We start from the raw sequence: 230778 nt of genomic DNA on the forward strand, positions 1-230778 counted from the left end.
GTACTCAACATTTCTTCTGACAGTCAGTGGGCCCGATTCACTAAAGTGCGATAAAAATTATGGCACGCTTTTTTGCGGTAAAAAAGATGCGAAAATTAGTGCGCGATTCACCATAGTTTTATCGCATGCGATAAGTCGCCATTTTTGCATGCGGTATTTCTCGCACTAGTTTTAACGCATGCGTTAATTTCCACGCTGAAAAGAATATGATCGCATGATTCACAATCACTTAGGCGCGCTAAATATCGCATTCGGTTATGCGAAAATTAACACCTACTACAGGCAGGCAATAATTATAGAAAAGTACAGTAAATGAGTTTTTGCAATAAAATATGGACTTACAGTGTTATTTATTCAAGTCTGTGTTTCCCCCAGAGTGACGCAGCCGCCAGTTTGCAGCGAAATGTTCATTTTTAATACAGTAATTTTCTGCAAGTATTGGCGTGTATGGCTAACATGGCGTGCGTTCATTTGCGCGACTATATTTGGCTACAAGTGATGAAATGTTTCGCCAGGCATGGATTCGCAGCGAATTTTTGGACGTGCGTTGAATTTTTTCGCGGCGGATTTTTTCATGCATTTCGCAAAACAATCCGCCAATGGCAAAACGCATGAAAAAATTCGCCACGCAAAAATTCACCGCACGCCCAAAAATTTATACAACCATCAAAAAATAATAGTCACGGGCAACAATGTTTTTGCCCACTCAACATTTTTGCCGTTTCGTGGATCTTTCGAAAGATTTGCTAATTTTCACTAAAGATAACCAGAACACATTTGCTCATCACTAGTGGCTACTATTTATAAGCATCTACTATTTATATGCTACCATTTATATGTTGCTACCATTTATATGCTACTATTTATATGATACCATTTATATGCTACTATTTATATGCTACCATTTATATGCTACCATTTATATGTGGCTACCATTTATATGCTACTATTTATATGCTACCATTTATATGTGGCTACCATTTATATGCTACTATTTATATGATACCATTTATATGCTACTATTTATATGCTACCATTTATATGTGGCTACCATTTATATGCTACTATTTATATGATACCATTTATATGCTACTATTTATATGATACCATTTATATGTGGCTAATATTTATATGCTACTATTTATATGATACCATTTATATGTGGCTAATATTTATATGCTACTATTTATATGCTACTATTTATATGCTACCAATTATATGTGGCTAATATTTATATGCTACTATTTATATGATACCATTTATATGCTACTATTTATATGATACCATTTATATACTACTATTTATATGATACCATTTATATGCTACGATTTATATGCTACCATTTATATGTGGCTAATATTTATATGCTACTATTTATATGCTACCATTTATATGTGGCTACCATTTATATGCTACTATTTATATGCTACCATTTATATGTGGCTACCATTTATATGCTACTATTTATATGATACCATTTATATGCTACTATTTATATGATACCATTTATATGCTACTATTTATATGATACCATTTATATGAGGCTAATATTTATATGCTACTATTTATATGATACCATTTATATGCTACTATTTATATGATACCATTTATATGCTACGATTTATATGCTACCATTTATATGTGGCTACCATTTATGTGCTACTATTTATATGCTACCATTTATATGTGGCTACCATTTATATGCTACTATTTATATGATACCATTTATATGCTACTATTTATATGATACCATTTATATGCTACTATTTATATGATACCATTTATATGTGGCTAATATTTATATGCTACTATTTATATGATACCATTTATATGCTACTATTTATATGATACCATTTATATGCTACTATTTATATGATACCATTTATATGTGGCTAATATTTATATGCTACTATTTATATGATACCATTTATATGCTACTATTTATATGATACCATTTATATGTGGCTAATATTTATATGCTACTATTTATATGATACCATTTATATGCTACTATTTATATGATACCATTTATATGTGGCTAATATTTATATGCTACTATTTATATGATACCATTTATATGCTACTATTTATATGATACCATTTATATGTGGCTAATATTTATATGCTACTATTTATATGATACCATTTATATGCTACTATTTATATGATACCATTTATATGTGGCTAATATTTATATGCTACTATTTATATGATACCATTTATATGCTACTATGTATATGCTACCATTTATATGCTACTATTTATATGATACCATTTATATGCTACTATTTATATGCTACCATTTATATGCTACCATTTATATGTGGCTAATATTTATATACACTATTTATATGCGGCGACAATTTTTATACACTATTTCTAAGCTACTATTCATATGCGGCAACTATTCGCGTGCGTTAATTAGCGCATGTACCAGCAAATACCGCATTTAAATAGTCTTAGTGAGTTAAATAACGCATGAAGTATGCTTATAGTGAATCGTGCGAAAAGTCGCGAAAATTAAGATGCAATAAAATTTTTACCACACGCTATAAATAGCGCACGTTTTATCGCACTTTAGTGAATCAGGCCCAGTGTGTGAGAATTTTAGTTCATTTTGGAGGCTCTTTACCTCCGCCATTCAGTGAATGAGGTGCATATATTAGATATATGGATATATTAGTTTGTGGCAGAGACTGATAGCTGATAGCCCTGGAGTGCTAGCGTAGCATTTATAATTAGTTTCCATGGATCCATTCTGTCCCATCAACAAGTATAGTGGACTCCACCAATATATATTTCTTTTATACACTGATATGTACCAGATGCAGTAACATCCACTCATTGACTGGGGACCCAATGGCCTTATGGTCCTTTTAACCGTTTATTTAATAATTGTGTTCACCTTTTAACTATCTTTGTCATTCTAACCACTTCCTGATTGCTAAGGTAGGTCGGAACCCTAGCAAACTGATAACAGATTAAACCTCACAGTGGAGATTTACAAAGCAAAACATACATTTGCAATCTCACAGAGAAAAAAAAATAAAATGAAGACTAACTGCAAATTCTTTTACGTGTCTCTGCATTTATCTCATATTAAATTATCCTGTTCAGATGGGTTATTTAGAGCCACTTGTGATCTACTGGACAGTAGAAATTATTGCATGAAGGAATGTGCCCAATACAAATCTTCCCCCCTGTGCCCCTTATGGAAATATTGGTTATAGGAGAGATACTGGGGGAGTTTGTGAGGCATATTTTAGTGTGAAATTGATTTACTCACCAGAACTCACATCCAGTGTAACCGGGTCGCTTCTCTCACTGGCACCGGCCTGGCACTGGTAATGCCCCACTCATACCTCCCAACTGTGCCGATTTTCACGGGACAGTCCCGATTTTAACACCTCAGGGCACAGTCCCTGATTCTTACTGAAAAGTCCCTCTTTTCTCTGCATCACAATATATAGTACAGGTATGGGATTCCTTATCCGTAAACCCGTTATCCAGAAAGCTCTGAATTATGGAAAGGACATCAGTAAATGCAGATTTTAAAACAACAACCCTATGTCACCAGCCACTAATACCACTCTTCAGATATTGTATATTTATAATAATTATATCTTAGTTGGGATCAATTACAGGTACTGTTTTATTATTACAGAGAAAAGGGAATCATTTAACCATGAAATAAACCCAATAGGGCTGTTCTGCCCCCAATAAGGGGTAATTATATCTTAGTTGGGATCAAGTACAGGTACTGTTTTATTATTACAGAGAAAAGGGAATCATTTAACCATTAAATAAACCCAATAGGGCTGTTCTGCCCCCAATAAGGGGTAATTATATCTTAGTTGGGATCAAGTACAGGTACTGTTTTATTATTACAGAGAAAAGGGAATCATTTAACCATTAAATAAACCCAATAGGGCTGTTCTGCCCCCAATAAGGGGTAATTATATCTTAGTTGGGATCAAGTACAGGTACTGTTTTATTATTACAGAGAAAAGGGAATCATTTAACCATTAAATAAACCCAATAGGGCTGTTCTGCCCCCAATAAGGGGTAATTATATCTTAGTTGGGATCAATTACAAGGTACTGGTATGGGATCCCTTATCCGGAAACCCGTTATCTAGAAAGCCTATCTCCCATAGACTCCATTTTAATCAAATAATTCAAAATTTTAAAACTGATTTCCTTTTTCTCTGTAATAATAAAACAGTACCTGTACTTGATCCCAACTAAGATATAATTACCCCTTATTGGGGCAGAACAGCCCTATTGGGTTTATTTAATGGTTAAATGATTCCCTTTTCTCTGTAATAATAAAACAGTACCTGTACTTGTTCCCAACTAAGATATAATTACCCCTTATTGGGGCAGAACAGCCCTATTGGGTTTATTTAATGGTTAAATGATTCCCTTTTCTCTGTAATAATAAAACAGTACCTGTACTTGATCCCAACTAAGATATAATTACCCCTTATTGGGGCAGAACAGCCCTATTGGGTTTATTTAATGGTTAAATGATTCCCTTTTCTCTGTAATAATAAAACAGTACCTGTACTTGATCCCAACTAAGATATAATTACCCCTTATTGGGGGCAGAACAGCCCTATTGGGTTTATTTCATGGTTAAATGATTCCCTTTTCTCTGTAATAATAAAACAGTACCTGTACTTGTTCCCAACTAAGATATAATTACCCCTTATTGGGGCAGAACAGCCCTATTGGGTTTATTTAATGGTTAAATGATTCCCTTTTCTCTGTAATAATAAAACAGTACCTGTACTTGATCCCAACTAAGATATAATTACCCCTTATTGGGGACAGAACAGGCCTATTGGGTTTATTTAATGGTTAAATGATTCCCTTTTCTCTGTAATAATAAAACAGTACCTGTACTTGATCCCAACTAAGATATAATTACCCCTTATTGGATGCAAAACAATGCCAGACCTTAAAGTACCCTTAAAAATTAAGTGAAGAGGTTTGGCAGTCACAGAGGTAAGCTCTATTACTACCCTAGGATGAATACCTGGACCCTTGTATTTTTAATTTTTTTCTGAATCACCCATGCATATAGTTACATAGTTAGGGTTGAAAAAAGAGTCCATCAAGTTCAACCCTTCCAAGTAAACCCAACACCTAAAACCTATACTTACCCATGTCATATTCCTTCAGCTGAAGCGCTTCTGTGTCTAACCCCATGAAAAGCCTTTCCCAGTTGACACATTGCAGAGATGCCCTTATACTGGCAAAGTCTGCACGGCTAAAATCCAGCTTTTGTTACTCCCTTATAGAGCTGTCTCTGCAGCATTATCTCAAAGGAGACCATGTTGTGATCACTGTTCCCTAAAGGCTCGCCCATATAAATTCTAGCGATGAATTAAGTACAGTATTATTGGTTATTACCAGATCCAAAAAAAACATCTTTCCTATTAGGTTCCTGAACTGCCATTTAGCATTTACAACCCTTTCTGATTAAACATGTGAACATGTTCTGCCCAAATAGAGTATATGATAGAAGAAACATTAATATATTATCCCACAACCCACTCACTGTACCCCAGTGCAGATACAGTTCCCCCCTACTGCCACTGGCTACAATGGAGGGGGCACCTCAGTGTGATATGAACCCCAATAAATAGGTTCCCACAGCTCCCAGTTATGTGCAGTAGCTCCGGCTCTATCCGTACATGTCTGTGTGGGATCCCTTATACTGGATAAATATATCATTATAGGAACATATTGGGGTACAGAAGCGCTTGAGCTGATAAGAGACTAATGGAATGAATGGTACTTACAGAGTAAAGGCATCAGTACCAGGGCGGCCATGGTGTTTGCTGCCGGCACATACTCACATATGTTTTAAAGGCTGATATTGAGCTTCCTGGTTTTTTTTTCTGTTAAAGTGTTAAAATAACTACTAACACTTCATGTCATTACATATTTTTAGTGTACAAGAACCAGTGTCTCATTTCCCAACATGTGTAAACTGCAAAATTGCTGAAACGTTTCTTTTGTTTCTACAATGCTTTGTTTTTTTCCAGACAAAAATGTGCACTGATTAATACATGTAATGCAATTATTTGCCTTAATGGGAGCCAAACCCTGAGGGTGCAATGCTCAGACTTGACTTACACCTTATCCAATGCAAGTACCCTGTGTGCCTCTGAGCATTAACAGGTGCAACTGGAACTGCACCCAATGGCAACCAATGGTTGCTCGTCCGGGTAGAACCTTTATTATTATTATTATTATTTATATAGCGCCATCAATTCACACAGCGCTTTACAGAATAGAGGGGTACAAAAGACAGAATCTTTAACATGTACATATAAACAATTCACAAAAATGGTTTGCAGTTACATTGGATGAGGATCGGAGACACTAGGGGGAGGGCCCTGCTCGCAAGAGCTTACATTCTACTTCTAACACAACAATGTCAAATGCTTTCAAATGGTGCTGCTAGAAGTGATACCTCTGTGTTACATACCAAAACTACAGCTGAAAATGTTCCCAGCATTCCCCTGCCCCTGGTATACTTGACATACAGTATGTTTGCATGTACAGATCTGAGTGGATCTTTTTCTGATCTAGCCACCCACGTGGGTTCACGTAGGTTCAGCCAATCATTTGGCCCACCCAAGCCAATGATTAGATTACACAATCAGGGATCAACAGTTTTGACTAGTGATGAGCGAATTGTTTCACCAGGCCTGAATTCGCAGCGAATTTCCGCATTTCGCCATTGGCAAATTTTTCGTGAAAGTTCCCCACGGAAAAATTTGTCGTGCAAAATTGTGTTTTTTGTCACGCGTCAAAAAAGGGCACGCTTGCGGCAAAAAGGGGCGCGTCAAATTGGGTGCGGTTGCATAAAAAAAGCCAGGTTGCGACAAAAAAAAAGACGCAGGCGACAAAAAAATCGCAGGTTACAAAAAAATCGCAAGACAAATGCGTTTCACTAATTTTTCGCCGTTTTGCGAATTTTATGCCGAAATGAAATGGGGCAGATTCGCTCATCACTAGTTGTGACCCATACATGGGCAAATATTCAGGACCTATTCAGCAGCTGATATCTGTCAGTGTAGGGCTGCCTTTTCCTCGGGTAGATAATCCCAACCCACCTCCTAACTAGGGCTTCTTGTCTTAAGGCCCCCATACACGGGCTGATAGAAGCTGCCGATATCGGTCCCTTGGACTGACTCGGCAGCTTATCGGCCCGTGTAGGGGCAGAAATGAGCAGACTGGCCGACCGATATCTGGCCTGAAATTGGCCAGATATCGATCGGCCAGGTTAAAAGATTCAGTCAGATCGGGGACCGCATCAGCTCGTTGATGCGGTCCCCGAAGCGACTGCCCCATTTCCGCCTACACATCAGATTATTTTTTTTTTTTAACTTCAAGCTCCCCGATATCGCCCACCCGTAGGTGGAGATATCGGGGGAAGATCCGCTCGCTTGGCAATCTCGCCAAGCGAGCGGATCTTACCGTGTGTGGGGACCTTAAGTGGATTTCTTTTGAGTGCCCTGAGTCTGCTCTATCAGGGCAGGGGTATAAGCATAGAAGAAGCAGACCCTGAAGATCCTGGGAGGGTCCATGAGGTATAGGGAGTTTTATTACACTTACTAATAAACAGTCATAGTACATCATCATAAAAATGTCTTATTCCTAAAGTTTAAGGGGAACCAAAAGTAATTTTTATTGGGCCCAGTAACTTTGAGTTATAAATCTGTTCAGGCACTGTTAATTATGTGAATACAGGAATCCCTAATAGGTAGAATGCCTTAATCCAATGCATGCATTTTGTTGGCATAAAACAGAATTGCCCAGACTATCTGACATAACTTCTGTAAACAGTACTCAAGAATACTTGTTCTGCCTCTCCATTCTAAGCATTGAAAGTGGGATCTCTATAACTTATCAAGTTGGCTTGAGATAGTAATAACTTACAACCTCAGTAGTGTTGGCAGACAGTTGACCCAATCAAAATGGCACCTTGGAGATCATTGAGAAGTTTATTCCAAACTGTGAAGGTAGGTCAAAAGATATATATGTGTGTGCTAAAATGGAGTCTAGACCAGTGATCCCCAACCAGTGACTCAGGGGCAACATGTTGCTCCCCAACCCCTTGGGTGTTGCTCTCAGTGCCCCCAAACCAGGGAGTTATTTTTGAATTCCTGACTTGGGGGCAAGTTTTGGTTGAATAAAAACAAGATTTCCTACCAAATAAAGCCCCTGTAAGCTGATAGGGTGCATAGAGGCCCCTAATAGCCAATCACAGCTCCTCCATGAACTTTTATGGTGCTTGTGTTGCTCCCCAAGTCTTTTTACATTTGACTGTGGCTCATGAGTAAGAAAGGTTGGGGACCCCTGGTCTAGAAGATACTGCTGGGGGGTGGAGTTAACAACAAAGACAGAAAACAGGAAACTATGGGGGGAGAGATGGGAACAAATGAAATGAAAGTCAAAGCATGAAATAACAATGCATGTGTCCAGCATTGCTAAACTTGTGGCCAGGACCAGAAGCAGATCATATGAAGGCAATTCAACATGGAGGAGTCACACCTAGGACATGCCTTTTAAGTATTTTATTACGAACAATATGAAAAGAAGTTGCTCCTCTGGTTCCTGCTCTTCTCTGTAAACAGATGTAATTAGTACAGTTTTTTTTTTCACTTCCTACCCGTCCATACAGTTTAATGCCACGGAGAGCACTTTTGAAAGAGGAGTAATGTGTAATGGCTGGTATGATGCACCTATTCTCTTACTGAACCTTGTATTATTGTATATGATCTCTTCACAGGGTTGGACAGGGGGGTGAAGGGCACACCCACACACCCCAAGGTGCCCCCACTTGGCACATCCCCCACCATGCCCCCTAACCCCCCCAATGGGGGCCCCAGCCACTGCCCAATGTCCTCCTTTGATCACTCATAAGTGAAATGCGTCAGGGGAGAGTGGGCAGGGGTGTGCCAAGAGGGGTCAGGTCTGGGCCACCAGGGCCCACTGGGTTTTTCCAAGTGTCCCGGCGGCCCAGTCCGACCCTGTCTCTCCATTTCTTTGATTAGCCTCTTATTTTATAATTAAGGGTCAATTTACATGCAAGTAACAATAAGGTCCAGTCTCTGTGGGTTCAAGACTGCTCACTCTATAGGGTTGAAGCTATTGTGAGTGGGTCCTACTAGTCCTACTACCCAATTAGCTTAATTCCCAGTGTCTCCTTAGATTGCGATTTTGGCTGCTAATTTTGGCAACTACAAACACTTATAGATTAACAGTAAATGCACTAGAAACTGTTTATGATGGTTAGCCTATAGGTATATAAGTTAGGTATTAAAATAAAAGGGTAAGTTGTGCTAAAAGTTGCACTAAATTTTTTTAGTTATTTTAAACTCTACTGCTTCATGCAAACCCCCTGGAGTATCTATTGCTGAGATAATAACCAATCAGTGATAGTCTGTTTTTAAGGGTTTGTTGCAGACAGCGATATCATTGGACAAAAAATGAAAATAGTCATTTGCAAAGAGTCTGGGTGTCACAGCACCCTTACTGAGCATGACTTCACCCAGTGTTACAACATAGGGGAACTAACAATGAAGTAACATAATTACTCAACACTTAAATAATGAATTAAAAAAAAAAGAAATAAATGTCTTGGCTTGTGTATTGGCAGCTAAATTTAATCAGCCAGCAGGGTGTCTTGTGGTTTTCAGCCGTTACTAGTTAGGATTACAAGTTATTATTATTACTATTATTAACATGTATTTATAAAGCGCCAACATATCCCGCAGCGCTGTACAATAAGTGGGTTCCATACATTGGGCATACAGAGTAACATATAAAGCAATCAGTAACCGATACAGGAGGGGAAAAGAGCCCTGCCCAAAAGAGCTTACACTCTACAAGGAGCTCACTATATAATATATAAGAGCCACAAATAACCTTTATATGGCCATGGAACCCCTCTGTGCCTTATAATATCCCTATATGTTACAATAGGGGGTACTTTATTCACTATATAATATACAGGAGCCACAAATACCCTTTATATGGCCATGGAACCCCTCTGTGACTTATAATATCCCTATATGTTACAATAGGGGGTACTTTATTCACTATATAATATACAGGAGCCACAAATACCCTTTATATGGCCATGGAACCCCTCTGTGACTTATAATATCCCTATATGTTACAATAGGGGGTACTTTATTCACTATATAATATACAGGAGCCACAAATAACCTTTATATGGCCATGGAACCCCTCTGTGCCTTATAATATCCCTATATGTTACAATAGGGGGTACTTTATTCACTATATAATATACAGGAGCCACAAATAACATTTATATGGCCATGGAACCCCTCTGTGCCTTATAATATCCCTATATGTTACAATAGGGGGTACTTTATTCACTATATAATATACAGGAGCCATAAATAACCTTTATATGGCCATGGAACTCCTCTGTGACTTATAATATCCTTTTATTTTACAGTATTATTATTAACATTTATTTATAAAGCACCAACATATCCCGCAGCGCTGTACAATAAGTGGGTTACATACATTGGACATACAGAGTAATATATAAAGCAACCAATAACCGATACAGGAGGGGAAGAGAGCCCTGCCCAAAAGAGCTTACACTCTACATTATTATTATTAATATTTATTTATAAAGCGCCAACATATCCCGCAGCGCTGTACAATAAGTGGGTTATATACATTGGGCATACAGAGTAACATATAAAGCAATCAGTAACCGATACAGGAGGGGAAGAGGGCCCTGCCCAAAAGAGCTTACACTCTACATTATTATTATTATTATTATTAACATTTATTTATAAAGCGCCAACATATCCCGCAGCGCTGTACAATAAGTGGGTTACATACATTGGACATACAGAGTAACATATAAAGCAACCAATAACCGATTAGGCTGGGGTCCCAGTTGTTTAAATAATGAGGTTGGGGCCATGAACATTTTATGTGATCAGTTTAGGTACACTGGAAGGGAGAATGAAAGCCTGAATCCAATTTTAACCCCACCTGGTATAGAGGGGCAAGTATTAAAGCTGCACAAATACAGTATAGTCGGTTACGGACAGTATATTATACACTAAGGGGCTGATTTACTAAGACACAAATTCCGACCGAATTGGAAAAATTCCGATTGGAAAACGAACATTTTGCGTCTTTTTCGTATTTTTTGCGATTTTTTTCGGCGCCTTTACGACTTTTCGGAAATTATCGCGACTTTTTCGTTACCAATACGATTTGCGCGAAAAAACGCGAGTTTTTCGTAGCCATTCCGAAAGTTGCGATTTTTTCGTAGCGTTAAAACTTGCGCGAAAAGTTGCGCTTTTTTCGTAGCATTAAAACTTAAAAGGCGCGACGTTTTGCGCAAGTTTTAACACTACGAAAAAATCGCAACTTTTTGCGCAAGTTTTAACGCTACGAAAAAATCGCAACTTTCGGAATGGCTACGAAAAACTCGCGTTTTTCCGCAAAAATCGTATTGGTAACGAAAAAGTCGCGATAATTTTCCGAAAAAATCGCAAAATACCGATCATTACGAAAAAAACGCAATCGGACGCATTCGGCCCGTTCGTGAGTAAGTAAATGGGCCCCTAAGGGGCCTATTTAATCAAATTTGATCCTTTTCTGGCCTTCAAAGTTGTATAAACTCAACATGGTATAAATTCAAATTATACTCATACTCAAATTATACTATACTCATATAATCATTGCTGTATTTATAAAATGACACGATAATGCTTGAATCGTTCATATGAAAATTTTGAGTTTACATTCGAAAATCCTGAATTTTTTGAGTTGAGTAAACAATCAGAATACCCAAGGCTATTGTGATACTAATATCTACAGTTAGTATTAGTGGTTGTATATATAGTTTATGTATGTGAGTGTATAGATAGGTAAGTATAGGTGTGTGTGTGCTGGGTTTACTTGGAAGGGTTGAACTTGATGGACTCTGGTCTTTTTTCAACCCTATGTAACTATGTCTTTATAAAGCATAATTATATCCTAATAAGGGTTGCTTGGCTTTGAACCAATCATTATCTTGCCGCTGTTGATAATGAGTCCGATTGTCTTATAGGTGAATGAACAATCATAAATGTCATCATTAGAATGATTTACAAATAACCAATGAGTGTGCATATTCTTTATCTCTTTCTCAGTACAGTTTTCTAATTTTGGTTCTATTTATGTTATGGTTAGTCTGGTAGAGTGACCAAAGAAATAGACCAACAGCGGAGTTTTCCCGATTAGTTCTCCATAGTGGGAGATGTAAGCTTCAAAGCGGACATATTGTGTAAAAAAAAAACAATATTGCACCACTGAATTGTACTCATCTAAATATAGAAGGAATGTGCGATAAAAAGAAGTGTTTTGGGCTAATTTTTAAAAAAATCTCCCTAAAACCCACTAGTCCAGCCCCTCTGTTCCACTTCCTGTTGCCTCCTTTCCCAGGCTGTGCAGAGGGGCCGGCGGCACTGTAGGACAGGAACCAATCAGCAGCTGGGCTGACCTGAAAGGGAACTGAAGCCTGTCTTTGCTTGTGTGACTGCAGGGCTGTGATTGGCTACTCCCCTTCTACTGTGCTTCTGGAAGGGATTGTTAGGACACGCCCACCCCTCATTTGAGGGTTACACTGTTTCCACTCGTCAGTCACCCAGAGTCGGCAGGCCAGACGTGGCCCACGGGCCATAGTTTGCCCACCCCTGGCTTACAGTTTTGACCCGTGCCTGACTTGTCTTCTTACCTTTACCTAGTTTTGACTCTTGACTTGTTATCTGTCCTGACTTTTGTCTCTGCCATGTCTGTATTTGTTTGCCCTGTGTTTATTGGTTCTGGTCATTCAGTAATAGGTTTGATGGTTAGCAAAATAGACCCCTATTACTAAATCATCAAATTATTTTTTACAAATAGCTTCTAAATGTTTGAATGTTTATTTGTAAAGCTTCAGAATGGCCAACCACTTCATATGGTCATCTGGTCCCTTTGAACTTGAACTTGATGGACTCTTGATGGTCTTTTTTTCTACCCTATGTAACTATGACCATGTTCAGGGACATTTTTTGCTATAGAAATACCTTCTGCATACAGAGCCTCTTAAATGAATTCAGAACTTAGAAAACAGTTGATATCTTTAGCATGGAAGGACTCTGTAACATGGAAGGACTCTGTAACATTAAGATTAGATGAACAAGTAGTTGGTGTTTCCACCCGTGACTTGAATCTCTATCTCTGGGTTTAATATGCCTGTATATTTGAAGAGGGGCAACTATATAAGAATGATTATGGTCGAATGAACACACATTATAGAGGGTTGAAACCTTTCCACTTACAATTCAGAAATGGTACAAACAAAGAGATGAAGCCCATTCCCTTCCATCTTGTTGTCTTCTACTACCTTCTGCCGCTTGTCCATACATTACTTGCTTTGCCTGTAGTGTAACTATACAGGCAGTAGACCCCGCACCCAGGGAGGGCATATAGAGATGGGGCCCAGCATGAACCCGCTACCCCCTGTCATGTCCATATCCTATGAACCCACCCTCCTGGCCCTCCCTGCACTTTGTTCACTGGTGCCAAAGGGAGCAGGGCCTTGGGGCCAAGCTGTAAGGGTGGAAAGGCTGCAGGAGATGCAAAGTGCTGATGCAGAGTACGTGGCAGGTTCAAGGTGGCATTTAGTTTGGATGGCAGGGGAGCCTGGGGATCCATAATTCTACCTATCGCCACTGTCTTTATGTGGTAGAAGAGAAAACACAATATAATGATGAATATAACTGCAGCCAATACCAGTCTCACTGTATTTTGCAGAATTCCTCTTTGGGTTCCACCTGGGGGAAAATAAGGTGGATTAATGTCCTTAAGGAAATACACAGAATATTAGGCATTAATAATGTGTTCTTCGTATATTTAGGCTAATGGTACACATTGCCTTTGGTAGCAACACCTAAGCGCCATGAACACATCCAGTTGGGCCCTCCTCTACACCATAAGCAGTAATCCACCTGTCAGTGGAGTGACCTATGGAAAATGCTTGAATGCTTGAATGAGCAGAAATAGAACATGGTTACCAATATATTAAAATATGGTTGTAAAATGTACCGTGCTTATAGTTCTTTTTCTAATGCGTTCTACCCAAACTCATTTTTATATTAACACATCCAAACTGGTCCAGGGACTGGTCCCATTGCCATCTTGGAATCAGGAAGGAATTTTTTCCCCTCTGGGGCAAATTAGAGAGGCTTCAGATGGGGTTTTTGCCTTCCTCTGGATAAACTGGCAGTTAGGCAGGTTATATATAGGCATTATGGTTGAACTTGATGGACGTATGTCTTTTTTCAACCTAACCTACTATGTTACTATTATAAAGGCATTTAAAAATCCCAGCTGTTAATCATATATTGCCTGCCCCGCCTTTATGCCTTAGGAATAGAGGGGGGCAGACAATTACTTTTACTTTCCATTAAGCACTTACTTTCCCCCTCCCTTCTCACCATCTAATTGTGCAGCCAGTGCATGGGCATCAGGCCCCCATTCCGGCACAGAAACAAGATTTTAGGGTGATACAAACCTTGCCTTAATAATAGTGCCCACAAAATGGCGTCTGCCTGCTTGTTGCAATTGTGTAATTCCAAAACTGAAGGAAAAATGATTTATATGATTTATATACTATGTTATTTTTTTTTTTTTAGAATTTGGAATTATTTCTTAGGTTGACAGGTGTCCTTTCAAGTCCTTCTTGATGTGGTTATTAGATGCACTACACAAAATATGTAGTGTAGACATTTGTTCCTATCAAATTGCCCCGGTTCTTCCAGCTGAAACTTTATCCAGGCTGCTCCATTGGAATGTATCCTTAGACCTTGCATTTACAGAATCTCTGCATATAAATTTGCTCACCTGGGGAAGTTCCAGATTGTTCTACATCCCTCATACTGTTCTCCTGCCCACGGTCACCTGAAATACAAGGCTGTGAGTACTGGAACACATCAGTATCTAAACAGCATGTACCGCAATGTGCAATAACTCTACTTCTCTGAATCAGTGCTGCCAGAAACTATAACAAGGTTCAGCTGGATGGATTATTGCCTTCATTAAACCTCTTTCGACATATTTGTCTGCCTATGTGTGTCTGGTTTTGTATAGCTTTTTACCCCTGTTGAAGACCCATAGGCGGTTGAAATACATTACTTACTTTTCATTGTGTACCAATCACAATGGCACTTTGTAACTCTTCAGAGAGGTGACATCTGAAACTCACAGAAATGTGAATGCTGTGGGGGTTAGAGATGTAGCGAACTGTGCGCCGGCGAACTAATTTGCGCGAACATTGGGTGTTCGCAAGTTTGGAAGTTCGTGGACTTTTCACGTATGTTCGCAATTTGGGTTCGCCGCGGTTTTTTTTCCGCTGCGTTTTTTTTCCCTGGTTTTTTCTCGGCATAAAAACGCTGCACAAGCCACACATGGCGTTTTTCAGCCTAGTACTGGTGTAAGCAAATCCCGTTTCCATGGTGCTAATAGTGCGAAATAGCAAAAAACGCCGCGTATTTCCGCTAGGTCTGCCAGCTGCCTTTGCGGTTTTACGCAACGCTGTGTCAACAAAGTATTTTTCAGAGAAGTTTTTGCCCTTGATCCCCCTCCTGCATGTCACTGTCCAGGTCGTGGCACCCTTTAAACAACTTTAAAATCAGTTTTCTGGCCAGAAATGGCTTTTCTAGGTTTTAAAGTTCGCCTTCCCATTGAAGTCTATGGGGTTCGCAAAGTTCGCGAATAGTCGCGCTTTTTGGCGTAAGTTCGCGAACGGGTTCGCAAACTTTTTTTTTGAGGTTCGCTACATCCCTAGTGGGGTTAGTGTTGTAGCCTTATTGAAAAAAGTGACTATATATTTTTAGATCCCCACTGCATAAACTTACATAATTGACAGTTTCATTTGCACCATATTGGCTGTTTGTCCAGTATTATATAACATAATTGCACAAATAAATTGACTGTATAATTTGTGTTCAGGTTCAAGGACTCCTGGCTTTCAGAAATCCTGTTTGTGCAGTGAGAGGTATAGTTCTGCAACACCTCTCCCTTCCTGGGTAGGGAGGTTCCATGAGTATGCCTTGTGCTAGACCAGGGATCCCCAACCTATCTTACATATGAGCCACAGTCAAATATAAAAAGACTTGGAGAGCAACACAAGCACCATAAAAGTTCATGGAGGTGCCAAATAAGGGCTGTGATTGGCTATTAGGGGCCTCTATGCACCCTATCAGCTTACAGGGGCTTTATTTGGTAGGAAATCTTGTTTTTATTCAACCAAAACTTGCCCCCAAGTCAGGAATTCAAAAATAACTCCCTGGTTTGGGGGCACTGAGAGCAACACCCAAGGGGTTGGGGAGCAACATGTTACCCCTGAGCCACTGGTTGGGGATCACTGTGCTAGATGCTTGACGTATGATGAATTAACACATTAAAAATCAAGGAATGAAGTGCGCATGTTGGTCCAGCATGTTCTATTGTCAGCTCTAAGGGGCTCATTTACTGACCACTGAATTTTATTGATAAAGTTGATTTGAATTTTTTTCGAAAAAGTTGCAGAGAAAAAACGAGGTGACTTTTCCGAGATTTACTTTGTGTCTAAACAGCTAAAAATCTGAATCTGAAACTTGCCAAGTTCATGTAGAAGTTTTTTTCTCTTTTCTCGAAACGTCACAGATTTCGCTGGGATTGTCTAAAAATCACGATTTTTTTCTAACTGTTGCAGCGACAAAGTGATAAAATCAGTATTTTCTTCTATATCTGATTAATAATCTGCTGAACAGTTGTATAACTCTACGTTTGATACTGTACTTGTTAAAATGCCATTACTGACTAAGTTGGATACTTGTTAAAATCTAATAAAAATAAAAATGTAAAAAAAAAAAATCTGTATTTTCGTGGCGACGCATCGAAAAAGTCAATGTTTTTACGACTTTAGTAAATAAACCCCTAAGACTCTGATGAAAGCCTAGCGCCATCTAGTGGGAAAAATATATATAATAGAACTATAATGATACTAATTATGTAAACATTCTCAAAACTATTAAGAACAACAGTTATGGAAATATAAAAAACGTATATAAACCACTGACGAATATTATTATGATATTAAATTAACGTTCAGTTCAGGCAGTTGCTTATAAAACCATGTAAAAACATAGTAATGATAAGGAAAGATGTTAAAAAAAATAGAGTTCTTAAATATAGGTTAGTTCAATAGAATAAAAAGCAAGTATAGCAAAGGCAGAAGAGTTAAATATGGGCCAAAAGAAGATTTTTTAAAAAAGAATGTGCCAGTCTTGAAGAGAGTTTTAAAGAAAAGGGTTACAAAGCTCACTGGGTCAATAAAGCCAAGACAATAGCTAATGAGAAGGACAGGGATGGATTATTAGTAGTAAAATCACTTCCCAGTTTATCAACATCTAATTGTACTTTATATACTAAATTTAATGTTGCCTCTTTTAAGATAAAGCAATAGAAACAGAAAACAATGAGGGGAATAACTTCCCCTTGAAACTGGGTGAAATAGAAAACAATGAGGGGAATAACTTCCCCTTGAAACTGGGTGAAATAGAAAGCAATGAGGGGAATAACTTCCCCTTGAAACTGGGTGAAATAGAAAGCAATGAGGGGAATAACTTCCCCTTGAAACTGGGTGAAACAGAAAACAATGAGGGAATTAACTTCCCCTTGAAGCTGGGTGAAATAGAAAACAATAAGGAGAATAACTTTCCCTTGAAGCTGGGTGAAACAGAAAACAATGAGGGAATTAACTTCCCCTTGAAGCTGGGTGAAACAGAAAACAATAAGGAGAATAACTTTCCCTTGAAGCTGGGTGAAACAGAAAACAATGAGGGAATTAACTTCCCCTTGAAGCTGGGTGAAACAGAAAACAATAAGGAGAATAACTTTCCCTTGAAGCTGGGTGAAATAGAAAACAATAAGGAGAATAACGTTCCCTTGAAGCTGGGTGAAACAGAAAACAATGAGGGGAATGACTTCCCCTTGAAGCTGGGTGAAACAGAAAACAATGAGGGAATTAACTTCCCCTTGAAGCTGGATGAAACAGAAAACAATGAGGGGAATAACTTCCCCTTGAAGCTGGGTGAAACAGAAAACAATGAGGGGAATAACTTCCCCTTGAAGCTGGATGAAACAGAAAACAATGAGGGAATTAACTTCCCCTTGAAGCTGGGTGAAACAGAAAACAATGGGGGAATTAACTTCCCCTTGAAGCTGGGTGAAACAGAAAACAATGAGGGAATTAACTTCCCCTTGAAGCTGGATGAAACAGAAAACAATGAGGGGAATAACTTCCCCTTGAAGCTGGGTGAAACAGAAAACAATGAGGGGAATAACTTCCCCTTGAAGCTGGGTGAAACAGAAAACAATGAGGGAATTAACTTCCCCTTGAAGCTGGATGAAACAGAAAACAATGAGGGAATTAACTTCCCCTTGAAGCTGGGTGAAACAGAAAACAATGGGGGAATTAACTTCCCCTTGAAGCTGGGTGAAACAGAAAACAATAAGGGGAATAACTTTCCCTTGAAGCTGGGTGAAACAGAAAACAATGAGGGAATTAACTTCCCCTTGAAGCTGGGTGAAACAGAAAACAATGAGGGAATAACTTTCCCTTGAAGCTGGGTGAAACAGAAAACAATGAGGGAATAACTTTCCCTTGAAGCTGGGTGAAACAGAAAACAATGAGGGAATTAACTTCCCCTTGAAGCTGGGTGAAATAGAAAACAATAAGGAGAATAAAGTTCCCTTGAAGCTGGGTCAAACAGAAAACAATGAGGGGAATGACTTCCCCTTGAAGCTGGGTGAAACAGAAAACAATGAGGGGAATGACTTCCCCTTGAAGCTGGGTGAAACAGAAAACAATGAGGGGAATGACTTCCCCTTGAAGCTGGGTGAAACAGAAAACAATGAGGGAATTAACTTCCCCTTGAAGCTGGGTGAAACAGAAAACAATGAGGGGAATAACTTCCCCTTGAAGCTGGGTGAAACAGAAAACAATGAGGGAATTAACTTCCCCTTGAAGCTGGGTGAAACAGAAAACAATGAGGGAATTAACTTCCCCTTGAAGCTGGGTGAAACAGAAAACAATGGGGGAATTAACTTCCCCTTGAAGCTGGGTGAAACAGAAAACAATAAGGAGAATAACTTTCCCTTGAAGCTGGGTGAAACAGAAAACAATGAGGGAATTAACTTCCCCTTGAAGCTGGGTGAAATAGAAAACAATAAGGAGAATAACTTTCCCTTGAAGCTGGGTGAAACAGAAAACAATGAGGGAATTAACTTCCCCTTGAAGCTGGGTGAAACAGAAAACAATGGGGGGAATAACTTCCCCTTGAAGCTGGGTGAAACAGAAAACAATGAGGGGAATAACTTCTCCTTGAAGCTGGGTGAAACAGAAAACAATGGGGGGATTAACTTCCCCTTGAAGCTGGGTGAAACAGAAAACAATGGGGGGAATAACTTCCCCTTGAAGCTGGGTGAAACAGAAAACAATGAGGGGAATAACTTCCCCTTGAAGCTGGGTGAAACAGAAAACAATGGGGGGAATAATTTCCCCTTGAAGCTGGGTGAAACAGAAAACAATGAGGGGAATAACTTCCCCTTGAAGCTGGGTGAAACAGAAAACAATGGGGGGAATAACTTCCTCTTGAAGCTAGGTGAAACAGAAAACAATGAGGGAATTAACTTCTCATTGAAAGTTCAAGGACAGGCTGTCACTGACCATTCTATTCCTCTACTATTCTATAGGCCTCCATAGGACTCAATGGTACCCGACAGATCAAACCTGCCGAATTTTTTTATTGACAAAAAAAGCGAACTAAACATTAATAAATCACGAATTATGGGAGTTATTTTCGAAAAACTCCAATTTTGGGGGGAAAATTTCTGAAAAACTTGAATTTTTCAAGAACAATATTAGAAAAATTGAGCACCGAGGAGCTAATCCAATTCTTTTACAAGAGAAGAACACGAAAAGCACTGAATTTATTTCTATTATTTCAACATCTGACATAGAAGCTAATGCTGCAAAGGTGATTAATAATCCGAATAGAAATTACTCATCACTCACCTTGTACCTGGATAGTGATACCATTGCTCCTCCTCCTTCTGCCCAACAGAGTCTGTACCTCACAGGTATAATTCCCAGAATCCTCCAGCTGAGCCGAGGGGACTCCATATTGGTTGAACGAACTGAATCCCTGCACATTGGTACCGTTTCTGTAGAAGGCAAACTGCAGCCATGTACTCCCTCTGCGCGGCTCTGTGTCACATGTTATGGTCATGTGATCTCCTTCTACTACTACAGCTGGCCTCACTATTATTTGTGGGGGGCTGAACAACTCTATAAGGTGAAAAAAATCACATGAAACTTTCTTTTTTCTTCTCGATCTGCGTGGGTTTCCTTCAGGTACCCTGGGTGCCTCCCACACAGGTAGGTTAATTGGCTCCTCAAAAAAATGACCCTACTGCGTATGAACATGATTGGGAATTTAATCTCCACTGGGACAAGGCCTGATGTGAATGATGGATTCATCTCTGTACAGCTCTTGGGGGGAACTTAAATGCATCAATCTACAGTATGATGATGGTGAAACAGTCCTGTTGGGTTTTATTTAATATTTAATTGTTTTTTGGTAGTTTTATGTTATGGTGATCCAGTTATGGAAAGGCACCAGGTCTCAAAGTGTCCCAAATAACAGATCCCATACCTGTATTTCCATTTGAATTTTGGAAGGAACAAGGAGCCAGCAGAGGGATTAACAAATTGGCTCGTAATGTTGAAGGGGTGGTTCCCCTTAACAGTAATTTCTTTAGAATCTCCTATCCCTAGCAACTTTGTAATTGGTTTTTATTTTATTTATTTTAGTTTTTGGATTATTTGCTTTAATTTTTTGCCTCTTTACAGCTTTCAAACGGAGGTCACTGACCCCCAACAGACTAAAGGTCCCCATACACCTTGAGATGTCGCCAAGCAAGCGGATCTTCTCCTGATATCCCCACCTACGGGTGGGCGATATCGGGAGAATCCAGGCAAATACAGGCCAAACGATCAAATTATAATGACGGGTATAGGCAAAGACGGTCCGGGGACCGCATCAACGAGCCGATGCAGTCCCCGATCCGACTTGATTTTCTAACCTGCCCTTCTAGCCTGGCCAGATATAGGTCGGGCAGGCCCATTGGTAGTCCCCATACACGAGCCAATTAGCTGCCGAATCGGTCTAAGGGACCCATATCAGCCCCTAGAATCGGCCCGTGTATGGGCACCTTTAATCTAGGCTACAATGTTATTGTTATTGTGACTTTTTATTCCTTATCTTTCTATTCTCTATTCATAATCCTGTCAATTGTTCAACCCCCAGCCTGGTTGCTGGGGTAAATAAGACCCTATCAACTAGATAAGTGGTGAAATGCAAAACTGGAGAGCTAAATAACAAAAAAAAAATTAAGACTAATTGTAAATTGTCTCGGAATATTAATGGCTATATTATACTAAGAGTTAATTTAAAGGGGAACGTATCCGTTATTGACTGCAGTAACAAACTTACCTACAGTGTCCATACAAATAACTGTAAATAAAAGTAGAGACAATATTGAAATTGTTGCAATAAATAAATATAAGAATTCAATTGAATTAACAATAATTAGTATCAAATCAGTAGTGATGAGCACATTTTTTTGCCAGGCATGGATTTGCAGCGAAACTCTGCATTTCGCCATTGGCGAATTGTTTCAGCGAAAATCCACTGTGGAAAAATTTGTTGCGCTCAAAAAAAGTAGTGGTCGCGTCAAAAAAAAAAAGTTGCGATCATGGAAAAAATAGGTGCAGTCACAGCAAAAAAAGACACACACAACAAATGCGTTTCGCAAATTTTTCACCGTGTCGCAAATTTTCTTGCCGTTTTGCAAATTTTTCGGCATTTTTCAGCATTTCGCCATTGGCGAATTGTCTTGTGAAGCTTCAGCGAATATTCACTGTGGAAAAATTAGTTGCGCGTGAAAAAAAGTGGTGGTAAAAAAAGTCGCAGTCGCATCAAAAAAAGTTGCCGTTGCATCAAAATTGCATCAAGAAAAGTCGCGGTCACATAAAAAAAATTGCGAAAAAAATAGGTGCGGTCGTAGCAAAAAAAGACACACGCAACAAATGCGTTCCATGGATTTTTTGCTGTTTCGCAAATTTTCCTGCCGTAGAAGAATTTGTGGTCGCGTCAAAAAAATTTGCGGTCGCATGAAAATGGGCATGGCTGCGTCAAAAAAATTTGCGGTTGCATCAAAATGGGTGCGGTTAGTAACAAAAAAGTTGTGGAAAAGATAGGTTCGGTCACAGCAAAAAAAGACGCATGTGACAAATGCGTTTCATGGATTTTTTGCTGTTTCGCCAATTTTCCTGCCGTTTTGTGAATTTTTCGGCATTTTTCCACATTTCACTAATTTTTCGGCAAAACAGGACACATTCACTCAACATTACTCATCACCTATATTTACGCCAAGAACTACACCTGGGGGTTTGTCAGTGAGGAGTATTTTACATTTAGACATTAATGTACACTGAGATGTGCTTCTATGTTTCATTTTGTCCTACAAAAATATATATATATGTAGGGACTGTAGGGACCCATAGGGTTAAGCTCCCTATGGTGTTATCCCTTATCTAATCTTATCTGTATTGTTATAGGGCAGAGCCCTCTAATCTCAGTTTACAGTTCTTAGGCTACCCCCTATAGGTTTAGACCAGGTTGACCACTCCCCTTGGCAGACTATATAGTGTCTTGTACAAGGAGTGTCTTCCTCTTTTGGCTGCATGCTGTGTTCTAGGCAGAGCCCCAACTGAGCCTGGACCAGAACATAGGCCCAGAAGCCATTTGTACCCTAGGGGACCTCATACCCTAGTGATAAGTCGGGGATAGGGCCCCGTGAACGAGGTAAAAGCCAGCACAGTCAGTTTTATTAATAGCACCCTCTAGGAGTGGTGAGCATAGTCAGCTTATCTAGAAAGGGCAGTTAATAGCCCCAACCAGGAGTTGTAAAAGGGTTTAGCCTACCCTGGCTCTGTTGTCGTTCTTTAGGGACCGGTTTTATTAGACGCCAGGTACCAGTGTTAGGAGCTCTCCCCTGGACCACAGTCGGCCGGAACACTCCCTTCTGAAAGGTCTATATCTCGGGTATCAGCTAATCCTCTGTGCATCCTCCAAGTGGGATATTCTGTTCCTAAGTGTCACATCTGCTACTATCCATTGTGACCAATTCCTATACTGCTGTGACTGTGAGTATATACCCTGCTGCACTACCCAGTTGCTTTGTACAATAAACCAGTTATTATTTGATCATAAGAATCCTCTGGCGTCCATTTTATCTATTTGCACCACACACCTCAGCTAGTTGTAGTTCTGCTACACCCTCGCTCCATCCTAATTCTCCCATATAGCGGAGGCTCACTCCTTTGTATTAAGTGTCGCATGTAACCCATGCTCTCCATTTCACTACTAGCCTGGATTTGTCCTTAAATAGGCCAAATAGGTGTTACAGGACCCATTGGGTTAACTAGTCCCTATGGCTTTAAACCCTGCAGCTTCCTGGTTTTGTGCTGTTACTGGGCAAAGACCCATGTATCAGTTTTGAGTTCAAATGTGTGTATTGGTTAATACCACTCCCTTGGGACCACTCCCTTGGGACACAGATATAGTGTTTAGCAGGGGTGGGGCTGCCTCTTTGGCTGCCTTTGCTCACAGGGGAAGGAGCCTCTGAGCCTGGAGTAGAACTAGGCCCCAGTAAGCCATGTGCCCCAGAGTGTGTCTGGTGAAGTCAGGGACAGGGACCCCGTGAATGAGGCCCAGTTAGAGAGCAAGTTTTGTGGAGCACTTTCTAGGAGAGTGAGATAGTGAGGGAAGCAAGATCAGTTTGGCTCAGAGGAAAGTAGCTGTGGGAGTCCCTTCCAGACAGGCACTGTTGCCTTAGTGTAGGGCCACAGTTTAGCCATAGGAGGCAGGTAGTGTGTGAACCCTGATCCAGAGTTGCCGTGGGGCCTGAGGAGGGTGGTATCCAGCTGACTGTTCCAGAGAGCGGGGGTGCACCCTCTCTGTGCTGTCCCCAGAGAAACTGCTATGCTAACTGATGTGTGAGTATATTGCATAACCCTGCAAGTTGCTTGTCGCTGAAAATAAACCAGTTCTACTGTTAAACTGCAAGAACCTTCTGGCGCCCATTTGTTATTCTGTACTGCACACAGCTACAGTGGGTTGTAGTTGCATTACACCATAGCTCCGTTTGGTCACTTGGGCGAAGGCCCATCCTGAAGGATTGAGTCGCATGTACCCCATGCTCTAAACCTATCTAGCCGTGCTGTTGGCTTGGTTACAGCCAAGGGTTACATATATATATAATGTACATTATTTTTTAATGGAGGTTTCCGGCTGCATATAGTTAACAACATGATGATGACAGTGAAATAGAAATTGTGAAACCACTGGAGCTTTCTACCTACTTTCTCTAGAAAAGGTTCCTTATACAGACGTATTACAGGATAGAGCCGCCGCGTTGGGCAAGGGGAGGTTTTACGCAACAGAAATTTACTAATCCCACAGACCTTTTCCAATAAGGGAAGTTAAAGCGCTTTTGTTAAATAAACCAGAGTTTAACATCTGGAGTTTGTTAGATAGAATTTTATAAGAAATATTTCCATTCTATGTTAAACTGGGGCACTCAAATGTACAAATAGATTATGATTATATTAATACATCAGAAACGAAAACTAAAAAGTATCTTGATTTATTCTAATTATTCCGATAAATTACAGTGAATTCATTCATTGGTTCACATGTTTTAGAATAGTGTTTCATGTAATGAATTGCATTTGTACAAAGAAGGAAATAATATATTAAAAAAATGGCAGCCGATTCATTGACATTACCGTATATACTCGAGTATAAGCCGATCCGAATATAAGCCGAGGTACCTAATTTTACCTAAGAAAACTGGAAAAACTTATTGACTCGAGTATAAGCCTAGGGTGGGAAATGCAGCAGCTACTGCTAAGTTTCAATAATCAAAATAAATACCAATACAATTACATTAATTGAGGCATCAGTGGGGTATATGTTTTTAAATATATATTTCAAAGAAAAACAGTTAAACTAGCTCTGTAAGCGGAGAAGAGGGTCAACAAAAACAATATGGGTACTACCCCACGCTCATTGCACATTGGCAAACTGGCTGCATACCCGGTCCCGGAGGGGATGTAAGGGGAAATAAGTATGGGAGTGGGCCAGGGCACTGGAGTGTCTGGTTGCGGGGGCCTGATTTGCACACAAAGAACACAGGGTGCTAGTCTGGAGGGACCCATGGCACCCAACTCGAGTATAAGCCGAGGGTGACTTTTTCAGCACATTTTGGGTGCTGAAAAACTAGGCTTATACTCGAGTAAAAAATGAGCAAACATGTTTAGGGGCGGAAATATAAAACCAAAATATCACATAAGTCAGTAATCAGCAGCCGCTATAAATGAGTTGCTAGTTTCTGAGCTGTATTTTCAAGCAACTAAGGACTACAACCTAGTGGGCTACACAAAAAAATAATAAGAAAAGAAAGTGACAATTAATTAATGAACTATATAAAAAAAATCAGTCACGGCAATATAGGCACGGTTGCGGCAAAATGGGCACAGTCACGGCGAAATAGCCACGGTCGTGCCAAAAAAGACACGTTTTTCAACAGATTTGCTCATCACTAAAAAAAAATTTGCAAAGAAACACCAAATTCCCTTCCTTGACTATCCTTCTTTTCCTTGTTGAAGAAGTAGGTGATGTTTTTGATTCGAGGTATAAAGTAGGGCACCATATTGCCTTCCCTATACCAAAAAAGATTTTCTTTTGAGACAATTTCACTGACCTCCTTACCCCATTTTATTAGGGTTTTGCCCACCATTTTGTATTGTCAGTTTCAGTTAGGACATGTGGATCAGAAGGGAGGCCCATGAGCCTTCACTAAAGTCAAATCCACCAACCCAGAACCTATTCCAGCATTGGCATGGCCTTCTGTGTATGATCCATACTGGGGGAGCAGGAGAAAGTTGTGATATAACCCAAGACTGGGAAGTGAATGCTAAATTTTGCAAAAGTAGGTAAAATCTTCAGTCTCTGGACTCGCCTATTGTCAGGATCACTCAGGATTCAAACACTGGCTGATGTGCTTCTGGCAACATGTACTGTATTTACCTCCTGAGCCACTGGAGGTGTTATGGTCTGGTTCTGACCAATTCTCTTGTCACACTTCTGGTATTCTCTGTCTGTTCCCTTTCCTCCGCCCACCTCGTTATCCTCATGTGTTTCCCATCTTGTAATCATGCCCCTTTATAAGCCTTTCCCTGACCATTGCCCCTTGCTTGGTCATTAAGCTGTTTCTGTGACCCTGCCGCTGATTCCCTTGTTCCTGTGGTATTATCTCCTGACCCCCTTCTGGTTCCAAGCTCCAGATTCTGTGTCCTGTTCCTGCTCTCTGCCTTGTTCCAGTTCTCCAGTGCCCTTCCTTGTCCTGTTCTCTGATTCCCCGGTTCTGATCCTCTGGTTCCAAGCTCCAGATTCCGTGTCCTTTTCCTGCTCTCTGCCTTGTTCCAGTTCTCCGGTTGCCCTTCCTTGTCCTGTTCTCTGATTCACCGGTTCTGACCCTCTGGTTCCAAGCTCCAGATTCCGTGTCCTGTTCCTGCTCTCTGCCTTGTTCCAGTTCTCCAGTGCCCTTCCTTGTCCTGTTCTCTGATTCACCGGTTCTGACCCTCTGGTTCCAAGCTCCAGATTCCGTGTGCTGTTCCTGCTCTTTGCCTTGTTCCAGTTCTCCGGTTGCGCTTCCTTGTCCTGTTCTCTGATTCACCGGTTCTGACCCTCTGGTTCCAAGCTCCAGATTCCGTGTCCTGTTCCTGCTCTCTGCCTTGTTCCAGTTCTCCGGTGCCCTTCCTTGTCCTGTTCTCTGATTCACCGGTTCTGACCCTCTGGTTTCAAGCTCCAGATTCTGTGTCCTGTTCCTGCTCTCTGCCTTGTTCCAGTTCTCCGGTGCCCTTCCTTGTCCTGTTCTCTGATTCCCCAGTTCTGACCCTCTGGTTCCAAGCTCCAGATTCCATGTCATGTTCCTGCTCTCTGCCTTGTTCCAGTTCTCCGGTGCCCTTCCTTGTCCTGTTCTCTGATTCCCCGGTTCTGACCCTCTGGTTCCAAGCTCCAGATTCCATGTCCTGTTCCTGCTCTCTGCCTTGTTCCAGTTCTCCGGTGCCCTTCCTTGTCCTGTTCTCTTTCCCCGGTTCTGACCCTCTGGTTCCAAGCTCCAGATTCCGTGTCATGTTCCTGCTCTCTGCCTTGTTCCAGTTCTCCGGCGCCCTTCCTTGTCCTGTTCTCTGATTCCCCGGGTTCTGACCCTCTGGTTCCAAGCTCCAGATTCCATGTCCTGTTCCTGCTCTCTGCCTTGTTCCGGGTCCCCGGTGCCCTTCCTTGTCCTGTTCTCTGATTCCCGGTTCTGCCCTTCAATTTGGTTGCTGCTAGCTCTGACCTTCGGCCTGATTTTGGAGTGTCTCTGCCTGCCGCTTCCAACTATTCAAGTCTTTATATCCATAGTGTGCACTGTTACTTCACTACGTTCATTAAAGTTCCTTTCATTGATCATCATGACCGCTGACATAAATTCCGTGGTATACGGTTACACTCCAGGTTACCCATTCGTCAAGCTCCCAACTTCCTGGTACTCCACGGCGTCTCCACAGGGAGATCGTGACACCTATCCTTGTCCTTCTAATACAATCAGGAAAATCAACCCATTATACGGGGTAAAAATAGCTGATAAAGTGCTATGGCCAAACCTTTTTTTTTTTATAAAGTTTTTCAGTGAAACGCGTTACCCAGCCTTTATCAAAAAAATTATCGTAAAATATATTGGTCTCTTGAGGGCGAGGACACGAACCAAAAACTATTTTTGCATCATAAAGGAAATCATTCTGAGCAATTTTCCACTGTACATTAAATACATAATGTAATTGGAATTACAGAATTGCATTAGGCAAAAAATAAGTTTTTGGATGGACACTCTGTACCCTTTTATTCATTTTCTTTCATTAGTCTTAGCTACATATTTTTTATAATTAAAAGATTTGTGTTTATAAGTATGGCCAACTTTACAAATCCTATCTTTTTTTTTTTTTTTTAGCGGTAATGTTCTATTGTAAAATATAGTGATGCGCGTATCTGTCCCATTTGGCTTCACCGAAAAATGTGCAAAACAACAAGAAAATGCGAAATGCGTTTGTCGTGCAAAATTTTTGTAGTACGTCTTTTTTTTACGTGACCACGCCTATTTTTTATGTGACCACCTATTTTTGATGTGACTGCGCCTATTTTTTACATGGCCACACCCATTTTGATGTGACTGCTCCTATTTGGATGCAACCGCTCCTATTTTGACAAGCATCAAACTTTTTCCCGGCAGATTCTCGCTGAAGTTTCGCGAAACAATTCGCCAATGTCGAAATGTGGAAATTCGCTTCAAATCCATGCCTGGCAAAAACATTCTCTCATCACTAAGAATATGTAATGGTTCACATATACACGTGGTTTCCCACATTTCTACTAATTTATGGTTACAGGAAAAATTATTTCTACCAATGCAGTGAGTGCCATAGAGACTTGCATCGCATTGGACTGACTTACAGAATTCTCAATTATAATTGAACAAAAAATGTTTAATAAATATACCAAATTAAAGAACAGGTAAACGACAAAATATATAAAATTGCTAAGGGAGCTTTTCTATACTTTACTATACTATACACACATTATATTAATTATTTCGTTTTTTCAGTTTCAGAGCTATTCAAGTTTAATTACCTGCCAATATAATGAATTTTGTGATCAGCCACCTGCTGGCCAGTTGCTGTAACTGTAGCGCCAGAGAGATATCCCTTCAAAAGGGAAACAGAGAAGGGTTCTGATGTTGCTTTGCTCAGGAAAGAGATCAGAAGCCTCAACTGCCCTTTACCATCTTCTTTTTGAGCAGAGCAAGTATTAGTTTAAAGGTAATCCCTTTGACTTATTTGCATACGTATGAGGCAGTCTCCCCAACCCTTTGGACTTGTTCATGAATCCCCACTCCTGGCTCTCCCTAAGCTGATCAGAAAACCCTGTACTACACTGATGAGCCCCAAGAAGGGCGAAACCGGTATGTAGTTGGGAATCTGATCAGCTATTATCCCGGCTTTTGCTTTAATAACCCAGTGGGTGAGCTTTAGCCTATAGCAGTGCTGTCCAACTGGCGGCCCGCGACCCCCCGCTGTGTGGCCCCCCACCTGTCTGGCTGCTTTGATGGCTTACTCTTGTGTAAGCTTTAAATGGTATCAGTACTGTGATTAACTGCCCCCCCTGCATGGTTCTCACCTCAGATTCAGGCTTTAATCAGGCTGCATTGTTTAAATATGTAATTCCCTGTGTTGTTCACACCTTTTAATCTCTGCATTGTTCCCCCCCTGCAGTGTTCACACCTCAGGCTCAGGCTGTAATCACCCCCATTGTTCCCCTGTTCACACCTCAGGAGCAGTAGAAACCCACAAATAATCCCTGCACACTACAAAAAGAACATATACTGAGGTGGTACTGCAATTAAAAAGTTTTTTAATATATAGTTATTGTGCAGACTGTAGGAGCAGTGCCAGTATTGTGTCACTGTAGGCTGCCTGTGTGTGCCATACACACAGGCATCATAGGGCAAGCAGAGTATGGCACACACAGGCAGGGTAGGGCAGGCAGAGTATGGCACACACAGGCCAAGTTTGGCACAAACCAGCCAAGAATGGCACATACAGTGAAAGTATGGCACACGCAGGCAGGGTAGGGAAGGCAGAGTATGGCACACACAGGCAGGGTAGGGAAGGCAGAGTATGGCACACACAGGCAGGGTAGGGAAGGCAGAGTATGGCACACACAGGCAGAGTATGGCACACACAGGCAGAGTAGGGCAGGCAGAGTATGGCACACACAGGCCAAGTTTGGCACAAACCAGCCAAGAATGGCACACACAGTGAAAGTATGGCACACGCAGGCAGGGTAGGGAAGGCAGAGTATGGCACACACAGGCAGAGTAGGACAGGCAAAGTATGGCACACACAGGCCAAGTTTGGCACAAACCAGCCAAGAATGGCACACACAGTGAAAGTATGGCACACGCAGGCAGGGTAGGGCAGGCAGAGTATGGCACACACAGGCAGAGTATGGCACACAGGCAGGGTAGGGCAGGCAGAGTATGGCACACAGGCAGAGTAGGGCAGGCAGAGTATGGCACACACAGGCCAAGTATGGCACAAACCAGCCAAGAATGGCACACACAGTGAAAGTATGGCACACAGGCAGGGTAGGACAGGCAGAGTATGGCACACACAGGCAGGGTAGGGAAGGCAGAGTATGGCACACACAAAGGCAGGGTAGGGCAGGCAGAGTATGGCACACAGGCAGGGTAGGGCAGGCAGAGTATGGCAGGTTTTTGCTGTTCTACAACCATTAATATGGGTATGGTCATGTGATAACATGGGTGTGGTTTCAAGTGGGTGCAGTTTCAAAAAGGGGAGTGGTCAAAACTGGCTTCCATTATCGGCCCTCCACCACGTAGGTCGGAAAAATTCCGGCCCTCGGTACAACAGAAGTTGGACAGCACTGGCCTATAGGATAAACCCATGTAAATCTAAGAGCCTTAAGAGCCTTAAGGAATTTGTTCCCAGAATCCCTTTTGACTTATTTAAAGGTTTACTTATCCTTTAAAACAATTCCTACATTTCAGGAAAAGTTTACTGATTAGTGTGATAAAGTTTGAAGTGCTAAGAATCTCATTATGACCCCCCCAGTTTGAATTGTCATAAACCTGCCCCTAAATATATACCTAGTCCAGGGATCTTGGGAAGCATACATGTTCTGTTATACCCTCCTTATTCCCTTACACTTCTGATTAGCTCTTTAGGCTTTGTTGTGGGCTTGGTGCCTGTGGGTTGAGAGTCAGATTTCTCTCTCTGCTTCCTCCTCTTTCCCCGTTGCCCCTTTCTCATTAAGCCTCTTGGCCACTAAAAACTCCTGCTTCATAGCCCTGTCTACCTCTCACCCCGGCTAGGAGGCACCTGCTTTATATATCATTTTTGCAAATTACCAAAAGGGCAGAGAACGAATGGAATGAATGGTACTTACAGAGTAAAGGCATCAGTACCAGGGCGGCCATGGTGTTTGCTGCCGGCACATACTGAGCACTGGCTTACTATCAAAAAGGAGAAGCTGCTATCGAGCTTCCTGTTATTTTTTTTAACTTTGTTTTTATTATTTGTTTTATGACATAGTCAGTTACATATGAAACATACAACTAACTGGTATGGGAAGCCCTCAGCATATATACTCTTCCACTAATCCAATACAACTGACTGGTATGGGAAGCCCTCAGCATATGTACTCTTCCACTAATCCAATACAACTGACTGGTATGGGAAGCCCTCAGCATATATACTCTTCCACTAATCCAATACAACTGACTGGTATGGGAAGCCCTCAGCATATATACTCTTCCACTAATCCAATACAACTGACTGGTATGGGAAGTCCTCAGCATATATACTCTTCCACTAATCCAATACAACTGACTGGTATGGGAAGTCCTCAGCATATGTACTCTTCCACTAATCCAATACAACTGACTGGTATGGGAAGCCCTCAGCATATGTACTCTTCCACTAATCCAATACAACTGACTGGTATGGGAAGCCCTCAGCATATGTACTCTTCCACTAATCCAATACAACTGACTGGTATGGGAAGCCCTCAGCATATGTACTCTTCCACTAATCCAATCACAATGGCACTTTGTAAAGTGGAAGAGTATATATGCTGAGGACTGCCCGTCAGTTGAACTGAAGAAGCTGCTCGGATGAGTAGTGAAACCCCCCAGATAGGGGGTGAGGGGAAGAGTGGAGAGGGGGTGGACTCTCGCCTAATCATTATTATAAGTGCATTTTTCCTTTTGTTCTGAACCTGATGTCTGGGTTTATCTTCTGGGATTGTCCATTTATAAGTCTAGTCATCTTCTGATTATTTGGTGTATAGCTCATTCTATATATTGGGTTGGTTGTTGGATGTGTTGGCTTTCAGTCCATGTGGTCCATGGGGACCATATCTTTTTGTATGTTTCCATTTTGTCGTGTATAAGTGCAGTCAGTTTTTCCATCGTGGATATCCACCAGATCTTGGTTGTTATTTTTGGAAGTTGAGGTGGGAACTCCTTCCATTTTTTAGCTGTTCCACATCTGGTTGCCAGGCAAATTTGGGTACATAGTGTAGTGATCCAAAAGATTTGGGCCCCTTAGGTTGGGTCACAAAACTATAAGTAGAACTTCGAGCATGACCGGACACAGGAGTCTGCTTAAAAGGTGATCTTTATTCTTCCATTTAAAATCAAAGTGCCTGACGCATTTCGTGCGCACTTAATCATAGGCTTTTTTTTATTAGATTTTTTTTATTTGATTTTGATTTTAAATGGAAGAATAAAGATCGCCTTTTAAGCAGACTCCTGTGTCCGGTCGCGCTTGAAGTTCTACTTATAGCTTTGTGATTTTCTCTCCCCTTCGGATACGGGTTCGGGGCTTTGAGCACCCGGACAACTCCTGGACTTGGGTGAGCTTTTTGTGTTTACATGAATTTTGCCTGACTTGTTAACCTTCTACGATTGATTAGGATTGTTTTTATTTGAGACAGGCTTGGGGTTTCTACACCTGAGTCTCTATCATTATTTGGTACGCTACACTACTATCCCATTACATGTATATTCTTAAAGACATTTATCTTGTAATATAGTTTTTACCCTAGTGTGGGTCTTGTTTTCCCTTAGGTTGGGTTCCCCTTTAGACAGGCACCAGAGGGCGGCCTTAGGGATTATGGACACCTAAGGGTGGTCCTAGTTGTTTGTGTGTGAAAAGGGAGTTTCCCTGTAGTTCTAACAGAAACCACTAGATGGTGGTGTGCTGCAGTATAAAAGGATGACACACACCATGTGTAAGGTTTTAGTCCTGGGACCCCGCCATGTGAAGAGGCTAGCTACAGGCTACAGTTAAAGAGTTCAGAGAGACCTGTTATAGTCACTCTAGGAGTGAGAGAATAGACAGAGTATCTAGAAAGGGCAGTCTGACGCCCCAACGGGAGATAAATGAGGTTAAGACCTCCCGGCATTACTGGCCGGAGTTCAGGTACACTAAGGGGCAGATTTATCGATCCACGAATGCTCCGAATGCATTTTTTTGTAATGAACGTTATTTTCGCGACAATTTTCTATTCAGGTTCTCTCCTATAAATACTGTATATCAGTCTCTCATTCAAACCACTCCCTGGTTGCTAAGATAATTTGAACTCTAGCAACCAGATAGCAGCTGAAACTCCAAACTGGAGAGCTGCTGAACAAAAATTGGAAAAAATTGGAAAAAAACTACAAATAATTAAAAATGAAGCCCAATTGCAAATTGTCTCAGAATATTACTCTCTACATCATTAAGTTAAAGGAAAAGGAAAGTCTTTTTGGGCCTTTTACTACCAATAGATAATAAAATGTTCATGACATGTTAAAGTTATGTTCAGCTTCCACTGTTATACCATGTAAAAGTGATATAGAATTCTAGGCACTAGGATGAGGCCTATGAAAAGAAGTTAATGTAACCCCTATGTGGCTGTAAACAGGCCAAACCACGGTTAGTTTAGGTTTAGAGCATTGGGTACATGTGGCTCAGGATGGGCCTTCACTATATGGAAGTAACCAGCGAAACCCGGGGTGTAGTGCAACTACAACTTACTGTAGGTGTGTGCAGTGCAGATTAGTAAAGATAGACACCAGAAGGTTCTTGCAGTTGAACAGTAGAACTGGTTTATTGTCAAAGACAATCACTGTGCAGGGTTATTGCAATATAGTCACATACAGATGTTATATTATAGTACTCCCTGAGGACAGCAAAGAGAGGATGCCACCGGTTTATCCCACCTCTTTGGGAGACTGGGCAGGGTAAATGTACCTGGTCAGCTTGGCACCCCTATGGAAGCAGTCAGGATAGATACCTCAGTCCTCAGGTTGAATACCCCTAGCTTGAGAGTCCTACAGCCAACTGGGGAACAGGGTTGAGATACTGTCTGTCTCCTGTGTCTTAACCATGGCCCTATGCTGAGGCAACAGTGCCTGTAAGGAATGTACTTCCAGCTACTTTCCTTGGTGGAGCCAAAACTGCTCTTGCTTTCTTCCCTCTCTATCTCACTCTCCTAGAAAGTGCTCTTACAAGAGTAACTATCTAACTGGTCCTCGTTCACTGGGTCCCTGTCCCCAACTTCTCTAGAGTATAAGATGGTTACTCTAGGGTACATTATGGCTTTACTGGGGCCCTGTTGATCCCAGGCTCAGTGGACCATCACCTGAGACACAGAGGCAGCCAAAGAGGAAGCCCCACCCCTTTGCTAAACACTATATGAGAGTGTAAGAGGTGTGGTCAACCCATATAACCAATAAGGCAAACTCTAAACGGATACATGGGTCTGTGCCCAGTAACAGCATAAACTAAGGAAATTGTAGGGTTTAAAGCCATACGGGCATGTTAACCCTATGGGTCCCTACATTAAAATGAAGGTATTGCTTATATCTAGGGAACAATTCCTAAAGGTTATCTATCATCTTCCTTTTCAGTTTTGCTGCTCCTGTCACATTTTTGTGTTTCTTTCCAAGATTCATATTATATAATTACCATCTACATACTTGAAGGCTCCGCCTCTGGAACGGCATCTTCTAAACCAGACATTTCCAGACCCTTTGAATATGGCCAGAGCCTACTTTAACTAGATACAAGGTTATAGATACAGTGGTACCACAAAAAAAAAATCAGCAAATCATCAATCATTTCCTGGTTATGCAGCCAAGTCTACTTGTTCCTAAGAGCACCAATCCGACTCAAATACCAAGACTTTGTAGACTATGTAGACTGGCCAGAATGGAGATTCCCACCCATAGCGATTTGTCAGGGTTTTATAGCTCTGAATCCCAGACAAGCAATTATGACTCAAACCCAAGTTAAACATCGATATGTGGCGCCCCTAGGTCACATTTTATAGGACGGTCATAGGGATGAGTGTTTTTTTTCGCCAGGTATGGATTCGCCGCAAATTTCACAATTTATGTTGCGTCAAAATAGGACAGATTCGCTCATCACTAGACAGTCATATTCAATCTGACACTAATCAGCAAGTTCTCTTCTAGAACCAGGGTCAGACTGGGCTCGTGGGGCCCAGGAAAAAGACCTGGTGGGCCCCACCCACCCAGACCCAATCACTGTTGGTGCTCCCCCGGGGCCACCGGTGTCTCTCCCGAAGCACTGAAAGTAAGTTTAACTTACACATGCTCAAGGGAGGGTGTCAGTGAGTGGTGGGGGCCCCAGTGGGGGGTTATGAGGGCACAGCAGGGGCCCCTGTGGGGGGTTATGAGGGCACAGCAGGGGCCCCTGTGGGGGGTTATGAGGGCACAGCAGGGGCCCCTGTGGGGGGTTAGGAGGGCACAGCGGGGGCCCCAGTGGGGGGGTTAGGAGGGCACAGCAGGGCCCCTGTGGGGGGTTATGAGGGCACAGCAGGGGCCCCTGTGGGGGGTTATGAGGGCACAGCAGGGGCCCCTGTGGGGGGTTATGAGGGCACAGCAGGGGCCCCTGTGGGGGGTTAGGAGGGCACAGCGGGGGCCCCAGTGGGGGGGTTAGGAGGGCACAGCAGGGCCCCTGTGGGGGGTTATGAGGGCACAGCAGGGGCCCCAGTGGGGGGTTAGGAGGGCACAGCAGGGCCCCTGTGGGGGGTTATGAGGGCACAGCAGGGGCCCCAGTGGGGGGTTAAAAGGGCACAGCGGGGCCCCCAGTGGGGGGTTATGAGGGCACAGCAGGGGCCCCTGTGGGGGGTTATAAGGGCACAGCAGGGGCCCCTGTGGGGGGTTATGAGGGCACAGCAGGGGCCCCAGTGGGGGGTTATGAGGGCACAGCAGGGGCCCCTGTGGGGGGTTAGGAGGGCACAGCAGGGGCCCCAGTGGGGGGTTAGGAAGGCACAGCAGGGCCCCTGTGGGGGGTTATGAGGGCACAGCAGGGGCCCCAGTGGGGGGTTAGGAAGGCACAGCAGGGCCCCTGTGGGGGGTTATGAGGGCACAGCAGGGGCCCCTGTGGGGGGTTATGAGGGCACAGCAGGGGCCCCTGTGGGGGGTTAGGAGGGCACAGCGGGGCCCCTGTGGGGGTTAGGAGGGCACAGCGGGGCCCCTGTGGGGGTTACAAGGGCACAGCAGGGACCCCTGTGGGGGGTTATGAGGGCACAGCGGGGTCCCCAGGGGGGGTAGGAGGGCACAGCGGGGCCCCCAGTGGGGGGTTATGAGGGCACAGCAGGGGCCCCTGTGGGGGGTTAGGAGGGCACAGCGGGGCCCCCAGTGGGGGGTTATGAGGGCACAGAAGGGGCCCCTATGGGGGGTGAGGGCCATTTTAAAAAAATGTTGACTCCATGTCCAAAACTGATGCCATCATAACAATTGAATGCAATGATAATTCAACAATGTACCCAAAACTGTCTCTGTAAGCCACTCCCAAAGGTAGTAATAGAAGCCATTATAACAATGGTCGTTGTTTCCCAAAGCCCCTTTATATTTCAACCAATTAGTACTGACCATGAACATCATACCCTACCCTAACTTCTATTTTATCAATACCTTCTGTGGACAGAGCCTCTAAAATGAATACAGAGTCTATAAATCAATCAAGATAATACAAACCATGGTTGAATGAGGGTCGGATGAACACACTGCAGTCTTTATAAAGAGTTGAGACCTTTCCACTCATAATCCAGAAGTGGTACAAACAAAGAGATGAAGCACATTCCCCTCCATCTTGTTGTCTTCTGCTATCTTCTGTCGCTTGTCCATACATTACTGTAGGGGCAATAGACCTCGTAGTTGACCTCCTGGGGAAGGCATAGAGAGTTGGGACCCAGCATGAACCCACAACTCCCTGTTATGTCCATGTCCTGTTATCCCACCCTTCTGCTCTTCCCTGCAGTTAAATTGTACAATGGTGATAAGGGGGTTGGGCCTTGGGCCAGGCTGTTAGGGTGCAGAGGGTGCAAAGTGATAATCCAGAGTAGGAGGAAGATGCAAGGGGCCCACGGGTGTGGCTGGTAGTGGGGCCTCAGGATCCATAAATGTTCCTCTGTCCACTGTCTTTATGTGGTAGAAGAGAAGACACAATATAACAATGAATATAACTGCAGCCAATATTAGTCTCAATGTATTTTCAAGAGTTCTTCTTTGGGTTCCACCTGGGGGAAAAGATAAGAAGAATTAATGACCATAAGGAAATACAAATAATTTTAGGCATGAATACAATGTTCTACACATATTCAGGGTAATGGTGGACATCACGCCAACATAACAGCAAGATTTCTTTGTTGGCGATTGTGCCACCCTCCACATCCTTTGTGTGGGCACTGACAGAACGGTAACCCACCCGTCATTGCACCCACAGAGCAGATTTTGGGCAAATAATTCTTGATGGTGCAGAAATGGAACATGTTTACAGAAATGTGAAAATATGGTTGTTAAGTGAACCATCTTTATAGTTCCATTTCTAAGAATATGAGTAATTATTCTCAAACTGCAGTCTACTACTTTGTTAACCCCTTTGGCACAGCAGGCCTGGACTCGTGGGCAGGCCACAAAGGCCTGGGCTTAGGGTGGCAGAGAGGGACAGCATGGCTTCCGCTGGCCCACCCAGTCCCCAGTGCCGATGATCAGGGAACAGCTCCAGCAGCAGGTATGAGAGGTGGGTGGTGGTGTGCGACTGGGAGGGTACAAGCAGCCTAGGGGCACATTAGCTTACTGTTTAGCCCTGGGGGGCAGCCCCATATCACTGACATCCTTGTTCTGAAGTGCCTTTGGTGCCCTTTCAACAATATGGGAAGTTGTATTCTGAGAGGTGACTATTAGTGATGGCTGAAATGTTTCACCAGGCATGGATTTGTGCCAAATTTCCGCGTTTCGCCATTGGCGGATTGTTTCATGAAATGGATGAAAAAATTCGCCACGGAAAAATTTGCAGCATGTCCAAAAATTGTCGCGGGCGTCAAAAGGATAGCTGTGGGCGACAAAAGCATAGACGCGGGTGACAAAAGGATAGCCGCGGGCGACAAAAGCATAGACGCGGGCGACAAAAGGATAGCCGCGGGCGACAAAAGGATAGCCGCGGGCGTCAAAAGGATAGCCGCGGGCGACAAAAGGATAGCCGCGGGCGACAAAAGCATAGACGCGGGTGACAAAAGGATAGCCGCGGGCGACAAAAGCATAGACGCGGGCGACAAAAGGATAGCCGCGGGCGACAAAAGGATAGCCGCGGGTGCCAATTTTTTTTACATTTTCGCCGTTTCACACATCTTTCTAAAGAATTTTACGGCACAGCGGGACAGATTCGCTCATCACTAGGGACTATTTATTGTATATCACCATTGTTCTTGCTCAGAGGACAATGCGAGTCCAAATGTCTTGGTACTGTGGACCTTAAAGTCCATCTTGATATACTTATTTAGATCGCAGACTAATGCATTACACAAATATGTGGCTGCAAACGACACTAGCATCTTTATAAACATAAATGCGGTTGTATTTGCCACTACAACATTGCCCCATGGGTATTTGTTCTTTTTTACTCTATCCTTAGACCTTGCATTTACAGAATCCCTGCATATAAATTTGCTCACCTGGGGAAGTTCCAGATTGTTCTACATCCCTCATACTGTTCTCCTGCCCACGGTCACCTGAAATACAAGGCTGTGAGTACTGGAACACACCAATATCTAAACAGCATGTACCGCAATGTGCAATAACTCTGCTTCTCTGAATCAGTGCTGCCATAAACTATAACAAGGTTCAGCTGGATCGATTATTGCCTTCTTTAAACCTCTTTCGACATATTTGTCTGCCTATGTGTGTCTGTTTTTTTATGCCTTTTTACCATATACTGTATCTTCTTATATCTTATATAATAAAGGTGCTTAAAATGGTAGCTGAGGAGCAATAATGACACATTTCCATCCAGAAAGGCAAAAAATCAATCTCCAGTTTGCTTCAGGGTGCTAAAATTGATGTCCTTTATCTCTGTAATAATAAAACAGTTCCTGTACTTGATCCCAACTAAGATATAATTACCCCTTATTGGGGGCAGAACAGCCCTATTGGGTTTATTTAATGGTTAAATGATTCCCTTTTCTCTGTAATAATAAAACAGTACCTGTACTTGATCCCAACTAAGATATAATTACCCCTTATTGGGGGCAGAACAGCCCTCTTGGGTTTATTTAATGGTTAAATGATTCCCTTTTCTCTGTAATAATAAAACAGTACCTGTACTTGATCCCAACTAAGATATAATTACCCCTTATTGGGGGCAGAACAGCCCTATTGGGTTTATTTCATGGTTAAATGATTCCCTTTTCTCTGTAATAATAAAACAGTACCTGTACTTGATCCCAACTAAGATATAATTACCCCTTATTGGGGGCAGAACAGCCCTATTGGGTTTATTTAATGGTTAAATGATTCCCTTTTCTCTGTAATAATAAAACAGTACCTGTACTTGATCCCAACTAAGATATAATTACCCCTTATTGAGGGCAGAACATCCCTATTGGGTTTATTTAATGGTTAAATGATTCCCTTTTCTCTGTAATAATAAAACAGTACCTGTACTTGAATGAGGAGTGAAGGAGGAGTAGAAAGTATCAGGATAATTTATAAGAGCACTTTCTAGGAAAGTGAGATTAGTTAGAAAGGGCAGTTTCTGGCTCCAACCAGGAGAGATTAGCTGGAAGTATCTTCCCTACAGGCACTGTTGCCTTAGAGTAGGACCACAGTTAAGATGCAGGTATCAGGTCCATAGTCAGCTGTAAGGGATCCTTGGTTGCTAAGGGACACCCTGAGGATACAGATACTGGGCCAGGCTACTCTCTGCAGGGAGGCCGTGCTGGTTGGTGGTCCTTCCCTTCCCCACCCTCAGCTGAGGTGGGCTATACAGGTGGAGACCATATTTTATATATACCTGATATCTCCTCTGTGTGAGTATTGTTATAACCCTGTGGATCATTGTCTTGGACAATAAACAAGTTAAGTTCTGGTTTTACAAAGAACCTTCTGGTGCCCATTCTTTCATTTGCTTGCACACAGCCTAAGTGAGTTGTAGTTGTACTACACCCCAAGGATATTTCCACATAGCGAAAGCCCATCTGGCATGTAGAGTCCTATGTACCCCATGCTCTAAAGCCTATCTAGCTGGTATTGCCTGTTGTTACAGTCAAATAGGGGTTACAATACCTTCTAAGTTGTCGATAGAAGGTCGCCATTGTTATGGTACTTAGAGTACCCTGGGCTGCTGTTGGGAGGCTAAGATTTGTAGTAAATGATCAGACATCAGTGTGTCGGGAAACATTTGACAAAATTAATATAATGCTCCAAAGCTGATTATAATAATCTGAAAAATTAATCATCACTCACCTCGTATCTGGATAGTGATAACATTGCTTCTCCTCCTTCTTCTGCCCGATTGAGTCTGTACTTCACAGATATAATTCCCAGAATCCTCCAGCTGAGCCGAGGGGACTCCATATTGGTTGGATAAACTGAATCCCTGCACATTGCGCCCATTTCTGTAGAAAGCAAACTGAAGCACTGTAGTTGATCTGCGTGGCTCTGCATCACATGTTATGGTCATGTGATCTCCTCTTACTACCACAGCTGGTCTCACTTTTATTTGTGGGGTACTGAACAACTCTATAAGGTGAAAAAAATCAGGGAAACTTCATTAGATAATTATCATACCTGTCTGTCCTTCCTTCCTTCCTTCCTTTCTCTCTCTCTCTCTTCCTTCCTTCCTTCCTTTCTCTCTCTCTCTCTTCCTTCCTTCCTTCCTTTCTCTCTCTCTCTCTTCCTTCCTTCCTTCCTTTCTCTCTCTCTCTCTTCCTTCCTTCCTTCCTTTCTCTCTCTCTCTCTTCCTTCCTTCCTTCCTTTCTCTCTCTCTCTCTTCCTTCCTTCCTTCCTTTCTCTCTCTCTTCCTTCCTTTCTCTCTCTCTCTCTCTCTTCCTTCCTTCCTTTCTCTCTCTCTCTCTCTCTCTCTCTCTCTCTCTCTCTCTCTCTTTTCCTTCCTTCCTTCCTTTCTCTCTCTCTCTCTTCCTTCCTTCCTTCATTTCTCTCTCTCTCTCTCTCTCTCTCTCTCTCTCTTCCTTCCTTCCTTCCTTTCTCTCTCTCTTCCTTCCTTCCTTCCTTCCTTCCTTCCTTCCTTTCTCTCTCTCTCTCTTCCTTCCTTCCTTCCTTTCTCTCTCTCTCTCTTCCTTCCTTCCTTCCTTCCTTCCTTCCTTTCTCTCTCTCTCTCTTCCTTCCTTCCTTCCTTCCTTTCTCTCTCTCTCTCTTCCTTCCTTCCTCTCTTCCTTCCTTCCTTCCTCTCTTCCTTCCTTCCTCTCTTCCTTCCTTTCTTTCTTTCTTTCTTTCTTTCTTTCTTTCTTTCTTTCTTTCTTTCTTTCTTTCTTTCTTTCTCTCTTTCTCAAAGTATTACATAATATTCATGCATACTATACTAAACTGAGTTAGAAGGGCTGCAGTGCAGTGTCAGATCGGAGTGCAATGCGCCCACCAAAAAACCTTAGACTGCAGGCCCATTTTCCAAGCTAATTTTCCTTCTCTCTTTGATCACCTTTGTTGTTCTTTTAATCACTTCTACTAGCGTAATGTTATTTATCATTTCTTCCACTTTTTGTTCTCTTTGTCCTGATATAGAAATGGAAATTGACCATAGTATAGGTATCTAAGCCAAATAGTCATGTGGGCAGGAGGGCTCACTGACACCTGGGCCCACAAGGAGTTTTCCTGGTATCCCATTGGGGATGGTCCAGCACTGACAGTGGGCATTAAATTTATTTCATTTAAAATTGCTATAGGTTGGTAAGGATGAGAAGAGGGAATAGGGTAGACTTTTCTGCAGAGTTTTGTTTTATGGAAATTCTTGAAGGCAGGCAAGCCTTGGAAATGAGCATGGGAGAGGGAATTGAGGCGTGGCATGTTTTTTAAATGGATGAATAAAGACTACGTTTTAAGAGCATATCCTGTCGTCCGGTGCGCTTGGATTCACCCTTTTCAATCTTTGGGAGAGGGAATTGAGACAAGGTATCATAGATGTATTGAAACGATAAATGGACAAAACAAAATATAGTCTTAAGGGAGTATTCAGATACAAGTTATGTACAGGTTTAGTCAGTTTGATGGGATCTCTTATCCGGAAAACTATTATCCAGAGAGCTCAGATAAATGTGATTTTTCTATAGAGTTTTTATGTTCTCCTTAATTTGTGTGGGTTCCCTCTGGGTACCTCCTCAACAGATGTCCCACTGTGTATGAATGTGATAGGGACCTTAGAATTTGAACTCCACTGGGACAGGGGCTGATGTGAATGATGGATGATCTCTGTACAACTCTATATAACTTTATAATAGCATCTGATTTACACAAACCATCTTTTTTTTTCCTTTAATAATAAAACTGTACCTTGTACTCAATAGAAACTAAACTCTATAAACCCATGTTGATGGCAAAACAATCCAACTGAGTTAAGGGTGGGATTTAGTTTCATGGTGTTTAGTAACCACAAATAAACTAATTTCTACTAATTTCATTTATCAAAAGATCTACAGGAAAAAGAAAACCGAGAGAGCACAAAGAAGTTGTGGCAAAGTCACAAAAACCACAACTTTTTTGACTTGTCGCTCGATAACCACAACTTTTTCATATTGTCACACATGAAAACCACAAAGCAAAGAAATATCTTCCAACTGTAAAAGAAACATTTGCTATTGACTTCGACATGATCTTGACGGGTTTTAGCTGGGATATTTAAGATTTGAGATTTGTCACGGTTTGGTCACATAATAAATTGATGCCGGTTTTCTTGCTGCAACAAATTGGGGTTTTCACCACCAAACCCCCAATCTGATAAATGGGGGAGTATATTCTTCTTTCAATGTTTAATTGTTTTTAGTAGTTTTATGTTATGGCCATCCAGTTATGGAAAGACCCCCTTATCTGGTCTCAACGTGTCCCAAATAATAGATCCCATACCTGTATTTCCATTTGAATTTCGGAAGCAACCGGGAAGCAGCAGAGGGATTAACAGAACAGAGAGAGACAGAGAAGCGGCTGGTAATGTTAATAGGTCTATTCATTATTCTTACCTACAGGTTCCATGCAAATAACTGTAAATAAACACAGAGACAATATTGAAAGTCTTGTTGCAATGAAGAAAATGATACGAATTCAACCAAATTAACAATTAGTAATCGCCTATATTTACACCAAGAACCACACCACATCTAACAAACCTGGAGGTATGTCATTTGTGAAAATATCCAACGTGGTGAGGAGTATTTTACTTTTAGAAATTAGTTACACAATGAGACGTGTTCGTATATGTTTCATTTGGGTGTAAAAACCTACAAAATGCTTGTATTTAGTTGAACGAAGGCTTTTACAGACCGTTATATGTTTAGATACACAGAAGGGGGTTGTGGGAGCACTCCAAGGCTAAATAGAGTATACGAATACAATGGGAGTGCGACTGATCTGGCCAAATTAACTACAAGCATACAAAAAGAGAGGGGGGTTGATCAATGCACATTCCCTGGTCCCCTGTTTCATAAGTAAATTATCTATGCCAATGCAGGTATTGACACTATAGTTGTATAGTTACAAAATTATGATCATAAGGTTGGTAAGCCACCATACCACGTCAAGGTTAGGGATGTAGCGAACATCACCAAAAATGTTCGCGGGCCCGTTCGCGGACTTTCGGCAAAACTCGTGAATATTCGCGAACTTTGCGAACCCCATAGACTTCAATGGGAAGGCGAACTTTAAAACCTAGAAAAGCCATTTCTGGCCAGAAAACTGAAGTTGTTTAAAGGGTGCCACGACCTGGACAGTGGCATGCAGGAGGGGGATCAAGCAAAAATTTCTCTGAAAAATACGCCAAAAAAAAAAAGCAAAAAAAAAAAAACCGCCAAAAAAAAACCGCCAAAAAAAAACCGCCAAAAAATAACGCCAAAAAAAAACGCAAGCTATTCCTATGTATACGCAAAGGCGAAAAACCGAAGCGAAAAAACACGGCGGAAAAAACCGAGGCAAAAAAAAACGCGGCGAACCCAAAATGGCGAACATCGCCAAAAGTTCACGAATTTGCGGACTTGCGAACACCCGATATTCGCGCGAATTAGTTCGCCGACGAACAGTTCGCTACATCTCTAGTCAAGGTAAACCCCGTATGGTCGTGCTAACTATTTACCTCTGGTCGTATTTTTGAAAGGCTGGCACTCCCGTGCACAGTAGCCATTCCTGATATGGGGGCTGGTTTGAGTCAGAGGGCTTAGTCACTCCCATGCCTTCAACTTTTATAGAGAGAGATTGCCAAGACAGCATTGGTTCTACAGGCTTAATCCTCCCCTGCTTGTGGCTTGTAAGGCTGATGCCACACGAGGCGTTTTTCCGCTGCGTATTTTCTAATTCTCTCGGCGGCTGAAAAACGCCCGATATCATCATCCATAGAAATAACTTGAAAAGACGCGAAGCAAACCACACAATGTGGAAATACGCTAGAAAACGCCTTAGCATGGATTTTTCAAACGTTGGCCGAAATACGCCAGTATTTGCACAGCAAGCTATTCCTATGTATACGCAAAGGCAGCTGCCAGACCTAGCGGAAATACACAGTGTTTTTTGCTATTTCGCACTATTAGCACCATGGGAAACGGGATTTGCTTACGTCACCAGTACTAGGCTGAAAAACGCCATGTGTGGCTTGTGCGGCGTTTTTAGGCTGAGAAAAAACACAGCGGAAAAACGCCACGTGTGGCATCAGCCTTGAGAAGACTGCCCATTAACCAACATGGGTGTGAGGTGCTGCAACCACTCAAACCAGCCCCCAGGTAAAGAATGGCAATAGTGCACGGGAGTGCCGGCCTTTGAAAAATATGCCCAGAGGTAAATAGATAGGACCACCATACAGGGTTTACCTTGACGTGGTATGGGGGCTTACCAATCTTATGATCATAATTTTGTAACTAAAAACCCCTGTTTTTGTCAATACATGCACTAGCATAGACTATTTACTTATGAAACAGGGGACCAGGGAATGTGCATTGATCAAAAAAATCACCAAATGTAGGGGCTGATTTACTAATCCACGAATCCGAATCCCGAATGGGAAAAAATCGGATTGGAAACGAACATTTTTGTGACTTTTTCGCGATTTTTTTCGTCACCGTCGCGACTTTTTCGTAGCCGTTACGACTTAATTATCGTGACTTTTTCATAGCCATTATGACTTTCGTGAATTGTCGCGACTTTTGGAAACGAACATTTTGCGACTTTTTCGTATTTTTTGCGATTTTTTTTCGTCACCGTCGCGACTTTTTCATAGCCATTACAACTTGCGTGAATTGTCGCGACTTTTTCGTAGCCATTATGACTTTCGTGAATTGTCGCGACTTTTTCGTAGCCATTATGACTTTCGTGAATTGTAGCGACTTTTACATAGCCATTATGACTTTCGCAACAATTGTCGCAATTTTTTCATATTGAGCGCTCTAAAAATTCGTGACAATTCGCAGAAAAGTCGCAAAATACCGATCATTACGAAAAAAAACCGCATTCGGACGCTTTTCGGACATTCGTGGATTAGTAAATGTGCCCTGTAGTGTGTATATTAATGCCCAGTTTGCGCCAAAAAAAATTGATATATAAAATGTACATTATTTCATGAAGGTTTTTCTATGGAAATAAGCAGAAAAGTTTGAGAAAAATCACAAAACTCAGGGGCACATTTACTGATCCACGAATCTGAATCCCGAATGGGAAAAAATCGGATTGGAAACGAAAATTTTGCGACTTTTTTGTCGCCGTCACGTTTTTTTCGTATTTTGCGCGATTTTTTTCATCGCCGTCACGACTTTATCGTATTTTGCGCAACTTTTTCGTTGCCGTTGCGATTTTTTCGTATTGAGCAATTGTAAACGGTGGAAAAACCAATCCGATTTTTTCACGACGGTGACGAAAAAGTCGCGGAAAATATACGATAAAGTCGTAACGGCGACGAAAAAAATCGCGGGACGTACGATAAAGTCACAACGGCGATGGAAAAGTCGCAAAAATACCAATCATTCCGAAAAAACGTGTTTGGATGCTTTCGGTCCGTTCGTGGATTAGTAAATGTGCCCCGTAGTGTGTATATTAATGCCCAGTTTGCACCAAAAAATTGATATATAAAATGTACATTATTTCATGAAGGTTTTTCTATAGAAATAAGTAGAAAAGTTTGAGAAAAATCACAAAACTCAGGGGCACATAATCCGAATCCCGAATGGGAAAAAATTGGATTGGAAACGAAAATTTTGCGACTTTTTCGTCGCCGTCACGTTTTTTTTCGTATTTTGCGCAATTTTTTTCATCGCCGTCACGACTTTATCGTATTTTGCGCAACTTTTTCGTTGCTGTTGCAATTTTTCCGCATTTAGCAATTGTACACGGTGGAAAAACCAATCCGATTTTTTTGCGCCGGCGATGAAAAAGTTGTGGAAAATATACGATAAAGTCGTAACGGCGACGAAAAAGTCGCAAAAATACTGATCATTACGAGAAAACATGTTCAGCCGCTTTCAGTCCGTTCGTGGATTAGTAAATCTGCCCCATAGTGTGTATATTAATGCCCAGTTTGCGCCAAAAAATTGATATATAAAATTTACATTATTTCATGAAGGTTTTTCTATGGAAATAAGTAAAAAAACAAAAGTTTCCAGCTGCATACAGTTGACAACATGGTGATGTTAGTGAAATAGAAATTGTGAAACCACTGGAGCTTTCTACCTACTTTCTCTAGAAAAGGTTCCTTATACAGGCGTATTACAGGATAGAGCCGCCGCGTTGGGCAAGGGGAGGTTTTACGCAAACTAACAAAGAAATGAACTAATCCCACAGACCTTTTCCAATAGAGGAAGTCAAAGAACCTTTTTGTTACAATAAACCAGAAGTTTAGCACCTTGGAAGTTTATAAGAAATATTTCCATTTTATGTTAAAGTGGGGAACTCGAATGTACAAATATATTATGTATATATCAATATATCAGCAAGCAAAATAAAAAATATTAATCATTATTATCATTAATTGGTTAGAAAAGAAGGAAATTACTTAAGCAAATCTTATATAAAAAAAATGCCAGTCGATTAATTGAAATTAGTAACGAGCGAATCTTTCCCATTTTGCTTTGCAAAAAAATAGGCAAAAGGGAAAAAAATTCACAAAACGCAGAAAATTTTGCGTGTCGAAAAACTAATTTTTTTTACGTGCCTGACAATTTTCGTTTGACGCACTTTACGTTTTTTGACACGCACAGCTTTTTTTGTGAATTCATGCTTGTGGGTGGGCCCAGACCTGACCCTTGCCGGCACTCCCCCTGCCTGACCGCTCCTCCCCTGACGCGTTAAGTTTACGCACTCGGGGGAGTACGTCGGGTGGGGGGCCCTGCGGGGGGGTTAGGGGTTGCGGCCAGCAGGGGCACCTGCAGGGCCCTTGGGCTGGGAGCCCCGGTGGGCCCTTTACCCCCCAGTCCAACCCTGGCCAGCAGTCACTATAAATGGATTGCTAGTAGGGATGTAGCGAACCTCAAAAAAAAAGTTCGCGAACCTGTTCGCGAACTTCCGCCGAAAATTGCGAATATTCGCGAACTTTGCGAACCCCATAGACTTCAATGGGAAGGCGAACTTTAAAAAATAGAAAAGCCATTTCTGCCCAGAAAACTGATTTTAAAGTTGTTTAAAGGGTGCCGCGACCTGGACAGTGGCATGCAGGAGGGGGATCAAGGGCAAAAACTTCTGAAAAATTGACACACGCCGTTTTTCGAAATGATCGGTAATTTTGCGACTTTTTCGTATTTTCCGGCGCTTTCGTAAAGTTATCGTAAGTTTTGCGACTTTTTCGGAGCTTTCGTAACGTTATCGTATGTTTTGCGACTTTTTCGGAGCTTTCGTACCGTTATCGTAAGTTTTGCGACTTTTTCGGATCATTCGTACCGTTATCGTAAGTTTTGCGACTTTTTCGGATCATTCGTACCGTTATCGTAAGTTTTGCGACTTTTTCGGATCATTCGTACCGTTATCGTAAGTTTTGCGACTTTTTCGGATCATTCGTAACGTTATCGTAAGTTTTGCAACTTTTTCGTACCGTTATCGTAAGTTTTGCGATTTTTTCGGAGCATTCGTACCGTTATCGTAAGTTTTGCGATTTTTTCGGTGCCGGCGAACCCAAATTGCGAACATCACGAAAAGTTTGCGAATTTGTGGACTTGCGAACACCCGATGTTCGCGCAAATTAGTTCGCCGGCGAACAGTTCGCTACATCTCTAATTGCTAGTTGTATTTTTAAGCAACTAAGGACTACAACCTAGTGGGCTACACAAAAGAAATAAATTAGAAAAGAAAGTGTCAAAAAAAAAAAAAGCTCACCAGGTTTTAGGTGTCAAGATACATTTTTTGGAAAAAAAACACAACCAACAAAAACAAAAAAAATGAAAAAAAAAATTACAAAGAAACACCAAATTCCTTCCTTGAATATTAATAAATCAGCCCTCTCCTTGTTGAAGAAGAAGGCAATGTTTTTGATTTGATGGATTTGGAATGGATTGCTAGTTGTATTTTTACGCAACTAAGGACTACAAGCTAGTGGGCTACACAAAAGAAATAGATAAGAAAAGAAAGTGCCAACTTTATAAAAAAAAAAGAAGAAGCTCACCAGGTTTTAGGTGTCAAGCTAAATTTTTTGGAAAAAAAACACAATGAACAACAAAAAGAACATTGCAAATAAACACCAAATTCCCTTCCTTGACTATCCTTCTTTTCCTTGTTGAAGAAGAAGGTGATGTTTTTGATTTGAGGTATAAAGTAGGGCACCATATTGCCTTCCCTATACCAAAAAAAATGTTCTTTTGAGACAATTTCACTGACCTCCTTACCCCATTTTATTAGGGTTTTGCCCACCATTTTGCATTGTCAGTTTCAGTAAAGAACAAATATAACAATACATTTAAATACATTTTAAACCTTTTTTTTCCCCAGTGAAACACATTACCCAGCCTTTTTAAAAAACATATTGAAAAATATATTGGTCTCTTGAAGGCGGAGACTCAAACCAAAGACTATTTTTGTATCATAAAGGAAATCATTTCTCAGCAATTATCCGCTATACAGGTATGAGACCCGTTACCCAGAATGCTCAGGGTATTCCCGATAAGGGGTCTTTCCATAATTTGGATCTTCATACCTTAAGTCTACTAAAAAATCAATAAAACATTAATTAAACCCAATAGGGCTGTTCTGCCCCCAATAAGGGGTAATTATATCTTAGTTGGGATCAAGTACAGGTACTGTTTTATTATTACAGAGAAAAGGGAATCATTTAACCATGAAATAAACCCAATAGGGCTGTTCTGCCCCAATAAGGGGTAATTATATCTTAGTTGGGATCAAGTACAGGTACTGTTTTATTATTACAGAGAAAAGGGAATCATTTAACTATGAAATAAACCCAATAGGGCTGTTCTGCCCCAATAAGGGGTAATTATATCTTAGTTGGGATCAAGTACAGGTACTGTTTTATTATTACAGAGAAAAGGGAATCATTTAACCATGAAATAAACCCAATAGGGCTGTTCTGCCCCAATAAGGGGTAATTATATCTTAGTTGGGATCAAGTACAGGTACAGGTTTACTTACCCTTTAAAACCCTTAAAATTTCTACATTTCAGGAAAAGTTTACTAATAGAAAAATGTTTAGTGTGTTAAAGTTTGAAGTGCTAAGAATCTCATTATGACCCCCCCAGTTTGAATTGTCATAAACCTGCCCCTAAATATATACCTAGTCCAAGGATCTTGGGAAGCATACATGTTCTGTTATACCCTCCTTATTCCCTTACACTTCTGATTAGCTCTTTAGGCTTTGTTGTGGGCTTGGTGCCTGTGGGTTGAGAGTCAGATTTCTCTCTCTGCTTCCTCCTCTTTCCCCGTTGCCCCTTTCTCATTAAGCAAAACCCTTGGCCACTAAAAACTCCTGCTTCATAGCCCTGTCTACCTCTCACCCCGGCTAGGAGGCACCTGCTTTATATATCATTTTTGCAAATTACCAAAAGGGCAGAGAACGAATGGAATGAATGGTACTTACAGAGTAAAGGCATCAGTACCAGGGCGGCCATGGTGTTTGCTGCCGGCACATACTCACATACGTTTTATTATTAGAAAAGGAGAAGGAAATATTGAGCTTCCTGTTTAAATCCCTAGTAAAATGCAACTTTTTTCTATTAATTGGAATTAGTGCTAGGGTCTCGGGGGCTCTATTACAAAAGTGCAAAAGTAGTTCCCTTGTATTAAAGGAGAGCTGCCTACGTGTTCTTGTGACGATATTCTGACCTCCAGAATGAAGCAGGATAAGCATTTTTTTATATTTCACTGTAAGAAGTGAGATACAGGTATGGGATCCCTTACCCGGAAACCCGTTATCTAGAAAGCTCCGAATTACGGAAAGCCCTTCTCCCATAGACTCCATTTTAATCAAATAATTCAGAATTTTAAAACAAATTCCCTTTTTCTCTGTAATAATAAAACAGTACCTGTACTTGATCCCAACTAAGATATAATTACCCCTTATTGGGGCAGAACAGTCCTATTGGGTTTATTTAATGGTTAAATGATTCCCTTTTCTCTGTAATAATAAAACAGTACCTGTACTTGATCCCAACTAAGATATAATTACCCCTTATTGGGGCAGAACAGTCCTATTGGGTTTATTTAATGGTTAAATGATTCCCTTTTCTCTGTAATAATAAAACAGTACCTGTACTTGATCCCAACTAAGATATAATTACCCCTTATTGGGGGCAGAACAGCCCTATTGGGTTTATTTAATGGTTAAATGATTCCCTTTTCTCTGTAATAATAAAACAGTACCTGTACTTGATCCCAACTAAGATATAATTACCCCTTATTGGGGGCAGAACAGCCCTATTGGGTTTATTTCATGGTTAAATGATTCCCTTTTCTCTGTAATAATAAAACAGTACCTGTACTTGATCCCAACTAAGATATAATTACCCCTTATTGGGGGCAGAACAGCCCTATTGGGTTTATTTAATGGTTAAATGATTCCCTTTTCTCTGTAATAATAAAACAGTACCTGTACTTGATCCCAACTAAGATATAATTACCCCTTATTGGGGGCAGAACAGCCCTATTGGGTTTATTTAATGGTTAAATGATTCCCTTTTCTCTGTAATAATAAAACAGTACCTGTACTTGGTCCCAACTAAGATATACGTAATCCAGAGACACTGGATTGTGAAAGTGTCTGGCGTCTCTGTTCCTCATATATTTTTATGTGTTTGGCACCATTCCCACCCTTGCCTTTTCTTTCATCTTATTCTCTTGCTGTATTCTACTGTGACTCTATATTATTATTATTATTATTAACATTTATTTATAAAGCGCCAACATATCCCGCAGCGCTGTACAATAAGTGGGTTACATACATTGGACATACAGAGTAACATATAAAGCAATCAGTAACCGATACAAGAGGGGAAGAGAGCCCTGCCCAAAAGAGCTTACACTCTACATTATTATTATTATTATTATTAACATTTATTTATAAAGCGCCAACATATCCCGCAGCGCTGTACAATAAGTGGGTTTCATACATTGGACATACAGAGTAACATATAAAGCAATCAGTAACCGATACAAGAGGGGAAGAGAGCCCTGCCCAAAAGAGCTTACACTCTACATTATTATTATTATTATTATTATTATTATTAACATTTATTTATAAAGCGCCAACATATCCCGCAGCGCTGTACAATAAGTGGGTTCCATACATTGGGCATACAGAGTAACATATAAAGCAATCAGTAACCGATACAAGAGGGGAAGAGAGCCCTGCCCAAAAGAGCTTACACTCTAAGCTAAAAGGTAGGTGACTACCTACTAGGTTTGGTACTGGTACACATTATTTATGCAATGGAGTAACAGATCTGGTGCCAAAATGGTAGGGAGTAAATGTAATATGGTGCAACAGTTCTGGGTTATTATATTTGAGCTCTGTAAGGAATCCCTAATATTCGTAAGATCATGGCTAGAATGGCATTACTGAATATAGTCCTATCCTTTTTGAGTTCTGCAAAAATGTCTGTAGCCCTACAAGTTTCAACAGTGGCCAGATGAGCTACCAAAGTTTTCAATAATGAACTTTTTGAGTTTCATTATAAGGGTTGAATATAGGGAAAAGAACTGTAGTGGCCTTAGGAAATAGTATTAAACATGGCTTGCATGGAACGAGAGTAGCTGTGTGGGTTATTTTATGGAAACCTGGAAAAGAAAAATGAAATAGAGATGTAACATGCTTGATTGTTAAAGGGATTCTGCCATGATTTTTATTATGTACTTTGTACACTGTTACACAGCAAATAATTCCCTCTGCCATTTAAACTTTTATTCTTGAACCAACAAATGTATTTGTAGCTGTAATATTGGTGTGTAGGCGCCATCTCAGTGCCTTGTGCCTGAGTCTGAGCTTTCAGCCAGCGCTACACATTAGAACTGCTTTCAGCTAACCTATTGTTTCTCCTACTCCCATGTAACTGGAGGAGTCCCAAGCCGGACTTGGATTTCTTACTATTGAGTGCTATTCTGATACCTACTGGGAGCTGCTATCTTGCTCCCTTCCCATTGTTCTGCTGATCAGCTGCTGGGGGTGAGGGGGGGGGATATCACTCCAACTTGCAGCGCAGCAGTAAAGTGTGAGTGAAGTTTATAAGAGCACAAGCACATGGCTGTGGCACCCTGGGAAATGAAGAATATGGCTAGCCCCTTGGGAAAAACAGATTACAATGCAGGATTCTGAAGAGAAGTGGCCAACAAAGTGAAGAGATTAGATTGAGAGGGAAATGAGAGCAGAGCAGTTGGAGAGGTGTTTGGGTGAGGGGGGGGGAATATCACTCCATCTTGCAGCGCAGCAGTAAAGTGTGCCTGAGTCTGAGCTTTCAGCCAGCGCTACACATTAGAACTGCTTTCAGCTAACCTATTGTTTCTCCTACTCCCATGTAACTGGAGGAGTCCCAAACCGGACTTGGATTTCTTACTATTGAGTGCTATTCTGATACCTACTGGGAGCTGCTATCTTGCTCCCTTCCCATTGTTCTGCTGATCGGCTGCTGGGGGTGAGGGGGGGGAATATCACTCCATCTTGCAGCGCAGCAGTAAAGTGTGCCTGAGTCTGAGCTTTCAGCCAGCGCTACACATTAGAACTGCTTTCAGCTAACCTATTGTTTCTCCTACTCCCATGTAACTGGAGGAGTCCCAAGCCGGACTTGGATTTCTTACTATTGAGTGCTATTCTGATACCTACTGGGAGCTGCTATCTTGCTCCCTTCCCATTGTTCTGCTGATTGGCTGCTGGGGGTGAGGGGGGGGGAATATCACTCCATCTTGCAGCGCAGCAGTAAAGTGTGCCTGAGTCTGAGCTTTCAGAAGGAGCCAGGGCTACACATTAGAACTGCTTTCAGCTAACCTATTGTTTCTCCTACTCCCATGTAACTGGAGGAGTCCCAAGCCGGACTTGGACTTCTTACTATTGAGTGCTATTCTGATACCTACTGGGAGCTGCTATCTTGCTCCCTTCCCATTGTTCTGCTGATCGGCTGCTGGGGGTGAGGGGGGGGAATATCACTCCAACTTGCAGCGCAGCAGTAAAGTGTGCCTGAGTCTGAGCTTTCAGAAGGAGCCAGCGCTACACATTAGAACTGCTTCCAGCTAACCTATTGTTTCTCCTACTCCCATGTAACTGGAGGAGTCCCAAGCCGGACTTGGATTTCTTACTATTGAGTGCTATTCTGATACCTACTGGGAGCTGCTATCTTGCTCCCTTCCCATTGTTCTGCTGATTGGCTGCTGGGGGTGAGGGGGGGGGAATATCACTCCATCTTGCAGCGCAGCAGTAAAGTGTGCCTGAGTCTGAGCTTTCAGAAGGAGCCAGCGCTACACATTAGAACTGCTTTCAGCTAACCTATTGTTTCTCCTACTCCCATGTAACTGGAGGAGTCCCAAGCCGGACTTGGACTTCTTACTATTGAGTGCTATTCTGATACCTACTGGGAGCTGCTATCTTGCTCCCTTCCCATCGTTCTGCTGATCGGCTGCTGGGGGTGAGGAGGGGGGGATATCACTCCAACTTGCAGCACAGCAGTAAAGTGTGCCTGAGTCTGAGCTTTCAGCCAGCGCTACACATTAGAACTGCTTTCAGCTAACCTATTGTTTCTCCTACTCCCATGTAACTGGAGGAGTCCCAAGCCGGACTTGGATTTTTCTTGTTTTTCCTTCTTTCCCCCTTCCATCCTTTTTCCTTTTTCTTTGTTCTTTTACTTATTTGTAGTAAGAGATGAATTGTGTAGACGCTGTATTTTGTGGAAAATTAATATATAATGGTCTTGGTGCAGGAGTGAGGCATTATGGGAACTTTCTTTGCACAGCTCAGCGTTTTTTCTTTCTGTTTGGCTTCTGATCATCTGAAGGAGTGAAATATGGGGAGACTTAAGGGCACTATTGAGACAACTGAAGGTATGCCTGCAGCTTGGGATTAACTCTTTATTAGCCTTTCCAGTTTTCTTAGGTAAAATTAGGTGCCTCGGCTTATACTCGAGTATATACGGTAATTGGTATATATACTGTACATTTACTGTATATTTACCTGTTTTACCTTGAAAAACAACAAACAAAGTATTTATTCTTATATAAATGGTATTTATTTTCATGTAATTATCCCTAATGCAGATTTCGATGCTGGAGCTACTACGAGAAGCTGAGACATTACAGTAAATGAATGGATAAATAACATTTTTCATTTGTGCTTAGGGGTAATAGGCCGCCTCTTGCAGACGTCAGAGTTTAGGTACTTGGCGAGTTTTGGTCGAGAGACAAGTCTTTCCACATAAGCAGAGAGCAAGGGGTAGTTAGAAAGGCACGTTGGGGACAAATCAATGTGACAATGGAGGGTATCTAGCAGGTTATAATCCGCATACGATATCTGTAGACAGAAGAAAATTTTGTGAAAAAGCTTTTATTATGTGGCAAAGTTCAACCCCTTCGCTAAGCAGGACTCCTTAATGCTGGGGTTGCATTAAATCAGCCCTGTAGCATCAGTTTATATGACAGACAAGCCTCACTTTCTGCCTGATAATTAGCGACGACCCCTAAGCTCAGCTTCTCAACAGCTGCCCACTGAGCATGTGCAGTGCCACTGACACGTTCCAACTATAAAGTCCTGGATCACTGCTGTTATAGAGATGCTGAAACGTTGGGCTGGGGCAGTAAGTACAATATATACAATTTGGCATTTTTGGCCATATTCATTTTTAGGGTTTAGTTCCCCTTCAACTGTAATTGTGCAGGGGTGGGCCTAGGTTTAATCATGTTTTCTTATTTTTGTCTGCTATACCATTTCACATTAGTGATGGGCGAAAAGTTTCGCCAGGCATGGATTCGCGGAAAAATTCGCTGCACGTCCAAAAATTGTCGCCAGCGTCAAAAAAGAATAGTCGCAGGCGACAAAATAATAGCTGCGTGACAAAATAATAGCCGCGGGCGACGAAACAATAGCCACGTGACCAAATAATAGCCGTGGGCAACGAAACAATAGCCACGCGACAAAATAATAGCCGCGGGCAGCGAAACAATAGCCACGCGACAAAATAATAGCCGCGGGCGACAAAACAATAGCCACGCGACAAAATAATAGCCGCGGGCAGCGAAACAATAGCCACGCGACAAAATAATAGCCACGGGCGACAAAACAATAGCCACGCGACAAAATAATAGCCGCGGGCAGCGAAACAATAGCCACGCGACAAAATAATAGCCGCGGGCGACAATTTTTTTTGTCGCACGACATTTTCACCGTTCGCGGATCTTTTGAAAGAACAGATTCGCTCATCACTATTTCACATTCCTGCTAAAAATATTGTACGTTCAAATGATAAGTACCTTATTCCCCACAATGAATGCAGATCCATTAGCATTTTTTGAAAGGATCCTCTCAAACAGATCCAGTTGCGCAGGGAGAGTCTCAAGATATTTGTCTTTACCCGTTTCCTGTGGAAAACAAAACAACTTAAATTCCAAGTATTTTGCACAACTGTGTCCAAATACATTTACTGCCCTCATCCCTTCCAAAATAGGACAAAGCTACTTCATAGTATATAGATTGTAAGCTCTACGGGGCAGGGACCTCCATCCTCTTGTGTCTTTGACTCTTACCCTCCCATATAGATTGTAAGCTCTACGGGGCAGGGACCTCCATCCTCTTGTGTCTTTGTCTCTTACCCTCCCATATAGATTGTAAGCTCTACGGGGCAGGGACCTCCATCCTCTTGTGTCTTTGACTCTTACCCTCCCATATAGATTGTAAGCTCTACGGGGCAGGGACCTCCATCCTCTTGTGTCTTTAACTCTTACCCTCCCATATAGACTGTAAGCTCTACGGGGCAGGGACCTCCATCCTCTTGTGTCTTTGTCTCTTACCCTCCCATATAGATTGTAAGCTCTACGGGGCAGGGACCTCCATCCTCTTGTGTCTTTGACTCTTACCCTCCCATATAGATTGTAAGCTCTACGGGGCAGGGACCTCCATCCTCTTGTGTCTTTGTCTCTTACCCTCCCATATAGATTGTAAGCTCTACGGGGCAGGGACCTCCTTCCTCTTGTGTCTTTAACTCTTACCCTCCCATATAGATTGTAAGCTCTACGGGGCAGGGACCTCCATCCTCTTGTGTCTTTGTCTCTTACCCTCCCATATAGATTGTAAGCTCTACGGGGCAGGGACCTCCATCCTCTTGTGTCTTTGACTCTTAACTTATTGCAACTGTATCTTGTATTTATCTGTATTTATTGTTATACTGTGTATTTATCTATTATTATCTTAATAACCCCCTGTTTGTATTAATGAATTCTACTGTACAGCGCTGCGTACATAAGCAGCACTTTATAAATAAACATATACATACATACATACATACATACTTTTACATACGTAGCTTTTCCCTACTCTATGGATGGGCAGTTGGCACTGACCTGGCACCAAGCAGTGATATACAGAACCATGCCTTCTCCTTGATTCTCCAGCTGTTTAAGAACCAGTGCCCCCTAGTGGTTTATGTTGTTTCTCTAGTTCTTGACACCTACTGCTAATAGCCTGAGTGAACTTCATTTTGTGCAGCCACTATCTTGGATTCTATGGGGCCGATTCACTAAAGGTCGATAAAATGAGGGTGCTATATTAGCGCACCATTACTTTTGTAAAACTACTGTTCTGAAAATGCCCATTTCCCTGCAAACTGGCGGCTGAATCACTCTGGGGCCAACACAGACTTGAATAAATCCCACTGCAAAGTCCTTATTGTGTTGCCAAAAGCTCATTAACTGTACTTTTCTATAATTACCGCCTGCCCCAAGTAGGGGTTAATATTCGCTTAGATTAAATTGATATTTTGTGCGTTTGATGCTTCATATGTGTTTGTCAATCATGCGTTAGTACTATTTCTATTCGCTAATTAACGCAATGCAAGGTAAATAATGCGGTGCGTTATTTGTGCATGCGATATACGTCTTAACGCATGTGAATCGGTACTTATTTACCGTATGCTTTTTAACGCAAAAAAGCATGCAATAAGCATTATTGACCTTTAGTGAATCGGCCCCTATATGTCATCTTTCCTTGCCTGCATATACTGTACCATGTCACCTTAATGCACATATCAGTAGCGATGAGCGAATCTGTCGGGTGCGCTAATTTTTTGCCGCCCATGTAATTTTTTGTCACCCATTTTGCCGTGACCGCAACTTTTTGTTGATGTGCGCCACATTTTGGCAAATTTCCACAAAAGTTTCACAAAACAATTTGCCAATGGTGAAATGTGGAAATTCACTGCCAATCCATGCCTGGCGAAAAAATTCACTCATCGCTACATATCAGTGCTGATGTCAACGATTTCTTCTCTACTGAGCATTAGTGATGGGCGAAAAGTTTCACCAGGCATGGATTCGTGGTGAATTTCCATGTTTCACCATTGGCGGATTGTTTCGCAAAACGGATGAAAAATTTCACTGTGGAAAAATTCGTCGCACGTCCAAAAATTGTCGCCGGCGTCAAAAAAGAATAGTCGCGGGTGACGAAACAATAGCCACGTGCGACGAAACAGTAGCTGTGCGACAAAACAATAGTCGCAGGCGACGAAACAATAGCTGCGCGACAAAATAATAGCCACGTGCGACGAAACAATAGCCGTGCGACAAAACAATAGCCGCGGGCGACGAAACAGTAGCTGCGCGACAAAATAATAGCCGTGTGACAAAACAATAGTCGCGGGCGACGAAACAATAGCAGCGTGCGACAAAACAATAGCCGTGCGACAAAACAATAGCTGTGCGACAAAACAATAGCCGTGCAACAAAACAATAGCCGCGGGCGACGAAACAATAGCTGCGTGACAAAATAATAGCCGTGCGACAAAACAATAGTCGCGGGCGACGAAACAATAGCAGCGTGCGACAAAACAATAGCCGTGCGACAAAACAATAGCCGTGCGACAAAACAATAGCCGTGCGACAAAACAATAGCCGTGCGACAAAACAATAGCCGTGCGACAAAACAATAGCCGCAGGCGACGAAACAATAGCCGCGGGCGACGAAACAATAGCCGCGGGCGACGAAACAATAGCTGTGCAACAAACCAATAGCCGCGGGCGACGAAACAATAGCCGCGGGCGACAATTTTTTTGTTGCACAACATTTTCGCCGTTTCGCTAATTTTTCGCCGTTTCGCGGATCTTTTGAAAGATTCGCAAATTTTTCGGCGAAGCGAAACGGAACAGATTCGCTCATCACTACTGAGCATGTGTAGCCCTCCACCATAGGTCTATTTATGTAACCAACCAGAAGTGTTTGTTTCCTCTAGGCCGGTCATTGGCAATGTGAGAGAGATCTCGCATATGGTTAGAAGGAACACAGATTATAGAGTTGATTACTTATTAATAAAGATCACAAAAAAAAATAATTTTCGAATTTCAGTTTTCACATTTTTTTTTTCTCAGTCCATAAAAAACTAGAATAAATTGAATGGAAAAATTTGGTTGGGAGGTGGGTGGCGTACTGTCAAAATTCAGGTAAAATCAAGTTTATTCTAATTTTGTTGATTTCCATTTATATTTCACTATGGTTTGAGCAACATTGTGGGATAAATACAGCGCCGGATTTCAAATCTACCCGCCCCGAGGCCGCCCCCCCATTCGCACCCCCTCCTTCCCGGTGCGCATGTGCAAACAAACCTCCCTGCCGTGCCGCGCTGTGCCGACGCAAGTGTGCATACGCGGCCATTTAAACTTCTATACAGAGCAGTGGGGAGAAGTCCCCATTGCTCCGTATGGCCATTAAATGTTAAAATTTCGTTGCAGGGGGGTGGCATGCCGCCCCTAAAATCGTGCCGCCCTAGGCCCGGGCCTATGTGGCCTCGCCACAAATCCAGGCCTGGATAAATACCAAACGAAGTGCCGTTGCCCTGAGTCTTAGTCAAATGCAGTCAATGAAACAACATTTCGGAACATTTGATAAAATCTTTGCAGGCAGCAGATAAAGGTTGATAGACATCGTATAGTAGTAAAACAAAATATTCATTATTTGGTTTCGGCACAAACAATTATTACAGGTTCTGCTGATTTTCTGATAATATGGTGCAAAATACGCAACATTAGACAATGTTATACCTTCAGCAGTCCCAATACTCCCATACTTACATATTCAAAATAGAGAAAACGCCCATATTTCTGTCTCAGATCTTCCACTCCGCTATTCACCATGTCTACGACAGCTCTTTCATGAGCATCGCTCCCATCCAGTCCTGCAAAAACACCCCATGCAGAGTTATCCATTATATAAAGTCCATAGTAGATAATTATTTTTACATTCTGTGCAGTAGTCGGATACATTTCAGCTTTGGTTTTCGCACCAAATTATAAAAGTGAAAGGGAAGGAAATGTAAAGGGGTTTTTGCCATAAGGCAAGGTGAAACAAAAATTCACTAGCAATGTGGACCCGCTGTGTCAATTATACAGTCCTTTATCCAGCCATTGAATTCAAATTACAGCAACAATTAACAGTTCAAACTCAACTTGGAAGATTTATAGTTTGTAGTTTATAGTTTGAGATTATAATGCTCAGTTATCATTAATTGAAATATTGAATATCAACCCAAATATTCCAGTGGTCCAACACCAATGTTTTTTCCCCCCTCACTTTGCCCTATTTGTGAAGAACTTTGACATCTGTGTAACTAAAGTAACCTTAGTAAACTAATAGCATTAGTAAATGGTAATGGGTAACCAAAGATTTAACCTTCCCCATAATCTGAAACCGTTACAGTAACTGGGGAAAGGTAAAAAGTCATGTAGTTGCACCCAATCTAGCAACCCATCAGTACAGGATTGGACTGGGCCACTGAAAAAAATGGGAAAAAGCCGGTGGGCCCCATCGGCCCAGACCCGATGCTTGTTGTCGCTCCCCCGGCCACCGGTGTCCTCCTCTGACGCGTTTCACTTATGCATGCTTAGGGGAGGATGTCGGGTGGGGGCCCCTGCAGGGGGTTAGGGGTGAATGTCAGGGTATGTAACGCAGTGGGGGCACCTTGGGGGGTGTGTGCACTCCCCCCGGTCGCTGGTGTCCCACCCCTGACACTTTTCACTCAGGGGAGGATGTCAGGAGGGTGGTGGAGGCCCCTGTGGGGGTGTGGTGGGGGCACCTAGGAGGGTGCAGGGGACGCGCCCAGCGGGGGAACCTTGGGGAGTGCCAAACCCCTTGGGCAGTAGCCCCTGTGGTCCCTACACCCCCCCAGTCCGACCCTGCATCAGTAGGTTGCATTTATTGATTACCCATTTAAAAAGTAAAATGCCTTTTTACTACTTTGGGTTGTAACTTACAAGATTTGGTTGAAACTTTTTGATGTTCATTACATTTCATACCCAATAACTTCACAAAAGGCATTTGGTTGTAAAGGGACTCAACTTGCTGAGCCTGGCAATCCTTGAAAACCATATAAACACATAAACATACCATTTTGGGGGGGTAAATTTAGAAACATTTGAATTATCAGATTTTCCTAGTTTTGGAAAACATTTGAATTGACACAAATTTTTGAAACTGACAATTTTCAATTGGTCAGATTATGAATATACTGTATACAGGTACCTCCCATTGACTCTTGGGGGGAGATTTACTTATCCACGAATCCGAATCCCGAAAGGGAAAAAAAATCGTATTGGAAACGAAAATTTTGCGACTTTTTCGTCGCCGCCGCAATTTTTTCGTATTTGTCGCGCCTTTTCCGTCGCCGTCGCAACGTTATCGTATTTTGTGCGTCTGTTTCGTTGCCGTCGCAATTTTTTCATATTGAGCGATTGTCAGCGGCAGAAAAATCTCTCCGATTTTCTCGCAACGGCAGCGAAAAAGTCGCGGAAAATATTCGAAAAAGTCGTGGAACATGCAAAAAAGTTGCGATGGCGACGAAAAAGTCGCAAAAAAATACTGATCATTACGAAAAAGCGCATTCGGACGCCTTCGGACTGTTCGTGGATTAGTAAATCTCCCCCCTAGAGAAGCTTGTTCGTGTTTAACTGCTGAATTTTTCTATTGAATTTTCAGGAGTTTTTCAAAATATTCATGAACATGAATTGTAAATTTAACTAAAAAAACTGATTTTCATAAAAAAAGAGTATTCCAATCCCCCTAATATTTAATGTAAAGTAGTTCTAGTACTGAAGGGAACATACTCACCATGTTTATTACCCAGATACCTAAGAATACTATTGCTCTGATACAGGACAAAATCTCCATCCCGAAACCCGGGCAGCTGACCAAAAACCTACAAAAAAAGAGAAATAAATCAAATAAATCAAATTTAATCCAAATGATGCAGGTATATTTTTCTACCATGTACAGAAATAAGCCCTGTTCCCTGTTACAAGGAAGTTAAGACAAAGCAATTTGTACATTTTCCCAACTTCATTGCATCAATAGGCATAAACTCTCTCCTGGTCAACTCTTGTGAGGGGCAGTTTATCAATTTTCGAATAAAAGAAATAAAAAAAATCCTGATTCAAGTATTTTTGTGGTTTACGTGTAGTTACTGGAATATGAAATTTCTACGACCCCTACATCCCTGGGTCTATTGCCCCCCCATTTATACAGTAGTGTCATTGTCAGTTTCTCTGCAATTGTCTTATAAATATTATGTCAACAATAAAACAAAAATCCCAGTATGACGACATGTAAACCCTAAATCAGTGATCCCCAACCAGTGGCTCAGGGAATCATGTTGCTCCCCAACCCCTTGGATGTTGCTCTCAGTGCCCCCAAACCAAGGAGTTATTTTTGAATTCCTGACTTGGGGGCAAGTTTTGGCTGAATAAAAACAAGATTTCCTACCAAATAAAGCCCCTGTAAGCTGATTGGCTATTAGGGGCCTCTATGCACCCTATCACAGCCCTTATTTGGCTCCTCCATGAACTTTTATGGTGCTTGTGTTGCTCCCCAAGTCTTTTTACATACATGGGCCGATTATACCTGCCGATATCGGTCCCTTAGACGGATTCGGCAGCTTATCGGCCCATGTAGGGGCCACAACAACTGGCCTGCCCGACCGATTTCTGGCCTAAAATCAGCCAGATATCGATCGGGCAGGTCCCCGAACCAACTGCGCCAATTACAGTCGTTTTAATTTGATAACCGAATTAGCCTAAATTCCCCGGATATCACCCAATCGTAGGTGGCTCGCTTGGTGACCTCCCCAGGCCAGCAGATCTTTACGTGTATGGCCACCTTAAGAGAGTTTGGGGAGCCCTGTCCTACATGTTCCTACCATGTATATACAGTAAGATGGGCACATCTCCCCCACCCAAACCATGCCATTTGTACAGAATATATACCCTTCATTCACCAGCACCATCACATTATCCTTAAAAAAAATAGCAGCTTTCACCATTTCGATAATTTCCCTCTCGCACATCTTCAGTGACGTTTACATCAGAAAAACAGTTCAAGTGCACTGTAAAGTTCATGCAATCAAAACTACGGGCTTACACAGGCAGGACTTACTTTGATAAAAAGTCCTGCTTGGATTGAGCACTGTAATGGTAAAGCTGAGCTCAGGACAGGAGGTTAGGAGAAAAAAACATGTTTCAGCAGCAATGGGCACAGCTAGAGCAGTGTTTCTATGGAAACCAGCAGTGCTAACTCTTCATTGGCTGCTAGACTGGAGGGCGTGTTTAGTAACCTGAGTTGAGAAGAACTGAGCATGTTCAGTAAGCCAAGCGCCAAAGTCAGTTCCTGAGGGAGGGGTCTAAGTGGGTTAGAGGAGGAGAAGGAATCCCAAGTGATTAAGGGGGTGCTACAGCCTTACTGCTAACCATTGAACTACAGGACTAGCAGGTATGGAAAGATTCCAAAGAGGCTGGTCACTAATTAATAATTTTTTGTGGCTGGTAAGGCCCCATCAGTTCTGGTCTCCAGAGAGGGTCCAGAGAAGGGCAACTAAGCTGGTAAAGGGTATGGGAAGTCTCAGTTATGGGGAAAGACTGGCCAAGTTGGGTCTGTTTACGCTGGGGAAGAGGCGCTTAAGAGGTGACATGATAACTATGTATAAATATATAAGGGGATCATATAATAACCTCTCTAATGTTTTATTTACCAGTAGGGCCTTCCAACGGGCACGAGGGCACCCACTCCGTTTAGAAGAAGGGAGGTTCCATTTAAACATTCGGAAAGGATTTTTTACAGTGAGAGCTGTGAGGTTCTGGAATTCCCTCCCCAAATCAGTCGTGATACATTATATAGCTTTAAGAAGGGGCTGGATGGATTCTTAGCAAGTGAGGGAATACAGGGTTATGGGGGATAGCTCTTAGTACAAGTGAGGGAATACAGGGGTAGGGGGGATAGCTCTCAGTACAAGTGAGGGAATACAGGGGTAGGGGGGATAGCTCTCAGTACAAGTGAGGGAATACAGGGGTAGGGGAGATAGCTCTCAGTACAAGTGAGGGAATACAGGGGTAGGAGGGATAGCTCTTAGTACAAGTGAGGGAATACAGGGGTAGGGGGGATAGCTCTCAGTACAAGTGAGGGAATACAGGGGTAGGGGGGATAGCTCTCAGTACAAGTGAGGGAATACAGGGGTAGGGGAGATAGCTCTCAGTACAAGTGAGGGAATACAGGGGTAGGGGGGATAGCTCTCAGTACAAGTGAGGGAATACAGGGGTATGGGGGATAGCTCTCAGTACAAGTGAGGGAATACAGGGGTAGGGGGGATAGCTCTCAGTACAAGTGAGGGAATACAGGGGTAGGGGGGATAGCTCTCAGTACAAGTGAGGGAATACAGGGGTAGGGGAGATAGCTCTCAGTACAAGTGAGGGAATACAGGGGTAGGGGGGATAGCTCTCAGTACAAGTGAGGGAATACAGGGGTAGGGAGATAGCTCTCAGTACAAGTGAGGGAATACAGGGGTAGGGGGGATAGCTCTCAGTACAAGTGAGGGAATACAGGGGTATGGGAGATAGCTCTCAGTACAAGTGAGGGAATACAGGGGTAGGGGGGATAGCTCTCAGTACAAGTGAGGGAATACAGGGGTAGGGGGGATAGCTCTCAGTACAAGTGAGGGAATACAGGGGTATGGGAGATAGCTCTCAGTACAAGTGAGGGAATACAGGGGTATGGGAGATAGCTCTCAGTACAAGTGAGGGAATACAGGGGTAGGGGGATAGCTCTCAGTACAAGTGAGGGAATACAGGGGTATGGGGGATAGCTCTCAGTACAAGTGAGGGAATACAGGGGTAGGGGAGATAGCTCTCAGTACAAGTGAGGGAATACAGGGGTAGGGGGGATAGCTCTCAGTACAAGTGAGGGAATACAGGGGTAGGGGAGATAGCTCTCAGTACAAGTGAGGGAATACAGGGGTAGGGGAGATAGCTCTCAGTACAAGTGAGGGAATACAGGGGTAGGGGGGATAGCTCTCAGTACAAGTGAGGGAATACAGGGGTAGGGGGGATAGCTCTCAGTACAAGTGAGGGAATACAGGGGTATGGGTGATAGCTCTCAGTACAAGTGAGGGAATACAGGGATATGGGAGATAGCTCTCAGTACAAGTGAGGGAATACAGGGGTAGGGGGATAGCTCTCAGTACAAGTGAGGGAATACAGGGGTAGGGGGGATAGCTCTCAGTACAAGTGAGGGAATACAGGGGTAGGGGAGATAGTTCTCAGTACAAGTGAGGGAATACAGGGGTAGGGGGGATAGCTCTCAGTACAAGTGAGGGAATACAGGGGTAGGGGAGATAGCTCTCAGTACAAGTGAGGGAATACAGGGGTAGGGGGGATAGCTCTCAGTACAAGTGAGGGAATACAGGGGTAGGGGGATAGCTCTCAGTACAAGTGAGGGAATACAGGGGTAGGGGAGATAGCTCTTAGTACAAGTTGCCCCAGGGACTGGGCCGATTGCCATCTTGGAGTCAGGAAGCAATTTTTTCCCCTCTGAGGCAAATTAGAGAGGCTACAGATGGGTTTTTTGCCTTCCTCTGGATCAACTAGTAGTTAGGCAGGTTATATATAGGCATTATGGTTGAACGTGATGGACGTGCTTCTTTTTTCAGCCTAACTTACTATGTTACTACGTTTACATACCCTGTAGGGAACTGAGGAATCTACAGGTTGGGACACAAAGTATTATGGAGCCGGGCCAAGTAATAACTGTACCCAAGGCAATTTTCCTGGGCTGGGCGCCCAACCTGCACAGTTGAAATGTGGAATATAATAACGTACCAAGCAAAGCTATTATATTTATGTAATTGTATTTAGCTTACAACGCCCAGTTTTAATACATTTTTTTAAAAAAAACTCACCGCATCTTTCTTTCTGCCATCTTTTCCCGAAACCCAATCTGCAATCTGTACTTCATCCTCTTCCCAGTCGATGCCCTGATCTGCCAGCAGCAGCCTGATTGCTTCCGCCCTTCCTGAGAGGTAGCGCAGTTGTACAAAATATTAGCAGATCAGCCGGAAGCACAGGAATAATAATAGTTATAGGCATTGTATCTGCCTTTCCTAAAGGAATAATTGCTATTAACTGTATAGGTAGGAAATCTACTCATCTACTGTCGGTTGCTATGTGACACTTAGGGGCACATTCGGATTGGAAACGAAAATCTTGCGACTTTTTCGTCGTTGTCGCATTTTTTTCATATTTTTCGCGATTTTTCCGTCGCCGTCACGATTTTTTCGGATTGAGCAATCATAGACAGCGGAAAAACCAATCTGTTTTTTCGCGACGGCGGCGAAAAAGTCGCGACAACTCGCAAAAAAGTCTGAACGGCGACAAAAACGATCACAAAAATACCGATCGTTACGGAAAAAACGCATTCGGACACTTTTCGGACGTTCTTGGATTAGTAAATGTGCCCCTTACTGTATAGGGGGTTATTTATCTTTAACTTAACTTTTAGTATAATGTAGCGAGTGATATTCTAAAACAATTTGCAGTTGGTCTTTATTTTTTATTTGTGGTTTTTAAATAATTTTACTATTTGTTCTGCAACTCTCCAGTTTGGAACTCTCCAGGGGGCGCGGGGTGGGGGGGCGGGGGGGGGGCGCGGGGGGGGCCATGGCCAGTGGGGGCACCTTGGGCGGTGCGGGGCCCATGGTGGGCCTGCACCCCCCAGACCGACCCTGGTTGCTAGGATACAAATTGCCTTAGCAACCAGGGACTTGCTAAGGTAGAGTTGCAGTGAGAGACTGGAATATGAATAGGAGAGGATCTGAATAGAAAGATAAGTAATTAAAAGTAACAATAACGATATTCTAAAATATCAGTGGGGGGGTGTGGGGGATGCTGCCGGCGGGGGCACCTTGCAGGGGGCCCACACACCCCCAGACAGACCCTGGTTGCTAGGGTACAAATTGCCTTAGCAACCAGGGACTTGCTAAGGTAGAGTTGCAATGAGAGACTGGAATATGAATAGCAGAGGGACTGAATAGAAAGATAAGTAATTAAAAGTAACAATGACAATAAAACTGCAGCCTCAAAGAGCAATAGATTTTTGGACGCTGGGGGTCAGTGACCCCCATTTGAAAGCTGGAAAGAGTCTGAAGAAGGCAAATAATTCAAAAACTTTAAGAAATAATTAATGAAGACCAACTGAAAAGTTGCTTAAAATTGGCCATTCTAGAACATACTAAAAGTTAACTGAACGTAGAGAGTAAAATTCTGAGACAATTTGCAATTTTTTCATTTTTCTTTCTGAATTAGTTAGCTATTTATGTAGCAGCTTTGCAATTTCAGCAGCTATATGGTTGCTACGGTCCAAATTACCATAGCAACCAGCCACTGCTTTGAATGAGAGACTGGAATATGAATAAGAAAGGGGTCTGAATAGAAACACAAGTAATGAAAAGCAGCAACGCCTGCAAAATTAAGCAATAGCTTTTTGGCAACTGGGGTCATTTAAAAGCCGGAAATCATTACTAAATACTATTTCTACATACATAGGTTTGTACCTGTACTTACCTCTGACGGGGAAATAGATCAAGGCGTAGTCAGGCACTAAGGAAAAGACATGAGCAGACGTTTATTAAATGGGTAAGAATAGTAACAATTGTATTTGCTATGAGATTTTTTCATTATTAGTAATTATTAGTTATTAGTAAACATGAATCTACTCCGACGTTTCCTTTGCATAACAAACTACTATCAAAAATGAACACATATAAAATACCTGCTGAGCACTGTATGGTATTCTTTGCCTGATATATACATAAATACTGTGGATTGGGGCTGGGTGCAAAAAGCAAAATAATATGTGCAATTGTACATGGGTTTGGCAAGTCCCTGTGGGCAAAGGTGCGCAAGAACATCCACATTGTATGTATGTATAACTTTATTTATAAAGTGCCACAAGGGTACGCAGCGCTGTACAATCTTACAATAAACACAATTACACACAGGGAGGACAAGTGTTATAATAAATACAATAAATAAGTATAAATACACAGGGAGTAAGTGCCATGTGGTATGAGACACAGTAGGAAGGAGGTCCCTGCCCCGTAGAGCTTACAGTCTAAGTGGTTGGGTAACATACAGGCACAAACTGGAAGGTAAGAGGGCACCAGGTATGGTCCCTGCCCCGTAGAGCTTACAATCTAAGTGGTTGGGTAACATACAGGCACAAACTGGAAGGTAAGAGTGCACCACGTATGGTCCCTGCCCCGTAGAGCTTACAATCTAAGTGGTTGGGTAACATACAGGCACAAACTAGAAGGTATGGGCATATAAAGTATAAAGACCATTTCATAAAGAAGAGAAATTAATATTGTATTTTAGCATGATAATATAGAGAGAAATAGACCAATAAGCATTCAGTCAGGAATAGAAGTGAATAGAACTAGAACACTCACTTGTTGGGAGAATATGGAGAGACGGCGTCTGTATTTCTGGAACCTTTTCCGACTGCTGGGAGACTGCTCGCTGGCGCAGGTTAATATACTAACAGCTTCTGCTGAGTCACAATTAGGCAGAGAACTATGCAAAGCAGCTGTGCTGAAAGTTTATTAACTGAAACAATCAGCAGGTAGGATATACTGAGTGTGAAACAGTCACTGATTGTGGTAACCAACCAACGTAACCTTTTCCCACCGCCGGGGCACAGCTTGTCCATACAAGTTCATATAGGAACCGGCTTCTGCTGAGTCACGGCTACATAGGGAATTATAGGGCAGGTACGGCGAGGAACAAGAGTTTTCCCAGACTAGTAACTGATAGGAAACAATCAGCAGGTAGAACATACTGGGAAGTTGACTAATACAAACCTCTAATACAGTTCCTTATGTTGTAGTGACCCCCAACCATAAAATTATTCTTAAGCCCATCGGAAATATGTGTTTCCCGATAGTCTTGTGGTTTTACCCCCAAAGGGGTCCCGGCCCACAGGTTGAGAACTGCTGCTCTAAGTGGTTGCTGTGGGTTCCAAGATTAAATGTTGTTATCTTTTCTTCATAACTATGTAATGTTTTCAGTGCTACAGTATATAGATTGTAAGCTCTACGGGGCAGGGACCTCCATCCTCTTGTGTCTTTAACTCTTACCCTCCCATATAGATTGTAAGCTCTACGGGGCAGGGACCTCCATCCTCTTGTGCCTTTGACTCTTACCCTCCCATATAGATTGTAAGCTCTACGGGGCAGGGACCTCCATCCTCTTGTGTCTTTGACTCTTACCCTCCCATATAGATTGTAAGCTCTATGGGGCAGGGACCTCCATCCTCTTGTGTCTTTGACTCTTACCCTCCCATATAGATTGTAAGCTCTATGGGGCAGGGACCTCCATCCTCTTGTGTCTTTGACTCTTACCCTCCCATATAGATTGTAAGCTCTACAGGGCAGGGACCTCCATCCTCTTGTGCCTTTGACTCTTACCCTCCCATATAGATTGTAAGCTATACGGGGCAGGGACCTCCATCCTCTTGTGTCTTTGACTCTTACCCTCCCATATAGATTGTAAGCTCTACGGGGCAGGGACCTCCATCCTCTTGTGTCTTTGACTCTTACCCTCCCATATAGATTGTAAGCTCTACGGGGCAGGGACCTCCATCCTCTTGTGTCTTTGTCTCTTACCCTCCCATATAGATTGTAAGCTCTACGGGGCAGGGACCTCCATCCTCTTGTGTCTTTGTCTCTTACCCTCCCATATAGATTGTAAGCTCTACGGGGCAGGGACCTCCATCCTCTTGTGTCTTTGACTCTTACCCTCCCATATAGATTGTAAGCTCTACGGGGCAGGGACCTCCATCCTCTTGTGTCTTTGTCTCTTACCCTCCCATATAGACTGTAAGCTCTACGGGGCAGGGACCTCCATCCTCTTGTGTCTTTGACTCTTACCCTCCCATATAGATTGTAAGCTCTACGGGGCAGGGACCTCCATCCTCTTGTGTCTTTGACTCTTACCCTCCCATATAGATTATAAGCTCTACGGGGCAGGGACCTCCATCCTCTTGTGTCTTTAACTCTTACCCTCCCATATAGATTGTAAGCTCTACGGGGCAGGGACCTCCATCCTCTTGTGTCTTTGACTCTTACCCTCCCATATAGATTGTAAGCTCTACGGGGCAGGGACCTCCATCCTCTTGTGTCTTTGTCTCTTACCCTCCCATATAGACTGTAAGCTCTACGGGGCAGGGACCCCCATCCTCTTGTGCCTTTGACTCTTACCCTCCCATATAAATTGTAAGCTCTATGGGGCAGGGACCTCCATCCTCTTAACTTATTGTTACAGTGGAGGAAATAATTATTTGACCCCTCACTGATTTTGTAAGTTTGTCCAATGACAAAGAAATGAAAAGTCTCAGAACAGTATCATTTCAATGGTAGGTTTATTTTAACAGTGGCAGATAGCACATCAAAAGGAAAATCGAAAAAATAACTTTAAATAAAAGATAGCAACTGATTTGCATTTCATTGAGTGAAATAAGTTTTTGAACCCCTACCAACCATTAAGAGTTCTGGCTCCCACAGAGTGGTTAGACACTTCTACTCAATTAGTCAACCTCATTGAGGACACCTGTCTTAACTAGTCACCTGTATAAAAGACACCTGTCCACAGAATCAATCAATCAAGCAGACTCCAAACTCTCCAGCATGGGAAAGACCAAAGAGCTGTCCAAGGATGTCAGAGACAAAATTGTAGACCTGCACAAGGCTGGAATGGGCTACAAAACCATTAGCAAGAAGCTGGGAGAGAAGGTGACAACTGTTGGTGCGATTGTTCGAAAATGGAAGGAGCACAAAATGACCATCAATCGACCTCGCTCTGGGGCTCCACGCAAGATCTCACCTCGTGGGGTGTCAATGATTCTGAGAAAGGTGAAAAAGCATCCTAGAACTACACGGGAGAAGTTAGTTAATGACCTCAAATTAGCAGGGACCACAGTCACCAAGAAAACCATTGGAAACACATTACACCGCAATGGATTAAAATCCTGCAGGGCTCGCAAGGTCCCCCTGCTCAAGAAGGCACATGTGCAGGCCCGTCTGAAGTTTGCCAATGAACACCTGAATGATTCTGTGAGTGACTGGGAGAAGGTGCTGTGGTCTGATGAGACCAAAATAGAGCTCTTTGGCATTAACTCAACTCGCTGTGTTTGGAGGAAGAAAAATGCTGCCTATGACCCCCAAAACACCGTCCCCACCGTCAAGCATGGGGGTGGAAACATTTTGCTTTGGGGGTGTTTTTCTGCTAAGGGCACAGGACAACTTATTCACATTAACGGGAAAATGGACGGAGCCATGTATCGTGAAATCCTGAACGACAACCTCCTTCCCTCTGCCAGGAAACTGAAAATGGGTCGTGGATGGGTGTTCCAGCACGACAATGACCCAAAACATACAGCAAAGGCAACAAAGGAGTGGCTCAAGAAGAAGCACATTAAGGTCATGGAGTGGCCTAGTCAGTCTCCGGACCTTAATCCAATAGAAAACCTATGGAGGGAGCTCAAGCTCAGAGTTGCACAGAGACAGAAACCTTAGGGATTTAGAGATGATCTGCAAAGAGGAGTGGGACCAACATTCCTACTAAAATGTGCGCAAACTTGCTCATCAATTACAAGAAACGTTTGACCTCTGTGCTTGCAAACAAGGGTTTTTCCACTAAGTATTAAGTCTTTTTTTGTTAGAGGGTTCAAAAACTTATTTCACTCAATGAAATGCAAATCAGTTGCTATCTTTTATTTAAAGTTATTTTTTCGATTTTCCTTTTGATGTGCTATCTGCCACTGTTAAAATAAACCTACCATTGAAATGATACTGTTCTGAGACTTTTCATTTCTTTGTCATTGGACAAACTTACAAAATCAGTGAGGGGTCAAATAATTATTTCCTCCACTGTATCTGTATTAATGTAATACTGTGTATTTATCTATTATTATCTTAATAACCCCCTGTTTGTATTAATGAATTCTACTGTACAGCGCTGCGTACATAAGTAGCACTTTATAAATAAACATATACATACATACATACAAAAAGGACTTTATTTTTGATCAAAAGATGTTCTAAAACAATCACACTAACTACTGACACATCTCTCTCTACCATTATATAATACAGCTAGAAACAAGGTTTACGAAACCTAGTGACCCTGTGTGGCTTTTTAGCATCATTTTACTGGGAACCCCTTTTGAAATAAAAAATAACAAAAGTGGTATAAAGGGGATACCTTTTTGGCTAACTAAGATTATTATTATTAACATTTATTTATAAAGCGCCAACATATCCCGCAGCGCTGTACAATAAGTGGGTTACATACATTGGACATACAGAGTAACATATAAAGCAATCAATAACCGATACAGGAGGGGAAGAGAGCCCTGCCCAAAAGAGCTTACAATCTACATTATTATTATTATTATTATTAACATTTATTTATAAAGCGCCAACATATCCCGCAGCGCTGTACAATAAGTGGGTTACATACATTGGGCATACAGAGTAACATATAAAGCAATCAGTAACCGATACAGGAGGGGAAGGGAGCCCTGCCCAAAAGAGCTTACACTCTACATTATTATTATTATTATTAACATTTATTTATAAAGCGCCAATATATCCCGCAGCGCTGTACAATAAGTGGGTTCCATACATTGGACATACAGAGTAACATATAAAGCAATCAGTAACCAATACAAGAGGTGAAGGGAGCCCTGCCCAAAAGAGCTTACACTCTACAAGGAGTAACATATAAAGCAACCAATAACCGATACAGGAGGGGAAGGGAGCCCTGCCCAAAAGAGCTTACACTCTACAAGGAGTAACATATAAAGCAACCAATAACCGATACAGGAGGGGAAGGGAGCCCTGCCCAAAAGAGCTTACACTCTACAAGGAGTAACATATAAAGCAATCAGTAACCGATACAGGAGGGGAAGGGAGCCCTGCCCAAAAGAGCTTACAATCTACAAGAGAACCAAGCTTTCAGAACATTTCAGTTCCTTTTTCAAGCTGATTACAATGAAGCTGTGCTGCTCTCTGATATATATACAACATTCAGCTCATAGATCAAGTAACCAGACAAAAAAGGAATATCTATCTGATTTGAAGGTGTTATTTAGGATTACCCAATAGCACATACTACTAATAAAGTATATTTATATGAAAATAGTTTATTTAGATGATGCAGAGTTTTACATATGAGCTTGTTTATACAATATAATTTTATATTGTATAAATAATATAATAATAATATACAGTATATCATATTTTTTTCTTCCTCTTCATAATCATAGACTGTCGGGGCATTGAATGAGGCCTGGGAAGAAGCAGGCTTTTGTTGAGTCACTGTGAGTGAGGGCAAAATGTAGAACAGGTATATCCAGAACAAAAACCCATAATTAATTTTTCAGGAAAAATTGGTTCCAAAACTCCAGAATGGGATTATAGTTATTCTGATACAAGGTTCAACCCATTTACTGTCCATAGTCCTCAATATAAGCATGTCCCTATAAATAATACTGACACCACTTTGTATTCTTGTAGAGTGTAAGCTCTTTTGGGCAGGACTCTCTTCCCCTCCTGTATCGGTTATTGATTGCTTTATATGTTACTCTGTATGTCCAATGTATGTAACCCACTTATTGTACAGTGCTGCGGGGTATGTTGGCGCTTTATAAATAAATGTTAATAATAATAATAATAATAATAATGTAGAGTGTAAGCTCTTTTGGGCAGGGCTCCCTTCCCCTCCTGTATCGGTTACTGATTGCTTTATATGTTACTCTGTATGCCCAATGTATGGAACCCACTTATTGTACAGCGCTGCGGGATATGTTGGCGCTTTATAAATAAATGTTAATAATAATAATATTGCTGGGGCACAAAGACATGCCTAAATGTGACTCAATAGAGAATATTAAAGAACGTTTTGGGATAAGTTCAAACCATCGCAACAAACCCAGACTTGAAGAAACCACAGCTAATTAGCACTTATTAAATATTGCGTAAATTGTTAATGCAGTAATTACACAATAAATGGACGCTTTCGTGATTTTACCGTGTAGTTTTTTTAAATACATTCTTACACTGTGTATATCGCAAATAATTAATTTCACCATTTATAAACTGTACTTTGTAATGAATGTTTTATGAGCCCAAGGCTCTTGGGAAAGTAGGAAAATGGCTTTCCTTGTGACAAATTTCACAATTATATATAACAAAAATCTTTTTGGTCTTTTGAAAAAATGGATTTCAGAAAGAGATTCTAACATGTTTTACTCCCATGTATGTATGTATATCTTTATTTATAAAGTGCTACTTATGTACGCAGCGCTGTACAGTAGAATACATTAATACAAACGGGGTTATTAAGATAATAATAGATAAATACAAAGTAAAACAATAAATACAGATAAATACAAGATACAGTTGCAATAAGTTAAGAGTCAAAGACACAAGAGGATGGAGGTCCCTGCCCCGTAGAGCTTACAATCTATATGGGAGGGTAAGAGACAAAGACACAAGAGGATGGAGGTCCCTGCCCCGTAGAGCTTACCATCTATATGGGAGGGTAAGAGTCAAAGACACAAGAGGATGGAGGTCCCTGCCCCGTAGAGCTTACAATCTATATGGGAGGGTAAGAGTCAAAGACACAAGAGGATGGAGGTCCCTGCCCCGTAGAGCTTACAATCTATATGGGAGGGTAAGAGTCAAAGACACAAGAGGATGGAGGTCCCTGCCCCGTAGAGCTTACAATCTATATGGGAGGGTAAGAGTCAAAGACAGAAGAGGATGGAGGTCCCTGCCCCGTAGAGCTTACAATCTATATGGGAGGGTAAGAGTCAAAGACAGAAGAGGATGGAGGTCCCTGCCCCGTAGAGCTTACAATCTATATGGGAGGGTAAGAGTCAAAGACACAAGAGGATGGAGGTCCCTGCCCCGTAGAGCTTACAATCTATATGGGAGTGTAAGAGTCAAAGACACAAGAGGATGGAGGTCCCTGCCCCATAGAGCTTACAATCTATATGGGAGGGTAAGAGTCAAAGACACAAGAGGATGGAGGTCCCTGCCCCGTAGAGCTTACAATCTATATGGGAGGGTAAGAGTCAAAGACACAAGAGGATGGAGGTCCCTGCCCCATAGAGCTTACAATCTATATGGGAGGGTAAGAGTCAAAGACACAAGAGGATGGAGGTCCCTGCCCCATAGAGCTTACAATCTATATGGGAGGGTAAGAGTCAAAGACAGAAGAGGATGGAGGTCCCTGCCCCGTAGAGCTTACAATCTATATGGGAGGGTAAGAGTCAAAGACACAAGAGGATGGAGGTCCCTGCCCCGTAGAGCTTACAATCTATATGGGAGGGTAAGAGTCAAAGACACAAGAGGATGGAGGTCCCTGCCCCATAGAGCTTACAATCTATATGGGAGGGTAAGAGTCAAAGACACAAGAGGATGGAGGTCCCTGCCCCGTAGAGCTTACAATCTATATGGGAGGGTAAGAGTCAAAGACACAAGAGGATGGAGGTCCCTGCCCCATAGAGCTTACAATCTATATGGGAGGGTAAGAGTCAAAGACACAAGAGGATGGAGGTCCCTGCCCCATAGAGCTTACAATCTATATGGGAGGGTAAGAGTTAAAGACACAAGAGGAAGGAGGTCCCTTCCCCGTAGAGCTTACAATCTATATGGGAGGGTAAGAGTCAAAGGCACAAGAGGATGGAGGTCCCTGCCCCGTAGAGCTTACAATCTATATGGGAGGGTAAGAGTCAAAGACACAAGAGGATGGAGGTCCCTGCCCCGTAGAGCTTACAATCTATATGGGAGGGTAAGAGTCAAAGACACAAGAGGATGGAGGTCCCTGCCCCATAGAGCTTACAATCTATATGGGAGGGTAAGAGTCAAAGACACAAGAGGATGGAGGTCCCTGCCCCGTAGAGCTTACAATCTATATGGGAGGGTAAGAGTCAAAGACACAAGAGGATGGAGGTCCCTGCCCCGTAGAGCTTACAATCTATATGGGAGGGTAAGAGTCAAAGACACAAGAGGAAGGAGGTCCCTGCCCCGTAGAGCTTACAATCTATATGGGAGGGTAAGAGTCAAAGACACAAGAGGATGGAGGTCCCTGCCCCGTAGAGCTTACAATCTATATGGGAGGGTAAGAGTCAAAGACACAAGAGGATGGAGGTCCCTGCCCCGTAGAGCTTACAATCTATATGGGAGGGTAAGAGTCAAAGACACAAGAGGATGGAAGTCCCTGCCCCGTAGAGCTTACAATCTATATGGGAGGGTAAGAGTCAAAGACACAAGAGGATGGAGGTCCCTGCCCCGTAGAGCTTACAATCTATATGGGAGGGTAAGAGTCAAAGACACAAGAGGATGGAGGTCCCTGCCCCGTAGAGCTTACAATCTATATGGGAGGGGTAACTAACAGACACAAATAGGCAAATATAAGTGCTGTAGGTCACAGTGGGTGACACTACAATATAAGTGCTACATAATATCCAGTCATTATATAAATCCATTATATAAATCCATATTTATTTCTAGAGTGTAAAGGGAAACTATACCCCCAAACAATGTAGGGCTCTATAGGAATATATTGCATAACAAGCTCATATGTAAAACCCTGCTTCATCTAAATAAACCATTTTCATAAATAATAATGCTAACTAGAGAGGTACATTTCCTGAAGAAAATGTGAGTGGTGCTTGCCGTGGCAAAATTCGTGCCCCAATATTACAATGTTTCCTTCAGTTTGGTTAATTGCCCCCTGCTGGGGCAATTAACCGCCCACCCTCTAGAAAAGTCATTGCACCCCATTCCCGAATAAGCCGCACGGTTTGACACCTCATTCATGGGTCTACGACAAACGGTGGTTAATTGCCCCCTGCTTGGGCAATTAACTGGCCACCCCTCAGAAAGGTCATAGCACCCCATTCCCGAATAAGCCGCACGGTTTGACACCTCATGCATGGGTCTACGACAAACGGTACGGGACTCAAAGTTGGTCTCAATGTTAAGTCTATGGGCGGATAATTGCCCCCTGCTGGGGCAATTAACCACCCACACCTCAGAAAAGTCATAGCATCCCATTCCCGAATAGGCCGCACGGTTTGACACCTCATTCATGGGTCTACGACAAACTAGTTATTTGCCAAAATCCCCATTATAAGTCAATGGGGCAAATTTGGGGACCTCTCTTGCCCCGGGGTAAAACTTATACCCTTTTGTGGGGTATCTTCTGACACAGGTTGCAAACCTCTTCAAATGTGGTAAATTTCACGTTTCGAAAAAATTCCCTCTCTGCGCTACAATCCGTCAAAGTTGGCCTCAATGTTAAGTCTATGGGATTTTTGGGCCAGTTAATTGCCCCCTGCAGGGGCAATTAACCGCCAACCCCTTAGAAAAGACATAGCACCCCATTCCCGAATAGGCCGCACGATTTGACACCTCACTCATGGGTCTATGACAAACGGTGCGGGACAAGTTCCGTGCCGAACTTTTGTACGGAAGAATAATAATAAGCCTGTGAGATAATAGAAGTGATGCTTTGCAAGCACCACTAATTATACTATATACTATATATACTAAATCATAAAAATAATAGCAAATGGTAAAAATAATCCCAGCATCCCATTGTTCATTAGTTAGCTTGTGTTCAGTCTGTTTCAGAATTTTTGGTTTTACTACATCTGAATAGTCCTGTTCTGTGTCCTGCTCTCCCCTGTCCCCTGGGGATTGGTTCATTCTCTCGTTAAGGCAGACGAGAAGGCATAGTATAATAATGAAAATAAATAAAGACAATGTCAGTCTCACTGAACTCCTGTTAGAATTTCACCTAAGGCAAATCTAGCAAAGTGAGGAATTTATGTGATAAGCTATACCTTTATTTACTGTTCTTATCTGTCGGGATTCGAACCCTGGACTTAGTGATAACCAGATAATGGAACCTTCTCTGACTCCACACAAGTTAATATAGGAACCAGTCACGCCCAGAGAGGGAATTATACAGAGTAGGGAAGGTGAGGAGAAGGAGTTTCACGGTCAGCGGGTAGAATATACTGAGAAGTTGACAAAAAAAGTTGACAAAAAGTTAAAAAATTTGCGAATCTTTCTAAAGATTCGCGAAACAGCGAAAATGTTGTGCGGGAAAAAAATTGTCCCCCGTGACTATTCTTTTGACGCCCGTTACTATTCTTTTGACGCACGACTATCCTTTTGACGCCCGCGACTATTCTAGCGACAATTTTTTGACACACAACTATTCTTTTCATGCCCGCGACAATTCTTTTGATACGCGACTATCCTTTTGACGACCGCAACTATTCTTGCGACAATTTTTGGATGCACGACTATTCTTTTGATGCCCAAAACAATTTTTTTGATGCGGGACTATCCTTTTGACGCCGTGACTATTCTTGCGACATTTTTTTGACACACAACTATTCTTTTGATGCCTGCGACTACCCTTTTGACGACTGCAACTATTCTTGCAACAATTTTTGGATGTGCGACTATTCTTTTGATGCCCGCAACTATTCTTTTTACCCCCACGACTATTGTTGCGACAATTTTTTGACACGCGACTATCCTTTTGATGCCCGCAACTATTCTTGTGACAATTTTTGGATGCGCGACTATTCTTTTGATGCCGTGACTATTCTTGCGACAATTTTTTGACACACGACTATTCTTTTGATGCCTGCGACAATTCTTTTGATGCGCGACTATCCTTTTGACGACCACAACTATTCTTGTGATAATTTTTGGATGCGCGACTATTCTTTTGATGCCCGCGACTATTCTTTTTACGCCCACGACTATAAAAAAATTGTCCCCCGCGACTATTCTTTTGACACACGACTATTCTTTTAATGCACGACTATCCTTTTGACGACCGTAACTATTCTTGCGATAATTTTTGGATGCGCGACTATTCTTTTGACGCCGTGACTATTCTTGCATCAATTTTTTGACACACGACTATTCTTTTGATGCCAGCAACTATTCTTTTGATGCACGACTATCCTTTTGATGACCGCAACTATTCTTGTGACAATTTTTGGATGCGCGACTATTCTTTTGATGCCTGCGACTATTCTTTTTACGCCCGCGACTATTGTTGCGACAATTTTTTGACACGTGACTATCCTTTTGACGTCCGCAACTATTCTTGCAACAATTTTTGGATGCGCGACTATTCTTGCGACAATTTTTTTGACACACGACTTTTCTTTTGATGCCTGTGACTATTCTTTTGATGCCAGCAACTATTCTTTTGATGCACGACTATCCTTTTGATGACCGCAACTATTCTTGCGATAATTTTTGGATGCGCGACTATTCTTTTGACTGTGTGACTATTCTTGCAAGAAATTTTTGACACACGAGTATTCTTTTGATGCGCGACTATCCTTTTGACGACCGCAACTATTCTTGCAACAATTTTTGGATGCACGACTATTCTTTTGATGTGCGACTTTTCTTGCGACAATTTTTGGATGTGCGGAAAATTTTTCCACAGCAAATTTTTTCATCCGTTTTGCAAAACAATCCGCCAATAGGACATGGAAATTCGCCACAAATCCATGCCTGGCAAAACATTTCACCCGTCACTATTTGGGATACCTTATAAACTTGTAGATATGCCCTTTAATCTGGGGGCAGTATCCAATAAACTCTGACCAGAGGCAGATTGGACCTGACCCTTCTCCCAACTTGAGCTACAAGCAGTTATTTCTCTTTAAGTGAGGGAATTTGGGTTGATCTGGTCTGCACTATGTTTCAAGGCATGAAGACCCATGGGCACCTCAAAGAGTATATAACTGATTGTGTTCATCAGCTTTATATTCATGAGGGGTAGGAGAGGGAGGCACATAGGAATAACCACTCCTGCCCCATAGCTTCCTCATCATTTACACTTGCAAATTAAAGGACATTTAACCACCCCACACACACAAATTGTTGTACTTGGTGACCAGCTTCTTTGAAATATGTAATCACTTGGGGTTCCTTCTCCTCCTCCTAACCTACTTGGCCCCTTCCCTTAGGAGTTGACTTTGGCTCTTGGCTACTGAGCATGCTCTGTTCTTCTTAACTTAGGTTACTAAACACTCCCTCCAGTCTAACATCCAATGAAGAGAAAACTGCTGGTTTCCATAGAGACTCTGGGCACTATGCTAGAGAAACATGTTTTTGTGGGAGAGGGAAAATGGTGGCCAGATGAAAGCTGCTGTTTGTTTTAGGAAAATATGATGGTGCTGGAGAATAGAAGAGATATCTGCAATATGAATGGTGTGGTTTGGGTGGTGGAGATGTGCCCAACTTATATACATGGTAGGAAAATGTAGGGTTTACATTTCCTTTAGAGTAGCAGGGGATGCAGGCCACAACAGACTCTATGACAGGAAGTAAGGAGAGGGCTTATCTACCCCCCGATGGTGGGGAGAATAATAATTACAACAAGTCAAGTTGTTGGTATACTAGGGTTCCCATCAATCCAAGTTTTTCAGGTACAGGCCTTGTTTGAGGGCTTTGGTCCTCATGGAAAAATGGTCCCTGGATATGTCCCAGTGTTGCAAACATAATGCATTTGTAGGAGTAATATACTCAGGCTGGGTCTGGATATGTGTATAGTCAGTAGGCACAGGAGAGAGCAGAAGCCCTTCTTTGCCTTAACTAGTTGATGTTTAACCTCTCAAGGTGTGATATATTTTTATATTTTTTTATTGTACATAAAACTGGCTTTGTGAGGGCTAATATCCATTCCAACAATTCCTGCTCTGTGCCATTGTAGGTGTCTGTTTTTGACATTCAGGGAAATTTCAACCTGCACCCTCTGTAGCTCTTCCCAGGAATATGTTATATGGATGGATTTGATCATATTCTGTAAGGAGCTCTGCCCGGTCCGGCGCATTCTCTTACCTTAAGTCGCACAGGCCGGCAGACACGCTCCTGTACTGACCCGCGCTTCTGGGTATGCACCAGGACATGTGCTGTTGCACACATGGAAGTTTTAGGCGCCATTTTGGTATGGGTTTTCTTGTATACTTCCTTTCCCTCACTTCCTTTATTGTTTTGGCTCCAAAACTGCCTAATAAAACCCTTTCTCTCAGTCCCTCGCTGCCCAAGCTGGCTTCTGGTTGTATCAGTTCCTGCTCAAGTCTGTTTTGATTGATTCCTGGTTTTCGACTTCGGCCTGTTTCCGGTTTACGTTTATTGCTCCTTGACTCAACCTTTTGCCTGTTTCCTGACTACGCACCTGCCTTGTCCTTGTCTGTACCTCAAATTTTATTAGGTGCTCATTCTTGGAAAACAATGATGTGTTTTGGTTTCACTTAATGGAGAAGGAAAGTCATTTTGGCATTTTACTGCCAATAGATCTGCCACATTAGTGCCACCGAGAACATAATATTTATTCTGCAGAAACCATTACCATACGTGAGTAAACAGTTTTAGAAAGTTTCTCGGTTTGCTTAAGATAGCAGCTGCCATTTTAAGTAGCTTCCTTCCTGCAGTCTAGCCGTTATAGCTCACACATTCCTAAGGGATGGGGAGAGAGTTCTTAGCAATCTGGTGGGAGCAGAGATGGGAGAGAGGAGAGAGCTGCGCAGACTCTGGCCCCGGGAATTAACAATGTTTTTGAGAGAGGAAGTCAGACACTGGAACATCATGTTTACAAAAAAGAGACAAGAAATACTGTGTTTCTTTTGATAGAGGACTCAGTGCAGCATTACTGTAAGTGCTCATGGCTTTAGACATTTCTGATAATGCTTAGTTTTTAACTTTTCTTCTCCTTTAAACTGGTGAAATAGAAAAAATGAGATTAACTTCCCCTTAAAAATGTGTGAAATAGAAAAATGAGAGGATTAATTTATCATGAAGATTGGTGGAACTGAAAACTATGAGGGGATTAATTTCTCATTGAAAGTCAAGAACAGGTTTATGGGACTGAACAGTACTTGATAGATCAAACCTGCTGATTTTTTTTGACAAAAAAAGTTAACTAAACATAAATAAATCATGAATTATGGGAGATCAAATATTTTTTAGGGGACAATAATAAAAAAATCAAGTTCTGGCAAAAACCCATTTGTAAGTCTTGAAGTTTTGAGGCCCAGTTTTTCAATTTTGTCAAATCGCTCTGCAAAGCGGCACATCCTGCATGGAACTTATAGTTTTGCACATTTTAGTGTCATCAGCAAAAATAGAAACAGTACTGTCTATGCCCCCCTCCAGGTCATTAATAAACAAGTTAAAAAGCAAAGAACCAAGGACTGACCCCTGCGGTACCCACTAACCACACTGGTACATTAATTTTCTTTGCGCTGAGATTCAATGTCGCCTAGAAATCAAGCGGCCTGCCACCATTCATCCTCAAAATCATTTGACTGAAACCCTCCTTTAATGGCTCTAGAGAGTGGATTGAAAGCCAGATTCTAGGCTGGTTTGCTGCCTGCCAAAAAGGGATAGCAGAGGATGGTTTCGATCCATCGACCTCTGGGTTATGGGCCCAGCACGCTTCCGCTGCGCCACTCTGCTACTTGCCGGACCCTGGCGAGAGGTTTCTTCTAAAAACAAAGTTGTTCAGAGGAATAGTGTCGGGGTAAACCGCATATTTTTCATTCAAAATGCATCGGTCAACAAGGCTGCTCCAACAGGATTCTGCTCTGAAATCTATTTTCTAAAAGAGCGAATTTGGCAAGTTGTTGGGATATCACCCCACTGGCTTGCAGGGAAAACAGCTGGAAAATGTCCTTCGAGCCGGAATCGAACCAGCGACCTAAGGATTGCTTGATTAGACCTACAGTCCTCCGCTCTACCAGCTGAGCTATCGAAGGCCGGCGGACCCGTACCTATCCGTGTCTTGTTAAAGGGATGGGGTGGATGGACTTCAAAGAGGCAACTTTGGAGAGACTGAAGACATAAAGGGTACTGCTCCCAGGTCTTGCTAAGTAGGGCTCTGTCAGAAAGAAGTTCTGCCTCTTCACTTGCTTTCAGGAATGACTTTGTTTCGCAAGGGCAAGCTGTCCTTCTGACCTGCCTACATTCCTGGGGGTTATTGGCGTTAATAAACTCTGCGGTACAGAGTCTTGTCACCCTAGTTTGCCTATACACGCACGCCCTTTCATGATGGTCTTGTAGGCACAAAATATCAATTTTTGCTTCTCTTGCCCAATTTAGAACCATTTTGCATTTTAATGCACTGTTAAGACCTTTAGCATTTATAGAGACTTAGGGGCACATCTAATTAAATTAGTTTTTTTTTCTAGCCATGAAAGTTGTATGAACTCGACATGGTATCAATTTAAATCAAACTCGATCATTGCTGTATTTATAAAATGTCACGATAATGCTTTAATCATTCATACGAAAATTTCGAGTTTAGATTAGAAAAAAATTTGAAGTTTAAATGGACATTTGCTTTCATGAATCCTTTTTATTTTTCACAAACAGGAATTGCTCCAGCAGCCATTTTAAGAGAATTGCCACTTATTTTTGGAAAACAATAATTTGTTTCAGTTTCAGTTGAAACTGGGTGAAACTGAAAATAATGATGAGATTAACTTTCACATGAAAGGTGTGAAATAGGAAACAATTAGGAGATTAAGTTCCCCTTTGAAGCTGGGTGGAACTAAAATTAATTAGGTGATTAACTTGTCCTTGATGGACACTGACTATCTTATTCCTCTAGACTTTTTCATTTCACAAAAGCAGAAGAGGAAAGACATCCCTGGACCACTAACCTTTTGGTAAACAGCTGAACACGCTAACCGATTGCACCACAGAAACCATGCCTGCCCTTGCAAGCCAGGGGGTGATATCCCAACAACTTGCTAAATTGGCTCTTTTAGAAAATGGATTTCAGGGCAGAATCCTGTTGGAGCAGCCTTGTTGACCGATGCATTTTGAATGAAAAATATGCGGTTTACCCCGACAGTATTCCTATGAACAACTTTGTTTTTAGAAGGAACACATTGACAGGCAAAAAGCATTGTGATTATGAGTAAACTAATGAGGAGTCCTCTCGCCAGCATCTGACCAGAAGCAGAGTGGCGCAGCGGAAGCGTGCTGGGCCCATAACCCAGAGGTCGATGGATCGAAACCATCCTCTGCTATCCCTTTTTGGCAGGCAGCAAACCAGCCTAGAATCTGGCTTTCAATCCACTGTCTAGAGCCATTAAAGGAGGGTTTCAGTCAAATGATTTTGAGGCTGAATGGTGACAGCACCCAGGGCGTAGCAGAGTGGCGCAGCGGAAGCGTGCTGGGCCCATAACCCAGAGGTCGATGGATCGAAACCATCCTCTGCTAGTCCTTTTTAGGCAGGCAGCAAAACAACCTAGAATCTGGCTTTCAATCCACTGTCTAGAGTAATTAAAGGAGGGTTTCAGTCAAATGATTTTGAGGATGAATGGTGGCAGGCCGCTTGATTTCTAGGCGACGTTGAATCTCAGTGCAAAGGAAATGAATGAGAAGAAAGGGATGAGCTTGCGTGCGCTTCTTTTGATAGGGTGCCGCCATCAGAGCAGGGGTTGTGATAGATTCACGCTACAGCACAGCAGGCACCGTGTATACAATTGGCAGGTGGCGCACAAAGCTCACACTTAATCCTCCTTGTATTGCTGGAGCCTTTGTTTCCACCGAGCCAGTAGAGCAAAATGACACCTGAAATGCGCCAACCAATTACAAGACAGTGACAAAGCTGGCCACGAGGCAAAGCAGCCTGCAGGCGCTGCCGCAACCATATGGAGATGCCAATGTTTTTCATCGGCAGACTTTAGTGCCTAGTCTAGTTATAAAGATATATAGCTGACTCCCCCGTCTCCAAAGGCAGCCAGCAAAGAGCAGTAAGATTCAGCTTTGCTACATGCCAGCAGGCTTTGCCATATGCTCCGGCAACAGAAGGCCAGGCGCCATTTATTCTTGCGTCGCTAGACTTTATCTTTCCACAGAAGCAGAAGAGGAGAGAAACACCCCTGGGTGGGCTTGAACCACCAACCTTTCGGTTAACAGCCGAACAAGCTAACCAATTGCGCCACAGAGACCACGCCTGCCCTGCCAAGCATGTGTCGCCTTAACCCTATGGAAAGGCCAGTGTTTTCCCTCTGCAGGTATTGACCTGGCGCAAGCATACAACAATGTATTATGACCAAAGATTGCCGCTACAAATGAGGCATCTAACCGTATCTCGGTAGGATCGGCTGGGTAGGTGCAGAGGGTGCTCCATTTAAGGGACAAGAAAATGAGTGGGCTACCTCTGAGTTCTCCCTCTATATTTCAAATCTACAGTGACTGCAAACGTTATTCGGAGGAAATATTGTGCACTGAAATCTGTGACGGTGGGTTAAAGTCCTTTGAAAGCGGACTGGTTCTTTAAGAAGGAGAGGCTAAGAAGCGTTTACGGCATTCCCGAGATGGCTCGCTAGACAGAATGTGACTGAAGCGTTACACGCACATAAAAACATTGGCTGCCCCCCTAAAGGCCCCGCGGCCCCCGTGGCTGTTTGAATTTCTTTCCTGTACATGTTAACCCACCATTTGAGTTTAGTTGTCTTGGGCAAATAAACAAGTTAAGTTCTGTATTACCGCAAATAACCTCCTGGTTCCCATTCTTTTAATCACTTTACACACAGCCGAAGTGAGTTGTAGTTTTACTACACCCCTTGGATATTTCCATATAGTGAAAACCCATCTTGAATGTTAGAGTCTGGTCTGTACATACAGCCAAATGGGGGTTACAGAGGGTAAGAAGAATTACTTCCACTGATAAACTATATTAATATGAGGCATCCAAAATGATGGGGAAAAGGTTATAGGAAAGAGGAATTGGTAATTGTTTGTGGTGAATTAGGTACGTTGCCAAGGAAAGTGGTTTTACAGTAGAGGAAAAAATGGAATATACAAAGAGTTCCTTTTGTTTCCACATATGACATTAATTCATTAAAAGTATTATCTTGAAGTATTGGGGAATGCATGAAAATGACCCAAAAATTGGTAAATTATTTTTTTCCCCACCAAACTTTTCTTATAAACGGGGGGAAAAAATATTGAGAGTTAAATTAAGAAGAAACAGTCTTGCACCCACTTTATTAAGGCTACTTCTGGCACATACCCATGTCATAACTGTGATCACTACATCATCAAATATTCTCAAATATTCTTCATTGACCTCTTGCATTAAATTCATTCTGGGGTATTTTGCACATTGAATGTATGTATTTTTCCTTTACATGAATTTTAGGTAGTGGCCTATTGGGCTTTAATAATATGGTCACTGGTTGTTGGACAATGGACACTTTATGGACTATCTACTGAATATTTAGAATTATCATTATTCATGTGTGGGTGGGTACTAAGGGTATTTAACCACTGTGGTTGCACTTGGTTGCATCACCTGACGAAGGAATATGCCCCCGAAATGTTGTGTGGTTGTTTGACGCAATAAACACAAGAGGCTTGTCCCCCACTTGGATCACTGTGTGCTAGTACCTATAGATGAAGCCACTTGGATTTGTGAGTTAAATACATCATGACTCGAGATAAACTGAAGAAACTGTCATGTAAATATAAACTGTCAGATCATGTAAATTAATTTAGCACATTTAACCTGCAAAATATCAAATTCCTGTGTTAGGGTAAAGGCACACTAAGCTAATACAGGTATGGGATCCATTATCCGGAAACCAGAAATCCGGAAAGCATGTCTCCTATAGACTCCATTTTAATCAAATAATTTAAATTGATTTCCTTTTTCTCTGTAAAAATAAGACAGTGCTTTGTATTTGATCCCAACTAAGATATAATTACCCCTTATTGGGGGCAGAACAGCCCTATTGGGTTTATTTAATGGTTAAATGATTCCCTTTTCTCTGTAATAATAAAACAGTACCTGTACTTGATCCCAACTAAGATATAATTACCCCTTATTGGGGCAGAACAGCCCTATTGGGTTTATTTCATGGTTAAATGATTCCCTTTCTCTGTAATAATAAAACAGTACCTGTACTTGATCCCAACTAAGATATAATTACCCCTTATTGGGGCAGAACAGCCCTATTGGGTTTATTTAATGGTTAAATGATTCCCTTTTCTCTGTAATAATAAAACAGTACCTGTACTTGATCCCAACTAAGATATAATTACCCCTTATTGGGGCAGAACAGCCCTATTGGGTTTATTTAATGGTTAAATGATTCCCTTTTCTCTGTAATAATAAAACAGTACCTGTACTTGATCCCAACTAAGATATAATTACCCCTTATTGGGGGCAGAACAGCCCTATTGGGTTTATTTAATGGTTAAATGATTCCCTTTTCTCTGTAATAATAAAACAGTACCTGTACTTGATCCCAACTAAGATATAATTACCCCTTATTGGGGGCAGAACAGCCCTATTGGGTTTATTTCATGGTTAAATGATTCCCTTTTCTCTGTAATAATAAAACAGTACCTGTACTTGATCCCAACTAAGATATATATACATAAAAACAGCATTGCACTTAACAGGAACTGTCAAAAGCAAATTATTGGATTCATTGCAAACAAAAATGTACATATTTTTATCTTAAATAAATGACTTTTGACAGTTCCTGCTGAGTTTTGTGTTCCTGTAATTCTTTGCCTCACTGCACCCATTCAAGCTGATACACTTATACACATCAAAATGTGAGATTAGAGTTTACCACAGAATAATTCACCCACTTTCTATTAATTGGTACATTTTTCTGTGGTGGGCATTTGTTTAAGTTAGGTTACCAAAAAAATGTCTAGTAGAATTATTATTAGGCATAACTGGGCCCTGCAGCATTGCCAAAGGCAATATTTAATTAATCTAAATTCCAGACAACTTCGGCATTTATATAGTGCATTATTATTGTTTATTATTATTTTATTATTTTCAATTATGTGATGAGTCACTACCTGCTGACTCTAGCCCCGCCCATCTTTGTATTATTTCAGGCACTAAAAAGGAATATGAAACCAGTTTCACTTCAGCACTTCCTGTCACTTCCTAATCCAAAGCAAAGAATGTCAAGGGAGCTGATAAAACAAATGATCAGACCACTGAAAAGGCCCCTGATAATGAGCTGCTCAAAGGCTGTTGCTTAGACAAGAGGGAGGTTTGTTGTTTTGTTTAAAGGTTTTTTCATGTTTATAAAATAAAGCTGGCCATACGTGGTCTGATTTCAGCCAATTTGAGTATTTCAGATGGAGCAGTTTATCTGCTCGTGTATGGGCACCACCCGACGGGTCTACTTGACCAACATCTGGCCTAAAATTGGTCAGATCTCAATCAGGCAGGTTTGGTTTTCCTGTAGGATTGGGGATCACATTGGCAAGTTAAAGAGGTCCTCAGTCCCACCTCCCATATACTCACCATTTTAATTTGGTTGCTTGGTCCTAGGGCCAAGCAATCGAATTTGCCCAATATCACCCACCTTACATGGGCATATCGGAAGATCCTCTCATTTGGGGACCTTACAAAATGAGTGGATCTTAAAGAATAAGTAAACCTTTTTTTTCCTATCAGTAAAATTACTCTAAACAGCCTCCAGAATTACCTACCTTTGTCCCAGCATTCTCTCTGACCTGGCTCCTCAGTTGGAAGTTGATCATTTCCTTTGCTTCCTTGTGCAGAGTGAAGCCCCGCCCCCACTTCCTGTTCAGGTATCTCATTACTTCAACTACTGTAGTTGAAGTGGAGAGCCTTCTGAGCATGCCTGGAGGCAGCAGGAGCCAGTCTGTGCATTAGCAGGGTTTTTTTTTTTTGAGAGACCTGAACAGGAAGTGGGGGCGGGGCTACAATGATCAACTTCTAACTGAGGAGCCAGGTCAGAGAGAATTCTGGGACAAAGATAGGTAATTCTGGAGGCTGTTTAAAGTAATTTTACTGATTAGTGATTGGCGAAATGTTTCGCCAGGCATGGATTTGCGGCGAATTTCTGCGTTTCGCCATTGGCGGATTGTTTTGCGAAACGGATGAAAAAATTTGCCGCGGAAAAATTCGCAGCACGTCCAAAAAAAAAAGCTAATATCAGTATTAGGGCTGATTCTTAGCCTGTGCATTTCTGCCCCTGTGTGGTATTAGTCTAATGGTATAAAAGTACAAAAAAAATGTGGATTTTTAAAAAATTATAACCATAGGCAGAATGTAATTTCAACACAAATCCTATTTATTGTGTTCATTTGTGTTCATTTTTAGCAAATGTGTTTCTAGGGTTGCCATCTGACTGCCCCACGGGGAGGCAGGGTATGGCATCACTGTGCCATCACCGGGGCTATGATGCGGCGATCGGTGATTGGCCAATCATCGTGTCAACATCGAAAATCCTGCCCTGTTTTTCAAATTGGAAAAACTGGGCAGGTAGTTTTGACCCAGACAGCCCTACCGAAAACCAGACTGTCAGGGTCCAAACTGGACAGGTGGCAATCCTATATACCAGGGGTCCCCCAGTGGCGGGCTGTGAGCTGTTTTGTACTGGGCCACCTCTGATCCCGGCTGTGGTGTCACGTCCATGACGTCACGAGAGAAGAGCAAGAAAGGCGCAAATGAACACGACGCACATGCAACGATGCAAATAAACTTGCTTACCTCTGTGACATATTCAACCTGCTCAACGAGCTCAATCTGTCATTTCAAGGGAGAATGACATCTGTATTCAAGTCAGCAGATAGAGTGGCTGCATTCAAAGCCAAGCTGGAATCATGGGAAGCCGAGTGAACACTGGGATTTGTGACATGTTTCAAACATTAGCAGGGATTTTGGAAGAGACTGAGCCTGTGCCTTCATTCTCCCAGTTGGTGCAGGATCACCTATCTCAGCTTTCAAAACTGTTTGAGCATTACTAACCAACCTCAAGGTCAAAAGGGATTCTGGGAACAGATTCCTTAAGGCCAGGGTCGGACTGGGCCGCCGGGACACCGGGAAAATACCCAGTGGGCCCCAGCGGCCCAGACCCGACCCTATTGCTGCTTTCTCTGGCCTACAATGTCCTCCCCTGATGCATTTCACATACGTCGGACAAGGGCCCCTGCGGGGGGGGTTTATGGGTGTGCAGCGAAGGGCCCCTGCGGGGGGTTAGGGGTGCGCAGTGAAGGGCCCCTGCGGGGGGTTTAGAGGTGCGCAGCGAAGGGCCCCTGCGGGGGAGGTTTATGGGTGCGCAGTGAAGGGCACCTGCGGGGGGGTTTAGGGGTGTGCAGCGAAGGGCCCCTGCAGGGGGGTTTAGGGGTGCACAGCAAAAGGGCCCCTGTGGGGGGGTTTAGGGGTGTGCAGAAAAGAGCCCCTGTGGGGGAGTTTAGGGGTGCGCAGTGAAGGGCCCCTGTGGAGGGGTTAGGGGTGTGCAGCGAAAGGGCCCCTGCAGGGGGGTTTAGGGGTGCGCAGTGAAGGGCCCCTGCGGGGGATGCAGCCAGAGGAGGCACCTTGGGGGGTGCGGGGCCCCTGTGGCTGCAGCCCCAGTGGGCCCTGCACCCCCCAGTCCGACCCTGCTTAAGGCACTTAGGAAAATCCCATTTGCATGGGTTTATCCTATAGGCTAAAGCTCACCCACTGGGGTTTTTAAAGCTGAAGCCAGGAAAATATCTGATCAGATTCCCAACTACAGACCGGTTTGGCCCTTCTTGGGGTTCAAAAGACCCCCGGACTGAGAAGGAATGGATCTGCAAGCCAATTGTGTGACAATTGTGAATCGACTTTGTCTGTGTTAGAAGAGGATCAACTGCTTGACGCTGCAAATGATGGCAGTCTTAAAAGTATGTTTGAGACAACTTCAAATCTCCATATGTTCTGGAGTAGAGTCAACGTGGAAAATCCTGAGATTGCCACAAAAGCACTGAAAACCCTACTTCTGTTTCCAACATCCAATCTTTGTGAAGCTGGGTTTTCTGCAGTGACAGCAACCAAAACGAGATTACGGAGTAGACAGAACATAAGGAACACACTTCGGGTGTCGCTGACCCCAAGATGGGACCGCCAAGTTGCTGAGAAACAAGCTCAGGTCTCCCACTGATTCTATATTATGGTAAGTCGTCTGTAATTTATATATTAAAATGTAATAATAATAGGAATAAAGTGCATAATATAAAACAATTACATTTACATTATATGTATAATAATTATATACTATGCACTGATTCATTTATTGTGTTTTATTATGTGCCTGAAATGCATGATCACCCCCACACCGGTCCTTGGAAAAATAATCTTGCTTGAAACCGGTCCTTGGTGCAAAAAAAGTTGGGGACCACTGCTGTATACAACGTATGATGTAGTTGAAGAAGCCATAAACTATAACAGATTATTCTCCACTGATGTCTTATTACATACGCATTGTTCTTTTCTCCATGTGTCGTTCCATACCTGCGCCGTTAAAGCTTACACGCACTGTAACTTTGCATCATTAGACTATTCTCTTAAGTTTCATTTCTTTTCAACAGCTTAACAAGGAAGCTGATGGGTGTCCAAACCTGCCAGACCGGACAGAAAGTTGTATGTGCTACAGGTAAGGTACTAATTTACCTGCTGCCAGAGAAATGCCTGAATACACCCATGCTGGACAAATGCTTGACATCTCCCAAAAGTGCAAAAAGTTAATTAATAACACACAGTTTGGTTCAAAAAAGACCAAAATCCATCAAGTTCAACCTCTCCAAACATTCCACATTTTGCAATTGGAGAATTATTTTGTTAATTGACATTAACTGCTTCAAAAAAAAGTCAGGGTTAAGTTAAAAAAAAAAAAAAGGCGCAGTCATGGAAAAAAGTCACATGTAGGCCTTCAAATTTGTTCACAGGAGCTTCCCCATCTTGAATATTGTTTGGAGTGTCAGTGGCATGGCACGTGCTCAGTGGGCTCTGGGAAGCTCTTGGGGAAACTGAGCTTAGGGTTCGTGGGGAATTCCTAGCAACTTTGCAATTGGTTTTCATTATTTATTTGTTATAGTTTTTGATTTGCCTTTATCTTCTGCCTTTTTCCAGCTTTCAGATGGGGGTCACTGACCCCGGCAGCCAGAAACGGTTGCTGTTTATATTTTTGTTATTATTGGTCATTTTCAATACTTATCTTTCTGTGCAGGATCACTACTGTGTATAATCCCATCTTTCTTTAAAACCACTGCCTGGTTACTAGGGTAAAAAAGACCCAAACAACTAGATAGCTGCTAAAATACCAAATGGAGAGCTGCTGAACAGAAAGATAAATAACTGAAAAACCATACAAAATAAAAAATGAAGACCAATTGCAAATTATCTCAGAATATCAATGTCTACAGCAAATTAAATGTGAATGTGAAGGTGAACTACCCCTCTGAGTTGGTTAAATAGTGAATTTAATTGCCACTGAAAGGCATGTCACTGGATTACAGATTAGATACTACGGCAGTTATTTTTTTTTAAAAAAAGGTAAAACCCAAAAGGAAAGTTAAGTAATATATCAAACAAGCAAAACAGGTTGGGGCACAGGTGGTATTTCAGGATTCTACAAAGAAGGTAAAAAGACAACTATTTTACTGACTGTTTCCCGCTCTTTATTTTAGTTTCAGGTTGGATCCCTTAGAAGGATGGGCGAGTCGTCTCCAGATAGAGATATACAAGCCTTGGCCAGAGTGAGTTACTTGTTTTCTCTTGGTGTGTTTTATTATAAGGGGCTGTAAATATGTATGTATGTATGTATATCTTTATTTGTAAAGTGCTACTTATGTACCCAGCGCTGTACAGTAGAATACATTAATACAAACAGGGGGTTAATAAGATAATAATAGATAAATACACAGTATAACAATAAATACAAATATAAGATACAGTTGTTATGTCTCATTTTATTATTACAGAGAAAAGGGAATCATTTAACCATTAAATAAACCCAATAGGGCTGTTCTGCCCCAATAAGGGGTAATTATATCTTAGTTGGGATCAAGTACAGATACTGTTTTATTATTACAGAGAAAAGGGAATCATTTAACCATTAAATAAACCCAATAGGGCTGTTCTGCCCCAATAAGGGGTAATTATATCTTAGTTGGGATCAAGTACAGGTACTGTTTTATTATTACAGAGAAAAGGGAATCATTTAACCATGAAATAAACCCAATAGGGCTGTTCTGCCCCCAATAAGGGGTAATTATATCTTAGTTGGGATCAAGTACAGGTACTGTTTTATTATTACAGAGAAAAGGAATCATTTAACCATTAAATAAACCCAATAGGGCTGTTCTGCCCCAATAAGGGGTAATTATATCTTAGTTGGGATCAAGTACAGGTACTGTTTTATTATTACAGAGAAAAGGGAATCATTTAACCATTAAATAAACCCAATAGGGCTGTTCTGCCCCAATAAGGGGTAATTATATCTTAGTTGGGATCAAGTACAGGTACTGTTTTATTATTACAGAGAAAAGGGAATCATTTAACCATTAAATAAACCCAATAGGGCTGTTCTGCCCCAATAAGGGGTAATTATATCTTAGTTGGGATCAAGTACAGGTACTGTTTTATTATTACAGAGAAAAGGGAATCATTTAACCATTAAATAAACCCAATAGGGCTGTTCTGCCCCCAATAAGGGGTAATTATATCTTAGTTGGGATCAAGTACAGGTACTGTTTTATTATTACAGAGAAAAGGGAATCATTTAACCATTAAATAAACCCAATAGGGCTGTTCTGCCCCAATAAGGGGTAATTATATCTTAGTTGGGATCAAGTACAGGTACTGTTTTATTATTACAGAGAAAAGGGAATCATTTAACCATTAAATAAACCCAATAGGGCTGTTCTGCCCCCAATAAGGGGTAATTATATCTTAGTTGGGATCAAGTACAGCTACTGTTTTATTATTACAGAGAAAAGGGAATCATTTAACCATTAAAAAAACCTGTCTGGTCTGGCAGGGTTGGACACCAATTTCCTTGTTAAGCTGTTCAAAAGAAACGAAACTTAAGAGAATAGTCTTTCTGTTTTTTCTGCTCCATGATCCTAATGATACAAAGACATCAACGGAGAAGCTTAATATGTTTATCACTTGTTTAACTACATCATATTATTATTATTAACATTTATTTATAAAGCGCCAACATATTTTGCAGTGCTGTACAATAAGTGGGATTCATACATTGGACATACAGAGTAACCAGTAACCGATACAGGAGGGGAAGAGCTTACAAAAGAGCTTACAATCTACAATCTTCCTGTTAAGTGAGATGCTGTTTTTATGTATATATATCTTAATAAAAATCAAGTACAGGTACTGTTTTATTATTACAGGGAAAAGGGAATCATTTAACCATGAAATAAAACAATAGGATTGTAGGGGCAGGACAGCCCTATCTCTGTAATAATAAAACAGTACCTGTACTTGATCCCAACTAAGATATAATTACCCCTTATTGGGGGCAGAACAGCCCTATTGGGTTTATTTAATGGTTAAATGATTCCCTTTTCTCTGTAATAATAAAACAGTACCTGTACTTGATCCCAACTAAGATATAATTACCCCTTATTGGGGGCAGAACAGCCCTATTGGGTTTATTTCATGGTTAAATAATTCCCTTTTCTCTGTAATAATAAAACAGTACCTGTACTTGATCCCAACTAAGATATAATTACCCCTTATTGGGGCAGAACAGCCCTATTGGGTTTATTTCATGGTTAAATGATTCCCTTTTCTCTGTAATAATAAAACAGTACCTGTACTTGATCCCAACTAAGATATAATTACCCCTTATTGGGGGCAGAACAGCCCTATTGGGTTTATTTCATGGTTAAATGATTCCCTTTTCTCTGTAATAATAAAACAGTACCTGTACTTGATCCCAACTAAGATATAATTACCCCTTATTGGGGGCAGAACAGCCCTATTGGGTTTATTTCATGGTTAAATGATTCCCTTTACTCTGTAATAATAAAACAGTACCTGTACTTGATCCTAACTAAGATATAATTACCCCTTATTGGGGGCAGAACAGCCCTATTGGGTTTAATAAATGTTTTATTGATTTTTTAGTAGACTTAAGGTATGGAGATGCAAATTACAGAAAGACCCCTTATCCGGAATACCCTTGGTCCCGAGCATTCTGGATAACGGGTCCTATACCTGTATATAGTAGCAGAAAATGGCTACAGTGATAACAGGAAACCATGTGAAATCAAGCTCTTTGTTTAAACTAATGTTACCTGTTTTGCTTTTTAGGTTGACTCCATTGTGAAAAGGGAAATAAGCCAATGTAACAATGAAATGGAATATCTTATGCTAAATACTGTATCTTCAGTTTTGTCTCTCCTTGAGAAGAACACATTAAAGAGATGCAGCAGCAGTAGATACAGCAGAAACGGAGGAGAATACAAGTCTCATGAGAGAGGGAGAGTTGAGAGCCCATCCATGTCTGGCCATGATGATTACAGCCAACAACATGAACGGAGTGGCATGGAGCCCTACAGAGCCTATCAGGGCCAAAGGATGAGTGAAAGTAGAAGGAGGAAACAAAGTTGTGAAAAGAATGACATGGAGCCCTGCAGTCCCAACAGGAAGAGAAGAAAATTACCCAGCCCACACGTATTATCCATGACATACAGATTACCCAGCCCACACTCACCAAAATTACCCAGCCTACTCATATCTTATACAGACAATGACGAAGAAGAAGAAGAAGAAGAAGAAGAAGAAGAAGAAGAAGAAGAAGAAGAAGAAGAAGAAGAAGAAGAAGAAGAAGAAGAAGAAGAAGAAGAAGAAGAAGAAGAAGAAGAAGAAGAAGAAGAAGAAGAAGAAGAAGAAGAAGAAGAAGAAGAAGAACAACAACAACAACAACAACAACAACAACAACAACAACAACAACACAGCCCACACGTAATATCCATGACATACAGATTACCCAGCCCACACTACTCACCAAAATTACCCAGCCCACACTACTCACCAAAATTACCCAGCCCACACTACTCACCAAAATTACCCAGCCCACACTACTCACCAAAATTACCCAGCCCACTCATATCTTATACAGACAATGACGAAGAAGAAGAAGAAGAAGAAGAAGAAGATTGTCTCCCCAGTCCCGGTTGCAGCATGAGAACCAGCTCAGGAGAATCTTGTGACATTCCTACAGGCTCCTTCAGCAATACATATATGGAGGAGTCAGAAGGGCAAGGCAGGGAGGCTGCTAAAAGTAGAATTTTCTCTAAAGATAGCAAAGCTAAAGGGGGTGCAACAGAGGGGAATGTATTGATGGTTAGATTACCCATCCCACACAGATTACCCAGCCCAATCAGATTAACAAACTCACTCATATCTAAAACAGACAGTGACAGTGAAGAGAAAGATAGCAAAGCTAAAGGGGGTGCAAGAGAGGGGAATGCATTGATGGTTAGAGATCTTGTTGTTTCTGAACAGAGCAAAGAGAGAAATAGGAAAGGTTCCAGCAATGAACAGACAGATGAGGGATGCCTTTCGATACCTAGTGTGTCTGAAGTCAGAACCAGCAAGGCTCAGGAGGGGCACTCTAGTGGCAAAAATAATGGCAACAAATATATAAAGAGCAAGGAAAGTCAGTACAATATTACATACAAAAAGGAAGAACTAAAGCCTGCAAAGGCAAAAGAGAAAACCAGTAGCTCCTCTAAGGAGCAGCGGGGTGGGAAGAGAAGTAGCCACACAGAGCAGCAGGAGAAGGCTACTCACAGCCCAACAGTTGTTGCCAGTTCCTCATCTGCTAAGGGAGAGTATAGGAGGGCAAGTGACAAAAAGTTAAAGAAAAGCAAAAAAGAACTTCTTGGGACAAAAAAGCACTTGTTACAGAAGCCTCTAGACAAGACAGAAATGGGTCTTACCAAGCCAGGCCCTGGCCCAATTGTAGAAGGCATAATGGGCGAGTTGGATTTCAAGATCAAAGAGGAGAACATAAGCGATGAAGACAACTGAGACAGACGAGAAAGAATTATTTAAATGTCTTTAAAAAGCTTAAAAATGTGCCACCTAACGTAGCTACATAAACATGCCCCTCCGAGCAGCCGCCAACACAGGGTTATTTGGGGGAGGGGTTGCTAAAAGCTCATCAGTTTGCTCTGATGAATGATAAAATGCTTAGGTGCCCCATTAGGTACGGTTGTAGTTAATCAGTTTGCATCTTTCTTGATTATGAATGCCAGTTATTTGAGGGCACCATTCTCTGTTGGGTGGGCAAACATTACAAAACTGGTTACAAGAGAATGATATTGGGTGCCCCTTCATTTACAAGGATAATTTAGATATGAAACCACTGTGTTATTTCCTTTATCTCAGTGTAGTGATGGAAGAGCTTTTAAACAGCGGTATAATAAAGAATAAAGGGTATTGGATTTTTGATATTTTCTGTATATGCTTTGTAATGGTGGAGGTAACTGTGCCTTTTTTTTATAAATGAGATAATAAATGGGTTTAAACGTATGCATGTCTGGTTTCTTTTCTCATGGTGCCCTGATGTAGATAAATCAGGGCAATAAGAAAAACTGCACCATGTGGGCACAAACACATGACTTCAGATACAGGCCAACAGCACCGGATTTCTACTGGGGGCACCCCCACTCGGTGCCCCCCTTCCCCCCCGCTGCGCGAACACCCAACCAATGCCACGCGCATGCACAAACACCACAGTTAAAACTCCCAAACGGAGCAGTGGGGAGAGGTCCCCATTAGTGATGAGCGAATTTGTCCTGCGAAAGGGGCAAAAATTAGCAAAACGCATTTGTCATGTGATTTTTTTTGTCACCCGCATCTATTTTTTGTCGCCGCAACTATTTTTTTTTGTCACCCCCGGATTTTTTGTCACAGCTGGACCCATTTTGATACAACCGTGCCTGATAAAAACAATTCCGCACTACAAATTTTTTTGCGCCAAATTTTCACAGAAGTTTCGCTAAACAATTTGCCAATGATGAAATGCGGAAATTCGCTGCGAATCCATGCCTGGTGAAAAAATTCGCTCATCACTAATTCTGACAGCAGAAGGCTGCCTCCCAAAGGGCTCCTGCCGTCTGATTCCGTCGCAAGTATATCATAACCAAATAGTCAGCTCAGGCTTTGTTGAAGCACAGGGATTATTATTATTATCAATGTTCAGGCAATAAGCAAAACGGCTTTGACCAGGCTTTGGGGGGATGTAGCTCAGTGGTAGAGCGCATGCTTTGCATGTATGAGGTCTTGGGTTCAATCCCCAGCATCTCCAACCTGGGGCTCTTGAAGGCAGGAGTGGGTCTCTCTTTTTATGTGCGTGTAACGCTTCAGTCACATTCTGTCTAGCGAGCCATCTCGGGAATGCCGTAAACGCTTCTTAGCCTCTCCTTCTTAAAGAACCAGTCCGCTTTCAAAGGACTTTAACCCACCGTCACAGATTTCAGTGCACAATATTTCCTCCGAATAACGTTTGCAGTCACTGTAGATTTGAAATATAGAGGGAGAACTCAGAGGTAGCCCACTCATTTTCTTGTCCCTTAAATGGAGCACCCTCTGCACCTACCCAGCCGATCCTACCGAGATACGGTTAGATGCCTCATTTGTAGCGGCAATCTTTGGTCATAATACATTGTTGTATGGTTGCTCCAGGTCAATACCTGCAGAGGGAAAACATTGGCCTTTCCATAGGGTTAAGGCGACACATGCTTGGCAGGGCAAGCGTGGTCTCTGTGGCGCAATCGGTTAGCGCGTTCGGCTGTTAACCGAAAGGTTGGTGGTTCAAGCCCACCCAGGGACGGCTCTCCTCTTCTGCTTCTGTTGAAAGATAAAGTCTAGCGACGCAAGAATAAATGGCGCCTGCCCTTCTGTTGCCGGAGCATATGGCAAAGCCTGCTGGCATGTAGCAAAGCTGAATCTTACTGCTCTTTGCTGGCTGCCTTTGGAGACGGGGGAGTCAGCTATATATCTTTATAACTAGACTAGGCACTAAAGTCTGCCGATGAAAAACATTGGCATCTCCATATGGTTGCGGCAGCGCCTGCAGGCTGCTTTGCCTCGTGGCCAGCTTTGTCACTGTCTTGTAATTGGTTGGCGCATTTCAGGTGTCATTTTGCTCTACTGGCTCGGTGGAAACAAAGGCTCCAGCAATACAAGGAGGATTAAGTGTGAGCTTTGTGCGCCACCTGCCAATTGTATACACGGTGCCTGCTGTGCTGTAGCGTGAATCTATCACAACCCCTGCTCTGATGGCGGCACCCTATCAAAAGAAGCGCACGCAAGCTCATCCCTTTCTTCTCATTCATTTCCTTTGCACTGAGATTCAACGTCGCCTAGAAATCAAGCGGCCTGCCACCATTCATCCTCAAAATCATTTGACTGAAACCCTCCTTTAATTACTCTAGACAGTGGATTGAGAGACTGAAGACATTAAGGATCCTGCTCCCAGGTCTTGCTGAAATACTACTTTTACATTGTTAAAACAAGAATACCCCATCCAGAACAATACTACATACTGTATCACATGCAGGAATGAGGTAGTCATGAATTATTAATTTGGAAATAGTTACAATGATTTGTCAAAATCTGAAAATAAACAGATATTTCCCAGGTTTGGCTACCAATGAATTTTAATACGGACATACACTGACCTCTTCTAATAGGATTGTTAAACCTGCCTGATAGATATATAGATCATGATTTATATAATATGGATAAAATGTTCCATCTAAGTCAATGATGAGATACTTTGTTAAACCGAAGCGACCTGTATGGTTTTTCCACCAGTGGTTTACATTAGAGCAGAAGTGACAGCTGGAAAACAACCCCCCCCCCCCCAAGCTGAATAAAGCCATTGAAAGCATGCTTTCTCACAATTAGCTAGCCCAATACATGGAAACTGTTGGCCATAGTGGAGCAAGCTGAACAAAGTTTTTATGAAATGTCTTGATAGCTGATGTTCTCATAGATGCAGGTGGAGTCCAGCATATTTTGGTCATTGGGAGCTTGTGTCTTTTTTCTTTTCTTTTCTTTCTTAACAACTGAATAAATAGGATGGTCCTTATCCTGTATAAACAACAACAACAACAACAAAAAGATGGGGTTATAAAGTAGAACAAGTTGGCTAATATATTACGACCTCAGGCAGAAATGCGAGTGTATTAATGGGTGTAAGAATGTGCCCCTATGTTCTCCGACACAGGACACTTCTGCCTTGGGTCTGGTTGCATTTAGCACCACACACTGGTTCTGACCTAGTGCAATGTTATTAGGCATAAGCCAGCCCTGTCCTTGGCAAGTACCAGGGACAAGTTGCAGGCTGATCCCTGACTTGCACGTCTGATTGATGTGAGACAAAAGGTGGTAAAAATGTACATATCCTGTCAAATGTACACTATTCCTTTCTGGCCCCACATATAACTCAGAGCTTCATGCATTAGTTCTAGTGATGGTCGAAATGTTTTGCCAGGCATTGATTCGTGGTGAATTTCCACGTTTCGCATTTGGAGGATTGTTTCGTGTCCAAAAAATGTTGCTGCATCAAAAGAATAGCCGCGGGCGACAAAATAATAGCTGCGCGACAAAATAATAGCCGCGGGCTACAAAATAATAGCAGCAGGCGACAAAAGAATAGCCGCGGGCGACAAAAGAATATCTGCGGGCTACAAAAGAATATCCACGCAACAAAATAATAGCCGTGGGTGACAAAAGAATAGCCATGCGACAAAAGAATAGCCTTGCAACAAAAGAATAGCCGCGGGCGGCAATTTTTTTTGACGCGCAACATTTTCGCCGTTTCGTGAATCTTTCAAAAGAATTTTTCGGTGAAGCAAAAAGGGACAGATTTGCTCATCACTAATTAGTTCCTGCTTTGCCTGAAGCTAAGATTTAATGGAGAGCTGAGGCCTGTGGAAATTTGTCAAGGGATGCAAAGCACAAAAAAAAAACAGTTACACCTGTGTTTGCACTTTCCACCCTGCCTTCCAACCCTTGTAAAGTATAGGTTGGATGATGGAATTATATGAAGGAGAGGCTGAATGTAAAGAATGTGTGTGCTTCTGTGATATTGTTTTAATTATGTAAACCACTTACATTTTCATTTGTAGACACTGTAGATGCTGAAAAAAATGAAATAAAAACAAAATTAAACAATTGAATTACATAACTTCACATATATGTGTCATAGAAGATACAATAAACAGTAAATATGACCACATATGGGTGGTAACATATATAGGTCCTACTAAAACCATCTCAAACGTCCAGAAAATACACCAATGATTGATGGCCGTAACTTGATATATATTAACATTTCTTTAAGATAAATAGATGTAAAGTTGTTGAGAATGCTATTCTAAGTACTTCTGCCATTTACATTCATTATTATTTTTAATTGCAAGATATTTTGTTAAGAACATTAGAAACCTTAGTTAACTTTTCTCATGTCTTTTCTAACTGGAAGAACATCAGACCAGCACTCTTTCCTTCTCCTGACAACTTCCTGGACAAAGTCCTTGACTACTTCTTGTTTCAGGCCTCTCAAGTGGGACCTAGTTGGGACAGCATCTACCCTTAGGTCTGTACACTTGGTCCCTACTCTTGGGGACTCCTTAATAACCTCCTTGGTCCCTACTCTTGGGGACTCCTTAATAACCTCCTTGGTACCTACTCTTGAGGACTCCTTAATAACCTCCTTAGTGGAGCTCAGGCTGCTCGCTAGCTGCCCTACTCCTATCTATCACTCCTGGAGTGATATTGGAGCCTATGCATAGGTAGACTTCTTAATAACCTCCTTGGTGGAGCTCAGGCTGCTCGCTAGCTGCCATACTCCTATCTATCACTCCTGGAGTGATCTACCAACTAGTTGGAAAGATATTTTCTGTTATAGATCACTCCAGGAGTGATAGATAGGAGTAATGCAGCTAGCGAGCATCATGAGCTCCAACAAGGAGGTTATTAAGGAGTTTACCTATGCATAGGCTCCAATATTCTTCTACTTGCTTGCCCTGGGAAATCCAGTGGTGCGGGGGGGGGGGGGGAGCCCATAGCACACACTGTGTGCTAGAGATGGTACTTCTTTATATTATTCAACCTAAAGCTGAACTTTTAATGAGCTTAAAAGGATGTTTTGGTCAAAAGACAGGGTAAGAACCTGGCTTCTGGTGTACTTGTACAAGGGGATAGGGAGCAAAGAGCTGTCCTCAGGAGAAGCCTGTGGTTATTAAGTAGCAGTGTGCACTGCACTCCCCCCCAGTATGGGGAATCCTTCCAAAATGAATCACCTGAGACCTGTAATGGCCCTGAGAACTTATTTCAAGTCCTGCTTTGTTTTGCTCGTCTGGCTCTGGTCTATTTTTTGACCATCCTTGTACCTTTTATTTAAGCAGCCTGATACACAATACACACAATCCAAGCAGCAGCTCTTTGGTCATTTAAAACCATGGCAACTTTGTAACCAAAATGGAACCTTTATTCACAAATGGTGGGATTGTCCTAAGATATCTGAATTTTTAATCTCAATATTTCCTATCTTAACAGAGTTATCTCAAATTAATATTACAATATCTCCTAGGCTCTCCTAAATCTTGACTTGGACCACATTCCCTGGAATAAAAAATGCTCCATAATACATGTATTAGCGGTATCCCGCTTAATGATAGCAATAAACTGGAAATCAACGTCGATCCCCTCATTAAAAGATGTATTACTCTTACTCGACAGTAACAGTACTATGGAATATTTCAATGCCAGAAATAACCATCTTTTGCACAAGTACCACGCAAAATGGGATTCATGGAACAATAGCAAATATGCCGAGGAAAATTCTGCCAGAAATCCTATATGACTACCTTTGAATATAATGTTTAAGATGCAACTGAATAATAGATAAAGTTAAAAGTTGCCTGTAGATCTTATGATTATGACTATAATCAAGATATGGATGGTCCTCAAGGGAATTCCTTAAGGTTCCCATACACGGGCCGATTATAGCTGCCGATATGGGTCCCTTGGACAGATTCGGCAGCTTATCGGCCCGTGTAGGGGCACTACCGACGGCCTGGCCGACCGATATCTGGCCTGAAGTTGGCCAGATATCGATCAGCCAGGTTAGAAAATCCAGTCGGATCGGGGGGCGCATCAGCTCTTTGATGCAGTCCCCGAACCGACTGCCCCATTGCCGCGTGCAGAATTTGATCGTTTGGCCCCAGGGCCAAACAATCGAATTCGCCTACATGCCTCCCCGATATCGCCACCCGTAGGTGGGGCTATCGGGTGAAGATCTGCCTGTGTATGGCCAGCTTAACTTATACTCTCTTTTTTTTTCTTTTATTTCTCTCTCCTTTTCTTTAAAAAAAGAAATAAAGAAAAAAATCCTGGTTTCCATACAGCATCTTGCTAATATCCTCATACTGTTCTACTGTTCCTTTTCTTTTTGTTCTTCTACTCTACTTTTCTCCTATTATTTACTAGTAGATAGTTATATAATTGGTGAATCTTTAACTAACACTAAACCACTTGCACAAGAAGTGATATAATGTTTTTTGTTTTGCTGTAAACTTTATTTTATTGACCAATAAACAAAAAACAAAACAACATGGCAACTTCAGTTGACCTACCTGTTTTTGATTGGTTCCGGTGACATATTAGCATTGCAGCCAGTTTCTGCCTGAACTTGACGACAAGGATAATGGCAACCATGAGAAGTAATGCTAACAATCCAGGAATTGCTCGAAACAGATACTTCTTACCTCTTTCTATAGGGAGTAGTAAGAAAATATGTTACCATACTGTATATTAAAGATAAAATGCATTTATATGGTCGTCAGGCACCTTAAAACACATATTCTGGACCTGTCCTGCAATACAAGAATTTTGGACTACAATACTCCAAATATGCAATGACAAATTACAACTGGAAATAGACAAAAACCCGGCAACAGTTCTCCTGCATTTCAATGCCCAATCCGTCCCATCATACTAAAAATCTCTTACTCAATACGCACTCAACGCGGCCAAACTATTAATTCCTCGCAAATGGAAATCTACAACTTTGCCTACTGTCGCGGAATGGACCCAAGAAATGGAGGACATCTGCAAATTTGAGGAAACACACACGGACAAAACAAACCCATTGGGACCCTGGTGAGCATTTTTAGAAACAAAAATAATAAACCCAACAAATCATCAAAATCAATAACTAATGGAGTGTCTGCTCTGCCGGACCAGGTTTTCAAAACAAGTTATAAAGGCAATAAGAATAATAAATGGCAACATATAGATTCTATAGGCCCCTGCAATGGAAGCTGGTATAAGACGTGGACCCATGACTAATACTCCCCTGTTTAAAACCTGACATCTCTCCTGTCTGGTACCCTTCTCCCCCCCCCCCCCCTTTCCCGGTTATCTTAACTCAATCCAACAGCTATAAGCAATCACGACAACGGACAGCCTTTTTCCTTTTACATTTCTATGTTTTATGCATTATTTGTAATAGAAAGCATTATCAACCTATCTTGTATCATATTTAATATGCCTCTTCCTACTACTATTGAACTAACGCTTGATTATTCCTACTGCAAGACTGGATTGTACACAAAACCCAATAAAAATTTGAAAAATTAAAAAAAAAAATTTATATGCAGAGCTTTCTAAAATACATGACTGGTAGTGATGAGCGAATCTGTTCGCCGCGAAATGGCGAAAAATTCGCGAAACGCCGAAAATGTCGTGCGACAAAAAAAATTGTCGCCCGTGGCCATTATTTTGTTGCGCGGCTATTGTTTCGTCGCCCGCGGCTATTATTTTGTTGCGCGGCTATTGTTTCATCGCCCGCGGCTATTATTTTGTTGCGCGGCTATTGTTTCGTCGCCCGCGGCTATTATTTTGTCGCGCGCCTATTATTTTGTCACCCGCAGCTATTATTTTGTCACCCGCGGCTATTATTTTGTCGCCCGCGGCTATTATTTTGTCTCACAGCAATTCTTTTGTCGCCCGTGGCTATTATTTCGTCGTGCGGCTATTCTTTTGCCGCCCGGGACTATTCTTTTTTGACGCCGGCGACAATTTTTGGACGTGCGGCGAATTTTTCCGCTGCGAATTTTTTCATCCGTTTCGCGAAACAATCCGCCAATGGCAAAATGCAGAAATTCGCCGTGAATCCATGCCTGCCGAAATATTTCGCCCATCACTAATGACTGGTAGTCTTTGATGGCCAAAGCCCTAGAAATCGCTGTGCACTAACACTTGCCCACTTGTTAATAAATGCGTTCTACAATGTTTCAGCAGTAGAACAACTTGCATTTGAGAGAAACTGTAGATACTGCTTTCAGTAGCAATTACATTTATAAATAACATTTTGGTATTTAACTGATCAACCCGGCTCAATGGATAAGTTCCATTTGAGAGACCTTATGTTGTATGGCCACCATTCTATTGTTCCCCTTGCTCAGGCTGATAGTGAACTAATTGGAACTGATTATCTACTGATGATTGTATAATGGCAGATGTAGTGCATTGGGAGATGATATTTGATATAGATGATATAGGAAAAATACATATGAAAAGCGAATTCCTAACAGGTATTCTGTAGTCACCTTCAAGCTGGATATGTGCCATGGCACTCATCTTTCTGACACTGCCAGTTGGAGTCTGTACCTCACAGGTATATTTCCCAGAATCCTTCAGCTGAGCTGAGGGGACTCCATATTGGTTGGATAAACTGAATCCCTGCACATTGTGCCCATTTCTGTAGAAAGCAAACTGCAGCTCTGTAGTCTCTCTGTGTGGGCGGAGCTCTGTGCCACATGTTATGGTCATGTGATCTCCTTCTGTCACCTGAGCTGGGCTCACTTTAATATGTGGGGCAGTAAACAACTCTATAAGACAAAAAAGCCTTATGGATATGTTTTATTTTTTATTATATAAATATTTAATAAATAAATATTATTTATTAAAGTCACCTTTGTGTCACTTGAGTTCCTTGTAATTATAACGTTAAGGACAATCTCTTTAATATATATCTTTAGCTCTTTCTATACCGTGCCTTTGTTGGGTCTTTGGGATCATTTGAATGATCCCAAATATAATAGGTTTCTCCTTTCCTGTCAATTCCTAGTTGACATATTTGTGTCTTCTCTGGTTTTGACTTCTGACCTATTATTGGATTTACCTTTCTTCCCTAATAATCACCCTGATGTCTGGCCTGTTATTAAATTTGTCTTTCTGCCTGCCAACTACCCTAACTGCTGGACTGTGTCATCAGTCATTTAGCCAATAAACATCATTATGTCACCAAAAAAAAAACCTCCTTAGCACTTTTATTCATTTGATCTCCTCAATAACTCCCACAGTCAATATCAAGACTGAGTATTGCATAGACTTATAGACCCTGCTTCAACTTTCAAATGTACAAAACCCTTCTATAACTCATATTTTACAGTTTCACCAACTTCTGATTTCTCCAAGTTACCCAACACAAGGATTCCAGTCTGCCAGGTTGAGTATTTGATTACTTTATATGCCCAGCTTGGACTTTCAAATGTGCAAAAACCCTTCTATAACTCATAATTTACAGTTTCACCAACTTTTTCCAGTGTGCCAGGTTGAGTATTTGATTACTTTATATGCCCAGCTTGGACTTTCAAAGGTACAAAAACCCTTTTATAACTCATATTTTACAGTTTCACCAACTTCTGGTTCTCCAAGTTACCCAACACAAGGATTCCAGTCTGCCAGGTTGAGTATTTGATTACTTTATATGCCCAGCTTGGACTTTCAAATGTACAAAACCCTTCTATAACTCATATTTTACAGTTTCACCATTTTCTGATTTCTCCAAGTTACCCAACACAAGGATTCCAGTCTGCCAGGTTGAGTATTTGATTACTTTTTTATACCCAGCTTGGACATTCAAATGTACAAAAACCCTTCTATAACTCATATTTTACAGTTTCACCAACTTATGATTTCTCCAAGTTACCCAACACAAGGATTCCAGTCTGCCAGGTTGAGTATTTGATTACTTTATATACCCAGCTTGGACTTTCAAATGTGCAAAAACCCTTCTATAACTCATAATTTACAGTTTCACCCACTTCTGATTTCTCCAAGTTACCCAACACAAGAATTCCAGTCTGCTAGGTTGAGTATTTGATTACTTTATATGCCCAGCTTGGACTTTCAAAGGTACAAAAACCCTTTTATAACTCATATTTTACAGTTTCACCAACTTCTGATTTCTCCAAGTTACCCAACACAAGGATTCCAGTCTGCCAGGTTGAGTATTTGATTACTTTATATGCCCAGCTTGGACTTTCAAATGTGCAAAAACCCTTCTATAACTCATAATTTACAGTTTCACCAACTTTTTCCAGTCTGCCAGGTTGAGTATTTGATTACTTTATATGCCCAGCTTGGACTTTCAAAGGTACAAAAACCCTTTTATAACTCATATTTTACAGTTTCACCAACTTCTGGTTCTCCAAGTTACCCAACACAAGGATTCCAGTCTGCCAGGTTGAGTATTTGATTACTTTATATGCCCAGCTTGGACTTTCAAATGTACAAAACCCTTCTATAACTCATAATTTACAGTTTCACCAACTTCTGATTTCTCCAAGTTACCCAACACAAGGATTCCAGTCTGCCAGGTTGAGTATTTGATTACTTTATATGCCCAGCTTGGACTTTCAAATGTGCAAAAACCCTTCTATAACTCATATTTTACAGTTTCACCAACTTATGATTTCTCCAAGTTACCCAACACAAGGATTCCAGTCTGCCAGGTTGAGTATTTGATTACTTTATATGCCCAGCTTGGACTTTCAAATGTGCAAAAACCCTTCTATAACTCATAATTTACAGTTTCACCAACTTCTGATTTCTCCAAGTTACCCAACACAAGGATTCCAGCCTGCCAGGTTGAGTATTTAATTACTTTTTTATACCCAGCTTGGACTTTCAAAGGTACAAAAACCCTTTTATAACTCATATTTTAAAGTTTCACCAACTTCTGGTTCTCCAAGTTACCCAACACAAGGATTCCAGTCTGCCAGGTTGAGTATTGATTACTTTTTTATACCCAGCTTGGACTTTCAAATGTCAAAAATCCTTCTATAACTCATATTTTACAGTTTCACCAACTTCTGATTCCTCCAAGTTACCCAACACAAGGATTCCAGCCTGCCAGGTTGAGTATTTGATTACTTTTTTATACCCAGCTTGGACTTTCAAAGGTACAAAAACCCTTTTATAACTCATATTTTACAGTTTCACCAACTTCTGGTTCTCCAAGTTACCCAACACAAGGATTCCAGCCTGCCAGGTTGAGTATTGATTACTTTTTTATACCCAGCTTGGACTTTCAAATGTCAAAAATCCTTCTATAACTCATATTTTACAGTTTCACCAACTTCTGATTTCTCCAAGTTACCCAACACAAGGATTCCAGTCAGCCAGGTTGAGTATTTGATTACTTTATATGCCCAGCTTGGACTTTCAAATGTGCAAAAACCCTTCTATAACTCATATTTTACAGTTTCACCAACTTCTGATTTCTTCAAGTTACCCAACACAGGGATTCCAGTCTGCCAGGTTGAGTATTTGATGACTTTATATGCCCAGCTTGGACTTTCAAATGTGCAAAAACCCTTCTATAACTCATATTTTACAGTTTCACCATTTTCTGATTTCTCCAAGTTACCCAACACAAGGATTCCAGTCAGCCAGGTTGAGTATTTGATTACTTTATATGCCCAGCTTGGACTTTCAAAGGTACAAAAACCCTTTTATAACTCATATTTTACAGTTTAACCAACTTCTGATTTCTCCAAGTTACCCAACACAAGGATTCCAGTCAGCCAGGTTGACTATTTGATTACTTTATATGCCCAGCTTGGACTTTCAAAGGTACAAAAACCCTTTTATAACTCATATTTTACAGTTTCACCAACTTCTGATTTCTCCAAGTTACCCAACACAAGGATTCCAGTCTGCCAGGTTGAGTATTTGATTACTTTATATGCCCAGCTTGGACTTTCAATGGTACAAAAACCTTTCTATAATTTCACCAATCTCTGGATTCTTCAAGTTACAAAACACATGGGTCCCAGCCTGACTATATACACAGGCACACTTTGCACAATGAAAACATTATTTACTATGGATTTTGCTCAGAATTTTTGCCAACTATTGCCTGAATATTAAACTAATGTAAGCAATCAAGTTGTAAGCGATTTGTGAAAATTTCAGTTTTTATATGGGAAAATTTTTTTAACTTGACAAAATAGTGAAGTCCCATGACAACAAAAGGTTTGGATCTGATGCAGAAGAAAAATATTAACCAAAGAGAGTTAAATGTCTGCTTACAGTATTAAAAATAGGCATTTGATAATCAGAAAATCACAAGAGCACAATTTTTACGCATCAGTCACAATTGCGTCAAGCATAATGTGAACACACCAACCCTGGGATTCTGGGAAAAAGTGCTGCATTATGGATAAAAAACATGGTAACTAGTGATGGGTGAAATATTTCGCCAGGCATGGATTCGCGGCGAATTTCCACGTTTCGCCATTGGCAGATTGTTTCGCGAAACGGATGAAAAAATTTGCCGCGGAAAAATTCGCAGCACGTCAAAAAATTGTCGCGGGCGTCAAAAAAGAATAGTCGCGTGCGTCAAAATAATAGCCGCAGGCGACGAAACAATAGCCGCGTGACGAAACAATAGCCGCGGGCGACGAAACAATAGCCGCGCGACAAAACAATAGCCGCGGGCGACGAAACAATAGGCACGGGCGACGAAACAATAGCCACGTGACAAAACAATAGCCGCGGGCTACGAAACAATAGCCACACGACAAAACAATAGCCGCAGGCGACGATACAATAGCCGCGTGACAAAACAATAGCCGCGGGCGACGAAACAATAGCCGCGTGACAAAACAATAGCCGCGAGCGACGAAACAATAGCCACGCGACAAAACAATAGCCGCAGGCGACGAAACAATAGCTGCGCGACAAAACAATAGCCGCGGGCGACAAAAGAATAGCCGCGGGCGACAAAACAATAGCCGTGGGCGACAAAATAATAGCCGTGGGCGACAAAAGAATAGCCGCGCGTCAAAATAATAGCTGCGGGCGTCAATTTTTTTTTGTCGCACAACATTTTCGCCGTTTCACAAATTTTTCGCCGTTTCGCAGATCTTTTGAAAGATTCGCAAATTTTTCAGCGAAGCAAAACGGAACAGATTCGCTCATCACTAATGGTAACCACTCTCAAAATTACACTTTACTGCACTTGCAGATGTAAATGACTCCTTATAAGTCCCATGAAGGATTCTGTCACTTTGCAGAGAGAAATGGGCAGCAAACTGGCAAATGTGGTTTAATGTTGATAACTGCAAAGTTTTACGCTTTAGTAGAAATTAAATAAATGCAAAGTATTAATGAAATGGCAGTTTGTTGGGACTTTCTTAAGGTCCCCATACACGGGCCGAATGTAGGGGCAGAAACGACGCCCATACCCGACCAATATATGGCCTGAAATTGGGCAGATATCGATCGGGCAGGTTAAAAGATTCAGTCGGATCGGGGACCACATCGGCTTGTTGATGCGGTCCCCGAACCGACTGCCCTATTGCCGCCATTATAATTCCCAGGGCCAAACGATCGAATTAGCCTACATGTTCCCCGATATCGCCCACCCGTAGGTGGGGATATCGGGTGAAGATCCGCTCACTTGACGATTTTGTGTATGGGGACCTTTAACTGAGAAGGATTTGGGGATTTTTGTGGATAACAAGCTGATTCTATTCTATCTATCCCATATAAGATGGGGTTGAATATATTGTTCAACACATATAATAACCAAGATTATTATGATCTTAAGATCTACAGTTAGTTTAATATAGGTATGTGTATATATCATTTATATATGAGAATGTATAGATAGGTCTGTGTATGTATGTATATAGTATATATGCACTGGGGTTCATTTGGAAGGGTTGAAATCAATGGATGTCAATGGACATGTAACTAACCCATACTAATAACACTTACCTTGTACTTGCATAAACGCTATGTGACTCCTCTTCCTCACACTGCCGGTTGGAGTTTGTACCTCACAGGTATAATTCCCAGAATCCTCCAGCTGAGCTGAGGGGACTCCATATTGGTTGGATAAACCGAATCCCTGCACATTGTGCCCATTTCTGTAGAAAGCAAACTGCAGCTCTGTAGTCTCTCTGTGTGGGCGGAGCTCTGTGTCACAGGTTATGGTCATGTGATCCCCTTCTGTCACCTGATCTGGCCTCAGCGTTATTTGTGGAACAGTGAAGAGCTCTAGAATTAAACCAAATTACCAGAATCATATCCTTTCTTCTCCTTAATCTTAAATTATTATAAGATTAGTCAAAATGTGGGTCTATATTTCAAGACATTCAGGCAAAAGTGTCTCTAACGCTCTGTCTCTAGCAAAGCTGAAAAAATGCCTAAACTCTTACAACGTTGAGACACACACACCGCCTATTTATAGTATTTCCTTTAACCTTAAAATAAAGGATTGTCTATCACTGATGTTACATTAATACCAGCGGTAATGACACTGTAGCTACAAGAGCTCTACATTTATACATACTCCTTGTGATAATAGAGTATGAGGAGCTAGGCTATCGTATGCAGCAGTCACATTGATGAGACATCCGGTGGTATCTCTTTAACATACAGGCTTTTAGACACAACTAACAAAATAGAGACTTTCCGACATTCTGTATGTCCCTCACAAATGTGAAAAATAACTGTCTGCCTATAGTGTAGGGCAGGGCTCCCCAACCTTTCTTACTCGGGAGCCACAGGCAAATGTAAAAAGACTTGGAGAGCAACACAAGCACCATAAAAGTTCATGGAGGAGCCAAATAAGGGCTGTGATTGGCTATTAGGGGCCTCTATGCACCCTATCAGCTTACAGGGGGCTTTATTTGGTAGGAAATCTTGTTTTTATTCAACCAAAACTTGCCCCCAAGTCAGGAATTCAAAAATAACTCCCTGGTTTGGGGGCACTGAGAGCAACACCCAAGGGGTTGGGGAGCAACATGTTGCCCCAGAGCCACTGGTTGGGGATCACTGGTGTAGAGCAATTGCTCCCAGTTTTCTATAAGAAACAGGAATGTTATGGGAGTCATTTTGCTTGATATTAAAGAAACAACTAGAGGCCAGTTCTTTTTGACCAAAGAATTCACAGTGATGATGATTTCTTACTCCAGGCATAACGTATGTGTTAATAATCTGTTCTTGAAAATAGGATGTGACTTCAAGTCTTTGCAGAAGGTTTTCATTGAAGAATTACTGATAGTAAAGAGTGATGGACGACCATTTGATCACAACAACATGAATAAACTATTTAAGTACTTTGTTTCAGCAACTAGTCAATTCTAGAAGAACAAAATACATTTTGGAGGACCCTCAGCTGACTCATTTGGTGGAATTTGGGGCTAATAATGTTGCTGAAGCTTAACTAAATCATAGCTGTTTAGTAGTTGGGAAGAATCTAAATTAGGTGTATGACCAAAGCAAAAAGTCCCTTACAAGACATTATATTAGGGGTCCTCAAACTTTTTAAACATGAGGCCAGTTCACAGTCCCTCAGACTGTTGGGGGGCTGGACTATAGTTAAATCCTAAAACCACTCCCCCCCTCTGCATCCTCACCCCTGGCTACTACCTGTCTGCATAAGAGTGGTCCACAGCCCCAGTGCGTCATGTCATGTTGAGACACTCACTTATGATGGGTAAGTTCTGTATAAAGGGACACATAAAATCCCCCAGTGTCCCCTATAAAGAAAACCCAAGGCAGGTGAGGTAGGAGATAAAGGTATAAATATACTATATATGAAAGGTATAAAAAATAATATAAAAGTCAAATATACCGTCTTATAAAATCACAAGGGCCAGACATGATAGTGCTGACTAGCTGAGCCCCTACATGCACTTTGCTATTTGCACAGCTGGAACCACAGAGCCCACAGACAGTTGTACAAGGGGCATCATATACTTTTGGGATAAGGTATGTCATTCTCTATAAAAGGCTAAGACTCTCAGGGTCTCATTGGAAGCTGTTAGTGATACATTTCAGCTGCTGTTCTGTGTTGCTGATAGCTTCCACAAGACTCTGTCTTTGATTAATGAATATAGCATCAGTTATACTGAGAACCTTGTCTCAGGGTCTTGTTGTATAGTAAGGTTCTGGTTGGTTAGAATTACCAAAAGTCAACACGTCACACCAACACTAATAATGCTGGATGTGTTGGCCGGTGGGACGCGGTGACATGTTGGGGCTGAGGACCATGCTGAGGCAGAAAGGTAGTAGCCAAGGGTGAGGATGCAGCGGAGTAGTTGGGAAGAATCTAAATTAGGTGTATGACCAAAGCAAAAAGTCCCTTACAAGACATTATATACGGGGTCCTCAAACTTTTTTAACATGGGGCCAGTTCACAGTCCCTCAGACTGTTGGGGACCAGCCCCCCTCTGCGTCCTCATCTCTGGCTACTACCTGTCTGCATCAGCGTGGTCCTTGGCCCCAATGTGTCATGTCAACACGTCACACCGACACTAATGATGCTGGATGCGTTGGCCGGTGGGATGTGGTGACAAGTTGGGGCCGAGGACCGTGCTGAGGCAGACAGGTAGTAGCCAAGGGTGAGGATGCAGCGTAGGCGTGGGCCTGGTAAATGACCTTGGGGGGGCCATATCCGGCCCGCGGGCCATAGTTTGAGGACCCCTGCATTATATTAATATAAACGTGGAACATGTGGCATATCTACTTAGGAAAAGCCAGATAAATGGGCCCTGGAGTGAATGAAGGGAGAGTAGGATGGGTCCTTCATTCCATACTCTATATAAGGGTGAGGACATATGGAGCTACTTAGTAGCAGCTACTTATCACGGCTACTAAACACCAGAAAATACCCTGCCTTAGACAATATACACCATAATAAAACCAACACTCTGGGGACAGACCCAATGTTTCAGCCATGTACGAGTTACAATGTAATATATGTTTATGTCTGTTGTTATGGTTGAACTGGAAAGAAATTGGAAGAGTATGGGTATGAGTGACAATCATTGGTCAAATTACAGAGACACTTACCCTGACTACAAACAGTCAGAAGTCTCTAGTATGAATAAGGCCTGGAGCAGAACTATAAGGACTGCGGGTGTTGTCGAAAATTCTCAGCCCAGACAGGGGTGGGATTAAGTAAATGGAGATAATAAGGAGTAGAAAGTAGCAGACGTTAGTGGGCAGACCAAAATGCACAACAGGTACCAACAAAGTAATGGCAGTGAATAAGGGTCAAAGTCTTACCTAAAACAGAAATGTTTCCTTTAGCATTAAACTTGCGATAATAGGCGTAATAAAATACTTCTTTTTCACAGTAATATGTACCAGCCGCCGTAACATCCACTCTCCCTATGTGTAACACTGACTCGCTGGCTGGGGACCCAATGGCCTCATTGTCCTTGTAAAATACGGTGTTTTTTGCATCATATCCAGGCCGACTGTGGCACCTGAGAAACAGGGAGTCCCCTTCATGAACAATAGAAATTGCCTGTAGTATAAGCCAATCTGAAACAAAAGAAACACTTAATGAGCTGAAGGGAAAGTTTCAGGACAGTTCAACTTTTAATATGATTCAGTACATATATGCCCACATGTAATAAATGGCCCTAAGTTTGCCCAGTAGCAGTAACCCATAGCAACAGTGTGGGACTGGGACCCCAGGGGCCCGCCAGAAAACCTTAGACTATAGACCCGGACTATTTTTCCTCCTTTCCCCACCCAACCTCTTTATTCTCCTAGTCCCTTTTATTTACATGCTAGCATCTATTCTTCCATCTATTTCTCCTTTTGTTCCCATTCAGAAATAGGGAATGACCATGAAACAGGCCAAATGGACAGAAGCAGGAGGCCCACTGACCCCTGGGCCCACCGGGAGTTTTCCTGGTATTCTGGTGGGCCAGTCCAATAAGATGTATACTTTTAAACAGATGAACAGAAAATTCTACCTTCTGATTGGTTGATATGGGTTACTGCTCCCAGGCAAACTTAGAGCCTTTTATTATATAATCCCATTAGTAACAGAATACTAAAGATAAAAGCAAGTGCCTAGCAAGCAAATATTTTATCCAATAACTTTACAAGAGTAAAGGTGGCCATACACTGTAAGATCTGCTCGTTTTGTGAGTTTGCCAAGAGAGCGGATCTTCTCCCAATATGCCCACCTAAGGGTGGGCAATATTGGGCTAATTCAATCGTATGGCGCCTAGGGTAGGCATAGGCACTGTAGGTTTGGGGACCGCCGGATCAATGAGCCGGTGCAGTCCCTGATCTGACTGAAAGATCAAACCTACCAAATTGAGATTCGGCCAATTTCAGGCCAGATGTTGGTGGGAAGACCCGCCGTTGGAGCCCAATACACGGGCAGATAAGCTTCTGAATCGGTCTAAAGGACCATGATGGCCACTTTAATACCAGAGAGTGTTACGAGTAGGAGAAGGGAAGGCGAGTCCTTCAGGCAGGGGATGTTACAAGATGGAGTGGGCGTAGACAGGACGTAGCGGGCGCTGACCATATGAGACCAGACAGGACAGGACGGAGCAGGCGTAGACCAGACGGGACAGGACAGAGTGGGTGTAGACTAAATGGGACTAGACAGAACAGGACAGATCGGGCATAGCCCAAGCAGGACAGGACCAGACAGAGCAGGCAAGACAAAGATCAGGAGTGAGGAGCAAAAACAGGAACAAGACCAAGGAGCAAAGGAAGAGAGGAAACAAGGCTAAGGAGCAAAGGACAAAGGAAGAAAGGAAACAAGACAAGAAGCCAGAACAGGAAACACAAGCTCGGGGCAGGCCACAGTGCTTAATGTTAACCAATGTTCAGGCAACAAGTGTGAGGAGGGCTGGGCTTAAATAGGGAAGAGTTAGCCCTGATTGGCTGATCCCACCTAGCCAATAAGGCTGCTGGGGTGATGTTACCAAGCCCAGGACACAGGTGAAAGGGAACACAAGGCAATCAACTCTTACCGGCTGCTCCCCAAGCTCAATGGTTAGGGGGAACAACCAACAAGCAGGAGGTCCTGGGATCAAACCCCAGCAGCCCCTTACATTGAGTTAATATACAGAGTAAATTGGGTGTTACATTTTAACATCTACTATTACAGGAATAAGAGACGAGTGCAAAAAGTCGAACAGCTGCCGTAACTAAAAAAATTTCGAAGATCTAAATGTTTTCTGAAGCTTCCAGGGAAGAACTACTTCCTCAATAGACAATGGCGCTATATTACCTCTAGCTATATAGTAACTAGATTGTGCAAAAGAATGTCGGCACTCACATATATCAGCACTGCATGTGGGTACGGTCCACATAATAACAGATGCCCATGTATTGAAGGAAATCAGCACTCAAGGTCAAAAAGTGAGTTTAAAGAATAAGTAAACCTTTTTTTTCTATCAGTAAAATTACTCTAAACAGCCTCTAGAATTACGTACCTTTGTCCCAGCATTCTCTCTGACCTGGTTCCTCAGTTAGAAGTTGATAGTTTTTTTTGCTTCCTTGTGCAGAGTGAAGCCCCGCCCCCACTTCCTGTTCAGGTCTTTCATCAAAATAAAAAAAAACCCTGCTAATGCACAGACTGGCTCCTGCTGCCTCCAGGCTCTCCAGGTCGACTACAGGTAGTCAAATTGATGAGTTAGATTGTAAGATCTATGGGGCAGGGACCTCCTTCCTACTGTGTCTCATACCACATGGCACTTATATATATATATATAGTATTTATTTATTTATTATATCAATTGTCCTTCCTGTGTGTAATTGTGTATACTGTAAGATTGTACAGCGCTGCGTACCCTTGTGGCGCTTTATAAATAAAGTTATACATACATACATACGAGACCTGAACAGGAAGTGGGGGCGGGGCTTCACTCTGCACAAGAAAGCAAAGAAAAAACATCAACTTCTAACTGAGGAACCAGGTCAGAGAGAATGCTGGGACAAAGGTAGGTAATTCTGGACGCTGTTTAGAGTAATTTTACTGATAGAAAAAAAAGATTTCCTTATTCTTTAATGAGAAAGGCTAGTGTAACAGTCAAAACATTGGCTTTGTATTAAATTCATCTTTTTGACAAAGATAAGACTTGTGAGTGCAGATTTCCTTCAATACATGGACACATATAGTAGTTTGTATAGGCATTGGCTATATGGTCTTTTATCTTCAGAGCTTTAGCCATATTAGTGGGCTCTTGATACAGAAAGAAATTTTCGTGACCAAAGAAGTGGACACCATAGTCAACGCTATATAGCTCACTACTGTCACTTTACACACCTACATGAACTCTAACACCATGCTAATTACCCTGACCTCTCACCCCTCCCCTTTAGAATGTAAGCTCTTGTGAGCAGGGCCCTCCCCCTAGTGTCTCCGATCCTCATCCAATGTAACTGCAAACCACTTTTGTGAATTGTTTATATGTACATGTTAACTGATTTGTTTTTTTAACCCTCTATTCTGTAAAGCACTGCGTAAATTGATGGCGCTATATAAATAATAATAATAATAATAATAGCTACATAGCACCTACCTAGCACTGCTTTGTTCTCAAACTATTTCTTCACTGCAGTAGATAAAAGGGTAAACCAATGTTATAACACAGATACCAAGGATTAAGTTAAAAACTGAATTAACAAACTCACCTTCGCTAACGTCCAGTTGAACAGGATCGCTCCTCCCACCGGCATTGACCTGGCACTGATAATTCCCACCATGGTGCATGTCGGCCTTCAGAATCACAAGGTTTTGCCCCATCTCATTAATCCATTCATCATCTCGGTACCAGGAATATCTCTGTTTACTTGGCATAGTAAGAGCCACACTGCAGATCACAGTTACAATATCACCCAAGAGTATGGTGGCCCATTTTGGGGAAAATTGAATCACAGGTCTGATGGTTGAGTCTACAGAAATAATGGGATTAGTTACAGAGCTAAACAGTTTAAAACTTTATATAATTTCTTCTTATTGGATAAAACTAGAATTCAATTGGTTAACCCTTACAATGCAAAGATTCTAAAACCATTATATATATATATTTTTATATATATTGTTCAAGAAATCGGCACTCACCAAACAAAAACGCCAATGACCGGGTGCTAACCATATAGTAGTATAAAGTCTCGCAGAAAGCACTCCAAGGGAATATAAAAATCAAAAAAGTTTATTTAGACACACATAAGACATGTGTGTCTAAATAAACTTTTTTGATTTTTATATTCCCTTGGAGTGCTTTCTGCGAGACTTTATATTTATATATATATATATATATATATAAAGGTATGGGATCCCTTATCCGTAAACCTGTTATCCAGAAATCTCCAAATTACGGAAAGTCCGTCTCTCATAGACTTCATTTTAATCAAATAATTCAGAATTTTAAAACTGATTTCCTTTTTCTCTGTAATAATAAAACAGTACCTGTACTTGATCCCAACTAAGATATAATTACCCCTTATTGGGGGCAGAACAGCCCTATTGGGTTTATTTCATGGTTAAATGATTCCCTTTTCTCTGTAATAATAAAACAGTACCTGTACTTGATCCCAACTAAGATATAATTACCCCTTATTGGGGCAGAACAGCCCTATTGGGTTTATTTCATGGTTAAATGATTCCCTTTTCTCTGTAATAATAAAACAGTACCTGTACTTGATCCCAACTAAGATATAATTACCCCTTATTGGGGCAGAACAACCCTATTGGGTTTATTTCATGGTTAAATGATTCCCTTTTCTCTGTAATAATAAAACAGTACCTGTACTTGATCCCAACTAAGATATAATTACCCCTTATTGGGGGCAGAACAGCCCTATTGGGTTTATTTAATGGTTAAATGATTCCCTTTTCTCTGTAATAATAAAACAGTACCTGTACTTGATCCCAACTAAGATATAATTACCCCTTATAGGGGGCAGAACAGCCCTATTGGGTTTATTTCATGGTTAAATGATTCCCTTTTCTCTGTAATAATAAAACAGTACCTGTACTTGATCCCAACTAAGATATAATTACCCCTTATTGGGGGCAGAACAGCAATATTGGGTTTAATTAATGTTTTATTGATATTTTTAGTAACTTTAGGTATGGAGATCCAGAATACCCTTGGTCCCGAGCATTCTGGATAACGGGCCCTATACCTGTAATATACAGTATATATATATATATAAGACATGAAATATATGAAATCCGAGTAGAGCGATGCTTGCGAATTTATGGATATATTTTTTTCAACATAACATAATTGCAATCTCCGTGTAATTACCTGTAACTGAAATAAATCTTTTGGAAGACCAATACATTTTCCCATGATAGAAGCCTTTGCATTTGTATATTCCTGTCATATTTCTATTTGCTTTACCCAAGTGCAAAACCGAGTCAGTTACTGGTATCTCGATGGCCTCATTATCTTTGTAGAATAGTGTGCTCTGTATATCAAACCCAGGCCGATCATGGCATCTCAGAGCCAGGGGGTCCCCTTCATTAATCCTGGGAGGAACCTGTAGGATTACTGTATCTGTAAAAAATAGATTCATTGTAATTATTATTTATTCTTCTCTCTAGCATCTTCTAAATACCATTAGATATTGAATATTTTGTGATTGAGTTTGGGTGGTTTTTTGTCTGGGTACTCCAAAAACACAGTGGCAGGGTAATTGGCTCTTGATGAAAACGGCCCAATGTGTGTATAATAGGTAACTTACACTCCATTAAGCCTAATGACCAAAAGTCATTGCTGTATAAATAAGGGTTATAAATTATAGGGTTTCCTGTTGTGCTTCAGCTCCGGTGTTTACTATGCTATCTCAATTCAAAAACCCAGAAACAACCAAATTCAAAACATGCCAAATTTTTTCCCCCTAATATCTAGGAAATTCTGCAAATCACCTACATACGTACCTACATATTTGTGGGGGAGTGGGGGAGAAGGGAGCCGGAGGGCGCAGCAGGGAGTGGGGGAGCAGGGAGCCGGAGGGCACAGCATGGGAGTAGGGAGCCTGGCACAGAGTAGCAAACCCTACCAGCCCTTGGCCCCCTTCCCTCCACCCACTCTCCCACCCCTTGTTCCCCGGGCCCCCCTGCAATTGTGGGGTCTACTTCCTCTATTCAGGGATCCTCAAACTATGGCCGGATCTGGCCCCCAAGGTAATTTACCCAGCCCCCACTGCGTCCTCACCCCTGGCTACTACCTGTCTGCAGATGCAACGAGGAGCGGGGGAGCCTGAGGGAACAGCAGGGGAGCCAGAGGATGCAAGGGGGAGTGGGTGAGCAGGGAGCCAGAGGATGCAGTGGGGAGTGGGTGAGCAGGGAGCCAGAGGATGCAGTGGGGAGTGGGTGAGCAGGGAGCCAGAGGATGCAGTGGGGAGTGGGTGAGCAGGGAGCCAGAGGATGCAGTGGGGAGTGGGTGAGCAGGGAGCCAGAGGATGCAGTGGGGAGTGGGTGAGCAGGGAGCCAGAGGATGCAGTGGGGAGTGGGTGAGCAGGGAGCCAGAGGATGCAGTGGGGAGTGGGTGAGCAGGGAGCCAGAGGATGCAGTGGGGAGTGGGTGAGCAGGGAGCCAGAGGATGCAGTGGGGAGTGGGTGAGCAGGGAGCCAGAGGATGCAGTGGGGAGTGGGTGAGCAGGGAGCCAGAGGATGCAGTGGGGAGTGGGTGAGCAGGGAGCCAGAGGATGCAGTGGGGAGTGGGTGAGCAGGGAGCCAGAGGATGCAGTGGGGAGTAGGTGAGCAGGGAGCCAGAGGATGCAGTGGGGAGTGGGTGAGCAGGGAGCCAGAGGATGCAGTGGGGAGTGGGTGAGCAGGGAGCCAGAGGATGTAGTGGAGAGCGGGGACCAGGGAGCTGAAGGGCGCAGCATGGGAGTGGGGAGCCGGAGGATGCAGCAGGGAGCCGGAGGGTGCAGCAGGGAGTGGGGGAGCAGGGAGCCGGAGGGCTCAGCAGGGAGTGGGGGAGCAGGGAGCTGGAGGGCGCAGCAGGGAGTCAGGGAGCAGGGAGCCGGAGGGCACAGCATGGGAGTAGGGAGACAGAGGATGCAATGGGGCACGGTGGGGAGCAGGGGAGCTGGAGGGCACAGTGGGGAGCAGGGGAGCTGGAGGGTGCAGCGGGGAGCAGGGAGTGGTTTGAAGATGCAGGGGGGCATAGATTCAGGACTACAGACCAGCCCCCCAACAGTCTGAGGGACCATGAACTGACCCCATGTTTAAAAAGTTTGAGGAGCCCTGCACTATTGTTACGCCATTGGTTATAAAATATAACATGCAAGACAAAGAGATGTTACTCACCATAAGAAACTTCCAGTTCAAGAGAATCACTTTTTGCACTGTAGTTAGTCTGGCACTGGTAATGGCCTCTATCCACCCAGGAGGCAGACTGAATTTCAAAGCTCTGCTGGTGTTTGTTTATTATAGCGCCATTCTTGTACCAAGTGTATGTATGGTTGGCCGGTTCAACAGGATCCAGGTTACAGGACAGAGTTACAGAATCCCCAGGGAGTACAACGGCCCAGTTTGGTGAGAAGGAAACCAGAGGCCTCACTACCTCCTCTAGAAACAAAGCAAACGTTATAATGAATGAGAATATCAGGGAAGGAATAACTCCAACAATAAAGGGCAGAGATATTACTTTTCACGATCATCTTAAAAATCCCAATAAACTCAATTGATCTTTTACACAGTTTTTTCCAGTCCAGATCTGGAATGAAAGAGAGTACGAAATCAAAACACAACTCCAAGATAGCAAACCGATAGTCTATTATGTATCCCATTTTTAGAGGATTGCTGTCTTGGAGATATATTGTATTGATCGTGTAGTTTACAATGACCAACAAAGTTAGGGGTAGGGCATGTATGTCAAAAAGATATAGAAGAAAAGGTTAACAAACTTTATTTCAACAGCTACTAGACTCGCGATTACTAAAAAGTGGAAAAAAAACCCTACCCCCCAAGGTTGGAGATGTTCTCTCGAGGGTGAGGGATATGAGGGAATGGAATATATGACGGCCAACATCCATGACGATGCAAACAATGAGAGAAGGTCTGGTCTAGATGGGACCACTATATAACCAGCACAAGGACATAGAACAGGTTATACCCCACACAGGATTAACCTTTTATCTGACCCACAACTATGATTAGCTTTCTCTTTCTCCCCCCAAGGGACCCAAATTTCCCCTCCATGTTTATTCCTTTCCATTTTATTTCCTTTATTATGACTGCCAATTGCAACTGTTATCTCTAAACATTACTGCCAACTCAAGATAATCTAGGTCACTTGATCAATGATAAATGTTGATAAACAGGCCTGTCCTGTACCTTGAGATATGGTCAATTTAGTTGAATTATCTGACTGTACTGTATCATTGCTACTACTGACCTTTTGAATGCCTGTTATAATTATTGTGTACAAAACACCAATAAAAATCCAAGTTACAAAAAAAAAAAGATACAGAAGAAACAATTGGATACCTGAGATATGGCAAAGATGGAAATATCAGACCAAGAGATTTATTTGTGTGTTATCAGTATAAAGAAGATATTAGAAGTCAAAGGAACTCATGTTTAGCAAAGACATGTAGTGTATAGTGAGAATAGTAAAGGCCCAAAGGACTTGAGGGACTATAGCAGAAGGTTGAAGTAGTGAGAAGGTTTCATCTATGAAAGAGAAGGAGCAGCTAGAGGGATATGATTGTATCTAGTAGAGTGATGTACTCTGATTGCCAAGGGAGAGCAGGATCACAGGGAGTTAAGGTGCCCATACACGTAAAGATCTGCTCGCCTGGCAAGGTCGCCAAGCAAGCGAATCTTCTGCCAATATCCCCACCTACGGGTGGGCGATATCTGGCGAATTGAGACTAATTCAGTCATTTGGCCCTGGGGCCAAATGATCGAATTATAACGACGGTAATGGGCACAGTTGGTTCAGGGACTGCATAAACGAGCCAATGCCATCCCGATCCAACTGAATTTTTTAACCTGCCCAATCGATATCTGCCCGATTTCAGGCCAGATGTTAGTTGGGCAGGCCCGTTGGTAGTCCCCATACACGGGCCGATAAGCAGCTTAATCGGTCTAAGGGACCAATATCGGCACCTACAATCGGCCCGTGTATGGGGACCTTAAGGGGAGTTATCTTGTTCCCTAAGTGCTGCAGGAATCCTGGGCAGATCTGCCCCTTTGTCAATGGGACAAAGCTTGGTTCCCCTCTCTATGGTATAATCTGGCATGTTAACTAGTTGGAGCAATAGTTGGAGCTCAGTCTCTACTATTTAAATTATACCCACTGGGAAGAGGGATACTGAAGACAGGCCTGAATTAAGATCTGGATTCTGGTATAAAAAAAGCTAAAAGAATGTCATATCTGAGTGTGGCCTGGTGATCAAATGACAATCATTTTTATTAATTTTTCTTTACAAAAATAGAGATATTTTATTGTTATATAAACATACTCAAAATATAACATCCATATACTTCAAATTCTATTAAAATTTATATACATGTCTTGATAAACTTAATTTTATAATGCAACATTTATATAAAACACTTCTTACCTGCGTTAGCATTAGGAACTGCTGCAAAACAGAGGAAATCACATTTTAATAAGAATAAGGTTTCGATTTCAAAAGGCATATGACTGGATATAAAGTATAAACTGCATATAAAGTATATGATTGCATTCTGTTAACCTAACGTATAAAAAATGCAAAAAAAATCACAGTTTCTTGTACAACAAGAAGTGTCTTAGAACAAGAGGTTGACACATTAGGTATATGGAACATTGTAATTGTTTGGGTTTCACTAGAAATGCGATTGATACAGTCTCTGGGTGTCAAAATACATTACTTTAGGTAGAAGTTCCCCTTAAAGGTCCAACCTTTTGTCAAGACCTCACTTGAAGATCCAACCTTTGTCCATAAAAAAGTTACAGATATAGGAAAATATCATTGTATCATAAATTCAGCTGTAGTTCCAGCAATATCTAGGACAGCAAATACATATTTACCCAAATCTCACCCTAAATGACTTTCACACTGGGTTTTTAGGCGTATCTAGGAAATCAAATGGCCGTTCTCCCCAGTTGTTGTCTAAAAGGTCTTCAAGCTAAGTGCCCTCAAGGGTAACAGCCCCACGGTTTGGAAACCACTGATTTAGAGATAGTAATCAACTGGAAGGATTTAGGTATGAGGCTTTAGGTACTGGGAAGGTTATCTGTTATTGTGTGATTCTCAAAAGGGTGGTATAAACATAAATGTTTTAGTATTAAAATGCATCTTGTCCAATGTGAACAATTCACACTCATTATTTATACTCTCAAATAAAGAGAAGGAATTATAAGTCTACAGTAGTATAAGTCTATCAGCCAAGAAAATAACTAAGACATTAGCAGGATGAATACAATGAATGTGTTGCGTCTTCTGCCATATTAATCACCTCTGCTGGAATTTCCGTTAGTGGGATACAATTTAGACTTTAAGTTGAACTTTGTTATACAGGTATGGGATCCCTTATCTGGAAACCGTTTTCCAGAAAGCTCCAAATTACGGAAAGCCCATCTCCCATAGACTCCATTTTAATCAAATAATTCAGAATTTTAAAACAGATTTCCTTTTTCTCTGTAATAATAAAACAGTACCTGTACTTGATCCCAACTAAGATATAATTACCCCTTATTGGGGCAGAACAGCCCTATTGGGTTTATTTAATGGTTAAATGATTCCCTTTTCTCTGTAATAATAAAACAGTACCTGTACTTGATCCCAACTAAGATATAATTACCCCTTATTGGGGCAGAACAGCCCTATTGGGTTTATTTAATGGTTAAATGATTCCCTTTTCTCTGTAATAATAAAACAGTACCTGTACTTGATCCCAACTAAGATATAATTACCCCTTATTGGGGCAGAACAGTCCTATTGGGTTTATTTAATGGTTAAATGATTCCCTTTTCTCTGTAATAATAAAACAGTACCTGTACTTGATCCCAACTAAGATATAATTACCCCTTATTGGGGCAGAACAGCCCTATTGGGTTTATTTCATGGTTAAATGATTCCCTTTTCTCTGTAATAATAAAACAGTACCTGTACTTGATCCCAACTAAGATATAATTACCCCTTATTGGGGCAGAACAGCCCTATTGGGTTTATTTAATGGTTAAATGATTCCCTTTTCTCTGTAATAATAAAACAGTACCTGTACTTGATCCCAACTAAGATATAATTACCCCTTATTGGGGCAGAACAGTCCTATTGGGTTTATTTCATGGTTAAATGATTCCCTTTTCTCTGTAATAATAAAACAGTACCTGTACTTGATCCCAACTAAGATATAATTACCCCTTATTGGGGCAGAACAGCCCTATTGGGTTTATTTCATGGTTAAATGATTCCCTTTTCTCTGTAATAATAAAACAGTACCTGTACTTGATCCCAACTAAGATATAATTACCCCTTATTGGGGGCAGAACAGCCCTATTGGGTTTATTTAATGGTTAAATGATTCCCTTTTCTCTGTAATAATAAAACAGTACCTGTACTTGATCCCAACTAAGATATAATTACCCCTTATTGGGGGCAGAACAGCCCTATTGGGTTTATTTAATGGTTAAATGATTCCCTTTTCTCTGTAATAATAAAACAGTACCTGTACTTGATCCCAACTAAGATATAATTACCCCTTATTGGGGGCAGAACAGCCCTATTGGGTTTATTTAATGGTTAAATTATTCCCTTTTCTCTGTAATAATAAAACAGTACCTGTACTTGATCCCAACTAAGATATAATTACCCCTTATTGGGGGCAGAACAGCCCTATTGGGTTTATTTAATGGTTAAATGATTCCCTTTTCTCTGTAATAATAAAACAGTACCTGTACTTGATCCCAACTAAGATATAATTACCCCTTATTGGGGGCAGAACAGCCCTATTGGGTTTATTTCATGGTTAAATGATTCCCTTTTCTCTGTAATAATAAAACAGTACCTGTACTTTATCCCAACTAAAATATAATTACCCCTTATTGGGGGCAGAACAGCCCTATTGGGTTTATTATATGGTTAAATGATTCCCTTTTCTCTGTAATAATAAAACAGTACCTGTACTTGATCCCAACTAAGATATAATTACCCCTTATTGGGGGCAGAACAGCCCTATTGGGTTTATTTCATGGTTAAATGATTCCCTTTTCTCTGTAATAATAAAACAGTACCTGTACTTGATCCCAACTAAGATATAAATAATCCTTATTGGATACAAAACAATCCTATTTGGTTTAATTAATGTTTTATTGATTTTTTAGTAGACTTAAGGTATGGAGATCCAAATTACAGAAAGACCCCTTATCCGGAATACCCTTGGTCCCGAGCATTCTGGATAATGGGTCCTATACCTGTATATAAATGTTAGCCTCCACATCTACATCCACCTTAGGGGAGATTAGTAAAAAATTAGAGACTGAAATATAAATTGCGCTCAATATAAAGCACGTTATTTGGTCTAAAACTGTATTACAGCATGAGCATATAGATAAATGTCCAAGAATATTCTATATTTGCCATTTGGAAGTCTTTTCTTACACAAAAATAAAATGTCAATGTACTCACAGATGAGGATCAGGAATCCCAGGACTGACATGGTGCCTGTAACCAACACCGGTGCAAAGACGACTTTATCAGACTACGACAAATGATCTCCTTGTACCGTAGCTTGCTTCCTGTGATCCTTTTTTATCTCCTGCTCTGTGGATACTCTCATAGTGAAGCGTTAACCACAGTCATATCTCTTTAATTAGAAACAAGTAAAGGAAAAGCATTCGTTGCAAAATGGACATTTAGTAAATAACTTCTATAGCAGCTTATTAGGAGCATAAAGGAAGCGATGTTGCACAGAAAAAGCAGAAAAGGGTAAGTGAAATAAATAGACAATATGCAACAAGGCGAGCGTAAACATGACATGGGTATTGGGATTATGAGAGGCCAGAGAATAACTCTTACAGAAAAGGGAGAGGTGGAAGGACAGAGAAGGTGTAAAGTGGTGGTAACATCTATACTAGCAAAGAGCTCAGTTAGACGTAATTACATACAGTAAGTACCTACAGAAACTATTTTTACTTTTGAGTAAGTTTTACTCCTGTAAAGCCATTCTTTCTTAATCTAAAGCAGTGCTGTCTAACTTCTGCGGTGCCGAGGGCCGGAATTTCTCTAGCATACATGGTGGAGGGCCGCTAATGGAAGCCAGTTTTGACCACTCCCCTTTTAAAACCACACCCACTTAACACCACACCTATTTTTTCACAATGGTGGTAGTGCAGCAAAAACCCAAATGCTTGGTCCTTACTGCAGGGATATCAACCATCATTCATATGTAAAAGAATTATATTATGTCATATTAAGACACACCCTTAAATCCATATGCCTCCTCCTCCACAGTGCATAGCACAGCAACCCCCAGCATATAATTACACACCTTAGAGACCATTTAATGGCTATTTCCAAACAAACTCCCAGAACAAACCCCTGCCACGTTCACCTCCCACAGGCAGCATAGGGCAGGCAGAGTATGGCACACACAGACAGCATAGGGCAGGCAGAGTATGGCACACACAGGCAGCATAGGGCAGGCAGAGTATGGCACACACAGGCAGCATAGGGCAGGCAGAGTATGGCACACACAGGCAGCATAGGGCAGGCAGAGTATGGCACACACAGGCAGCATAGGGCAGGCAGAGTATGGCACACAGGCAGCATAGGGCAGGCAGAGTATGGCACACACAGGCAGCATAGGGCAGGCAGAGTATGGCACACACAGGCAGCATAGGGCAGGCAGAGTATGGCACACACAGGCAGCATAGGGCAGGCAGAGTATGGCACACACAGGCAGCATAGGACAGGCAGAGTATGGCACACAGGCAGCATAGGGCAGGCAGAGTATGGCACACAGGCAGTACCTACAATGTCTGAGGTGTGAACAGGTGAACAATGTGGGTGATTACAGCCTGAGGTGTGAACACTGCAGGGGGAACAATGCAGAGATTAAAAGGTGTGAACAACACAGGGGATTACATGTTTAAACAATACAGGGGGATTACAGCCTGAATCTGAGGTGAGAACCATGCAGGGGGGGCAGTTAATCTCAGTACTGATACCATTTAAAGCTTATACAAGGGTAAGTCATCAAAGCAGCTAGACAGGTGGGGGGCCACACAGAGGGGGGACAGCACTGATCTAAAGGATGAAATAACCTGGCAGTCTTTCCTACTAGGTAGGCATCCAACACAACTAAGTGGGGGTAGTTTTGTAAACTGGCCTTTTTTATAGTTGTATTAACTGAGTGTGTCCTTTATGAAGCCCTTGCTTGTTGAAGTTAATTCTCCCACTTGCTTAATGAATCAGGTTGCTTGTTTCTGAACATTTAGGTCTACTATGTTTTTGTCTATAGACAGATGGATTCAAAAGAACACACCTGCCCAAGATGGGATCTGAAGATTTAATAAAGATGCTATTAAATGAATACTGTCATCATAGGATGTTTTGTGTTTACCAGAAAACCCTCCCACAACCACCGCAACCATAGTAGGTCCCCCTTGTCCTGGCATCAGTAGCCAATGGCAGTAAGATGACATGGGATTCTGGGATGGTTATACAGTATATAGAGGAAGGCCAGACTTTATAATCAGTAGAGGCCTGAGGAAGGTCTGGGTTCCCTATCAGCATTTTATGTCAACGATGATTCTTCTAAACTGCTTGTTCTGAAGACCAGAAGTTGCTTTTCAGAAGCTGAGATGTACAACAATTATGAATACTGTATTATACATTGTTCTAATGTGTTGTACGATTTGTCTACACAAAATAAATAAATAATGAGAGGGCACAACCCCATATTCTTAGTTAACGGTGTATAAGTTTTTTCAAAGAGCAAGGTAGGTTGGCATTTAAGTTTAAAAAGTCTTGATTTTTCCTTGACCTGAGTGACTCAATATACAGTATATACACAAAATCCCTCATATAAATTTAATCAGTAATTAATTTGAGCGCCCAAATATGCTTCTAAAAATCCAATAGGAATAATTAGAACGTGGGTGAGTTTTCATGTATAATGCTCTAAACTCACATTTTGATAAATCTCCTCCTTAATATTATGTATTATCTCGTGTTTAAAAAAATGTAATGTGGGCTGGGACAGGACATACTCCTCACATGTGTCCCAACACATTGCCTTTTACAACTCAAATCAGTCCTGAATGCTGCCGCCATTATGTCTCTCACTGCTCCACCTCAGCCGCTCCCCTATTTATATCCCTTTACTGGCTCCCAGTCTCCTCTACAGTCAAATACACAATATTAACCCTCACATTCAAGGCCCTTAACAATGATTACACTTTCAGCAATGATCTTAAAATACACTTCTTCATACAACCTACTCTCCTAAAAAAAACACACTTTCCTCTCATCATTCCCAACTGCAGGTTGTCTCTGAGGCTTCTGTCTATCTATGGAACTCTCCGCCTAGAGCTATCAGACTCTTCTCTTGCTTCCAAACTTTTAAGCACTCCTTAAAGACCCACATGTTTAGGGAGGCATAATCATAATTTCCGCATTTCGCCATTGGCGGATTGTTTTGCGAAACGGATGAAAAAATTGTCGCCTGCGTCAAAAGAATAGTCGCGCGTCAAAAAAGAATAGCCGTGGGCGACAAAAGAATAGCCTCGTGACAAAAGAATAGCCACGGGAGACAAAAGAATAGCCGCGGGAGACAAAAGAATAGCCGCGGGCAACAAAAGAATAGCCACGGGAGACAAAAGAATAGCTGCGGGCGACAAAAGAGTAGCCTCGCGACAAAAGAATAGCCACAGGAAACAAAAGAATAGCCGCGGGAGACAAAAGAATAGCCGCGGGCGACAAAAGAATAGCCTCGCGACAAAAGAATAGCCACAGGAGACAAAAGAATAGCCACGGGAGACAAAAGAATAGCCGCAGGCGACAAAAGAATAGCCTCGCGACAAAAGAATAGCCACAGGAGACAAAAGAATAGCCGCGGGAGACAAAAGAATAGCCACGGGCGACAAAAGAATAGCCTCGCAACCAAAGAATAGCCACGGGAGACAAAAGAATAGCCACGGGAGATAAAGAATAGCCACGGGAGACAAAAGAATAGTCGCGGGCGACAAAAGAATAGCCTCGTGACAAAAGAATAGCTGTGCTACAAAAGAATAGCCGCGGGTGACAAAAGAATAGCCACGGGAGACAAAAGAACAGTCGCGGGCGACAATTTTTTTGATGTGCAACATTTTCGTCGTTTCACAAATTTTTTGTCATTTTGCAAATCTTTCAAAAGCGAAGCGAAACGGGACAGATTTGCTCATCACTAATAATCAATGTATCTTAATTGATGGGGCATTAATGTATTACCACTTTGTTTCTCTAAATCTTATGTTTCAAATGTACCCTAACCCTTTAGATTGTAAGCTTCTGTGAGCAGGGCTGTCTGATCCTATTCTTGCTCTGTAACCCTTGTTTGTTAGATCCCTGTTCATTATAAATTAATGTAAAGCGCTGCTTGATTTTCTAGCACTTGCAACATGCCGTCTGCCTGTACACTTAGTTTTTGGGAGGAATTAGCTATGGTAGGTAGGTAAGTAGAGGATCTGGAGCACAGAGACAGGGACACCACTTCTTCAGGCAAAAACACTGGTTTATTTAGGGCCAATTCTTCCCAACATAAAGCTCACAGGAACACAGTTCATCAACAAACAGTTCATCAAACTTGTTCAAAACTTGTCCCCTCCTTGGGACTCTCACCTTCCAGGGCAACTTCCACACTCTGGAACCTTTTCAGGGTTTCTCACTGTCCCCAATTTCCCACATTCCACACCCATGAACACTCTGGCTTCTCACTAAGCCTTGATGTTGTGGCTTTACCTTAATCTCTGTTGACTCTCTCAGTTCTCCCCCACCTGGTCACTGCTCCCTCTGCTCCTCGCAGGTCCTCTGGGAGTTCCTAACACAGACAGGCAGGCAGGCCCTGGGTTCTGTTCTAAGGGTCACCTACTCTCGAGTCAAGAACCAATCACCTGCTGTGTAACCCCACAGCAATTTTACTTGCTGCTTAACCTGCAGCCTAATCAGGCAAGGAGTAAGGAATGGAGGGTCTATCCTACTCTTCCTCCATTCATTCCTATTAACCCAGCTTTTCCTAAGCCAGCAACATGAAAACAGCATTATTTACTGCACAACCAGCATTTTCACTTTTTATTGTTCATCATTTTTTACTGATATGCAACTTCTAATCATCTTGATGACATTAATTGATTCCTTTATTACTATGACTTTCCAGTCCTGAAGAAGACCACTTGTAGGAAATAATGATCTCCATTCGTCTGTACAGAGGTGGTTGGAGTGATGCTTCCTGGTCAATCTGTATGGAGACTAGAGAGATGTGGAACTTTCTTCTTCTTTCTTCTCAAAATATACCTCCCTACGGGGCTTTTTTTGATGAAACAGAATCCATAAGATAATAATTAATATGAGCACGGAAAACACCAGTCTTACAATATTCTCCAGAGCTGTTCTTCGGCTTGTAGCTGGAATAATAATAGGTCTGTTAGGAACACTGGGCAAGGACAATGCACACATTTTTATTCTCTTAGTTAAGAAGTTTTTTTAAATTCAAAATTATTCTACTTGTTAATAGTGGCCCGCATCGTTTTTTGCCGCCCGTGGCTATTTTTTTGACACTCGCACCTATTTTTTGTCGCCACGGCTATTTTCTTGTCACTCGCACTTTTTTTGACGCGACCCTGCCCAATTTGCAGTGACCACACCCATTTTGATGCCACCACATCTGTTTTGATGCACGACAACAACAAATTTGCGCAACAAACTTTTCCGCAGTGAATTTTAATGGAAGTTTCACGAAACAATTAGCCAATGGCGAAATGCGGAAATTCGCTACAAATCCATGCCCACAGTTTCAGAAATTTTTCGCAAAAGCGGGACAGATTCGCTCATCACAAACCTTAATATCGGACAGCTCTGTGGAATATGTTGGGGTGTTATTATTATTATTAGTGATGAGTGAATGTTTTCGGCAGGCATTGATTCGCTGCCAATTTCTGCCTTTCACCATTGGCGAATTTTTTCGTGAAACTTTTGCTAAATTTCTCTGCAAAAATTTGCAGGCGCTGCCAAAGAGGCCAAGTAAAAAAAAAAAAAGGCGGGGTCGTGTAAAAAAAGTTGCGTGCGACTTTCCAAAAAGACGTGTGCCACCCGTGTTTTGTGAATTTTTTGCAGTTTTGAGAATTTTTCAGTGAAGCAAAATGGGACAGATTCGCTTATCGATAATTAATATTATTATCTATAATAATGATAATCATAATACTACTACTAATAGATATAATAATATCTCAACATATTCCACATAATACATTTTAATCTTTGCATTATATAATTCCAGTGTTTGACAGTCATTTTCCTTTCATTCAATATTTTACTGTAATATTTGACGTTCCTGTTTCATTTCTGATTTTTATGGGGCATTAAAATTCTCCAGTTTGCCCCAAAAGGTAAACAAATGTACTTTACAAAAACAATGTCCCTGGCCAAATAGTTACTGTTCTGCGATTTGTTGAAAAGCCAATGGAACTTGAAGCTGACTACCGTATCTACCGGTACAAGAGAGCTAGTTAAAATCTTTTTCTGCAACTTTTTTCTTACACAATTATATTCTGATACACTTTTCTTGTTTTAACCCAAATATATATACACACTCCCTTATATCTATAATAAAGTTCCTGGGATATATGTTGCAGGAAAACTCAAACCAAGTCATTTAGGTACGAGGGGGGATGGCAATTGTATATGAGTCTTTTCTTGGGTGTCCTAAATTGTGGCCCATCTTCTTAATGGGCATTTTTTATGTGGGGGTAAGAGCTCGCCTTAATTTGGCACGTGAGGAATCAATTATAATGAATTCTTAAGGAAATGCTAAATGAAAGTGGTGTAACATGAACACATAGGTACATTATTAATTCAATAAATGTCATGGCAGTAATTCTATGCTTACCGTGCATCTGGATATAAGTCCCCTTGCTCCTCTTCCTCACACTGCCCGTAGTAGTTTGTACCTCACAGGTATAATTCCCAGAATCCTTATGGTGAGCTGTGTAACTATTGGACGTCCTGAATCCCTGCACATTGTGCCCATTTCTGTAGAAAGCAAACTGCAGCTCTGTAGTCTCTCTGTGTGGGCTGAGCTTTGTGTCACATGTTATGGTCATGTGATCTCCTTCTGTCACCTGATCTGGCCTCACTTTTATTTGTGGGGAACTGAATAGTTCTAGAAGAGAAGAAGAGGATAATTTAAAGAGTATTCAATCTAAATAAGTAGTTTAGACATCACTAAAAAAAGATTACTGTTATTAAATCTAGGATGACTCTGATCCATAGCGCTACTCTTTTTGTGTTATTGACCTTTGTTTCTGAAAAACATTTTTTCCAGCAATCAGCAATAACCTCAGAAGTGTTTTTTTTGTTTTATCATTTTAAATAGAGCCATAATAAAGAGTAGGGGGCATTACTAGAAGTGATATGAAGTCAACTGGACCTGGCACATCACTACCAGCCCTTGAAAACATCTACTGCACATCGGCGGGAAAACACAACTTGAGGAGTTTAATATGTTCATCTTAAATGTTTTCCCAACTGCCACAAGCCTCAGATCCCACCTCTCCATCCTAACCCTTAGCCTGTGGGGTAAGAGTCCTAAATAAATAAAGATTTTTATAACCTACATCTTATTATGCAGTCTAACAAATAAGCTACACATAGTACAAGTCGTTGGGCAGGATGAAGGGTTGGACAAGAAGTAGGACACCAGCATCCAAATTACAACACTAAAGGTCATATATCCAGAAAAGAGATCAGGGCTTGGATATTTAATTATTGGAAAAATCACGGATAGTTATACCATTTCTAGTATAAATAAATCTAAAGCAACTGGACTTGTTAAGTAATCATTGAAGAAGTTTCACTACTCATCCGAGCAGCTTCTTCAGTTCTTCAGTTTGTTACTTAACAAGTCCAGTTGCTTTAGATTTATTTATACTAGATATACCATGACCTGGATGAATGAAAATCTTCATAGTCGGATAGTCATACAGTTATTAAATCTAGGATTACTCTGTTGTATAGCACTACTCTTTTTGTGTTATTGACCTTCATAACTGAAAAAGTTGTTTTTCAGCGATGACCACTAATCTGAGAAATGTTTTATATGTATTATGATTTCAAATATAGTGGTATGTAAGGGTAGAGAGGGGACATTACCAGAAGTGATATGAAGTCAACTGGACCTGGAACGTCACTACCAGCCCTTGAAAACATCTACTGCACATCAGCAGGAAAACACAACTTGAGGAGTTTAATATGCTCATCTTAAATGTTTTTCCAACTGCCACAAGCCTCAGATCCCTCCTCTCCATCCTAACCCTTAGCCTGTGGGGTAAGAGTCCTAAATAAATAAATAGCTTTATAACCTACATAGTACAAGTCGTTGGGCAGGATAAAGGGTTGGACAAGAAGTAGGACACCAGCATTCAAATTACAACACAAGTCCGTATGCTTGGAGACTCAATTACTGAAAAATCATGGAGAGTCATGTCCATCCTATCTTTAGAGAGAAGTAGATTTTTATAAATCATGCGGTACAGTACTGCATACACAAGTAGTGCTTTATTGCCATTGCATGAGGGTGAAGGTTTGGGCTGAAAAGGTTAATAAGATAATTGGAGAATGGTGATATAATGATGAATCTAAAATGGCCGACACATTTCTGAGATATTTCTGTCACTCAGGTAGGCCTAATGCAGCTCTTCCCATTAGGCCTAGCATGTACATTTGTGGATGTACAGTATATTGGTGTAAGAAAAATAACCCACCCCTCATATATCACAAATCAGTCTTCTTAAGTACATGTACCAACTCACTGGTATGATATCAAATAAATTACATTAAGTACTAGCGCTCACGTGTGTGTTTACTCCAATAATAAAGTGTCACGTGCCATCAGAGTTCTAATTTATGGCCATCTTATGGGTATAATCACGGTTGTGAAAATATAAAAAAGAAGGCAGTGTGGAAAATGATATGATAGATGGTGGAGATATACCAAGATATTAACTAACTGTTTTCTTGCTTGTCTGACTAAACCCTAGGGCAGTGATCCCCAACCAGTGGCTCAGGGGCAACATGTTGCTCCCCAACCCCTTGGGGGTTGCTGTTAGTGCCCCCAAACCAGGGAGTTATTTTTGAATTCCTGACTTGGGGACAGGTTTTGGTTGCAGAAAAACCAGATGTACTGCCAAACAGAGCCTTCTGTAGGCTGCCGGTCCACATAGGGGCTACCAAATAGCCAATTACAGCCCATATTTGCCACCCCAGGAAGGTTTCTCATGCTTGTGTTGCTCCCCAACACTTTTTCCATTTGCATGAGGCTCATGTGTATAAAAGGTTGGGGATCCCTGCCCTAGGGACACCACAGAGATGGAAAACGACAGGAAACCAAGGGCTGTGGTCTCGTTATTTAAGTTCCCTAGTGCTTAGAGAAGAGCTATATAACCTAAAAAACCACAAACCCAACTTTGTTGTATGGTAGAAAAAGAGTAGATAAAGATTTGAGCAATCCAAAATCTATATAGCTTGAGGATAATTAAACTGAAAACCTAATTAAAAACACCTCAAAATTAAAGAAAAAGCACAGGTATAGGACCCGTTATCCAGAATGCTCGGGACCAAGGATAAGGGGTCTTTCCGTAATTTCGATCTCCATACCTTAAGTCTATTAAAAAATCAATAAAATTATGAATTAAACCCAATAGGACTGTTCTGCCCCCAATAAGGGGTAATTATATCTTAGTTGGGATCAAGTACAGGTACTGTTTTATTATTACAGAGAAAAGGGAATCATTTAACCATTAAATAAACCTAATAGGGCTGTTCTGCCCCAATAAGGATTAATTATATCTTAGTTGGGATCAAGTACAGGCACTGTTTTATTATTACAGAGAAAAGGGAATCATTTAACCATTAAATAAACCCAATAGGGCTGTTCTGCCCCCAATAAGGGGTAATTATATCTTAGTTGGGATCAAGTACAGGTACTGTTTTATTATTACAGAGAAAAGGGAATCATTTAACCATTAAATAAACCCAATAGGGCTGTTCTGCCCCCAATAAGGGGTAATTATATCTTAGTTGGGATCAAGTACAGGTACTGTTTTATTATTACAGAGAAAAGGGAATCATTTAACCATTAAATAAACCCAATAGGGCTGTTCTGCCCCCAATAAGGGGTAATTATATCTTAGTTGGGATCAAGTACAGGTACTGTTTTATTATTACAGAGAAAAGGGAATCATTTAACCATGAAATAAACCCAATAGGGCTGTTCTGCCCCAATAAGGGGTAATTATATCTTAGTTGGGATCAAGTACAGGTACTGTTTTATTATTACAGAGAAAAGGGAATCATTTAACCATTAAATAAACCCAATAGGGCTGTTCTGCCCCCAATAAGGGGTAATTATATCTTAGTTGGGATCAAGTACAGGTACTGTTTTATTATTACAGAGAAAAGGAAATCATTTAACCATTAAATAAACCCAATAGGGCTGTTCTGCCCCCAATAAGGGGTAATTATATCTTAGTTGGGATCAAGTACAGGTACTGTTTTATTATTACAGAGAAAAGGGAATCATTTAACCATGAAATAAACCCAATAGGGCTGTTCTGCCCCAATAAGGGGTAATTATATCTTAGTTGGGACCAAGTACAGGTACTGTTTTATTATTACAGAGAAAAGGGAATCATTTAACCATTAAATAAACCCAATAGGGCTGTTCTGCCCCAATAAGGGGTAATTATATCTTAGTTGGGATCAAGTACAGGTACTGTTTTATTATTACAGAGAAAAGGGAATCATTTAACCATTAAATAAACCCAATAGGGCTGTTCTGCCCCCAATAAGGGGTAATTATATCTTAGTTGGGATCAAGTACAGGTACTGTTTTATTATTACAGAGAAAAGGGAATCATTTAACCATTAAATAAACCCAATAGGGCTGTTCTGCCCCAATAAGGGGTAATTATATCTTAGTTGGGACCAAGTACAGGTACTGTTTTATTATTACAGAGAAAAGGGAATCATTTAACCATTAAATAAACCCAATAGGGCTGTTCTGCCCCAATAAGGGGTAATTATATCTTAGTTGGGATCAAGTACAGGTACTGTTTTATTATTACAGAGAAAAGGGAATCATTTAACCATTAAATAAACCCAATAGGGCTGTTCTGCCCCCAATAAGGGGTAATTATATCTTAGTTGGGATCAAGTACAGGTACTGTTTTATTATTACAGAGAAAAGGGAATCATTTAACCATTAAATAAACCCAATAGGGCTGTTCTGCCCCAATAAGGGGTAATTATATCTTAGTTGGGATCAAGTACAGGTACTGTTTTATTATTACAGAGAAAAGGGAATCATTTAACCATTAAATAAACCCAATAGGGCTGTTCTGTCCCCAATAAGGGGTAATTATATCTTAGTTGGGATCAATTTGGAGCTTTCTAGATAATGGGTTTCTGGATGAGGGGTCCGACACCTGTACTGAGAGAGAGATTAATTCTAAACTCAAATAATCATGTGCCCTGACCCTTTCATATCTGTTACCTGAGCTTATAACTACTTGTCCATTTATACAATGTTCTTGCAGAGACCACCAATGGCTTTTTCTATTGGATCTTACCTGAGACTGAGACGTTTACTTCAGCACTGAGGTTGTAATGCAATTCATTATAGTATATTTGTTTTTCACATCTGTATTTTCCAGAGGCAGAAAGACTTACTCTTCCTAAGTTTGAAACAGAGTCGGTTATAGGGGATTGTATTATATTCCCGTCCTTGTAAAATGTTATGTTTGTTTCATTATATTCAGACGAACTGTAGCATCTGAGTAACAGAAAGTCTCCTTCATGAATGAAAGGGGGGGTTTGCAGGATAAGGTGCTCTGAAATAAAAGGAAGAAAGTTATATGAATTTGTTACTGAAAGATAGTAGGGCAATGCCGGTTAATTGTCCTCAGTGGTCAACTAATAACAAAAAAGCCACCATTATTCTAGAAAAATGCTTACACACACCTATAAGAGCAGTTTAAAGCAATACTGTCATGGGAAACATGTTTCTTTCAAAACCCATCAGTTAATAGAGCTTCTCCAGCAGAATCCTGCTTTGTAATCTGTTTTTCCCTTGGGGCTAGCCATATTCTTCATTTCCCAGGGTGCCACAGTCATGTGACCTGTGCTCTGATAAACTTCACTCACACTTTACTGCTGCGCTGCAAGTTGGAGTGATATCCCCCCCTCACCCCCAGCAGCCGATCAGTAGAACAATGGGAAGGGAGCAAGATAGCAGCTCCCAGTAGGTATCAGAATAGCACTCAATAGTAAGAAATCCAAGTCCGGCTTGGGACTCCTCCAGTTACATGGGAGTAGGAGAAACAATAGGTTAGCTGAAAGCAGTTCTAATGTGTAGCGCTGGCTGAAAGCTCAGACTCAGGCACACTTTACTGCTGCGCTGCAAGTTGGAGTGCTATCCCCCCCCTCCCAGCAACCGATCAGCAGAACAATGGGAAGGGAGCAAGATAGCAGCTCCCAGTAGGTATCAGAATAGCACTCAATAGTAAGAAATCCAAGTCCGGCTTGGGACTCCTCCAGTTACATGGGAGTAGGAGAAACAATAGGTTAGCTGAAAGCAGTTCTAATGTGTAGCGCTGGCTGAAAGCTCAGACTCAGGCACACTTTACTGCTGCGCTGCAAGTTGGAGTGCTATCCCCCCCCTCCCAGCAACCGATCAGCAGAACAATGGGAAGGGAGCAAGATAGCAGCTCCCAGTAGGTATCAGAATAGCACTCAATAGTAAGAAATCCAGGTCCGGCTTGGGACTCCCCCAGTTACATGGGAGTAGGAGAAACAATAGGTTAGCTGAAAGCAGTTCTAATGTGTAGCGCTGGCTCCTTCTGAAAGGTCAGACTCAGGCACACTTTACTGCTGCGCTGCAAGTTGGAGTGATATCCCCCCCCTCACCCCCAGCAGCCGATCAGCAGAACAATGGGAAGGGAGCAAGATAGCAGCTCCCAGTAGGTATCAGAATAGCACTCAATAGTAAGAAATCCAAGTCCGGCTTGGGACTCCTCCGTTACATGGGAGTAGGAGAAACAATAGGTTAGCTGAAAGCAGTTCTAATGTGTAGCGCTGGCTCCTTCTGAAAGCTCAGACTCAGGCACACTTTACTGCTGCGCTGCAAGTTGGAGTGATATCCCCCCTCCCCCCCAGCAGCCGATCAGCAGAACAATGGGAAGGGAGCAAGATAGCAGCTCCCAGTAGGTATCAGAATAGCACTCAATAGTAAGAAATCCAAGTCCGGCTTGGGACTCCTCCAGTTACATGGGAGTAGGAGAAACAATAGGTTAGCTGAAAGCAGTTCTAATGTGTAGCGCTGGCTGAAAGCTCAGACTCAGGCACACTTTACTGCTGCGCTGCAAGTTGGAGTGATATCCCCCCCCTCACCCCCAGCAGCCGATCAGCAGAACAATGGGAAGGGAGCAAGATAGTAGCTCCCAGTAGGTATCAGAATAGCACTCAATAGTAAGAAATCCAAGTCCGGCTTGGGACTCCTCCAGTTACATGGGAGTAGGAGAAACAATAGGTTAGCTGAAAGCAGTTCTAATGTGTAGCGCTGGCTGAAAGCTCAGACTCAGGCACAATGCACTGAGATGGCGCCTACACACCAATATTACAGCTACAAATACACTTGTTGGTTCAAGAATAAAAGGTTAAATGGCAGAGGGAATTATTTGCTGTGTAACAGTGTCATTTAGAAATAAAAATATCATGACAGTATCTCTTTAACAACAGATGCAGAAAAACAATCTGGGGCAGTTTGTGATATCACTGCTATATCCCTTTCTACATCGGTAACTCACCATGTCTCACATCCAGTCTGAGAGGGTCACTTCTATCACTGGCATCAGTTTGGCACTGGTAATTCCCACTGTCTTCCTCATCAGCAGACACAATAAGGCTCCCTTGATTCCATCCCAAGCTTCTGCCATCTTTGTACCAATAAAATTTTTGTTTCCACCCATGAGTAGAAGCTACGTCACACGTTAGCAGTATGAAGTCTTCAGTGAGTAGAGGGACCCAGTTAGGGGATAAGGATAGCAGAGGTCTGACTTCAGAATCTATAGACATATGGAAATTAATCAGCTGATAACATGATCTAGATCTTTCACCTTCCTGCAGAGACCCTTCCTTCATACTTTTTGTTGCATTTGACAGAATGTTGTCGGGAATATAAGAAGGTTTAAATGTCAAACTATTAGACTGAGCCCCAAGAGCTTGCCAGAAAAAAATCACTTTCCTGATCCAGTGTTGGATATAAAACAAGGTATAACTAAATCTGTATTGCAGAGAGGCCCACCCTAGTACCCTGAAAGGCCAGTCTGACCCCACATGGTTTCTTTTATACCAGAAAAAAATTGTAATTAGTGATGGGTGAAATGTTTCGGCAGGCATGGATTTGCGTTGAATTTCCGCAGTTCACCGTTGGCAGATTGTTTTGCAAACAGATGAGAAAATTTGCCCTCCAAAAATTTGCATCCAAAAATTGTCGCCCGCATCAAAAGAATTGTCGCACGTCAAAATAAATAGTCGTGGGCATCAAAAGAACAAGTCATGGGCGTCAAAAGAACAAGTCATGGGCATCAAAATAACAAGTCACGGGCATCAAAAGAACTAGTCGTGGGCGTCAAAAGAACTAGTCACGGGCATCAAAGGAACAAGTCACGGGCATCAAAAGAACAAGTCACGGGCATCAAAAGAACTAGTCGTGGGCGTCAAAAGAACAAGTCGTGGGCGTCAAAAGAACAAGTCGTGGGCGTCAAAAGAACAAGTCGCGGGCATCAAAAGAACAAGTCGTGGGCATCAATAGAACAAGTCGCGGGCGTCAAAAGAACAAGTCACGGGCATCAAAAGAACAAGTCGTGGGCGTCAAAAGAACAAGTCGTGGGCGTCAAAAGAACAAGTCGTGGGCGTCAAAAGAACAAGCCGTGGGCGTCAAAAGAACAAGTCGCGGGCGTCAAAAGAACTAGTCGCGGGCGTCAAAAGAACTAGTCGTGGGCGTCAAAAGAACTAGTCGTGGGCATCAAAAAAACTAATTGTTTTTTTGGGTCCTATACCTGCTAATATCTGTACACAGTTAGCCATGTAAGAGCTCTAATAAACAAGTTGTTTACTGCCAGTGAGTCCTTGGCACCACACTGAGTTACCTCTTACAGAAATAAATTCTTCAGCAAACAGTAAAACATCTCGATCAAATTTCTTGGCACATCTGTATGTACCGCTCTCATTTCTCCCCACGTTCCCAACGTGTAAAACAGAACCAGTGACAGGAGACTGTACAATCTTGTCCTTGTGGAAGAAGATGGTTGTAATTACACCCTTTGTAGGCCGGCTGTGGCATCTCAGGGTCAGAAAATCTCCTATATTTATTCTGGGAGGAGCCTGCAGTATGATGTCATCTACAATAATACAAAAATGATTATAACAAAAGTGAAATCTTTGCCTAAAATTAGTCATTGGTATAGAAAAACACAAAACTTACTTATACTGTCCGTCTTAGACTCAAACAAGAAGGAGCTATTTATTACTGGATTTGGGGAGCTTTAGAGCTTCCATTGGGGGGTAAAGGCCCTGGGAAATCTTTAAATGTTGCCAGTTAGTTGGGCAATTTATGTAAAAACTGCCTTGACTTGCCTAGTAACTCATGTAAATTACATATATGCTTATGTATCTTTCAGGAAAACTATCCCCCCAGAATGAATATGTAACCAACAGACAGTTTATATTATGTTAAGTGGCCTATTAAAGAATCTCCCCAAACTGGAATGTATATATCAGTAAATATTGTCCTTTTACATCCTTTCCCTTGAGCTGGCATTTAGTGATGGGCTGTGTGCCCCCTCAGAGATCAGCTGACAGGAAGTGAGGCAGCTCTAACTTAACAGGAAGTAGTGTGGGAGCTAAAGGCAGAACTCTGCCCATTCATTGGCTGATGGGGCCTAGCATGTATGTGTGCCTTGGCTTGTTTGTGTGCACTGTGACTCCTATGATCCCAGTGGCGGCCCTTAGTACTTAAAATGGCAGTTTTCTATTTAGGATTACCCAATGGCACATACTGCTAATAAAGTATATGAAAATGGCTTATTTAGATGGCTTTTACATATGAGCTATTTATGTGATATATTTTTATAGAGACCTACATTGTTTGGGGGTATAGTATCCCTTTATGTATCAGGCAATGACAATGCAGAGAAGCTTTACAGGGCAAAGCAGGGACAAACTCCACTGGCTACCAATGAATTAAAAAGCCTAATTGACCTTATTAGAAACTTTGGGAACAACACATTTGCTATGAACATATATTGCACCGTTTGTCAGTCCCATGGGGCCACCTATATAGAGATGTAGCGAACTGTTCGCCGGCGAACTAATTCACACGAAAATCGGGTGTTCGCAAGTTCGCGAACTTTTAGCGAAGTTCGCAATTTTGGGTTCGCCTTAGCTGGAGCCAAATTTTGACCTCTCACCCCAGAGCCAGCAGATATATGGCAGCCAATCAGGCAGCTCTCCCTCCTGGACCACCCCTGGACCACTCCCTTCCATATATAAACCGAAGCCCAGCAGCCATTTTACATTCTGTCTGTGTGTGCTTGATGAGTTAGTTATAGGGAGAGAGCTGTGCAGGGATTTGAGGGACAGTTTAGGTAGCTTTGCTGACTAGTAATCTACTTTCTACTGCTCTGTATTAGCACATAGGGAGAGAGCTGTGCAGGGGTTTGAGGGACAGTTTAGGTAGCTTTGCTGACTAGTAATCTACTTTCTACTGCTCTGTATTAGCACATAGGGAGAGAGCTGTGCAGGGGTTTGAGGGACAGTTTAGGTAGCTTTGCTGACTAGTAATCTACTTTCTACTGCTCTGTATGTAGCTGCTGTGGGCAGCTGTCCTGCTGATCTCATCTGCTGTAACCCAATAGTCCTTGTAAGGACTGCTTTTATTTTCTGATTACTGTTACTCTTCTTTTCATTGTGTACTGCAGCTCCATCTGTGTGTGTTGGAGACAGGTGTGCTGCTCCGAGTAGTGCACTAAGCACCAACCACACATTGAACCGGCTGTAACCTTTACACGACTTGATTGGCATGTAGACGCCGGACGTTTTAAAGCAGTTTATTACACAAGTTTAGAAATGTAGTGTGATTTCTGCCCTTTACAGCACAAAACGCAACGCTGTGTCAACAACGTATTTTTCAGAGAAATTTTTGCCCTTGATCCCCCTCCTGCATGTCACTGTCCAGGTCGTGGCACCCTTTAAACAACTTTAAAATCAGTTTTCTGGCCAGAAATGGCTTTTCTAGGTTTTAAAGTTCGCCTTCCCATTGAAGTCTATGGGGTTCGCAAAGTTCGCACTTTTTGGCGGAAGATCACGAACGGGTTCGCGAACTTTTTTTGTGAGGTTTGCTACATCTCTACACCTATAGTGCTTGGGCCCCCAGCAGTTGCAGGGTCTGTTTCCTCCATAGTTACACCCCTGCTTTTCAGTAAAGTGATTGGTTAGTTTATACCATAGTAGCGGTGGTTGGAAAAAAAATACAAGTTCAACCTTTTGTCCTACAAAAACCTGCCAACCAGCTGATTGGTTGTGCCCCACATTTTTCATTCTGCATGCTTTCATGGGGGATCATTGGATCCCAAACTCAAAAAAGTCGTGGTCATGTAAAAAAAAAAAGTCACACAAGTCACGGTAGCTCCATTTTGGGAATTTTTCACCATTTCGTAAATTTTCCCACAGTTTTGCAAGTTTTTCGGCAAAGCCAAAGGGGACATCTAGCTAAAGGGGTTTCATTTCAGAAAATGATATGCCATTTTGTTCCTTGCTTGGAGCTTTAAGCAGTGACTTACCATTTTTAACATCCAATCTGACAATGTCACTCATGTCACTATCACCAGCCCGGCACTGGTAATTCCCACTATTGCTTTCCCTTGCATCTTGGATTGTAATGGTCCTGCCAGAATGGATCTGTTCCCCGTTTTTGTACCAACAATACTGATTCTGTTGCACAGCAGCGTCTACATTACAAGTCAAATTCACTGATTCACCCTGCAATATAGTGGCCCAGTTTGGTGAGAGGGAAATCACTGGTCTGACTGCAGCTCCTGAAAAACAAATGGACAATCAACAAAGTTCACAGCATATTAAAAAAATACATATGTGCGGCACCATTGTTTCTTGGGGGAGTGATCTGCCCTTTAATGATGAAACAGTGTTCCAGGGTGCTGTTTCCTTCCTAATTAGTGATGGGCGAAATGTTTCGCCAGGCATGGATTTGCGGCGAATTTCCATGTTTCACCATTAGCGGATTGTTTTGTGAAATGGATGAAAAAACTAGCCGCGGAAAAATTCACCGGGCGACAAAGTAATAGCCACGGGCGACAAAATAATAGCCATGGGTGACGAAAGAATAGCTGCGCGGCGGAAAAAATAGCCGCGGGCGACAATTGTTTTTGACACACAACATTTTCGCTGTTTTGTGAATTTTCCACCGTGGCGACAAAATAATAGCCACAGGCGACAAAATAATAGCTGCGGGTGACAAAATAATAGCCGCGGGCGACGAAAGAATAGCTGTGGGCGACAAAAGAATAGTTGCACGACATTTTCGTCGTTTCACGAATTTTCCACCATTTTGCGAATCTTTTGAAAGATTCGCAAATTTTTCAGCGAAGTGAAACGGGACAGATTAGTATGTTTATGCTTTTTGCAAGTCTATTTGCTTTGAGTTATAAGTCATTAAAGGATTTATGCCATTTTGGATATCCACACACAGTTCTAGACAGTCTGGTTGACAGCCCATAGCATTTTGATGATTATTTTATCCTAATTTTTGAAGTTTGGACAAAATCCAGGGAGTGGTTTATACAAAATGTTTTGTGTGCTCTACAATTTTGAGACCTGAATAACTTGCAAGTGCCTGCAGGGGCTTAAAATGAACATTATTTGTGATGCTCAGTGTTTGGAGGAGCCAAATAAGGGCTGTGATTGGCTATTAGGGGCCTCTATGCACCCTATCAGCTTACAGGGGCTTTATTTGGTAGGAAATCTTGTTTTTATTCAACCAAAACTTGCCCCCAAGTCAGGAATTCAAAAATAACTCCCTGGTTTGGGGGCACTGAGAGCAACATCCAAGGGGTTGGGGAGCAACATGTTGCCCTGAGCCACTGGTTGGGGATCACTGGTCTAAAGCAACTGGACATTATGAGTAAAATCTACTTGGATGAGTGATGAACTGTTATTAAGATTACTCAAGTGCAGTTGCTTTAGATGTATAACTACTAGATACTGTATATCTTGACCTGGATGAATAAAAACCTTTGCAGACATAACTTGTGATGGGCCAAGTAGTGAAGCTTGAAGTAAAACTGATACCATGATACCACAAGTACATCTATAAAGAGAATTAATGCTAAAGGATAACTAAGGGAGAAAGACAACAAGAGCCAATTTATAAGGAGACACAAGTGTTTAAAGGGAATATAAAATCTCAGAGTTGCCCACTCCTGAGTATTCTAGTAATGAAGACAAAGTATTGAGCAAAGCAGTGATATTATCCTTACCTGAGGATTCTGCACAAAGTGCTGTGAATGAGACGAGAAACATTAATACAGAATACATTGATAAATAGAATACAGTTCATAATTCAAAATATAGACAGGAAAGCTGACAGCGACCGCAGTGAGAAATGACACATACAGTATCCCTTTACTGGCTCCCAATCTCCTCAAGAATCAAATTTAAGGCCTTTACTATATCTCAACTCTAATCCCAAAATACACTCCTTTATCCAACCTACATTTCTGCCTCTGACCTTTGCCTCTCTTTTCCTCTCATCACTTCATCCCATTCCCGACAGCAAGACTTCTCCCTGGCTTCTGCCTGTCCATGGAACTCTCTGTATGTCTGTGGAACTCTCTGCCTGTCTGTGGAACTCTCTGACTGTCTGTGGAACTCTCTGCCTGTCTGTGGAACTCTCTGTATGTCTGTGGAACTCTCTGACTGTCTGTGGAACTCTCTGCCTGTCTGTGGAACTCTCTGACTGTCTGTGGAACTCTCTGCCTGTCTGTGGAACTCTCTGTCTGTCTGTGGAACTCTCTGACTGTCTGTGGAACTCTCTGCCTGTCTGTGGAACTCTCTGACTGTCTGTGGAACTCTCTGCCTGTCTGTGGAACTCTCTGACTGTCTGTGGAACTCTCTGACTGTCAGTGGAACTCTCTGCCTGTCTGTGGAACTCTCTGACTGTCTGTGGAACTCTCTGTATGTCTGTGGAACTCTCTGACTGTCTGTGGAACTCTCTGACTGTCTGTGGAACTCTCTGCCTGTCTGTGGAACTCTCTGACTGTCTGTGGAACTCTCTGCCTGTCTGTGGAACTCTCTGTATGTCTGTGGAACTCTCTGCCTGTCTGTGGAACTCTCTGCCTGTCTATGTAACTCTCTGCCTGTCTGTGTAACTCTCTGCCTATCTCTGGAATTTTCTGCCTGTCTGTGGAACTCTCTGCCTGTCTCTGGAACTCTCTGCCTGTCTCTGGAACTCTCTGCCTGTCTCTGGAACTCTCTGCCTGTCAGTAGGACTCTCTTCCTCAGCCTATCAGACTCTCCCCTTCCTTCCAAACTTTCAATCTCTCCCTAAAGACCCAGAGAGAATCTTTATCTGCAAAAAGACATACAGCGTACGTCATTGGCAGATACAGCCTTTTCCTGCAACAATGTACACCGTACGTCGTTGGCAGTTAAAGGGTTACATTTATTGTGAAGTGCTGCGTAATCTGCTAAGGCTATATAAATAAATGGTGATGATGATGAGGATGATGCTATGGGGCAAATTTATCAAAATTTCAGAATTTTGTGCCTTAAGACATTACATTTTCTAATTATTCTGATATTAGAGATTCCAGTATGCTCATACTTAAATGTCAAAAATCAGCCGCTAAAAAGCTGGCAAGTTTATGCGAAAGTTGACGGGAATTATATTTTACAAATTCAAGTTATTTTAACATTTTTGTAGAGTAGAATGTGTTATTAGTGCGATCAAATTTTTTCAATGACTTTTTTTCCGTTTAAATGCTCTTTTCATCTCATTAATTTCCCGCTAAGATCTGACACTTAAAAACCACATTGCATTTTTAAGGTAAAGTCTTATCATTGATCTACTAAATGAGTTACAATTGCAGATTTCCTCGTATTACTATCTATTTCATAATAAAATTCATTTTGATGTAAACTGCCCTATTATAGATAAGGACCCACATATGAGTTTGCAGTATTATTTATGACTTCCTTTTCAATAGAGTGTAAGCTCTTTTGGGCAGGGCTCTCTTCCCCTCCTGTATCGGTTACTGATTGCTTTATATGTTACTCTGTATGCCCAATGTATGGAACCCACTTATTGTACAGCGCTGCGGGATATGTTGGCGCTTTATAAATAAATGTTAATAATAATAATAATAATGTAGAGTGTAAGCTCTTTTGGGCAGGGCTCTCTTCCCCTCCTGTATCGGTTACTGATTGCTTTATATGTTACTCTGTATGCCCAATGTATGGAACCCACTTATTGTACAGCGCTGTGGGATATGTTGGTGCTTTATAAATAAATGTTAATAATAATAATAATAATAATAATGTAGAGTGTAAGCTCTTTTGGGCAGGGCTCTCTTCCCCTCCTGTATCGGTTACTGATTGCTTTATATGTTACTCTGTATGCCCAATGTATGGAACCCACTTATTGTACAGCGCTGCGGGATATGTTGGCGCTTTATAAATAAATGTTAATAATAATAATAATAATGTAGAGTGTAAGCTCTTTTGGGCAGGGCTCTCTTCCCCTCCTGTATCGGTTACTGATTGCTTTATATGTTACTCTGTATGCCCAATGTATGGAACCCACTTATTGTACAGCGCTGTGGGATATGTTGGTGCTTTATAAATAAATGTTAATAATAATAATAATAATAATAATAATGTAGAGTGTAAGCTCTTTTGGGCAGGGCTCTCTTCCCCTCCTGTATCGGTTACTGATTGCTTTATATGTTACTCTGTATGCCCAATGTATGGAACCCACTTATTGTACAGCGCTGCGGGATATGTTGGCGCTTTATAAATAAATGTTAATAATAATAATAATAATAATAATAATAATGTAGAGTGTAAGCTCTTTTGGGCAGGGCTCTCTTCCCCTCCTGTATCGGTTATTGATTGCTTTATATGTTACTCTGTATGTCCAATGTATGAAACCCACTTATTGTACAGCGCTGCGGGATATGTTGGCGCTTTATAAATAAATGTTAATAATAATAATAATGTAGAGTGTAAGCTCTTTTGGGCAGGACTCCCTTCCCCTCCTGTATCGGTTACTGATTGCTTTATATGTTACTCTGTATGCCCAATGTATGGAACCCACTTATTGTACAGCGCTGCAGGATATGTTGGCGCTTTATAAATAAATGTTAATAATAATAATAATAATAATGTAGAGTGTAAGCTCTTTTGGGCAGGGCTCCCTTCCCCTCTTGTATTGGTTATTGATTGCTTTATATGTTACTCTGTATGTCCAATGTATGTAACCCACTTATTGTACAGCGCTGCGGGATATGTTGGCGCTTTATAAATAAATGTTAATAATAATAATAATGTAGAGTGTAAGCTCTTTTGGGCAGGACTCCCTTCCCCTCCTGTATCGGTTACTGATTGCTTTATATGTTACTCTGTATGCCCAATGTATGGAACCCACTTATTGTACAGCGCTGCAGGATATGTTGGCGCTTTATAAATAAATGTTAATAATAATAATAATAATAATGTAGAGTGTAAGCTCTTTTGGGCAGGGCTCCCTTCCCCTCTTGTATTGGTTATTGATTGCTTTATATGTTACTCTGTATGTCCAATGTATGTAACCCACTTATTGTACAGCGCTGCGGGATATGTTGGCGCTTTATAAATAAATGTTAATAATAATAATAATGTAGAGTGTAAGCTCTTTTGGGCAGGACTCCCTTCCCCTCCTGTATCGGTTATTGATTGCTTTATATGTTACTCTGTATGCCCAATGTATGGAACCCACTTATTGTACAGCGCTGCAGGATATGTTGGCGCTTTATAAATAAATGTTAATAATAATAATAATAATAATGTAGAGTGTAAGCTCTTTTGGGCAGGGCTCCCTTCCCCTCTTGTATCGGTTACTGATTGCTTTATATGTTACTCTGCATGTTCAATGTATGAAACCCACTTATTGTACAGCGCTGCGGGGTATGTTGGCGCTTTATAAATAAATGTTAATAATAATAATAATAATACACATTACAAATACACAGCAGTAACACTATTTTTACTTTATGACTTTATATCATTTTTAAGTATCAAAAATGAGAAATAGTTTATCATTTGCTAAAAAAAATAAATAAGAAATAACGTCGAATGAAATCATTTTACTTACCTATTATGGCCGTCAGTGCCAGGGCTGACATGGTGCTGCCAGTGAATTTCTTGAAATGAAAAAGTGAAACAAAAGTCTGAAACATCAAGGCAACTTCCTGTTAAAGACAAACAAAACTGGCCTTGCTTTTATTTGATGAGAAAATAATTGTTTCCACCACTGTTTCAGTACTTTGTCCCCCGCAAAACAATATGTGAATACGTAATGGAAACAGATTTGTTGCTTGTTCAAAAATCACAGAGTTTCATCATAGTCTGATTTTAATATAATATACAAGATCCATAAATAATGTCTATGATATAGCCTTATAAATACTTCTAATTTATATTGTCAATGGCCACAGAACTACTCAGTGACTTCTAATATCCTTATCATTTACAGTAGGGGGTACAGTATCCCTTATAATACATGAGTGATACTCAGAGTTCCTTGTATAACTCAGCCTGCAGCCTTGTGCCTTTATATGGGGGGCACAGAACCCCTCAGTGACTGCTAATATCCTTATCATTTACAGTAGGGGGTACATTATCCCTTATAATACATGAGTGATACTCAGAGTTCCCTGTATAACTCAGCCTGCAGCCTTGTGCCTTTATATGGGGGGCACAGAACCCCTCAGTGACTGCTAATATCCTTATCATTTACAGTAGGGGGTACATTATCCCTTATAATACATGAGTGATACTCAGAGTTCCCTGTATAACTCAGCCTGCAGCCTTGTGCCTTTATATGGGGGGCACAGAACCCCTCAGTGACTGCTAATATCCTTATCATTTACAGTAGGGGGTACATTATCCCTTATAATACATGAGTGATACTCAGAGTTCCCTGTATAACGTTCTGACTAGAGGTACTTTGATATGGGTCTTTTAAGTAATGGCTTCTTTAGTGCAACCTTGCCCTATAGCTACACAGAAGTAAGGTGGGGGTAGTGTGACAAAGAAAATTACTTTTTAATTGACTTTGTGGGACCAAATGTAGGTCAACAATTTGTTCCCATGATCTGAACATTTTGCAGCCTTCTTGAATGCAGTATATGTAATGGGTAGCTTGGCAGCCCGGAAATGGTATTGTGCCACAAAACTAATGATGTGGTTTGTGGTCTTTATGGGCCGGGCAACATAAGCACATTTCTGTGTCTGTAGGTAACATCTGTGCAAGGAAAGGAAGCAGAATAGCAGATAGAAAATACAGATCTTACTGGTGCCCACAAATCATGCACTGAACAACCAGTAGATGGGAAATTCTCATTATAACGGTATTGTTCAACACGATAAATTAACCGAAAGATAACAAGAAATGGTCTGAGTGAAAAATTAAGAAAGATGCAGAAAAATAGGAGAGACGTTATGTTGCTAGGAAATGTGCCCATATACTGTAACCTATCATATTAAAAGTAGAATTCTATGTTGTTTGCTAAGACCAGACCTTCTCTGTATAGATGGACTTAATCATTTACCCATTATCCAGAAAGCTCCGTATTATGGAAAGCCTGTCTCCCATAGACTCCATTTTAATCAAAAAATTCAGAATTTTAAAACTGGTTTACTTTTTCTCTGTAATAATAAAACAGTACCTGTACTTGATCCCAACTAAGATATAATTACCCCTTATTGGGGCAGAACAGCCCTATTGGGTTTATTTAATGGTTAAATGATTCCCTTTTCTCTGTAATAATAAAACAGTACCTGTACTTGATCCCAACTAAGATATAATTACCCCTTATTGGGGGCAGAACAGCCCTATTGGGTTTATTTCATGGTTAAATGATTCCCTTTTCTCTGTAATAATAAAACAGTACCTGTACTTGATCCCAACTAAGATATAATTACCCCTTATTGGGGCAGAACAGTCCTATTGGGTTTATTTCATGGTTAAATGATTCCCTTTTCTCTGTAATAATAAAACAGTACCTGTACTTGATCCCAACTAAGATATAATTACCCCTTATTGGGGCAGAACAGCCCTATTGGGTTTATTTAATGGTTAAATGATTCCCTTTTCTCTGTAATAATAAAACAGTACCTGTACTTGATCCCAACTAAGATATAATTACCCCTTATTGGATGCAAAACAATCCTATTGGGTTTAATTAATGTTTTATTGATTTTTTAGTAGACTTAAGGTATGGAGATACAAATTATGGAAAAACCCCTTATCCAGAATACCCTTGGTCCCGAGCATTCTGGATAATGGGTCCTATACCTGTACTCCAATTACAGTTACAAATTATGAAAAAGAACCATTACTAAAAACTACTTGTGAAATGGATTTTTTGAGCTATACTTACATTTTTTATTGCTGTGCACAGGAAAATCTGATAAAAAAAACACAAAAACATACAAAAAATAAAAAAATTATCAAAGATACAAAAAAATAAAGAACCAAAATGATAATTACTAATTAAAATAATTGGCATATAATAACTGGACGTATAAACCAGAATACTCATGTGTTTATATTAATGACAACATTAATAAAAATGCCCTAAATCTGTTTGCAGAACTGGGCATATTTATAAACGTTTTACGTGTTTCATATTTTTATTGCCCAAGAAAATAAAAAAGTTTGTGTAAAATAAATGTTATAATTCATAATAGTTAATTATGAATTAAAACCATGCACTGGAATAATCCATTATAAAGAGCTAATAGGCATATTTATAAATCATCTGAATTTTTTCTTCTGACAAATGCCTAAAACTACACCCTTATTCTATCCCACTCTCTAGACATAGGTCCTGAAGCCGATAGGACAGCTAAGTCGGCAGAGAAATTCTACTGTGAAAAGTGATGTAAAATGTTATATAAAAAGTAATAGGGATGTAGCGAACCTCACAAAAAAAGTTTGCCAACCCCATAGACTTCAATGGGAAGGCGAACTTTAAAACCTAGAAAAGCCATTTCTGGCCAGAAAACTGATTTTAAAGTTGTTTAAAGGGTGCCACGACCTGGGCAGTGACATGCAGGAGGGGGATCAAGGGCAAAAATGTCTCTGAAAAATACAAAAGGGCAGAAATCACACTACATTTCTAAACTTGTATAATAAACTGTTTTAAAACGTCCGGCGTCTACATGCCAATCAAGTCGTGTAAAGGTTACAGCCGGTTCACACGCAAAGACAAAACGCCGCAGTAGTGGATACGGAATATATTATTGCTGGTGGAAAAACATCGCTCAGGTGATTTTATTGCAATGCAATGTCACTACTATGTGTAATGTTTTTGGTTGGTGCTGGGGGTGAACTACTAGGAGCAGCACACCAGTCCCCAACACAGCTAGACTAATAGCACTCAGCTCTATAAATTACAGTAGCAAAGTAAAAAAAAACAAATAAAAAAAATGTGTGTGAATGTGTGGTTGGTGCTTAGTGCACTACTATGAGCAGCACACCTGTCTCCAACACACACAGACGGAGCTGCAGTACACAATGAAAAGAAGAGTAACAGTAATCAGAAAATAAAAGCAGTCCTTACAAGGACTATTGGGTTACAGCAGATGATCAGCACAGGACAGCTGCCCACAGCAGCTACATACAGAGCAGTAGAAAGTAGATTACTAATCAGCAAAGCTACCTAAACTGTCCCTCAAACCCCTGCACAGCTCTCTCCCTATGCTAACTCATCAAGCACACACAGGCAGAATGTAAAATGGCTGCTGGGCTTCAGTTTATATATGGAAGGGAGTGGTCCGGGGGTGGTCCAGGAGGTAGAGCTGCCTGATTGGCTGCCATGTATCTGCTGGCTCTGGGGTGAGAGGTCAAAATTTGGCTCCAGCTAAGGCGAACCCAAAATTGCGAACATTGCTAAAAGTTCGCGAACTTGCGAACACCCGATTTTCGTGCGAATTAGTTCGCCGGCGAACAGTTCGCTACATCTCTAAAAAGTAACACACTAAACAATTTTGAGATAATTTCGTAGTTTTTCTAACTAACTTTTATCTAACTAATAGAACATTTTGGAATATATGCAAAAAGTTTGTTAAAATTCCACTACTTTTTTGTGTTTTTTGTGAAATTTTCCACGAAAAAAATTATATTTTCTGTAAAAACAATGTGCGACTTTTGGAACGCAATAGCAATATTTTTGTATGAGTGATAACAGCATTTTCAAAACATTTTAGAACATCAGAAATTATTGTGGTTACTCAGAGACAGTTTTCCAAATTTTTTAAAGGAGACATATTGAATAAATGGGGAAATCCCTAATTTTGTAGGCAATTATAAAAAATATATGGTGCTGGTTTCACTTTGTGCTAAATATGAATCCTCTCTGTAAAAATGGCCCCTTTATTGGAGCTCCCTATAGATCCTATCACTTCTCTGTCAGAGTTTGAAATGAGGAGTGGGTGTGTCCTAATGGTCCCTGCCAGAAACACAGTAGGAGGGGGAGAGCCAATCACAGCCCTGCACTCAAACAAGCAAAGACAGGCTTCAGTTCCCTATCAGGTCAGCCTAGCTGATGATTGGTTCCTATCCTACAGTGCAGTGAATTGAGGGCCGCCGGCTCCCCAGCTCATCCAGAGAATTCAGCCAGCAGGAAGTGGAACAGATGGGCGGGGCTAGTGGGGTTTTGGTGGAATTTCTCAATAAATCAGTCTGAAATACAACTTATTTAAGCACAATCCTTCTATATCTACAGGAGTATAATTCACTGGTACATTCTTAATTTTTATAGGATATGTCTCCTTTAACTTTATGCTCTTAACATCCTTATTCACTTGTTTAATTCATTTAATACACCTACTTTTCCCTCCCACAAAATCAATATGTCACCCTACATATTGATAATGGGTGAGTGCAGAGGATTTTTTGCGGTTGTTTATATGTATTTTGTGGTCACAGCCTCATTGCACAACTTTCCCTTTTTCTTGTGTTATAGTTTATACAGGAGCAGGGGCCAGCTCCATGTTGTAGCTCCCACTATTCCCAGCTACAGTCAGGTGATCCCAATGGAGCCAATAAAGGGCAGCCATATGGGGGTTAAACCTTATAAGCAAGCATGTTGCAGGTAAAACTCAGTCCCTTTGCTCAGTACTAATCTTAAATTACTTATATAGGTCAGTTAGTGTAGGACTGGCCAGAAGGGGTGAGTGTGATGCAGTTGGCCAGCTTGAAGTATATTGCAATGTACGGACAAACAATCCCTCTTTTTGGGGTGGGGAGGGAAGGCATTTCTTAGTAGCTGAATGCACAGAATGTCCTAATGTCCTATTTCTACATATTGATAATGGGGGAGTGCAGAGGATTTTTTGCGGTTGTTTACACATATCTCACTCAGTAGTACACGTGCCACAGAATTACCATGAGATTGGAGTTATAGCAATGTAGTGAGTTATTGATCAACTCCATTTTAAAATGATTATGAATTAATAAATGAATGATGCTTTAAATTCATATTGATGATTTGTGTTTTTCACTGATTATAAATAATTTTAGGCATATAATTGAGTGCTAGGTACTTCTTCCCCATATAGCACAGTATCTGAGAAATATCAGCAACAATGATGTCACTACTAGTGACGGGCAAAATAATTATTTCTCGAAACGGTCGAAAACGCTGTTTTTTTTTCACAATTTTGCAGATTTTTCGTGACAACATGAAAACTCTGTAAATTTCAAATTTATTAGTCTGTTCTGATGATCTGTATTTTTTGTTTGTTTGGTGTCACGCTCGGTATCCCAAAACTCAGAACAAAAGCCAAGGTCCAGGTCTAAGCTCACTCTTCTGCCTATAACAGCCACCTTCCACTTCGGGAGGAGCCCTCCGCTACTCGGGTGCCGCCAGGACTTAATGTGAGAGGACCAGAGCAAATGTTCTGAGCAGGCTAGGGAACCTAGCATTAAGCAGAGTTTGGGGAGGAGAGACGATATGATCAGGCCGAGGTCAAACCGATCAGGCAACGAAGTACAAAATCAAGTTCCGGAAAGAGTAGTCAGTAACAGGCAGAGGGTCAGTACAGGCGGCAAACAGCAAAGTCAGGATCAGGCAAGGGTCAAAACACGAGTCAGAATCAGGAACAGTAGAAAACAGCAATCAGGAGGCAAAACCGAAGTTGGGCGCCGAAATTAAGCACAGGCGCCTTTAAATATTTGAAATTTGCACCTTGCGCGATGACGTCATATGTTGTGCTGGCCTAAAAGGAAGCGTGTGCACCTCCGCTCGCAGAAGAGCAGGACACGCGCACTGGTGCGCATGGAGAGGCGGTCGTCCCGCCTGGAGAGCAGCGGGTATCCCCGCCGGCCCCCTAGACCACCATGTACTCTTACATTTGGGTGAGGAGTGGGTGTCAATTTCCTCACTTTCTATTTCACTTTCTTCCTCAGGAAGATAATCTTTGTCTGTCAGTTCAATATCAGATCTCGTCTCGTTTCTTGTTCTCATTTATCTACTTACACCTGAGCTCTCACTGCTCTCATTTAGAGATGTAGCGAACTGTTCACCGGCGAACTAATTTGAGCAAATTCGCAAACTTTTGGCGATGTTCGCCATTTTGGGTTCGCCGCGGTTTTTTTTGTGCCGCGTTTTTTCGCCTCGTTTTTTTCCGCCGCGTTTTTTCGCTTCGGTTTTTCGCCTTTGCGTATACATAGGAATAGCGTGCGTGTCAGCACTCCTGTGCTTCTGGCATCCGCGCCGCTGCACGTCTGTCGCGGCGCAGAGTATGCGCCGGGTTGGACGCACAGTCGACAGGTTGCCGGGCACGGACTCGCGATGGAGCGGACGCGCGCACTAGCGCGCGAAAAGACGCGCGCCGCGTAAGTATGCACGCCGCGACCGACGTTGCGCGCCCTTGATCCCCCTCCTGCATGCCACTGTCCAGGTCATGGCACCCTTTAAACAACTTTAAAATCAGTTTTCTGGCCAGAAATGGCTTTTCTAGGTTTTAAAGTTCGCCTTCCCATTGAAGTCTATGGGGTTCGCAAAGTTCGCGAATATTGGCGAGTTTTGGCAAAAGTCCACGAACGGGTTCGCAAACATTTTTGGCGATGTTCGCTACATCCCTACTCTCATTAAGGTTATTAAGTTTATCACTTTTTGTTTCACAGTCAGTAATCCTTCCATATTTGCTGCTTTGCCCCAAATTTCTGATGTAAAAGTTCCCTTTGTCCCTTCTGCTTCCAACTCTGACTTTTCTGTGTTCTAGCCTCTGCTCTTTTCTACTCTCTTCTTTCCTTTTGTGCATTGTGTTTGCTTTAGTGTTCTGAGAACACTCATGCCTCCATCTACTGGCACCTCTATCATGCCCAATCATACCTACCTTGCTGGTGTTTCATTTTTTTAATATTTTTATTACTGCCACTGTGACCCAAATCACTGTTGCCTCTCCAGTGTTTGGGTAGCAAAGGGGCACTGTTTTGGCGCTTAAGGTAGTGATTGCAAACCTGCATCATCTCTGTCCTCCATCTTGCGATTCAGAACAGAAATGGCGGAAGTCATGTGATATGTGATGTGTAACGTTACCTGAGTAATAGCGTGTGATAATATCATGTGCTATAAAATAATGCATAAACATATTGCATGCTTTAAAATATCGATTACAAAATGGCATACTAAAAAATATCTCACATGGCTCAACAAAAAATAACAAAAATAAAATTGCTTCTTAAGTCAGACAAGTGGGCTTTTGGTGAATCGATCATTAATTATAAAAATATTAGTAGTGATACCATTTTTAAAGCATGCTAAAAATAACACTCATTATTTTGACCTTTTTTGAATCAGCCCTCAAGTTACTTACAGATTAGAACCATCACCGTCAGGGACATTGTGCCTGGGACAGTGACACAGTTTGCCATTAGCTGACTTTCTGTGGAACTGCAGCAACACAACTAGTGGCCTTATATAAGTAAAATACAGGAAATAGTGGATGTTTGTCAACTTGTTCTGCCCTATCTTTTCTGTTATTGTAACAGGAAGCAGTGTTGCTACAATATTGCCAGGCAGTATTGGTGTAACTAGTAAGGGGCAGGGGCCTGGCACACACAATTCTTCTCACTTTTCCTCCATCACCTGGCCCAGCTGCCTGCCCACTTGCTTGTAGTATGCTGCCCATGCGATTGTGATACCCCAACTCAATGAGAATTACATAATTCCCCACTTCTTCTATTCTGCAGCATCAATAATTATGGCCATCAAGAACCTTTTCTAACAGATAATAATTCCTGTAGCTACAACCAGAGTGCAAACCTTTGGCTGTTTATGCTCAAATCTTCTTTTAAATAACAATAAACCTATTTACTATTTATACTATTTGTTGTAGTACCCTTCAACTTCACTCTCTCCAAATACACAGCTGAGGTTGCTCTCCTAGCCTTGGGTCTCAGTGGTACATACAATACACCCCTAGAGGAATATGTTCTTAAAATTATCCTTTACATTTCTCTCTTATTTGCCCCAAGGGTTCCTCGCTGCACTGCTACTCAGGTTCCAGTTTTATTTGGTGTTTTGTAAATTATTTTTAACTCTTGGTAAAAGCATTAACTGAAATGAATCATGTTTTGCAGAGCTACTTTCCTTTACTAAACCAAGCACTTTGTTTTCAGGGGAAAATACATTTCTTTAGAAGGTAGCCTTCCATTACATATTCAGATGCACTTATTATGCAATTATGAGTTTTATCATAACTTTAATATCAATATCAATTATATCATATACAGACACAATTTAATATCTCAAAACCCACTTTTTGAGTTGATTCTTACATGGAACCCTTTGGCTATTAAGCCATCATTTAAGGGCACCCCCTTCTACACATATTTCCAAATAGTCTATACCCCCCTTATTTGCTTGTCTATGGCAGAAACATCTTGTTTAAATCAATGGCAAAACACATCATCAGGTATATTTACATATTTGTACTTTATTTCTGCTGATTTGTAAATACTGCAAGACACAGTTAATATAATGAAAACAATATTTCAGTTTTCAATACTAATCATTACTGTTTTCCTGTGTTTGTAAGTTGAGGGTTTCAGGAAAGAAGTTTAATATGTTGGCCAGTCAGAGAGTTCATATAACACACAAGCTTTTCTTGGCTTTATTTGGAGTTGATATTCCCATAGATGCAGGAGGTGTTGGAGGTCTCTTGGTTGGGGGCTGATGTCAGTTTACCCCTCTGTATTACAGCATATGTAACCGAGTGTTCATCCTGAATAAATCACAAGCAGTTATTATCTAGAACAGGATAATTACACATATGGCACTGCTTAAAAGATATGAGAGTTGACCTGTAACTCAGTTCAAGGAGAATGCTTATCCTAATAAAGGGATGAAAATTTCCCTTTTTGAATATTTTTTTCATTTCATGGCCTTTTTAGAACAACCCGTGTCAATTTGAATGATAAATTAATAAATAATAATAATAATAATAATAACATTATGCTCACCATACTCACCATGGGCTTAATTACCAATAATTGTTAGAATTTAAAACCATGCTGTATGGTAATTTTGTACTATGATTATAGTATTGCTATTTATTCTAAATGTTATTATAATTTATTATTATTAATATTATTTAGGAGTATTACTATCATCATCATTATTGTTAATATATATATATATATATATATATATATATATATAATATAATAATAATAATACTTATTATAATAATATTATTAAATAAATATTATTATTATTATTATTATTATTATTATTATTATTATTATTATTATTATTATTATTATTATTATTATTATTATTATTATTATTTAGTATTATTAATATTATTGGTAGTAATAATAATAATAATAATAATAATAATAATAATAATAATAATAATAATAATAATAATAATAATAATAATAATAATAATAAGTATTATTATTATATTATTATAACAGACATGACATCATATGATAATAACAATACTACTACTACTAATATTTTATTACTATTATTACTATTAATAGGCAACTTTTCTTGTCCAATTCTTGAATAATAAATAATAATAATAATAATAATAATAATAATAACTATTATTATTATTATTATTGTTATTGTTATTATTATTATTATTATTATTATTAGTAGTAGTAGTAGTAGTAGTAGTAGTACTAGTAGTACTAGTAGTAGTATTATCATCTCAAATTTCATCATGAATCTGTATCAGGTAAAAAAAATAATAAATAGCAACATTATGATCACCATATTCACCATGGGCTTAATTACCAATAATTTTTAGAATTTAAAAACATGCTGTACGGTAGTGTTGTATCACTACTATGATTATTGCTATTTATTCTAAATGTTATTATTATTTATTATTACTATTATTATTATTATTATTATTATTATTATTATTATTATTATTATTATGATGAAGAAGAAGAAGAAGAAGAAGAAGAAGAAGAAGAAGAAGAAGAAGAAGAAGAAGAAGAAGAAGAAGAAGAAGAAGAAGAAGAAGAAACATACTTTTACTTCTAGCTACTGCTATTACATTACTAAAAACTGATTTATTAAATTACGGTTAAAAATTTGAACAATACTTGCATTTTTTTTGCTGTGCACTGGAGAATCTGATAAAAAAAATACAAAAACATACAAAAATTATAAAATGTACAAAAAATAAACAAAATGAAAATGAATAAATATTATAATTGCCATAAAATAATTGGACATATAAACCATGTGCATGCCATAACCTGTAACAATTTTTACGGGTGTGAAATTGAGAAATAACAGCAAAAATCAAAATTGGCTAAAGTCATAGTTGCATCATAGTTGAATCAAGTTGAAATTAGTAATATTTTTGTCTAAATAAAAATATTTTCATGAAATAAATAAAACCGGAAAATGCAAGTAAACGAAGGTTGATTTCCTTCGTTAGGCTATTATAAATATAGGCTATTTTTGACATATAGTCCAGTTTGTACCTATTGTAAAACTTCAAGAAGGGCATTGCCTGAAAATAGTTTTTGAGTAAGCATACTGCCTAATTAAATATAACTCTCTGCCCTGCACCTTCGTCTTTTAAGTAGCCCAGTGTTCCCTCACTACCATTAGTATGTGAGAGTACAGTGAGCCTGGGTATCCTGGCAGCCTTGAGAAGTGAAGAAAAAAAACTTTGAAAGCAGTTGCATTGATGCTTCACTTGCTGATATGTAGAGTTGCCATTAACAGATATTCTTATGGTGTAGGACTAACTAAGCTTCTAGAACTTGCAAATAAAAAGCTAAAATTTGTTATGATCAATATACAGAGACCAGTTCATACTATTACAGTTGATAATTGTATTTGGAACACTGATAATTAAGGAACAACATGAATATCAATAAAACTCACTTGTTTGGGTATGACTGAAATTAATGGAGGTGTAAAAGACTTCTTCTTCCTGATAGAAACTGCAATTGGCTGTATAGAGACGAAATTGAAGCTTTCTTAATTATTTTAATGTATTTTATACATATCTTTGTCCTCAATCCTGCACCCTTTATCCCCTATCTATCTGTGTGTGGCACAAGTTAAGGTACTGAGAGCAAAACAAATATCAGAAGACATTAAACAAATGATTTTAAGTAATACAGTATTCTATAACATATTTACAACATTTTCAAGACTAACAAAGATGTAAATTCTGCTACAAAACTATCAGGGGAAAACTGTGCTGATCTCTAATTATTTTTTCTTTATTTACACTTTTTGTTTCCCTTACCCAAGTCTGATATATCTTCATACAACGTTTCTGGGCTGTGTGTCTCTTCATCATTTACTGTTCTGTGTGAAACACAATTAATTATAATGTTGTGTATAATAATTGTGTGTGATAGTGTGATCCATGGTGGCAAGATTCTCAGCCTAGTTTTTAATCCTATTAGAACTCTCCTATAGATATTTGCAGTTTTATGATAATGAGCTATGTGATTTTGTGGAGGTTTTAAGAGGTGCCAGGGAATCTTTTAAAAAAATTATAAAAATAATAATAATAATTCTAATGGAATTGGACTATCAAACTATCAATCTCCATGGTATTTGTGTGCTGAAAAATTGGTTTATTTAAATACTTACATAACGTGGCTTTTTGGAAAGTTCCTCTCTGTAAAAATATATATAAAAAAAAACATAGATTATCATTTGATTAATTCTTTGTGAACAAAAAAACATTCAAATTCTAACCAATTCTGCCAAACCAATCAATGGTAGCTTTCCATTTTTCATAGATTTTCCTTTCATTGATATACTGATATAGTATAGTACTCTAGCTAATGCACTTATTCGGTCTGTCCCCACAGGTGGGGTAGGGGGCTGAAAGCTCTCGCAAATATTAAAGAAATTCCAATCAATTTGAGACAATTTGGGGCTGATTTACTTACCCACGAACGGGTCGAATGGAGTCCGATTGCGTTTTTTTCGTAATCATCGGTATTTTGCGATTTTTCCGTATGTTTTGCGATTTTTTCGGATTCTTTACGAATTTTTCGTTACCAATACGATTTTTGCGTAAAAACGCGAGTTTTCGTATCCATTATGAAAGTTGCGTAAAAAATGCGCAACTTTTCGCGTAAGTTTTAACGCTACGAAAAATGCGCAACTTTTTACGCAACTTTCGTAATGGATACGAAAAACTCGCGTTTTTACGCAAAAATCGTATTGGTAACGAAAAATTCGTAAAGAATCCGAAAAAATCGCAAAACATACGAAAAAGTCGCAAAATGTTCGTTTTCAAGTCGGAACTTTTCCAATTCGGGTCGGATTCGTGGGTTAGTAAATCAGCCCCTTTGTATCAGCAGGAGAAAAGAAACAACTTTTTTGTCAGCTACTTTTTACTCTCCAATCCCTGTTCCAAGTCAGGGCAGTCCAACTGTAGAACGGCCTACATTACCTAATGCTCAAGGGCCTTCATTCCATTAGAAATACCTTCATTAGCAGAGTGTCAGTATAGGGCGAATGCTTACTGTGTGCATCCTTTGTATTCATCCTTCAAGTCTTTTTTATAGACAATGAAACTGTTGTTATTGGCAGAGCTCAATGTTCATCTAAATCTATAAAAATCTATGAAGAAGGTCTCTACCAATAAAATAATTAGGACGCTGGAGGAGGAGAATTATAATACTAAAAGGGGAGGAGACAGGAACATTGCATATCTTACCTGTTTTGGGGTGATGTGGGGGGCACATTAGCAATGGGGCAAGTTTGTGTCGGAACTTGAAGATAAAGATGACAGAGATAATAAAAAGCAACACTGCTAGTATCCCAGTGAGAGCTGCTACCAGGGAAGCCAGATTTCCATCTATAAGGAACAATAAAAAAATTGCCTTTAATTACAAGGTAATAATTCAGATTATAATATCATATGTAGCTTTATGGATTTAAGAAATACATATGTATTGTTTTAATTTATTTAAAATTTAGATGTTTTTTTGTCCATCTCACGTCCTCTTCTAGTTAACCAATATTTTTAAACATATATTGACAATATCAGTCTCAAAAGATTCAGCCAAGGAAGAATTTCAAATCTACCTGAAACCAAAAGTATTAAAGTGTATATGACTTTGTCTTACTTTCCAGCCATAGATATGAAATAATACATTGTACAGACTTGTGCTGGGATGTTTGCAGCCCTATGTAAGTACACATATTCACTCTTTGAAGGCCCTGACTTCAAGTGCACCACCCTTGTCCAGCAGTGGAAAAGGTCATGATGTGCATTATGTGCTCAACATAAGGAAGGTTTGTACATGAGGTGTACATAGTGTTTTCCATAAAAGTGACTTTTTAAATAAGAATGTCAGGAATTAAGGTTATGATGTTAAGTAGCAATTTTCAGTAGGATGGGAAGAACCAGCATTCTTTCTTCTTTCTATTGTTTTTTTTAATAGTGGTGCGCATTCAGCATGGCTGTTGGCAAACACCTTTTGCAATTAAATATGCAATTGAGGGTTTACATGTGGTCGGGTGTTAGGCCAGATTTATTGTGGGGGACTTGGTAATCAGCTGAATAGAAACATGATGGATTTTGTGCAAAACAAGACACGAAATAAAAAAGTGTGTTAGAATCTCTAGAGACTGGCTATAGCTGTGTGAGTGAGTGTGTGTGTGTGTATGCCATACTTAACTATGTAGAGTAGAATTTTAGAAAGATTAAACAAGGGGTTGATTGCAGACATGGGAAACTTTTGATGGATACAATATCTCTGCAAACATCAGGGGGTCTCAGGAGGCTGCCCACTTGGTACAATACTATAGCCATGCAGCTGCCTCCAGTGTGTGGCATGTGGGGCAGTGGGCAACAGCTTGTGGCATTATGGGAAATGTATATAGCTTGTTGGGCATCTATTCTTCATATTACTATTTTTAAAAAATATAGTATAGTTCAAAAATAAATATCTAAAACCAATTCATACAATCAATAATTCATGTAAAAAGGATAAGGAAGAAGCAAATGGTTTTTTTTTTTTATTATTATTTAATTAACTATTTGAGTATCAGTTTTCCAAAAATATAGTTTTTCGTTTTTTTTAACTGATCTAAGGACCACATCCTCCATTATGTAATAACTCCCTGTTAAGCTTTCTGATGTCTCTCTTCCTCTGCTTGTGACCAGTGATAAGCCAATTTTTTTCGTCAGGCATGGATTTTCAACAAATTTCCGCATTTCGCCATTGGCGAAATTGTTATGCGAAACTTCCATGAAAATTTTCCGCATCAAAAAAAGTCTAGCTTACTGCAAAATAGGCGCGGTCACATCTAAAAAAGATGATGTGGGTGACAAAAAAAAGACACGGGAGACAAAAAATGCGACAAGTACATTTTGTGGATTTTTTCACAGATTTGCCATTTTTGTTGACATTTTGTGAATTTTACATCAAGGCGAAACGGGACAGATTCGCTCATCACTAGTTGTGACTATGACCATATAGACGGCCATATTATACATTTTGCCTTGGGGGGATTCACCCTCACGTTCAGAGTGACTATACCCCTTTATACCTGTATTATTGTTTGTCCTAGAAACATATAGGCTAATTTTTATTTACGTGTTTTACAGATGAGTATAGCCACAATCTGATTCTGGATTGACCCAGCCTTTATTTCTTTCTTTGTTTTGGGAAAGTATAACTTTCAGTAGTGGAGGAGCCATTGTTGGATCCAATTGTTAGTGTAGAAGGGATAAACCTGGGTATGGCTGCATCACTTACAAGGGAAGAGGGCACGTCCCTCTGCAATAAAGAGACACAGGGGTATTTCAGACCTGGGGACATGCAGTAGAACTCACTGTGTGGCCTTTGTTATCCACTGCCTGTGGGTAGTGATGGGCCAATCTAAAGAGACATGGGCCTTATACAAATCCCTGTGCCCCACGGAACATTACCTGCTGCTGCTTCACAATAACAAAACACACATTGGTTTAAAAGATGGAACTGCCCTGATAAGGGCAGCGTCAATTTCCTGGGCCCTCCCAGGCAAACCATCACCTTATGCTTACCCCTTCTGCCCCTGGACAATGAAAGTACACACACACCACCATTTTGGGTAGAAAAGGCCGCAGCCCGTTTATTTACAACAATATCAAATTTGCCAAACAACCCCATTTAACCATAACCTATTAATGTAATTAAATACCATAACTTATTCTTTGAAAACATAATAACAACAAGCCGCTGAAGGCTGCTTTGTGGAAGCTGTAACTGCCCCCCACTGCAAACAGTTCCCTGAGGTTAGAAACCCCCATTTACCACCGCCCTATGGCTGTAAGCCCTAGCCTCAGGCCTAACCTTCCGCCGGCTGCGACTATGTTCCATTCATTCACCTTCTCCCTCCCCCCCCGCTTTCCCAAATAAGGGAGGGCGGGTGGGAGCTGCTGGAAACAAGATGGCCCCTCTCCTCCGCGCTCCTCCTCTTTACTTCTGCTCCTTCCCCCTTGCGGCCAATCACCTTCGGGACTACAATACCCACAATCCCTCACCCCAAACACTTCCTTCCCGGGCCCCTCATCCTAACCCTATCATGGCCCCATGCCCTAAACTCCTCCCTCGCTCTGTTACGGGGCCCCTTGACCATGAATATACAAGGAGATAGTAAAACTGCATGTTGAGATATTATTCCTGCTCACCCTGTATGTGGATATGCACCATGTTGCTCCTCTTCCTCACACTGCCGGTTGGAGTCTGTACCTCACAGGTATAATTCCCAGAATCCTCCAGCTGAGCTGAGGGGACTCCATATTGGTTGGATAAACTGAATCCCTGCACATTGTGCCCATTTCTGTAGAAAGCAAACTGCAGCTCTGTAGTCTCTCTGTGTGGGCGGAGCTCTGTGTCACATGTTATGGTCATGTGATCTCCTTCTGTCACCTGATCTGAGCTCACATTTATTTGTGGGTAAGAAAAGAGCTCTAGAAAAAAATAAATATATTTCTATTGATATAATTTCCTTTTCAAAATGAAACTGCTTGGGGGTTATTTATCAATGTTGGTATTTTTTTGTGATTTAAATTTTATTGAGCTAAAAATCATGAATAATAATGAAATACTCCTACATTTTCAATATTTATTAAGTGAAAAAAAACACAAAAAACTCAGATGTAAAACCAGCCATCGGAAAGCTTGCAAGGTCATGTAGCAGCCAATGGGAGCTGTGCTGGGCAAAATAACAACTATTTATTCAGTTTGAGGTTTTCATTCTTTTATTTGGATTTTTTTAAAATAAAAAGCTGACAGTTGAGTTTTTTTTATTTAAATTTGAGTTTATTTGAAGTAGATAAAAATCGGAAAATTTCACAAATATGAATTTTGATAAATATTCCCTTTTGAGTCTTTGCTCAGTAAAAGTGACCTTCATTTACAAAGGGCTTACAGGCATATTACCAGTCTGGGATTTAAAAAAAAAAATGATTCCTGCTTACCCAATATTTGAATATGTTCCACCCTGCTCCCCTTCCTCACACTGCCGGTTGGAGTTTGTACCTCACAGGTATAATTCCCAGAATCCTTTGGTGCAACTGAGAGGACTCTGTATTCATAAGATGAACTGAATTCTTGTACCATTGTCCCATTTCTGTAGAAAGCAAACTGCAGCTCTGTAGTCTCTCTGTGTAGGCGGAGCTTTGTGTCACATCTCATGGTCATGTGATCCCCTTCTGTCACCTGATCTGGGCTCACTTGGATTTGTGGGTAAGGGAAGAGCTCTGGAAAAAAATATATTTATACTCCTACGGATTCAATTTTGACATGGAAACCCTGCCCTGGATTTGGAGAGAATTTAGAGGCATATTGTAATTATTCCTGCTGCTCACCCTGTATGTGGATATGTGCCTCTCTGCTCTTCTTCCTCACACTGCCGGTTGGAGTTTGTACCTCACAGGTATAATTCCCAGAATCCTCCAGCTGAGCTGAGGGGACTCCATATTGGTTGGATGAGTTGAATCCCTGCACATTGTGCCCATATCTGTAGAAAGCAAACTGCAGCTCTGTAGTCTCTCTGTGTGGGCTGAGCTCTGTGTCACATGTTATGGTCATGTGATCTCCTTCTGTCACCTGATCTGGCCTCACTTTAATTTCTGGAACAGTAAAAAGTTCTGCAAGAGAATACAGAAACATTAAGGGTATATTTATCATGCTGTGTAAAAAGTGGAGAAAACATTACCGGTGATGTTGCTCATAACAGCCAATCCAGTGCTTTGCTTTGGTTTTCTAACTGTTGAAATCTAATTGCTGATTGGTTGCCCTGGGCAACATCACCAGTAATGCTTCACTCCACTTTTAAACAGTATGATAAATATACCCCATAATGTAAACTACAAACCAAATGTAATCTATTTATGTATGTATCTATGTCTGTACATTAAAGCAATGTTTAGTACAATAGAATGATGCTGAGGATCTATACTGCGGTCATGGATCTTTTCTGAAAGACCAGGGAAGCAGCAATAGTTTTTGGCTGAAATTCTCTGGGCACACTGGTTTTTTTTATGTATACATGAAATCCTATTCAAAACCTGTGGAACCTAAGACTTTTGACACATAATTATGGAAAATCACAGAAGGTTCTGTAGGTGTCAGGAACTTGGCCTGCAGTGATCAACCTAAACCCCCCAGGATCATGTGATTGTGAGGTTAATTTATCCAGTCAGTCTCCATTCCTTAGTAGCCATGGCTGGTGGAGGGAGGCTTGTGTAAGCTTATGGTAAATTAGCTTCTACCTTTTACCACAAACCACACCCTATATCACCCGGAATGAGGCTTATTCCCTCAGGTGTGAGCCCTCGCTTGAGTTGGAGGCCAGGTAGTTGCGTTACTGTAATTCTCAATAAATGGGCACCAGTGGCTGTTAACATTGAACTATGAACTGTTTATTTACACAGCCACTTGGGAGTAATTACAAGTAAAATATATGCAGGTAGTAGCATCTCACAGGTCAGGCAGTACTCACTCTCTCCCCGCAGGGCACAATGGGTTATGCGCTCCCAGTGGAACCTGGGTGATCAACTATCTACTGATCAACTATCTAGCCCTAGGTCTGGCACTGGTAACCCTACTCTGTGCAGTATTACACCCGGGATAATAATCCCTCTGCAAATCCTTGCCGGAGCCAGAAACTGCTCACTAGCTAGCTTAGCCTGTCTATCACACCTAGTGTGATCTATTACAGGAGCTGCCTGACCCATCTGGGCCTACCTATACCCAGGTTCCACAATATCCCCCAACCTGCTTGTTCAGGTACAGAATTTTAACCAAAATGGCTTCAAGCCTCATGGCTGCTTAGCCTTTTATACTATACTACAGTGCCACCTTATGACCAGACTGTGGAACTGCAAAAGCTCATGCTATGACCCAGGAAAAGGGACTTACTTCCCATTACATTTAGGACCCTTTATAGCTGTCCATATAACTAGGGGATTGCCAGTGAGAAAGGGCACAAGTTACCAGTCCCCTACACTTGCTAGGGGTAGGGCTAGGCCCCAGTGTTTCAGCACAGCCCAATGGGGGTGTTTAGATCCTCGGACAAGGGTACCAGGAGTGTGACGTTCATGGTTGCCTGTTACCACTTGCCCACCCAATGCTGCTGTGTAAGGTGGCCGGCATGGCAGGCAGCCATATGGTAACTTTGGGTTGGCAAGCATTCCAAGAGTGAAACATGTTAACTTGCACTTTATAATATCTTAATGGCTGTTATGTATTTGATACTTTATATTTGTCTGTTAATTAAAGCTGTGGCATTTTACATCCCAACCTGTTTCCAAGGGGTTGCTATGGTATAAAGGGATAAAGTTGGGGGGGGTTATGGGAATTGGGTTGGAAGCTGTCTTGGTGCTGCACAGCCATGGGAGGTAAAACAGAGTGTTCTGATTGGGCCCCTAAGTGCAGACAGAGCCAGCCTGTTAGATAGAGATGTTTAATACTCGCAGGCTTTCTAGTAGATTGGGCATGAAAAGAACTTGCACAACATTGGTTCTTGGGAATTTTACCTCAGATATTGGAAATTCAATAGGTTCTAAATGCACCTATTGAAGCAAAACCCATAGGGTCTCACAATGGGAGCCTGGTCTTCTATATGGTTCCATTACTGAGTGATATCACATGATCCATATTTCCCATTTACTTTCACCTGGTGACAGAGTGTTATAGGTTTATCTGTAGGGCAAATTCCATTAATAATTATTGGCTTTCTTTGTTTTTCATGATCCTGGTTTAAATAACCCCATCTTAATTTGTTCTATAATCTGATTTTTGCAAATAATAATAAGTTAGCCAGGTTTTGAGTGTCAAGTTTTAAACTGAATGTGACATTGGTCTCTGTTGGGACTTACCTGAGACTGAAATGGTTTTTTCATCACTGTAAGTACGATAATTATTAATACGATCTATATATATTTCTTTTTCACAACTGTATGTACCAGACGCAGAAACATTCACTCTCCCTATGTGTAACTCAGAGCCACTGACTGGGGCCCCAATGGCCTCATTGTCCTTGTAAAATACTGGGTTCCTTGTATAATAATATCCAGGCCAAGTGTGGCACCTGAGAGACAGGGAGTCCCCTTCATGAACAGCAGGGGGTGCCTGCATGATGAGCAGATCTGAAATAAATGAAAAATGTTATACAAGCTGTAAGTGAATCTTCCCTTTGTAATCAGGGCATTTTCTGGACCATTTTCTTACTCACTTGACTTAATATCCAGTCTAACAGGGTCGCTTCTCTCACTGGCACCGGCCTGGCACTGGTAATCCCCCCTGTATGACTGTATGTCTGACCATGTTCTACTCTGAATGACAAGGTTCTGCTGATCCCGAGGTATTCGGTGTCCATCCCTGTACCAGGAATATCCCAGGTTCCCTTGGGCAGTAGGAGCCACATTACAGCTCAGAGTTACAGACTCCCTTGGGAATATTGGGGTCCAGTTTGGGGAGAAGGAAACCACAGGTCTCACAGCAGCTCCTACAGGCATAAATTAAGCAATAATTAATTTATTATTCTATTATCCAGGATACTTGAGACATGTGCTTTTCCAGATACAGTATCTTTCCGTAATTTGAATCTCCTTACCTTGAGTCTGCTAAAAAAATCATTTAGGGCTCTGGCACACGGGGAGATTAGTCACCCGCGACAAAACTCCCTGTTCGCAGGTGACTAATCTCCCCGAGTTGCCTTCACCTGCCATCCCACCAGCGAAAATGTCGCGGGCGACTAATCTCCCCATGTACCAGAGCCCTTAAACATAACATAAGACCAATAGGATTGTTTTGCCTCCAATAAGGGGTAATGATATCTTAGTTGGGATCAAGTACAGGTACTGTTTTATTATTACAGAGAAAAGGGAATCATTTAACCATTAAATAAACCCAATAGGGCTGTTCTGCCCCCAATAAGGGGTAATGATATCTTAGTTGGGATCAAGTACAGGTACTGTTTTATTATTACAGAGAAAAGGGAATCATTTAACCATTAAATAAACCCAATAGGGCTGTTCTGCCCCCAATAAGGGGTAATGATATCTTAGTTGGGATCAAGTACAGGTACTGTTTTATTATTACAGAGAAAAGGGAATCATTTAACCATTAAATAAACCCAATAGGGCTGTTCTGCCCCCAATAAGGGGTAATTATATCTTAGTTGGGATCAAGTACAGGTACTGTTTTATTATTACAGAGAAAAGGGAATCATTTAACCATGAAATAAACCCAATAGGGCTGTTCTGCCCCCAATAAGGGGTAATTATATCTTAGTTGGGATCAAGTACAGGTACTGTTTTATTATTACAGAGAAAAGGGAATCATTTAACCATGAAATAAACCCAATAGGGCTGTTCTGCCCCCAATAAGGGGTAATTATATCTTAGTTGGGATCAAGTACAGGTACTGTTTTATTATTACAGAGAAAAGGGAATCATTTAACCATGAAATAAACCCAATAGGGCTGTTCTGCCCCAATAAGGGGTAATTATATCTTAGTTGGGATCAAGTACAGGTACTGTTTTATTATTACAGAGAAAAGGGAATCATTTAACCATGAAATAAACCCAATAGGGCTGTTCTGCCCCAATAAGGGGTAATTATATCTTAGTTGGGATCAAGTACAGGTACTGTTTTATTATTACAGAGAAAAGGGAATCATTTAACCATTAAATAAACCCAATAGGGCTGTTCTGCCCCCAATAAGGGGTAATTATATCTTTTTTTTCATAGTATCATTTTTATTGTTTTGGTAACATGGGAGGGGGGGAGGGAAAAGGAAGGGGAAGGGAGGGGGAGCAACGGAGTTACACAGTATTTAGGCACAAATCCAAGTTACATATAGTGATGTGCACAGTGTTATACAGAAATTTTAAGAAAAGGAGGCATACAGTACAGAGATATGAACTCTAGAGCAGACACATGGCAACTACTATTCTGAAAGGATTAGAGCAGGTTAGCATAGTCCTCCATGCTGAGTGTGAAGTTTAGTAGCCTAGGGGCCTCATATACCTGCAGGTATGCCGGGGTTTAGCTCCAGCCATGGGGACCAGATTTTTTCAAATTTAGCGGGACACGCCCGGGCCTCATATGTGATTCTGATAGAGGGTAGAGCGGTATTGATAAGGGTCTGCCATATTTTTACTGCGGGGGCATTGTTTCCCAGCCAGTTTAATATTACCGCTTTTTTAGCATAGTATAAGATAGTACGGAGGAGGGATCTAGTTTTGTTATGTGGCACAAGATCTTCGAGCTGGGCCAGTAGGCATATTTCTGGTGTGCATAGGTTGGGAAACCCCAGGTTGTCAACCATATATTTTATTATCTTGGACCAGTATCTCTGGATTGGTGGGCATTCCCAGGCTAGATGTAGAAAGGAGGACCCTGTCTGATGGCATCTGGGGCATGTAGCCTCAGGGTTACGTCCCATTTTTTGCAGTTTAGTGGGTGTCATATAGAGTTGGTGGATGAACTTGTATTGTATTAGTCTATCCCGAAGTGAGATCAAGTCGGTATATAGTACTTCTGTGGTCTCGCTCCATTGTTCATTGGTCATGTTTGGGGTTATTTGCTGCCATTTACGGCGAGCAGTGTTAAAGGGGGGCGGGATGGAGTTGAGCAGAGTTTTGTATAGTCTAGAGGTTAGTTTACCTGTTTGGGGGTTTCTTAATACTGACTCTAGATTCGAGGGGGTAAGCTCTGGCTCCAAAGTTGTGAATTGGGCTTTGAAGGCATGTCGGAGCGGAAAGTAGCGGAAGACCTGAAGGTCTTGTCTATTTAGCTTATCTCGAAGCTGTTCCAGGGAAGGGAATTTCCCATTGTCCAGGATATCACCTAGGTAGTTGATGCCCTTTTGAGCCCAGTACTGGACGTCTTGGAGGCCCTGCAGGTGCGGCAGATTGGAGTTGTTCCATAGAGGGAGAAAGGGGGAAATGGGGGGAGTGGGGCATTGTAGTAGATTAGTTGCAACTACTTTCCATGCCTTAACTGGGACAGTAACGGTGGTGGGGCATTTGGGGTAGTCTGAGGGCTTTTTATATGAAGCATTCTGGACTACTTCCAGTGAGCCGGCTTGGTGTGACAGGATGAGGATACCAGGGTCCTTCCCGTCAGTATGAATCCAGGCGTGTGCATAATATAGCTGGCTAGCCAGAAAGAATAGGTGTAAATGTGGAAGTGCCAATCCCCCATCTGATAGTGGAGCTGTTAATGCTTTCCATGATATTCTAGGGGTTCTGTTGGCCCATATGAAGGGGATCAGTAGTGAGTTAATTCTCTGGAAGGTCTTTTTAGTGACCCAGACAGGTGAGTTATGTAGTTTATACAAAAATTTGGGGAGGTAAATCATTTTAAACAGATTTATTCTTCCCCATAGTGTGAGAGGGAGTTTGGCCCAGAAGGTTATTGTGGTCTGGGCCATATGTGTGTGAGCTGGGCTATAAGAGGTGCAATGTTATCTGCAGCATATGCTGCGGTTGAGGGTGAGATTTGGATGCCAAGGTATTGGAATTTAGTAACCCAGCGCAGGCCGTGGGTGGGTAATTATATCTTAGTTGGGATCAAGTACAGGTACTGTTTTATTATTACAGAGAAAAGGGAATCATTTAACCATTAAATAAACCCAATAGGGCTGTTCTGCCCCCAATAAGGGGTAATTATATCTTAGTTGGGATCAAGTACAGGTACTGTTTTATTATTACAGAGAAAAGGGAATCATTTAACCATTAAATAAACCCAATAGGGCTGTTCTGCCCCCAATAAGGGGTAATTATATCTTAGTTGGGATCAAGTACAGGTACTGTTTTATTATTACAGAGAAAAGGGAATCATTTAACCATTAAATAAACCCAATAGGGCTGTTCTGCCCCAATAAGGGGTAATTATATCTTAGTTGGGATCAAGTACAGGTACTGTTTTATTATTACAGAGAAAAGGGAATCATTTAACCATTAAATAAACCCAATAGGGCTGTTCTGCCCCCAATAAGGGGTAATTATATCTTAGTTGGGATCAAGTACAGCTACTGTTTTATTATTACAGAGAAAAAATTGAATCTAGCTGGACATGAAAGAGTTAATGAAAGTGAGCCTTGACAGGGCTAGGAAGGCAGTGAGGCAGAAGGGTTTCAGTGAGGTGCTACATAGAAGGAAGAAGACTGTAGAGAACAATAGTTTGGTAAGTGGGGGAGTTTATGGTACCTGGGAGTCTTCATCTGGTGGATATTTTGGGTCAGTCACAGCAATGGGCTGGGGGGGGATGCTTGCCAGAGTGGGAAGGTGCTAGTATCCCTTGCATAAGTGAGTTCAGTTCAGCCTCCTTGGGTAATGACCCCGGGAGGTGGGGGATTAGAGTGAGGCCAACGCTTCTTTCACTTGCCCACCTTGGCACAGTGTGGCAGTTTGACTTTAGGGCGAGGGCAGATGAACTGTTAATCTCAGCCCTGTGCTTTTCTGCCTGGTGGATTCGCTTTGGGATGCCCAGCGGGGTGGATCGGCTGGGATACGTTCACTTTCATCTTTCCAGGCAGAAAAGCGGATTAACCCTTCGCCTGCCCTCACCCTTAAGAGTTTTGCTGACTACGTGCCTTGGTGCTGCCCTTGTCAGTTATTGTTTAAAATTAGAATTATTTGCTTAAAATTAACTATTGGAGATGGCCATCCCATAATTCTAATCCATCCCTGTATTTGATCACAAGCAGTTATACAATCCCTCAGTACAATTATCTTATGTATTAGAAATAGTTTAAAAGTCTTTTTACCTGAGGTTTCAAAAAAAACGACTGTCAACAGGGTGAGAAAATCTGTAAATACACAGAATATTAATATATATATATATATATATATATATATATATATATATATATAAGACAGATAATATTGGTAACCCCCAACATTCATCATGTTCAATAGCCTTTGTGTGTATATTCCCAGATGGACTTCAAGGTAGCAGAAATGTTCCAGGTAAGGAAACAAGAGACAAGCTGGATTTTGATCCCTTTTCCTATTGGCTGTCAGTGCCTTTCTGGCAATCTCATGTTGGTAGATAATGTGTAGATAAGTGTAGGGTTCCCCTGGGTGCAAAGCTCTGTGCCTGATGCCCTATCAATGGCCCCGCAGGCTCAAAGTGTATAGTACTGGCACATCTCTCCTTTATATGTCTCTAACCATTACAGCTTCATGTTGCACCTATCAAAGCTCATAACAATTGCACCTACAGTGATTATAAAACATGATTGCAGCCTGTATAAAGAGTTAAATGGTCTTGGGATTTTGTGATAAGACTGAAGTCGTATGAGTAGAAGTTCCCTTAGAATATACAACAAAAGGAGACATTACCTTAGGGGCCGACTCATAAAAGGTATTTCATGTTATTAAAATATTCCTCAGTGTTGGGTCCTGCCAGGCTGTTTAGTTTACTGTAACTCTGTTTGCCCCTCGTGTATATAACATTTAATTAACCCTTTCACCACCATCTCTTAAGACATTGCATCTATTAAGACGCCTCTATAACTATGAATCTAAAAGACCAAGTTTCTGGGCTGAGACCAATCTCTTTTGCTGCGTATATATAAAATATATTTATTATAATCTTGAATAGACAATAACAGTACCAAGGGCAGCACAGAATTCATGTGTAAGTGTAGCCCACTTTTGGTATTTTTTGTGCTGCTACCTGCTGATTACTTATTCTTGGCGCTACAGGAGTCCTGAGCCCCCGCTTACTATGGGGGTTAATAAGGATTTCTCCCTTAAAGGCGTGCCTCCACCCAGGGATGATGTTGTGGAACTATAATCCACCCCCTGGGAACTTAACAGTCTCTAGTACTTCTGCTTGGGATCCACACACAGCCCCCAGTACCTTGCCCCTCCCTGGGGTAGTAGCTTACCGGCAGGTAGGTGATCCCTGTGCAGGAAACAGTCAGACACACAACTGATTTGATGTAGAAGATTGAGTTGGTTTATTAGGGCAGGACCTCTCCAGGAGTGGTACATGTTATTGATACACAGCAATGCAGGGCTTTACCTCCTTTCTACTCATTGAGAGCTTTCTCCTGTTGGGCAACTCACGGTACTCACGCTAAGTGTCTCCTTCTAGGTGATCTCCCCGGTACTCACGCCAAAAGGCACCCCCTCTTGGGGCCCTTCCCGGTACTCACGCTAGGCAGCATCACCACAGGCAGCCCACCCCGGTACTCACGCCTAAGCCCCCTCAGATACAGCCTCCTGGGCTAGCGGTGACCTTGTCCACCTACCTAACCACTTATGGCCCTGCACTCCGGCTGATGTAATGCCGGGAGGTCTTAACCTCGCTTACACTCCTGGAGGGGCAATGTCCGCCCATGCTAAACTCCTGTTGTCCTACATGTCACTCCTAGAGCGACCTATTATAGAACTTCTATCTAAACTGTGCCAGGGGAGCACACTACCTGCGCAGCCCCTGGGCTAAAATGTCTGACCCTCAGCACATGGCTGCATCCCCTTATATGGGCCTATGCACCACCCTGTGGCCATAACCCGAACTGCAGGTATACACCCCATTAACTGTTTAACAACCCAGTCATCCCAGTGTCCCTGTTTCCCAGCACCACCCTGTGGCCTGTCCTAGGGGTTCCTGTCCTAGGGGCCTGTTTTTGGTAAACCCCTACATTCTCCCCCTACAAGAAAATTGTCACCTCCTGGCTGACACACATTCTACCAAATACATTACATTTACCATGTTGTTAACATCACGCTTCACAGCTCCTCCAGGAGACTGCCAGGGTACAATGGATGAACTGGAAAGGAAAAGTGAGAGAAAACAAAATCCCCACCCTCCAAGTCTTTGTGAAAGTCCCCACAAGAGTCTCTGTCCCTTTTTACTTTCACACTCAAAAGAAAAGAAAGGACAATTTATTTGCCCAAAAATCAAACACATTCTTTATTTTACATCAAAGAAAATAAAGGCAAACTTTCTCTTTTCCTGGCCCTCCCCTCCTCCTTGAGGGAGTCCATGTCCCAAGGTGCTCCCACCTTGGGCTCTCCTCCACCAGCCGGTGGCACTTTTAGCACAAAGAGCCCTCCTGGGCTAACTTAAAACTTTCCCACTCTGGGATGAACTGCAGACTCCTCACTCCCAACCAGCCGGTTGGCTGCGGTCTTGGCTCTCTCTCTTTAGCCACCAACAGTCTCTCCTTGAGAAAGTGAGTCTCTCCTTGAGAAGGGTACCCAACATTGGTACTGCCTCCTGAACTGAAGAATCCCCTCCTGGGGCTAACTCTTTGCCTCCGGGGCATTGCTCACACCATGTGACAGAACCGGATTTTTATGTCCTCATAGGGAGCATAATAATTGGGATGAGGTTTCCTTACCGACTTCCCATTTGGCAGAGTCACTTCCAAATAAAACTGCTTTGGCTCCGGACTTTTCCTGCCACAACTGTGGACTGTATGACGCAGCACTGTGCGGCCCCACCACCACTCTTTTTCTATGGCCCGGACAAACCTCCACGCAGCCATCTTTTTGCTTTGGTTAGGATGGGTTAAGGCATGACCAATCCTCTTTTCCTTGGTGGATATCTCATTCACTACCCACTCATCCAGCATCTCTTCCATCTTTTCATACACCCATATTGGTGCGTAAGGCATAAAATACCCCCACAGTCTAAAGATTTTATAATTGATCACTCTCTGTATGCGTGACACTCTACAGAAAATGTCTGGATCTGCCTTCCCTGGCAACACCCAGAACTCTTTCTCTTCCTCCTTGGGAATCTTTCTAGGTGCATAGAAGAGATCAGGTAGTTTGAACAAGGCAGGACTGTACTCATCCTCCTCAGCTTCCCTCAAGTCTTCCTCCCCACCAGGAGTACTACTTGTGGCAGACCCAGGGGCTCTTGCCTCAGCAAGGCTTCCCTCCCTCAGGACCTGGCTGTATGAAGGGGGCGCTGATATTTCTTCAGCCCTCACCTCTATATATGGGAGCATGGCAGCCTCGGCCACCTCTTTGGCACAGTCACTCTCCCCTTGGGGATTGCTTGGTAGTGGGACCCCCTCTATGGGCAGCGCGGGTTTCTCTAGGGAAGATGCGGGAGATATAGGTGCTGAAACCTCCCCTTGGCTCTCTCCCTTAACCGTCACCCCCTGGGGCTCCCCACTCACTGTTTCCTCAATGGCGCAGCATTCGCCAACCTGTGGTGCAGGTGCTGCCGCCTCCTCAGACTGCTCCTCTAGTGCTGGAATATCCGCCGCTTGGGCGCTGATACACTCCGCCACCACTCTCTGGTCTGGGTGCGCGGTCGCCAGCTTACCGGCATTCAGCTTAGCCATCAGGGCCATGATCACACTGGGACCTTTGCTCATCCCTTCATCCCTTAAGGGACCCCGCCAGCATTGGTAACCGCACTGGGCACATCGCCCCTTGGGCCGGTGGAGAGCTAGGTATGCCTCCGCTCCACATTCCCCACACAGCGGTACCATAGTTGGGTCACCTTGGGCGGTGATCTTTTCTGCAAACAGGCCCAGCCACATGTACCGGAACCCCTCATCATAGGCTATTTGCGGTTCAGGTAGGGACTCTAGGCCCGCGCTACCACTCCCACTCTTGGCAGACATGACAGGAATGTAGTGTAGCAGCCAGTCCCTCACGCGTCTCTCACTAGATGCTGTCTGGGGATTTCCCAAGATGGCCGCCATGACGTCGACACTCATTGTCACGCCCCTGCTCAGCTCTTGGCGCACTTTCAATTGTCTCTTATTGGCCGCAGTCCCTCACGGGGCGGTCACTGGACACGTCAACTACACGCCACCCCCTGGCCCGCCTCTTTCTTGCGAGTCTTCCTAGGCTCTCTTGGCGCCAACTCTCTGCAATCCTATTGGCCAGGAGCCTTCCCTGCTCCTCTTTCGCGCCAACTCCCCTCTTGGGATGCGGATCAGGGGTTGCCCAAATCTAGCCTGGTCGGAAGTAGGGTACTGTAGTTACGCTAGGCCTCAATTCCTTTAGGGCCCTTTCTTCTAAACGGTTCTCAAACCGATCTCAGCAGTGCCTCCAAATGTAGCCCACTTTTGGTATTTTTTGTGCTGCTACCTGCTGATTACTTATTCTTGGCGCTACAGGAGTCCTGAGCCCCCGCTTACTATGGGGGTTAATAAGGATTTCTCCCTTAAAGGCGTGCCTCCACCCAGGGATGATGTTGTGGAACTATAATCCACCCCCTGGGAACTTAACAGTCTCTAGTACTTCTGCTTGGGATCCACACACAGCCCCCAGTACCTTGCCCCTCCCTGGGGTAGTAGCTTACCGGCAGGTAGGTGATCCCTGTGCAGGAAACAGTCAGACACACAACTGATTTGATGTAGAAGATTGAGTTGGTTTATTAGGGCAGGACCTCTCCAGGAGTGGTACATGTTATTGATACACAGCAATGCAGGGCTTTACCTCCTTTCTACTCATTGAGAGCTTTCTCCTGTTGGGCAACTCACGGTACTCACGCTAAGTGTCTCCTTCTAGGTGATCTCCCCGGTACTCACGCCAAAAGGCACCCCCTCTTGGGGCCCTTCCCGGTACTCACGCTAGGCAGCATCACCACAGGCAGCCCACCCCGGTACTCACGCCTAAGCCCCCTCAGATACAGCCTCCTGGGCTAGCGGTGACCTTGTCCACCTACCTAACCACTTATGGCCCTGCACTCCGGCTGATGTAATGCCGGGAGGTCTTAACCTCGCTTACACTCCTGGAGGGGCAATGTCCGCCCATGCTAAACTCCTGTTGTCCTACATGTCACTCCTAGAGCGACCTATTATAGAACTTCTATCTAAACTGTGCCAGGGGAGCACACTACCTGAGCAGCCCCTGGGCTAAAATGTCTGACCCTCAGCACATGGCTGCATCCCCTTATATGGGCCTATGCACCACCCTGTGGCCATAACCCGAACTGCAGGTATACACCCCATTAACTGTTTAACAACCCAGTCATCCCAGTGTCCCTGTTTCCCAGCACCACCCTGTGGCCTGTCCTAGGGGTTCCTGTCCTAGGGGCCTGTTTTTGGTAAACCCCTACATAAGTATAAAATAAACTGCAATGTACTTACGGATTAGGGCCATTGGGTAACACTGTGCATAGAGTCAGTAGGTCAGTAGGGCAGTAGGGCTGTACAGTAAGTGAGTTCCTGTGTAACTGCAGCAACACAGTGTCATTATATTTCATATACAGAGCTGTGATCACAGGAAATACACTAAGGTGTTACTGGTTTGTGTCGCTGCCCCATCTATTAATGTAACAGGAACAACACTGCCCGGCAGAATGGCAAAAGTTGATTCAATGCTGTATCTATGTTTCTTACTAATGCCACATTTTAGATATAGCAATTTTTAAGTGTTGCAAATTTCTTCATATGTAACAATTTCTTATATGTATTGGGCTTTATGTTTCCTTGCACTCCCCCCCTCTCCTCTGGCCCCTTCTAGTACTGTGTCCCTGCAGCTGTTTATTATTTATTTGGATATTCACTCTGCCGCCTCTGATTACATCACTTCCTGGTGCTGGGAGGAAGCAGCCATTTTGTTGTACCAGTCACTTTGCCAGGGCTAATGAAATCAGTACCCACACCCATCTCTACGCAGGCCAAGCATCGTTGGTATGATTGCATTCTGTTTAATGCCTGCTCATTATGTGCTGTGTATTTTGCAGTTATGTGCATTCTGGTTGTAGTTGTGATTCACTATTTCTCCCTCAGCAGCCGCCTGTTAGGCCTCACTAGGCCTGTATAATGCATATGAGCTTATGATGTTTATATATGCTCCGATTGTATTTCATCTGTATTTTACATACCCAGAATGCATTCTGATACCATTGTACTGTTTGTACCTACAGTTCTACCTACTTTTGATCATCATCATTAAACAAGTTCAAAACTTATACAGTGCGGTGATTGAAAGGTGAGTAAACTGCCTGTTGATTCAGTTCTCACAGTGATGGGAGCAGGACAACAACAGATGTTCCTACAGTCTGATAGTGTTAGAATCTTTACAACCTTCATACATCACCAGCCATTAAAACTTATCTGACATTAAAGGGGAATTGCTAACTATATGTTACGGGCTATAAATGGGTTCTGATGCTGTGCCACTTATTTCCCTAAAGTAGTTGGTTATGTGTTCAATAAAAGCCAGGCAGGGCTGTAACTAGGAGTAGGGGCAGAAGGGCCACCAATGGGGGGCACTAGGCATTTACCTTTTCTGCCTGCCAACCCCGAGTTACGGCATTTCTGGCTTGGCTTTAGCTTCAACGTTTCATTCTCATTACCTTCTAATTTGTGCCTGTATGTTACCAACCACTTAGATTGTAAGCTCTACAGGGCAGGGACCTCCTTCCTACTGTGTCTCATACTACATGGCACTTACTCCCTGTGTATTTATACTTATTTATTGTATTTATTATAACACTTGTCCTTCCTGTGTGTAATTGTGTATATTGTAAGATTGTACAGCGCTGCGTACCCTTGTGGCGCTTTATGAATAAAGTTATACATACATACATATACACATTCTCCAGCCCCTATAGCCACTTGTTCTGTCGCAGGGGAAGGGGTGAAATTGGAGAAATTTATTGTGGACAGTTAGTAAGGAGGAGTGACAGACAGGGTGATGAGTGGGGGTGTAGCACTCTTGGTCCTGCCTTGGGCGCATTAAAGGCATTGTAAACCCAACCCTTACACTGTCCCACTGTGCCCCCTAGTTACCTATAGAAGTTGCCAGAAATCGTAATTATAGATGTAATACAAGTCACCAATCAAAATTTTACTGACTAAAAACTTTATTATAAATGCAAAAGAATTCACCAATGAGAATGCTGATTCCCAGCACTATATCAGCCATCTTGCTGTTATCTTACATACAGAAATTATTGGGATGTCATTATATGGCACAGGAATCAGACATGGGGATAAAGGGACAGACTTGTTCAGTGCTGGGAAACTGTGCTTATTGCTCCCAACTCCAATTGCAGGAACAGAGAACAGGGAGCCGGATTTACACGAGATGGATCAAAAGTATTAATTAAGTTAAATTGTCAGAAATTTTCCCTGTCAAAACTGATTGTTCTAAAGTTATTGCAACTAAACAAGGAAAGTATGATGATGCGCGTGACTATTTGGCAACGTTTTGTGAGATTTGTGAGCACTATGCAGTGAAAATAGGCTCCTTACTGTAAATACATGTGTAGATGGATTACATGAGGGAGTTACATCTCCTTGACTGGAAACAGTAAATCAGATGGGTAATTTAGAATAGCATTATTTAGAAGTTTTACAAGATAAAAAGACAAAGAAAAAAAAGATGAAGAAAAGGTTACTAAATTATTTTTAAATTCTATAATTAAAACTACTGTAGGGACCTATAGGGTTAACATTCCTTATAGCTTTAAACCCTACACTTCCTTATTCATTGTTGCTGGGCAGATGTCCATGTATCTATTTTGGTATTTACATATTCTTCTATTATTGGCCCATACGGCTTATGACCACTTCCTGCCATACTTCAATAAAGTATTTGGTTAGGGGTGGATCTTTTTCTGTTGAACCAGATGGATGTTCCACTGAGCCTGGGATCAACAGGGCCCCAGTAAAGCTGTTCTGCCCCAGAGGTGCCTTTACCTCTGGAGAAGTCAGGGAGCACAGACCCTGTGAAAGAGGATTAATTATAGAAGGTCAGTTCTTGTTCTAACACTTTGTAGGAAAGTGAGTCAGATTAGTGTTAGTAAGAGCAGCCCCTTTGCTCCAACCAGGATATATATCAGGGAGTATTCTCCTTTTGCAGGCTCTGCTGCCTTAGTGAAGGCATCGCAGTAGTGACAAGCGGTGTATCCTTATTCTGCTTGCTCTGAATATGAACCTGCCAATCCATTGCTCTACCTCTGTATTGTGAGTATTGACATAACCTGGGTGGGTGCAGTTTTTGAAAAGGAATTCTGGTGTAGGAAGGGATGTAAGTAATTAGAGTTACTGGGGGTTACTTAACAAACTGCCCCCCTTAAAGAAACAAGACCAGAGAGTTTTGCTCTGAAAAGGTAGGAGGACAAAATTCCCATACCATGGTAAATTGTTGGAGACATTGCAAGAATTGCTTTAAAGTTTTCCATTTGAATTTTTATTTATTAATTGAGAGATGTAAATGGTATATGGTTTTTTTTCCTGTGTAAGAACTAAACCCATTTTATTCTGTAGAGCTTATCTCATATCTGATGTGCCTTCTTGGCCTATTCAAGTTGAATGGCTGCCCCATGGCTACACAGCAGCTTATTAATATACATTACTAGAGTTTCTGTAGCACAGACTGTATTTTTACCAGCTCAAAGCAACAATAATATTTACATTCATTTTTTTATTGGTATTACTGGCCCTTTATGAAGAATACCTGTGTAATGTGGAAAAATAGAGAAATAAACTTAATTAATGATAGAAAAGTTACACATTTCCATGTACCATTTATATAGGGGATCTAAAGATTGTTGTTCAACCAAACCTTACACAGTCATTGCTTGACTCTATTGAGGGAGTAACCCAGTTTCCCAGGGGTCAGGACAACAGGCTGGAAGATGCCAGATGATCGATTAGGGACACAGTTTTGGCCTTTAGCAGGAGTCAGTAACTGCCATGAAAACAGGATCCTTAGCAGTCACTTTTATTTAGAGAGACAGGAATCAACGTGGCCGCTAAGCTTAGCCAGAAAGAAAGGAGTGGAGCTCGGCTATCACATGGAGTTATTCTTCCACCAATAATTCTAACACAACCAGGAAACAGACATGAATTTTATCAATATCTCTGTAAAATTATACATACCGTATATACTCGAGTATAAGCCGAGTTTTTCAGCACCAAAAATGTGCTAAAAAATTAACCCTCGGCTTATACTCGAGTCAGGAGGAATACACGCCGTTTTTTTTTTTTTTTAAAGCCTGACCTGCACAAGCCCCTCCGGCGATTGCAGCCCCCTCCGGCGATTGCAGCCCCCTCCAGCTTCACCAGCACCGCCAGGCACCCAGGCTACCTAACAGTGCGCTCTTCTTCGTGCCTGGGCGGAAGTGGGCGGAAGTGACGTCACGCGGCCCTTCTTGTCCACTTCTCTTTTATGACCAGCCGGCCATCGATTCCCACCAACCCACCAGCCCCACTAAGAGTGCCTTCTTTTGTGCCCCAGGGAGAGAGGCACCCAGGCTACCTAACAGTGCGCTCTTCTTCGTGCCTGGGCGGAAGTGACGTCACGCGGCCCTTCTTGTCCACTTCTCTTTTATGACCAGCCGGCCATCGATTCCCACCAACCCACCAGCCCCACTAAGAGTGCCTTCTTTTGTGCCCCAGGGAGAGAGGCACCCCAGGCTACCTAACAGTGCTCTCTTCTTCGCGCGTGGGCGGAAGTGACGTCATGCGCCCCTTCTTTCCCACTTCTCTTTTGGGACACCGGCCAGTGATTCCCACCAACCCACTAGCCCCACTAATAGTGCCTTCTTTTGTGCCCCAGGGAGAGAGTGATGCCCCTGCAGTGTCAAGGTACAGTTACAAGTATTTTTGGGAAACTGCAGCCACTCTGTCTGCCACCATCATCTTATCCATTACCTGCACATACAAAGTAAAGTAAACATAAAGGGACATATGGCTAGCATAAAAATTATAATTGTGATGATAATTGTGTGTGTGTGACAAATAGACAGCTGAATTGTTATTACTAGATAGGCTTAAAGTTATGGTGACATTTACTGAGTCTCAATTAATGTAATTTTATTGGTATTTATGATTTATATTTATTAGGTATATATTTATAGGTATTTATTTTGATTATTGAAACTTAGCGGTAGCTGCTGCATTTCCCGCCCTAGGCTTATACTCGAGTCAATAAGTTTTTCCAGTTTTCTTGGGTAGAATTAGGTACCTCGGCTTATATTCGGGTCGGCTTATACTCGAGTATATACGGTATAATAAAACATGTTTACAATAACTCATTTTGAACATCATTGCAATATTATAAGTAAATGGATCATCTAATGGAGCCATCCAGGAAGCAGGAGAATATGTCGCATTATACACTTTATCCAAAGAAGCCATAAGAGCTGCAGGTTAATCTCCCTCTCTCACCAGATCTCCTGTATTTCGGTGAGTCTTGATGTGGTGCCAGAGCAAACACAATGTCCATATGAATATAAAGGGACACAATATCAGTCTCACAAGATTCAGCCAGGGAATCATTTGAAATTTGCCTGAAACCAAAAGTAATAAAGTTAATATGACTTTAGTTTCCACTTCCCACCTATACAGCTATACAGAAATACATAGTACAGTGCTGGAATGTATGCAGCCTGATATAAGTGCCCATCATTACTGTGCAGAACCCGACTCCCATGGCCCCCTGTCCAGCAGGGGAAAAGCTCATGATGTGCTCAACATAATTAAGAGTTGTACTGTACATACACTGTTTTCTATAAATGTGACATAAATAGGAATGCTGGGAATTAAAGTTATGATCGTAACAATTTGCAGCAGGGAGATTAAGTGCTTAAATTAAAAAGAGTGCGATAACCTTGTTATAATTTGCAGATTATTTTCTCAATACATGAGTTAATGTATCTGTATACGTTTCCACCCAACAAATGACTGGGCTGCAGACATCACTGAAATGCACATTGTCACTCTTACCTCCAGATAAATGACAATAGCTTGTAGTACCTAATACCTCCAATAGTTTGCCCCATTGTATTTGAAGACTGACATATCCCACTCCCCTTATTCTGACTCCAATTGCTGTGATGTGGGCAATCTGTGCCAGATAGCAGAACTCATCAGACCCTTGGAACCCCTAAAAAATTTTTATTAGGTGCAAATGTATAAATGCTGGAGTGGGGGAACAAATGTTGGATTGGATAAATAAGTGCTGGAGGTCAAAAAGAATATTGCTTTCCTAACCCCTGGAGTAGCTCCTCACACATGGAAAGTAGGAACAGGAAAAGAATGATGGGAGGAACTGACATCACATATAAGGAAGGGGAATGGGAGGGTCTACAGACTTAGAAATAAACAACTTGCAATATCACCGTGGTCACTAGGTGGCAGTGTAACAATGTATATGCATATAAACCCCTTCTTCTTCTTCTTCTGTACATACACATAGTAAGATATGGCTACACACAGCTAAGCATCATAGCTAGTGGGATTTCTGTTTCATCCTGCTGGAATGTATTGTTCTGCCATCAATATGGAGTCATACAGCTTATGTTACTATCAAGTACAAGGTGCTTGTTTTATGGACCAAACGGCCTTCCTGTAATTCAGAGCTTTCTGGATAACAGCATTTGAGATAAGGCATCCCATACCTGTGCCTATAAAATTAGACCTATATTTCTGATATTTACTATATATTATGATGATTATGTTACAAATGATATATTATGCATGGAATATAAAACTGATTTGGAAAGCACCATGGCTGCTGGTTGTGCCAATACTAAAGATAAATAGTATTATAGAGAGCCCTGACTAGTATAGATCAGCACCCACTGTGTTACACAAGAGAATTTTTTAAAAATATGGTGCCAAAAATCCATATACTTAGGTATAAATATAAAGCATACTTAATATGAATGCCTAATGGCCTGTCCATGTTGGGCAAAGTGAATGGCATGCAGAGATCCATAAATGAATATAGTACATATGAATTTTCTTGGCTGGCACTTCTTCAGATACAAAATGAAAATACCAGAGCACTGGGCACACTGTGCAATAAACAGGGCAAGAACTAGGATTCAGTTCTGGACAGAGTCCCAACAGCCTTGCCAAACCTAATCCTAATAGTTCAGCCTCTCCTTGCTTACAGGGGGAATATACTGACCTTTATACTTGTTAGGCAACATTTTAAAGATGTTCCATTTTCCTTCTGTGCCTAACCCTGTGAAAAGCCTTTCCCAGCTGACACATTGCAGAGATGCCCTTATACTGGCAAAGTCTGCACAGCTAAAATCCAGCGTTATAGTTCCTCCCTTATAGAGCTGTCTCTGCAGCATTATCTCAAAGGAGACCATGTTGTGATCACTGATCCCCAAATGCCCCCCCACACAAATGTTACAGATGAGTTCATTATTATTAGAAATCACCAGGTCCAACATAGAATCATTCCTAGTGGGTTCCTGAACCGCCTGAAATAAAAAGTTGCCATTTAGCATATTTACAAACCTACTAGCTTTTTCTCACTTAGCCACCCCATTACTCCAGTCAAGTCCCCCATAATAACAACTTGACCCAGTTGTGAAGCCTCCTCCATTTGCAACAATAGCTGGGCCTCATCCCCCTCATCTATACGGGGTGGTTTATAGCAAACACCAATGATCATTTTCTTTGTGACCTTCAGCCCTACTGAAATCTCTATCCAAAGGGATTCCACACCCTTTGGGTTCCTATCTCTGGTAATGTCTTTATTACATGGCTTTAAATCTGACTTTACATAAAGACAAACCCCTCCACCCTATTTAATCCCTCTGTCCCTCCTAAAAAGTGTATAACCATTTAAATTCATGGCCCAGTCACATGTCTCATCCCACCAGGTCTCAGTGATACCAATTAAATCATAATTGTCAGTACATGTGTAGCCCACTTTAGAATGATTCTTGTGCTGCTACCTGCTGATTACTTGTTCTTGGCGCTACAGGAGTCCTGAGCCCCCGCTTACTATGGGGGTTAACAGGGATTTCTCCCTTAAAGGCGTGCCTCCACCCAGGGATGGTGTTGTGGAACTATGATCCACCCCCTGGGAACTTAACAGTCTCTAGTACCTCTGCCTTGGATCCACACAGCCCCCGGTACCTTGCCCCTCCCTGGGGTAGTTGCTTACCGGCAGGTAGGTGATCCTTGATGCAGGAAATAGTCAGATACACACGGAGTATGATGAATTAGATGAATCGTTTATTAGGGCAGGGCATTAGAACCTCTCCAGGAGTGGCACATATTATTTCACACAGCAATGCAGGGCTTTACCTCCTCACTACTCATTGAGAGCTTTCTCCTGTTGGGCAACTCACGGTACTCGCGCCAAGTGTCTCCTTCTAGATGATCTCCCCGGTACTCACGCCAGAAGGCACCCCCTCTTGGGGTCCTTCCCGGTACTCGCGCTAGGCAGCATCACCACAGGCAGCCACCCCGGTACTCACGCCTAAGCCCCCTCAGATCCAGCCTCCTGGGCTAGCGGTGACCTTGTCCACCTACCTAACCACTTATGGCCCTGCACTCCGGCTGATGTAATGCCGGGAGGTCTTAACCTCACTTCCACTCCTGGAGGGGCAATATCCGCCCATTCTAAACTCCTGGTGTCCTACATATCACTCCTAGAGCGACCTATTACAGAACTACTATGTTAACTGTGCCAGGGGTGCACACTACCTGAGCAGCCCCTGGGCTAAAATGCCTCTTTACAGCACATGGCTGCATCCCCTTATATGGGCCTATGCACCACCCTGTGGCCATACCCTGAACTGCAGGTTTACACCCTATTAACTGTTTAACAACCCAGTCATCCCAGTGTCCCTGTTTCCCAGCACCACCCTGTGGCCTGTCCTAGGGGTTCCTGTCCTAAGGGCCCATTTTTGGTAAACCCCTACACATGTAATAGATTCCAGCTCCCCTAATTTCCCTGACAAGCTCTTTATTTCCTTCTTTGTTTTGGGAAAGTATAACTTTCAGTAGTGAAGGAGCCATTGTTGGGATCCAATTGTTAGTGTAGAAGGGATAAACCTGGGTATGGCTGTATCACTTACAAGGGAAGAGTGCACGTCCCTCTGCAATAAAGAGACACAGGGGTATTTCAGACCCGGGGACATGCAGTAGAACTCACTGTGGGACCTTTGTTATCCACTGTCTGTGGGTAGTTATGGGCCAATCTAAAGAGACATGGGCCTTATACAAATCCCTGTGCCCCACGGAACATTACCTGCTGCTGCTTCACAATAACAAAATACACATTGGTTTAAACTGCCCTGACCATGAATATACAAGGAGATAGTAAAACTGCATGTTGAGATATTATTCCTGCTCACCCTGTATGTGGATATGCACCATGTTGCTCCCCTTCCTCACACTGCCGGTTGGAGTTTGTACCTCACAGGTATATTTCCCAGAATCCTCCAGCTGAGCTGAGGGGACTCCATATTGGTTGGATAAACTGAATCCCTGCACATTGTGCCCATTTCTGTAGAAAGCAAACTGCAGCTCTGTAGTCTCTCTGTGTGGGCGGAGCTCTGTGTCACATGTTATGGTCATGTGATCTCCTTCTCTCACCTGATCTGGGGTTGCTTTAATTTCTGGAACAGTAAAAAGTTCTGCAAGAAAATACAGAAACATTAAAGTGATACTGACATGAAAAAACAACTTTTTCAAATATAAATCTACATAAAAAGTTGCCTATAGGCAATAATCCCAAACCCTGACTGTTTTACCAGCCTGACTGTCCCTTCTCAGCCTGTCAGTTACAGCTTCTAATGCTAAAAGCCTAATGCTGCACAAATATGGCCGCCCCCTCATAGAGGAACATGGGGGATCAGATAGGGAATGTAAAAGCTTGGACAAATACTTTTATGGCAAAATTATAAATAGCATGCAAAGACAATGTTATGACAGATGTAAAAATAATTTCATTTCTGGTGTCTGTATCTCTTTAAGGGGTATATTTATCATGCTATGTAAAAAGTGGAGTAAAACATTACTGGTGATGTTGCTCATAGCAGCCAATCTGATGCTTTGCTTTTCTAACTGTTGAAATCTAATTGCTGATTGGTTGCCCTGGGTAACATCGCCAGTAATGCTTCACTCCACTTTTTACACAGTATGATAAATATACCCCATAATGTACACTACAAACCAAATGTAATCTATTTATGTATGTATCTATGTTTGTACATTAAAGCAATGTTTAGTACAATAGAATGATTCTGAGGATCTAGGCTGTGGTCATGGATCTTTTCTGAAAGACCAGGGAAGCAGCAATAGTTTTTGGCTGAAATTCTCTGGGCACACTGGTTTTTTTTTATGTATACATGAAATCCTATTCAAAACCTGTGAACCTAAGACTTTCTGTAGGTCTCAGGAACTTGGCCTGCAGTGATCAACCTAAACCCCCCAGGATCATGTGATTGTGAGGTTAATTTATCCAGTCAGTGGCCATTCCTTAGTAGCCATGGCTGGTGGAGGGAGGCTTGTGTAAGCTTATGGTAAATTAGCTTCTACCTTTTACCCCAAACCACACCCTATATCACTTATTCCCTCGGGTGTGAGCCCTCGCTTGAGTTGGAGGCCAGGTAGTTGTGTTACTGTATCTCTCAATAAATGGGTGCCAGTAGTTTTTTTTTTTACTTTGTTTTTATTTTCATATTATCCGACATATCTGTTACATTTGTTGTGGTGTTTTGTCTTACATTTATGTCACATAGATAATAGTATGTTTAGAAAAGAAAATGTTTTTAATTTAACCTTTATAATAAAACTTGAACTTTTAGCTCATACCTGTTCTCTTTGGGCCTTGTGAGAATTTGCTTTCACTGTGAGTAAGTTGCCAACATTCTGTTTATTTGTTGACTCCTGGGGCGTCCGTGGTTTTGTTGGTTTGTATCTTGGTTTTGTAGGTTTTGGAGGTACTGGGTGTTCCTAAAGTGTTTCCGTGTCATACCATGTAGTTTGTCTGAATGTGTAGATTGTGAGATATCTGATTGCTTGTGGTAAGGATATGTATACGAGGTTGTTGCCTCCAGCCAGTCCATGTAAAAATGTGGTGCAATTTTTGTTTTACTAGTGTTATGGATGGGGTGTCTGGGGTTAACCATTGATGTAATATTGTCTTCCTGGCTGCCGCTGACAACCTCCCTGCCAATAGTTTTTCTGGTTTAGTTAAATGCGTATAGGTTGTGGTTGTGCTGAATAGCGCCCATTCTAGTTTTATTTGGAGGGTTTTTCCGTCACCTGTGTCCAATATGAGGCCACTTCATTCCAAAAAATTTGTAATTTAGGACATGACCATAGATTATGTATTAGGTTAGCGTTTGGGGAGTGGCACCTGAGGCATTTGTTTGAGGGTAAGTTGCCCATTTTATGTCTCCTTTCTGGGGTAAGGTAAGAGTTGTGAAGGATTTGTATTGCCATGTCTGGATATTTGGGATTTGGGATCAGCTTTATGGCCCCTGTATGTTGTTTTAGGATGTCTAATGTGTTTGTGTTTGGGATGTCAATTGTCCATTTAAAAGTGTGTGATTTTTCATTGTCAGTGTTGATTAAGGTTCTGATAGTTTGATATATGGTTGATGTATTTTGTTTTATGCTTTTTTTTCCAGATTTGGTTAGTTGGGTTGTTCTTGTCCTTGTCTGTTAGTTGTTTCATTATTTGTGTTGTGTAGTGAGTTATTTGCATGCGTAGGTACATGTGTGGGGCTGTAAATGGATATTTTTTGATCATATCAGTTTGGGATATTATTGTGAGGTCCTTTCCCATTAGATCATAGATATTATGGAGATATTATGTGTTTCCGTTCTGGGGATTGCCAGTGAGAAAGGGCACAATTTACCAGTTCCCTACACTTGCTAGGGGTAGGGCTAGGCCCCAGTGTTTCAGCACAGCCCAATGGGGGTGTTTAGATCCTCGGACAAGGGTACCAGGAGTGTGATGTTCATGGTTGCCTGTTACCACTTGCCCACCCAATGCTGCTGTGTAAGGTGGCCGGCCAGGCAGGCAGCCATATAGTAACTTTGGGTTGGCAAGCATTCCAAGAGTGAAACATGTTAACCTGCACTTTATAATATCTTAATGGCTGTTTGTATTTGTTACTTTATATTTGTCTGTTAATTAAAGCTGTGGCATTTTACATCCCAACCTGTTTCCAAGGGGTTGCTATGGTATAAAGGGATAAAGTTGGGGGGTTTATGGGAATTGAGTTGGAAGCCAGCTGTCTTGGTGCTGCACAGTCATGGGAGGTAAAACTGATTGGGCCCCTAAGTGCAGACAGAGCCAGCCTGTTAGATAGAGATGTTTAATACTCGCAGGCTTTCTAGTAGATTGGGCATGAAAAGAACTTGCACAACATTGGTTCTTGGGAATTTCACCTCAGATATTGGAAATTCAGGAACAAGTTAAACTTGCTCCCTGTTCTAAATGCACCTATTGAAGCAAAACCCATAGGGTCTCCCAATGGGAGCCTGGTCTTCTATATGGTTCCATTACTGAGTGATATCACATGATCCATATTTCCCATTTACTTTCACCTGGTGACAGACTGTTATAGATTTATCTGTAGGGCAAATTCCATTAATACCGTATATACTTGAGTATAAGCCGAGTTTTCCAGCACTCAAAATGTGCTAAAAAAGGAATCCTCGGCTTATACTCGAGGCAACTAACTTTGTTAAATAAAAATGAAAAAATGATCATACCATGAAGCAGGCAGGTACACACGCATGTCACACCCCCCCCCCCCACACGTCACACGTAGCGCCGCCTGGACCCGGGCCCTGCAGGACTAGTCGTCACAGCTGCTGATCTGCTGATCCGGTGCCCGAGCCGCGCACTGCCACCCCCCCACCCCCTGCCTGTGTGCATGGCGTCTCGTTTGTATGATGCACAGGGGTGCGCGCGGCGCGCTTAAGCGCCAAATTCGCCGCTGCGACGAGTAGTTCTGCAGCGCTACGTGGGACGTAGGTGCGGTGGGCATGCGACAGCATGCATGTAATGTGTTTACCTGCCTGTTACATGGGGAGCGGGGATGCATACATGCGCTTAAAATTGCTAGGCTACACCAACTGTCAACTTTAAGGGCCTGTGAGTCTGGGTAAATGAGTCCCAGCCCACTGTACAGCTGCACAGATTTGCAGGATCAAGTTACCAGGTATATTCATATGGATCAGGTTCTATTGCTTCCCGGAGGTAGCACATTGCTCTTTAAGTTGACAGTACAAAAGTTTATCACTTCTGGTTAATGAATTTTGTTAGTTCATCATTCCATGACACAATGGCAAAACAGAGAAAGCTAAATGGTACCCTGTAGGGTGTAAGAAACTTTTCCAACATAAATGGAGGTAAAAGTGAGCATACAGTAGGTGTTTGTTGAGGTCTTCTTATCTAAACAAACACTGCCATAATTGTTCTTTGTCAACAGGATTCGAGAAACATTTTCCCATTGTGCCTGTAACATTTATGTCTTATCTTAGTGCAATCATTAAAGCTGGGAATATTTTAGGATTTAGGGCTGTGCTCGGGTGCCGGATCTGCCGCAGTGACGAGTAGTCCTGCAGTGCCCAGGCAGTGCCCGACATGGTATGATCATTTTTATTTAACAAAATTAAAAACTAGGATTATTTAATTATTCAGTTAACTCAAATTGTTATACTGTGGGCTATACTGTGGGTTATACTGTGGGTTATTCTGTGGCTATACTGTGGGCTATACTGTGGCTATACTGTGGGTTATACTGTGGGTTATACTGTGGCTATACTGTGGGTTATACTGTGGGTTATACTGTGGCTATACTGTGGGCTATACTGTGGGTTATACTGTGGCTATACTGTGGGTTATACTGTGGCTATACTGTGGGTTATACTGTGGCTATACTGTGGGCTATACTGTGTGCTATACTGTGGGCTATACTGTGGGCTATACTGTGGGTTACACTGTGGGCTACACTGTGGGTTATACTGTGGGCTATACTGTGTGCTATACTGTGGGCTATACTGTGGGCTATAATGTGGGTTACACTGTGGGCTATACTGTGGGTTATACCGTGGCTATACTGTGGGTTATACTGTGGCTATACTGTGGGTTATACTGTGGCTATACTGTGGGTTATACTGTGGGTTATACTGTGGGTTATACTGTGGGCTATACTGTGGTTATACTGTGGGTTATACTGTGGGTTATACTGTGGGCTATACTGTGGGCTATACTGTGGGTTATACTGTGGGTTATACTGTGGGCTATACTGTGGGCTATACTGTGGGTTATACTGTGGGCTATACTGTGGCTATACTGTGGGTTATACTGTGGGCTATACTGTGGGCTATACTGTGGGTTATACTGTGGGCTATACTGTGGCTATACTGTGGGTTATACTGTGGCTATACTGTGGCTATACTATGGGTTATACTGTGGCTATACTGTGGGTTATACTGTGGCTATACTGTGGGCTATACTGTGAGTTATACTGTGGGCTATAATGTGGGTTACACTGTAGGTTATACTGTGGGTTACACTGTGGGCTATACTGTGGGTTATACCATGGCTATACTGTGGGTTATACTGTGGCTATACTGTGGGTTATACTGTGGGCTATACTGTGGTTATACTGTGGGCTATACTGTGGGTTATACTGTGGGTTATACTGTGGGCTATACTGTGGGCTATACTGTGGGTTATACTGTGGGCTATACTGTGGGCTATACTGTGGGTTATACTGTGGGTTATACTGTGGGTTATACTGTGGGCTATACTGTGGGCTATACTGTGGGTTATACTGTGGGTTATACTGTGGGCTATACTGTGGGCTATACTGTGGGTTATACTGTGGGCTATACTGTGGGTTTTACTGTGGGCTATACTGTGGGTTATACTGTGGGTTATACTGTGGGCTATACTGTGGGCTATACTGTGGGTTATACTGTGGGTTATACTGTGGCTATACTGTGGGTTATACTGTGGGCTATACTGTGGGCTATACTGTGTGCTATACTGTGTGCTATACTGTGGGCTATACTGTGGGCTATAATGTGGGTTACACTGTAGGTTATACTGTGGGTTACACTGTGGGTTATACTGTGGGCTATACTGTGGGTTATACTGTGGGCTATACTGTGAGTTATACTGTGGGTTATACTGTGGGCTACACTGTGGGTTATACTGTGGCTATACTGTGTGCTATACTGTGGGCTATACTGTGGGTTATACTGTGGGTTATACTGTGGGTTATACTGTGGCTATACTGTGGGCTATACTGTGGGTTATACTGTGGCTATACTGTGGGCTATACTGTGAGTTATACTGTGGGTTATACTGTGGGTTATACTGTGGGCTACACTGTGGGTTATACTGTGGCTATACTGTGTGCTATACTGTGAGTTATACTTTGGGTTATACTGTGGGCTACACTGTGGGTTATACTGTGGGCTACACTGTGGGTTATACTGTGGGCTATACTGTGAGTTATACTGTGAGTTATACTGTGGGTTATACTGTGGGCTACACTGTGGGTTATACTGTGGCTATACTGTGTGCTATACTGTGAGTTATACTTTGGGTTATACTGTGGGCTACACTGTGGGTTATACTGTGGGCTACACTGTGGGTTATACTGTGGGCTATACTGTGAGTTATACTGTGGGTTATACTGTGGGCTATACTGTGAGTTATACTGTGGGTTATACTGTGGGCTACACTGTGGGTTATACTGTGGCTATACTGTGGGCTATACTGTGGGTTATACTGTGGGCTATACTGTGGGCTATACTGTGTGCTATACTGTGGGCTATACTGTGGGCTATACTGTGGGTTATACTGTGGGTTATACTGTGGGTTATACCGGGTGCCTGTAGTTGTGTGTGTGGTGCCGGGTGCCTGTGTGTAGTTGTGTATGTGTGTGGTGCCGGGTGCCTGTGTGCAAAAATGTAGCAATTAAATTGAGATATTAACCTGTACAACCTTGCATGTGGTTATCTTATGTTGGATGTGCCTCATTTTCCAGCCCACACCTTGTGTTTATTAATATGGTAGTCATGTAAGCACTTGTGAGTATCCTTTTATTAAATAATTTGATTATTGAAACTTAGCAGTAGCGGCTGCATTTCCCACCCTAGGCTTATACTTGCGTCAATAAGTTTTTCCAGTTTTCTTAGGTAAAATTAGGTACCTCGGCTTATACTCGGATTGGCTTATACTCGAGTATATACAGTAATTATTGACTTTTTTTGTTTTTCATAATCCTGTTTTAAATAACCCCATCTTAATTTGTTCTATAATCTGATTTTTGCAAATAATAATAAGTTAGCCAGGTTTTGAGTGTCAAGTTTTAAACTGAATGTGACATTGGTCTCTGTTGGGACTTACCTGAGACTGAAATGGTTTTTTTATCACTGTAAGTGTCATAAGTATTACGACCAAAATATATTTTCACACTTCTTTCACACTTGTATGTACCAGATGCAGTTACATCCACTCTCCCTATCTGTAACTCAGAGCCACTGACTGGGGACCCAATGGCCTTATTGTCCTTGTAAAATACTGGGTTCCTTGTATCCAGTCCAGGCCAAGTGTGGCACCTGAGAGACAAGGAGTCCCCTTCATGAACAGCAGGGGGCGCCTGCAGGATGAGCCGATCTGAAATAAATGAAAAATGTTATACAAGCTGTAAGTGAATCTTCCCTTTCTAATCAGGGAATTTTCTGGACCATTTTCTAATTTGAAATTTTTTACTCACCTGATTTAATATCCAATGTAACAGGGTCACTTCTCTCACTGGCACCGGCCTGGCACTGGTAATCCCCACTGTATGATCGTATGTCTGACCATATTGTAGGCTGAATGACAAGGTTCTGCTGATCCCCAGGTATTGGGTGTCCATCCCTGTACCAGGAATATCCCAGGTTCCCTTGGGCAGTAGGAGCCACATTACAGCTCAGAGTTACAGACTCCCCTGGGAATATTGGGGTCCAGTTTGGGAAGAAGGAAACCACAGGTCTCACAGCAGCTCCTACAGGCGTAAATTAAGCAATAAGCAATAATTCCACATTGCAATACGTAATATTACATAATTGATAATGATACAATTATAAAATTCTGGGCAGTCACAATGTTGGAATTTACCCATTGCATCTAAACTATCTTGTATCAACTTTGTTGCTGCATAATTATATAAAGTAATTCCCCAAACCTCCCAACATTCCAAATGAAACAACAGGTCATGCCTCGCTATGACTTGTTTGAAAGAAAATAAATGGTAAGGCTTCCTGAAATGGTTATACATATATGGGATCTATTATCCAGAATACTTGAGACCTGTGTTTTTCCAGATACAGTATCTTTCCGTAATTTGGATCTCCTTACCTTAAGTCTGCTAAAAAAAAGTAATTTAACCATAACATAAGACCAATAGGATTGTTTTGCTTCCAATAAGGATTCGTGCAGCTTAGTTAAAGTACAAGCTACTGTTTTATTACTACAGAGAAAAAATATAAATCTATCTGGACATGAAAGGGTTAATGAAGGTGAGGCGTGACAGGGCTAAGAAGGCAGAGAGGCAGAAGGGTTTCAGTGAGGTGCTAGATAGAAGGAAGGAGACTGTAGGGAACAGTGCCCCCCCATCTGCCCTAAAATAGTTTGGTAAGTGGGGGAGTTTATGGTACCTGGGAGTCTTCATCTGGTGGATATTTTGGGTCAGTCACAGCAATGGGCTGGGGGGGGGAATGCTTGCCAGAGTGGGAAGGTGCTAGTATGCCTTGCATAAGTGAGTTCAGTTCAGCCTCCTTGGGTAATGGCCCCGGGAGGTGGGGGATTAGAGTGAGGCCAACCCTTCTTTCACTTGCCCACCTTGGCACAGTGTGGCAGTTTGACTTTAGGGCGAAGGCAGATGAACCATTAATCTCAGCCCTGCACTTTTCTGCCTGGCGGATCTGCTTCGGGACGCCCAGCGGGGTGGATCGGCAGCTAGCCGGGAAAATGCCTGCCCTTGCCCTTAGGGGTTTTGCTGACAACGTGCCTTGGTGCTGCCCTTGTCAGTTATTGTTTTAAATTAGAATTATTTGCTTACAATGAACTATTGGAGATGGCCATCTCATAATTCTAATCCATCCCTGTATTTGATCACAAGCAGTTATACAATCCCTCAGTACAATTATCTTGTGTATTAGAAATAGTTTAAAAGTCTTCTTACCTGAGGTTTCAAAACAAACGACTGTCAACAGGGGGAGAAAATCTGTAAATACACAGAATATTAATATATTAACAAATAGAAAATATATATATATGTGTATAAGACAGATAATATTGGTAACCCCCAACATTCATCATGTTCAATAGCCTTTGTGTGTATATTCCCAGATGGACTTCAAGGTAGCAGAAATGTTCCAGTTAAGGAAACAAGAGACAAGCTGGATTTTGATCCCTTTTCCTATTGGCTGTCAGTGCCTTTCTGGCAATCTCATGTTGGTAGATAATGTGTAGATAAGTGTAGGGTTCCCCTGGGTACAAAGCTCTGTGCCTGATGCCCTATCAATGGCCCCGCAGGCTCAAAGTGTATAGTACTGGCACATCTCTCCTTTATATGTCTCTAACCATTACAGCTTCATGTTGCACCTATCAAAGCTCATAACAATTGCACCTACAGTGATTATAAAACATGATTGCAGCCTGTATAAAGAGTTAAATGGTCTTGGGATTTTGTGATAAGACTGAAGTCGTACGAGTAGAAGTTCCCTTAGAATATACAACAAAAGGAGACATTACCTTAGGGGCCGACTCATAAAAGGTATTTCATGTTATTAAAATATTCCTCAGTGTTGGGTCCTGCCAGGCTGTTTAGTTTACTGTAACTCTGTTTGCCCCTCATGTATATAACATTTAATTAACCCTTTCACCATTATCTCTTAAGACATTGCATCTATTAAGACACCTCTATAACTATGAATCTAATAAACCAAGTTTCTGGACTGATATCAATCTCTTCTGCTGCGTATATATAAAATATATTTATTATTGAATCTTGAATAGACAATAACAGTACCGAGGGCAGCACAGAATTCATTTGTAAGTATAAAATAAACTGCAATGTACTTACGGATTAGGGCCATTGGGTAACACTGTGCATAGAGTCAGTAGGTCAGTAGGGCTGTACAGTAAGTGAGTTCCTGTGTAACTGCAGCAACACAGTGTCATTATATTTCATATACAGAGCTGTGATCACAGGAAATACACTAAGGTGTTACTGGTTTGTGTCGCTGCCACATCTATTAATGTAACAGGAACAACACTGCCCGACAGAATGGCAAAAGTTTATTCAATGCTTAAAACTAAATTTCTCAAATATACAACAGCTGTTCCTATAGTCTGATAGTGTAAGAATCTTTACAGCCTTCATACATCACCAGCCATTAAAACTTATCTGGCTTTTAAAATCAGCCCATTAAAGGGTTTTTATGTGTTTTTATTAAAAACTTCACAAGAAAGAATTAACATTACTCTAACATTCAATTTAACATTACAGACCAACATGCCGGCCAATAATTACAACTTACAACCAAAATTCACCCCCCCAGTCCACTGGCCAAATGTCCTGATGAAGAACCTGACAAATGGACAAAAGCAGTCTCAGTCCTGGGAAGAGTCTAGGCCTTTGCCATGGGTTTCCAGAAGAGGATGATGGAAAATCATCCATAGGAATTTGTTGCTCCCGGGGGTCTGAAGTAGAAAAATCCAAAATAGTGAGTTTGGCAGGTCCAGAGAGTTCCAAGTCCCATGTAAGAACACAGACTAATAATGTTAAAACTACTAGAAAACCTGGGAGAAACATATTGTTACCTGAACTATGGCCTCATGGGGATCCCAGTTGAGACCACAAATACCCAGTATGCCAGGCAGCAGTTAACAGGATAAGGGCAGCTAATGTGAGCCCTGGTATCATGGCACTGGGATGCACAGCTTGGCCAACTCACTAACCATTGGGCACTGGGACGTGCAGCTTGGCCAACTCACTAACCATTGGGCACTGGGACGCGCAGCTTGGCCAACTCACTAACCATTGGGCACTGGGACGCACAGCTTGGCCAACTAACTAACCATTGGACACTGGGACGCACAGCTTGGCCAACTCACTAACCATTGGGCACTGGGATGCGCAGCTTGGCCAACTCACTAACCATTGGGCACTGGGACACGCAGCTTGGCCAACTCACTAACCATTGGGCACTGGGACGTGCAGCTTGGCCAACTCACTAACCATTGGGCACTGGGACGCGCAGCTTGGCCAACTCACTAACCATTGGGCACTGGGACGTGCAGCTTGGCCAACTCACTAACCATTGGGCACTGGGACGCGCAGCTTGGCCAACTCACTAACCATTGGGCACTGGGACGTGCAGCTTGGCCAACTCACTAACCATTGGGCACTGGGACGCACAGCTTGGCCAACTCACTAACCGTTGGGCACTGGGACGCACAGCTTGGCCAACTCACTAACCATTGAGCACTGGAACGCGCAGCTTGGCCAACTCACTAACCATTGGGCACTGGGACGCACAGCTTGGCCAACTCACTAACCATTGGGCACTGGCATGCACAGCTTGGCCAAGTCACTAACCATTGCAGAACTGCTAACTGCTATAGTGGGGGGCACTAGGCATTTACCTTTTCTGCCTGCCAACCCTGAGTTGTCTTCTGGCTTGTCTTTAGCTCCAACTTCTCATTCTCCAGCCCCTACAGCCGCTTGTCCTATAGCAGGGGAAGGGGTGAAATTGGAGCGGGGGTGTAGCACTCTTGGTCCTGCATTGGGCACATTAAAGGCATTGTAAACCCAACCCTTACACTGTCCCACTGCGCCCCCTAGTTACCTATAGAAGTTGCCAGAAATCGTAATTATAGATGCAATACAATTCACCAATCAGAATTTTACTGACTGAAAACTTCATTATAAATGTAAAAAAATTCACCAATGAGAATGCTGATTTCCAGCACTGTGTCAGCCATCTTGCTGTTACCTTACATACAGAGATTATTGGGATGTCATTATATGGCACAGGAATCAGACATGGGGATAAAGGGACAGACTTGTTCAGTGCTGGGAAACTGTGCTTATTGCTCCCAACTCCAATTGCAGGAACAGAGAACAGGGAGCCGGATTTACACAAGATGGATCAAAAGTATTAATTAAGTTAAATTGTCAGAAATTTTCCCTGTCAAAACTGATTGGTCTAAAGTCATTGCAACTAAACAAGTAAAGAATGATGATGTCTGTGACTATTTGACAACGTTTTGTGAGAATTGTGAGTGCTATGCAGATTTTGATAGTAAAAATAGGCTCCTTACTGTAAATACATGTGTAGATGGATTACATGAGGGAGTTACATCTCCTTGACTGGAAAGAGAAAACAGTAAATCAGATGGGTAATTTAGCATAGCATTATTTAGAAGTTTTACAAGATAAAAAGACAAAGAAATAAAAGATGAAAAAAATAAAACTACTGTAGGGAACTATAGGGTTAACATTGCTTATAGCTTTAAACCCTACACTTCCTTATTTATTGTTGCTGGGCAGATGTCCATGTATCTATTTTGGTATTTACATATTCTTCTATTATTGGCCCATAAGGTTTATGACCACTTCCTGCCATACTTTAATAAAGTATTTGGTTAGGGGTGGATCTTTGTCTGTTGAACCAGATGGATGTTCCACTGAGCCTGGGATCAACAGGGCCCCAGTAAAGCTGTTCTGGCCCAGAGGGACCTTTATCTCTGGAGAAGTCAGGGAGCACAGACCCCATTAAAAAGGATTAAGGTCAGTTCTTGTTATAACACTTTGTAGGAAAGTGAGTCAGATTAGTGTTAGTAAGAGCAGCCTCTTTGCTCCAACCGGGATATATATCAGGGAGTATTCTCCTTTTGCAGGCTCTGCTGCCTTAGTGAAGGGGCCACAGTATTGACAAGGGTATCAGGCTTAGACTCATTCTCCCTGATCCAGGTAAGCTGTATGGGATCCAGGTAAGCTGTATGGCCAACTCACTAACCATTGGACACTGGCATGCACAGCTTGGCCAAGTCACTAACCATTGCAGAACTGCTAACTGCTATAGTGGGGGGCACTAGGCATTTACCTTTTCTGCCTGCCAACCCTGAGTTGTCTTCTGGCTTGTCTTTAGCTCCAACTTCTCATTCTCCAGCCCCTACAGCCGCTTGTCCTATAGCAGGGGAAGGGGTGAAATTGGAGCGGGGGTGTAGCACTCTTGGTCCTGCATTGGGCACATTAAAGGCATTGTAAACTCAACCATTACACTGTCCCACTGCGCCCCCTTGTTACCTATAGAAGTTGCCAGAAATCGTAATTATAGCTGCAATACAATTCACCAATCAGAATTTTACTGACTAACAACTTCATTATAAATGCAAAATAATTCACCAATAAGAATGCTGATTCCCAGCACTATATCAGCCATCTTGCTGTTACCTTACATACAGAGATTATTGGGATGTCACTATATGGCACAGGAATCAGACATGGGGATAAAGGGACAGACTTGTTCAGTAAGCTGTATGGGATCCAGGTAAGCTGTATGGGATCCAGGTAAGCTGTATGGGATCCAGGTAAGCTGTATGGGATCCAGGTAAGCTGTATGGGATCCAGGTAAGCTGTATGGGATCCAGGTAAGCTGTATGGGATCAAAGTCACTTGGATGGAAACCATTCTCCCCAGCGGTGTATCCTTATTCTGCTTGCTCTGAATATGACCCTGCCAATCAATTGCTCTACCTCTGTATTGTGAGTATTGATATACCTATCCCTGTATAGCTATTGTCTCGGACAATAAAACCAGTTCTGTTCGAGTTTCATGCAAGAACCTTCTTGCGTCCTTTCTTTACTATTTCTGCACACAGCTAATGATTTGTAGTTGCACTACCTCCCCCTTGATCTTTCCACATAGCGAAAGCCCATCCTGTGTGCACCCCATGCTCTATAGCCTATCTAGCTGGTCTTTGCCTGTTTTACAGCCAAAAAGGGTTTATACCACTATTAAAAGTGCAGATGTTTATGAAAGTTCTGTATGTACCCAATATGTACCCCATGTGCCAATACTGTATCCACCCACTCAGGTTATTTATATGCCTAATCCACAAGAAGGATACAGAGGTCATGACAAAATAGAGGGCAATATTCCGGTCCCCACAACACAATTCTGTAACCTTTCCTCTCATATCAGCAAAACCATTATGATTTGCCTGCAGACAATATGGTCACACTGACAAACCACAAAGGTCACTGAAGGTGCCTGTGATTTGAAGGAAAGAACATAACGACAAAATACACTAACTAAATGAAATGCCTTTTGAGATTTGTGAAATTGATAATGACGTTAATTTGATTGTAAATGGTTCTCCAGTTTCTTGTCTTGTGGATACCAGGGATACTCGACTTTTTAATGCAAAAGACTTGACTGCTTAGCTCCCTATAACTGGTAAAACTATTATCACAGTAGGGGTAAGTAATCATATGTAACAATTACCCCTATCTATGGAAGTACCTATTGTAATAGGACCTTTATCAGCATATCACAGTTTTTGCCTTTCCTCAGATTGTCCCATAAATGTATTAGTTATTATTATTAATTTGTAAATTGGGAGCCATTGTTTACTGTACTCTTGATAGAGATTATATTGACATTCCTAAACAATCGTTTTATTCCCCCCCCCCCTTGGTATAATATCTAAGCCTTATAGTATGTTTTTGGGTAAAAGAACCTAGAGAACTTAGCTCAGTTACCCACCAAATGATGTTGGTAAAATTAATCCTTAACCAATCAAAATTAATGTTGTTTTTGTCATGGATTTAATGGGCTAGCTCAAAAACATACTGAGAACTATAGACGTGTGTCCTATTATAGCTATTAGTTATATCCAGTTATTAGATGTCTCCCTGGGTGTCTAAAAAAATGGTTGCCATGATTTTTTGAAAAAAGTTCTGATATTGTGTTATCAAACCAACTGATTTTGTTTTGTCCACATACTTAATACCAATTCCTAACTTCAGCACATACTAAGCACCTAGCAGTTTCTAAGCTCAATAGATATAAGCCTAAACTAATGTCACATCCACAACTTATATTTCAGAAATGTAAAATTCTTAATCCAGCTACACTCCATTACCGTTATAGGATTGAAGCCTGAAACATTGCCTTTGGCACTTGAGTAAAGATTCATATTTTTCAAAACAACCGGAGTGCTGCTGTTTTCATCATTTTTGCTATATAGGCAGTAATACTCTCATCTGGCTGATGGCTCTTAACAGTCTCAAATATGGTGGGAGCAAAATGATTTTTAAGTTGCTTAATAATTTCCTCAAATGGGCAGTCACTGGGTTTAGTGGGGGATACAAGAAAGCGCACAATCTCATAAGTCTTTGAGCCTATGACACTCAGCAGCACTGCACATCTCTGCACAGGGTTTGTCATATTATTTGCTTCTAGAAAGAAATGCAATCCTTCTGCATAGGAATCCCAGGAGGATGGCCTGGCAATGTCAAACTCTTCTGTGTGGCCCAGGGACACCATTATGGAGCAATAAAGTCTCAAGGTTTCTCTTTACTCATTGACTTTAGATTTTTTAATGTGTTAATCCCATCCTCGTCGCCAGTGTTATATTCTATATTCTATTCTATATTCCGTATTATACAAGAGGTTCACAGCAGCTGGTAGTGGAACAAGCTTTACTTAGAACAAAACATGGCTGAACTGCGAACAAGTAGGGAGGAAGGAAAGGATAGACAGGCAATGTTAGGGGAAACAATTATCAGCAGCCATCTAGTGATCATAATAGTCAATACATAATAGTCAATACACAATACACACGAACAGTATGCTTTAACTTTATTCTCTCCACATACACAGCTGAGGTTGCTCTCCTAGCCTTGGGTCTTATTGGCTTCAGTGGTACATACTATGGCTACACCCCTACAGTAATATGCGGTTATAGTTCTTCCAATATCCTGTACATTTCTCTCTTATTTTCTCTTAAAGGTTCCTCACTGCACTGCTGCTCAGATTCCAGATTAATTTGGTGTTTTGTAAACTACTTTCAAACTCTTGGTAAAAGCATTAACTGAAATGAATCATGTTTTGCAAAGCTACTTTCCTTTACTAAACCAAGCACTTTGTTTTCAGGGAAAAATAAATTTCTTTAGATGGCAGCATTCCATTACATATTCAGATGCAACTTAGTATCATAATTTCATACTTTAATATCAATATCAATTATATCATATACAGACACAATTTTATATCTCAAAACTCACTTTTTGAGTTGATTCTTACATGGAACCCTTTGGCTATTAAGCAATCATTTAAGGGCACCCCCTTCTACACATATTTCCAAATAATCTATACCCCCCCCCCTTATTTGCTTGTCTATGGCAGAAACATCTTGTTTAAATCAATGGCAAAACACATCATCAGGTATATTTACATATTTGTACTTTATTTCTGCTGATTTGTAAATACTACAAGACACAGTTAATATAATGAAAACAATATTTCAGTTTTCAATACTAATCATTACTGTTTTCCTGTGTTTGTTAGTTGAGGGTCTCAGGAAAGAAGTTTAATATATTGGCCAGTCAGAGAGTTCATATAACACACAAGCTTTTCTTGGCTTTATTTGGAGTTGATATTCCCATAGATGCAGGAGGTGTTGCAGGTCTCTTGGTTGGGGGCTGATGTCAGTTTACCCCTCTGTATTACAGCATATGTAACCGAGTGTTCATCCTGAATAAATCACAAGCAGTTATTATCTAGAACAGGATAACTACACATATGGCACTTCACAAGAGGCTCAGAGATACAAGAGTTGACTTGTAACTCAGTACAAGTACAAAGAGTCAGAAATGTTTATCCTAATAAAGGGATGAAAATTTCCCTTTTTGAATATTTTTTCTTCATTTCATGGCCTTTTATTAAAAACAACCCTTGTCAATTTGAATGATAAATTAATAATTAACAACAATAATAATAATAAATAGCAACATTCTGATCACCATACTTATCATAGGCTTAATTACAAATAATTGTTAGAATTTAAAACCATGTTGGGTGGTAGTTTTGTATCACTACTATGATTATAATATTGCTATTTATTCAAAATGTTATTATAATTTATTATTAGTATTAGTATTATTATTATATTTTATTGGTAATAATAATAATAATAATAATAATAATAATAATTCCTAGTATTATTATTAGGCAACTTTTCTTGTCCAATCATTGTAACCTTGTATAACAATAATAATTATTATAACAGACATGACAGCATATAATAATAATAACAATACTACTACTACTAATATTTTATTACTGTTATTACATTAACCCTTTAAGTGCCAGACGAATTCGTCATTTCAGTTCCCCCCAGTGCCAGACGTTTTGTGAACATTCTGTGCTCTCTCAATGTAGGGGCTTTTACTGGGGGCAGGGTTAAGTTTAGGTAGGCAAACTATATATTGTTCTTTTCAGGAGAACCTGAGCTTTCCAAATCTACCTGAGTTTTTGTGTATTTCCACTTCTGGAACAAGATTTAGAGCTTGAAATACAAAAAAAAAAGAAAAATGCTATTTTTCATGATATAAGGATTTCTACCAGAAACACATTTTATTTTATGGACAAAAATTCAACTGATTTGGAAAGCCTCATGTCTCCCGAACGTGCCAATACCTGATATGTATAGTTTTATTGAGATTTCTGACTTCTATAGATCAAAAACTCCCAGCAGTAAATTACTAAATTTTCAAAGCATTACAGCAGAATACGGCATACTTTACATTCCAAAGCCAAAAATCCTGGAACATTAGGTTTACCCCAGGAAACCATACATTTTTGAAAACTACACATTCTGACGAATCCGAAATGGGTAACTATGTCTTCCAACTCCTAAGTGCCAAACGGCAATGCTTTACTGAATTTAGCATTTTCTAAAAAAAATTATGAAAATTCTAAAAAATCACCTCAAATCTTCCATTTTCAAGCACCTTATCTCCCACATAACATTAGGTACGAAGAAAACACACCCTAAATATGAAAGCCAAGGGCCCACTGAACAGTTTGATGCCCATTGTGCATAGGATCACCGATGTATCTGGAATTTAGAGACCCCAAAAGGAAGTTAGTACATACAAATTGCCCAGGAGATCTCTTTAGCTACTGAAAATTCAACACATTTACTGCATTTTCTATGGGGTAAAAACACAAAAAAATACATTGACCCCCCCAAAATCATATATTTTTGGAAAGTACACATTCGGACGAATTCAAAATTGGTACCCATGTCTTTCTACTCCAAACTACTGAGTCGCAATTCTTTCCCAAAATTGCCAGTTTTGATGAAATACCTAAAAATCACATCAAATCTTCCACTTTCAAGCACCTTATCTCCCACATAACATTAGGTACCAAAAGAACACACCCTAAATATGAAAGCCAAGGGTCCGCTGAACAGTTTGATGCCCATTGTGCATAGGAACACCAATGTATCTGGCATTTAGAGACCCCATAAGGACGTCAGTGCATAGAGATTGCCCCAGAGGTCTCTTTAGCTACTGAAAATTCAACACGATTACTGCATTTTCTGTGGGGTAAAAACACACAAAAATAGATTGACCCCCCAAAACCATATATTTTTGGAAAGTACACATTCGAGCGAATTCAAAATTGGTACCCATGTCTTTCTACTCCAAACTACAGAGTCGCAGTGCTTTCCCAAAATTGCTAGTTTTGGTGAAATACCTGAAAAACACATCAAATCTTCCACTTTCAAGCACCATATCTCCCACATAACATTAGGTACCAAGAAAACACACCCGAAATATGAAAGCCAAGGGTCCGCTGAACAGTTTGATGCCCATTGTGCATAGGATCAGCACTGTATCTGGCATTTAGAGACCCCATAAGGACGTCAGTGCATAGAGATTGCCCCAGAGGTCTCTTTAGCTACTGAAAATTCAACACGATTACTGCATTTTCTGTGGGGTAAAAACACACAAAAATACATTGACCCCCCAAAACCATATATTTTTGGAAAGTACACATTCGGGCGAATTCAAAATTGGTACCCATGTCTTTCTACTCCAAACTACAGAGTTGCAGTGCTTTCCCAAAATTTCTAGTTTTGGTGAAATACCTGAAAATCACATCAAATCTTCCACTTTCAAGCACCATATCTCCCACATAACATTAGGTACCAAGAAAACACACCCTAAATATGAAAACCAAGGGTCCGCTGAACAGTTTGATGCCCATTGTGCATAGGATCACCGATGTATCTGGCATTTAGAGACCCCAAAAGGAAGTTAGTGCATACAAAGTGTATACACTGCAATATAAGCTACCGGCATGTGCATTATGCAGCATAAGACCCCCTAACAGTAAGGAGACCCTAGAAAACTATACATTTTCCGAAAGTACACAATCTGACAAAACAAAAATGGGTAAATACATCTTTCTACTGCAAACTACCAAACTACAAAGCTATGCTAAACAGAACGATTTTTTTGACATTTCTGAAAATTGTCACAAAGCTTGCATTTTACCCCATTATGTACCCCCACATTTTGTACCGTATCAACATGAAACATTCTAAATATGAACACCAGGGGTCTACTGAACAGTTTGATGCCCTATATGCATAGATTTACCAAACTATGTGGGGTACAGGGGCACCCAAGTAAAAATAGTGCATATGAATTTTCACATAAGATGCTTCGGCTCATGCAGTTTTTGCACCCGGTATGTGTATTATGTGCCATACGACCACCTAACAGTAAGGAGACCCTAGAAAACCATATATTTTTCGAAAGTACACATTCTGACAAAACAAAAATGGGTAAATACATCTTTCTACTACAAACTACCAAACTACAAAGCTATGCTAAACAGAACGGTTTTTATGACATTTCTGAAAATTGTCACAAAGCTTGCATTTTACCCCATTATGTACCCCCACATTTTGTACCGTATCAACATAAAACATTCTAAATATGAACGCCAGGGGTCTACTGAATAGTTTGATGCCCTATATGCATAGATTTACCAAACTATGTGGGGTACAGGGGCACCCAAGTAAAAATAGTGCATATGAATTTTCACATAAGATGCTTCGGCTCATGCAGTTTTTGCACCCGGTATGTGTATTATGTGCCATATGACCACCTAACAGTAAGGAGACCCTATAAAACCATATATTTTCCAAAAGTACACATTCTGACAAAACAAAAATGGGTAAATAAAACTTTCTACTGCAAACTACCAAACTACAAAGCTATGCTAAACAGAACGGTTTTTGTGACATTTCTGAAAATCGTCACAAAGCTTGCATGTTGCCCTATTATGTACCCCACATTTAGTAACGTACCAACATAAAACACTCTAAGTATGAACGCCACTAGTCTACTGAACAGTTTGATGCCCAATATGAATAGATTTACCAAACTATGTGGGGTACAGAGGATGCCAAATTGAAATACAGCAGACAAAATGTCCATGTGCAAAGACAAGTAACAAAGAACAATGTAAAAAGCAATAAAATTGATAAAGATAAAAAAAATCACTAAAATCATTTTTTTTTTGCCTAATAATATCTGCGGGCAGAATAACAGTTTGAGTATTTTGGCTAGGGCAAATAAGTTTTACAGACAAAGTCAAGCGAACAACAACTATGCATAACTGAAAATGCTATAAAATGGCTAAACATGCAGTAAAATACCCAAAAATCCACCAAAATCACAGAAAATGTAGTAGAAACACCAAAATAATACACAAAAGGTATTGCGCAGTGTGGTTAGCGAATACACTATCCGCAATGGCAATAAAACATTTTTTTCAGGCAAGAATAAAAACGATGCGATTAGAAAAAAAAATAATTACAAAATTACATAAGTGTGTAAGTGTGTGTGTAAAATGTGTTTTGTGTGCATGTGTGTGATTATGCAACCAAGTGTTTTCTCTAAGTGCTGTAAGTGATGAATGTTTGAAAACCTCCCAAAAATGCATGTGTGTGTGTGTAAGTGTGAGTATAAGTGTGTATTAGTGTAATAAATGTGTGATTGTGTGTTTGTGTGTGTATTTGCCACTTACTTGGGGTCTAGAAGATCAGGATCTGCAGGAGAAACTCGATCTGGCACAGCAGCATCAGCTCATGTGAGGGGGGCGTGTCAGGAAGCAGGGGGGCCAGAGGGGGAAGCTGCGGAAGGGAGAGGAGCTGCACAGAAAGCCACGAGGATGGCAGGTAAGTCCCATGGGGCCCCTGGGTGATCGCTACCCAGGGGCCACTCGTTCCCCACCTCTGACTATTGTCTGGAGGCTGGGGAACGAGTGGGGAGTGAAGGAATGGCTTGAAAAGCCGTTCCTCCGCTCCCAAAACCGGAAGTGCAGCAGGACGTAGAATCTACGTTCTGTGGCACTTTGGTCCTTTGATACACAGGACGTAGATTCTACGTCCTGTGGCACTAAAAAGGTTAATAGGCAACTTTTCTTGTCCAATCCTTGAATAATAATAATACTTATTATTATTATTATTATTATTATTATTATTCTCTCAAATTTCATCATGAATCTGCATCAGGTGAAAAAAAATAATAATAATGAATAGCAACATTATGATCACCATACTCCCCATGGGCTTAATTACCAATAATTATTATAATGTAAAACCTTCCTGTAAGGTAGTTTTGCATCACTACTATAATTATAGCATTGTTATTTATTCTAAATGTTATTATTATTTATTATTGCTATTATTAATATTATTTAGTAGTATTACTTTTATTGTTATTATTATTATTTAGTATTATTAGTATTATTGATAATAATAATAATAATAATAATAAGGAGGAGGAGAAGAAGAAGAAGAACAGTTACTATTATTAGGTAACTTTTCTTGTCCAACCCTTGTAACCTCGTATAACTATAATGATAATAATATTATTATTATTATTATTATTATTGTTATTATTGTTATACAAGGTTACAAGCATTGGACAAGAAAAGTTACCTAATAATAGTAACTCTTCTTCTTCTTCTTCTTCTTCTTCTTCTTCTTCTTCTTCTTCTTCTTCTTCTTCTTCTTCTTCTTCTTCTTCTTCTTCTTCTTCTTCTTCTTCTTCTTATTATTATTATTATTATTATTATTATTATTATTATTATTATTATTATTAGTAGTAGTAGTAGTAGTAGTAGTATTATTAGTAGTAATATTAATATTAATATTATTATTATTATTATTATTATTATAATACTACTACTAATAATAATACTACAAGGTTTGGCCAAGAAAAGTTGCCTAATAATAATAACAATTTATTATTATTATTATTATTATTATTATTATTATTATTATTATTATTATTATTAGTAGCAGTAGTAGTATTGTTATTATCTTTATATGCTGTCATGTCTGTTAATAATAATAATAATAATAATAATAATAATTATTATTATTATTATTATTATTATTATTATTATTATTATTATTATTATTATTATTATTATTCTCACAAATGTCATCATGAATCTGTATTAGGTAAAAAAATAATTATACTAATAGCAACATTATGATCACCATACTCACCATGGGCTTAATTACCAATAATTATTAGAATTTAAAGCCATGCTGTATGGTAGTTTTGTATCACACTATGGGGCTGATTTACTAACCCACGAATTCGAATCCGAATTGGAAAAATTCCGATTGGAAAACGAACATTTTGCGACTTTTTTGTATTTTTTGCGATTTTTTTTGGCGCCTTTACGACTTTTCGCGACTTTTTCGTTACCAATACGATTTGCGCGAAAAAACGCGAGTTTTTCGTAGCCATTCCGGAAGTTCCGATTTTTTCGTAGCGTTAAAACTTGCGCGAAAAGTTGCGCTTTTTTCGTAGCGTTAAAACTTAAAAGGCGCGACGTTTTGCGCAAGTTTTAACACTACGAAAAAATCGCAACTTTTTGCGCAAGTTTTAACGCTACGAAAAAATCGCAACTTTCGGAATGGCTACGAAAAACTCGCGTTTTTCCGCAAAAATCGTATTGGTAACGAAAAAGTCGTGATAATTTTCCGAAAAAATCGCAAAATACCGATCATTACGAAAAAAACGCAATCGGACGCATTCGGCCCGTTCGTGAGTAAGTAAATGGGCCCCTATGAGTATAGTATTGCTATTTATTCTAAATGTTATTATAATTTATTATCACTATTACTAATATTATTTAGTAGTATTACTATTATTTTTTGTATTATATATTCATAATAATGATAATAATAACTATTATTATTATTATTATTATTATTATTATTATTATTATTTAGTATTGTTAGTATTATTGGTCATAATAATAATAATAAGCATCACCATCATCATCATCATAATAATAATAAGAAGAAGAATAGTTACTATTATTATTATTAGGCAACTTTTCTTGTCCAATCCTTATAACTTTTATAACAATAATAATAATAATAATTATTATTATTATTACAGACATGACCGCATATAAAAATACTACTACTACTGCTACAAATAATAATAATAATTTTTATTATTATTATTAGGCAACTTTTCTTCGCCAAACCTTGTAAAATGATAATAATAATTAATTATTTTAACAGACATGATGGCATATTATAATAACAATACTACTAATATTTTATTACTATTATAACTATTAATAGGCAACTTTTCTTGTCCAATCCTTGTATAATAATAATACTTATTATTATTATTCTCACAAATTTCATCATAAATCTGTATTAGGTGAAAAAAATTCTCTCATCCCAAATAATAGGTATGAGTTTTATTATGATGGTGATTATTATTGTTATTGTTATTAGTATTATTATTACTACTGCTATTGCTTCTAGTACAGCTACAAATTATGAATAAGAACCATTACTAAAAACTGATTTATTCAATTATGGTCAAAATTTTAAACAATACTTACATTTTTATTGCTGTGCACAGGAGAATCTGATCAAAAAAATGCAAAACATACAAAAATTATAAAATGTACAAAATATAAACAAAATAAAAATGAATAAATATTATAATTGCCATAAAGTAATTGGGCATATAAACCATGTGCATGCCATAACCTGTAACAATTTTTTACGAGTGTGAAATTGAGAAATAAGAGTGAAAATCATTTTCAAAATTGGCTAAAATCATAGTTGCATCATAGTTGAATCAAGTTGAAATTAGTAATATTTGTGTCTAAATAAAAATATTTTCATGAAATAAATAAAATAAGATAAATATCCTGGCAGCCTTAAGGAGAAAAGGGACAGAACTTTGAAATCGGTTGCCCTGATTCTTCACTTGCTGATATGTAGAGTTGCCATTAAGAGATATTCTTATGGTGTAGGACTAACTAAGCTTCTAGAACTTGCAAATAGAAATCTAAAAATTGTTATGATCAATATACAGAGACCAGTTCATACCATTACAGTTGATAATTGTATTTGGAACACTGACAATTAAGGAACAACATGAATATCAATAAAACTCACTTTTTTGGGTAAAACTGAAATAAATGGAATTGTAAAAGACTTCTTCTTCCTGGAAACTGCAATTGGCTGTATAGAGACATGATTGAAATTTTCTTAATTATTTACATGTATTTTAGCTGTATCCTTGTCCTAAATGCTGCACCCTTTATCCCCTATCTATCTGTGCGTGGCACAGTCAAGGGACTGAGAGCAAAACAAATATCAGAAGACATTAAACAAATATTATGATATAATATAATTATATTATTATTACATATAATATGATGAATTTTCAAAAATGATGCCAAATGCATTGAAATCAATTGGCATTTTTTCTTTCACCAAATGCATTAGAATCACAGGGCAATATTTCCCACTATGTTTCCAGTGAAAAAATGCATGAAGAACTTCTAATGGTGTTGAAGTTTTTGCAAAGATCTTCACAGAGCCCACAGTAAAATTCTAAAGTAGTGATGAGCAAAATTTTTCGCCAGGCATGGATTCCTTGAGAAATTCCACATTTCACCATTGGCACATTTTGTCCGTGAAACGGGTGCGAAAAAAATTTGCAAAGTGAGGAAAAAGTCACAACAGAAAAGTTGTGGTTGTGTAAAAAATGTAGAAGACACATAAAAAAAGTCACAATCTCTTCAAATACATCACGATCGCATCAAAAACCTGTGCAGTAGCCATGAATCATGAATTTTGTTGCTGTTTCACAAATTTTCTGGCGAATAATAACAAATTCGCTCATCACTATTCTACAGCATATTTGCTAAATTTTCAAGACTAGCAAAGATGTAAATTCTGCTACAAAACTATCAGGGGAAAAATGAGCTGATCTCTAATTATTTTCTCTTTATTTACACTTTTTGTTTCCCTTACCCAAGTCTGATATATCTTCATACAATGTTGCTGGGTTGTGTGTCTCTTCATCATTTACTGTTCTGTGTGAAACACAATTAATTATAATGTTCAGTATTGTGGTCGATAGTGTGATCCATGGTGGCAAGATTCTCAGCCTAGTTTTTAATCCTATTAGAAATCTCCTATAGATATCTGCAGTTTTATGATTATGAGCTATGTGATTTTGTGGAGGTTTTTAGAGGTGTTGGAAGCATATTTAAAAAAAAATAATAGTTTAATTTTAATGGAATTGGACTATCAAAATATCAGTCTCCATGGTATTTGTGTGCTGAAGATTTGGTTTATCTAATTACTTACCTAAAGTGGGTTTTTGGAAAGCTCCTCTCTGTAAAAATATATATTAAAAAACATAGATTATCATTTGATTAATTCTTTGTGAACAAAAAAAAACATTGAAATTCTAACCAATTAGCTAATTCTGCTAAACCTATCAATGGTCACTCTCAAATTTTCATAGATTTTCCTTTCATTGATACTGATATAGTATAGTACTCTAGCTAATGCACATATTCGGTCTGTCCCCACAGGTGGGGTAGGGGGCTGAAAGCTCTAGCAAACATTAAAGAAATTCCATCAATTTGAGACAATTTGTATCAGCAGGAAAATGTAAACTATTTTTTTGTCAGCTACTTTTTTGCTCTCCAATCCCTGTTCCAAGTCAGTGCAGTCCAACTGTAGAACGGCCTACATTACCTAATGCTCAAGGGCCTCCATTCCATTAGAAATACCTTCATTAGCAGAGTGTCAGTATAGGGTGAATGCTCACTATGGGGCACATTTACTAACCCACGAACGGGTCAAAATGAGTCCGATTGCGTTTTTTTCGTAATGATCGGTATTTTGCGATTTTTTCGGCGTCTTTACGAATTTTTCGTTACCAATACGATTTTTGCGTAGAAACGCGAGTTTTTCGTAGCCATTACGAAAGTTGCGTAAAATCTGGCGATTTTTCGTAGCGTTAAAACTTGCGCAAAAAGTTGCGCTTTTTTCGTAGCTATAAAACTTACGCGAAACTTCGCACCTTTTAAGTTTTAACGCTACGAAAAAGGCGCAACTTTTCGCGTAAGTTTTAACGCTACGGAAAAATCGGGCGATTTTACGCAACTTTCGTAATGGCTACGAAAAACTCGTGTTTTTACGCAAAAATCGTATTGGTAACGAAAAATTCGTAAAGACGCCGAAAAAAATCGAAAAAAATACGAAAAAGTCGCAAAATGTCCGTTTTCAAGTCGGAACTTTTCCAATTCGGGTCGGATTCGTGGGTTAGTAAATCAGCCCCTATGTGTATCCTTTGTATTCATCCTTCAAGTCTTTTTTATAGACAATGAAACTGTTATTGGCAGAGCTCAATGTTCATCAGAATCTATAAAAATCTATGAAGAAGGTCTCTACCAGTAAAATAATTAGGACACTGGAGGAGGAGAATTATAATACTAAAAGGGGAGAAGACAGGAACATTGCATATCTAACCTGTTTTGGGGTGATGCGGGGGGCACATTAGCAATGGGGCAAGTTTGTGTCGGAACTTAAAGGTGATGATGACAGTAATAACAAAAAGCAAAACTGCTAGTATCCCAGTGAGAGCTGCTACCAGGGAAGACGGATTTCCACCTGTAAGGAACAATAAAAAAAAAATGCATTTAATTACAAGGTAATAACTTGGATTATGATATCATATGTAGCTTTATAGATTTAAGAAATACATATGTATTGGTGTGAGACATGTATTTAACTGGAATTTTTGGTCCTTTTCTTATTAACCAATATTTTTAAACATATATTGACTTATTTGTAGCAGTTGGCAGCATCTCAATTATTCTATGGATAATCACCATTAAATTAATATGCGCCCCCACTAATTAAAGGCCTCCAGGTGGGGCAGATAGAGGAAAAAATAGCGTTATACGCAGATGACCTAATTCTCTTTCTGGCAGACCACAACAACTCACTCACACAAGCCCTCAAAACCTTAGATATATATAGCAACTATAGCGGCCTCACAATAAACAGACAAAAATGTCACCTTCTGGCATTATCAGGGCCGGAGCAGGAAGGCACGCTACAAGGTCTGAAATGGGTCCAGCAGTTTAGATACCTAGGCATCGAGGTTACTAGGGACCTATCTAAATACTATGAAAAAAACTTGGAGCCAATCCTAACTAAATTCAGGTATGATGTAGTACATTGGGTAAAGTTACCATTAACGCTCTGGGGGAGAATCAACTTGTTCAAAATGATTTACCTCCCCAAATTTATCTATCCACTACACAATTCCCCGGTATATATCACAAACAAATTTTTCAACCAACTGAATAAAGTACTGGGCTCCTTTATATGGGCCAACAAAGCACCGAGAGTGGGATGGCGCACGCTTACAGCACCTTACCAACTAGGGGGGCTAGCGCTTCCCAACATGCAGCTATATTATATAGCTAGCCAGCTAACCTACATACACAACTGGTTCAACCCAGATCCTGATAACCCACTCACAGCACTACATGGGAACCTAATTGGCTCACTGGAAGCACTCCGCAATGCACCGTATAGAAAAAAGAGGGATACAACACCTCTCCCAGAAGTACTTACCACACCAACAACAGCATGGGCTAAAATGGTGAAGCAAAACAGAAAAAACATTAAGGGTCACTCACTACAAATGCCACTTTGGAATAACACCAACTTGCAACACTTTAAAGAATTACCGGATTTTCAATACTGGCCAACCAATGGGGTAAAATGGCTCTCGGATGTAGTAATTGATGGTAACTTTGCCCAATTCCAGACACTTAAAGAGAAATTGGAAAAGCCAAATTTACAGCTCTTTAGATACCTGCAACTTAGGCACGTATTCAAAGCACAATTTGGTTCACTAAAAATTGATACGGGCTCAACCCCATGGGAAACCAGACTCTGGGATCCGGGAGGGAAGAAACTCCTTTCCCAACTGTACAAGGTCATACTGGAAGTAACACCCTCCCCATTTGATAAAGCAAAAACTAAATGGAACCAGATACTCCCACAACTAAACGAGGAACAATGGGAAGAAGCAACGGACCACATATACGACTTCCTCATAGCCACTAGGGATAGAGTCATACAATTCAAATTTTACCACCAAGTATATATCACCCCAACTAGACTTAGAACTATGGGCAGATCACCAAATGCAGAATGTCCTAAATGTCATAATGTCAATGCAGGCTTTATTCACATGATATGGGACTGTATCCACATAGCTAACTATTGGTCTGGAATCATGCAATATCTTAATGAACAATTAATCCTACCCAGGGTTAAGACCCCAGAGGTATGCCTCTTAGGCCTAATAGATGAGCTAGTTCCGCAAAACCAGCCCAGAAACTTAATGAGGGCAACACTATTCTATGCAAAAAAACTAATCATCATGAAATGGATGAGTCCCACTGCACCCACAATTGCAGAATGGGTGGCGATGATCAACAAAACAGTGCCACTCATAAAACTAACATACTTAGCAAGAGGCACCCCACAAAAATTTGATAGGATATGGACCCCTTGGCTAGATGCCAACCCTGAACTAACAATACCAGGAACCCCCCCCCAATAGTTAAGCCCAAAGCAGAACCCGTAAATCTGAAATGCAACTACCAACTAATAGCAATAATTGAGTCCAAATCAATAGAAAGCTATGGTAAAGGAATACGGTCCGGCAATATCTGAAACAAGAAAACAATAACAAATAAGTGTACTGTACTTTATTAATCTGACTGCAAAGTTAACAGCTACACTGTTGTAGCTAATGTTTTATGTGTTGTTTTGTCTTCAAAATAAAAATAAACAACTTTCAAAAAAAAAAAATTAATATGCGCCCCCATACCTTATCAGGACAGGAGGGCAATACTTACCCGTGGGTAAAGGGTCATTACACACCAAGAAAATACAACATTAAAGAGCTCTCTGTAAATTCTATTAGGAACTTCTTTATTGTCAGATATGATGAAATTACACTGAATTTCATATTTATGCATTTATTTTTAAGAAACAGACATAAATGTTTGTAATAGTTGTGTTTATTATACATATATTTAAACATATGTTTACAATAATTTAACAAGTTACTCATTTTGGACATCACTGCAATATTTAAAGTAAATGGATCATCTAAACTGAACCATCCAGGAAGCAGGGTAATATGTTGAATGATGGACTTGATCCAAAAGAGCCATAAGAGCTGCAGGTTAATCTCCCTCTCTCACCAGATCTCCTCTATTTCTGTGAGTCTTGATGTGGTGCCAGAGCAAACACAATGTCCATATGAATATAAAGGGACACAATATCAGTCTCACAAGATTCAGCCAGGGAAGAATTTCAAATGTGCCTGAAACCAAGAGTTAAATATAAATGACTTAATCTTAATTTCCAGCCATAGAATTGAAATAATACATTGTACAGAATGTTTGCAGCCCGATATAAGTGCGCATGATTATTCTCACTCTTTGAAAGGGCCTGAGTTGAAGGGTTCTCCCATCCAGCAGTGGAAAGGGTCATGATGTGAATTTCGTAGTGTTGGACTGGGCTGGTGGGACACTGGGAAAAAACCCCAGTGAGCCCTGCTGACCCGGTCCTGCTCCCAGAGAGGGGGGCAGTCCCGAGCCTGGTGGCTTTTTAAATGTCAGGGGGACACAGCTTTGCTACACTTATTCGATTAGCTGGGCCCTTTTGATTAGCTGGGCCCTGGGGAGAGCAGGGAGAGCAGGAGCTCCAGTGGCTTCATGTTCTGAAGTTCAAACTTCACCCATCCAATCCCTGTGCAGCTTTACCAGGACTTTTCCTACACAGTAGGGAAAGCTGTCTAGAGGACAGAACATGTAGGCATGGAGGCTCCTTCCTTCTTTTCTGAATTTGTGACTTACTGACAGCAGGGGGACTGGCTAATCAATTAAGTACAGCTCTGCTGGGCTCTCTTGGGGGGAAGGTTAATGACTGGGGAAGGGGGACCCTGGGATGATAGCTCTGTTGGGCCACAGATTCTCAGTCTGATACTGGCATTATGTGCTCAACATGATTAAGAGATGTAAATAAATTGTACATGGTGTTTTCCATAAATGTGACATTTTAAATAGGAATGTTGTGAATTAAGGTGGTAGAGTCATCTTATAAATTGGATATTGTCAATTTTGCTTATTTATTTTTTTTACCCTGGTCACCCTTTATAGAAGCTATAGCAGCAGGTGAGATGTCTGTTTTCTTTACAGACACTGGACCTCTATGCTCCCTGTAATTGGTGCATGTATGTTTGGGTGAAGGTAGACTAGAAACTCAACTAATGAAAAAATGCATGAAGTCACAAAAAATAAGAATGATGGGAAGGACATCTTGACTCTTGTGTTACCCACTTTTCTTTAATGCTCTATGGCAGCTTTGCAGCTATTGTGTTAATTTCTTGAGCAGTGTCCAGATCCTGGCAGTCAGTTTTGGTCAGGTTTGGTCAGTTTTTGCTAGTTGAAGTTCAATCAAGAGGTCACTCAGGTCTTGAAACTTCTGATTTTCCAGTTATTTTTTTAAAAAGCTTTGTAGTATTTTCATTTAAAGCCTTTTATGGCTTCTTGGATGCCATAGCCCTGTTCTAGTCATTCCCAAGACCTGCAGCTACATTGGCACTGATGTTCTGAAGACTTAGGGCTGAGCCACTGAATCAGCAGATCCAGTTCTTGTCCAGCTATAAAATGAGTGGTCTTAAATTTACTTTTCCAGCCCCTATAGTTTTCTGGTCGGTTGTCAAACTTTGAAAAAACAGTGCTGGTTAGTTTGTGATGAGCCATGAACTTGGTAATATCTTTTATTTCAATTATCACAGGCATTTAGGAGCTGCTGTCTGAGGACACCCATCCCTGTCTGGCACATTAGTGGTAAATGATTTAGGGAATTAAGGTGATGTAGAGGCATTTAACATGGGAAAAGGTTTAGAGACTACTACCATAGTGGAGTGTAAATCTGCAATAGCATTGTTGTTCACAAGTAGATGAATGGTCATGTGTAGTGATGAGCAAATTTTTTCACCAGGGATGGATTCACAGCGAAATTCCGCATTTGGACATTGGCAAATTGGTTTGCGAAATTGCTGTGAAATGTCACGCAAAAATTTACGGTTGCGGCAAAAAAAGTGGTGCACGTCAACAAAAGTTGTGCACCAAATTTTTCGCCAACGTGAGACAGGACAGATTCGCTCATCACTAGTCATGTGTATTATTATAAAAGCAGAAGAAGAACATCATTCATTGTGTTGATTGATGCTGTGGCATTGAAGTGACTGCTTTGAGGAATTGTTGTGTAGTCTGAAGTGGAGTGAACTGGAGAGTCTGCTCCTTTGTGCACTTTAAGGAGTCTTCTGTCATAATTCGCTTTAGCAGTTTGTTCTGAAACTCTCAATCTTGCCATTGCTACTACCTGGTCATGGTTTTTTCAAGATCTCCATTTCATCCTCCATCTCTGCCCTCTGATGAGCAGCTTATGCTTTAAGGGGAGCTTCCTTTCTAGCAAAGTCGGCCTCTGTATTAGCAGTCAAATCTGCTTAATTCTTCTAGAGACTCTTCTGTTTTAGTACTTTTTTAAGAAAGATAAATACTTAATGCTCAGTCTCTGATAGCCTCCAGTAGCTCAGTCTCTGATAGCCTCCAGTAGCTCAGTCTCTGATAGCCTCCAGTAGCTCAGTCTCTGATAGCCTCCAGTAGCTCAGTCTCTGATAGCCTCCAGTAGCTCAGTCTCTGATAGCCTCCAAAGGCAGTACTCAGCCATTTGAGAGCATCCTATAGTTAGGGTTGCCACCTTTCTTTAGGAGTCTTACCAGCCTGCAGCCCAGGACTGTCAACAGTAACATCACAGAGGCGGGGTATAGTTGGATTGGGGGGTGGAGTGTGGGTGAACCGGGGGTGTGTGTTACATGAGGGATCCAGCCAAAAGTCTAGCGGTTTGTGACTCTATCAGTTCTAGTATTGTTACCCCCTACACAGCCGGGTTTCTGCTTGGAGCTTAAATGGCGGGTTGTTTTGGGAGTGGTGTTTTTTTATGCTCTTTTACTTTAGTTGCATTTCCTTAGAGCAATGTTTAGTTTATCTAGCAAAATAATAGTGTTTCTTTTTCTGCATCTGCATTAGTGTGCAATTCCACTTCTGTATTACTGTAAGATATAGGACTATAAATACAGGTATATGATCTATTATCCAGAATGTTTGGGACCTGCTTTCGATGTTTCCATAATTCAGATTACCATACATTAAGTCTGCTACAAATCATTTGAACATAAATAAACCTAATAGAATTTTTCTGCCACCAATATGGATTCATGCAGTTTATTTACCATAAAGTACAAGGTATTGTTTTATTATTACAGAGAAAAGGGAATCATTTAACCATTAAATAAACCCAATAGGGCTGTTCTGCCCCCAATAAGGGGTAATTATATCTTAGTTGGGATCAAGTACAGGTACTGTTTTATTATTACAGAGAAAAGGGAATCATTTAACCATTAAATAAACCCAATAGGACTGTTCTGCCCCCAATAAGGGGTAATTATATCTTAGTTGGGATCAAGTACAGGTACTGTTTTATTATTACAGAGAAAAGGGAATCATTTAACCATTAAATAAACCCAATAGGGCTGTTCTGCCCCCAATAAGGGGTAATTATATCTTAGTTGGGATCAAGTACAGGTACTGTTTTATTATTACAGAGAAAAGGGAATCATTTAACCATTAAATAAACCCAATAGGACTGTTCTGCCCCCAATAAGGGGTAATTATATCTTAGTTGGGATCAAGTACAGGTACTGTTTTATTATTACAGAGAAAAGGGAATCATTTAACCATGAAATAAACCCAATAGGGCTGTTCTGCCCCAATAAGGGGTAATTATATCTTAGTTGGGATCAAGTACAGGTACTGTTTTATTATTACAGAGAAAAGGGAATCATTTAACCATTAAATAAACCCAATAGGGCTGTTCTGCCCCCAATAAGGGGTAATTATATCTTAGTTGGGATCAAGTACAGGTACTGTTTTATTATTACAGAGAAAAGGGAATCATTTAACCATTAAATAAACCCAATAGGGCTGTTCTGCCCCAATAAGGGGTAATTATATCTTAGTTGGGATCAAGTACAGGTACTGTTTTATTATTACAGAGAAAAGGGAATCATTTAACCATGAAATAAACCCAATAGGGCTGTTCTGCCCCAATAAGGGGTAATTATATCTTAGTTGGGATCAAGTACAGGTACTGTTTTATTATTACAGAGAAAAGGGAATCATTTAACCATTAAATAAACCCAATAGGGCTGTTCTGCCCCAATAAGGGGTAATTATATCTTAGTTGGGATCAAGTACAGGTACTGTTTTATTATTACAGAGAAAAGGGAATCATTTAACCATTAAATAAACCCAATAGGGCTGTTCTGCCCCCAATAAGGGGTAATTATATCTTAGTTGGGATCAAGTACAGGTACTGTTTTATTATTACAGAGAAAAGGGAATCATTTAACCATGAAATAAACCCAATAGGGCTGTTCTGCCCCAATAAGGGGTAATTATATCTTAGTTGGGATCAAGTACAGGTACTGTTTTATTATTACAGGAAAAGGAAATTATTTTAAAAGTTAGATTTATGCAGTTTAAAGTGAACTCTGTGGGAGATAGCCTTCCTGGAATTCAGAACTTTCGGGATAACAGGATTTGGGATAAGGGATCCCATATCTGTACCTATAAAATTAGACATATTCTGATATTATGATGAAATATTATGATGAATGTTATTTAATGATATATTATATGTGGAATAGCATGTAGAGTGTGAATGGCATGCAGAGATCCATAAATGAATATAGTACATATGAATTTTCTTGGCTGGCACTTCTTCAGATACAAAATGAAAATACCAGAGCACTGGGCACACTGTGCAATAAACAGGGCAAGAACTAGGATTCAGTTCTGGTCGGAGTCCTAACAGCCTTGCCAAACCTAATCTAAACCATTTGAGTTCAGCTTTGCGATGCCTCTCCTTGCTTACAGTGGGAATATACTGATCTGTATACTTGTTAAGCAACATTGCAGAGATGCCCTTATACTGGCAAAGTCTGCACATCTAAAATATAGTGTTCCCTATTTAAAATATAGTGTTCCCTATTTAAAATATAGTGTTCCCTATTACTGTTCCCTAAATGCCCCCCCCCCCACACAATTGTTAGAGATGAGTTCATTATTATTAGATATTACCAGGTCCAACATAGAATCATTCCTAGTAGGTTCTTGAACCGCCTGAAATAAAAAGTTGTCATTTAGCATATTTACAAACCTACTAGCTGTTTCTGACTTAGCCGCCCCATTACTCCAGTCAATGTCCGGATAATTAAAGTCCCCCATAATAACTTGACCCAGTTGAAGCCTCCTCCATTTGCAATAGTAGCTGGGTCTCATCCCCCTCATCTATACAGGGGGTTTATAGCATACACCAATGATCATTTTCTTTGTAACCTTTAGCCCTACTGAAATCGCTACCTGAAGTGATTCCATACCCTCCCCATTGCTGTCTCCACCCTATTTAATCTATTTAAATTCACAGCCCAGTCACATGTTTCATCCCACCAGGTCTCAGTGATACCAATGAAATCATAATTGTCAGTACATGTAATAGATTCCAGCTCCCCTAATTTCCCTGACAAGCTCTTTATTTCCTTCTTTGTTTTGAGAGATAAACCTGGGTATGGCTGTATCACTTACAAGGGAAGAGTGCATGTCCCTTTGCAATAAAGAGTCACAGGGGTATTTCAGACCTGGGGTCATGCAGGGGGTTGTGACTGGCCAATCTAAAGAGATATGGATCTTATACAAATCCATGTGCCACATGGAAGAGACTCCATTACCTCACTTTATGCACTCTCCCCAGGACTTTGCTGAGTTCTTCATGAACAAATTGGAGTCCATCCGCAATCAAATTCCCCCCTCTACTAATACAAACCAGCTCCTCCTTCCTCAGCCCCCCTCTGCGTGTCTGAGCTCTTTTGGTCCCGTAACTGTCTCTGAAGTCTCCCGGCTTCTATTGTCGGCTCCGCTCACCACTTGCTCTCTAGACCCCATGCCTTCTTCTCTGCTCAAACACTGTGCTGCTGAAATTACTCCGGCTCTTACATCTTCAACTCTTCTCTGCTCAAAAACTGTGCTGCTGAACTTACTCCGGCTCTTACTCACATCTTCAACTCTACCGTCCTGTCTCGCTTCTGCCGCTTGCCTCCAAAATCTTAGAACGTATTGTCTTCTCCCGTATAACTAACTTTCTTAACACCCATAATTTATTAGACCCGCTGCAATCTGGCTTTCGGCCTGCGCACTCTACTGAGACAGCCTTGTGCAGAGTTACGAACGATCTTCAGGTTGCCAAAGCCAAAGGTCACTTTTCTATACTAATCCTCCTAGATCTTTCGGCTGCATTTGATATGGTTGACAACTCCCTCCTGATGCAAATTCTGCATTCGATTGGTCTCCGTAGTCAGGCTGCATCCTGGGTCTCTTCCTACCTCTCTAACGTTCATTCACTGTCTCCTATGCTAACAGAACCTCATCTCCAGTTCCTCTTAATGTGGGGGTACCCCAAGGCTCTGTACTTAATGTGGGGGTACCCCAAGGTTCTGTACTTAATGTGGGGGTACCCCAAGGCTCTGTACTTAATGTGGGGGTACCCCAAGGCTCTGTACTTAATGTGGGGGTACCCCAAGGTTCTGTACTTAATGTGGGGGTACCCCAAGGCTCTGTACTTAATGTGGGGGTACCCCAAGGCTCTGTACTTAATGTGGGGGTACCCCAAGGCTCTGTACTTAATGTGGGGGTACCCCAAGGCTCTGTACTTAATGTGGGGGTACCCCAAGGTTCTGTACTTAATGTGGGGGTACCCCAAGGCTCTGTACTTAATGTGGGGGTACCCCAAGGCTCTGTACTTAATGTGGGGGTACCCCAAGGCTCTGTACTTGGGCCATTGTTGTTCTCCCTTTACATGCTGTCTTTGGGAGATCTTATCCGTTCATTTGGCTTTAAATATCATCTGTATGCTGATGATATCCAAATTTATTTGGACCCCTTCGTTAACAGTTGAAACTGAGACTCAAATCTCTAACTGCCTTCTGGCTATCTCTAATTGGATGAACCAACGCCACCTCAAATTGAACCTAACAAAAACTGAACTAATGATCTTTCCGCCTAAGCCTGGTCCTACCCCCCCTTTTCTATCTCTATTGATGGCACCCTCGTCAACCCTGTCAATTCGGCGCGTTGTTTGGGGGTGATATTTGACTCCTGTCTCTCCTTCTCTGACCATATTAACACCACTGTCAAAACCTGTCACTTTTTCTTACACAATATTGCCAAAATCCATCCCTTTCTCTACTGCAACAGCTAAGCTGCTCATGCATGCTCTCATCTTATCCCGACTGGGCTACTGAAACCTGTTACTAACCGGCCTCCCTAACTCCCATCTTTCCCCCCTACAGTCTATATTAAACACTGCTGCCAGAATTCTCCTCCTCTCATCCAGGAGAGTTCAGGCCCTTCCCCTGCTAAAGTCCTTATCGTGGCTTCCTATTAAACAAAGAATATCTTATAAACTTCTTCTCTTAACCTTCCCCCCATCCCTCTGCTCCTCACTACATCTCTTCCCTTGTGTCTCCATACTTTCCTGGCCGACTCCTTCGTTCCTCACAGAGCAATCGTTTGGTTGCGCCCACCACTACTACTGCTGTTTCCCACCTTAACCCTTTCTGCCCTGCTGCCCCTCGCATTGGGAATGCCCTCCCTGATTTCCTCCGGAGAGAATCTTCCCTCAGTCTTTTTAAAACCAAACTAAAAGACTCCCTTTTGGAGCACTCGCCCAGCACCTGATCTGGGAACTGGCACTTATATTGTAGTGTCACCCACTGTGACCTATAGCACTTATATTTGCCTACTTGTGTCTGTAAGTTACCCTCCCATATAGATTGTAAGCTCTACGGGGCAGGGACCTCCATCCTCTTGTGTCTTTGTCTCTTACCCTCCCATATAGATTGTAAGCTCTACAGGGCAGGGACTGTATTTATTTTGTATTTATTTGTATTTATTGTTATACTGTGTATTTATCTATTATTATCTTATTAACCCCCTGTTTGTATTAATGAATTCTACTGTACAGCGCTGCGTACATAAGTAGCGCTTTATAAATAAAGATATACATACATACATACATACATACCTGCTGCTGCTTCATCATCAAAAGATGGAACTGACCCTGACCATGAATATACAAGATAGATACAAGATAGTAAAATTGCATAAAATTGAAATAAAATCACAATTTCAGCAATTGTTTGTGCTCACCCTGTATGTGGATATGTGCCATGTTGCTCCTCTTCCTCACACTGCCGGTTGGAGTCTGTACCTCACAGGTATAATTCCCAGAATCCTCCAGCTGAGCTGAGGGGACTCCATATTGGTTGGATAAACTGAATCCCTGCACATTGTACCCATTTCTGTAGAAAGCAAACTGCAGCTCGGTAGTCTCTCTGTGTGGGTGGAGCTCTGTGTCACATGTTATGGTCATGTTATCTCCTTCTGTCACCTGATGTAGGCTCACTTGGATTTGTGGGTAAGGGAAGAGCTCTGGAAAAAAATATATCTATACTCTTATGTATTTTATTTTGACATGAAAACCCTGCCCTGGATTTGGATAGAATTTAGAGGCATATTGTAATTATTCCTGCTGCTCACCCTGTATGTGGATATGTGCCTCTCTGCTCTTCTTCCTCACACTGCCGGTTGGAGTCTGTACCTCACAGGTATAATTCCCAGAATCCTCCAGCTGAGCTGAGGGGACTCCATATTGGTTGGATAAACTGAATCCCTGCACATTGTGCCCATTTCTGTAGAAAGCAAACTGCAGCTCTGTAGTCTCTCTGTGTGAGCTGAGCTCTGTGTCACATGTTATGGTCATGTGATCTCCTTCTGTCACCTGATCTGAGCTCACTTTTATTTGTGGGTAAGAGACAATCTCTAGAAGAGACAATATATAGTTATAATGCTTTGGATTATATTTCCAAATGAAAACTATTACGGGAGAGGCTCGTTAAAAGTGATTATGAATTTATAGAGGACTTAAATGCATCTTACTAGTCTAACATTGTTTTATTCATTTATACTCACCCTGTATGTGGATATGGGCCTCTCTGCTCCTCTTCCTTACACTGCCAGTTGGAGTCTGTACCTCACAGGTATAATTCCCAGAATCCTCCAGCTGAGCTGAGGGGACTCCATATTGGTTGGATAAACTGAATCCCTGCACAATGTGCCCATTTCTGTAGAAAGCAAACTGCAGCTCTGTAGTCTCTCTGCGTGGGCTGAGCTCTGTGTCACATGTTATGGTCATGTGATCTCCTTCTATTAAAGAATATGGGCTCACTTTTATTAGTGGGTAAGAGAACAGTGCTACAAAAGAAAAAAAAATACATCTTAATATCTGCATTGATTTAATTTTAGAATTAAATAGATGCCAGTTAGATAGCTTTGATATACACAGGGCACACACACAGATATTGCTATTTCTCCATTATTTTGGAGCCACTGGACCTGTAACATATCCTTAAAATTCAAAATTACAAATAAGCCAACTGACACTTTGTGCACTCTCTGTAGCAGTTTACACAATCTAGAGGCTTAAGACAAGTGTAGTCTTTAGAGCTTCACTGACTTCATTTGAACGTCAGTTGTTTGAAAAGTTACTTTTTCATGAGTTTTATTTTGACACTGAACCAGGAATCACAACTCCTCCTTGCAGAATGTAGGCGCTGTTAACGCCCAGTTTGACACGCGGCAAAAAAATGTTCTGTGTGACGACCTTTTTCACAGTCAATTTTCACTGAAGTTTCACGAAACAATTCACCAATGGAGAAATGCAGAAATTCACTGCGAATCCATGCCTGGTGAAAAAATTCCCTCATCCCTAGTTGTTCGAATAGAATAGATAAAACCCAACATGGCTGATAGAAGAGACAAGTGCATGTCCCTCTGCAATACAGACACAGGAGTATTATGGAACTAGGGTAGGGTTGGCAGCCAGGTTTTTGGTAGGAATGTCCGCGTCAAAACTACCTTCCCTATTAGTATTGCATTTTCCAGAAGCCATTTTGTTTAGTAAAGTGACACGTGCTCTGTGACAGTGAGTACGTGTTTATTTTATAAAAATGCCATTCCGTACATATAGGTCTGTTTGCACTACCCTGTGTGTAACCATGTAGTTATCTGTTTGAGTTCTGGTTTGTGCAACTGCAGAATGATCTGTACAGCCATCGGTTGCCTTTCAATATGGTTTCATTACTGAGTGATATATCATAGGATATGGGCTATATTCCCCATTCACTTGGTGATAGAGAATCATAGATTTATCAGACTGGGGGGTGAAGGGCTCACCGGGTTCCCACCCCAGGGGTGCTGCAGGTGTCCCCAAACACCCTCCCGCAGGGGCCCCCCAAACCCCCCTCGCAGGGCCCCTCACCCGACGTCCTACCCCTAGCGCACGTAATTTAACACGTCAGGAGGAGTGGTCGGGCAGGGGGAGCGCCGGCAAAGGGTCGGGTCTAGGCCAACGGGGCCCACTAGAGCCGGGGCCCAAGCCTGTTGGCTTGTGTAATGGCGTTGCACTTATCTGAAGTCTGATTTGCAAATCACTGCATTTTATATCTATTTATATAGCGCCAACACATTTATGCAGCACTTCACAGAGATTGTACATCAGTCTAACTGGGGAGGAGCAGACATGGCCTGGTACAGTTTTGTGGTTTCACTAGTGAGAAACTTCTCTGCAAATCAGAGCTGGAACTGAGTGCAACCAATTGTTTGTTTTTCACAATCCTGTTGTTGAATAACCCAATCTTGTTTTTTTCCATAATCTGATATTTGCAAACAATAAAATGTTCGCCTAGATTTGGAGGCAAGTTTTTCACTGAATGGCTTTCAATTGGGTCTCACCTGAAACTAAAATGTATTTTCCATCACTAGAAGATTTTTTTTTTTCACACCTGTATGTACCAGACGCAGTAACACCCACTCTCCCTATCTGTAACTCAGAGCCACTGACTGGGGACCCAATGGCCTTATTGTCCTTGTAAAATACCGGCTTCCTTGTATCATATCCAGACCAACTGTGGCACCTGAGAGACAGGGAGTCCCCTTCATAAACAGCAGGGGGCGCCTGCAGGATGAGCCAATCTGGAAAAAAAAAGTTACAAACTGTAAGTGAATCTTTGCTTTCCGACCTTGGGAATTTTCAGTATCTCTTTCTAATTTGAATTTTTTACTCACTTGAATTAACATCCAGTCTAATAGAGTCACTTCTCTCACTGGCACCGGCCTGGCACTGGTAATCCCCACTATCTGTCACTTTGGCAGGCTGAATGACAAGGCTCTGCTGATCCCCAGGTATCCGCTGTCCATCCCTGTACCAGGAATATCCCAGGTTCCCTTGGGCAGTAGGAGCCACATTACAGCTCAGAGTTACAGACTCCCCTGTGAATATTGGGGTCCAGTTTGGGGAGAAGGAAATCACAGGCCTGAAAGCAGCTACAGACATACATTTAAGCAATAATTCTACATTGTAATATGTTATATGAAATTAATAATGACACAAAATGATAACATTCTGGGGAGTTGGAATCTAAAACATCTTGCATCCATTCATGGCTGGAACTAGGGGTGGGCAGACTAGCACCCTTGCCCCTCTACTGCCCATCTCACCACCCTCCTTCACTTGCCTCCCCATCTAAATACACACACTCTCTCGTCTGGGGGGTAAAGGTGGGAGGGCTGGCTGGCCAGGGTGCCTAGGGTGCCCAGCCAGCTTGGCCCAGAGCTGCATTGATTGCATTACTGCACATTTATATACAGTAATTCTCCAAACCTCCTATCGTTCCCAGTTCAACAACTCATAATTATCATTTGAAAACAACTAAAACCCACTTCACCTAGAAAATAGGAGGTGACGGCTTGACTGTGGGGGTTCTGCTAACCACGTGCCTTGGTGCTGCCCTGGTCTTTTTCCTTTTTTAATTTAGAATTATTTGCTCAAAATGGACAATAGTAGAGATGGCCTTCCCATAAATCTGAGCTTTCTGGACTAAGGATTTCCAGATAACGGATCAAATCCCTCAAAAGAAGTTATGTCATTCCTCATTACAGTACAATACAATTATTTCATTTCTAAGTAATCATATAAAAATCTTTTTACCTGACGTTTCAATACAAACTGCTGTCAGCAGGGAGAGAAAATCTGTAAATACACAGAATTGATGGATTTCAAGCATAAATATATAAAACATATACAGACAGGTATATAAGAATATAATTGTATAGTGCTTAGGAATCTAGAAGAAAGCATTAGTAAGCGCATAAGGACACTGTAACATTGGCCTGAAATGATTTACTGTAAAAGTTTTCATTATTTCCATTACTTTGTAAAGTACAAAATATGAACCTGTATAAACAAAAGCTGAGACCAAGAAAATAAACCATAGAAGAATTATTACACACAATTCTATGGACCAGTTGTGTGACCCAGCAATACAACCACATTCCTGATCCCGGGCACAGCTTTGTGCTATATTCTGATTGGCACACGTGTATATAGCTCACACTACTGAATACGCAGACATTGGGAATGTGCCTG

The 230778-nt window shown here is 41.2% G+C and overlaps 4 protein-coding genes, 6 non-coding genes and 1 pseudogene across 10 annotated transcripts; 3 read left to right on the forward strand and 8 right to left on the reverse strand.

Moving 5' to 3' along the window:
* Positions 1–12966: 12966 nt before the first annotated feature.
* LOC116407070 (Fc receptor-like A) lies at positions 12967–31337 on the reverse strand. The gene is made up of 5 exons (XM_031892401.1): positions 31289–31337; positions 21647–21667; positions 20167–20439; positions 14949–15005; positions 12967–13879 (listed from the first exon to the last, which is right to left on the reverse strand). The coding sequence occupies exons 1-5, from the start codon at positions 31317–31319 to the stop codon at positions 13569–13571; spliced, it is 693 nt and encodes a 230-aa protein (XP_031748261.1). The 5' UTR covers positions 31320–31337; the 3' UTR covers positions 12967–13568.
* A 5036-nt stretch (positions 31338–36373) lies between these two features.
* Positions 36374–40958, reverse strand: LOC116406654 (Fc receptor-like A). The gene is made up of 3 exons (XM_031891171.1): positions 40662–40958; positions 38873–38929; positions 36374–37438 (listed from the first exon to the last, which is right to left on the reverse strand). The coding sequence occupies exons 1-3, from the start codon at positions 40876–40878 to the stop codon at positions 37227–37229; spliced, it is 486 nt and encodes a 161-aa protein (XP_031747031.1). The 5' UTR covers positions 40879–40958; the 3' UTR covers positions 36374–37226.
* Positions 40959–55016: 14058 nt separating this feature from the next.
* LOC101730710 (glutathione S-transferase P 1) lies at positions 55017–68950 on the reverse strand. The gene is made up of 7 exons (XM_004917570.4): positions 68771–68950; positions 67884–67919; positions 66224–66336; positions 62113–62200; positions 60081–60184; positions 56277–56384; positions 55017–55320 (listed from the first exon to the last, which is right to left on the reverse strand). Coding segments are annotated over exons 1-7 (636 nt in total). The 5' UTR covers positions 68772–68950; the 3' UTR covers positions 55017–55134.
* Positions 68951–82822: 13872 nt separating this feature from the next.
* trnam-cau lies at positions 82823–82894 on the reverse strand. Its single transcript has one exon. It is a non-coding gene; the product is annotated as a tRNA-Met (tRNA).
* A 213-nt stretch (positions 82895–83107) lies between these two features.
* Positions 83108–83193, reverse strand: trnay-gua. The gene is given in 2 exon segments: positions 83108–83143; positions 83157–83193. It is a non-coding gene; the product is annotated as a tRNA-Tyr (tRNA).
* A 1399-nt stretch (positions 83194–84592) lies between these two features.
* On the forward strand, positions 84593–84664 carry trnam-cau. The gene has a single exon. It is a non-coding gene; the product is annotated as a tRNA-Met (tRNA).
* A 660-nt stretch (positions 84665–85324) lies between these two features.
* Positions 85325–85398, reverse strand: trnan-guu. The gene has a single exon. It is a non-coding gene; the product is annotated as a tRNA-Asn (tRNA).
* A 13071-nt stretch (positions 85399–98469) lies between these two features.
* Positions 98470–98541, forward strand: trnaa-ugc. The gene has a single exon. It is a non-coding gene; the product is annotated as a tRNA-Ala (tRNA).
* A 451-nt stretch (positions 98542–98992) lies between these two features.
* On the forward strand, positions 98993–99066 carry trnan-guu. Its single transcript has one exon. It is a non-coding gene; the product is annotated as a tRNA-Asn (tRNA).
* Positions 99067–100199: 1133 nt separating this feature from the next.
* Positions 100200–200102, reverse strand: LOC100493781 (annotated as a pseudogene).
* An 877-nt stretch (positions 200103–200979) lies between these two features.
* Positions 200980–229686, reverse strand: LOC100496351 (Fc receptor-like protein 3). Its single transcript, XM_031891835.1, has 9 exons — positions 229419–229686; positions 229086–229325; positions 227265–227546; positions 226833–227114; positions 226443–226724; positions 215545–215685; positions 214372–214399; positions 214033–214094; positions 200980–200993 (listed from the first exon to the last, which is right to left on the reverse strand). The coding sequence occupies exons 1-9, from the start codon at positions 229684–229686 to the stop codon at positions 200980–200982; spliced, it is 1599 nt and encodes a 532-aa protein (XP_031747695.1).
* Between the last annotated feature and the right edge of the window lie 1092 nt (positions 229687–230778).

The sequence above is a fragment of the Xenopus tropicalis genome, chromosome 8, assembly GCF_000004195.4.
Source record: "Xenopus tropicalis strain Nigerian chromosome 8, UCB_Xtro_10.0, whole genome shotgun sequence".
NCBI lineage: Eukaryota > Metazoa > Chordata > Amphibia > Anura > Pipidae > Xenopus > Xenopus tropicalis.

What these genes read in the sequence shown, in the direction of transcription:
- LOC116407070 (XM_031892401.1), bottom strand. Translation starts at nt 31,319, where the DNA reads ATGGCCGCCCTGGTACTGATGCCTTTACTCT. An exon ending in GGTACTGATGCCTTTACTCT is followed by an intron (nt 21,668 to 31,288) that starts GTAAGTACCATT and finishes TTTTATTTACAG; the next exon opens with TTATTTGTATGGACACTGTA. An exon ending in TATCACTATCCAGGTACAAG is followed by an intron (nt 15,006 to 20,166) that starts GTGAGTGATGAG and finishes CTTGTATTTCAG; the next exon opens with GTGACCGTGGGCAGGAGAAC.
- LOC116406654 (XM_031891171.1), bottom strand. Translation starts at nt 40,878, where the DNA reads ATGACCATAACATGTGATGCAGAGCCACGCAGATCAACTACAGTGCTT. An exon ending in TATCACTATCCAGATACGAG is followed by an intron (nt 38,930 to 40,661) that starts GTGAGTGATGAT and finishes CTTGTATTTCAG; the next exon opens with GTGACCGTGGGCAGGAGAAC. An exon ending in ACAATCTGGAACTTCCCCAG is followed by an intron (nt 37,439 to 38,872) that starts GTGAGCAAATTT and finishes CTTTTCCCCCAG; the next exon opens with GTGGAACCCAAAGAAGAACT.
- LOC101730710 (XM_004917570.4), bottom strand. An exon ending in GATCTATTTCCCCGTCAGAG is followed by an intron (nt 66,337 to 67,883) that starts GTAAGTACAGGT and finishes GCTACCTCTCAG; the next exon opens with GAAGGGCGGAAGCAATCAGG. An exon ending in GTATCTGGGTAATAAACATG is followed by an intron (nt 60,185 to 62,112) that starts GTGAGTATGTTC and finishes GTGTTTTTGCAG; the next exon opens with GACTGGATGGGAGCGATGCT.
- LOC100496351 (XM_031891835.1), bottom strand. Translation starts at nt 229,686, where the DNA reads ATGTCTGTAGCTGCTTTCAGGCCTGTGATTTCCTTCTCCCCAAACTGG. An exon ending in GGCCCATATCCACATACAGG is followed by an intron (nt 227,115 to 227,264) that starts GTGAGTATAAAT and finishes TGTCTCTTCTAG; the next exon opens with AGATTGTCTCTTACCCACAA. An exon ending in GGCACATATCCACATACAGG is followed by an intron (nt 226,725 to 226,832) that starts GTGAGCAGCAGG and finishes ATTTTTTTCCAG; the next exon opens with AGCTCTTCCCTTACCCACAA.